General features: G+C 44.6%; 2 protein-coding genes and 1 long non-coding RNA gene across 4 annotated transcripts in view; 2 read left to right on the forward strand and 1 right to left on the reverse strand.

Annotated features, from left to right (window-relative positions):
• The first annotated feature begins 71,183 nt into the window (after nucleotides 1-71,183).
• PLCXD2 (phosphatidylinositol specific phospholipase C X domain containing 2) lies at nucleotides 71,184-182,540 on the forward strand. The gene is made up of 4 exons (XM_075589549.1): nucleotides 71,184-71,562; nucleotides 145,279-145,739; nucleotides 162,883-163,124; nucleotides 181,281-182,540. Exons 1-4 carry the CDS (start codon nucleotides 71,409-71,411, stop codon nucleotides 181,435-181,437), a joined length of 1,014 nt encoding a protein of 337 aa, XP_075445664.1. The 5' UTR covers nucleotides 71,184-71,408; the 3' UTR covers nucleotides 181,438-182,540.
• Nucleotides 182,541-244,832: 62,292 nt separating this feature from the next.
• On the reverse strand, nucleotides 244,833-277,716 carry LOC142489191 (uncharacterized). Of its 2 annotated transcripts, none has more exons than XR_012799815.1 (3): nucleotides 277,068-277,716; nucleotides 276,568-276,714; nucleotides 244,833-258,459 (listed from the first exon to the last, which is right to left on the reverse strand). It is a non-coding gene; the product is annotated as an uncharacterized LOC142489191 (long non-coding RNA). The 2 variants fall into 2 exon arrangements; XR_012799814.1 differs by having other exon boundaries at nucleotides 276,568-276,717.
• A 6,126-nt stretch (nucleotides 277,717-283,842) lies between these two features.
• SFT2D2 (SFT2 domain containing 2) overlaps nucleotides 283,843-288,358 on the forward strand; it is a 167,590-nt gene continuing 163,074 nt past the window's right edge. The window contains exon 1 of the mRNA XM_075589546.1: nucleotides 283,843-284,025. Coding sequence (XP_075445661.1) covers nucleotides 283,861-284,025 — 165 coding nt within the window. The 5' untranslated portion in view covers nucleotides 283,843-283,860. The remainder of the gene's footprint in view (nucleotides 284,026-288,358) is intronic.

Raw genomic sequence — 288,358 nt, forward strand, 5'->3', positions numbered from 1 at the left:
GCTGTTCATAGATCTACTATCAGGAAAGCACTGTTGGACTCAAGCACAGTGAGGATTACAAATTGCTCCCGGTCGCAAGACATTTCAAACAAGAAAAACACAGTCTGTCGACATTAAGGTGTACACTGGCGACACACTTTATTCGAGCTCGGCTAGTCCCACGAATTCGGGTATACCCGGGTGTATTGAGGTTTGTGACTGTTTTCTGCCCGAGTGCATTGAGGTATTTTCAGGCAGGGATTGAAGCATTTTATTCCCGCTGGCTGCAATACTGCACAGTATATATATATATACTGCATTACAATTCATGCATTTATGCCATCTGGTAGACACGCGAAGCATTGCAGCCTATTAAATCCTAATCATTATCATTTAACAGATCAGCCGCCCCTCAGCCAGGCATGAACCCAGCCTGGGAAGGCAAACGCAACGGGGCTTGTCAGAGGTGAGGAGCGGCGCATTCCAGGTATCTGCCAGGTACATACTGGGTATTTGCTCGAATAAAGTGTGTCGGTGCAGTATGCCCATCTTACAAGCTGACACTTCATCTCGAGGAGGTGATCGCAATAAACTTTTGCTGCAATTGGAGGCTAAGATGATCCATGACCTTAAAACCATATCACCGTTTGGTCTTAACGAGGACTTCAGACTTGGATGCTTTATCTAATAATGTCATCATTGCTTTATTTAATAATGTCTGTATTTAATAATGTCATTATTGCTATATGCTATTTCCAGTGTCCCCCCCCCTCCCACTGTTATGATCATGATGCTGGATGATTAGCCCTCCTCCTTTCTGCCTTTTTGCTCATTTCAGTTTCCATGAATTGTGGCATTTTCTTTTGGCACTGTCCTCATTATGGACCTGCACGGTTTTGACCCATATGCATCTCTGACATTTTACTTATCTCTAACCATGTCTTCCTATCCCTGCTCCCCACCACCCTCCTTCCCCTTTTCCCCCTCCCCCCCCACACACACCCCTTTCCCCTTCTCCCTGCTGTCCCTTTGCCCAGCTGGTATGTATGCACTTTAGTGGTGTTTGTGGCATCTTTATTGTATACATGTGATTCTGCCTGCAGCCTCTACTTCCATGCGCTCTGTAGCTGCTGTCACGGAGCGCTTTGGCCCGCCCCCCTCCTTTCACTTCTCATTCCTCCCTCCTTCCTGTTGCCGGTCATTGCGAGGCAACCCAGGACTTGAGCGCCACACATGCGCAGTAGAGCCCGTTCCTGTGGCTGAGGGGTTCTCCCATAGGTTCCCTAGATACCCATGATGCTCCATACTGCAGAGAGCACATGAGATAGACACGAGGTGATGACGTCATCTGTCCCTCACAGGAGGAGGTTGCAGTTACACAGGTGTGTGTAATTTTGTTTTCAATTAAGGTAGTTAGTTATGGGTATATATTGGTGGTTATGGTCTATCTGTGGTAAGCACTCCCTTGATAAAGGTCCTGTTTTTAGGACCGAAACGTTGGTGTTTTGTGCCTGCTTCACTAATACAATTCTTTTTGCTAACAAGTGTGCTGTCTCTTCCTTGCTGTGCCTACATTGGATTCTCTGGTCTGCCTGGTAAGGAGCCTTTGATTATATATATATATATATATATATATATATATATATATATATATATATATATATATATATATATATATATATATAATGTGTGTGTGTATGTATATATATATATATATATATATATATATATATATATATATATATATATATATATGTGTGTGTTTATATATATATATATATATATATATATATATATATATATATATATATATATATATATATATATATGTATATATATATATGTATATATATATATATGTGTATGTATATGTAAAACATACTGGACACCTAACAAGCTCCTATTTAACCCCCAAAATAACCACAACATATATATAAGCATATGAGTGGGTGGGTAAAAAAAGTGACAAAAACCCTCCACAGTAAAGCATAAAGCAACTGTAAATATTACTGTATGTTCATTTGCATGTCTTAGACAGGTCTGCAACCCTGTCTTTCCCCATTATCACCCAGCATACAGCGCTTCCACTGCAGAAAGGGATTCTGGGAAATGACATGCAAATGAGCACACAGTGCCACCTTTTGTCTCAAGCTCGTATTACACAAGCAAATCCTCAAGCCAATGCATGCTGTTTTAAACAGCTTTTAGACAGAGGCTGGGATGAGATGCAAAGCTATTAAACCCTCTCACAGACATGTTCCAACCTTGATGGGTATCATCAGTGTGAGGTTGGTTGTAATGGCTAAGCTGGTTTAGCAGCCCCTGACGAAGCCCAAGTGGAGAAACGCATAGGGCCAGCACTATTGGAGCAGAGAGAGACACGCCGCGTTACAGTTCAGAGAGACATTTGAACGGAGCCACGGCAGTGAACATCTGAATCAACACAGACTAAGCCTCGCGAGAGCCGAGCCGCGTCAGACCACGTGATGCGGAAGCAGCCGTGAGGAGGACTGGTAATCGGCGCTTTCAACCACGAGTGTGAGAGACTCGCAAAACACTCCCTACTGCCCGTATTTAACTCACAGAATGTGAGTTGATTACCTGTTTTTTTATTTTTTTTCATTACGTTTTATTAAAAGGTTTTACACATTTTGTTCTTCCTTGTATTTCCCTTCCTATCCTCTATTGTGAGATCCATCTGTAAGGGAGAGTCTGGTTTAACAAACCTGCCGTGATTGCTGCTGCTGTTGCTGATCCATGAGGACAAGCACCCAGGAAATCCAGAGGCCAAGAAAAGAAACAAGCTGCAGGAGCTGAGTTCGTGAGTCCTTAAGTGGATTAAAGGCTTTTAATTATCTAACCAGTGTAAGCGCATATTTTACCGAATTATAATCTGATTATTTTTCGATATATTGCCCTATGATATTTCTCCTTTTTTCTCTTTCTCTTTCACTGCATATGTGCGCCTAGGTCATTCTTCTAAACAACAAAACAGGTAGCGCTAACCGCAATGTGTGTGGTGTAGTAACTATTACCTTATATATTAATTAAAACTATACATAAGGGGCTGCCTAGGACACAAAGCCTGACCCCCTGGTCAGGAAAACAGTATGGACAGGGAATAGTTCCGTGGGCGCCTATAAAATTTTACCACTATAAAGGATATACGAAAACCAAGCCTGTTGGTTGTGAAGATTGTTGATCCTCACGGTGGGCTTGAAAACAAAGAGAAAGCACAACACATAGCGTAATACTGTTGAAACATTAAACAAACAACATATAAGACAACATATAACAGCTGAATACTTAAATGGTATTTTTAGGACAATAAAATCATTTAATAACAATTAATATTTACTATAATGCACAATTTGCATGGACACATAGATTTAAGCAATTAAAAATCTGAATAGGTGGTTCAACTGCTCCGTAGCACCAATGTTGATGATAGCAATGCCTACTCACCAGATGGAATAGGTTTGCAGGCAGTGGATATTTTAGAGAGTATCCCCTCTCATCTGTGTGCTGCTCTCTGCTTAGCTGGCTTCTCTGTCGGCTCGTGGGTGCAGCTCATCAGCAGGGACTCCTGCAGCTCCAGGAAGCACGTCTGAACAGATGGAACTCAGCTGCAGCTGATTCAGCACGATGTCAGCCACGGACCACCGTGAGCTAGTCTATCTGCTGCTCACTGCTAGCTGGCGTCTCTATCCGCTCGTGGACGCAACTTGTCAGCAGGTACTCCTGCAGGGCGCCAAGCAGGGCGCTTGAATAATGGAAAACCGCAACAGCTGGTTCAACTCGTCGGCGGCTATAAGAGATGGTTAGCTGGCAGCTCACGTTGATTCACCGATGTACGGGGGTACTACACCAATGTGTGCGGGGCTTGAACCTCCACCCTACGCGTTTCAAGAGCGATCTGCTCTCTTCCTCAGGGGTATATGAATAAAAAAGTCCAAAATGTCCTTTAAATACTGACTTCACCATTTGGGTAAATAGTTCCACCTGTAGCTAATTGCACATGTGCTGTGCTTGTAATAAAGTTGCTCTTAGTGTGTTTGCAATCAGACACTGCACAGTGAGAATGTCTTTGAACAAAAAAGCTACTTACTATTTTGTACAGCTGTTATACATAATGACAAAATTAAACATAACACAATATACAATGAACATATACTACTAACAACATATATATTTAAACATGACACAATAAACAATGAACATATACTACTAACAACATATATATATTTATGTATATAAACAAAAAATAAATGAATAAAAAAAAAAAAAAAAAAAAATGCATAATTTTAAGGTAGTGATTGGTTGTGGAAAGTGAGCGACCCAGTCAGGAAAACAACATGCGAATAAAAAACATATACAAACAATTATTGTGCAGTATTGTGATTCAATAATAAAGAAATATACGTGAATCTTAGCTCTGGGGGAGAACCTACTTACAGCAATATGTAGGGTAAATTAGCTTTTCTCTGACATTGTCAGATAGTGATATAGTAGTGAGGTTTTCTTTGGGTAGAACTTTAATCCCCTCTTGATCTTCCCTTCTGAGGGTTACTTCATGGATGGTATAACTCGGTTTCCCATAGAATATATATAAAAGAAGAGCAGAAGAAACGGCCAATAGTATAGCTTGCAAAGAACAGAGTTTTATGATCAATGAAGTTGTAGGACATGTACTCACATTCAGTACACAAATATCAGACACATAAAGGTATCTTTTGCGCTCTGTGCGCCTGCTGTGCTGTCTCCCCGTCCTCCTCTGTTCCTAGTGCTGCTGTCGCCCGATGGCGTCTGACGTCACTTCCGGGTGGTATCTGGTCGCATCAGATGGTGATAGACTGCGAGGCGCCGAGAGGGGGATCACTGGAGAGCACAAACGTCTGGAGTCTTTTGGTCTTCGCTTCCAGTCAGCTGCAGCTTGACTGAATAAGCTCTGGATCAGGCTCTACGCGTTTCGCTGCGTCATACAGCTTCGTCAGGAGCGTCATGCAGGGTTGCGTGGGCTTAGTGTATTTATGTGATTAAAGCCTAATTGGTTAATTGATCCTAATCTCTTTCAAATGGTTCAAAACATAGTTTAACCCACAGGTTTGCCTTTACATAGGCACATTACTCTGTGGTCAAAAAAACCTACACTCATTGCTTAACTAATAGTTAAAATACATTAAAAAAGTTTTTTATTAAGACAATCTTTATTTCTACATACTTTAAAACTATAAAAAATTTAATTAATTAGTTATATAAATTTATTGAGTACTGGAACAAAACAGTAAATCTGATAACTCATTCTGTCCAATTCATTATAATTTGAATAAATTTAAGAAAAACTTATAATACTATCCTTTTATCTAACAATAATTATTAAACACAATACAGTAAGTCATGAAAAACTATCTAGGTTGGGAGAGAGGAGAGATATAAAACAAATATTAGTATGGCAAATAATGTCTGCATTAAATATTGTATCAGGAATATTTAGATTAATATATGCTACAAGATGTTATCTTTTAATTGGAGGTAGACTTAAGGGTAAAGGTCAATGTATTATAGATTGGAGTATATAATAAAAAAATTGTTAAAATAATTAATAAAAATTAAACTAACGGCGGGACTATAATCGATGTTAAAAAAGCAATTAAAAAACCTTTATATAAAAGATTTATATATAAAATAAGGGAATACCTATCAATTTTAATAGTACTATTCTTAATTTTAAGTTTATAAGTTTAAAATTCATTAAAACATTACACTTGATAAAAAAAAATTTTAAAAAATTTACCAAAAAACAAACCTAAGACAAGCAACAATTAAAAGAAATATTGTTGTCAAGAGGTCAAAAGTGGTGTAATTTCAATCATGTAAAAAGGGTAGCACTTCAAAGTCTGAATTCAAGCCATGTGGTATTAATGTATCTAGCTTATGAATCCAGTACATTTCCCTTTTACTTAAATCCACCTCTCGTGAGCGGCCCCTCCAATGTTGTTTCACATTCTCGATAGCCATAAATTTCAGACTATCCGGATTTGACTGATGGTATTTGGCGTAGTGCTTTGAAACGCTGTGAGTTAGAATCCCCCTTCTGATATTACTAAGGTGTTCAAGAATGCGGGTGCGAATGGGCCTTGACGTCTTCCCTACATATTGTAGCCCACACGGGCACTGGAGTATATAAATTACAAAATTAGTGGTACAATTAATATACTGCTTAATTTTAAAAGACTCGTTGTTCCTTTGGCTTTTAAAACTAGTTTTGTCTTTTAATTTATGTTGGCAGGCCTTGCAAGAAGAGCAGCCATAAAAACCTGTCAGATCTTTGAGCCACCCTTGATTCATTTCTCTTGTGTTTCTTAAAGCGCTAGGTGCAATTAAGTTTTTTATATTTTGTGCCTTTTTAAAAATTATTTTTGGATTGTCCGGTAAGATTTCCCTTAAAATATTGTCTGATTTTAAAACATGCCAGTGTTTACGTAAAATCTTTTCTATAGTCTTAGCTTCTTTATTAAAGGTAGTCATAAACGCAGTATCATATGGATTGATCGAAGTGGGAGATATAAGATTTGTTTTTTTGTTAGATATTAGAGTTTCTTTTCTATCTAAATTCTTTGCCTTCGTAAATGCATTATCTAAAGTGTCTTAGCTATAATTTTTCTCCATAAATCTTTTTTCCAAAACTTTGCATTGATCATTGAACACATTATCTTCGGTACAATTTCTGCGGAGCCTCCTATATTGGCTATAGGGGACCCCGTCCATCCACTGATGGTGATGGCAACTCGATCTCAAGATGAAATTGTTGCAGTCAACGTTTTTAAAATGTGTCTTGGTTTTTATTAAAAAATTAAAAAATTGCTTTTTTAACATCGATTATAGTCCCGCCGTTAGTTTAATTTTTATTAATTATTTTAACAATTTTTTTATTATATACTCCAATCTATAATACATTGACCTTTACCCTTAAGTCTACCTCCAATTAAAAGATAACATCTTGTAGCATATATTAATCTAAATATTCCTGATACAATATTTAATGCAGACATTATTTGCCATACTAATATTTGTTTTATATCTCTCCTCTCTCCCAACCTAGATAGTTTTTCATGACTTACTGTATTGTGTTTAATAATTATTGTTAGATAAAAGGATAGTATTATAAGTTTTTCTTAAATTTATTCAAATTATAATGAATTGGACAGAATGAGTTATCAGATTTACTGTTTTGTTCCAGTACTCAATAAATTTATATAACTAATTAATTAATTTTTTTATAGTTTTAAAGTATGTAGAAATAAAGATTGTCTTAATAAAAAACTTTTTTAATGTATTTTAACTATTAGTTAAGCAATGAGTGTAGGTTTTTTTGACCACAGAGTAATGTGCCTATGTAAAGGCAAACCTGTGGGTTAAACTATGTTTTGAACCATTTGAAAGAGATTAGGATCAATTAACCAATTAGGCTTTAATCACATAAATACACTAAGCCCACGCAACCCTGCATGACGCTCCTGACGAAGCTGTATGACGCAGCGAAACGCGTAGAGCCTGATCCAGAGCTTATTCAGTCAAGCTGCAGCTGACTGGAAGCGAAGACCAAAAGACTCCAGACGTTTGTGCTCTCCAGTGATCCCCCTCTCGGCGCCTCGCAGTCTATCACCATCTGATGCGACCAGATACCACCCGGAAGTGACGTCAGACGCCATCGGGCGACGGCAGCACTAGGAACAGAGGAGGACGGGGAGACAGCACAGCAGGCGCACAGAGCGCAAAAGATACCTTTATGTGTCTGATATTTGTGTACTGAATGTGAGTACATGTCCTACAACTTCATTGATCATAAAACTCTGTTCTTTGCAAGCTATACTATTGGCCGTTTCTTCTGCTCTTCTTTTATATATATTCTATGGGAAACCGAGTTATACCATCCATGAAGTAACCCTCAGAAGGGAAGATCAAGAGGGGATTAAAGTTCTACCCAAAGAAAACCTCACTACTATATCACTATCTGACAATGTCAGAGAAAAGCTAATTTACCCTACATATTGCTGTAAGTAGGTTCTCCCCCAGAGCTAAGATTCACGTATATTTCTTTATTATTGAATCACAATACTGCACAATAATTGTTTGTATATGTTTTTTATTCACATGTTGTTTTCCTGACTGGGTCGCTCACTTTCCACAACCAATCACGACTGTACTTGTGGGAAATCCGAGCATATTTCCCTGGAAGGTTTGAGAAGTACCCTGTCGGGTAACATCATTTAATTGCACTGTATTACACTTTACAATTTATTAGAAAGCTGTGGCGCCTAGGCAAGTCATTTAGTATAATTTTAAGGTAGGACAAAAAAAAAAAAAAAAAACATTTTAATTAATTATTTAATATAATATGCGAATTATGATTAGATAAAATGTATTAAACCAGTGATAGTGTGCTTATTTATGTAGGAGGAACCTACTGCTATAAGCGAATTTAAACACTAATGTATATGACATGTCACCTTATGTGGATGTATTTGGTACTAACCCACCAAAAAGGATTTCAAATCGAATTCTACATTTAAGCCCATTGGGGACAGAGTACATAACTCATAAATCCAATAGGACTCTCTTCTCCCCAATAGGCTCAATGTATTACCTCCTCTCCAGTGTGGTACAATGCGCTCTATTCCTACGCACCTCAAACCTTTTGGGTCTTTATTGTGCACCTGAAGAAAATGATTAGACACATTGTGTGTGACTAAACCAGTTTTAATATTGTATATATGTTCATACAAACGTCTTTTTATAGCTCGCGTTGTCATACCCACATACTGCAGACCACACGGACATTCAAGTAAATATATAACAAAGGAACTACTACATGTAATATGTTGTTTAATTTTATACTGTTTATGTGTTTTATTTGATATAAAATTTATTTTTTTGTTACTGTACTGCACCGACACACTTTATTCGAGCAAATACCCAGTATGTACCTGGCAGATACCTGGAATGCGCCGCTCCTCACCTCTGACAAGCCCCGTTGCATTTGCCTTCCCAGCCTGGGTTCATGCCTGGCTGACGGGCGGCTGATCTGTTAAATGATAATGATTAGGATTTAATAGGCTGCAATGCTTCGCGTGTCTACCAGATGGCATAAATTCATGAATTGTAATGCAGTATATATATATATATACTGTGCAGTATTGCAGCCAGCGGGAATAAAATGCTTCAATCCCTGCTTGGAAAATACCTCAATGCACTCGGGCAGAAAACAGTCACAAACCTCAATACACCCGGGTATACCCGAATTCGTGGGACTAGCCGAGCTCGAATAAAGTGTGTCACCAGTGTATTTGCATGCCGTGCATTTGTTACAGAGGAAGTATCCCCCACAGAGTGTTGTGTCTCTTTGAACTGGCTGCAGCGATGGACAGCTGGGTGCCAGTCTCTGTCCTATATTAGGAGCTTTTGTGAATATAATATGTGGATATTCGGGTAGAATTCCCTCTAGTTCTTTATCCTTTTTCAATATTGGCCAGTATTTTCTTAAAGTTTTGCGTATGTTGGGTGCCATTTGGTTATATTGAGTGACAAATGACAAATTGCCTGATGAGTTAATATTTTTATTTTTATTTTTATATTGTAAGAGACTGGTTCTGTCCATCGCTGCAACTTCAGAGATAGTTCTATCCAACTCTAGTGGGGAGTACTTCCTCTCCACAAATTTTTGTTTTAAATCCTCGGCTTGAATTTTAAATGTATCTGGATGTGAGCTGTTTCTTTTCAGTCTAATGAACTGTCCCTTAGGGATGTTTTTGACCCATGTGGGATTGTGGTGACTCTGTGCATGTAAATAATTATTTGATTGAACCGGTTTAAAATATGTGCTGGTGTGTATGTGATTATTAACTATAGTGATTTCTAAATCTAAAAATTCTATTTTATTAGTATTAGTGACAAACGTGAATTTTAAATTATTAGTGTTGTTATTCATATATAACTGAAACTGTGTTAACTGTGCTAAAGTGCCTGACCAGATAAAAATAATATCATCTATGTAGCGCCGCCACAGCACCAAGCTTGCACCATAGGGACAATTGGACCATATATGTTGTTTCTCCCAATATCCCATAAATATATTAGCATAACTAGGAGCAAACTTGGTGCCCATGGCGGTGCCACATACCTGCAAATAATAAGCTTTATTAAAGTGAAAAAAATTGTGACAAAGGATGAATTTAATTCCTAAAATCAAAAAATCTCTAAATTCTTTTGAAACAGATGGGTCATTTTTTAGGGTGTTTAAGACTGATTCACATCCTTGATCATGGTTGATTATGGTGTATAATGAATTGACGTCTGCGGTAACAAAAATATAATGGGGTTGCCACTGAATGTCCAGGAGTGTCTGCAGTATGTGGGTAGTATCCCGGAGGTAAGAAGGTAATTGTATGACATATTTCTGGAGTTGTCTATCTATATATTGAGATAAGTGTGATGTTAATGATTGAATGCCCGAAATGATGGGGCGGCCGGGGGGAAAATTTATATTTTTATGTATTTTAGGGATTATATAAAACAAAGGTAGTCTGGGGTGTTTATTGTAAAGAAAGTCAAATTCTTTTGGAGTAATTAAATTTTGATCTAAACCAAATGTTAAATAATTAAATAATTTTTGCTGGTAATGTGTAGTAGGATTCGTTGGGAGGAGTTGGTAAGTGGATATGTCACTTAGAATTCTCAGTGACTCTTGGATGTAATATGATTTATCCATGATTACCAACCCCCCCCCCCTTATCCGCTGGTTTTATGATTATGTCTTCATTTTCTTCAAGTGCACGTAAAGTTATTTTTTCATCTTTACTAAGATTATCAGTCCTAACTTTGTGGTTTCTACTTAGGGTCTCTAGGTCATCTGTGACCATTTTGGCGAATGTGTCCACAAAGGGACCACTCACAAACCTAGGAAAGAATGTTGAGGGATTTCTGAACGTTGAATTGTTTGTATTTAGTGGTAAGTTAGTGTTGGTGTCCAGTCTAGATATGGCGTCTCTTTGAAAATATTTTTTGAGGCAAAGCTTGCGCACATATCTTTGGACATCAACATACAACTTAAAACTATCTGGCCCTGTAACTGGAGCAAAGGATAAACCTTTTGATAATAGCTTAGTTTCTTTGATGGTAATTGGATGTTGGCTTATATTAAAGATATTTTGATAAGCACTTTGACTTACTGTTTTTGTACCTTGCCTAATTTTTCTCCCTCCTCTCGTTCCTCTAGAGTGTTTTTTCTTTTTCGATTGTCTTTCAGGGAGTTTTCTTTTCCCAATAAGTCTCTTATTACATCTCTTGCTTGTTTGGGCTCCCTCGTTTGTCGCCAGTCTAAAAAAGAGAACGTATTTTTCTCTTCTTCCCGACTGTGACCAGGGAGACGTTGTTCTCTATCTAGGTCTATAAGAGGTTGGTACTTATTCTGATGATGATATTGATCAAAGATATTGTCAGTATCTTTACCCTGTACGTTGACTAGAGGGCTTGGAGGAACAGGAGGGGCCGGGTGTTTGGCTTTTGTACTGCCAGTTACTGGTTTTATAGAAGATGGTGTTGAAGGTCTTCTAGACCTCTTAGGGGCTATAAATTGTACTGGATCAGAGGATATTTCATTAGGTTTTACAATAGTTTTTTTATAATTTGAAGGAATTTTATGTGAATAATCCTTATTATACCTATATTTTTCATTATCATATCTGGGTTTTTTCCAATTTCTATAACATCCCGTGACATAATCATTTTTGTCCCTTTGGAACTTTGTTTGTTTTGAGATTATAGTATCTTTTTGTAATTTATCCATTTTTGTTTTAATTCTAGCTTCTAGCATTGGTAACTCACAATTATCTTTATACTTTTCAAAGTATCCCTTCATATCGTTAATTTCCTTGTCTAATGTTTGAAGACATACTTTGCGTTTTGATATTAACAGACGCATTAATTCAAACGAACAGCTGTCAAGGATGCGATTCCATTCCAAAATAAATGATTCACTTTTGAAGTCTGTTGTAGGTTTTTTAAATAATCTCAGACCTCGTGGAATACGTTTTTGTTCAATATATTTTTCAATGGTTATCGCATCCCACAGCTGCTTGTTTTCATCAATCAGTAGTTTTTCTAATTTATCAGCCATATTTTCCATATCATGTGATACATTATCAACTGCGATGGGAATTTCCTCATCTGCAAAGATGCTATTAATGTCAATATTCCTACTGATTCTCTGAGCAAACAATTGAGACATAATTGTCCTGGAAAGCTGCTAACCTAAAAGGGGGAAATGCACATAAACAACAAAACAGGTAGCGCTAACCGCAATGTGTGTGGTGTAGTAACTATTACCTTATATATTAATTAAAACTATACATAAGGGGCTGCCTAGGACACAAAGCCTGACCCCCTGGTCAGGAAAACAGTATGGACAGGGAATAGTTCCGTGGGCGCCTATAAAATTTTACCACTATAAAGGATATACGAAAACCAAGCCTGTTGGTTGTGAATATTGTTGATCCTCACGGTGGGCTTGAAAACAAAGAGAAAGCACAACACATAGCGTAATACTGTTGAAACATTAAACAAACAACATATAAGACAACATATAACAGCTGAATACTTAAATGGTATTTTTAGGACAATAAAATCATTTAATAACAATTAATATTTACTATAATGCACAATTTGCATGGACACATAGATTTAAGCAATTAAAAATCTGAATAGGTGGTTCAACTGCTCCGTAGCACCAATGTTGATGATAGCAATGCCTACTCACCAGATGGAATAGGTTTGCAGGCAGTGGATATTTTAGAGAGTATCCCCTCTCATCTGTGTGCTGCTCTCTGCTTAGCTGGCTTCTCTGTCGGCTCGTGGGTGCAGCTCATCAGCAGGGACTCCTGCAGCTCCAGGAAGCACGTCTGAGCAGATGGAACTCTCTATCCGCTCGTGGACGCAACTTGTCAGCAGGTACTCCTGCAGGGCGCCAAGCAGGGCGCTTGAATAATGGAAAACCGCAACAGCTGGTTCAACTCGTCGGCGGCTATAAGAGATGGTTAGCTGGCAGCTCACGTTGATTCACCGATGTACGGGGGTACTACACCAATGTGTGCGGGGCTTGAACCTCCACCCTACGCGTTTCAAGAGCGATCTGCTCTCTTCCTCAGGGGTATATGAATAAAAAAGTCCAAAATGTCCTTTAAATACTGACTTCACCATTTGGGTAAATAGTTCCACCTGTAGCTAATTGCACATGTGCTGTGCTTGTAATAAAGTTGCTCTTAGTGTGTTTGCAATCAGACACTGCACAGTGAGAATGTCTTTGAACAAAAAAGCTACTTACTATTTTGTACAGCTGTTATACATAATGACAAAATTAAACATAACACAATATACAATGAACATATACTACTAACAACATATATATTTAAACATGACACAATAAACAATGAACATATACTACTAACAACATATATATATTTATGTATATAAACAAAAAATAAATGAAAAAAAAAAAAAAAAAAAATGCATAATTTTAAGGTAGGACAAAAAAAAAAAAAAAACATTTTAATTAATTATTTAATATAATATGCGAATTATGATTAGATAAAATGTATTAAACCAGTGATAGTGTGCTTATTTATGTAGGAGGAACCTACTGCTATAAGCGAATTTAAACACTAATGTATATGACATGTCACCTTATGTGGATGTATTTGGTACTAACCCACCAAAAAGGATTTCAAATCGAATTCTACATTTAAGCCCATTGGGGACAGAGTACATAACTCATAAATCCAATAGGACTCTCTTCTCCCCAATAGGCTCAATGTATTACCTCCTCTCCAGTGTGGTACAATGCGCTCTATTCCTACGCACCTCAAACCTTTTGGGTCTTTATTGTGCACCTGAAGAAAATGATTAGACACATTGTGTGTGACTAAACCAGTTTTAATATTGTATATATGTTCATACAAACGTCTTTTTATAGCTCGCGTTGTCATACCCACATACTGCAGACCACACGGACATTCAAGTAAATATATAACAAAGGAACTACTACATGTAATATGTTGTTTAATTTTATACTGTTTATGTGTTTTATTTGATATAAAATTTATTTTTTTGTTACTGTATTTGCATGCCGTGCATTTGTTACAGAGGAAGTATCCCCCACAGAGTGTTGTGTCTCTTTGAACTGGCTGCAGCGATGGACAGCTGGGTGCCAGTCTCTGTCCTATATTAGGAGCTTTTGTGAATATAATATGTGGATATTCGGGTAGAATTCCCTCTAGTTCTTTATCCTTTTTCAATATTGGCCAGTATTTTCTTAAAGTTTTGCGTATGTTGGGTGCCATTTGGTTATATTGAGTGACAAATGACAAATTGCCTGATGAGTTAATTTTTTTTATTTTTATTTTTATATTGTAAGAGACTGGTTCTGTCCATCGCTGCAACTTCAGAGATAGTTCTATCCAACTCTAGTGGGGAGTACTTCCTCTCCACAAATTTTTGTTTTAAATCCTCGGCTTGAATTTTAAATGTATCTGGATGTGAGCTGTTTCTTTTCAGTCTAATGAACTGTCCCTTAGGGATGTTTTTGACCCATGTGGGATTGTGGTGACTCTGTGCATGTAAATAATTATTTGATTGAACCGGTTTAAAATATGTGCTGGTGTGTATGTGATTATTAACTATAGTGATTTCTAAATCTAAAAATTCTATTTTATTAGTATTAGTGACAAACGTGAATTTTAAATTATTAGTGTTGTTATTCATATATAACTGAAACTGTGTTAACTGTGCTAAAGTGCCTGACCAGATAAAAATAATATCATCTATGTAGCGCCGCCACAGCACCAAGCTTGCACCATAGGGACAATTGGACCATATATGTTGTTTCTCCCAATATCCCATAAATATATTAGCATAACTAGGAGCAAACTTGGTGCCCATGGCGGTGCCACATACCTGCAAATAATAAGCTTTATTAAAGTGAAAAAAATTGTGACAAAGGATGAATTTAATTCCTAAAATCAAAAAATCTCTAAATTCTTTTGAAACAGATGGGTCATTTTTTAGGGTGTTTAAGACTGATTCACATCCTTGATCATGGTTGATTATGGTGTATAATGAATTGACGTCTGCGGTAACAAAAATATAATGGGGTTGCCACTGAATGTCCTGGAGTGTCTGCAGTATGTGGGTAGTATCCCGGAGGTAAGAAGGTAATTGTATGACATATTTCTGGAGTTGTCTATCTATATATTGAGATAAGTGTGATGTTAATGATTGAATGCCCGAAATGATGGGGCGGCCGGGGGGAAAATTTATATTTTTATGTATTTTAGGGATTATATAAAACAAAGGTAGTCTGGGGTGTTTATTGTAAAGAAAGTCAAATTCTTTTGGAGTAATTAAATTTTGATCTAAACCAAATGTTAAATAATTAAATAATTTTTGCTGGTAATGTGTAGTAGGATTCGTTGGGAGGAGTTGGTAAGTGGATATGTCACTTAGAATTCTCAGTGACTCTTGGATGTAATATGATTTATCCATGATTACCAACCCCCCCCCCCCCTTATCCGCTGGTTTTATGATTATGTCTTCATTTTCTTCAAGTGCACGTAAAGTTATTTTTTCATCTTTACTAAGATTATCAGTCCTAACTTTGTGGTTTCTACTTAGGGTCTCTAGGTCATCTGTGACCATTTTGGCGAATGTGTCCACAAAGGGACCACTCACAAACCTAGGAAAGAATGTTGAGGGATTTCTGAACGTTGAATTGTTTGTATTTAGTGGTAAGTTAGTGTTGGTGTCCAGTCTAGATATGGCGTCTCTTCGAAAATATTTTTTGAGGCAAAGCTTGCGCACATATCTTTGGACATCAACATACAACTTAAAACTATCTGGCCCTGTAACTGGAGCAAAGGATAAACCTTTTGATAATAGCTATTATCAAAAGGTTTATCCTTTGCTCCAGTTACAGGGCCAGATAGTTTTAAGTTGTATGTTGATGTCCAAAGATATGTGCGCAAGCTTTGCCTCAAAAAATATTTTCAAAGAGACGCCATATCTAGACTGGACACCAACACTAACTTACCACTAAATACAAACAATTCAACGTTCAGAAATCCCTCAACATTCTTTCCTAGGTTTGTGAGTGGTCCCTTTGTGGACACATTCGCCAAAATGGTCACAGATGACCTAGAGACCCTAAGTAGAAACCACAAAGTTAGGACTGATAATCTTAGTAAAGATGAAAAAATAACTTTACGTGCACTTGAAGAAAATTAAGACATAATCATAAAACCAGCGGATAAGGGGGGGGGGGGGTTGGTAATCATGGATAAATCATATTACATCCAAGAGTCACTGAGAATTCTAAGTGACATATCCACTTACCAACTCCTCCCAACGAATCCTACTACACATTACCAGCAAAAATTATTTAATTATTTAACATTTGGTTTAGATCAAAATTTAATTACTCCAAAAGAATTTGACTTTCTTTACAATAAACACCCCAGACTACCTTTGTTTTATATAATCCCTAAAATACATAAAAATATAAATTTTCCCCCCGGCCGCCCCATCATTTCGGGCATTCAATCATTAACATCACACTTATCTCAATATATAGATAGACAACTCCAGAAATATGTCATACAATTACCTTCTTACCTCCGGGATACTACCCACATACTGCAGACACTCCAGGACATTCACTGGCAACCCCATTATATTTTTGTTACCGCAGACGTCAATTCATTATACACCATAATCAACCATGATCAAGGATGTGAATCAGTCTTAAACACCCTAAAAAATGACCCATCTGTTTCAAAAGAATTTAGAGATTTTTTGATTTTAGGAATTAAATTCATCCTTTGTCACAATTTTTTTCACTTTAATAAAGCTTATTATTTGCAGGTATGTGGCACCGCCATGGGCACCAAGTTTGCTCCTAGTTATGCTAATATATTTATGGGATATTGGGAGAAACAACATATATGGTCCAATTGTCCCTATGGTGCAAGCTTGGTGCTGTGGCGGCGCTACATAGATGATATTATTTTTATCTGGTCAGGCACTTTAGCACAGTTAACACAGTTTCAGTTATATATGAATAACAACACTAATAATTTAAAATTCACGTTTGTCACTAATACTAATAAAATAGAATTTTTAGATTTAGAAATCACTATAGTTAATAATCACATACACACCAGCACATATTTTAAACCGGTTCAATCAAATAATTATTTACATGCACAGAGTCACCACAATCCCACATGGGTCAAAAACATCCCTAAGGGACAGTTCATTAGACTGAAAAGAAACAGCTCACATCCAGATACATTTAAAATTCAAGCCGAGGATTTAAAACAAAAATTTGTGGAGAGGAAGTACTCCCCACTAGAGTTGGATAGAACTATCTCTGAAGTTGCAGCGATGGACAGAACCAGTCTCTTACAATATAAAAATAAAAATAAAAATATTAACTCATCAGGCAATTTGTCATTTGTCACTCAATATAACCAAATGGCACCCAACATACGCAAAACTTTAAGAAAATACTGGCCAATATTGAAAAAGGATAAAGAACTAGAGGGAATTCTACCCGAATATCCACATATTATATTCACAAAAGCTCCTAATATAGGACAGAGACTGGCACCCAGCTGTCCATCGCTGCAGCCAGTTCAAAGAGACACAACACTCTGTGGGGGATACTTCCTCTGTAACAAATGCACGGCATGCAAATACAGTAACAAAAAAATAAATTTTATATCAAATAAAACACATAAACAGTATAAAATTAAACAACATATTACATGTAGTAGTTCCTTTGTTATATATTTACTTGAATGTCCGTGTGGTCTGCAGTATGTGGGTATGACAACGCGAGCTATAAAAAGACGTTTGTATGAACATATATACAATATTAAAACTGGTTTAGTCACACACAATGTGTCTAATCATTTTCTTCAGGTGCACAATAAAGACCCAAAAGGTTTGAGGTGCGTAGGAATAGAACGCATTGTACCACACTGGAGAGGAGGTAATACATTGAGCCTATTGGGGAGAAGAGAGTCCTATTGGATTTATGAGTTATGTACTCTGTCCCCAATGGGCTTAAATGTAGAATTCGATTTGAAATCCTTTTTGGTGGGTTAGTACCAAATACATCCACATAAGGTGACATGTCATATACATTAGTGTTTAAATTCGCTTATAGCAGTAGGTTCCTCCTACATAAATAAGCACACTATCACTGGTTTAATACATTTTATCTAATCATAATTCGCATATTATATTAAATAATTAATTAAAATGTTTTTTTTTTTTTTTTTGTCCTACCTTAAAATTATGCATTTTTTTTTTTTTTTTTTTTTTATTCATTTATTTTTTGTTTATATACATAAATATATATATGTTGTTAGTAGTATATGTTCATTGTTTATTGTGTCATGTTTAAATATATATGTTGTTAGTAGTATATGTTCATTGTATATTGTGTTATGTTTAATTTTGTCATTATGTATAACAGCTGTACAAAATAGTAAGTAGCTTTTTTGTTCAAAGACATTCTCACTGTGCAGTGTCTGATTGCAAACACACTAAGAGCAACTTTATTACAAGCACAGCACATGTGCAATTAGCTACAGGTGGAACTATTTACCCAAATGGTGAAGTCAGTATTTAAAGGACATTTTGGACTTTTTTATTCATATACCCCTGAGGAAGAGAGCAGATCGCTCTTGAAACGCGTAGGGTGGAGGTTCAAGCCCCGCACACATTGGTGTAGTACCCCCGTACATCGGTGAATCAACGTGAGCTGCCAGCTAACCATCTCTTATAGCCGCCGACGAGTTGAACCAGCTGTTTGCGGTTTTCCATTATTCAAGCGCCCTGCTTGGCGCCCTGCAGGAGTACCTGCTGACAAGTTGCGTCCACGAGCGGATAGAGACGCCAGCTAGCAGTGAGCAGCAGATAGACTAGCTCACGGTGGTCCGTGGCTGACATCGTGCTGAATCAGCTGCAGCTGAGTTCCATCTGCTCAGACGTGCTTCCTGGAGCTGCAGGAGTCCCTGCTGATGAGCTGCACCCACGAGCCGACAGAGAAGCCAGCTAAGCAGAGAGCAGCACACAGATGAGAGGGGATACTCTCTAAAATATCCACTGCCTGCAAACCTATTCCATCTGGTGAGTAGGCATTGCTATCATCAACATTGGTGCTACGGAGCAGTTGAACCACCTATTCAGATTTTTAATTGCTTAAATCTATGTGTCCATGCAAATTGTGCATTATAGTAAATATTAATTGTTATTAAATGATTTTATTGTCCTAAAAATACCATTTAAGTATTCAGCTGTTATATGTTGTCTTATATGTTGTTTGTTTAATGTTTCAACAGTATTACGCTATGTGTTGTGCTTTCTCTTTGTTTTCAAGCCCACCGTGAGGATCAACAATCTTCACAACCAACAGGCTTGGTTTTCGTATATCCTTTATAGTGGTAAAATTTTATAGGCGCCCACGGAACTATTCCCTGTCCATACTGTTTTCCTGACCAGGGGGTCAGGCTTTGTGTCCTAGGCAGCCCCTTATGTATAGTTTTAATTAATATATAAGGTAATAGTTACTACACCACACACATTGCGGTTAGCGCTACCTGTTTTGTTGTTTATGTGCATTTCCCCCTTTTAGGTTAGCAGCTTTCCAGGACAATTATGTCTCAATTGTTTGCTCAGAGAATCAGTAGGAATATTGACATTAATAGCATCTTTGCAGATGAGGAAATTCCCATCGCAGTTGATAATGTATCACATGATATGGAAAATATGGCTGATAAATTAGAAAAACTACTGATTGATGAAAACAAGCAGCTGTGGGATGCGATAACCATTGAAAAATATATTGAACAAAAACGTATTCCACGAGGTCTGAGATTATTTAAAAAACCTACAACAGACTTCAAAAGTGAATCATTTATTTTGGAATGGAATCGCATCCTTGACAGCTGTTCGTTTGAATTAATGCGTCTGTTAATATCAAAACGCAAAGTATGTCTTCAAACATTAGACAAGGAAATTAACGATATGAAGGGATACTTTGAAAAGTATAAAGATAATTGTGAGTTACCAATGCTAGAAGCTAGAATTAAAACAAAAATGGATAAATTACAAAAAGATACTATAATCTCAAAACAAACAAAGTTCCAAAGGGACAAAAATGATTATGTCACGGGATGTTATAGAAATTGGAAAAAACCCAGATATGATAATGAAAAATATAGGTATAATAAGGATTATTCACATAAAATTCCTTCAAATTATAAAAAAACTATTGTAAAACCTAATGAAATATCCTCTGATCCAGTACAATTTATAGCCCCTAAGAGGTCTAGAAGACCTTCAACACCATCTTCTATAAAACCAGTAACTGGCAGTACAAAAGCCAAACACCCGGCCCCTCCTGTTCCTCCAAGCCCTCTAGTCAACATACAGGGTAAAGATACTGACAATATCTTTGATCAATATCATCAGAATAAGTACCAACCTCTTATAGACCTAGATAGAGAACAACGTCTCCCTGGTCACAGTCGGGAAGAAGAGAAAAATACGTTCTCTTTTTTAGACTGGCGACAAACGAGGGAGCCCAAACAAGCAAGAGATGTAATAAGAGACTTATTGGGAAAAGAAAACTCCCTGAAAGACAATCGAAAAAGAAAAAACACTCTAGAGGAACGAGAGGAGGGAGAAAAATTAGGCAAGGTACAAAAACAGTAAGTCAAAGTGCTTATCAAAATATCTTTAATATAAGCCAACATCCAATTACCATCAAAGAAACTAAGCTATTATCAAAAGGTTTATCCTTTGCTCCAGTTACAGGGCCAGATAGTTTTAAGTTGTATGTTGATGTCCAAAGATATGTGCGCAAGCTTTGCCTCAAAAAATATTTTCAAAGAGACGCCATATCTAGACTGGACACCAACACTAACTTACCACTAAATACAAACAATTCAACGTTCAGAAATCCCTCAACATTCTTTCCTAGGTTTGTGAGTGGTCCCTTTGTGGACACATTCGCCAAAATGGTCACAGATGACCTAGAGACCCTAAGTAGAAACCACAAAGTTAGGACTGATAATCTTAGTAAAGATGAAAAAATAACTTTACGTGCACTTGAAGAAAATGAAGACATAATCATAAAACCAGCGGATAAGGGGGGGGGGGGTTGGTAATCATGGATAAATCATATTACATCCAAGAGTCACTGAGAATTCTAAGTGACATATCCACTTACCAACTCCTCCCAACGAATCCTACTACACATTACCAGCAAAAATTATTTAATTATTTAACATTTGGTTTAGATCAAAATTTAATTACTCCAAAAGAATTTGACTTTCTTTACAATAAACACCCCAGACTACCTTTGTTTTATATAATCCCTAAAATACATAAAAATATAAATTTTCCCCCCGGCCGCCCCATCATTTCGGGCATTCAATCATTAACATCACACTTATCTCAATATATAGATAGACAACTCCAGAAATATGTCATACAATTACCTTCTTACCTCCGGGATACTACCCACATACTGCAGACACTCCAGGACATTCACTGGCAACCCCATTATATTTTTGTTACCGCAGACGTCAATTCATTATACACCATAATCAACCATGATCAAGGATGTGAATCAGTCTTAAACACCCTAAAAAATGACCCATCTGTTTCAAAAGAATTTAGAGATTTTTTGATTTTAGGAATTAAATTCATCCTTTGTCACAATTTTTTTCACTTTAATAAAGCTTATTATTTGCAGGTATGTGGCACCGCCATGGGCACCAAGTTTGCTCCTAGTTATGCTAATATATTTTTGGGATATTGGGAGAAACAACATATATGGTCCAATTGTCCCTATGGTGCAAGCTTGGTGCTGTGGCGGCGCTACATAGATGATATTATTTTTATCTGGTCAGGCACTTTAGCACAGTTAACACAGTTTCAGTTATATATGAATAACAACACTAATAATTTAAAATTCACGTTTGTCACTAATACTAATAAAATAGAATTTTTAGATTTAGAAATCACTATAGTTAATACAGTAATCACATACACACCAGCACATATTTTAAACCGGTTCAATCAAATAATTATTTACATGCACAGAGTCACCACAATCCCACATGGGTCAAAAACATCCCTAAGGGACAGTTCATTAGACTGAAAAGAAACAGCTCACATCCAGATACATTTAAAATTCAAGCCGAGGATTTAAAACAAAAATTTGTGGAGAGGAAGTACTCCCCACTAGAGTTGGATAGAACTATCTCTGAAGTTGCAGCGATGGACAGAACCAGTCTCTTACAATATAAAAATAAAAATATTAACTCATCAGGCAATTTGTCATTTGTCACTCAATATAACCAAATGGCACCCAACATACGCAAAACTTTAAGAAAATACTGGCCAATATTGAAAAAGGATAAAGAACTAGAGGGAATTCTACCCGAATATCCACATATTATATTCACAAAAGCTCCTAATATAGGACAGAGACTGGCACCCAGCTGTCCATCGCTGCAGCCAGTTCAAAGAGACACAACACTCTGTGGGGGATACTTCCTCTGTAACAAATGCACGGCATGCAAATACAGTAACAAAAAAATAAATTTTATATCAAATAAAACACATAAACAGTATAAAATTAAACAACATATTACATGTAGTAGTTCCTTTGTTATATATTTACTTGAATGTCCGTGTGGTCTGCAGTATGTGGGTATGACAACGTGAGCTATAAAAAGACGTTTGTATGAACATATATACAATATTAAAACTGGTTTAGTCACACACAATGTGTCTAATCATTTTCTTCAGGTGCACAATAAAGACCCAAAAGGTTTGAGGTGCGTAGGAATAGAGCGCATTGTACCACACTGGAGAGGAGGTAATACATTGAGCCTATTGGGGAGAAGAGAGTCCTATTGGATTTATGAGTTATGTACTCTGTCCCCAATGGGCTTAAATGTAGAATTCGATTTGAAATCCTTTTTGGTGGGTTAGTACCAAATACATCCACATAAGGTGACATGTCATATACATTAGTGTTTAAATTCGCTTATAGCAGTAGGTTCCTCCTACATAAATAAGCACACTATCACTGGTTTAATACATTTTATCTAATCATAATTCGCATATTATATTAAATAATTAATTAAAATGTTTTTTTTTTTTTTTTTTGTCCTACCTTAAAATTATGCATTTTTTTTTTTTTTTTTTTTTCATTTATTTTTTGTTTATATACATAAATATATATATGTTGTTAGTAGTATATGTTCATTGTTTATTGTGTCATGTTTAAATATATATGTTGTTAGTAGTATATGTTCATTGTATATTGTGTTATGTTTAATTTTGTCATTATGTATAACAGCTGTACAAAATAGTAAGTAGCTTTTTTGTTCAAAGACATTCTCACTGTGCAGTGTCTGATTGCAAACACACTAAGAGCAACTTTATTACAAGCACAGCACATGTGCAATTAGCTACAGGTGGAACTATTTACCCAAATGGTGAAGTCAGTATTTAAAGGACATTTTGGACTTTTTTATTCATATACCCCTGAGGAAGAGAGCAGATCGCTCTTGAAACGCGTAGGGTGGAGGTTCAAGCCCCGCACACATTGGTGTAGTACCCCCGTACATCGGTGAATCAACGTGAGCTGCCAGCTAACCATCTCTTATAGCCGCCGACGAGTTGAACCAGCTGTTGCGGTTTTCCATTATTCAAGCGCCCTGCTTGGCGCCCTGCAGGAGTACCTGCTGACAAGTTGCGTCCACGAGCGGATAGAGACGCCAGCTAGCAGTGAGCAGCAGATAGACTAGCTCACGGTGGTCCGTGGCTGACATCGTGCTGAATCAGCTGCAGCTGAGTTCCATCTGCTCAGACGTGCTTCCTGGAGCTGCAGGAGTCCCTGCTGATGAGCTGCACCCACGAGCCGACAGAGAAGCCAGCTAAGCAGAGAGCAGCACACAGATGAGAGGGGATACTCTCTAAAATATCCACTGCCTGCAAACCTATTCCATCTGGTGAGTAGGCATTGCTATCATCAACATTGGTGCTACGGAGCAGTTGAACCACCTATTCAGATTTTTAATTGCTTAAATCTATGTGTCCATGCAAATTGTGCATTATAGTAAATATTAATTGTTATTAAATGATTTTATTGTCCTAAAAATACCATTTAAGTATTCAGCTGTTATATGTTGTCTTATATGTTGTTTGTTTAATGTTTCAACAGTATTACGCTATGTGTTGTGCTTTCTCTTTGTTTTCAAGCCCACCGTGAGGATCAACAATCTTCACAACCAACAGGCTTGGTTTTCGTATATCCTTTATAGTGGTAAAATTTTATAGGCGCCCACGGAACTATTCCCTAGGTCATTCTTCTACATACATTCAAGGCGGCGATTGTGTAGCCGCAGACCTAACTTGGCTGCAGCCTGTAGGGTTAGTGGATTGTATGGGTATGTACCTTTTTTTATATTGACTGAATTGGCTAGTAGGTGGTGTGTATAAATTTTCCACCACGTTAACATATTGTTTAAAATTGCGCTGTTGTTTCTTGTTTATATATATATATATTCATATAATACAATACAAGATTGAACATACAAAGTTGTAGTAAGCGTATGCTTTTCTGTTTTGCACCGAGGATCATCCTGTGGGATCTTCCTGATTTGAGATTACTATTGATATCCACTGCTGTTTAATCACTGGGAAAGAGTGAGTCCCCATTTCTGTTGATACCATGATGTCTCATATTTAAAAACAGATTGCATTATATTTTTTTATTTTTTTCACATATGGTGAAATCTGCGCTCCCCAAATCTGACCATAGGATATACAGTGACAGCACAGTCTTTGTAAACAATAGAAAGGGTTTTGCTTATCTTAGTCCATCTGGTGATGTCCCTGCTTCAGCACAGTCTATCGTCCTTCCTTCTTCTCTTTGGGATTCAACCCCAGAGGAGCTCAGGGAAAGCCCTGTGTTCCTCTGTAACCAGCCATCACTGCTTCAGCACAGCTCTCTCAGCAGTGTCTCTCACGCTTCTTTAGCCAGCCTCCGTTAGCTGGGGAGCTCCTCTGTCTCCCTCCTTCTCTGGGGAAAAACTGTCTCTCCGTGCCTTGTTGCTTCCATACTCTTAAAGCACTTCAGCTGCTGCTTTTCTCTAGGGAGGTTTAAATTAACTCTGTGGTGAAAAAGTCCAATAGCTGCCCCATTCAGCCCCTAGAGGACAGCGATGGCACCACAATATATAAAAAGTATAAGGTGCGCAAAACTGATTTAAAATAGTGTTGCAATGATGTCTCAGTGCTGCCACAATGTAATGGGTGTACACCACCCCAAAGAAAATACAAAGTACAAAACAAACACAAAAGGCGCAAATCAGTGACACAGGGGCATGGATATACAACACCTGAAGGATAAATACGTGAACAAGTCCTATATTCGAATTCCACAATGAGATGTACATATAGCTTAAAAAGATACCAATATGGTGAAGTACGTTTATGAATAAAATTATTGCGCAAGCAACAGATGCTACTTACAGAGCAGCAACGAGTATTAGCTTGGACTGCGCATGGGTGGCGCGCGCATACAGCAAAGCAGAGACTGGCTTCTCTGCATCAGACACCAGTTGCTGCCGGTTCCTCCTCAGCCTATCACAGGACCACCTATTGCCCAGTCCTCCTTCCTACAGGCATCCCATTGGTTCCTGCTAGTATATGTGCTCAGTCAGCCCCTTGGCAAGATGGCTGAGCATAACACTTAATTCGTGCAAAGTGCTTACTGCAATCTCTGCCTCCTCATCTTGTTCCTTGTTCCTAGTACCAGTCTCTCTCCATGTCTGACCTTGGCTAGCATCTGGACTCCTGACTTATCTATTCCTGACCCCGGCATTACCTATGATTATTCGCACCTCTCAAATCTTGACCATGGCAAGTACCTTTGACGATCCACACCTCTCCGACCATGGCAAGTACCTTCGACAATCCCGACTTCTCCAACCCTGACCCGGCTACCCACTACCAATCTACACTCCGAACGCTCTCTCGCGACTGGAGGTCGGTTTATTCACAATCCCCACCTCGGCCCCGCGGTCGCGCACTGTTTGTGGTGAGCACTCCGTTACACTCTGATCCACTCATTATGTGTGGGGATTGAATTATCAATTAATTTGGACTATATAAGGTTTGGGTATAGTCTCATTCCTCTGAAATATATACATATATATTTATACACACATTTTTGTGTCCCGCATTACCCATGAGGGGTTAATATGTGGACATTCAAAAATTAATTGTTTTGGGAATATTTAAGGGCTATCAGCCCTCCTACATTTATTCCCCTGTGGAAGTCGCAACTGTGACTGTAAGGGCTTGCTTTAGTTCTGATGGACATTACATTGCGGTGGCATCACGATCGCGGAAGTAGGAGCTGTGGAACCCTGGCTGTGGTGCAAAGATACTGGAGGAAGACTTATGTGGCTACACCTCTCGGCACCTTTCCAGAAACGGATATGTCACCAGCCGATCAAGAAGGGGTGGTGTTCCTGGCTCCGTTCCCCGTCGTTCTGATGACCCCTGATTGTCCTTCCTCGCTCTTTTACCTGCGGCGTTTGTGAGTTGCTGGATTACAATACAATAAATACAATGAACAGAACCAAGGTTCAGTGGAGTGTGATATAAAATAAATATAAATATAAAAATCACTGAACTCAAGCAGAAGTAACCTGATAAGTCTATATGGTTCACTGTGAAAATGGTTATTCACCATTCCCCCCTACCTAGGCCGGCCGGTCAAACACTGTGTATGCTATAACAAGAAATCCCCTAACACAATAAAAAGCAACAGTGTACTAATATAAGAGTGTTAGCATGTGGGAGAAACATGTATGTATGCATGTATGTATGTAGCATGCATGCTAGTTGAAGCAAAACAGTTGCAATAAATTGCATCCAGAAAAAATGTGGAACAGGAAAATAGGTAATAACAAATATCCAGTAATGAATAAATGTTGACTCAGAACCCTTGGGACGGCTAAATAATATGGCAGATAGCAGTCCCAAATGTCCAAGCAATACATGCAAGCTAAATGGATACTCAGCCGGTTCCTGTGTTGTAGCGATCAGCAGGCAGTCAGTCAGCTGGCCGCAGCAAGCAGGTCCGCCTGATCCTTGAAGTAAAAGGGGTGAAGATCATCGGGAAGCGCAAGATCATGTAAAACAGAAGAAATTTTCTGATGGTGCAGTATTGTGATATTAATAAATAAATATTTATAGTGCTGTGTGATAAGTACTCACAAGTATATGGTGAGTAATGTTCCCATAAAGGTATCTTTCAGGGACAGCCCGTCTGCCCGTGGTGTAGGTGGGTCTGTGTACGTGGATGGATGCTGAGGACCTTAGGTGAATAATAAGGAAACGGACATAGTGCAGACTGTACAAAATTCTATTAAAATTTGTAAGTGAAAGTACAATACACTCACAATGTGTTAAAAGAATACAAGCGTTTTGATCACATATCGGATCTCAGTGCAAGGTAGCTGTATCAGTCCCCCCTCCGCCTCGGCGTGCGTTTCACTGATGCGTCTCACCCAAACCGGAAACCGGAAGTGACGTCATCTGCTCTGGGGGACTCCGATCCTACAGTGATCTTCTCTCATCAGGGTTCACTCTACGCGTTTCTCCGTATTGCGGTTTCATCAGGAGTCTATATATAGGGATATAACTCTTGAGCGCCACGTTGATATATATATTTTTCACTTGATCCTTGAAGTAAGCCAGGTACAGTTAGAGTGCGGGAGCCTTTCCCTTCCGTAGCACACAGCAGACAGCAGGAGGTAGTAACGTTCAGATACCCCGAGTTCAGAGGATGACGCAAACATGTAGGAACTCCTTAAAGGACATACAGACAGAGCCGCCCCAACGTACATTTTGCTTGTACGACGCTTCTTCCGGGGGCTTAAAGAGAGGAGGGCTCATCCAGGTTTTTAAACGTAATCCTCCTTGATATTGCGCCAATAAGCAGTGAGCAGAGAGTGGGAAGACAGCTGATCCAGAGTCTCCTCGTCAGATAAGCACATGCACGTCTCAAACACACACATGGAGCATTATTCCTCTCCACCCTGATCTGCATTTGGAGGGGGTGAACCACAACTCAAATGTGGCCTGATCACAGCCAAGTTCAGTGCAGAGTTGAATTTTCCATCAGGATTAACACAGCGGAAACCCCTGCTTCAGAATGGGACTCCTGTAGATTATGTACTAATTGGACTATCTATATATGATGGAGATTAGCCCCTGCCTCATTACATATCCCTGAAGAAGTGACTTTTGATCACAAAACACGTAGGATTACAGGTCATGTCGCTATACGCAGTGTAAAGTCCTCATATCTGCCCCAGCTCTCTGTTGGAACGCAAGGAACTCTTTTGTCCACCTTAGCCCGGCGAGATTTTGGTCACATCCCTATACCAACGAGAGTGCAGCATCTGGCAGCGTCTGTACAGACAAGCCGGAAAGAAGCACAGACTGCTGTCCAAGATATCCTTTCCAGCAGCTGACGACGAGCGGTGTGTGTCACCTCCTGGGATGATATCCCCTTTTCACAGGCGAATAACCTACCAATTTGGTGTAAGTAGGATTCCAATTTTACACAGATTGAACGTTTACCAAATCAGCTAATTTTTTATATATTTTCTCCGTGTATGTGTGTTTTTAATAAATTGTAATATTTTCACTTTTTTATCCTTGACCTCTTGAGGCCTTATGTTTCCCACATTTTCCTGTTGCATGTATTGACATCATATTGCATATCATAACCGTATCGCACTGTTATTTTTTCTTTCTCCCATTCTCCCTATGTTATGATCATCATCTGATTTCCCCCAAGTTGAGTGGTTTAGACTCTGTTATCTGATTAACATCTCAGGACATTGCATGGTTTGAACCATTTTTCATTTATAACCCTCTTTGTGATACATCAGTGGCGCCTTTAGAGTCTTTTTTTCCACAATTAAATAAAATACAATAAATGTTTATCCTGCCCTTACTGGGATGAAGGCTTTCATCCTCCTCATCCAACTGCTGCAACAGCAACATTTGACTCACTAAGTAATGAAGATAAAAATAAGATGGGCCCACGGACTTGCTAATAATTGTTCATTTATTGTGCCAAGAACTCTAACCTCGTTGCTTGACGAGAAGTCACCGGTGAGTAGATCTTCTCTTCTTTCTTGAACAAGTCCCGGAGATGTTGCCACACCGATGTTATGTTTGACAGACACATGGTACATCCAGTGAAAGAAATAATATAAACAGTGCTCCTTGTGAAGTAATATAAATATGTGCAAATAAATACAACCAATTGTAGCTAAAGTGGTGAAATGTGATAAATACTGTGCAAATAAAGTGACAATACTGACAAACAGCTCTTGATGCAGCGGTGATGGACAGTAGGGGAGCGCAAACACGTGGATTATATGTTAAAAAAGAAATAAATAATATAGTGTGATAACATCACAATTAGATAGATAGAATGATGTGGGCTGGAGGGGTCTTTAGATGTTACCCTCACATTCTTTCCAATCAATAAAAGCCTTTTCAAAGCTGTGGCAGTGGTGTCTTATTTCTCAATGGATTCATCTTCCTCTCAACAGCAGATATCCCTCAGGGTATGCAGGGGTCAGGCGTTGTGCAATGTGGAAAGAAATCAGGTGAATAAAAAAGTGTATAAAAAAAGAACACGTTTATCTAATAACTGGTGGAATAGCACTTACAATATAAACATAAAATACAGGCATGTAATGAAAATGAGTGCAGCTTGTTGGGCTCTCACCCCCTCCTTCGGCTCGAACTCTCTCCCGTCGTGTCACTTCCGTTCCGCGGCGCTCGCATCGAGTGAATACTGGAGGGTTCCCTGAACAGCTGGCAAGGTAGGGAGCTTTGCTACAGGCTTCTCGTGTTGACTCTACGTGTTTCACGTCATCCACTTTGTCAGGAGTCTTGTGATTGGTTCCTGACTTCTCTCCACTTTATATCAAAAGCTCACACCTCATTGGTAGAAAATTGTTAGCTATGTATCTAATTGGACAGCCAACTGCCTATCAGATCTCTCCAAAAATGGGAGAGATGGTGTTTTTTCTCCAAAACCGCCATAAAGGAAGTCCCCACCCCACAGACAAAGACACAGGTCGCTCCCTTTTGGGGTTAGCAGGGTATTACAGGTGGTTTATACCAATTTTTTCAGAAATTACTGCACCCCTAACAGATCTAACAAAAAAGAGTGCCCCGACCCAAGTTAGATGGTCCTATGAGTGCCAAAACACCTTTGATGTGTTAAAGTGCCTGTCAGAGGGCCCCGCTCTTCGGAGCCCAAATTTTAAAGAGCCCTCATAATCCAAATGGATGCCTCCGAGGTAGGACTGGGAGCAGTGCTGTCCCAACAATTTCATGGTGTTGAACACCCCATATTGTTCATCAGCCAGAAGCTGTTCCCAAGGGAAGTGAGGTACTCCGTCATAGGGAAGGAGTGCCTCGCTGTAAAATGAGCAATTGAGGCCTTGAGACATTATGTCGCCGGGATACACTTCACCCTGGTCACTGACCATGCGCCCATGAAATGGTTAAACACCATGAAGGACACAAACTCGAGGTTGACCAGGTGGTATATGGCCCTCCAGCCCTTCTCTTTTGATATACAGCATAGGCCTGGGAAGGACCATGGAAATGCCGTTTATTTTTTGTCAAGAGGAGTGGAGGGTCGGGCTTCAGCCGTGTGGGGGCCCTAGCCACACACAAACAGTAGAGGTATGTGACAGGGTGAAGTCAGCAACTAACAGTTATGCCTGAGAGACATACGTCTGAGTGCTTCATCCAGCACTTAGAGGGTTAACTCAGGAGAAAAAGCTGAACAATCAGGAAGTAAGCAGACACCTGACAACCAGCATGATGAGACATAAGGAAGTCTTTGCCGGTATTCAGGTGGCTCTCTCAGACAAGATCCTAGACAAGCTGCTATGCAGATGGATTCACAAGTACCTCTCTAAATCACAGTAAGAACTGTTCATATTGTTTTTGGACTGTTTGTGATATGTTAACGGTTTGGTTATGGATTAGCCAGCCTGATAGATTGGCTTGCAGTCTTAGTAAGCTCTCCATTCTTCACAAAGAAAAAACCTGCACCTGCGGGAGAGGTGGACTTCTGGATAAATCCCCTCTGTAAGTTCTCCTGAATGTATTCCTTCATAGCCTTGGTCTCTGGAGGTGACAACGGGTAGGAACATCCATGCGGGGGAACTGTGCCAGGCAGAAGGTTGATGGGACAGTCAAATGAGCGGTGGGACAGCCAAATGAGCGGTGGGGTGACAGCTCCTTGGCTTGGGCCTTGTCAAATACATCCTGAAAATCAGCGTAGATGTTTGGCAAATGGATGTTCACCTGTTCCGGCACTGATAGCTATCACGGGAGACCAGGCCAAATACACCTTTATATTTAAGGGATCAGTCACAGGGCAAAACAGGCAGTAAAATAAATTGCGGTTTATTCGGATAAGACCTCGGAAACGCAGAGAAATATAAAAAAACAGAGAATATACACACTTACTGGGGTCTGGGGAATGAGATCTAGCCCTTTCCTAGTTGCAAGGAGCCTGCTTCAGCAAGGGCTTACCTTGATAGGACCCCGGTTCTGGACTCCTGGAACGAAATTCAGCCTGCTGGCTGGGCCTTTCCTCCCTTGTGCTTCTCTGTGTGAATAGCTCTTTCACTCAGAAGCACAGGTGAGAGGCCAAGCAGCAGCGTGTCTTCACATCTCCAACAGGAAAAAGAGAGAGAGCTGCTTTACTGCATGCTCTTATATAGGCTGGCTTGCCTACCTAAGACACTGAGGGGCCTGATAGTCAATTACAGCAGGAATTGAGATTGCGCATTCACTGATAGGAGGGATAAATCCAAACTTGCCAATGGAAAACGTGCTTATGAGTTTTGACATACAGGGCCGTTTTTAGCTAGTCCCAGACCTCCTGCTGTCAAGGCTCCTATACGTCCAGAGGAAACAAAAGCAGATATCCTGTAAACCAAAAGGGTTCCCCTCCCGTTGGCCATGTGCACAAAACTATCTGGTTTTGCATAGGGAATTCAATTACTTGGGCCTTCTTCATTGAAATGCTAATTTACATGTAGCTGCCTTTGTCACCAAATTAGGTTTTCCTCACAGGAAAAACACAAAATGCATTGTAGTTTAAAACACAGAAAAACTAACATTTAGACCCAAGAGCTTGCACTCCACCATTTGCACCTATCATGTGGGGGTTCTAAACCTTCTCTAAGACACCAGCTCTAATACCTGGCTGGCAATACAGGTTAAACTATCCCCCCATTTCCCTCATGTTCCAGAAGTCTCTGCCCTGCAGCTATTTCTCATAAGAGGCCACCCAAACAAGGCAATCCACATATAAGTTTGCACAGGCAGCTGCGGGCCCATGAGGCAAAGGGTATACACAGAGAATGCATTAACTAGCCCACTGGGCTTACATAGGTATTCCCACACACACAGTTCATAGCTTATAACCCTATGGGGGACAGTATAAGGGAAACAAAATTACAGGGCAACACAGTAAGGTACAATATTAGACCCGAGAGCTGACACTCTCAGCCCTTGCCATACGGTTTTAGGGGCAGCCAGCCGGGCTCCACCTTTATAAATGAAGGCCGGCTATGCCCTACCGTCACAATACCCCACATAGTTTATTGGAAGGAACAGAGCAATTCTTGAAGCAATGAGGGCTCAACTGGAAAGGCTGTGACTCTGTCCAATCTATACGGGGGTTATGCAGTTGAAGCCATGGTAGTCCCAGAATGACGTTGACTGACGGCATATGAATGGCATCCTATTGAATCTTCTTGGTGTGAACTTTTCCAATCTGTAGCTGAAAGGGGATGGTTTGAAAAAAGATAAAAGCAGGTTGTAAGAGTCGACCAACCCTATTGGGGAATTCTTACATACCAAGGGAATTTTATTTCTGTCTGCGAACCCCTGGTCAACGAAATTCCCACCTTACCAAAAGTCCCGAAAGACCTTTGTAGTGGCCTTGGAGGTATCACCGACTAGTGTGATGGTGTAAGGAATCGGGGAACACGTCCTTTGCGACGTGTTCCCTCCTTACCTGTCTTATTTCAGACCTCTCCTCTGGCACCAGCACGTGCGCGCACTCCCGCTCTGCTTACAGAGCGCACGCACATGCGCAGCTCTTCTAAAGTGCCACGGAGCTTAAATCCGCCCCCTCAGACACACCGCGCTTCTCTTGCACGTGGTGCACACACGTGATGACGTGCTCCGTTCCCCAGCTGCGTGGCAAGTACTTGTTTTGCCCACTTGTCTCCTGCAGCCAATCCTTGCCTCCGCTCCACCTCCTTTGTTAGTGGTTCCTGTGTGCTACTTAAACCCTGCCGTTCCTCTCATACCTTGCTGAGCATAACTCCTTGTAGCCTTGAGCTCCTACGCCTGTTGTGCCTTGAACCTTGTCCTGTGTTTCCTTGCAGTTAACCCTTTGTGTACCGACCCGGCTTGTCTTTGGAATCTCTCTGGCTATTGACCCTGTCTTACCCTTGACTGCTGATCTCTCCAACCCAGACCATGGCTATACGGACATCTACTATTCTGACCTCTCCAACTCAAGACCACGGCTATACGGACTTGGACTATTCTGAACTCTATACTCCAAGGCCTCGGCAAGAATCGACTAACCCACTCTCTCCAACCCAGACCTGGCTACGTTTGAAAATCTGCCTGCCAGGCACACTTCTGCTGCTGTGGGTACGTGGTTTACTACTTCCCCACCTCAGTACCTGGGTCCTGTCTTGCTCGTGGGCAGCACAAGTGTCACAGATGGGAATTAGGAGCCTGGTTGGCAGATTGGGAGGAGAAGAATGTACAGTTCCCAGTGTGATCCTCCCAGCTCTCACTGGGCTTTGGCTTTTCCCGATTTAAGAGGACAAGCAAGTACCTGGTGTCCGGTGTTACCGCAGTAGGGATAGAGACCGGCATTGCATCTGTATTGCTTTTCGCTGACCGATAATCTGTTACCTCCCAGCTGCATGGATTCTTCCAGATCTGGAGGAGGGAGTTTAATGACTCCTGTGTATTAATTGTGGAGAGGCTATGTAACTTGCTTGTGCCGGACTCTCTGTTCTCCTCTTCAAAAGCCGTTGATCCATCCGGATGCATAGGACAACGAGTTCCTATAGATCCGTGGGGCACTCGTGTGCCGCAAGTACGTCCTTAAGATTTTCGGACACGTCTTGCCAGAAGGCTGCTGTCAATGCCTTATCATTCCAGCCGGCCTCAGCGGCTATGGTCCGAAATACGACCGTGTACCGGGCCACGGGTGGGAGGCTATCTTGGGAAATATTCAAGGGAAGAGGCAGCGGTTACCTTGCGTCTGAGGGTGTTGAATACTCTGCGGAATTCTTTAGTGAAGTGTGCAATGTTACTGGTGAGGTCCGGTCTTAGCTCCCAGGCTAAAGCATCATCAGTTAGCAAGGATACAATGTATGCCACCTTAGAGCACTGGGACAGAAAGCGGGATGGGATCAGTTCAAACTGAATAGAACACTCGTTTAGAAAACCACGACAACCAAGAGGATCACCGCCATAGCAGTTGGAAGTAGGTAGTTGTAGTTCGGAAGCTGCGGTCACGGGAATGGAGCTGTGACAGGCGCCACTGAGGAGACAGAGTGAGAGGGATAGGACAGTCTTTACCACAAAATTTAGCCAATCATATAAATCGGTGGAAACCATCTTGAGACGTCATTGGGGCATTGTGACACATTATACAATTCTAAGAGGACATGTAGAGAAGTACCCTTCTTTTGTCTATAGGTAAGCTGACAATACAAAAAGTAAGTTGGCACCTACAAAACTTAGATCTTTATCCAATGACACTTGCATTTTGAGACCTATGAAAAACTTTAAATGTAATAGAAGGAGGTGCATTGACTTATACCGTGATATATGGGAAGGGAAGGCTACCAATACTGATGCTTCTGTGCTTCAGTATGTAGTAGATCTCAGATACCGGCTAGAAATGCTTATGGGGTTAGCACAGGCTAATCTCAAGGAGGCTCAGACCAAGCAAAAAGCTTGGTATGACCAGAATGCCCAGAGCAGATCATTCATCCCAGGACAGCAAGTACTTGTTCTAAAAACAAATTAATGGCTGCCTGGTCTAGACCATACATGGTTCTCAGAAAGATGAATGAGTGCATTTATGTTGTACAGTTAGATGGAAAGACAGGAAGAAATATGACCTATCACATCAATATGCTTAAAGAGTATTTTGCACCGAGTGTGGCATCAGTGCTGGCTGTTTGCAGCCCACCAATGGGGGACCTGGCGAGCTATGCTCTGCCTGACCTCCTAGGGGAATCTAGGAAGGGGGGCACCATAGCGCAGGTAGAGATACGGTCTCAGCTTAGCACACAGCAGAAGGTAGAGGTGAGGGCTATGCTAGAACAGTATATGGTTCTGATCACAGACAATTCACTGGGGGGAAGGGGAGAGAGGTGGGGTTTACCCCGCTCAGCCAATGGCGTATGAGAATAGAGACTGGAGTGGTGCTATCAGGGATAAAGGCGTATATTGGAGAGCAAGGAAAAGAATCCCAAGGGATGCACTCACTGAAATAGGAACTCAAAATAAATCAATTTTAATGATATCAAACAACAAATTTTCTAATTAAAACCTAACTAAAGGAGCGCATGTTTGTCACAGCAAGGTATGGAGTACTGACTACAAGCCTATTCCTGGATATGAACACTGTATTAGTGATCCAGGCAAAGGGCTAAGTAGTGATAACCTGGTGGTAATGGTGGTATAGATAGGTATCTGCTCAGGTGAGTATGGAAAATCTCATCAGAGGTATTCACACTCAAATCAAATAAATAATGGGGTAGGTACACAGAGCCAAAATTGGTGCTGATGTGCCACTTTTCCCTCAGGAAAGAGGTGGGTCAGTATGGTTGACCCTGAGGATACCTCTGTTCAAATGAAGGATAAGGTATTAGGTGGGTTAGCTGACATTTACAGCCGTAATGATGCTGTTAACTATTGCCTATTTGTTTCAGGCATAAGGTTCTGCTGCATGCAGGTACACATAAGGTTTAAGCAAGTCCCCACTGTATTTCAGTTTCCTTGTGAGAAGTGAGGCCACAGTTAGACAGAGGCAGTTGATAATAAAACCCCTCGTACCCCAGAAACATATAGCTGGCAGATTGGCAGAGTACCTGATACACGGGGTAATTACCACAGGAATCCTTCATCAGACAGTGATAACGATCGTACTGTTTCTAGCTAGTGGGATCCGCATTTGGCCCACATCATTATTAGCTAGGTTGAAATTGGCACTCCACGCCGTGATAGCAAACTGACCGGACTACTACCTAGTCAGTCGCCGCGATGACGTCACACAGGACGTCGCACCCGACACGTGTTTCGTTCCTGCCTATGGAACTTCCCAAAGAAGATACCTATCTATACCACCATTACCACCAGGTTATCACTACTTAGCCCTTTGCCTGGATCACTGGCCACAGGGGTAATTGTACCATCCCAGAGCCCTTGGGCTTGTCCGGTAGTCCTAGTGCTAAGAAGAAATGTCCTCAGGGGAAGTAACGGAGCACAGCAAGCAGACGGAGGGGGCTAGACACCGGTAAGTAAGTAAAAATCCTTTATTCCATGGTAGACATCATGGTTTGGGATAGTAAAAAGCTTTTTACTATCCCAAACCATGATGTCTACCATGGAATAAAGGATTTTTACTTACTTACCGGTGTCTAGCCCCCTCCGTCTGCTTGCTGTGCTCCGTTACTTCCCCTGAGGATATTTCTTCTGCTCTACGACTACGTGATGCATGCTCTGGGAACCACCACTCTCATTCACGATCGTGAGTACCCCATTCCATTTACTACAGTCTGGGTGTTTAATATTTGAGTGTCTCTCTCCAGGGGGACGTGTGTTACTGTGTCACTGGGTGGTCAGATATTTATTACTGACCTATACCTAGTATAAAGGTCCCCCACATGTTTTAGGAGTTTCTATATGGAGATACGAATCATTTATGAGCACAAATAGTGGTTTTGTTCCCTGCTATTTGGATTTACAATTGAGACTTTCATGTATTTTAAGTGATACCCTACAGCTGAGCACGGACTTCTGGAACTCTGTTTCCTACTATCTACTGACTAGTGCCTAAGAAGGACGGGACCACCCGGTTCTGTGTGGACTACCAGCAGTTCAATGTGGGAATGGTGTCATATGCCTATCCCATGCCCCGCATGGGCGAGCTATTAGGTGAGCTCGCTGGGGCAAAGTATCTGACAACCATGGATCTGAGCAAAGGGTATTGGCAGATCCCACTGACCAAGGAGGCTAGGGAGAAGTTAGCATTCATTACTCCAAGTGGCCTCTATGAATTTCTGGTGATGCCATTTGGGATGAAGAAAGTCGCAGCTATCTTCCAACACCTGGTCAATAGGTTACTGGAAGGGATACAGGGTTTTGCATGGGCATACCTGGACAACATTGCAGTATTTAGTGGGATGTGGGACAGTCACCTAGTTCATGTAGCTGTGGTGCTGAGCAGAATTAGGGAAGCAGGGCTCACACTGAAACCCAGCAAGTGTTTAGTAGGTATGGCGGAGGTTTCGTACCTAGGGCACAGGGTGGGCAGAGGGCACCTCAAGCCTGAACCTGCAAAGGCTGAGGCTATAGTGCAGTGGCCAGTCCCCAAGACCAAGAAGCAGGTAATACCTTTTTTTAGGCACCACTGGGTACTATAGGAAATTTGTTCCCCAGTACAGCGCCGTGGCTAAACGCTTGACAGACTAAACAGAAGCAACTCCCTGTTCTGGTAGCCTACTCTCCTGCCTGTGAAACAGTGTTTCAGGCACTCAAGGCACCTATCCTGGCTGCCCAACTATTCCAAGACATTTTTGGTGCAGACCGATGCTTCCGACTACGGTATCGGTGCTCTACTCAGTCAAGAGGGGGAGGAAGGAGGAGAGCATCCTGTGGTGTACCTGAGCAGAAAGTTACTGCCCAGGGAAGTGGCTTATGCCACAATTGAAAAAGAGTGTTTGACCATTGTGTGGGCTTTACGTAAGCTGCAGCCCTATCTGTATGGCCGGACCTCCACAGTGATCACAGATCACAACTCCTTGAGTTGGCTACAAAGGCTGTCTGGGGAAAATGGCAAGCTCCTTCGTTGGAGTCTTGTCCTGCAAGAATTTGACTTTTCCATTCAGCATAAGAAAGGCAGTGAACATGGAAATGCCGATGGACTTTCATGCCAGGACAGTCCCAGTGAACCAGCAACCTCAAGACGTGTCAGGCCAGTTAACCGCCAGGCGAGGCGGTCGTAACAGAGCCTGAATCTTAAGGGGGAGGTGTGACGGTGAAGGGGTACCCAGGCTCTGTTCACCAAAGCACACCTGCAGCAGCACGCAGGCTACGACAACCGGTGAGGTGGGCAATTCCTGTACGTGACATCCCGATTTACGTTACTCCAACAAACACTGTGGCTAGATATGTTAACAATTGCGCAGGACAGCCTAGGCAATTTGCCCTGCTCTTTTTCAAGCACCATGTCTGTTTCAAGCTGTAGTACCAATAAGTAAACTTTGATGGCTCGAGGGGGAAGAAGACGCTGCCAAGGAATTTGAGGAAAAACATGATAGAAGAACTGAAGAAACATATTAAAATAGCCCCTTATAGTTTCAAAGCTGTCAAAGACACCAACAATGCTCTTTTGCGGCATCATAGGGCTCATGGATGGAGTTCTCAGGGCCAGGAGGAGGACTATCTGTATTAAAAAATAAAGATGCTACATAAATGTTTTTAATTTAATAAATAAAGTTTTGAAAAAAATGTTTTTAAATTGAGTACTATTGTAGTCATTGTTTAATTTTTCTGTTCATTTGTGTTTTGCAGGCTTAGCAGTGGGCCGAATCCAACGCTGTTTGTGCAGGAAACCCATTCATCAATATTGCCAGGTAATTTACTGTACTTTCATTCATGCATACACTGTATTTTCTTCTCTAAAAAACAATCTCTCAATTACAATATGTAACATTTGAACACGTACAGTATCAGAGAAATAAGATGTTAGTTGGCATTTTGAAGATTTTATTATAGTCTTATTCGACTATACAGTAGAGGGTAGGGTAGAGATAGAACCCAAATATAGCACTCAAGTTCATGCTCTGTGTGATGAGTGAATGATTTAAAACATAACTTTATTAACTGTACCAAATATATAAAATAATGAGTGTTAAAAACAGACGACCTGAAGGTATTCTGACCTTCAATACTGGAACCGTATAGGTTAAGGGTCTAGGATATCAGTGTGTTCTGTGAGATTCAGATAACACACTAAACAACAGTCCTTGTAAGGATCTGAAGTAGGATACAAATCTTACAGGGTGGCTCTAAGGTAAGTACTACTAGCTGCAAAACACTAATGGCAAAATAAATTGAACCGAATAATAAATATATATGTACTCATGTTGGATCTTTATAATGGCTGGAATACTGTGGTTAAACAAAGCCTGGATGATTCCAGCATGCAGTAAGTCTCAGTGAAATCCTTCTATGGTAAGTATGGTACTGAGTCCGGTTGACCTGAGGTAACCTACTTCTGTGTGCAGTGGTAGGGAGGGTATAACCTCTAATAACCTTTATAGCACTAGTGAAAGGTTATTTGCACAGTAGGCAAACCGACACAGAATAAACTCGTTCTCACGTATAGCTGAGACTGTCTGAACCACGTAATGAATGTACACATGTGTAAAGATAGTAAAACTGGTACACACAGTATAAAAGAGCCAATGAATGTACACATAAGTGAAGATAGTAGAGCTGGTACACACAGTATATAGGAGCCAATAGTGATAGCTGCATACAGTGAGCTCTCAGCTCGATCTTACTGTGATTATGTAGTATATAGTATATTACACTGTGTCATGTTAACCTTTATTGACCTGATTAGGTTTACAATGACAGATACCCAGATGTAGAGAACAGTATAAATTGGGTCATAGACTGACACACAGTTGTGATAGTCCTGCTCAGGGGAATCATGACACACGGATAATTCACAGATAAGTAGGCTGAGTGCAACAAAATGTATGGTGAAGTGAAGTAACCCCTTGAACTGCTGTCGGAGAATCCCTAAGTAACAGCAATATCCAAAGCAACTTCAGAGATTGCAGTAAAACAGGGAAACTAAACTAAGTACTTTTGCCATATAAAGAGCGACAGTTGCCTGTATCAGATTGAATCAACGAGGCTCAAAATGTCCATCGGGACACTGTGAGAGCCTGTATATATCGCACAGGCAGGGGACCGCATCAACTCGCGGTTTGAGACTATGAATGCGGTAGAGATCAGACCCCTTACCATACTTACCATAGAAGGATTTCACTGAGACTTACTGCATGCTGGAATCATCCAGGCTTTGTTTAACCACAGTATACCAGCTATTATAAAGATCCAACACGAGTACATATATATTTATTATTCAGTTCAATTTATTTTGCCATTAGTGTTTTGCAGCTAGTAGTACTTACCTTAGAGCCACCCTGTAAGATTTGTATCCTACTTCAGATCCTTACAAGGACTGTTGTTTAGTGTGTTATCTGAATCTCACAGAACACACTGATATCTTAGACCCTGAACCTATACGGTTCCAATATTGAAGGTCAGAATACCTTCAGGTCGTCTGTTTTTAACACCCATTATTTTATATATTTGGTACGGTTAATAAAGTTATGTTTTAAATCATTTACTCATCACACAGAGCGTGAACCTGAGTGCTATATTTGGGTTCTCTCTCTACCCTACCCTCTGTGCATATACCCAAAGCACCGTTCACTTATCACTTGTCTGAGGCAGTAGCAGGGGCTCCCATATTATTCTATCGACTATACAGTAGTTCTGTATCTAAAAAATGCAAATATTCATAATGTAATCGTATAATTGTTTGGTTCATTTATGTTTTGCAGGTTTAGCATCTGGACAAAGTCAACACAGTGTTCCTGCAAGAAATCCATCCATCCAAGGTAATGTACTGTAATTCATACATCCACTGTATTCCCTTCTCTAAAAAAAACAATCTTTCAATTGCAGTCATTATTGTTTAATTCTTCTGTTCATTTATGTTTACCATCAGGACAAACCCAACAATGTGTTCGTGCAGGAAAGACATCCAGCAACACTTTCAGGCAATGTACAATAATTCATGTATCTTGTATAGTACAGTAGTTTTATTTTCAACCAAATTCCATAGAGACACGCATGCACAGAAATTCAATGACGCATATGAATTTCAACTAGGTTCCATAGCAACACGCATGCGAAGTACACTTCTGTATGCGTGATTATTAATATTGAATATTCTCTCTTTATAGGCCAAGACATCCAAGAGCAAGCCAGGCCGATGAAGAAAGTAAAACATTGTACAGTTTGAAGAAGAGCAAATATCTTTGTATTATTGCATTATTCATATAAACTTTATCAAATAAAAAAATATTTTTTTCTAAATTGCTTTTTAGTCTTCTCAAGTTTTTACATTTCATTCAATACCATTAAATACAATTCAATACCATTACTAGGAGCATGATATTATGTGATATCAGACCGTGTTAAAATTAACATAAATAAGTGACTGGTTACATTACATTGCATTTGGAAGACACAACAGCGCGCTATCACCTACTACTAGTGTTTCTGGATGGTATTGCAAATGACTCTGAAATTCCATTGTCTGCCCTGTGTCACATCGCATGCAAACGCGAGCAAACATTGAATGTGCATGGGGCGGGGGAGGCACCCAAACTGCACCGACACACTTTATTCGAGCAAATGCCCAGTTTGTTCCTGGCAGATACCTGGAATCCGCCGCTGCTCACCTCTTGCATGCTCGTTGCGTTTGCCTTCCCAGCCACGGTTCATGCCTGGCTGACGGGGGCCTGATCTGTTAAATGATAATGAGAAGGATTTACTAGGCTGCAATGTTTCGCTTGTCCACCAGATGGCATAAACTCATGACTTAAGTAATGTGTGGGCTTTGCAGTTGTTTCGTTTAAAAAAAGATACTTTACCCCAGTACAGTATGCTATTGTAACTTGCCCTTGAGACTGAAGGAAGACGTTGCAAAAAATGTATCAATTTAGGCTTTACATACTGTATTAAATAAAGACAAAGACCATTTTCGCTTACACTATTCTCCAGAGACATGAGTGTTCAAATGCAGCCCGTGTTCCAAAAACCTGACAGAAGTTATGCTTATTTGATATGGGCCGCTATTAATGCAACAGAGGATAAGATGGCAACAGTTGTTCAAATTTATCAGTATTTTATCGAAAACTATGACTTTTACAGATTTTCGCCAACTCCTCCTTTGTGGAAGCATGCAATAAGGAAAAAGTTATGTAGTGACCCCTGTTTTCACCGTATTGAGCCCCAATTTGTTGGAGGGTATTGGTGTGTGTCACAGGGTTTTTCCCGTATCTATGATCATGGAGGCGGCAAAAGGCGAAGGGTCGTGTTAAAACCAAATAAGAAGCGACAGTCCCTGCCAAGCAATGCGCCAGAACCAGAACCAGCACCAGCACCAGCTTCTAATGATGGTCCCGCCGTCAGTGACAACCCTGAGACGGATTTCGCAGCCAGTTTTGATGAAGCTTGCATGTACCTAAGCGATTTCCCGCTGACTACAGGTGGGCTAGTCCCTCTGCAAACTATCGACGTGGGTGATGATGAAAGCTGGACTGGCAGTGGCCCGGCGACGGCGCAAGCTGAATGGGAAATTCAGTAATACAGTATGGTGAGTACTGTATTGTTGCCGTATTATTTTGGTGGGGCAGGCTGGGTACTTCTTTAGGGGGCTGACCATTACTGTACATTAAAACTTTTCATTTTGTTTTTCCTCAGAAAAGAAAACGGCTAATGGGGGGATTTCGATGGATAATATTGTGCTGTACAGTATGCTGATGTTTTCCGGCCGAACAGTATACTGTGTAATAAACCCGAATAAATAAAACTATGCATTTATTCTACAGTACATGTTCAGTAAATTACTGCACATACTGGGGGCGAGATGTGTTTGCAGCAGAGAGAGATTTAATAATATTGTACAGTGAGCAGGGGGTTCCCTGAGCCAGAAATTAATGCTCATGGACCCCCCCCCTGCTCCTGATCAATATTATTAAAAATACGGAAAATGCTGCGTCATTAGCATAGCGGATAGCCGCTAAGGCAATGAAGGGGTTAACCCACCGTGCCCGCTTTATTGTGTGTAGTGGGGATGGGTGAGGGGGGTATTTGGCCCTTGGTGTGAGTTTAGGACTTGCGGGAGGGGGGGGAGGGTTGCGGGTGCACTTAACCCCTTCACGACCGTAGCAGTTAATACCGCTACGGTCATGAAGGGGTTAAGCCCTCCCGCTACCCCCCCCCCGCAAGCCCTCCCCAACCATCGTTGGGGCTAATACCCCATTCACCCACCCTCCCGCTACCCACAATAAAAAAATACACACACACAGCAGCCGCCAAAAAATAAATAAATAAATGACAATAAATACATTTGAAATACATTTTTATTGATAGTGTAGATGTGCAGGGGGTCTCCGGAGCTGAATCGCATTGGTTTTAGGTCTGGGGACCCCGTGCCCCCCGAGATACAGGCCCCTTTAGGGGGTGCCGGTATCCCTCTGCTTGGTTTAAAGGGCCCGATCACGTGATCGCGGCCTGTAAACCAAGCAGAGCAGAGGGATACCGGCACCCCCTAAAGGGGCCTGTATCTCGGGGGGCACGGGGTCCCCAGACCTGAAACCTGTGCGCTTCTGCTCTGGAGACCCTCTGCACATGTACAGTATCAATAAAACACATACAATATACAGTATAAATAAACACTCGTTCTTTACCTTAGCGTCTATGCGCTATGGTAAAGAAGCATCATTTGTGTATTTTAATAATATTGTACAGTGAGCAGGGGGTTCCCTGAGCCAGAAATTAATGCTCAGGGACCCCCCCTGCTCCTGCTCAATATTATTAAAAATACAGAAAATGCTGCGTCATTACCATAGCGGATAGCCGCTAAGGCAATGAAGGGGTTAAGGCATAATAAACAATTAATACATTCAATACATATTTTTCACGTCTGTGTTAAAACTCCCTGCCTTCTCTCTAATCTATGTAAAAACCCCTCCCCCTATTCTCGCTTTTAAAACTCCCTGCCTTCTCTCTAATCTATGTAAAACCCCCTCCCCCTATCCCCCTATTGTGTGTGTGCGTTAAGCTTCCCTGCAATCTATGTAAAAAAACCTCCCCCTATTGTGTGTGTGTGTTAAATCTGCCTGGCCTGTGTTTCTGAGTGCTGAGTGCTCTGCGTTAAAGGCCCCGATCACGTGATCGCGGCCTGTAAACCAAGCAGAGCAGAGGGATACCGGCACCCCCTAAAGGGGCCTGTATCTCGGGGGGCACGGGGTCCCCAGACCTGAAACCTGTGCGCTTCAGCTCCGGAGACCCCCTGCACATCTACACTATCAATAAAAATGTATTTCAAATGTATTTATTGTCATTTATTTATTTATTTATTTACATTTATTTATTAATTGTGCTGCTGCTGCAAGTCCTAAACTCACACCAAGGGCCAAACACCCCCCTCACCCCCAATAAAAAAATTCACGCACAGCAGCCCCACAATTAATAAATAAATCTAAATAAATAAATACATGAAGAGAAATAAATATATACTGTATAGTATATACTGTATATATACTGGATATATATATATATACATTATACAGTATATATAATAACAATCCCTATACAGTACATATACAGTATATACTGTGTACAGTGTATATATATATACTGTATATATATATATATATATATATATATATATATATATATATATATATATATATATATATATATATATATACTGTATAGTATACAGTATACAGTATATACACACAGATGATGAACCAATATACAAATACAGTACATGTAGAATGGTTATCAAAATCATACTGTCCTACAAATAACGCATCTCTATACAGTACAGACAATAATAATAATAATCCATTTAATAATCCTAACTGATTTTACAATATAAAACATAACATTCCAATCCACACAGTACATTGCATTTACATTGTATACTGTAAATGATGCATAGCATTAAATCTATGCACCATATACTGTACATTCTGCAAATGAATGTTAACAATATAATTGCAAGCTACTCTACCAGTAAATACAAACACTTCCAAACAAGTCAACTACACTATTTTAACCAATCAAGTAAACCAAAATCAATATATACTGTAAGTACCAACCAGAAAACACAATTTAAAACCAAAGCTAACCCTTACAATACCAAGGATTACATCTATCTAATTGTAAAAAACCTTATACATTATACACAGCATTGTTTAAAGCCCCCTCCCCCCTAATGTTTCTGTTAAGCAGATTACACTGAAGGGAGAGAGATATAAAGGCCTAAAGCCCCTTCCCCCCTAATGTTTCTGTTAAACAGATTACAATGAAGGGAGAGAGATATAAAGGCCTAAAGCCCCTTCCCCCCTAATGTTTCTGTTAAACAGATTACAATGAAGGGAGAGAGATATAAAGGCCTAAAGCCCCTTCCCCCCTAATGTTTCTGTTAAACAGATTACAATGAAGGGAGAGAGATATAAAGGCTTAAAGCCTTACCTGCATTGGTAAACCCTCCCTGCATTGGTAAACCCTCCCTGCATTGATGTCGTGCAGTGTATGTAAATGTGGGGAGGGGGGGGACCCAATGTGCATAATGTACTGTGAGGTCTAACCACCCTCACCCCCTACCCACATACTGTACCGTTACCCCCCCCCCCCCCCCCATCCTGGCCATGGCCCCTCACGCACAGCAGCTCCACAATTAATAAATAAATCTAAATAAATACATGAAGAGAAATAAATATATACTGTACTGTAAGTGCCCGCTTTATTGTGTGTAGCGGGGGTGGATGACGGGGTTTATAAATGTGAGTTTATAAATAAAATAAAGAATATTATTTCTAGGGGCCCTAGAACAGAAGTTCCCACGCCAATTTCGCGCTCATTGCTCTTTTTTTGCTCTTTTTTTACAATGTTGCTGGTCTTGCGGCTTTGCAGTCTGCAAGCAAAAAGCGCGAAGTGTATGAAGTCTGGGTGAGCGCTTTCCACATTTGATGCCTACGGCACCTTCCCATTTCTACACACTTCAATACCTGCACAGTTGGTAGCGCTTTCCATCCCAGCTACCATTCTGGATATTCACCTCTCACAGGCCATTCTTGCCCGAGTCTGTCCTATCAGACAGGGGCATTAACCTGTATCCACACCACCTGGACAATTTCTCTCTGTCAGAGACTTGTGCTATTTATTTTATATATTTTTGTGTAATTATTCATGCAATTTTATGCTCATTTCATATGTGGTTTTCAACATAAAGTGGCTGCTGGGCCTGATCCTAACTCATATAGCGCTTCCCTGTTTGTTTGTTTATTGCAAGCAAAAAGCAGTTTGTAGTACTGAGTGTGAGATAAATTACTGTATTTATCAGTGTTGATCAAAGAGGGTTGATCAGAAGGATTCCCCTTATATACAGCACTCTATTGTCATTCATACAGTACTGTATACTGTAGTAAAGGGTAGACAACACATGGTCTTGCAGTATACTGTATTACTAAAAATCTGTCAGGTTGACCAGAATCACTGCGGATATCGGAAAATAATACAATTTTATTAATTCTACGTAGAATTAATAAAATTGTATTATTTTCCGATATCCGCAGTGATTCTGGTCAACCTGACAGATTTTTAGTAATACAGTATACTGCAAGACCATGTGTTGTCTACCCTTTACTACAGTATACAGTACTGTATGAATGACAATAGAGTGCTGTACTGTATACTTTATAAGGGGAATCCTTCTGATCAACTCTCTTTGATCAACACTGATAAATATCATATTTATACCCCTTTAGCACCTGTCGTTCCATCCTATGCACCCATTTACAATGGTGATTGCGGTCGTATTCACGTACTTTATGTGAGATAAATTAACCAGTTCTTTTATTGCTGAAGTCGCCACAAAAAACTTTTATTTACAAATACAGTACAATACAATGGTGAAACATTTCAAGTTAACAGCAATTCAAAACCTCAACACACAATAATACATATTGTACAGTACTGTATGATTATTTATTTATAATACAGTATACAGCTCTGTACTGTATATGCAGTATACAGTATACTGTACTATATTTGGGCCTTGTCTTTGGGGGTTTATTCATGCAATTATTAGGGTGACCTGCCGTTGGAAATACTGACACAGTACAATCCTACAGCTACACCACCCACCCCCTCCCTTAGAGTTTTTAATCCCTCCCTGGCCAAGCATCAATCGTCTGGCTAATCCAATCCAAGCCATTGTTTTGTTAATCTGGCCCTGGGCTGGCTACGGTAACAAGATTCAGCAGGAGGCCAGCCAGAGTACTGTATCATCCCACCATCCACCTTCCTTAGAGGGAGGCCTGCCTGCTTTGGAAAAATCCCCTCTCGAATTTGAAATGTAAATCTGATGTGCATCCGTTTGCTTACAGTAACTGTTCTGTTCAGAACAGCCACTGCTTCTAAATTACTGAAAATATACAGGATAAATATACAGTAATGTGAAATAATCCGTTCTGTGGGTCTGAGAGGGTTGAAAGTCACCAGGTCCTCATACAGTACAGTACATTCTCGAATACCTTTAGAATAAAAATACAGTATATATAAATATACAGTATAAATATTGCACAGTATACTGTAATGTTAAATAACCCATCCTGTTCTTTTTCCCTTCATACTGTAACAGTATCCTCATTGTGTCTGCGGTACAGTAGTTCATTGAGAGAGGAGAGGTTTTGTGTACATCATTACTGCTGTTTATATACTGTACATTTGACTGCACAAGCAGATTTGACGGAACACAAGGCCCCCCTCCCCCTTGGGAACCCTTTTTCCTGGAACGACAAGAAAACAAAAACTTTGTTCAGTTACTGTACTGTACTGTATGTGCGTACTGTATTATGGTAGAACTACTGTACAGTAGGTGGCTGGTGCAGCTTTCTCTGGAAAGAAAAAAATGGAGCAGTTAGTAGGCAGTTACTGTAGTACTGTCAAACTAGTCTACTGTACTGTATACTGGAACTACTGTATACTCTGACTATTGGGAAAGAAAAAATCTGTGCCATACTTACCTGTATCATACTGTACTTACTGTACAATACTACAGCACTGTACTACTTTCCTGATGCTTGCCCATTGCGTGCGATGACAATGGGCAACACAGTGGCAATATGGTTATATATTTATTGCATCGTTCCACGGTGAGTACATCGTTCCAAAAACTCATTATGGCTTTATACAACTCGTCCTTCTTGGAGGGTTTCGCCACTTTACGGATGTGGTCCTTCAGCTGATGCCAGACCATTTCGATCGGATTGAAGTCTGGCGATCTGTGATTGGAAAGAAAGGACAATTAGTTTAAGAGATACAGTACACAGTAAAAACAGTGGGGAACATAAATGGGACACGGTCTGCTGCACTTACTCCGCTGGCGTCTTCACCCAGTTGATGCCGCGCTCAAGGATATGCGCCGTCGACGCGGTGTGCTTGGGATCATTGTCCTGGTAAAAGCGATGACCATTGGGAAAGTCTTGTGTGATGTATCGCACTATCACGGGCACAATGTTGTCTTGGAAGAAATCTTTATTCATGATTCCTATAGCAAGAAAAGAAAAGTGCTCAATAGTACAGTACAGTGCATACGGTAAGGCAACACTAGTCAAGTACAGTGCATTAGGCGGCATTATATTTGAGAAATTGTACCTTCAAAGACGACAATGCATCCCGGTCCACGCCTAGAGATGGCACCCCACACATGCAGCTTCACAGGGTGTTTTGGCCGCGGCTTCAAAGTTATGCGGCCTTTTTTGTGGAACGCAAATCTTGCAAATCTCTCCAGCGACACAGTAGACTCATCAGTGAAGATGCAATCCTGGAAAGTCTCACCGCTGTCGATCCATGCCTGGGCCTGGAGCACTCTTTTGATTTTGTTTGCGTCCCGTATCATGGGGTACGCTCTGTAATGACAATGAATAAAAAATGTTAGCGTCACAGCGCAGTACAGTTTGCAAAACAACACTTTTACTTTACAGTACCTCCTGTACTGTCCAGTACTAACCCCACACGTCCATATTTCCATCCAATTCTGCGTCTCATCTTCTTTATGCTGCTCTCGGATACAGTCAGATTGTGGTTTTCCTGAAGAGTGTTTTTAACGCTTAATGCGCTCCTCTCATCATTCTCCTCACTTATTCTGTCCACTAGAAGAGTAGTCTCCCTACAATGCAAAGAAATTATATTGTGTTATTAATATGCAGCAATATAAAATGTATACTGTATACTGTACATGTAATGTTGTAATATACAGTAAATATAAATATACAAAAAATGTATACTGCTGTACTATAAATATAAATAGACAAAATATACAGTATACAGTACTGTTGTAATATAAATATACTATATAAATATACTGTTGTTATATCATAATAAATACACATCATATACTGTATATTCCGTTGTAAGATGAATTGCAATATACCAAAAGTGTATACTGCTGCACAAAAAATATAAATTGACCACACATACACTATATACTGTTGTAATATAATAAATATACTATATAAATACGGTATACTGTTGTTATATCATAATAAATACACATCATATACTGTATATTCCGTTGTAAGATGAATTGCAATATACCAAAAGTGTATACTGCTGCACAAAAAATATCAATTGACCACACATACACTATATACTGTTGTAATATAATAAATATACTATATAAATACGGTATACTGTTGTTATATCATAATAAATACACATCATATACTGTATATTCCGTTGTAAGATGAATTGCAATATACCAAAAGTGTATACTGCTGCACAAAAAATATAAATTGACCACACATACACTATATACTGTTGTAATATAATAAATATACTATATAAATATGGTATACTGTTGTTATATCATAATAAATACACATCATATACTGTATATTCCGTTGTAAGATGAATTGCAATATACCAAAAGTGTATACTGCTGCACAAAAAATATAAATTGACCACACATACAGTACACTACAGTATATACTGTTGTAATATAAATATACTATATAAATACGGTATACTGTAGATGTACACTACAGTTTTCTATATTTTTTTTGGTTACGTTTTATAAATACAGTATACTTACGCATTTGTTACCCTTGGTGCCTTTTTGCGGTCTCTGTTTTTTCCTTGTGCATGATAGCACACGGTGCTTGATGGCACAACGAGGCCAGAAGCAGTTAACCAGCGCTGGATATCTGCAATTCGTTTTCCGCTCGTGTACATCTCCTTCATTCTCATGCTGAGATCCTTTGAAATCTTCTTAACAGGCATTGCTGCGAGTACTGTAGAAAGAAATACAAACACAAGAATGTGTATTCGATGTTTAGTCGATGTGTATTCAATGTGCAGTGAATCCACAAAATGGATGGTGTATTTATATGTTAATGACTCACATTACAGACCACCCACTTTCAACACCTGTACCTGGCCGCCATGCATAAAAGGTTGTACACGTTGCATAGCCCACCACTTGCTAATCTTTATCTGAGCCATTGTCCAGATACTGCATTGTGCCTCCCGCTTACATGGAGCAGCCCCGGTTCTATGGATGAAAGAACCATCTCACCTCTGCTGTGCCTGCCACACTGAAAAAGAGAAAGGCAGTTACCGTTTCCAAGCCAAAGGCAAAGCGACAGGCTAAGGCCAACAAAGAAAACCTTCTGCTGACCCCAAAGGCTAAGGCTTTTAAAACACGTCAGCCTTATTATGTGAAGAAGAAATACGGTACTGCGCTCGGTACGCAAGACGAATGACAGCCAACTCACCGAATCCGCAGACCACTTGCTCCCATAAGCTTCGACGACTCTGCTGTAGCTGTCCCGGAAATCTTCAGCCCGGCTTCTCCACCCCCATCTTCTCCGGTTCCATCTGAAGATGCTGCTGCCTCTGAAATCCACGGGTCACTGTCTCCTTTGCTCTAGGACGACTCTGCTTCTCTCCCGGAAATCCAGCGGTCACCTTCTCCATCCCTCTTCGACGACGCTGCAGCTTCTCCTGTACCGGGCATCCCCAGGTCACCTCTTCCACTCTCCATCGATGCCGCTTCTCTCCAGAGAACCCCCATCTCATCCTTCGTTGCACCCATCCCCCCAGATCTCCAGATGCCATGCACAAGCAGCTCGTTAGACCGGATCCTGAATGGGCTAACTGTGGATCTCCCCGGGAATTCTATTGTGCTGGCAAAGCTAGATCTGCTTCTGGAGTCGGTGCTACATATGGAGCAACGGATGCTACAAATGGAGCAACGGCTGGATCAACGGATGCTACATATGGAGCAACGGATGGATCAACGGATGGACAAGATAGAGGCTGACATAGCGGGCATACATTATTTGCTCAGTGTTAATGCCCCTGTTTCCCCGACGCTGGAGCAGGGGGGTGACATGGATGTGATGCATGGTACCTTCGACCCCCTTCCATCACCAAGCACACCCCCTCCACCAGAAGATGCAGTGTACTATGCTATTGAGGAGGACATGACAACCCCGTCAAGACCACGCCAGGAGACAACCCGGCGACCACTACCGGAGGAAAGCTTCCTCCCAGACACCCTACCATTGCCCATCGCCTCAAGTACACCCGCTCCCAAAAGACCTCCTACACCCGCTCGCATACAAACAGAGCCCGACATCTCCCTGTGCGATCTGCCACCGGCGCTGAGGGAGAAGTATAGGGTGAGGAGTGCTGGTATACCACACAAGTATGCCTTAATCATATTTAAACACCATGTTCCCTACACATTGTACTGCGAGTGGGTGTTCAAAGTGAACTATGATGGGAATCGCCAAAAAAAGGCCCTTCCTTCTAATTTAAGGAAAAAGATTGTGGAAGAAATGCAGCGCTATTACCCTGTTACAGATCCTGTAATGAGAGGCGTTAGAGACTGCATTAATGGCGTTTTGCGCCATGCAAGGAATCGGCCATGGATGGAAAATGGGGAGGACTTTCAGTGAGACCATACTGTAATATTGTGCTGTACTTTACAGTACATGTTTTACCCTACAGTACCTGCTGTACTTAAACAAATGATACTGTATGTTGTTGTGTGTTGCACGTTTTTTGTACTGTATTTGTAAATAAAAGTTTTTGGTGGCGACTTCAGCAATAAAAGAACTGGTTAATTTATCTCACACTCAGTACTACAAACTGCTTTTTGCTGCCAGACTGCAAACCCGCAAGACCAGCAACATTGTAACAAAAGAGCAATGAGCGCGCAATTGGCGTGGGAACTTCTGTTCTAAGGCCCCTAGAAATAATATTCTTTATTTTATTTATAAACTCACATTTATAAACCCCATCACCCACCCCCGCTACACACAATAAAAAATAATCACACACAGCATTCCCGCAATAAATAAATAAATAAATAAATACAAATAAATACATTTGAAATACATTTTTATTTATAGTGTAGATGTGCAGGGGGTCTCGGGAGCTGAACCGCACTGGTTTCAGGTCTGGGGACCCCGTGCCCCCCGAGATACAGGCCCCTTTAGGGGGTGCAGGTATCCCTCTGCGTTAAAGCCCCGATCACGTGACCGCGGCCTGTTAAACCAAGCAGAGCAGAGGGATACCGGCACCCCCTAAAGGGGCCTGTATCTCGGGGGGCACGGGGTCCCCAGACCTGAAACCTGTGCGCTTCTGCTCTGGAGACCCCCTGCACATCTACACTGTGAATAAAACACACACATCATTAAAGAATCATTCTTTAGCTTAGCGGCTATGCGCTATGGTAAAGAAGCAGCATTTCTGTATTTTTAATAATATTGTACAGTGAGCAGGGGGTTCCCTGAGACAGAAATCTAATCTCAGGGGACCCCCTGCTCCTGCACAATATTATTAAAAGTTCAGAAATGATGCTTCATTAGCATAGCGTATAGCCGCTAAGGTAATGAAGGGGTTAAGGCATAATAACCAATAAATACATTCAATATACTACCCACTACCCATGGCAACCTCCGCTGCTGTACAGTAAAACAGAGAAAAAAATTAACACTTTCAAAGTAATGTCCCCTAACCCCTTAATGACAATAGCGGTTATTAACCGCTACAGTCATGAAGGGGTTAACCCACCCTCACCCACCACTCGGGACGCCTACTGTACATACCCTCCCACTCTAGCCCCCCACCCCGTGAGGCCTAACCACCCTCAACCCTCACCCACTAACTACCCACAAGGGAGGCCTACCCACATACCGTTGGGGAACCCCCCCCCCCCCCACCCCCAGTCCACGCAATCAAAACAATGCACAGCCCCACAATAAACAGCATTCTATTTATTAAATACATTACCCACCCCCTGTGCCCCCCCCCCCCATAAATACAAGATTTATTCTTTTACATTCAGGGTCCATAACGCAGCCCCACGCTAGTCCCCGGTGGGCTGGCAGGGCACCTGGACAGACCTACAGTTTACCAGCAGCATTCCACAGGTTCTGGAGGCCTGCTGGTGGATCCTGCCAGCACCATGGCGCCCAGGTGGTCTCCTTGGGTCACCGTGAGCCACAATTGGGTCCCCACGGTAGGCCCAAGGATGTCTGGGAGCCCCGGGTCAAACCCACAGGTGTCTGTGGGGCCTCGGGTGGTTCCCATGGGGGTCTGGGGAACTCACGGGTGCTCACTACGGGTCCGCGGTGCCCCCACAGAAGTGGGACCACACATCGTCATGCCCGCAGACTACGGGTCCGCGGTGCCCCCACAGAAGTGAGACCACACATCATCATCCCCGCATGTGTCACCCGTGGAACCACCAGCCTGATACCCTTTAGGATACCCGAGGATTCCCCGCGGGTGGTCTCCAGAGGTCCCACACAAAGCCACGGAAGTAACCCTGAATGTAAAAAAAATAAACCTGGCCTATACATTCAATACATACACCCTCCCCCCCAACACCTACAGTACAATAATGTGCAAAATAACTATTATCCATATATGGATAATAGATTAATTGCCCATTATTAAAAACATTAACTAGCATATTCAAATAAATAAAGTACTACTGACCTCATCAATACGAAGTGTCCGACGCCAGCGCCTTCCTTCTCTTGCCCCCACAAAACATAGCCAAAACCAAGCCAATACATTGCAAGTACATTCAGATATCAATTAACCCCTTAAACACCTTATCGGATAATAACCGCAAAGGTAATTAAGGGGTTAAGCCACACAGGCACGATACCCACCCTTCACCCATGAATTTGTACTGTGGCTTCATCATGCAATTATATATATACAGTATACTGTATATATATATACAGAGAGAGAGAGAGAGAGAGAGAGAGAGAGAGAGAGAGAGAGAGAGAGATACAGTATATATATATATATATATATATATATATATATATATATATATATATATATACTGTATATATACACACACGTTATATACACACCCATGATAAACCAATATACAGTACAAATAAATGTAGAAGGGTTATCAAAAGCACTGTCCTACAACCAAACACTTCTCCATACAGTACATACAGTACACACTAACTTAAAATCAATTTCCTTTAATATTCATAACTGATCTCTCAATCTAAATCATCACTAAACCTCTGAAAAGCCATTTAAACAACTTACATTCCAATATAAATGATGCCTCAATATCTATGCACCATATACATTCTGCAAATTAATCAAACGTAAACAAAAATCAATTAGCAATCATTATTTACATCCCTAAACAATTCACACTCAATCACGAACAATGAAACCATTAACAGATTCACGCCTAGAGCAGAACAATTAAGCCTTTGAAAAAATATAAGTACCGACAAAAATACAACCTTTACAACCAAGGCTATCTATCCCTGACCTTCCTCAAACACACAATACAATACCAAGGAATAATACATCTATCTAATTTTAAAATACTTTAAACTCACAAAATAATTAAAAACACATCTAATCCAGCTTTTAAAACAACATCATTTCTTACCCTGTACTGTACTGTATGTATATATCTCTCTAGACATATATACATACATACATACAGTGGCAAGAAATGACATACCACAACAAAAAAAAAATACACATGTTAAAAAACCTTTTGAAAAAATTAACAAGTTAAATAAAATACATTTCTTTACTGTAGTTCACTTACCATTACTTGCCCCCACCGACTCCCGTTGCGCAGCTTACTCACGAACCAATCCACGATCAGGAACCCATAAAATAATAAACCAGAAAATAATAAACTTTAAACTAAAAATCCAAATCAATCCATGGGTCTTCTACTTGTAATCCATCTTCATCTGTATTCTTCTTTCTTCTATCTCCTTCCGGGCGGGGCAGGGCGTGGTCTTCTTTCCATCATCGACCACGCCCTTGTCTTTTTTCTTCTCCGGAGGTCCTTCCTCCGCGGCGTCTGGCTGCAAAATGAGACGACATAGGCTTTTAAAGGCCTATGACGTCACATTTTGCGTCATGGTTCTCACGGTCCTGATTGGACCGTGAAAACCATGTGTTTTGGCCGATAAAAAAAAAATGATGACGTCACTTAAAGGGTATGAAAGCACAGCCAATCAGAATGGCTTTGCTTCAATTGCCTTTAAGTTGACGTCATGAAAAGGCACATGGCCGTGCACACATGGTACTAGAGCCATCAGAGCGTGGGAACTTTATCCCTACTCTGATTGGCTCTGGTATACCATGTGTCAGGGGCTTGGGGGAGAAAGGATGTGACGTCAATGAAAACCTGTCACGTGGTACGGTAGCCAATCAGAGCGTGGGAACTTTATCCTTATTGAAGTTCCCACGCTCTGATTGGCTCTAGTACCATGTGTGCACGGCCATGTGCCTTTTCATGACGTCATCTTAAAGGCAATTGAAGCAAAGCCATTCTGATTGGCTGTGCTTTCATTCCCTTTAAGTGACGTCATCATTTTTTTTTTATCGGCCAAAACACATGGTTTTCACGGTCCAATCAGGACCGTGAGAACCATGACGCAAAATGTGACGTCATAGGCCTTTAAAAGCCTATGTCGTCTCATTTTGCAGCCAGACGCCGCGGAGGATGGACCTCCGGAGAAGAAAAAAGACAAGGGCGTGGCCGATGATGGAAAGAAGACCACGCCCTGCCCCGCCCGGAAGGAGATAGAAGAAAGAAGAATACAGATGAAGATGGATTACAAGTAGAAGACCCGTGGATTGATTTGGATTTTTAGTTTAATGTTTATTATTTTGAATGGTTTATTATTTTAGGGGTTCCTGATCGTGGATTGGTTCGTGAGTAAGCTGCGCAACGGGAATCGGTGGGGGCAAGTAATGGTAAGTGAACTACAGTAAAGAAATGTATTTTATTTAACTTGTTAATTTTTTCAAAAGGTTTTTTAACATGTGTATTTTTTTTTTTGTGGTATATCATTTCTTGCCACTGTATGTATGTATGTACTGTATGTATGTATATATGTCTAGAGAGATATATACATACAGTACAGTACAGGGTAAGAAATGATGTTGTTTTAAAAGCTGGATTAGATGTGTTTTAAATTATTTTGTGTATGCTGCTACTGTATGCTTTATTGTGAGTTTAAAGTATTTTAAATTAGATAGATGTATTCCTTGGTATTGTATTGTGTGTTTGAGGAAGGTCAGGGATAGATAGCCTTGGTTGTATTTTTGTCGGTACTTATATTTTTTCAAAGGCTTAATTGTTCTGCTCTAGGCGTGAATCTGTTAATGGTTTCATTGTTCGTGATTGAGTGTGAATTGTTTAGGGATGTAAATAATGATTGCTAATTGATTTTTGTTTACGTTTGATTAATTTGCAGAATGTACAGTATATGGTGCATAGATTTTATGCATATTGGAATGTGAGTTTTTTCATTGGTTTGTGATCATATACAGTATATTGTGAGATCAGTTAGGATTTTTAAAGGAAATTGATTTTAATGTAGTGTCTGTATGGAGAAGTGTTTGGTTGTAGGGCAGTATGCTTTTGATAACCCTTCTACATTTATTTGTACTGTATATTGGTTTATCATGGGTGTGTACAGGTATATAAGGTATATAACGTGTGTATATCTATATATATATATATATATATATATATATATATATATATATATATATATATACAGTATACTGTATATATCTCTCTCTCTTTCTCTCTGTCTCTCTGTATGTATATATATACAGTATATATATATAGTTGCATGATGAAGCCACAGTACAAATTCATGGGTGAAGGGTGGGTATCGTGCCTGTGTGGCTTAACCCCTTAATTACCTTTGCGGTTATTATCCGATAAGGTGTTTAAGGGGTTAATTGATATCTGAATGTAATTGCAATGTATTGGCTTTGTATTTGCTATGTACAGTATGTTGTGGACAAGACAAGGATTTTGCTGGCAACGGACACTTCGTATTGATGAGGTCAGTAGTACTTTATTTATTTGTATATGCTAGTTAATGTTTTTAATAATGGGCAATTAATCTATTATCCATATCTGGATAATAGTTATTTTGCACATTATTGTACTGTAGGTGTTGGGGGGGGAGGGTGTATGTATTGAATGTATAGGCCAGGTTTATTTTTTTTACATTCAGGGTTACTTCCGTGGCTTTGTGTGGGACCTCTGGAGACCACCCGCGGGGAATCCTCGGGTATCCTAAAGGGTATCAAGCTGGTGGTTCCACAGGTGACACATGCGGGGATGATAATGTGTGGTCCCACTTCTGTGGGGGCACCGCGGACCCGTAGTCTGCGGGCATGACGATGTGTGGTCCCACTTCTGTGGGGGCACCTCCGACCCGTAGGTGCGGGGATGATGATGTGTGGTCCCACTTCTGTGGGGGCACCGCGGACCCGTAGTGAGCACCCGTGAGTTCCCCAGACCCCCATGGGAACCACCCGAGGCCCCGCAGACACCTGTGGGTTTGACCCGGGGCTCCCAGACATCCTTGGGCCTACCGTGGGGACCCAATTGTGGCTCACGGTGACCCAAGGAGACCACCTGGGCGCCATGGTGCTGGCAGGATCCACCAGCAGGCCTCCAGAACCTGTGGAATGCTGCTGGTAAACTGTAGGTCTGTCCAGGTGCCCTGCCAGCCCACCGGGGACTAGCGTAGGGCTGCGTTATGGACCCTGAATGTAAAAGAATAAATCTTGTATTTATGGGGGGGGGCACAGGGGGTGGGTAATGTATTTAATAAATAGAATGCTGTTTATTGTGGGGCTGTGCATTGTTTTGATTGCATGGACTGGGGGTGGGGGGTGGGGGGGTTCCCCAACGGTATGTGGGTAGGCCTCCCTTGTGGGTAGTTAGTGGGTGAGGGTTGAGGGTGGTTAGGCCTCACGGGGTGGGGGGTTAGAGTGGGAGGGTATGTACAGTAGGCGTCCCGAGTGGTGGGTGAGGGTGGGTTAACCCCTTCATGACTGTAGCGGTTAATAACCGCTATGGTGATTAAGGGGTTAGGGGACATTACTTTGAAAGTGTTAATTTTTTTCTCTGTTTTACTGTACAGCAGCGGAGGTTGCCATGGGTAGTGGGTAATGTATTAAATGTATTTATTGGTTATTATGCCTTAACCCCTTCATTACCTTAGCGGCTATACGCTATGCTAATGAAGCATCATTTCTGAACTTTTAATAATATTGTGCAGGAGCAGGGGGTCCCCTGAGATTAGATTTCTGTCTCAGGGAACCCCCTGCTCACTGTACAATATTATTAAAAATACAGAAATGCTGCTTCTTTACCATAGCGCATAGCCGCTAAGCTAAAGAATGATTCTTTAATGATGTGTGTGTTTTATTCACAGTGTAGATGTGCAGGGGGTCTCCAGAGCAGAAGCGCACAGGTTTCAGGTCTGGGGACCCCGTGCCCCCCGAGATACAGGCCCCTTTAGGGGGTGCCGGTATCCCTCTGCTCTGCTTGGTTTACAGGCCGCGATCACGTGATCGGGGCCTTTAACGCAGAGCACTCAGCACTCAGAAACACAGGCCTGGCAGATTTAACACACACACACAATAGGGGGAGGTTTTTTTTACATAGATTGCAGGGAAGCTTAACGCACACACACAATAGGGGGATAGGGGGAGGGGGTTTTACATAGATTAGAGAGAAGGCAGGGAGTTTTAAAAGCGAGAATAGGGGGAGGGGGTTTTACATAGATTAGAGAGAAGGCAGGGAGTTTTAACACAGACGTGAAAAATATGTATTGAATGTATTAATTGTTTATTATGCCTTAACCCCTTCATTGCCTTTGCGGCTATCCGCTATGGTAATGACGCAGCATTTTCCGTATTTTTAATAATATTGATCAGGAGCAGGGGGAGGTCCATGAGCATTAATTTCTGGCTCAGGGAACCCCCTGCTCACTGTACAATATTATTAAAATACACAAATGATGCTTCTTTACCATAGCGCATAGACGCTAAGGTAAAGAACGAGTGTTTATTTATACTGTATATTGTATGTGTTTTATTGATACTGTACATGTGCAGAGGGTCTCCAGAGCAGAAGCGCACAGGTTTCAGGTCTGGGGACCCCGTGCCCCCCGAGATACAGGCCCCTTTAGGGGGTGCCGGTATCCCTCTGCTCTGCTTGGTTTACAGGCCGCGATCACGTGATCGGGCCCTTTAAACCAAGCAGAGGGATACCGGCACCCCCTAAAGGGGCCTGTATCTCGGGGGGCACGGGGTCCCCAGACCTAAAACCAACGCGATTCAGCTCCGGAGACCCCCTGCACATCTACACTATCAATAAAAATGTATTTCAAATGTATTTATTGTCATTTATTTATTTATTTTTTGGCGGCTGCTGTGTGTGTGTGTATTTTTTTATTGTGGGTAGCGGGAGGGTGGGTGAATGGGGTATTAGCCCCAACGATGGTTGGGGAGGGCTTGCGGGGGGGGGAGTGTAGCGGGAGGGCTTAACCCCTTCATGACCGTAGCGGTATTAACTGCTACGGTCGTGAAGGGGTTAAGTGCACCCGCAACCCACCCCCCTCCCGCAAGTCCTAAACTCACACCAAGGGCCAAATACCCCCCTCACCCATCCCCACTACACACAATAAAGCGGGCACGGTGGGTTAACCCCTTCATTGCCTTAGCGGCTATCCGCTATGCTAATGACGCAGCATTTTCCGTATTTTTAATAATATTGATCAGGAGCAGGGGGGGGTCCATGAGCATTAATTTCTGGCTCAGGGAACCCCCTGCTCACTGTACAATATTATTAAAATACACAAATGATGCTTCTTTACCATAGCGCATAGACGCTAAGGTAAAGAACGAGTGTTTATTTATACTGTATATTGTATGTGTTTTATTGATACTGTACATGTGCAGAGGGTCTCCAGAGCAGAAGCGCACAGGTTTCAGGTCTGGGGACCCCGTGCCCCCCGAGATACAGGCCCATTTAGGGGGTGCCGGTATCCCTCTGCTCTGCTTGGTTTACAGGCCGCGGTCACGTGATCGGGGCCTTTAAACGCAGAGGGATACCGGCACCCCCTAAAGGGGCCTGTATCTCGGGGGGCATGGGGTCCCCAGACCTAAAACCAACGCGATTCAGCTCCGGAGACCCCCTGCACATCTACACTATCAATAAAAATGTATTTCAAATAATTTTTATTGTGCCGATGTTTGCGCAGAGAGAGAGCAGCGGATCTCTCTCTGCTGCAAACACATCACGCCCCCGCCGCCCATACAGTAGTATCATTTATGTATATGCATACAGTATACAGTACTGTATGTGTACAGTACTGTATGTTAGGGCTTATAGGGGTTGTTGTTATACAGTATATATATATATATACAGTATATATACTGCATTACAATTCATTATAGGGGACGGCTTCACAGAGAACAGCTCGCAAGCGCCACCATGTGTATTTTCACGGCATTGCAGTATTTCAGCAAGCCGGAATAAAAAGCTTAAATCCCTGCCGGAAAAGAACGCAATGCACTCTGGCAGAAAACTATCAGAAACCTGAATACACCCGAGTATACCCGAATTCGCGGGACTAGCCGAGCTCGAATAAAGTGTGTCGCCAGTGTAAGTAATACACAGGGATGCAGTGACCAACTGTCATGCTTCATACATATATATGCATATACATATACATCAACTTGGAAGATAAAGATACATTTAATGCATTTGCAACTTGTAGACAGTGTCTCATGCTAAATAATATTTTTGGAAGATTTTGTATTTTGTATACAGTGCCTTACAGTGAAGGATTTACTGTATTTATAGACCAATTATTTTCCAGTAAACTCTTTACAAAGCTAGCAAGTTATAATTGCTATTGCTTATATGCTAGATTTTAAATCTATGGTGTTTACAAAAACAGTATCAAATGATTGAATTCAATTATATTAAAGAAAAAACACAACCAAAAGTGAAAATGACACAAATTAATCAAATGAAATATAAACATACATACACCTCTTGTTTCACAATGTGGTGTTTTTGTACTTTTCCTTAATTGGATCTTGAGACTCTTTTTTTAATTGATTTTTTCCCGTTATATTTATAGCATTGTTAAACTGGTTTGATGGCACTGTTTAATATCTGCAGGACCTCCAAATCTTTTTCTTAGCAATATTTGTGTAGCCAGATCCCCCTCTGCCTTGCGGACCCCCCCCCCCCACCCCTCTGAGTACTCACCGCGGCGGTCGGGAGCAGAGCGGCCGCTCGCGGGGAGGTGCGGGGGCATGTGCGCGCACAGCGCGCCTCTTCATGTAGAGTGTGGGGGTTGCCGGGGACGTGTGGGGCCAGTTGCTGGGGATGCCCGGCGGTGCCTGCCGAGGGGGCCACCATCTTGGATTGCGCACGCATGCGCAGTAGCACGGAGCGACGGGAGGCAAGGAGACAGGTCGCGCATGCGCAGTGATAAGCGCGCAAAACCCCCACCAATGAGGAGCAGGCTCTGAGCAGGGACTACAATTCCCATGAGCCTAGGACACCCCACCTGATGACAGGGAGCCAATAGGGTGTGAGACTCATCTGAAGCAGGGTATTAGGAAGCTGTCACAGAGCCCACAGAGGCAGTCGGCGCCAGGAGAGGCTAAGGGGAAGGAGGTGAGGGTGCAGGGGTCAGTGACCCACTGCACTAGGCCAGCAGCCCCCTAGGCCCCAGTTAGCCCTGAGCCACCCAGTAGTTTGTGTTGCTTCAGGGACAGGCCCCAGGTTAGGGACCCCGCCCCTTACTATTACAGTGCTGGTTAGGGACACAGCGGACGCTGCGCTTCCCATCCAGAGGCTTGGGATCAAGCCTACTCCACAGAGAGAGCGGAACTGTACCAAGGGTGGACCGCCCTGACCGATCCTCTCACCGGAGGAACCGGACGTCGCCCAATCCTTTGCGAAGATCTGATGAACGCCCAGGTGCCGTCGCACTGGGCAGGTATCGTTAAGCACACGCACCACACGAGTACTCGCACATAGTGGCAGTGCTGACCACGGGACAAGGGGGGTTATACTGTGGACAGGGTGTGGGGGTACACGGTGGTGGGAGTGGAGGTTATGTTATATCCTACTGCAGTGCTAACATTGAATGTGATTGGTATAGAGTATAAGTTATGTGCATATGTGTAGTAAAGCCAGTCCTGTTTTACACCCGTGTGCTTATCGTGATTGTTTCCTGTGAGGGCCTCCTCCCACTCCATTGGGATCCCTCCCAGGTGGAGGCATTGCCCCACAAGATTGTTATATGTATGTACCCCAGGCTCCTCGAGCGGAGGCTTAGGCTCCTGAGAGCCATACAGGTAATATACAGCATCAGTAGCTTCTGTATTTACAGGGAATACCCGTTACATTTGGAGGCGCTGCTGAGATCAGCTCTGGGGTGCCCTACTCAGTAGATCATGTAGAATCGTATCAGTCAGCATGCCTGCGCTCACGCCACAACAAGTGGGCGACTGGGCCGAGAGACTAGGAGAACTCCTGCGACACGTAGTCGCCGTAGGAGGGGTACCTGCCGATGTACCCATGTTTACTGTCTGCAGTGCAGTAAGGACATTACCTGGTCTGGCGGGAGCCCGCCTCATCAGTAAGCACTATCACCTGGACAAGCAAGAGAACACTATACTACTGGCCACAGAACAAACTCTACACCCTGATAGAGACCCACAAGTAGTGTATCTACCAGAGACCTTACCGCACGGGTGCCCTCTCATTTACCCTGGAACAGTCTCCAGTTACATCACTTTCCCTACCAGACATGCTGGTTGGGAAGGCAAAGATATGGCCGCCAGTACTCCCATCAGATCGGACGTATCCCTACCCCGAGTGACTTTCCTTTCTGATGCTAGGCAAGGGGTCACCAGCTGGGCCGGTAGCCTGCCAACATCACCGGCCCCTAACAGATTAATGAACAGCTTCACACCAACCCCTAACATTCAGGGAGCGGGGATCACAAGTCCCTCAGACAGTGGCGGCTCCATGCTGGGAGTGACATTCCCGCAGCTTGTGGAAGCTATAACTACGTCAGCACAAGCTCAGAATTACCAGAAGCTGAAGGCGTTTTCAAGAACGGTTCCTGTCCCTGCAGGTAAGGAAGGCATCGAGTCTAGGGAGGAACACACCCTCAAGGTGATCGATGAATGGCCCTGCTCAGAAGCGGTAAGACGGCAGAGAATCCTGGAAAGCCTCAGACCCCCGGCATCCACCATGGTCAGTGCACAGCGCGGCCAAGACTTTGATCTCTCTGCTCATCAGATGGTAGACTTATTAGTCCAGATCTATGGCAAAGATGAAGAGGAAAGTGAGCTGTGGTTCAAATATTATGGTCTCAGACAGAAAGAGAAAGAAGACCTGTCAGATTTCCTTCAACGAATTCAGCTGGTACTTTGGAAATTGCGAACTTGCTGCCTCATTCCAGCCTCAGATATGGACGAATACCGGCGCAAGCAGTTCCTCCGAGGGGCCATTCCCACGCATCACATAGTGATTATGATTAGGTGCTCTCTAATGGAAGGGCCTCCTCCTACATTCATGGACATGTTGGGTCTAGTCAAGGGACATGAAGTCTATACCAAGCTACATATGTCCACCAAGGTCAGAGAACAGCTTTCGAGTGACATTCAGGGAGCCTCCACTCGCCGGGTCAAGAAACCTGTCAAAGAAAAAGAGGAGCCACCCAAGTCGCCCTCAATGAAAGGTCGAACTTCGGGGAAATCTTCCCCCACTTACCCAAGACGACTTGATCATAAGGATATTGTCTGCTATGGCTGTGGACAGAAGGGCCTTTTCTCCAGAGAATGCCCCAAAGGGGTCAACCAAGAAAAAAAAACTCCAAGTAAGGGAAGCTCGGCTAGGTCCATGATCTGCCGGATACAGACCACAGAAGCTAAGATATCTGAGGCCACTCCTGCGCCTCCCGAAGCTCCTACTGACCTAAACCCCGACGATGGAACTCCACCAGGGGATGCTTACAGTCAGGTAGGCCCATCTGCCATCGTTCGTGTGGTATTAGAAGGGATTTATGCCTCTGCTCTACTGGACACCGGATCCCAAGTGACCATAATATATAGACATTTCTATGACCAACACCTCAAACACTGTCCCCTGCAATCGGCGGAACATATGAAGGTGAGGGGGTTAAGTAACAAAGATTACCCCATCGATGGGATTGTGAGAGTTTAACTGGAGATACTCCAACTAAACATCAGCATGAAGCATCCCATGCATGTGGAAGCAATGGTATGTCCAAAGCCTTAAGGACAGTGTCAGTATCCGATCATCTTGGGAACGAATACTGATATAGTGCGAGCTGTAATCAGAGCCTACCTGAAAGAGACCAACGAATTACCAATGGTAATACACTCCTTGAACCTGTACTACGGAAGGAGTGCAACCGAGTATATGCCTTAGAGCGTCACGGGGACCTCTACAATCGTCAACGCGGACTGACGACCATCTCTCCAGGCGGAGTGCCACGTATGGCTGTCTGGTGCTGTTATCCCGATCGAGAGGAGACCGATCATCTTTTCTCTCTGGAGAGTACCCCTGAGGAAGAGGTTCGGAGAGGGTATAGGGTAATACCTGAAGTGAGAGAGTGGACGACTAAAATTCCTCTACGAACCTACGTATATTTTCAGAATATCTCTCCATTCCCGATGGCCCTTGATACAGGACGAAGATTGGGCCACATATATCCGGTCAGCCCTGTGGAAACAGTGCCACAGGTGAACGCCGCTGCAGTGGATGAGCAGTTAGTCGATCTGGATTTCAACTTCGGAGACTCGATGCTGCCAACTGAGTGGAAGGTTCGACTGACGACAAAGTTGAATGAACGAAAGACGGTGTTTTCCACAAGTGAGATGGATGTGGGGTGCAGTCGCAGTGCCCAACACACCATTAGGTTGAGTGACACCACTCCCTTCCATGAACGCTCTCGTCGCATCGCCCCCAGGGATGTGGACGATGTAAGGAACGTCCTGAAAGACATGGAGACCGCTGGGATTTTGACGGAATCTTGGAGTCCTTATGGATCACCCATAATGGTGGTAAGGAAGAAGAACGGATCCATAAGACTGTGTGACGATTATCGAACCCTGAATAATCGTACGGTACCCGACCTAATAATCTTCCTCGCATTGAAGAGATTCTGATTGCTCTAACCGGGAGCCAATGGTTCAGTGTGCTCGACTTACGATCTGGGTACTACCAGGTACCTATGAGTGCAGAGGACCAGGAAAAGACAGCCTTCGTCTGCCCCATGGGTTTCTACCAATTTACGCGTATGCCCCAAGTATATGTGGAGCCCCTGCTACCTTCCAGCGACTGATGGAGAAAACTATCGGGACATGAACCCTCGGGAGTGTCTAGTCTACCTGGACGACATCATTGTCTTCAGGAAGACCCTGGAGGAGCACAAAGAGAGACTGCTTAAGGTGATAGACCGTCTTGGAAAAGAAGGATTGAAGTTGTCCCTCGACAAGTGTCGGTTCTTTCACACCTCGGTGACTTACGTGGGACACATCGTGTCTGCTCAAGGAATTGCCACCGATCCAGCCAAAGTAGAAGCGGTAGTGAACTGGCCTCGTCCTGAGAATGTCATGGAACTGCGATCATTCCTGGGCTTCTGTGGGTATTACCGTCGCTTCTTGGAAGGGTACTCCAGTCGAGCTAAATCCCTGAACAATCTTTTGAAGATATATCCCGAAGATACCGGAAGGAAGACCACGTCGACTCATCAACCGTTTGGCGATAAGTGGACATCCGAGTGTGATCAGGCCTTCCTGAATTTGAAGAAAAGCCTGACCGAAGCACCGGTGCTTGCATATGCCGATCCAGAATAACCGTACGTTCTGCATGTGGATGCCAGCCTCAATGGACTGGGCACCGTTTTACATAAGAAGCACCCAGAGGGCCTTCGGCCCGTAGCCTATGTCAGCCGCAGTCTGACACCCAGTGAACAGAAATACCCTTTACACAAGTTAGAGTTTCTGGCTCTCAAATGGGCGATCACGGAAAAACTCCATGACTATCTTTACGGTGTTACGTTTGAGGTAAGGACGGATAACAATCCCCTCACGTACATCAATACCTCTGCCAAATTGGATGCAGCATGGCACCGATGGCTGGCAACACTGTAATTAAAGATTCTCTCTGAAGTATAAGCCGGGGCCTTTGAACATTGGAGCTGACTCTTTATCCCGACGACAAGGACTAAGTGCTACTCCCGATGATGATGAGTGGGAAGAAATCCCGGGGCCAGGGATGCGAGCAATGTGTAGCATAGCTGCAGTAATCAATGATGAAGTGGCCTTCTCAGAACTACGGGTTGCAGATTCCTTAGGATGCCGGTCGCAGGCTATCCCAGCCGCCTACTGTGATCCAAAAGGAATGAATATAACTCACGACAAGGTAATACATTGGAAAGACCTAGTGGACTATGAAATGAGAGATCCGGTAATCAGCGTCATTCGGCAAGCTGTTCAAAGGAAGAATCCAGGTCTACTGAAACGTGCTCCCAGAGAACTGGTCACGTTGCTAATGCGTGAGGTAGACAAGTTTGAAATTGACAATTGCTTGCTCTATAGGGTAGTACAATATCACGACCACCCTGATAGGCGACAACTGGTTCTACCCCAAAACTTAAGATATACTGTATGGTATTGAAGTCTCTACATGATGAACATGGGCATCTCGGTGTAGAGAAGACCTTTGGGTTGGTCAGAGACCGCTTCTTCTGGCCCAAAATGCGAGAAGCGGTAGAGCAACACTGCCGCCGTTGTTCCCAGTGTATACAATGCAAGACCTTGCCTACAAGAGCAGAGCCCATGGGCCACCTAAAGCGTTCTGGCCCAATGGACCTCGTGTGTATTGACTTTCTGTGCATTGAGCCCGATACCCAAGGAATATGTAACTTGCTGGTCATCACGGACCATTACACCCGGTATGCTCAGGCATTCCCCACGAAAGACCAGAAAGCCATCACAGTGGCAAAAATACTATGGGAGAAGTACTTCGTTCACTACGGTCTTCCAAATCGGCTTCACTCAGATCAAGGTCGAGATTTTGAGAGCACTCTGATCCGGGAACTGCTCAAAATGCTGAATATTGCTAAATCACGGACGACTCCGTACCATCATGAAGGAGACGCCTTGCCAGAACGATTTAATAGGACCCTGTTGGACATGCTCGGAACCCTGAACTGTGTGCAGAAAACTGAATGGAGTCGACACGTAGAGGCTTTGGCACACGCGTACAACTGTACCCGCCATGAGTCAACTGGATTCTCCCCATACTTCCTTTTGTTTGGGCGAGAGGCGAGACTGCCAGTAGATGTACGTCTTCGAGTGTCAATGGATGGGATACACAATGCTACCCATTTCAAATATGTGCAAAGACTTAAGGACAATTTGCAACAAGCTTACCAACAGGCTGAGAAGTCTGCAGCTAAACTGAATGCCGGCAACAAAAGACGATACGACCATAAAGTCAAATATCGGGAGCTACGTCCTGGGGACGCTGTGTTGCTTCGTAATCTGGGAGTCCCAGGAAAACATAAATTGGCGGATCGATGGAGAGATGGTGTATATGAGGTAGAGTCACAGATGCCTGGCCTCTCGGTCTATCGCATCAAAGACACTGAAGGCCGGGTAAAGGTTTGGCATCGTAATCATCTTCTCCCCATTCCACAAGTGGGAGACGAGGAAGCAGAAATACTGGCCACACCGCTGAACGGTGAGTCCAATTTCTCAGAGATTGGTCAAGAGACTGTAAATAACTACACCAACTCTGAAACTCCTGAAGACCCTATGGAAGGACCCTCTCAAAGGGACTATTCCACTGAAGGGGCATCTCCCGGAGGAGCTACGGGCAAAGGGCCCCGTAGGCCAACGCCTACTAAGGTGGCACCAACAGGCCAGCCTTTGGATCCACAGAGCTCGTGCTTTGTGCCAAACAGAGACTGTTCAGAGACATTTCTCCCCTCAAGGGAAGAGGCTGAGCCTCAGGACTGTACTTATTACTCCCCAGAGGGAGTTGCTGAAGAACAACTCCGAAGAAGCCAAAGAGTTAGGTACCCTCCAAATCGTGTAACCTATGATCAAGTTGGGGCACCCCACTATGAGGCTCAGCAGTGGTCTCGTAGCAAAATACAATCTGTAATTGTAATGCTCACAGAATTGTGTAACATCGTTTAAAGCCATTCGATGTGTTAAGTTGTATTCTTATTGATATGCATTTTTTTTATATAACTTCTGTATATACAGTAGTTGCTTAAGTTGTGGCCCAAGCGAGGTCGTTGGGGTTTTTACCAGGGGGAGGATGTACCCAGGTCCCTCGGCCTTGCGGACCCCCCCCCCCCCCGCTCCGGGTACTCACCGCAGCGGTCGGAAGCAGAGCAGCCGCTCGCCGGGAGGTGTGGGGGCGTGTGCGCGCACAGCGCACCTCTTCGTGTAGAGTGTAGGGGTTGCTGGGGATGCGTGTGGCCAGTTGCAGGGGACGCCCGGCGGTGCCATCCGAGGGGGCCGCCATCTTGGATTGCGCATGCATGCGCAGTAGCACGGAGCGACAGGAGGCAAGGAGACAGGTCATGCATGCGCAGTGATAAGCGCACGGAACCCCACCAATGAGGAGCAGGCTCTGAGCAGGGACAACAAGTCCCCTGAGCCTAGGACACCCCACCTGACGCCAGGGAGCCAATAGGTGTGAGGCTCATCTGAAGCAGGGTATTAGGAAGCTGTCACAGAGCCCACAAAGGCAGTCGGCGCCAGGAGAGGCTAAGGGGAAGGAGATGTGGGTGCAGGGGTCAGTGACCCACTGTACTAGGCCGGCAGGCCCCTAGGCCCCAGTTAGCCCTGAGCCACCCAATAGTTTGTGTTGCTTCAGGGACAGGCCCCAGGTTAGGGACCCTGCCCCTTACTATTACAGTGCTAATTAGGGACACAGCGGACGCTGCGCTTCCCATCCAGAGGCTTGGGATCATGCCTACTCCGCAGAGTGAGCGGAACTGTACCAAGGGTGGACCTCCCTGACCGATCATCTCACCGGAGGAATCGGACGTCGCCCGGAAGTCGTCTGATTCTTTGCGAAGATCTGTTGAATGCCCAGGTGCCGTCGCACTGGGCAGGTATCGTTAAGCACGTTCACCACACGAGTGCTCGCACATAGTGGCAGCGCTGACCACGGGACAAGGGGGTTATACTGTGGACACAGTGTGGGGGCACACGGTGGTGGGAGTGGAGGTTACGTTATATCCTACTGCAGTGCTAACATTGAATGTGATTGGTATAGAGAATAAGTTATGTGCCATGTGTAATAAAGCCAGTCCTGTTTTACACCCATGTGCTTATCGTGATTGTTTCCTGTGAGGGCCTCCTCCCACTCCGTTGGGATCCCTCCCAGGTGGAGGCGTTGCGCCACGAGATTGTTATATGTATGTACCCCAGGCTCCCAGAGCGGAGGCGTAGGCTCCTGAGAGCCATACAGGTAATATACAGCATCAGTAGCATCTGTATTCACAGGGAATACCCGTTACATTTGCTTTTGTAAATACATGCATGGTTCATTTATAATGAATTAGGAAGTATAGCTGTGGGTTGCAGTTGTATTATTCTTATAATATAAATGATAACTTTAAAATCATGTCCATAACTTTTGTTGTGTGCAACTGGTTTATGTGTGATACCAAAAAAGTAATGGAGACACATATTTTCCTTATTTCCTTTCCTATTTTTTTTTTTACTCTAAACATGTTTTTGGAAATTAAAACATGGGACTCATTTTATCTAAACTACACATTTTTAAATATTACAAAAAAGTGCACCTTTTAACAAGAAAGTACATTGCAAGTTACCAATTCATAACAGTTTAAAAGATTTATGATGTTACCATTGTGGTTACAATTACATTATAACGATTTCAAAACAAACTTAATCTTAAAACTGTGAATTTATTTGAATTATCATTTCATCACTAAAATTGTATTGCAGGTTTTGACTTGGATTGAAATGTCAGAATTGTCTTTAAATCAGCACCCTCACCTAATATTTTAATACGTAACAATGCCTGTGCTAAATATATGAAACAAGCTTGTTTTGTTGTGTGTCTTTTTCATTAATTAAACATATAAATAAGAAAGAAAAGGCCAGATGATTGCTCTTCTGTATAATAAATAAATCAACAACTGGCTAAATGTTCATTACAGTACAACAGTACCTTTTAGTGGTTCGAACATGCAGCACAATTACATAGATCACATTACAAGGAGTGGCAGAAGAGACAAATAACCTTGCTGACGTAAAATACAACTGACAAGTATGCTTACTCAGCAGCTGAAACATAAGACGCTTACTATATTAGACAGTTTTACTGTAGCATACAGCTGCCACTTGTATCTCTGGGAAAGCGGAAGTTTTACAGCGTTTCAAGCCAGCACTCCAGGAAGTGCTGGGAACAAATTGCACTTTCGGTTTAACTGCAAAAAAAAACAAACAAAAAAAACTAAACTATAGATTGTAAATATACTGCTGGACTGATATAAAGGAACAGACTGAAGCAACCAGACGTGTAGATTGTCAGCATGATTACGTTCAGAATTGTTAAAGACACAGAAGGAATACAGTCAATGCACGAAAATAGGACTAAAGTGATGTCTGGAAAAACCAATGAAGACTGGATGGGCACTCTTCCTCTTTGTCTAAGTACATTACCTCTATCTAATTTGGCAATACCAGGTAATTTCTTTCAAATGTCACATTTTAGACACCTTTAATTCTGTTTACATCTGTGTAATATAAGACTTTTTTTTTTATCATCTATACATAATCTATATATAATAAAAAAAAGGAATCTATAATACAACATAAATTATACCTTGATAAAAGTGCAAGGATGCAAAATGTAACCTTTATACAGTACATGCTTGTATTATGTACAGTTTGACAATTACAGATGAGAATGGAAAAGTGGGGTGAATTTGGTGACTTTTCTATCCCTCCTTAGTTTATATGTCTTAATCCTATGACCTGCTGAATTGTGTGGGCAGAGGCTGAGAAAACACCATCTCATAACATGGTCAATTTTGTAAGGTGCGAGTACGGCTGCATATATAGAGTAGCTTCACACTGGCCTTCGTATGTGCAGTTGTTTATGAATTTACTGTATACATTAAAGCGGTTGAACCAGTTTGAATTTCCTCTCCACTTGTTACCCTAGGCATGTAACTAATTTGCCCTGTGACTCAAGCTTCAAAATTAGATTGCAAGCTGATATAGAGTCATGCCGGCAAAATTCTTTGCCAGCCCTATATGATAATTGTTTTTATTTATGTAATTTAAAATCTATTTAGGAAAAATAAGAAAACAAATGATTGTTTATTATTAGTAATTGTGTGTCGTAGAAAAGACACTGGTAAAGAGAGAGGTCAAATGTACACCTAATTATATATACAGGTTCGCCACCAGCTTGTGGACACAAATATAACACAGGGCCCCAAGTTAATAAGCAGGGGTGGTGGAGGAGGGGGGGGGAGTGACAGAGGAAGACAGCCTGGACAATCCTGGAAGTCACAAAACTACTTCCAATCATACCCATCATTTGGATTTGACATGCGGGCCCCCTTATGTGTTAACCTGTCATTAGTTAACAGAATTACGAGAGAGAAATACATGACACGAAGGGAGAACAGAGACAGAAGGGGAAAATATGGCATTATATAAAGGGTGTAAGAGAGAAAGACACTAGGGGGAAAAGGAGAGAGAAAGACATGAGGGGGAACAAAGAGACATAATGGGGCAAAGTAGACCAAATGTGATTTTCGATGTAGCGTTATGGTTGTAGGCTGAAATTAATGCGGTTCAGCTCCGGAAACCCACTACTTCAATACTGTGTTATTAAAATAAAAGCAGCTTCATTACCTTAGCGGCTAGCTACTAAGGCAATGAAGGAGTTAAACCAGGGTATCTGGTTTATTGGGGGTAGAGGGGGTGGGTGAAGGGGGTAGTTGCTTTAGCGTGTGTGGTTAGGCCTACTTGGAAGGTTACCTTAGCAGTCGTAACCTAAATGTGTAACCCCTCCCACTACCCAACGAAAGGCCTAACCACCCACCCAGGGGCAATGACCCCTTCACCCTCTCTACCCCCAATAAACATTAAAATACAATACAAACACCAATACATCATTGATTGCCATTCTGGTTACCTATGCCCTCAATGGGAGAAAATATACTGTAACCCCAATGAATTAATGGGCACCCTAATACCCACCGATCAGAGAAGAGTGGTGAGCGCATAAAACGAAAATAATAAAAAAATAATAATAAGCAGAATGAATGTGTGACCACAGGTAATGACACACACAAGGGGATGGCAGGGTGCAATAAAAATGCACGATGGTACTGTGGTTTGCCTTGTCTTGGTGATGATCACGTACCATTGTTACACTTATAGTACAACTCTAGCGCTGCACAATCCTAGGTATTGGAGAGTCTTATATTACCCCTGACAACCCTGTGTCATAGAGAATCCTGGTATATGTGCTATCACGTAACATTGGAGCTCATGGTGGTTAGTGTGGTACCGTGGCAGTACCCATTGGGGATGAAGATCCTCTTTGTAGTTACTTCCTGTTTCCTTAGACTGGAGGCTGATGATCCGCTGATACTTTGCTCAAAGAGCCTATCTGGATCTACCCTGGTGTCATGCCTGGTTTGTCTGATATATGATCACGTGCTCAGCTGGTAAATACCCGCAGCACTAACGGGGAATAGAACTCAGGCCCTCGCATCAGCAAGAAACAGATTAGTCTGAGGTAGATAACGAAGGGGTTACATGTATGATGTAACATTTGCCAGGACCCCATTCTTCAAGCTTGTTCTAGGCCAAAAAAAAATCTGTTGCCAGCCCTGTCAAGGGGCACATCACACATTACATTTGCTGTCTGGGTGCAAATCTCCTGAAATATAGTATACAGAGACAAAGAAGCAGGCACTCTGGGATTAGTGTTACAGTTCCCTTTCTTGAGACGGGTTCTAAAGAGAACCGAAATGTTGATTTTTGAATAAAGCACCAATATTTTGCATACTAGTCCCGGAGTGCCTGCTTCTTTATCTATACATAAAATTATATATTTACAGAAAATCAGCACTCACAAAACTTTCATCAAGGAAAACGTGAATTTATTGAATCAATATTCAGGTCCTGTCCAGAACCATTCTCAAGACATAAGTGCAATAATACTAGTGACTGCAATATACTGTATATCCTCCCAATGCCCTGTGGTTTGAAAATGCCAGCGAACATGTGAGCTCCTGGGGTTGCCAGATAACCAAAGGTAAACAGGAAGAGAAAAGTTATGGCCTGTCTCTCATGCCTTTTTCTTAAAGCTTCCAGAAAGTAGTTTTATCAAGATGGGTTGTCATGTATATGCTTATCCATCTGCACATTTGTGTGAAAGGGGTTATCAAACAACTGGCCACCCAATTGTCCCACTCACATCTCCACAGTTCACTATAAATGAGCACTCAGACTCCCAAAACCATCACAATTAATACCAATTAAGCTGTTAGTACCAGGATTAATTTAGATGTTAATCTTAAGGAGTCCTCTGTCCCTCTTTCTACAGGGGAAATATGCAAATTAAAGAAGAATTCAAGTTAGAAAAACATGTATGAATATGAGGTCAATCTCTTCAGTAATTATTACAGTACAATGGACAACAGATATGTTATTGATCTAGGGCAGTGTTTTAGTCGTGGAATCCTTTTTTATTTTGTACAACAAAATGGAACCCCTTAAATATTTTTAGCGTAGCACATGGAAAAAAAAAAAGAAATCCGCCGCAGGCGAAACATTTTCTTGGTTCAAGATCAAATACCTTTAAATTGAAAGTTACATTTTTCCAGGGGGAAGGCAACTACACGTTTTGTCCTCTTTCATGTCCCATAAATGCAGTTGCCCTGTATACGTGCTCGTCAGGGGGAAAAAATTATAGGTTTTGCTCTTATGATAATTATTATAGCATCAGATTCTTTGTTTATTTTTATGGTGTAGGAGGGAAGGGAGCCCGCAGTGGTGTTGGTGTCTCCGTCCCTCCTGGCGGCTGCAATTTTTAAATGTTACATTTTTTCGCAAAACACTTAAATTACCTAACGGAACGCCAGGGTTTTTTTTAAAAGTCCCCCACTGTCCCAATACATTTTTAAAAAACCTCAGGGTTCCGAGGAACCCCATTTGGGAAATGCTGCTCTATAATACATGTGTTACTCCTTTACTATCACACACACACACACACACACACACACACACACACACACACACACACACACACACACACACACACACACACACACACACACACACACACACACACACACACACCACTCCTTCCTTTACTCTCCCATACACTTCCCCTCACTCCTTCCTATACACCTCCCCTGCTCACTCACACCTTTCTATACTGCCATACACTTTCCTTATAAGTAGATATCCCATGCGCCCTCCTCTCCTGTCACTGCTCTCTTGCTCCGGCGCGAGCTGTAACCGCCACCCTCCCCACCCTCCCTCCTCGCGCTCCTTTCTCATGCACCTCGCTCTCCATTTTATTCACTGGCAGCTTTTGCCACGGGTCAGCCAGCTGCGCCAGCGGCATCTTCCCCGAACGAGCAGCATGCAGAGCCGGGGATTCCCGCACGAGCCTCAGTGGAGCAAACAGTCTGTCTCTTCGTGGCTGCTCACCCTCTCCACAGCCGCTGTGGGGGGGAGAGGGGGGTGGAGGAGAGCCATGGTGGAACCCCTGGGACTGCTCTGTGGAACCCTGGGGTTCCACGGAACCCCATTTGGGAAACACTGATCTAGGGAGCTGCGATACAGTTTTAATAAATATTTTAGTTCTTTCAATAAGATCTCAAAGTGTAGTGCAAATTTGCAAACTATGTTAAATTCAATTTTTTTGTCATTATACTAATTATTATGGTATCCTGGACAACAGATGTTATTGATCTATAGAAAAGACATTGGTACAAATATAGGTCAGGTGATGGTATCCATCTAACCTACATAGGTAGTGCAAATTTGAAGTGATAGCCATGGTAAATACTCTTATTTTATTGTCATTATTACAATACAGTAGAATCTCGGTTATACGACCTAAATGGGACCAATACCGAAAATTACGGATAATACGGAAAGTATTATCCGACATTTGTGCCACCCCTCCCCCCTTTCACTTACGAGGCTTACCGGCGCCAGAAGAAAAGGACTGAAGACCACGGGAGTGGAGTGGCAAAGGAGGAAGACAGCTGCCGGTGGGAGAAGAGGACTCCATACCATGTCAGCGGAGGGACATGCACTGATTACTCGTCTTCTCCTGCATTACATTACATGTCCTCCTGACATTGTCCTGGGTCTTCTTCTCCCGCCAGCAACTATCTTCCTCCTGTACCGCTCCACTCCCGTGGTCTTCAGTCCTCGTCTTCTGCCGCCGGTAAGCCTGATAAGTGAGAAGGTGGGTGGGTGGGGCGGTATCGGATAAAATGGAGTGTCGGATAACCGAGACTCTACTGTAATCATTATGGTATCCTGGACAACAGATATATTATTGATCTAGGGAGCTGTGATAATGTTTTTATTAATTTCTTAGTTATTTCAATTAGAGCTGAAAGACTTATTAAATATTTAATATAACAAAAGTGCTTGTTACAGAAAAGATGATAAATTATATAGAGTACTGTTAAAAAATGAACAAACAAAACAGTACAAAAGATTAAGAGCCCTAGTGCTACATCCAACTTGACAAATTATATAGTTCATTACATATAGGTTTATCATCTCATAAGCAAAAGTCATTTAATTAAATTCTTCAGCCAAAATGCCTGGTATGGCAACTAACTCCTCAATTGCATTCAGCATTCCATAGCTTTTAAACTCCAGTACCTTCTCTGAAAGAAAATCTTGTTGGAACCTTGGTAGACCATGATGCTCCCTGGGACAGCTATTCTTGTCTGTACAGTGTTTTAGATTTTTTTCACACAAAATTCAAACTAGTTAAAGTCACAGCTAGCTTGTTGACGTTACATGCATTTCCAACTTCACTTGCTAACGCCCCTGTCTTGTAGACAAGTACTTTGGCAGCTGCATCTAAAACTAACTGCTCTATTGCTTTATTCAGTACCCCATGCTCCTCTTGAAACCGATCTATTCCATTCTTCATAATTTACTTATGAATCATCCCCAAAGGTATTTGTCAGTACATTTTACCTGTGCATCTGACCTGCACACATCCTTAAGGGCTGTAGCATGCAATACACATGGGAAAGGAGGGCCGCAGAAGCGTGAGTGTACTGTATAGTAGGTAAAAACAGGAGTGAGGGTAGAATATTGGCAAAAAGTTGTAAGGGTGAGTGTAGTCAGAAAGGCAAGAAAATAGAGCATTTTCTTCAGAAAGGGAGCAGTAAATGTAAGTGCTGGTCAGAAATAAATGAAAAGGGGGGTATGTGAAGATAGGAGGGGATGGGAGAACATGCATAAAGTAGAGTTGAATGTGCTGAGAAGGAAAGTGGGAAGAGAAAGTGAATGTGGATGAGTGGGGTAATATTTTTTTTTTTTTTTTTAAAGGAGTAAATGTTGAACAGGGCTGACCAGAGAGCTAAGGTAAGAGAGAAAAAGGTCAGAAAACAAGAGAAAGGGGTTCTAGACAGAAAACACAGGAGTGGATGAACCAGTTGCTTTTCCTGGTACTAGCCTATTTTGTGGACTGAAAATCTTATTGGATGTCAAAGCCAGTTAATCAACAACGAATGTCTGGTTGATCACTATTGGGTACCAACCAGAAAAAGCAGTCTACTGTATAAACTAAAAATGAACATAAAGATCCAGTCAGGGTAAAGATCCTGGTTGGATAAGAAACCACAATTGCACTCTATGAGGACAAACAATAGTTGGGACGGAAATATAGTCCCAGGCTTGTAGCCTATTATGCCAAACGACGCAAAACAAAAAAGCTTTATTAAGACATACTAGGGGACAAAAGCAGGGAACGTAGGGTATAAACACAGGTTTATTTAAAATTAGGTATTAGACACGGAGTAGAGGAAAAAAGGCTCCTCCAAAGCCCTCCATGGAAACTCTCATATAATATATATATGGTGTCAAGCATGAAATATATCCACAGAGATACACAGAGATTCCTAGTTTGGAGGTCCTAATAGTAAACTGTATAAATGCTGGTTATCTTCATTCACACTGACAGTATGTCAAATAGCTACCTACAAATAAGTGGGAGTACTGACAAAGTGTAGCAATTTATGTGTGTGGTAACATAACCCAGGCTGCTCAAAATACTGTTAGCATATAAGTTTGCAACAAGCACACAGTAATACAATGTAAATACATGGGTAGTGTGTTCAGTAACACTGCAAGGGGAAAAGCAGGAGAAAAAATGCTGCTGGTGAGCATCGGCTCAGATGTTCAGATGCCCCGGTTTATACTTTAAGGTAAACTGATAGTTGGAGAGGGCTGCTAGTCACCTGTGGCCAGTGTTGTCCAGCTTGGCTGACGTCAAAATGCAAATCAATGGTTTGTTGTCCGTTCTTACTTCAAATGAAACTTCGTATAGGTAGTCGGGGAGTTTGTCATCAATTGCCCACTTGAGGGCGAGGAGTTCCAGCTTGTGGACAGGATAATGTTGCTCGCTGGGGGTCAAGCTACGACTCACATATGCCACGGGGCGAAGACCAGTAGGGTATTTTTGGTGCAACACCGCTTCCAGCCCGTTGAAGCTTGTGTCCACATGTGGAATGTATGGCTGCTCGGGATCGGCGTAAGCCAAGACGGGGGCTTCCGTGAGGCTCTTTTTGAGGCCTACAAACGCCTTTCCACAGGCGGAAATCCACTTGTCGTCGACGGGGAGCCGTGCGGATGTGGACTTCTGGCAAGAGTCTTCTGGATAGATCTTGAGAAGGTTATTGAGGACCTTGGCCTTACTAGAGTATATTTTCATGAAGCAGCGATGGTACCTGCAGAATCCTAAGAAGGAGCGTAGCTCCATTATGTTTTCTGGTCTCGCCAGTTCACCACGGCTTCGATCTTAGCGGGGTCGGTAGCTATTACATCTGCTGACACTATGTGTCCCATGTGGGTCAATGACGTGCAGCAGAACTAGCATTTATCCAGAGACATCTTCAAGCCATCTTTGCCCAGCCGATCCAACACTTTCAGCAGATGTTTCTCGTGCTCCTCCAGATTCTTACTGAAGACGATGATATCGTCCAGGTACACTAGGCACTGCCGGGGGTTCATATCTCCTATGGTCTTCGCCATCAACCGTTGGAATGTTGCTGGAGCACCACTGATGCCTTGAGGCATGCGGGTAAATTGATAAAACCCAAGGGGGCAGACAAAGGCCGTCTTCTCTTGATCTTCCACGCTCATAGGTACCTAGTAGTACTCAGGTCCAGCACGCTAAACCATTGGCTTCCTGACAGCGCATTGAGAATCTCTTCGATTCTTGGCAGCGTGTACTGATCGGGTACGGTACAGTTGTTCAGGGTCCGATGGTCTACACAACCGGACTGACCCACGATCCACCACGATCGGCGACACTTAGGGGCTATAGGATTCCGTTACAATGCTGCCGTTGATTTGGATCAGAACAATCGTCTGCAGAGTATCTGTCCCCGTCCAGATTATTTTCCTACGTAGGTAATGCGTGCACTGAGAAAAGATCACGCTGACACACGTTCAGTATGATAATGTCTGACTTTATTCCTACAGAGCCTGCGTTCATATACAGGGGCTGTAGGGGAGGGGGTTTGTATGCAAAAGAGCTAGACAGCTCAGTGATTCTTTTGTTAGGTCTCGTCCTTGTATGGTCTTGTTGTTATGATTTATGGTCTTGTTATTGTAGATTTTCTTGGACACATCATTGGAGTGGAATTCCTCGGTGCCATCTTCCATACTTGATGGGAGGGGTAGCTGTGGTAGCCATTTTTAGTAAGGAATCATAGCAAGGTACACATTACAGATGAAGAAAAAGGCATTTTATCCAATCCATCACAGTCCCCCCTTGAAATGTCTATTTCTGAGTCTGTCCCTAGATGTATACTAACTCATCTGTCCAGATGTGCCTGGGAACTCTTTTGTGCTGTACGTTAGACGAGTCATGGCTTGTCCATGACCCCCCTTGCCACAGACTTTGCACATAAGGAAGTCAGATGCTGTCCCTATGGGTTTATACTATTGTACTTAACTGGGAGGGACTGTAACGGAGTAAATGGACCCTCTTCCAAGAGTGGAGTATTATTATCTGACTGCAGAAAAAAGGTAGGAGTGCTATTGTCAACAGCTTTGGTCATGAACTTTTTAAAACATGGGAGAACACAGCTGACAATAATCACAAACAAAACAAAAATAATAACTATTGCGATGCCTATTTGGGCAAGAATCTTTTGCTATCCCGTCTTTCCTTGCTAGACAATTTTGTGGTCGGTATCCCCAATCTGTTCCTGTGTTCCATCCTACTGCTCCCCAGTAATCACATTCCTTTCCCCAGTAGGAATCCGTTACGCATATATAAGTAGACCTGAAACCGACATTGCTGTATCGATTATATTGCCAATGTGTTGAGGGGCAGCGGACTATATTACAATAATCAAAGGAGAAGGTAGCTACATGAGTATTGGATGAATTATACCAAAACGTGACTACCCCTTCATGTTGGGTGATAGCAATCTCTTGTGCCCCCCCTAGACCCAACAAGCAAAGGATATATAGCATCATTTTCCTTCTGAGGTGTCCTCGTTGGGAGCTGGAACCTTCTTGCAATGAGAGGCGTGTATCCAGGTGTTCTTGCCAGCTAGCTTGACTGATGTCGCTGTGGTCAACAGAACTTGGAAAGGACCATCATATCTGGGCTCTAGGGAATGTTTCCTTACAAATTTCTTCACAAGCACCCAGTCTCCGGGCACGAGTTTGAGTCCCGGTATCTAGATCTGGATCTGGAATAGAAGAAAACACTCGACCATGCATATTGGTTAGTCCTTGCGCTAGGGCAGTTACATATTTCGTCAAAACATCAGACTGCATCTGTAACTGCTGTGGGTAGTAACGACCAAGTTTGGGGGCAGTACCAAACAGTATCTTAAATGGGGATAGAGCATATTCCCCTCGTGGGGTATATCGAAAACTGAACAAAGCAACGGGTAGACTATCTGGCCAGGGCATATTTGTTTCCTGGGCCATTTTCAACATTCTAGTTTTCAGTGTGCCATTCATTCTTTCTACCTTTCCGCTACTCTGGGGATGGTATGGGGTGTGGAAAGCAAGGGTGGTCCCTAGCGCGGACCAAATTTCTTTAGCTAACGTAGCAGTGAAAGCGGGGCCTTGCAAGGTGTTTCTGCTGTGGTTTTTCCACACATCCTGGGTTACACTTTGCACAAATTGTACATAATTTGCAGAAATTACTAGTCATTGGGGTAATTCCAGGCGCCACATAGTATTTGTCGATCAGTGCATTCATAAAAGTCTTCGACAGATGTGCTGCTCCATGTGCCCATTGTACCACAGCAGGATACAGTGCCCGTGGCAGACAAAGTTTCTTTTTGTACTCATAAATTCCTTCTTGGGGCGATGCACCTCTTTTCTTCCAGCTTTCCTTTTCTTCCTTTGTTGCAGATTCTTGCAACTTCTTCAGATATTCTCGATTTACTGGGAGGTTCTGCATTAACTGAACCATCCTTGTCGTGTCCACTCGATCTTCCACTTCTCGTATCCCGCTGGCAGCTTGTTTTGCCGTAGCATCCGCCAGATGGTTTTCTCTGGCTTCTTCTGTGTTCAGTTTCCCATGGGCTTTACCTTCAGGATGGCCACATGGCTTGGAAGGAGTAGGGCGTCCATCAAAGCTTGTATGGCTGAGCTGTGTTTCACTGGTGTTCCTGCTGCTGTCAGAAATCCCCTGGTTTGCCAAATGACGCCAAAATCATGTGCTACTCCAAAGGCACATCTAGAGTCAGTGTAGATATTCGCCGTTTGTCCTTCTGCCAGTTTACACGCTGCAGTGAGGGCTTGTAGTTCGGCCTCTTGTGCAGATGCTGTTGACGGTAGTGTGCTTGCCAGTAGGACCACAGAGTCTGTGGTGACCGCATAACCCGTATGGTAGGTGCCTTGTTGGTCAGCATATCGAGAACCATCCACAAACAGGATTAGATCTGGGTTCTGTATCGGCGTTTCACTCACCGTGGGCAGATGAGCTGTTTCTAGCTTCATGAGTTCGAAGCAATCATGGGGTAGGTCGACTCCAGCTGTGCTTTATTCTTGTTCGTGTCCCTGCACATCTCCCCCCTCGGGAAGTGGAAGAAGAGTGGAGGGGTTAAGCACTTGGCACCGGAGAAGGGTGACATTGTCTGGAATGAGAAGCGAGCATTGCAACCTGAGGTGTCTGGCAGCGGACAGATGTTTTGGCTGTGTCTGATTGAGAATAGCAGCAATGTCATGTGGTGCCAGGAGAATGAGGTCATGCCCTAGAACGATATCCGAAGTTTTATCCAGCAGTGCTTGAGCAGCAAAGACAGCACGAAGACAGGACGGTCCACCACGAGCCACAGCATCGAGACGGCTGGAGTAATAACCAATAGGTCGACATCGGCCAGCGTGTGGCTGTGTTAACACTCCAGTTGCATGTCCATTTCGTTCTGATACGAAAAGCTTAAAGGGTAAATCATAGTCTGGGAGGCCCAAGGCATGGGCAGAGGATATTACCTGTTTGAGAACAGTGAAATTCTTGGAAGCCTCTGGGGTCATCTGGAAAAGATTTGTTGTTAAAACATCGTACAATGGTTGCATCTTTTACTGCTTGAGGATCTTGAACCATTCTATACTTATCAGGTTCACCCTTCGCGGTGCGTTTCTTTACAGGGAAAAGAGGGGTATTGCAGTTTACGGGGAAGCGGGGCCCCTTATTTGAGCTGTACAACAATGGGCGGTACCCTTAGGTGCCCGTTATCCTCAGGGCCGGTGGATCATAATTTGGACGGGATCCTATCCATGACAGCGGGCGGTATACTGGCAGCTGAGGGTTTGTCTGCTAATGCCAAAAGTATTGGAAGGGAACAAAGGGCAGAGACATCTGACTCCCAGAGCAGGGAGGTTACATCAATGGTGCCGTCCTCGGAGAATATTATGGAGGCCTGTAACCTGGACAAAACATCAGTGCCAAGCAGATTAAGCGGGCAAGTGGAGGAAACTACAAATCGTGCAAATAGTTCAGGGTAGGGACCTATCTGCAGGGGTCGTGTCAATGGGCTAGAGCGCGGTGTGCCATCTACCCCCACACATGAAACATCAATATCAGACAAATAGGAAGGGTCAGGTATGTCTGCAGCTCTAATTACGCTCCTGGCTGCACCTGTGTCTACCAGGAAGGGGGTGAGGTGACATACATTATTGGGGCGCCTTCTACCTGCTTGGGCGTCTGCCCATATAACCTTGGGTAGCGGTCGGGTACTGGGGGGTGTCTGGGGTTAGTATTCCAGGTCATGTTTGCCTCCTGTGCAACGGCCTGTGACTCACTATCTGAGTCAAAACTACCAGGCGTACTATAGTGGACACTGCTGCTGGGTCTGTGTGCTATTGTTGTGTCAGGGTAGACTTGAATCCCTACCACTGGGGCAGTGATTGTTTGGGGTGAAAGGACTGGCATCAGGGGCATCAGGGGCATTAGGGGCGCAGTCGGGGTGTAATAGGAACCGTCTGCCTGCATCACAGGATATAGTTCTGCTGCATGAACAGTCAAGGTTGGTTTGTCATCTGTGGGCGGGGTAGTGGGTTGTATAGGTGGGGGTGCTGCTGGAGCTGGGAGCGAAGGTAACAAAGGAGTGAGTATAGATAAATCAGTCACACCACAATTAAAACAATCTTCCCTCCCTTTTCTATCTCCTGCTCGGTCCATTTTTCTCTGGACAGCCTTGGTAACATTAAACCAGGCTTCTGCTATCTTCAGCAGGTTGTTATCATTCAAAATTCCTCTCTTTTCTTTCAATATCTTTCGACACATTTCTGGTTGTAACCTGCCTTCTGCTGCAGTAATACTACATACTTTAAACAGCCTACTGGCTTTGTTTTTTCACTTGTTATTATATTAACTTCTGTCCTGGCAATGATAAAATAAATGCAGCAGGGACTCTTCTGTCCCTCAACAGAATTATTTTGACTCATACTAACGTAAGGTATGTTTCCCTGTGGGATTCAAAAAACACACAAGACTGCGCTCACTGAACTTCTCCCTCCCACAGAAAAAGACCCCTCTTTCTAGTTGCCATTAGAACAGAAGGAAAAATAATATTTTCTGGTTTTAAAGACCCATTCGTGTGGCCAGTACGAACAAATCTTTCAAAAAAAATGCTACCAGGGCTGTCCCATTCTTTTCCGTTCTGTTCTCTCTCTCAGCCACTAGGTGGCAGGCTAAGACTCCTTTCCCTGTCTTACTTGCCTGTGCTCAAATGTTAAAACTGCACTTTTTTTTTTTTTTTTTTTTTGCTCTATACTGCAATTACTAGCAAAAATGCCCTGCTTTTTTTTTTTTTCCTCTTTTTCTTCTTTCCCTTCACTTATAACACTTTATTTCCCTTCCAAATAATATACACAGTATCTAATTGTATCCCAATTCCTGCATATAAACCTTTCATAAAAATAACCCTCAATACTTACTTTCACAACACAATCATATGCCTTGATTATCTATCAGCAAATTCACTTGCCTATTTCTTTCCTATTCACTTTCTTTCTTTCTTACTGCAAAGCGTACCTTAACGCGGAAAAAACAGGAGTTCGGGCAGTTTAACTTCTAGGGGTTATCGCCCAAGCACCTATGGGCTATCTCTTCTACTCTCAACAATCCCCACCCGTCCTCATGAATTCTCAACACTAATACACAAACACATTTTGGACATAACATACAACTTGATTATGAGAGAGGGAAAGGTTGTTCAGGGATCAATCGACAGGATTCCGCGCAGTTACCAACCGTAACGCGCTAAACACTCCTTCCCTTGCAACGCGCCAAACCGCACAGTCACTACCGGGATTCCCGTGTTTCCTCTCTGAACCGACTATACCTTACTCCCCCTTTACCCCTCCTTCCACCAAGTTTACAACGTACAATGACACGACCTCTAGTCAGCCGACAAAAATCCCACTCCACTCCGGGCTCCCACTTGCGGCACTGACTAACATATATACAACATGTAAACGTATACCGGGTGACAGATAGTCTAGGTAACAGGTTTGAGTTTAAAACGGGCTCTGGGCAAGATATCTACCTGTCTTTAGGTGACCTTCGGAGAGCCGTATGAGACACAGAAATAGACCAACAGCGGAGACAGTGCGTATCGGTAGATAATAAATGTTATCTTACCGTACTCCAGAGGTGATCAGTCTCCTGCCGCATCCGCACTTGGTCCACCCCGGTCCCTCTGCGCACGGCTGTCCGTTGGTTCAAAACCCAGAGCCCCACGTTGGGCGCCAACTGATTTGGATCAGAACAATCGTCTGCAGAGTATCTGTCCCCGTCCAGATTATTTTCCTACGTAGGTAATGCGTGCACTGAGAAAAGATCACGCTGACACACGTTCAGTATGATAATGTCTGACTTTATTCCTACAGAGCCTGCGTTCATATACAGGGGCTGTAGGGGAGGGGGTTTGTATGCAAAAGAGCTAGACAGCTCAGTGATTCTTTTGTTAGGTCTCGTCCTTGTATGGTCTTGTTGTTATGATTTATGGTCTTGTTATTGTAGATTTTCTTGGACACATCATTGGAGTGGAATTCCTCGGTGCCATCTTCCATACTTGATGGGAGGGGTAGCTGTGGTAGCCATTTTGAGTAAGGAATCATAGCAAGGTACACATTACAGATGAAGAAATAGGCATTTTATCCAATTCATCACACCGTCACCATTTCTTGTATGACATCCCTCACATCTCTGGGAGCGATGCGCCTGGAATGCTCCCGGAAGGGCGTGGTATCGTTCAGCCGGATGGTGTGCTGGGCGTTTTAGCTGCACCCCACATCCATTTCATTGGTGGAGAACACTTCCCGGCGTTCCTCCAACTTGGAAGTCAGCCGATTCTTCCACTCAGTGGACAGAGTCGATTCCTCAAAGTCGAATGACAGCCCGGTCGACTGATCTAACATAGCGGCAGTATTCATTTGAGCCATCGACTCGACGTTGATGACTGGGTATATCTAACCCAACTGTTGACCTTGATATATTGGCATGGTGTAAGGGGAGATATTCTGAACGAACACCCTGATCTTCCCAGGAATTTTGGATTTCCACTCCCGTACCTTTTGGCACGAGCTTGTAGCCTCAGTTGGCGTCTTCCTCTGGCATAGTCTCTAGGGAAAAGTACTGATCAGCCTCATCACGGTCCAGTTAGCAACACAGTTAGCAACACACTGCATCCATGTTTTTCATTCCCCCTTTTGGAATCCCGGTCAACCTCGAGTGGTCATTGAAGATATCACCATATTCCTCTTGAGCCGAGATCCTGCAGCACTCTTCCTTTAGTACCGGATGCATCCTTAGGGAAGACAAGGGTAGTTCGCCTCTTGCAAATAAGCTCAAATCACCCCCCCCCCCCGCACCACATCGGCGTTAGTCCCCAATATGATGGGAGAGCTTGGATGTTCTCGAGGCTCGGGGTATATCAGAGCCTCCACATCCATGGTGTGAGACTTTTTGTTATACAACTATGTTATGTCTAACAATACCTTCACTACACCATCGATGGGATAGTTGTCATTACTGAGTCCCCACAACTTCATCTTGTCCGCCGACTGCATGGACAGGTGCTGAAGATGTTGGTTGTAGAAGGGTCGATATATGATCATTACTTGGGACCTGGTATCCAGTAATGCAAAGGAATATATACCATCCATGTGGACGCACATGATTGCTGCCGGTCCCACGCGACATTAAGTGTCCGATTGGGGTGTTTCATCAGTGCTTGGCGCTGGGGTGCCCTCCGATGACATGGAGGGTGTGTGTAGGAGGGGGGGGAGCGGCTGATGTGTCCCCCTTCAGCCCCGATCCCTGTGCTTGTCTCCCTGCCAGCGTGGAAGATGGAGGGGTGTTGCGCTGCCCCCATGGGGGGGAGGGAAGGGGGGAGCGGGTGATGTGTCCCCCTTCTGCCCCGATCCCTGTGCCTGTCTCCCTGCCCGCGCGGGAGATGGAGGGGTGTTGCGCATATGTGTGTGTGTGTGTGTGTGTGTATGTGTGTGTCTGAGTGTGTGTGTGTGTGTGTGTGTGTGTGTGTGTGTGTGTGTGTGTGTGTGTGTGTGTGTGTGTGTGTGTGTGTGCATGTGTATGTATGTGTGTGCATGTGTGTGCGTGTTATGGTGTGTTACCCGGGCACTTGCTCTAACCGTTGCTTTGTATTAGATATACTGGCGACACAGTTTATTACACTGCGGCCAGATCCGCAAGCCGGGAGATTTCCCGGCTTGCTAGTGGCCGCCCCTCGGCGTGCCGCGCGTCATAGACGCGCGGTCACGCGTCTTCGGGAGCGTGCGCCCCCTGCACGCGCGTCCAGGGGCTCCCCGAGGGAGCCCTGGTGTCCCGCGATCGCGGGACAGCGGCAGGGGGTTCCGGGGGACCCGGCGGACCCGGCAGCGGTAGGGAGAGCGCCCCGATCGGAGGGCGCTCTTCCGCTGCTTCGGCGCGCGCCCGTCACTCTCGGGCGCGCGCCAGGCTACTGCTGCGGCACAGAACGGGCAAATGCTCGAATAAACTGTGCCGCAGCAGTATGTATATCCTATTAAAATAAGAAAGGTATGATACAACCTTATTGATGTTCTCTTGAAATGTCCTCGTGTGACTCAAAATACCCCACTAGGGTCTATCCCGGACCCTTGATATATATGGAACACAAGAAGAGATGGGGGAGCACAATGTGAGGGAAATATGCTTTCTTTCGCTGACGGTCAATGAGGTGCTTAAAGAAAGAAAGCAAGCATATTTCCCTCACATTGTGCTCCCCCATCTCTTCTTGTCTGTGTGCGTGTGCGTGAATATATTTATCAAAGTTGCACAATGTTAATAAATAATTTATTCTCACATGTCTTTTTTTTTAATTTTTAAAATATTATATAATACACACACACACACACACACACACACACACACACACACACACACACACACACACACACACACACACACACACACGTTCCCCAGTGACACACAAACACACTGACAGCTACCAAGTGACACACACACACACAGTGATACCCGCCTCCCAAGCGCGCTTGCTGTCTCCTCTGCCAGGACAGCAAAAAGCTCCTGGCAGAGCGAGCGGCAGCAAGCAAGAGCGAGCAGCAGCACCTAAGCGCTTACTATGTCCCAGGCCTTAGACTTCTTGGGGGTGTGGAAGTGTACTTGAACTTCCTGTTCCCGTATATGGCTCATCAACTCCATAAAGCTGGGTGGTTTTGCGGCTCGAGGGGCACCTCACATCAGGAGGGCGACGGGGTGTAACAGCAGAGATCTTTTCAGGAGCTGTTTTAGTCTATACTCATTCAGAGTATATTACACTTTTGTACATGATTTCTGTTTTGGTATTAATTCATCCATTTATATTAACCATTACAATAACTATGTTAGTTATTATTTACTGTACTATAATAAGTTTTTTTTTTTTTTTTGTAAAATATTTTTATTGGAAATTCTGCAGACTTGTACGTACAGTATATTTTTAACATGCATAATGTAGCAGATTCTTATACAGGTATCTCTTTATGTTCTATACAATATTTGATTTGCATTATTTCCTTTTTATTTTTTATAATAAGTTTTTGATATTTAATTGATTTGTTTAATTTTCTATTTAAAAATAGAATAAATATTCATATGGTCATATGTGGCCATGGGTCTGGGCAAATCTGGGAAGATCAGTGGGCAACCCGTGAGTGGAGCGTTCGGGAAATGCAGGGCCATGGGGGTATCTTCCTCCTGTACTTCACAGCCAGCACTAATTAAAACAATAGTCCAGTGATATGAAGTGAATCTGCTCAGGATGTTGTAGACTGCCCGTGGAGGGGTGGTGGCAGGAACCTCCCCCACCGCGACCATGTGGCGACGAGATTCCTAATTTTGAAGAGCCCAATGATGGACCTCTTGAGCTGACAACATAAACATAACGTAAACATTTTCTAATTTAGCTGCTGGATCGGGCACCTCAGGTCTGAATCTCAGCAGCGCCCCCTTTCTTACCTGATGGCTCACAGGAGACCTGATCCTCCGCTGCAGGGAGCCTGGGGTGTACCTAATTCATTCCGGTGATAGCGCCTCCACCTGTGAGGGATCCTGGCAGCGCCGGATAACCCTTTCACATTTCCCAATGTAATAAATACACACGCAGTATATGTATAACAGTTTTACTGAACATACAACTTATAACACTAATGCATATAAATAGGCCTCGCACGGCCTTAACCCCACACGGTGCCCCACTGTCCCAACACCTTGTCCACACCCTGGTGAGGTATCCTCAATGTACAGGGGTGCCCTAGGCACCTAACCACCCTGTTGTCCACAGGAGCAATCCAATCAAGTGTGCAGTAGCGCTACCCACAGGAAGTTTGTGTTATAGTTGGTGCACTTGTTGATAGGGATACCTGCCTTGTGCTCCAGCACCCGGCTACCACCAACTGGTGAAAGGGGCCCGCCTGGTCCCACGCCGTCGTCAGCAGCGATGGTGTCCGCCTCTACATGGGGTGGACTCTGGCTGGAGTGTCCCACTGTGAAGAGGGTCTCTTTGTCTTGCGGTTGTGGTCTGGTCCCAGACCACAGGCTGCAATCACTGCATGGCGTTGCTGTTGTGTCCTTGACACTATACACACTAAAGGGGTAATGTCCATATCTAGAGGGGCCATCCCTGAAGTAACCACAATCATATAGGGACTCAGAGCCTACCTGGGGCCTAAGGGGGGCAAACTAGGCCTAGTCCAGGGAAGCACAGCTCCCTGGACACTACCTTTCTCTCTCAGCTCCCCTTCTGACTGCCATGGTGTGCAGAGCGCTCCAAATGTAACAACTCTAGTGCAGGGGAATGCTGCAGCCCTATTGGCTGTTGTGCCTCACTTGTTTGGGAGCCCAAGTGACTGCTGGGGTATGTAGTCCCCACGGAGCCCTGCATGTAATGGCCGGCGCTTCTGCTTACTACTGCGCATGCGCGCGCCTCCTGTAATGGCCGCCGCAACCTCAGGTGTCACTGCGCATGCTCAAATCATCAGTGTGAATGCGCGGCTTTGGCAAGACGGCGGACCTCCAGCGACCCGGTCGCCCCTCCAACCGCCCGCAACTCCCGGCACTCGCCGGGTACACCCGCACGTCTCTGCAGCCATATTGGGAGGTAAGGGGGTCAATAGTGACCCAGGGGGGGGGGGAACCTGGCCACATATGTTCATGTGGAAGTAGGTGTTGTGGAGGATGCAGGGGGTAGAGTGAGGCTAAACATTAGGAGGTGATAATCAGAAAGAGGGAAGAGCATGCTAGAGGAGTTAGAGACTAAGCAGAAGTGGGGGAAGAGCAGGTAAAAAGGAGTGTCCATTGCAGTGAGTAGGAGAGATAGTCCATTGGGAGAGACAATAGGAGGAGGCTAAAGCGAGAAAATGGGTGACTGAAGTGGCATTGGGATTGTCGATACATATGTTGAAGTTTCCAAGTATGACAGAATGAGTATCAGAAGAAAGTAGTATATCTACTCCTCCCCCTGTCTATTCCCTTGTCTGGGGGTGTGGCCAAGGGAAATATGTTGATTGGAGAGAGCAGCAGGGGAGAACATGTCTGAAGGTAAGAGAGTTGGAAGTGAGGAAGTCATGGATAGCTGCAAGTTTATTACAGACAGATTCTACATTCCAAATGGCATAGGAAAAGGGAGTGGTTTAATCAGCATGAGGCTGTGTTATTGTCAGTCCATGATAAAAAGGAGTCTTTGGGGTAGGGTGTGGGATGTGAAAGAATTGGTATGTGGATAGGGCAAGGATTAAGGGACATGTCACCATGGACTAGGAGCAGGGCTTTTTTTGTGATGGTACTGCCTGTTACTCAGTACCGGCACCTCTGTTTCCCCTGCTGCAGGTTTCTCCACTGCTTGCTGTGGGGGCAGGGCCATCATGGCAAAAAAACAATCCCTTCCCACCCATGCCTGTTTCTCCACCCCAGCATGTCTGAGCAGAGCAGGTCCAAAGTGACTGGTGCACATCCTCAACCCCCTCAGGGAAAGTGTGTGTGTATTCTCTCAGGGAACCTGCCCCCTCCCCCCAGCACCTCCCCCCTCCCCAGCACCTCCCCCCTCTTTTTCTGCCCCCCCCCCTCGGCAAAAAGCTTTCAATAATGTCTAAGTATATATAAAAATAAACTATAGGTAGAAACATATTGTCAAAAAAGGGATAGATTTGTATTACACACAGCTTTTACAGTTAATAACAGTAAACCTCCCCATTAATAATGGAGTTTTTAAAGAAGAAGCTATTGGAAGAATAATAAGCATCCCTTTATTTTGCAAGTTACAGCATCTTATTACTTGGTCACATTTGTAACACAATTTTGTGTCTTATACATACTTAATAGCACTATTTGGTTTAGTTGGAGCGCCAACCTTTTTTTCACATTTGTGCATGTATGTATGTCATTATATTATTTACAACTTGCATGTTTGCAATGTAAGCTTTTATGCTTGGATTAGTTAAAGAGGTTTATAAACTAATCTTTTGATTAGAGGATGTTGATTGCTAGTGAACTGATTCCAAGGACTTGTTTTCTAAGATGTGCTATGTTTTTCATTAAACTGATTATATACAAACTATTTTAACAGACAGAAAATAAATAAGTATAAACATTTTGTTCCTGGAAGATTTTGATACTTAACAAAGTTAATTTAAGCTGTTAGGTGCCTCCGTTTAAAATACCTACTGTATGCAACAATTCAAACACATTCCACTATAATATAATGGGCTAGAGTCATCAAAGTGAGATACCGTATTACTAATTTGTGGTTATATCGCAAAAAAAAAAAAACACACCCAAAAAACAGCTTTATTTTTAAGGTGCAAGTCATCAGCTTATTACTGCTAAAAATATTACATATTTTACAGTGACCACTAAAAATATCAAGACCTGAACCAAAATGTGTAATGCAAATTTACTCATTTTTATGCTAGTCATCAAGTGCCAATATTAGAGGAAGTTTATAAACTTTCAAACAGCCATGCAATTGCTTTTATAAATAACGGTCATTAAATACATAGACAAGATAACCTAAACCAACAGGGAATACATGTAGGTGATAAAACATTATAATTTACATAGCATTTCCTTACGTACCCAAGGGGGGTAGGTAGAATAATGTTAGGATCTATTAGGTCCTTAGAACCCATAAAGACTAGCAATATAAAAAAATAAACATGTCATTATTACAATTAACCTATTTAATATAATGGTAGCCTGAAATTAACTTACTCCATCCATGGTCAAGGTTTTCTTCAGAGTCAGAGCCCCCTGACACTAGAACCAAAAACAGGGGGATGGCCAACTATAAAATAAAATCCACACAAATCAAACCAATGCCCGATGGCAAAAACAAAAATGAAACAGCCATGAAAATTAATATAAAGGCACGATGGCCAACTTGTAATTCAAAAGTATCGAACTATCCTCAAACCTGATTGAAGACTCAGTTACTGAGTTGACCGAAGATTTATCTTTCTGTGTATTTGTAAAAAAAACAAAACTTATTTTCTTATTTTTCTCTTTTATTCTTATTGTTCACCGGATGTGGCCTCTTACTAATTTCCCTCCATTTGTGGAGACATTACTACTGTACGTTTGCCACCCAAGCTTCTCCTGGTTGCCAAATAGGGGTATTGAACATTACTACAGTATAGACTGGGGGTCATGTTTGTTGGGGGAAGAAGTGGGCTAAGTGCACCATTGATTTGTCAAGCATTAAACGTCAGTCAATTGCAAATTTGTCAGATTTTCTCCTAATTTCTCTTAAATGTTGCTCTGATTTCTTTTACTGCATAGACAATTGAAAAAAAGACACTATTTGGCTTATGCAGTTGATATTGTGTGTACAGTCTATATCAGTGATTCCCAACCGGGGCTCCGCGGAACCCTGGGGCTCCGTGGAGCACTCCCAGGGGTTCCGCCCTGGCCGCCCGCACTCACTGCTGCCCCTCTCTCCCCCCTCTGCTCTCCTCCTCCTCCCTCCTAGGAGCGCGCGTGCAGTCCTCGCTGCCTCCTACCTGTGAGCTGAGAGTGGAGGGTGATCTGTAGTGTCGGCTTCTTCTGTACTTTTCATGTGAGCTATGGGAGTTGGGGAAGGGGGGTGATGCTGCTTCTTCTGCTCAACATTGCTTGTGTGAAACACAGTGTGTGTGTGACAGACAGTGTGTGTGTGTGTGTGTGTGTGTGTGTGTGTGTGTGTGTGTGTGTCAGACAGTGTGTGTGTGACTGTGTGTGTGTGAGTCAGACTGTGTGTGTGTGTCAGACTGTGTGTGTGTGTGTGTGTGTCAGTGTGTGTGTGTGTGTGTGTCACAGTGTGTGTGTGTGTGTGTGTGTGTGTGTGTGTCACAGTGTGTGTGTGTGTTTGTGTCAGTGTGTGTGTGTGTGTGTGTGTGTGTGTGTGTGTGTGTGTGTGTGTGTGTGTGTGTGTGTGACAGTGTGTGTGTGGGGGGGAGAGGAGAGAGAAGGAGGGGAGAGGTGGAGGGGGAGAGAGGGAGAGGAGAGAGAAGGAGGGGGAGAGGAGAGAGAAGGAGGGGAGAGGAGAGAGAAGGAGGGGAAGAGGAGAGAGGTAGAGGGAGAAAGGAAGAGGAGAGAGAAGGAGGGGATGGGGAGAGAGGAGAGGATGGGGAGAGGTGGGAGAGGAGAGAGGAGGGGGAGAGGAGAGAGAAGGAGGGAGAGAGGTAGAGGGAGAAAGGAAGAGGGGAGGAGAGGATGGGGAGGAGAGGGGAAGGGGAGAGGAGAGAGGACAGAGGAGGGAATGGGGAGAGGAGAGAGAGAAAAAGGAAGAGAGGAAGAGGAGAGAGAAAGAGGTGGAGAGGAGAGAGAATGAGGGAGAGGAGAGAGAATGAGGGAGAGGAGAGAGAATGAGGGAGAGAGGAGGAGGAGGAGGAGGAGGAGGAGATAGGAGAGAGGAGAGAGGAGAAGAGGGAGGTAGAGGGAGAAAGGAAGAGGAGAGAGAAGGAGGGGAAGAGGAGAGAGGTAGAGGGAGAAAGGAAGAGGAGAGAGAAGGAGGGGAGGGAGAGGGGGAGAGGAGGGAGAGGAGAGAGAAGGAGGGGGAGATGAGAGAGAAAGAGGGAGAGAGTTAGAGGGAGAAAGGAAGAGGAGAGAGAAGAGGGGAGGAGAGGAGAGAGGACAGAGGATGGAATGGAGAGTGGGGAGGGGAGAGGAGAGAGGGAAAAAGGAAGAGAGGAAGAGGAGAGAGAAAGAGGTGGAGAGGAGAGAGAATGAGGGAGAGGAGAGAGAATGAGGGGGAGGAGAGGAGAGGAGGAGGAGAGAAGAGGAGAGAGGAGGAGGAGAGGAGAGAGGAGGAGAAGAGGGAGGTAGAGGGAGAGAGGAAGAGGAGAGAAGGGGAAGAGGAGAGAGGTAGAGGGAGAAAGGAAGAGGGGAAGGGGAGAGGAAAGAGGACAGAGGAGGAATGGAGAGAGGAGAGGAGAGAGGAGAGAGGGGAGAGGAGAGAGGGAAAAAGTAAGAGAGGAAGAGAAGAGAGAGGAGAGAGAAAGAGGGGGAGAGGAGAGAGAAAGAGGGGGAGAGGAGAGAGAATGGAGGAGAGGAGGGGGAGGAGGGGAGAGAGGAGGAGAAGAGGGAGAGGAGAGAAAATGAGGGGGAGAGGAGAGAGAAGGAGGGAGAGAGGTAGAGGGAGAAAGGAAGAGGAGAGAGGAGAGGATGGGGAGGAGAGGGAGAGGAGAGAGGACAGAGGAGGGAATGGAGGGAGGAGAGGAGAGAGGGGGGGGAAGAGGAAGAGAAGAGAGAGGAGAGAGAAAGAGGGGGAGAGGAGAGAGAAGGAGGGAGAGAGGTAGAGGGAGAAAGGAAGAGGAGAGAGGAGAGGGGAGGAGAGGATGGGGGGGAGAGGAGAGAGGACAGAGGAGGGAATGGAGGGAGGAGAGGAGAGAGGGGGGGAAGAGGAAGAGAAGAGAGAGGAGAGAGAAAGAGGGGGAGAGGAGAGAAAATGAGGGAGAGGAGAGAGAATGAGAGGAGGAGAGAGGAGGAGAGGAGAGAGGAGGAGAGAGAAGGGGGATAGGAGAGAGAAGGGGGAGAGGAGAGAGAAGAGGGACAGGAGAGAGAAGAGTGAGAGGAGATAAGGGGGAGGGGAGAGAGGAGGAGAGGAGAGATTAGAGGGAGAGGAGAGAAGGGGGAGGGGGGAGAAGGAGGGACAGGAGAGAGAAGGAGGGAGAAAGGAAGAGGATAGAAAGAGGGAGAGAGGGAGAGGAGAGAGAAGGAGGGAGAAAGGTAGAGAGGAGAGAGGGGGAGAGAGATCGATTGATCAGTGGGGGGTGATGTGAGATGCAGGGGGGGTGATAATGTGAGATGCAGGGGGGGGGTTGATGTTTAAAACAAAATCATTACAAAATATATACACATTGTTTATTCAAAAGTATGAGTTAATTATTATGTATTACCCCCACTACTTTACACGTCTATTTTGTGATTTACCCCTGTCGAACATGTGTCATCCAGATAGGGGTTCCCCGAAATTTTACAAAATACTTAAAGGGTTCCTCCAAGCAAACAAGGTTGGGAATCGCTGTTCTATATACACAGTAGACATTGCAAATAAAAATGTCTAGTTATATTGGCAAAATGATTAACAGTACTGCACACCTACACAGTAAAAAGAAGCAAAATACTTGCGATTGATCACCGGTGCTCCTGGGTCAGGGAAATTCTGTCAAAAATCTTAGACTAAGGCATGAGAGGATCTAAGGCACTACGGATTTCTAGAAAAATTTCTGCATTTTGATAATACTTTTTCGAGAAATCCGTAGTGTCTTGGATCCTTTCGTGCCTTAGTTATATTGGCAAACAAGGAGGGTTGGGAAGGCAGTGGGCTTTGAGGTCGTTGTCATGGCAGGAAAAGATTAGGAACTACTACTTCTAAAAAAAAATCAGCGGTTTACTTGAGCCTATGCAGCCTTTTAAAATAAATAAATCTGAAAGGGTTTTTTTTTATCAACATCATTATCACGATTAGTATTATTATTATTATTGTACTCAAGTCCAATAATGCCTCAGCAGCTGAGGAAGAGAGTTGCAGGAGGGCTATTTTTTTTTTATATACAGTATGGGCATAACCTCTTGCTATGCAAAAGCTCTAGGAGGGTAGTTGGTGTAGATAGAGCACAGCTGCAGACGCCCTGCAATGTGAAGCAGGGAAAACAAAACCAGGCCACTCCGCAGTAGTATTATCAAAAAGTGTATTAAGCCAACAAGCACATACAGGGAACAAAAATAGAACAGATAGAACGCACCTACGCATTTCGTACAATAGTACTTTATGATAAAGTACTATTGTACGAAACGCGTAGGTGCGTTCTATCTGTTCTATTTTTGTTCCCTGTATGTGCTTGTTGGCTTAATACACTTTTTGATAATACTACTGCGGAGTGGCCTGGTTTTGTTTTCCCTGCTTCACATTGCAGGGCGTCTGCAGCTGTGCTCTATCTACACCAACTACCCTCCTGGACTTCCTATCTGATGGACTGCACGCTACTGATTCTGAGAGTGCCCCCCTGGATGCGCAGGTAAAGTGCCAATGTGCCTTATCTAAACCCTGCTATTCAATGGACATAGTTCCTTCCTTTATATACTGTTAGGGTGATTATTGTGTACATCACAGTGGCTGTCCCAACTGACTCCACTTGTCACTTCCCCTACAGTTATTACGCATTATTGCTTTATTGGAGGGCACTCCGTCGTCGCCAGACCACCAAGCCTATGGTCTCAATTACAATTATGTTACAGAAGTTACCGGTCTGATTCTGAGCACCACACATACCATATCTCCTTGAATCTCTATGCAAAAGCTCCAGCAGAACTACTTGTGAGAAAAGGGTCAGGGTCAGAGAAATATTCTTTAGCACTTTATGCAGGGATGGATGCTGAACTAGCTCTAAATTTTGCATTTAAAGAATCAAAGGATGTGGAGTGAGGGGAAGACAGACAAGGGAGAGAGAGAGAGATAGTGAAGGGACAGGGATTTTGGCAAATGGATAGTTATGGAGGAAGGCGGGAGACAGGTGTACTTTCTCAGGACGGGACACTTAACTGCTAATCATGGGAGCACTAGTGCACATCATCACCTCCTCCACTACCATGTGAGGCACTAACTTTTTGTTTAATTTGTCTCACTAGATACTGCTACTATGGTAGCAATACAGAAAATAAGCACAAACCCAAATCACCCAGTGATAATTGATTAAACAATATACACCATTATATCACCAATGGGGAGATGCAGTTGGTATGGGGGTGTTTCTCAACACCCTTAGATGTAGGAACAAGCCAAGCACTGTATCAAAATGGATGTTACATCTGTAGCTGTCAATGACATACTGTATGAGTGTTGGCTTGTTTGGGTCACCCAAAAATGTTTTAAAACAAGAACTAAACTATGTAATGATGACACTGGAAAGTTGTCAGCTAGCACTGGTGATAATGGTAGTAGTACTGGTGGCGGTTACATGCTATGAGTCGGATGGCACAGGTGGCAGCTCAGTTAATCACCTCAATCTCAAGCTCTCACTTCTCATTCAATTTCTTGAATGTGGCAGCAGTAACATGTATTTTTGTCACAGGAAAAAAAATGAAGGGAGGGGGACGCCCTCTCCCACCCTTGTATTAGGGGTGAAATAGTTGACAAGCATATAACAAGCCAAGCACTGTGCCAACATGGATGTTACATGTAGATGTACAGTATGGCTGGCAATGCTGTATGAGTTCTAGCTTGTTTTGGTCCCCACAAAATGGTGAAACAAAATTATTTAAAAAAAAAAAGAAAGAAAATTAAATGATACCATTGACACTCATGATGATGATGATGGTGTCACCGGTGATAATGGACACTGGAAGCCGGTGGTAGTAAAATTCCACGAGTGGGTGGTAGCTCAGTACTGCAAGTCATCTCAGCACACAGCTAGCCAGTAAATTATAATTTAAGATCAATTTTGTTGAAAACAAAAATTCTACATAATGTGTGATTTAATCTGCATTCACCTCAGAAGCTGGTGACATGGACACTGCATAACATTTTCATTAACATACTGTAAAAGTCAGATAGCTTTTCACTCTGCTACTTATGATGGATAGATAGCACTACATTATGTGGATAGTTGAGGCTCAGGACATATTTATTTTATTTCAACTCAGTAATTTAGAGGATCAGAGATGTTGTGTGGTTCATGTATGCTGCCACCATGTTATCTACCATTGCTCCCACCTCCTCTTTTGAGACTGTTTGCAACATAATGCACACCATAGCATAATGTGGCAATATGTCCCACAGAGAACTGCAGATGTAGCAAAGGTTATTGCACTCGTGGGCTCGTGGGCACATTACTATAAGATGTAATGTCATATACTAAATTATCACTGCTTTTTAATCCTATGGGAAATCTGTGATATTCTGTTATGATGACTACCCAGGCTGTGCTGAAAAAATGGTGTAAGGCGTCAGACATTAGCATAGGGGTCCATGTTAAAATGGACAAGAAGCAAAAAGGTGACACTGTGTGCTCATTTGCATGTCATTACCCAGAATCACTGTCTGCAGTGGAAGTATTGTATGCTAATAGATTATGGGGAAAGGCAGGGTTGCAGACATGTCTGAGATCTGTGAATGTGCTCACAAGTAGTATTTTTATTTGCTGTACAGTGTACAGTGCAGGGATCTTGTCACTTTGTACCCACCACATATGTATTTAATGCATTATAATGAGATATTCTGCATTATTAGTGAGTGCAATAGTACATACATCTGCACTAATAACACTAAAATCATCACTCCCTTTTCCCCATGCTATGCCCCGTACCACTTTAGGTAGATGCCTAACTTTGTCTGCTACTTCTATCAGCTGTACCTCTATGGTTGTAATATGCCATGAGCAGGATGAAACTGGTGATAGCTCAGTCAGCTGAGCACACATCCAGGCAGGAATGTTTCTGCTCTTTGAGTGGTAACTGGTGTTTTTGAATGAACAAGTGATGGTTCTGCTTTTTTAGTGGTCATTGGTGTATTTGAGCAGTCATCCCTACAGTATCTCCTTTTTTTATGATAAGTCTGATCATAGCAATCTACTGCCCTGCTCCCTGTGTCTTTAACACTTGCACTCGACACAAGTATATTCCTGCAGTAAATGCATAGTACAATAAATATAAAGCCATACTCAGTTTTTTTAAAGCCAAATTAAAAATGTAATACATTTAAAGGCTCAAACAGAACCTAATAGCGTGCAAAAAACACACAATAGACAAAAGAAAAAAGAAAACAAACCTATCAATAATTAAACCTATTTATAATAATCAAACCCTTTCCTGCGAGCGCTGAGCTGTGAATGAATTGTAGTGTAATTCAAGTGCAGTTGGATTAAGTGTGGAGTTACTGTATAACCAGAAGGCGTTGAAACAAGGTATACAGAAGTACAGTAAAATACTCTATAGTTGCAACAATGAGTTTGATTGAGAATGCCACTCAATGCACATCTTGCCACATGTAATCTATGTGTACTTGGAGCAGCTGCTCCAGGGAGTATATTGCTGTAGGAAGTTTGAGCAAATGGTCTCGTTTGAGTCTCAGATTGTCAATGTTACCTCTTCAGATCAGTAATCTTGAAAGGATTTTATTACTCACTGAGCAGGCCCTGGCTGGGACTAGTGGTGCAGATCGGTGGAGCAGTGAGTGAGGAGCAGGTAGGTAGCTGAGTAACAGTTAGAAGGGGAAGCAGAGTGAAGGTCGTGTAGCCGGGTCAGGGTAGGAGAGGTCAGAATGGTCGTGATACTCGCGGTGGTCTAGGATTGGAGAAGTCAGATGGTCATTGTGCATATCCGGGGTCCAGGGGTAGAAAGGTCAGAATGGTCGTTATGTGTAGCTGAGGTCCAGGATTCAGAGAAGGCAGAGATCCGGGTACAGGCTGAGGTCAAAAGGTATAACGGAGTAAGACAGAATGCACAGAGCAGCAGCAGGATGCTTGAGGCAAGCACTACATACATAAACAAAGTTTATGCTCAGCCAGTTTGCATCAGGGCTGGCTTAGCATATAAGGAACATGTAGTCAATGGGAAAGTCCCTCCAGGCTGAGAGCAATGAATACTTAGAGGTAGACTGTGTACTGATAGGTAGCGGTGGAGTGTATTGCAGGTGCGGAGTAGTTACATAGTTACATAGTAGATGAGGTTGAACAAAGATGTACGTCCATCAAGTTCAACCTACGCTAAATTTAGACAACAGATACTTTTTCCTATATCTATACTGTACTTATTGATCCAGAGGAAGGCAACCAAAAAAAACCTAGTGTTATACTGTATCATCCAATGATATTTCATAAGGGGAAAAATAAATTCCTTCCCTACTCCAAGAATTGGTAATCGGATTAATCCCTGGATCAACATTCGTCCCATCTATACTTATTTTGTATATCCCTGTATATCTTTCCTTTCTAAAAAGATGTACAACCTTTTTTTGAATAAATTTATTGTATCTGCCATCACAGTCTCCATGGGTAATGAATGCTACATTTTAACTGCCCTTACTGTAAAGAACCCTTTCTTTTGTTGCTGGTGAAATCTCCTTTCCTCCAACCTAAAGGGATGCCCCCGAGTCCTTTGTACTGCCCTTGGGATGAATAGTTCATTTGAAAGCTCCATGTACTGTCCCCGAATATATTTGTATATAGTTATCATATCCCCTCTTAGACGCATCTTTTCTAATGTAAATACATCTAATTTAGCTAGCCTCCTCATAAGTTAGATTGTCCATCCCCTTCATTAATTTGGTGGCTCTTCTCTGCATTCTCTAGTTCCATGTCTTTTCTAAGGAGTGATGCCCAAAATTGTACTCCATATTCAAGGTGTGGTCTTACTAATGCTTTGTAAAGGGGCATAATTATGTTTTGTTCCCTTCCATCCATTGCCCGTTTAATGCAAGATAAGATCTTGTTTGCCTTTTTCAGCTACTGCATGACTTTGGGAACTATTGCTAAGCCTGCTGTCTACAAGCACTCCTAAATCCTTCTCCATCAAGGATTCCCCCAATTTATCCCCATTTAATTAGTAAGTCGCCTGTTTATTCTTGCTTCCCAAATGCATAACCTTACATTTATCTGTATTAAACCTCATCTGCCATTTACCTGCCCACATTTTCAGTCTCTCTAAGTCCTTATGGAGAGAAATTACATCCTGCTCTGAGTTTACTACCTTACACAAATAGTATCATCAGCAAAGATGGGGACTTTGGTCTTAATGCCAACCTCAAGGTCATTAATAAGTTAAAAAGCAGGGGTCCCAGTACCAATCCCTGAGGTACTCCAATCACGACTTCAGCCCAACCTGAAAAACTTCCATTTATGACAACCCTCTGTTGTTTATCCTTCAACCAGTTTTCAATCCAGATGCATACTGTACATTATTACTGAGCCCAATATGCTTTATTTTGTACACCAACCTCTTGTGTGGAACCGTATCAAAAGCCTTTGCAAAATCTAAGTAGACCACATCAACTGCATTACCCTGGTCTAAATTCCTACTTACCTCCTCAAAGAAACAAATAAGGTTAGTTTAGCATGATCTATCCTTCATAAATCCATGCTGACTATTACTAATGATTTTGTTTTCCATTAGGTATTCCTGAATATTATCCCATATTAAACTTTCAAGTAGTTTCCCCACTATTTAAGTCAGACTTACAGGTCTGTAATTCCCCAGTTGTGATCTAGCTCCCATTTTAAAATATAGGCACCACATCTGCTTTATGCCAATCTTGTGGTACTGAGCCTGTGGAAATGGAGTCCCTGAATATTAAATGTAATGGTTTGGCTATTACTGAAATTATCTCCTTGAAAACTCTTGGATGTATACCATTGGGGCCAGATGCCTTATTTACTTACATTTTTTTCAAGCCGCTTAGGAACTTGTTTCTCAGTTAACCAATTGTTCATTAATATGGAGGTTGTGGCTTCCTCCTGCAGCCCTATTATTGAAATGTATTCTTCCCTGGTAAACACAGAGACAAATAATTTGTTTAATATCTCTGCTTTTTCCTTATCTCCAATAATCTGACTGCCCATCTCACACTGAAAGGGTCCTATATTTTCTTTTCTTATTTTTTTGTTATTAAGGTACTTAGGGAAGTTAAAGAACTTTTTAGGGTTGATCTTACTTTCTATTGCAATCCTTTTTTCATTATCCATTTTTGCTAATTTGATTGCCCTTTTGCAATTTTTGTTACATTGCTTATAATTCTGATACGATGTCTCCATCCCTTCTGACTTAAAGAATCTAAACGCCTTCCTCTTCTTGTCCATTTCCTCCCCTCCCTGTTTATTTAGCGACATTGGTTTTGACTTATTTCTTTTATACTTATTACCCAAGGGTATATGGAAAATAGCTGAAGCGCTCAAATGCAGGTATATCTCAAAATGATAATAAGCCAGACCACTGTACCAGGGTACTAACAATTGATATAGTACCTATTGTGTCATATAATGGGTACTATCCTCCTGAAGACAGGTGGTGTGTGGTGCAACCCACTCACCATATGTCTCATTGGCAGGTTCCCCTGAAAAATATGCAAATACTCACATCCTGGTAGGGCAGGCAGGCAGGCTGTGCAGCTACTCAATGCAATACAGGGAAAAGGGAGACCAAAAAGCGCACCAGCACAAACGGAGCAGGAAGAACCAGAACAAAAAAATGATTAAAAGGGCACTTTAAAGTGCCCTTTTAATCATTTTTTTGTTCTGGTTCTTCCTGCTCCGTTTGTGCTGGTGCGCTTTTTGGTCTCCCTTTACCCAAGGGTATACACTGATAAGTGTGCTTTTCTAACAATGTTTTAAAGACTGCCCATTTATCTTCTACATTTTCTCCTGCAAAAACACCATCCCAATGTATTGCTTTTAGATTAGACCTCAGTTTATTAAAATCTGCTTTTCTAAAGTTCAAGGTCTTTGTTGAACTGTTTTTTGATAATTTATTTCAAATGAGACCATGTTATGATCACTGTTACCCAAACGTTCCAGGACGTGAATATTTGTTAATACTTCTACATTGTTTAATATGACCAAATCCAGTATTGCCCCTCTCCTGGTTGGTTCCTCAATAATTTGGTTCATATAATTGCCTTTAAGCAACCCAAAAAAACTGATTCCTTTTGTTGTAATGTTAATCTCATTGCCCCAGTCTGTCTGGATAATTAAAATCGCCCATTATGCAAACATGACCTAGTTTTGATGCCTTCTCCATTTGCAAAAGTATTTTAGCTTCCTCAATCTCACTGATATTTGGTGGTTTATTGCATATCACTACAAACATTTTCTTTATACTTTAACCTCCACTGCTAATTTCTATCCAAAAGGTCTCTACATCATTTCCTTTTAAACATCTTCCCTTATAATAGGTTTTAGATCTGGTTTAACATATAAACATACTCCACCTCCTCTTCTATTTGCTCAATCCTTCCGAAAAAGGGAATCACCCTCTAAATGGACTGCCCAGTCATGAAATTCATCCCACCATGTTTCATTAATGCCTATTATATCATACTGCTCCTTTGCAGATATTAATTAAAGCTCCCCCATTTTATCTGTCAGGCGTCTTGCATTAGCAAGCATGCATTTCAAGGTTTTTTTCAGCCTGTACTATTATCTTATCTGCTCCTTCCTTTCTGAGCCAACTTGGTTTAGTCTTTAGAAGTTTTCTAGTATTATCTGTATGTACTCTGGGTATCTCACTGCTTGTCAAACTCGCACTTGCCCCCATTCTACATCCATAACCCTTGTTTCCTCTTCTATTTTATTTAGTTCGTTATCTGTTTCATTCCCCTCCCCCCTCCATCCTAGTTTAAACTCTCCTCCAACCTTTTTAACATTATCTCCCATAACACAGAAGATCCCTCTTCATTGAGGTGCAATCCGTCCCTAGAATGTAGATGGCACCTCTCAGAAAAGGAGTCCCAGTGCTCTATAAACCCAAAACCCTCCTTCCTACACCACTTTCTTAGCCATGCATTAACCTCCCTAATCTCTGACTGTCTCCCTGCGGTAGCGCATGGCACTGGTAGTATTTCAGAAAAATTTACCTTGGTGGTCCCTACCTTAAGCTTTTGGCCTAGATCCCTGAAATAATTTTTTAGGACCCTCCATCTTTCTCTAACTTTGTCATTGGTGCCAACATGTACCAAGACCGCCGGGTCAATCGCAGCACCCCCCACCCCCCAACAATCTTTCTACCTGATCTGCAATGTGCCGAACCCGAGCACCCGGGAGACAACAAACTGTTCGGTGCATTCGGTCACGGCAATAGATTGCCCTATCTACCTTCCTAATAATGGCGTGCCCTACCACCACAATCTTTGTTGGTATCTGAGCATCCTGAGTCCCCTCTGCACCAATAGTCGAAGCAAGGGCCTGCTCAGTGAGCTCTAAACCCCTTTCAAGATAGATTGCCAATATCCCTCAATATTGCAAGTTGCCTCTTCAGATCAGCAATCTCTGACTCTAAAGAGGCCACCCGCTCAAAATTCTCACAGCGGTATGCTCCTTGGAACAGCTACTCCAAGTGCACATACATGTGGCAAGATGTGCATTGAGTTGCATTTTCAATCCTGCTCATTATAGCACTATGAAGTTTATAAGTATTAACAATAAAATGTACTTCAATATACTATACCTTGTTTTACCACTTCCTTGTTCAAACTGCTTCTGGATCTACTGTAACTGCACAATTCAAACAACCACACAGATCAGTATACGCAAGCTCAGAATTCGTTAGAAGCCTCTGTTTAAATAGGGACACCACCAGGTGTGTTAGGTTAGCAATGACCTAACCGCACCCACTCTGCAGGAGAAAGGGAGAAAAAAAAGTTACAGGCTTCAATTACCACGCTCTTTAAAAATAAATGAACCCACTGCACACTCCCCAAATTCAGCCACTCCTGATATAGTATGCACAAGTATAGACAGCACTTCCCTTTCCTTCTTGATCTAACTGCACACTTCAAGCAACCAGCACTTTAAATCAACCACACAGATCAGTATACGCAAGCTCTAAGCTTAAAAAGTGTTTGATGGTATTAACCCCTCGCGTATTCCTGGTAATGCTGCGCTGGTGTGTAGTGTGCACAGGCACGTCCTCCATTGCATCACGGGAGGCGGAGAGGTAGCGGAGCTTAGGTCCGGTCCTGGTAAGGGTAATGCGGTGCTTACGTGCAGCGCACGCACGAGGACCGTCACCTGAGGTGTCCCAGGGGTGGGCTAAGCCCTATGCGTGAGTTGTCCCCCAAGCTGGCAGCACGACTCCAGTGCACACCCTCAGAGTGACGTGTGTCACCCAACACATCACGGGGCTGGGCCGAGGTCCAATCCTCACAGTCTTTTTGCTGTATTTTGTGTAACGTGTGTTTGCCTATTCCTGCGAATAAATTTACAATTTATTTCATTAACTCATTTTGCTCAATGCATGATCCTGGTAAAAAGGTGTAAATGGCTTGGTCTCCCGTGACAGAGGCATCATATCAGATTTAGAAGAAATGCAACAAAAGTTGAAAAGGGTAATCTTATTAGCAAAAATTGAAAATGAAAATAAGATTGCAATAGAAAGTGAGAACAACTCTAAAAAGTTTTTTAAGTAGCTTAATAACAAAAGATTAGAAAAGAGAATATAGGACCTTTTAGTGAGAGATGGGCAGGCAAATGAATGGAGATAAGGAAAAGGCGGAGGTGTTGCATCAATTCTGTGTGTAACGTACTCCCGGTGCAGATAGGACCTCGATGGCCAGAATTGCAGGGGGCAGGCATGGCTATTCGGAGTCACAGGCAAGGGTCCAGGGCAGGCAGCAGGAATCGTAGTCAGGGTCATAGGCAGCCGTCCAGGGCAGGCGGCAGGAATCGTAGTCGGGGTCACAGGCAGGGGTCAGCAGCAGGAGGACAGGAACAGGGCAAGGGGACTGGGCAAGGGAACAGGATAAGACACTTGTAGACATTACCTTTAATATGAAACAGGACTAATACAGGAACAGGTCAGATCAGGGCACATCAGGGAATAAAACACATTAAACAAAGGCAAAGAGGAAAAAGGAAACTATAAAGGCAGGCAGGGACAGAGGACAGGAGAAACCAAGAGGAGACAGACAGATGAAAACCCAGAGTAGACAGAAACAGCAGCACACCTGGTGGACAGACAAAGGAACTGTGGCTGGGAGTGTGATGTCTTGAAAGACACTGACACGTTGCCTTTGTGTTTTCTAAGGAGAATTCAATTGAAAAAATATTGCCAACAGGAGGAAGCCATAACCTCCATATTAACGACCAATTTGTTAACTGAGAAAGAAGGGAAGAGACTGATTAAAAAAAGTAAAGGAAATAAAGCACCTTTCCTGATGGCATACACCTAAGGGTTCTTAAGGAGCTACAGATGCAGCGGCCATTATTCGAACATTTCACGCATTGTATCATTTTGCTTACCGGGTTATGGTGCATGATTTCTCTAAATATTCTTGCGTTAAGACGCAAGATTACTAGTCTTTTGATCGCGTGCAGAAAATAGCATTTTAGCGTTGCCTGCAATACCGTAGAGAAACTGAAGTGGGTGATCGTGAGTTGTTGTCTTAAAAATCTAATTGCAATTAAACCTGTCTTTTATTGCCGTACAGTATACTTCAAGTGTATGTAATTGTAATTTGAAGATTATCGTTATGGGTTCATACAGTATACATGGGAAAGAAGTCCTTCCTGAGGCTCCTTAGCCAAAAATACAATTTGTGCGCTTCTGCCAAATGTAAAATATGTTTTCCGCAAATGTGTTTCTCAAATTGGAATAACTTTAAACGCATACTGTATGCGTGTCATCACATTTATGCACGTGCATATCCTGATGTTCCTAATTAAATTACCGTACAGTGCATTTCTTCACAGAGTCGCTAGATACTGTATCTGCTAGACAGTAGTACAGTACTACTGCTGTTAGTGTATCTAAATAGTAGCAAACACTTTAATTTTCTAGCTTTATACTGAATTTTTACATACTGTATTCTGTACAGTATCAATTACATTTTTATATATTTAAATGCCTTTAGAACTTTAGGTATAGTAAGTACTACTGTAAGTGTCTATATGAAACCAGGTAACCAAGAGGTTAACTATCCAGGCGCTTCCAAGAGTCTATAGAAGACAGCTGCATCCTGATAATAGGTAAATGTAATGCTGACCAGATCCCAAAACAACCGATTAACACAGTCTTAGCAATAAACAAATAGCTCTCCTTAGAGCACCAGTGAAATTGTAATTGTAGACTCACGGTTCTGAAAAGTGATGGGAGGCCAGTAGTAAGAATAAACAGCAGCACCGGCAATCTGAGAACCGGTTGCAAACTTGGCTCTGCTCGCATCAGATGTATCCCTCTATGTCCTGGAATGACAGGAACAGCAGCCGTCCGGCGCGCAGCCAGTGAAGATCTGCAGCATGAAGACACTCCCCCCGTGGGAGGCAGGAACGGCGCGCAGCCCAAAATGAAACTGCAGCAGGCAATGGTGATGAAGCACACGATTTATTCAAACATCAGGGTAAAAGAGTCTGGCGGATCCTCTTACGCGTTTCAGCCCGTGGGGCCTTTTTCAAAGAGTGATCCACCAGTGCACAAGCTGCCCTAATATGAGATGTCTGATCTAAAACACGTGTGACCAAACAATGATCAGCAGGTGCCTCAACAAACACGTCACACAGGGAATACAATAACAAGACATAAAAGGGTTAAAAAAAACACACACAAATTGCAGAAATATGGCATAGGTTAAATGAGTACAAATAGAAATATGCATACTAAACCTACTAACACTCTGCAACTAATATACAAAATAAAAACAATGTGGCATATCCAGACTCAATAAATAAGTAAATCAAAACGAATACAATACTAAATGACATTTGCTGAAATAAATATAGGACAGAGGATGAAACAGATGTAAATAAATATAATAAAGTATATAACCTAATTAGAAATAAATGAAGAAAAAAAAAAAGGCACCTTTGGCTTTGACTTGGAATCAGCTTCCGACTTTCGCTTTATCGTGGTTGGCACAGCAGAAAAATGCAGGTTCCTGCGTCCGTAGAATCGGGGTTGATCCATGCAGATGGAAAATACAGTATCTGTGCAAGAGCTCGTTCAGATAGAGATCAGCATGTGGGAGGCTATTCAATTTGTGTCAACTTTTATGCACTGTATCAATATTTTGATTTTTTTTGGCAGGCATGGACATGAGCTGCAGGTGTTAAAAGTGGGTGTACTGTATACTAAACCTGTCGAGCGAGGTCCATTACATTATAAATACACCATCACTTCTGTTGATTCAATGCACATTGAATATACATTCCTCTGTACTTGATTTATTTTCTAAAGCTGTGATGCCGAGGAGAAGGATTTCAAAGGATCTTAGCATGAGAATACACGATATGCACAAGAAAGGACACAGAATTTTACAGATCCAATGCTGGTTAGTTACATCAGGCCTCGGTTTAGCGAAAAGCACTGTCAGCTATCATGTCCATGGTAAGGCAAAAAGTGTAAAAGGAAGTCACCCAGTCACAACAGAGTAAGTATTTTTGTTTTTATTCTGTAATAACTGTAATACAGTACTTGTGTAAGCTTGTTACATGTCCAAATGCATTTTTTTTGTTTACTTGTTTTCTTTGCAATTAGATTCGAGCTTAAAAATTACTGTACTACTTTTAGACGAAAATATTAAAGGGATTTTTTTTCTCCTGCTGCTTTTATGATACTAAAATGCATATTTTTGTTTACTTATTTTCTTTTAATTTATTTTAGAATACTGTATACAAAAACATGTATTTGTTTTGACTTATTTTTGAGCCTAACAAATTGTTCTCATTTCCTTTAAACTCTAGGACATCAAAGCGTCTGGTGGACGAAATCAGCAAGGCTAATGATGAGCGCTGTGCAGAAACAGTCAAGACTATTCTAGAGAAGAGTCACAATATCACAGCATCTGAGACAAGCATCAGGTTCATGAGATGCCAATTGTGATGGAAATATGGACGTGTAAAGTAAGAGTCTTACTGTAACAATGTACAGTATATTGCAATAGTATGCAGAGTGAAACAACAGGGTTGATACTGTACTGTAATTACTGTGCAGTAGTTAGGACAGTACAGCTAAAGTGTTGTACAGTTCTGTACTTTAGTTAAAAGTGATGTTTGCCTGTACAGTCCCTGTACAATTCTTCCTTATCATTACAGAGCGTATCCTATGATAAGGGAGGCCAACAAAATAAAAAGAGTGGACCGAGCACGGGCATGGATCGAAAGTGGCGAGACTTTTCAGGATGTCATCTTTTCTGACGAAACAGCGGAAGCTCTAGAGAGATTTGCCAAAGGACGGCTATCTCTGAAGCCGCGGCCCAAGCACCCACTGAAGATGTATGTGTGGGGTGCGATCTCTAGGCATGGAACAGGATGCATAATCATCTTTGAGGGTAAAATAATGCACAAAGTCACATGCTGTAGCCTTATGAACTGTACAACTGTACAGGCATACCCCGGTTTAAGGACACTCACTTCAAGTACATTCGCGAGTAAGGACATATCGGCCAATAGGCAAACGGCAGCTCGCTCATGTGCGTGTCAGCACATCCTGAACAGCAACACCGGCTCCCTACCTGTACTAAAGCTGTGCGCAAGTGGGAAGACTATAGAGCCTGTTACAAATGCGTTATTTACATCAGTTATGCACGTATCTGACGATTGCAGTGCAGTACATGCATCGATAAGTGGAAAAGAGGTGGTGCTTCACTTTAAGTACATTTTCGCTTTACATACACGCTCTGGACCCATTGCGTACGTTAAGGCGTGGTATGCCTGTAGTGTATTCTGTACCCTAATGTTAATCTTTTTCATAGTTTTTTTCTTTTCTTGTTCCAGGAATCGGGAATAAAGTATTTTTTCAAGAGCAAATTGTCACCTGTATTGCTCAATACATTAGGCATGATTTCCCATCTGATGGTTACCGGGTTTTCCAGGACAATGACCCTAAACATACTGCCCCTACTACCTATATTCTTATCAGCTGGATCAACTGGGTTAAGACGCCACCGGAGAAAGTGTTCCAGTGTACAGAAACTGTTTCTCATTGTTTTAAACAGTTTTTATCTGATCAACTAATTCACCATTTTTTCCCCTCCCATTCCAGATCACTAGATTTGAACCCGATAGAATTGTTCTGGCATGCAATGAAGGATCATATAAGAAAGGTTGTTAAGCCGTCCAACAAAGAGTAATTAAGAAAAGGATATACTCACCGTACAAAAATGCAACAATTATATTGATTATATTAGCAGCGTTTTGCCCGTACTTTTAGAGCGTAATGAGCAGGCCACCGGCATGTAGTAAGGTACTATACTGTACTGTTAAGGTAAGTACAGGTACAGTAAGTATAGTACAGGTAAGTATTTTTATATATGTTCTTACTCTCCACTTTCTACAGTATATATTATATACAGTGTGTGCATTATTTGTATTAGACATGTATGTATTACCTATTATTTCTAATAATTAATTATAGTTTACAGGTACGGTTAGTTATAGTTTATTCGTTTTGTGTGCCTGCCAATAGTGTTACACAGTCAAGGCCTTCAATTCCCTAATCCTGCAGCCATTTTTTTTCTTTCACAGGCGATGAAGCACTACAGGAAGGGGGGGGAAAGTCCAAGTTTATTGTACTGTGTGCATAATAACAGTCAATAGTTTATCCTAATCCCTCCCTCTCTCAATAACAAAATAAATCCAGGCTCGTTTACGACGAGTTATGTGACTTAGCTAAACCCAATGGCCGGGGGAAGTGTGGAGATCAAGTATTGGACTGTAGAATGCTTTCTCCTCGGCTTTGGGAGGGTAAGGGGGTGGGTACAATAAAGTTAAGCAGTCAATGGCTGAAGCTCTGATGAGCGCGCAGCAGGATTACAGTAGAATGACAATCATTTGAACTCTTTTAAAATTTAATCAAAGTTCAAATTCCCTAGAGAACATGTTTCTGTGTGCCTTTTTTTCTTTTTTCTTTCTGACTTGCAATTAACATTGACAGTGAAGTAATTCTTGAGAAATCACAATGCAGGACATCACCCCTGCTCATGCGTGTGAAAATGGCAAAGACATTTCTCAGCCAAGAATCAAAGGCTCAAAGAGAATGTGTCATTTGTTTTTTTAACACACGTCCCATGGCTAGACAGGGGGAGGTGTTGAGAACATGTCCAATGCTTTTTCCTTAGCTGTGGGAGGGTGAGGGGGTGGGGAAAGATGCAATGAAGGTAAGCCATCTTTGGCTAAAGCTTTGATGAGCGTGCAGCAGGATTACAGTAGAATGAAAATCATTTGAACTGTTTTAAAATGTAATAAAAGTTAAAACTCCCTTGAGAACTGTTTCGGTGTGTGTAATATTTCCATAAACAGTATGAAAATCAGACCAAGTCTACTCAAATTTGAAGGTTTTGAATAATATTCCTCCTCCTTAGAAAAAAAGTGTATGCCACCTCCTAAAGAAAAAAAAGGAAGTGATTTTATGAATGTAAAAATTGATAAAATATTACAAAAATGCATCACATTGTTTTCTTAAAATCACTCATTTATTAAGCCAGTGTCAAGAAATAAAGAAAAGAAGAAAAAAAAGATATGCCTTTTTTTTCTGACTTGCAATTAACATTGGCAGTGAAATCATTCTTGAGAAATCACAATGCAGGACTTATCACCCCTGCACATGCGTGTGAAAATGGCATTTCTAAGCCAAGAATCAAAGGCTCAAAGATAATGTACCTTTTTTTTTTTCTGACTTGAAATTAACATTGGCAGTGAAGTCATTCTTGATAAATCACAATGCAGGACTGTATTTATTTATTAATATTTATTTTTGGGGTTTCTCACCCGAATTAATTACACATGCAAAGTCTTATTACTGTATACTGCAACATCATTGATAAAAGAAAACAGTAACATACATAGTTACATAGTTACATAGTAGATGAGGTTGAAAAAAAGACTTCCGTCCATCAAGTTCAACCTATGCTATATTTAGACAACAGATACTTTGTCCTATATCTATACTTATTGATCCAGAGGAAGGCAAACAAAAAACCCCATTTAGGGGAAAAATTAATTCCTTCCTGACTCCAAGAATTGGCAATCGGATTATTCCCTGGATCAACATCCTTCCCATGTATACTTATTTGGTATATCCCTGTATACCTTTCCCATCTAAAAAGATGTCCAACCTTTTTTTGAACAAATCTATTGTATCTGCCATCACAGTCTCTATGGGTAATGAATTCCACATTTTAACTGCCCTTACTGTAAAGAACCCTTTCCTTTGTTGCTGGTGAAATTTCCTTTCCTCCAACCTTAAGGTATGGCCCCGAGTCCTTTGTACTGCCCGTGGGATGAATAGTTCTTTTGAAAGCTCCTTGTATTGTCCCTGAATATATTTGTATATAGTTATCATATCCCCTCTTAGACGCCTCTTTTCTAATGTAAATAAATCTAATTTAGCTAGACTCTCCTCATAAGTTAGAATGTACATCCCCTTTATTAATTTGGTGGCTCTTCTCTGCACTCTCTCTAGTTCCATAATGTCTTTTCTTAGGATTGGTGCCCAAAATTGTACTCCATATTCAAGGTGTGGTCTTACTAATGCTTTGTAAAGGGGCATAATTATGTTTACTTCCCTTCCATCCATTGCCCGTTTGATGCAAGATAAGATCTTGTTTGCCTTTGCAGCTACTGCATGACATTAGCAGGGTCAGGTAGCAATGATTGTAATCAGGCGGATTCACTAGGCTTTCAGTGACGGTCGGCCAGCTATTGCAATCATATTGGCAAGCCGGGGTGTATTGTGCGTAGAAGCTGGGGTCACTCATGTCGTCAGCATTTTAGTTGACAGTTGACTGCTGAAGCTGGTAGTCAGATGGGGCCAGGGCCAGGTAGCAATCATTGTTGACAGGTGGGGTCAGGTAGCAAGGATTGTAATCAGGCGGGTTCACTAGGTTTTCAGTGACATCAGTGACGATCGGCCCGTTATTGCAATCGTTGGCACATTGCAGAGAAGGGAAATACGAATCTTAAATGGATTAAATCCGACCTTTCTCCTTTTGAAGTTGCAATCAGCAAACATACCGGAAACACCTGGGAGCACAGACCAATAACCCCTGCTATCTCCCTCAGGAGGGGCAGTGCAAAAAAAAAAACCAATCCTCATTAGTTAAAGCAGTGATTCTCAACCTTTTTGTTTGGAGGAACCCTTGAAATTTTTCTGAAAATTTCGGGGATCCCCTATCTGGATGAGACGTATTAGGTTCAACAGGGGTAAATCACAAAATAAACATGTAAAGCAGTAGGGTTAATAAATAATAATTAACTCACACTTCATCGCTAACGAGAAAACAAGTAAAATTTTAATGTTTTATAATACTTTCACAATTGAAAATAATACAACTTTTACTACAATAACATTGATTCCAATTGTCTCCTAATTTAATGTGAAACTTGGGCTTGCTTTTTTTGCACACAGCATCTTTATCCATGGTCGCAGCTTTGATAGGCACACACGAAGTTCTTCTTCCACAGACAAAAGTCTAAACCTCTGTTTGGTTTTTATATTCGTTAAACATGAAAATGCTTGCTCACACAAGTACGATGTTGCAAATTGTAGAAAAATGTTTATAGCTTTCTGGGAGATGGCAGGAAACTCTGTTTTCATTGATATCCAAAAAACATCTAATGACAGTTAATTAAATTTAATTTGTAGTGTGCAATGACACTTCAGTTCAGTCAATTGTTCTTCTTCCTGAAGGCTGAGTATATTTTCTGAGCTGCTTGAATAGTCTGTGAAAGGGTTCCTGACCCAATCATACTCTTCTGATGACAAAGAAGGGAAGTATTTGGCAAGCTTTTCAGCCAGAGATTCCATATGGCCGTAAATCAGGGGCATAATGGTTTCATGGTGGTTGCCTGTTGTATTGCTCTGTAGTCGAGAAAAGTGGGGGAACATTTCAAAATTTCCTTTTGAAAGATGTTTTTTCCAAACACCAATTTTATTTTTAAATGTTTCTAGTTTGTCTGTGCACGTCAAAATATTTTCCTTGGGACCTTGCATGTTGGTGTTCAACCTATTTAGGTGTTCATAAATATCTGCCAGGTATGCTAGTTTCAGCAGCCACGATTCACCTTCAAGATAGTTGGAAAATAAACTTTTATTGTTTTCTCTGAAGTAAATCTGGAGCTGCTCTCGTAGTTCAAATATGCGTGTCCACACTTTCCCCCTTGAAAGCTATCTAACTTCGGTGTGTAGAAGAAGAGTGACGTGGTCTTTTCCCATGTTTTCTCAAATTTTGGCAAACATGCGGGACTGCAGTGGACGCTGCTTAATAAAGTTAGCTATGTTAACAGCTGTATCAAGAATATGTTTGAAATCTTCTCCAATCGTTTTAGAAACAAGAACTTCCCTATGAAGAAAGCAGTGGGTCGTAATAACATCTGGATTTTTTTCTTTTACAAATCCCTTTATTGAGCCAATCATTGAGGTGGCACCATCTTTGCATATTCCAATACAACGATCCCACGATAAACCCAGAGACTCTAAATAAGACGACAATATGTTGCACACATCTTGCCCACAACAAGTTTGCTCAAGTTCCTTGCAACAAAGAAAGTTTTCAATTATTTCTCCATTGTACTCAAATCTTGCAAATAGTACTATTAGATACAGGAATCTTCGCTACTTCACTTACAACTTCTTTGCCTAGCATTGTTTTTGCTATGATTTCACAGGCGGGCATGATTAGATTCTCAACGGTAGTGTGACTTTTCATTTTCCGTGCAACAAGCTCAGCTAATAAGTAACTGGCTCCTTGAGCTTTCTCACTAACACTTACCTTTTTCTCAAAAAGCTTACTCTGTTTTCCTTGTGAGTCCAACAGTCGCTTAAAGTAATCAGCAGATTTTTTTTTTTGCCAAATTACTGTGATTAGGAGAAAAATGTCGATTTAATTTAACCGGGACCATAGCAGTATTTGTTAGCTTTTTCCCGCAAACAATGTACTGCTGCGGCCAAGTTTATTCGAGCATTTGCCCGTTCTTGGCCGCAGCAGTATCCTGGCGCGCGCCGCAGGGTGACGGGCACGCGCCGAAGCAGCGGAAGAGCGCCCTCCGATCGGGGCGCTCTCCCTACCGCTGCCGGGTCTGCCGGGTCCCCCGGAACCCCCAGCCGCCGTCCCGCGATCGCGGGACACCAGGGCTCCCTCGGGGAACCCTGGACGCGCGTGCAGGGGGCGCTGGCACCCGATGATGCGTGACCGCGCATCGGTGATGCGCGGCACGCTGAGGGAGTGCGGCTCACAAGCCGGGACATTTCCCGGCTTGCGGAATGAGCCGCACTCGGATAAACTGTGTCGGCAGTGTACGGAGTGGATACTGTTCATCTCCAGTCCATGTAAAACCCATTGCTAAATAACTTTCACTGTAGATACGATATTTCTTTAAATTTGTCATTTCCCGTCGTTCGGTACTTGAACTTGGCTGATCAATATTCTTACTAACCTCACTTTCAACATTACCGGCACTCTTCTCTTCATCTTCTTCAGATACACGAGCTCTCTTTACATATTTCCACATTGTCTAAAATGTATGAAAGAACTCTGCTAATGATCAGGGATAACTTGACAGAGGGTATGAGTCCAATAGAACTAACGTTCCTGGAAAACCTCTGTTGTCCTCCACCAAATGAATCAAATTGATGGGTAGTTCCCTGTGGTCTCCTGATTACGTAACTTCCGGCTCCTCCTGGCTACGGTGTCCTCGCTGTTTAACAATCACCTTCCTATGCGTTAAAAAACATTACAATGCAAATCTGTTTATTTTAATATTTTCAACAAAAGACAAAGATACCCAATTCTACATCCAATGTGACAAAAGGTCTGGGGGGGGGGGTGGGTGACTGACTGACTGGGTGGGTGGCCCCAATACATTTTAAAAAGACCCCAACCACCCCAATATATATACAAAATATACCAACCACCCAAAAACATAAAAAATTCAGACTTACCTTGGGGGTGGTGGCATTTTGCCACCTGGCAGATACGCAAAGAACTGAACCAAAACAAATCAGAATCCAGGTAATTCAAACAAATCAACAACGCTAAACACAGGTGTGATTAGCCATGTTAACGCTAGTGTTCACTGAGAATAATGAGTGAATCACACGGGGAATACAGAATTTACAAAAACATCTTAGAGAAATGTTTGAATAACGGCTGCTGCATCTGTAAGTTCAGTAAAAGCCAAATCGCTATACAGATGCAGCGCCTTTTTTTTTTATATAACCTGCCGCATCACATCTACTGGTGAAACATGGACCAAAAGTCGAGCGTTCATGACATAGTGCTTGGCAGCGGGGAATGGACTTTTAGAATTAACACAGCGGGAGTCCCTGCTTCTGAATGGGACTCCCGCTGTGTGAATACTACCGACAGTGTCAGATTTTCTATTAGGACCGATAGGCCCGGGCCTAAGGCGGCAGAATTTGGGGACTGCAGAATTTGGAAGCGACATGCTGGCTTTCTGCCCCACGGTTGCACAATTGGCATTTGCCACTTTTGAGCATGCGCGAGTGGTGCTGGCCGCTTCTGCCCATGCGCATGGTGCTGGCTGCTTCTGTGCATGCACGTGGTGCCGGCTGCTTCTGAACATGAGTGGGGCACCGACCACTTCTGCGCATGCGCGATCGTCAAGTGTGGGCCGGCAATGGGATGTCATGTTGCAATGGGAACAGGAGGGCTGCATTAGATAAGTACCTACGGGTGCCATTTTCTAAAATCCGCTACTGCCTACCAGGCTGCATCAGTTTGTAAGAGATACACAGTGAGAGTAGACAGAATGAGTCACTCTCCCTGCACGCCACTAACAGGTGCTCGCATGGCATTTTATTTTATTTACATATTATTTAAGCAGGGGGGTCTCCAGAGCTGAACAGCATGCATTTCAGCCCCTGGGACCCCTGCTTCCCGAGTTACAGGCCCCACTATGGGGTGCCGGTGTCTACTGCTTGTTTAAATGTCCCAGTCATGTGACACAGAAGAATTAAACACGCAGGGAGATACCAGCACCTCATACAGGAGCCTGTATCTTGGGAAGCAAGGGGGTCCCGTGGCTGAAATTACTGTGATTCAGCTCTTGATACCCTCTTCTTCAATACTATGTCAGTAAAATAAAATAAAAGCAGCTTCATGACCTTAACGGCTAGCCGTTAATGTAATGAAGGGGTTAAACCAAAGTACATGGTTTGTTGGGGGTAGAGGGTGAAGGCAGTAGTTTCCCCAGGGAGGGTGTTTAGGACTACCGGGAAGGTTGAGAGAAGGGCTAACCCCTTAATTACATTCGCGGTTACGACCACAATGGTAACAAGTGGGTTAACCCCTCCCACTACCCACCTGAGAGGACTAACCACCCACCCCAGGGTAACAACCCCCTTTAACTATCCTCTCTACCCCCCACAACTCCCCCTCCACAAAGGAATGGTCAAATGCACTAGTAGCCAAATATGGCTGCGAGCACTTTTGCCCATTCAAATACAATACAATACATACAGTAAAATACATAACAAATGAAATTATTAAATTTGTTACTTACCCCTGCCAGGGTAAAGGCACCCGCCTCCTCTTCTGCCCGAACATGTAAGGACCGATGCGCAACTATCGGTGCTCGGCATGTCTCATTTGACAGGTGTGAGGATTCGTCATCCTGATGGCCGGAACTCACCTCCTCAGCCTTCCACATCTGGCACCCAAGTGTTGCGGCTCCACGGCGGTTCCACTAAACGTGCGCGGGTGACGCACGATCAGCCTGCCTCTCCAGATCCGCCTCCAGTCTCCGCCCCAAAGACGGACATGCACGGTGCGTGAGTGGCACGATCGAGTCGCCACCAATTGACGTCAGTAACGCGCGCAAGACCGGTTTCCCCTGGACCCGCCTCCAGGCTTCGTTCCCGTTTGGATGACGGGCATGCGCGATGCACGAGCGGCGCGCGATCGGATCGACACCTCCCGACGTCACGGGACGTAGTTCTGCCCCCAGACCTAATCGGGCTTCACAATAGGGCGCACCTGCGCGACCCAGCAGCCTATCCGCGCGTTCCATCTCGCCCTGTCCCACTTCCCATTGGAGGGAGGCTCCTTAAATACCTGCTCAGCTTAGACACTCATTGCTAAGCATAACCTAGTGTGTGACGCCATGCCATGCTGCATTCTGACCTTGATCCTGCCTTGTGCCTGCCTGCCTTGTTCCTGATCTCCCTTCTGCCTGACCCTGCTTTGTTCACTGGACTCCGCACCTCTCCAACTCTGACCCGGCTATGTACGACCATCCTGATCTCTCCAATCCCGACCATGGCAAAGTAGTCCAACGATCTGCTACTCTCCAATCCAGACCTGGCACGTATAACGACTACTCTACCTTCCGTAATCCAGTTTGCAAGACTAATCTACATCCTAGGTGCACCCGCGTGGCTGTGGGTTGGCGTTTCTCAATTCCCTACCTCAGCACTGCGGTCGCACTTTGCTACGCGTTTCAACAGGAAGAAGATGGTGTGGCAACATCTGCTGGACCTGTTGAAGAAAGAAGAAAAGAAATAAGAAAGAAGTTCTACTCACCATTGACTTCTCTTCGAGCAACGGAGGATCCTATACTTCTGCACATCAAGCTGTAATTCAAGCTGAAGATCATTGCTTCGTCGGTCTAGAGTTGATTGGTGCCACAGTTGGATGAGGAGGATGAAAGCCTTCATCCCGGCAAGGGTAAAATACACATTTATTCGCTAAAGGGTTCTGTGAGGATTGTCCGTCGGTCCCTCCCCGTGATGCACCCGTGACAGGACGGGTGCCGCGTGCCGCATTACCAGGTTGGTGGACACCGCACATCCCGCGCTTAGGCCCGTCCCGTGACGCATACCGTGACAAAGAGGCTGACGCGTGCCGCCCTACCAGACTGGGGGACACCGCACTGATCTCAATCAGGCTCCGCCCCATGACGTCACGTGTAAGGCGCACCACGCGGCGCCGCACTACCATGAGCAGACGAGGGGTTAACTTCATCTCCAATTACCCTTCACCTGCACTTCTCCCTGCCCCTGCCTATCAGTGGACTGAATACGTGTAGGGGGCAGGTTTCATTTATTACTCTGCAGCTGTGTGCTGCCCCACAATTGGCTGCCGCTTCCTTTAATACTCAGCCAGCTCTACTGCAAACTGGCTGAGCATAACCCTTGTTTATGTACTTGTGTTTGCCTCAAACACCTTGTTGCTGTCTTGTCTTGCTATCCTGTTCCTGTTTTGACCTCGGCATGTATCTGGACATCCGCCTCTCTGACACTTGACCTCGGCTTGCTATTGGACGTCTACCTTCTCTACTCCTGGACCCCGGCACCGCACAACGACTATCCGACTTCTCCAATCCCTGACCACAGCGAGTATATACGACCATTCTGATCTCTCCTATCCTGACCCAGCAACATGACCTTACTCTGCACTTCAGACACGGTCTGCCAGTTGGAGGTCGGTGTATTCCAACATCCCCACCTCAGCCTTGAGGTCACGTCCTATTTGTGGTGAGCACTCGTTACAAGTACCCATTGATTGTCAATGTGGCTATCTGTGCCCCCATTGGTGGAAATTAAGGGGTTACTGGCCGGTAGCTAGTATTTTAAATGTTTATGCCACTGAGGAGGGGTATGAGGACGGCTTTCATCCTGACAGGTGTAATTACAACTTTTATTTACTGGCAATTGATTGTTTTTGAATGGGCAAAAGTACTATTAGCCAAATCTGGCTAATAGGGCTTTTGCCCATTACTGTGTGGGGTGGTGGTGATGGTTGGGTGTTGTTGGGGGTAGAAGGGATAGGTAGCAGGGTGCACATTTATTGCCTATAGGGCTATCTGTGCCCCCATTGAGGGCATAGATAACCACAGTGACTATCAATGGATTAAGTGGCTAGTGTTTCTTTTGATTGTATTGTTATTTGTATTTAATTTTTTTTGTAATGTACAGTACTGCACTGTATATTTGAATGGGCAAAGCGCTATTGGCCATATTTGGCTAAAAGAGCTTTTGCCCATTCCTGTGTGGTGGTGGTGGGGGTGTGAGGATTTGATGGGGGTGGAGGGGGTGGGTGAAATGGGTTGTTGCCCCCTTGAGTGGGTGGTTAGGCTTACCAGGGGGTCATGGAGGTGGAATGGGGGCAAGTGAGAGTTTGGGAAGCAAGGAGACACCCATATTAAATACAGATAATATTAGAAAACTTCTAAAGACTAAACCCAATTGGCGTAGAGAGGCAGGAGCAGATAAGATAATAGTACAGATTGAAAAAAACAAATGTATGCTTGCTTAATGCAAGAATAGAGGTAAGGTGTGGTGCTCAACAATCAGATATGGTTCCGTCTGAGAATATATATGTCATAAGTGTCCAGATAATGATGGAATGTCCACAGAATAGTAGCTGAAGAAAACTGAGGGGGATATGTGCCTAGTGTTGTCCACTTAACAACCACACAGATTGACACATTAATAAACATCCAACCAGTATAAATGCATGAGACACTGTCCAGTGTATACAGGAAACCTAACAGGGCACTGCAGCCCTTTACCTGTATACTTCCAGGGACAATCCAGATATCTGCGGCGTGCAATCCATCCAAGTAGAAGATCCATGAAATAGCAAGTGAAGACAGATCCAACTTCCAGCTTTGAAAAGAGGAAAAATATCCAGGCAACTCCAAAATGGCAATAGCAGATCAAAATTTATTGCAAGCTATAAACAATATATGGACTACATGAACGCACCTACGAGTTTCATGCAACAGCACTTTATCAAGGTGTTTATCAAATTGATTTCATTGGCATTACTAAAACATGGTGGGATGAAACTCATGACTGGGCAGTTAACATATAGAAAAGGAGGTGGAGTATGTTTATATGTTTATATGTTAAACCGGATCTAAAAACTGTTATAAGGGAAGATGTTTATGAAGCGAATTATGACAATGTAGAGACCTTGTGGATAGAAATTAGCAGTGGAGGTAAAAGTACAAAGAAAATGTTTGTAGGAATATGCTATAAACCACCAAATATCTGTGCATCTGCATCAAAAAACTACAGTAGCTCATGTTTGCATAATGGGTGACTTTAATTATCCAGACATAGACTGGGTCAATAGGATTAGCATTACAAACAAAGGTAACAGGTTTGGGGGGGGGGTGCTTAAAAATAATTACATGACCCAAATTATTGAGGAACCAACCAGGAGAGGGGAAATACTGGATTTGGTAATATCAAACAATGTAAAAGTATTAGCAAATATTCAAGTCCGGGGACATTTGGATAACCGTGATCAGAACAATCTAATTTAAAATAAATGATCTAAAACCACATTACTTGGGTTCAACAAAGACTTCAAACTGTAGAAAGGCAGATTTTAATAAACTGCGGACTAATCTACAAGGAATTAATTGGGATGATGTTTTTGCAGGGAAAATGTGGAAGATAAATGGGCAGCCTTTAAAACATTATTAGAAAAGCACACTTATCAGTCTATACCCTTGGTTAATAAATATAAAAGAAATAAGTCTAAAACAATGTGGCTAAATAAACAGGTACGGGAGGAAATGGAAAAGAAGAGGCAGGCGTTTAGATTCTTAAAGTTAAAAGTGACTGAGACTTCATATCAGAATTATAAGGAATGTAACAAAAGTTCCAAAAGGGCAATCAAATTAGCACAAACGTTCTTTACCTTAATAACAAAAAAATGAGAAAGAAAATATAGGACCCTTTCATTGTGGGATGGGCAGGCACATTATTGGAAAGAAGGAAAAAGCAGAGGTATTAAACACATTCTTTGCCTCTGTGTTTACAAGGAAAGAATCAGTGGCAATAGTAGTTCCACATGAGGAAGTCACAACCTCTATATTCACAAACAATTGGTTAGTTGAGGAACATTTAAGTAAATAAGGCATCTGGCCCTGATGGCATACATCCAAGGGTTCTTAAGGAGTTAAGTTTAGTAATAGCCAAACGATTATATTTAATATTCAAGCACCATTTCCACAGGCTCAGTACCACATGATTGGCAGAAAGCAGATGTGGTGCCTATATTTAAAAATGGAGCTAGATCACAACCGGGGAGTTACAGACCTGTAAGCTAGACATCAATAGTGGGGAAGCTACTTGAAGATTTAGTATGGGATAATATTCAGGAATACCAAATGGAAAACAAAATTATTAGTAATAGTTAGCATGGATTTATGAAGGATAGGTTATGCCAAACTAAACTTATTCGTTTCTTTGAGGAGGCAAGTAGGAATTTATTTAGACCAGGATAATGCAGTTGATGTGGTCTACTTAGATTTTGCAAAGGCTTTTGATATGGTTCCATACAAGAGGTTAGTTTACAAAATAAAGCATAATGGGCTCGGTAAAAATATTTGCACCTGGGTTGAAAACTGTTTGAAGGATAGAAAACAGAGAGTTGTTATAAATAGAATTTTTCAGGTTGGGCTAAAGTTGTGTAAGCCAGATTGTAGAGGGTCTAGGAGAGAATAGGTGGTGAGAAAATGGAGCAAGTGAGAGAATACAAGACGTTGAAGGAGTTTAGAGGCAAAAGGCTGGAGCGAGACAGGTCAATAGTTAGAAAGACAAGTAGGGTCAAACTTGCTGTTTTTGAATAATGGTATGACTGTTGCATGTTTGAAGGAGGAGGAAAAGGTACCCGAGTAGAGGGAGGACTTAACAATGTGTGTGAGCGTAGGGATTATAGTAGGAGCAAGAGAGAAGATCTGGACAGTGTGAGCCTCAAAGGAGGGAAAAGCTAGAGAGGGAGGAATAGGAAGGGTACGGTAATGGCAGAGAGAGGAGAGCAGGATCCCCACGCCTCCATCCCTGCTATCAGGGCATGGATTGTGGGAGAAAGAAAGGCCACCATAAGAGAGGATAGCTTCCAGAGCAGAGCCAGGTCTCAGTTATAGCAAATAGTAGCAGAGAGTGAGAGAAAAATAAGTAATTCATAGAGAGGAACTTGTTAGTGAGGGATCGAGCATGCCAAAGGGCACAGGAGAAAGGGAGAGAGGAGGGAGGGTGACAGGGGATGGGTATGCGGTTAGAGGGGTTGGCACCAGAAGGAGTAGAAGCTGCATGTGGGAGGTGAGGATGAGTGCATGTAGAAATAAGACAAGGACCAGGATTGGGAGTTATATCCCCAGAAGCAAGGAGGAGAAGCATGGCTAGAAGGAGAATGTGTAATGTCCCGAGTAGAGAATTCTGTCCAGTACGATGCGCGATTAAAAACGGATGATGGTCACAGCACATGCAACGAGAAGAGCATAACAATCATAGCGGGTTACTGTATGATCACAAAAATGGCATGTGAGCTAGAGAAAAGAGTATGCCTCACAAGTAGGAATACACAAGGAAGTGGAGTGAAAAAAGTACATTTAAGAAAATGATTTAAAAACAATCACATGAAAAGTACACTTTGGTGGTCATTCAATCCGCAAGCATGGCAAAAATGGAAATCCTACTTACAGGATACAGGTGGGACATGCACCTTGGAATGAAAAATGTCTGATGGGGAGTAATTGCCTCTCGTTAATGGCTAACACTTCTGGCGTTCTGGATGGTGAACAGCATTCCAGACCAGTTGGTGTGTGCAGGTATACTCCACTGTATCCGAAAGCGTTGCTTTGTCTTTCACCCATCCTGCTGGCATCTCACTGATTGGCTGTCTCCCCATACGTAATCTCGGGAGAACGGGTGATGGGGAAGCCGGTTCGGCTTGCCGATTATCATCTGAGAGTAGTGTCCAAGAGGAAGTTGTGCACTCATGGACAGAATGAAATGCGGTTGCGTAGGACTGTTAATTTGTAACCCTACACATTACAAGAACACTTTAGCTTCACCACGGATATGTGTGTGAGACGTGGACCTAGTCTCTCTGTTATATAGTCCCTTCAATTAATTGATTATGGGGAAAACATCTGAATCAATTAAAACAATAGTGCACTTTGAAAATGATTCTTGTGATTCCTAAACCTCTAGGTGTCATTAGACACTAATATATTTTGATAATTAAATCCTATGAAGAGCAAAACACATCACTTGGTGTAAATTTTTGACATAAACATCCAATGAGTTGTTCCCATGATAAGGGATGTTAACAAGGTTACAAAAGTGCGTGCATGGATTAAGAGTGGAGAAATGTTTGATGATGTTATATTTTCTGATGAAACATCAGTCATCCTGGAAAAAAATTCCACTATGGCATTCAAGGTGAAAAATAGTTTAGCCCTGAAAACTCGGTCAAAGCATCCACTAAAGCTTCATGTGTGGGAGGGCAATCTCAAGACTTGGACCAGGACCCATAGTTGTACTTGAAGGTAAGCACTAATAACTGTAGTACTCTAACTGTATCTGAATATGACCTGATCTCCGGATAAGAGTGTTATATTGTTTTTTTCTCCAGGCATCATGGATAAAGTGTACCTTCAAGATGCCATTATCAGCCACATAGCACCAGTCATTTCATACAGTATTTCTTCCCATTTGGTCACTGGTTCTTTCAAGATAACGGCGCAAAAACACAGTGCATCTAATATTTATTAATACCTATGGAATCCACTGGGTCAGACCACCACCAGAGTAAGTATTGTGTTTAAAGCAGTATTAAATTATTAACTGTGCAGTACTATGCTGTTGTGTGTGCTTGTTTTATTGTATGGTATTCTAGGCAATAGCCGTACTGTCTGACTCTATATTTGCAGATCCCCTGATTTGAAACCCATAGAACAGGCGTGGCATGCACTGAAACATCGGAGAAATGTGTGAAGCCGGTAAACAAAGAAGAGATTGAGAAGGGGATTCTTAATTACTGGGATGATTATCGAACTGTGAAAACTTGCAATAACTACTTAGATCATATAAATAATGTATTGCCATTGGTGATTGAAAGACCAGGCATTGCCACAAGAATGTAACTATAGTATAACAATTTATTGTATTTTAAACTAAACAATGTTCCACTCATCATCTTTTTTTTTTTTTTTACTCTTACAGGTACAAATTTTGGTTGCACCTGACAAGCATCAGCCGCTGATGGGGTGTAAACATCTTCATCAGATTTGATCATTGGTTAATTTAGACTGGTTGATCGTGAGATAATCGTTCTCAGTTTTTACAATGCATGTGTAACACAGTTCCCCCCTCCTCCCCCAATCGCAGATAGGGACCCTGTGGGGAAATCTACATATGTTACCAGGTGTGGTGCAATACCTGATAGGCTCACAGGAGGCCTGAACCTCCGCCACTGGGAGCCTGGGGTGTATCCTGGAACGTACTGCTTACAGCGCCTCCACCTGTGAAGGGATTCTAGTGTGTAGAATAACCCCTTACACAGGATCCACATATAGTAAGTACTTACACCAGAGTATGGATAAAACAGTTTACTATATGCACTAAAACATAACACATTACAATACATCAACATAACAATAGCAACACAGTAGTGTCACCCTTAACCTGGCCTCACTGGGCCGCAACCCAACCACCATCCACCCAAGTGTCTCAAAAGTCCCACAACCCCACCCAAGTGTGGAACAGCGCTGCCCACTAATATGAGGTGTGTAGTTGGTGCACTTGGTGACTTGATGGTACCTGCCCGGGCACGCAGATGCTGTACTTGGCTGATGGATCCGAAAGCGTGATCCACGATGCTTCCGCTCTTGACACGTGGGGTGGCATCCCGCCAGACAATCCCACCAGGAAGATAGTCTCTATCTTGAGTGATGGTCTGTGTCCAGACACAATTGTCAGGGGCTCGCAGCACTGCAGCTGTGTCCTTGAACCTAACAAATAACTAAAGGGGCAGAGCACCTACCTAGGGCCTGTCCCTGTCGCAACCACAATCAATGATATGGTTCAGGGCCTGTCTGGGGCCTAGGAGGGTAACCTGGCCTAGTATGCAGGGGCTACTGCTCCCTCCACACACCCTTCCCTAACCTGCTCCCAGCTGTGACTCCCTCATGTCCTTCACTGTCTGCTTCCTGACTGCACACAACAATGTTTCCAATTTCCTGCTGCGGAGAATCTGTAAGTCTTAGTGGCTGGAATGCAGCATGTGATCTGGGTGAAAGTGCAGTCCCCAGAGGCTGCTGGGAATTGTAGTCCACTCAGGACCTCTTTAACATTGGGGCTGCATGCTCTATGTGTAATGGCCGTCGTGAGCTCTATCTGCGCCTGTGTGAACCTGTAATGGCCGCCGCTCTCTCTGGCACTCATGCGCAAAGCCCCTACTTGGCTGCCTCCCTTCTGCGCATGCATGCGCAACTTAAAATGGCGGCCCCCGCTACCCGGATGCGCCGCGGAGCCTCCCGAGCATCGGAGCGCTCTCTGCTCTGGCCCCCACCTTTGCGGACACCCGCCGGGTCCATCGCTGCTCCAGCGGTAACCGCGACCGCGTTCAAGGCAAGAAGGGGGGGGGGTCTCTGGGAGCCCAAGGTGACCGGGGCTACACATGCAATCAGTGAGTCAGTGTTAAACAGGAATCCTTTGTTGCATACGTCATGCCAGTTTAGCCATGGTGACAGGAGGAGGAGCAGGAATGAATCATACAAGAATGTGAGTTATGCAAGTTGATCATTCCCATAATACCAAATCCCTAATATCAGCACTGAATTGCAAATCTTAAACAACCCCATAAAGTAGTTAAAAAACATTATTTAAGTGAAACACACATATTTAAGTTATTTCCAGAAAGATTATAGTAGAAAAATATTATACATTAATAAAAAATGTATCTACTACTCCAAACATGTGGTCTGGTTATAATAATGTAGTTGAAAAGTAGGAAATATAATATTGAGGCAGGCACTTCTTGACTAAAAAGCCTATAATACTACAGTATTGGGACCTTTTGCACTGATAATTCCTGTGGGTGTCTTTATTTGTTTATACTGTAGGTACAGCTGCGTCTATGAACTTTGAATGCAATACTCTTCTCCCATCATGCTTCTGTCTTTTTCTATAGCAGACATTGAATGCAATGGGCAAGTTGGGTCAGTATTGTAACCAAATCCCAAATCATTAACTTAATAAATGTAAATCGTACACAAACAGCCCATTAAAGTAGTTCACAAAGATTATTTAAGTGAAACACACATAATTAAGTTATTTGTAGGAATATTATAGTAGAACAATATTATACATTAATAAAAATGTATCTGCTACTCCAAACGTGGTCTGGTTATAATATTGTAGTTCGAAGGTAGAAAACTCATGAGACTCTTGAATATAATTTGCATGTAACAGAAGTGATTACAAAAAAAAGTTTAAAATTGTATTCATGTAAATAAGAGCTTAGAGATTAAAAAACAAAGACTTCAATTGACATCTTCTTGCTGTCTTTTGTACAGTTTCCCTCTGTAAAATAATTGTGAGATTGTTATTTATTAATAGTAGAGCAGAAATAGATGCATGAATTACAGCACATAATCAGATGGGGTCAGGTACTCAAGTAGGATCTGATCAATGGAAGTGGATTGGGAAGGTCTATTCAATCGCTTTCTCCTTTGGAAGTTGCCAATGTGGAACATATTTATCGAAGACGGGAGCAGTGTCCAGTACTCGCCCCTCATGCCGCGGCAGGCTATTCTAATAAAGCAATAATTAATACACAAATTGACAATAAATTGAATCACACAGAATTGTTACTCTTTGAAACCTGTCCAAATGTAAACAGACTTACTGTTTTTGGTATCACGTGAACCCATGTGTAAATCCCCAGCATGTGCATATTTACAATTTGTGGGTGCACCGCAACCACTACCGAGTTTCAGAATCATACTGTACAGTAATACTTCAAGCCATTATATATTCTCCCTATGTCTCTAGTACAAGTCCAACAATCTAGGAACCATTGTCTGGAGTGTCGTTGTAGACAGTGCATGCGTGTTCATAGGCAAAGATATTCAGTGTGCCGTATGCTGGACACATACTTAATATCAATCACATAAATAAACCCCACAAATAATTATGCCGGCTGAACACGGCCAGAATGCAGATGATTCGCGGGAACAATGTGATTATCAAAAATGGGAAAAACACATCTCTAATGTAATAGTCTGGAGTTTACTCTCTAAATGAGAAGATGTGTGTGTCTGTGAAAGACAAATTATATATATATATATATATATATATATATATATATATATATATATATATATATATATATATATATATATATATATCATTACTTTTCACTAAGGAAATTGTGCATTCACAATTTTTCCTTCATAATGCTAATGAAATTTTATTTATGTTTTTTATTTAATTTAGATGGGATGCATGGTTAATTTTTATTAGTAGTATTTGTTTAAAAAAAAAGTATGGTAAATTATCTTTCCATAGCAGCATACTCCATAGATGTATTGAAAGTTACAATACTACTGATACATTCCGTTAAAGGGACAGGTTTGAGGTTACCTACTGTAATTCTGTTCTTGTGATCAAAATCCTACATTACTCCGATAAGTACAGTAGTGCTGCTGCTGTCTCTCTTTCTCTCAGCATCATCCCTTTTGCCAGAGGGATGAAAGCACAGTCAATGGGCAGTCATGTAGCCCCTAAAGCCATATCTATTAGTCCACATCTGTGTTGTGAGGTACACCCTCTAGTGTGTGATCAATAGCACTGCCAACTAATAAAACAATCTCTTGATAATATTGTTGAGCAGTCTTGATGAAAAAATATAACCCACTGGGTTTATTCCAGGTAGCAAGTCTTAGTGGCACACTAAAGCAAGAGCAAAATGCTTCAAAATGCTGCCACTTTGCTCTGTATAAGAGCAAGAGCAATTACTAAGCTAAAAGCCTGCATTTTAGTCCATTTTCTATTCACACAATAGTGTGCGCATCAAAATCTTAGTGAACCATGGGTTGGTGTATTGGATTAAATATAATTGTTCCACGTGTTTAATGCCAGTGGGTGCCTTGGCTATGCCAATGCCCACTACTAGCATCAGCTCGGGCTGGAGGAGCTCCCACAGCCTAGAATGAGGCTGGTGATATATGGGATGCCAACATCATCATTGTCAGACGACATCGACTATAGCTTCCCTACATGCTAGCATCCCCTATTGTTAAATACACAAGCTAGAGAATCTGCAAGGCACCACTGGTCAGCCACCTTATGCTGCCATCATGACATGTGGCAAAGGGTCAATTAATTTCTGGGGTAATTTGCTTTTGTTCACGTGGTCATGGGAACAGTAAATTATAAAAACATACAGCAAATATTTTTTATTTCATAATAACTCTAATAAATGATAATCAGATCTCATGCTTAGTTAATAGTGCTCTTCTAGCCTACTAAATGTACTTGATATATTTCTTTTCGAGTAGATAGGTCAAATAGAGTGTTTCTTTTGTATTTGGAATCAAAGTTCCCAAAGGTAGTACATTTCACATTTGCACTGTCCTCGTTGATTTTTCTAAAGTTGATGCCTTGGGGTGAAAATCTCATTTTAGTATATATTTGTAAATAAATAATATAATTTCTATTAAATAAATATTATTTCTAATATAACACCTTTGCCATAATTTTCCATATCATTTCCTATTTGTCCGCATTAGTTTCTTCTTCTTACTTACCCCTCTCTATATTTTTTTTTTTAACGTATATATTTTTTATTTTTTCAGAAAACATAATAACATATAAAGGGGGGAAGGGAGTGCGGGGGAGGGGGGTACAGAAAATAAAAGGGTTATGGGGTGGGGGGGGGGGGGTAGGGCAGTGGGGTAGCATCCATCACTGGCTTCATGCAGGAAGCAAACATTCTATGATACTTGTCACATCCTATGCTAGGTCTAGGTCTACCTAACCTTTAGTAGTTATTACTGGTTTCCTTACTATTTTATGGTTCCTATTGGGTTCTTCCATATGTAGGTCTCCCAGGGGTCCCATATCGTCAGGAAGGAGTTGTGTCTGTCGTGTATTAGGCTTGTAAGTCTCTCCATCGTCATTATGTAGTTTATTTTGTGCAATACCTCATTGATCGGGGGTGGGTCGTTCTTTTTCCAATGTCTTGCTATTAAATTTTTGGCTGCGGAGAGGATCTGCGTTATCAAAAAGTCTATTTTTCTCTCAAGTCCGTCTGTCGGTTTTAGTAAGAGCACTGTTTCTATGTCCCATGTTAGCTCTACCCCTGTTGTTTCTTCTATTAGGCGTCTAACTCTTCCCCAGAATAGGATGATTTTGGGGCAAGTCCACCATATATGTTTAAATGTGCCTATTTGGCCGCAGTTACGCCAGCACATTGGGGAGGTTAGCGGGAAAAAGGAATGGAGGCGGGCTGGTGTGTAATACCATCTGTGTAGGACTTTCAGGTTGGTTTCTCTGATTAGGGAACATCGGGAAGCTTTAGCTGTCCTTTCGTGGATTTCTGCCCAGTCCTCTTCCTCTAGGGAGTTTCCTATGTCGTGTTCCCAGTCTAGAATGTTTTTGCTTGTTTGGTCGTCATATTGTTTTAAAAGTACCTGATAGAGTTGGGCAATCGTTCCTTTATTGTAGTGACCTCTTTGGTATAGGCTCTCAAAGTTGGTGAGTGGCCTATTCCAAGTGTCGTTTAGTTGGATTGAGGAAACATAGTGGGCCAGTTGTATGTATTGGAATATTTGTGTGGTTGGGATGTTATATTCCTCTCTTATTCCCATGAATGATTTAACTTTCCCTCCCTGTTGCATGTCTCCTAACCTAGAGAGCCCTTTCTCATCCCATTGCTTAAAGATATTTGAGTTGTGAGCTGGTGTAAATTCGGGATTGGCTCCAATGGGTGTTAGGGGTGAGGGAATGGAGGAGATTTGCCTGTGTTTGCAGTTTTTATCCCAGATGTCTAGAGAGTGCAGTAAGACTGGGTGGGCTCTATAGGCTGTTTGTCTGTTCCCCTTTTTTACCCATAGAAGAGACGCTAACTCCTTTGTCTCTGCTTCCACTCTCTCTATATCCACCCACGGCTTTTTCCCTGGGGCTGCGGACCAATAGATTAGCGGACTTAGTCTAGCCGCTTCATAGTACTTTGTTAAGTCTGGTTGGCCCAGGCCTCCTCTTGCCTGGGAGAGAGCCATCAGTTTCTTCTTTATCCTAGGTTTTCTGCCGTTCCATATAAATTTGGTTATCTCTTTTTCCAAATCTCTTATTACATAGGCTGGAACCGTAACGGGGAGCACTTGGAATAGGTAAAGTATTCTAGGTAATAGGTTCATTTTCACTGATATTATTTTACCCGTCCATGATATCTGGTATCTTGACCAAGATTCCAGGTCTTTTTTCAGGTTTTTAATAAGATTCGGGTAGTTTGCTCTGTACATATTATCATATGTTCTCGTAATGTATATTCCTAGATATCTCATCTTGTCTGACATCCATTTTATTGGGAATTTTTTCTTTAGTGCGCTTTCTAGTTCTGGAGGTATGTGCAGGCCTATAGCCTCTGATTTTGTGTTGTTCACTTTAAAGTTTGAGAGTGTGCCAAATTCGTCTAGCGTGTCGAATAGGTTTTTTAATGAGGTATCCAGGTTAGTCAGAGAGAGTAAAGTGTCATCCGCAAATAGCGACACTTTATATATGTTGTTTCCTATAGGGACACCCTCTATCCCTTGGTTCTCTCGTATTCTTGAGGCTAATACCTCTATGCACAAAGCGAATAGCATTGGGGAGAGTGGGCACCCTTGCCTGGTACCGTTAGAGACTGCGAATGGTTCTGATGTGTATCCTGAGGTGCGAACTGTGGCTATTGGGTTGGAATATAGCGCCTTAATGCCTTTAATAAAGTTTACATGTAGGCCCATCTCTCTGAATACCCGGAACATAAAGGGCCAGGCCACCCGGTCAAAAGCTTTCTCAGCATCTAACCCTAGAATCAGGGAAGGGCGTTGGTTTTTGTTACTGTTGTGGATAATGTTGATTACTCTCCTGATGTTATCAGAGGCCTGCCGTTCTGGGGTGAATCCCACTTGGTCAGGGTGTACCAAGGAATTTAATACTCTGTTCAACCTGGTTGCTAGAATTTTGGCGAATAGTTTTATGTCTGTATTTATCAGAGAGATGGGCCTATAACTGGAACATAACGTCGGGTCTTTTCCTTCCTTTGGTATAACAATGATAGAGGCCTTTAGGGACTCTTTTGGTGGTGCTTCTCCGTCTAGGATCTTATTGAACCAGCGGATCAGATATGGCTTCAGCGTGTGTTCGAATTTCTTATAATAGAAATTAGTGAACCCGTCTGGGCCCGGGGCTTTGGAGTTCTTGAGGGATTTAATGGCTGCTGAGACCTCCTCTGCTGTTATCGGGGTTCCTAGTTGGGCTGATTCTGACTCGTCTAGTTTGGATAGTTTTGTGTTTTTTATATATTCGTCTAACTTTGCTTCGAACCTCTTGTTGGCTTTATCGGGATTTGTCAAGTTGTATAAGTTACTGTAATACTGGACAAACTCTTTATTGATTTCAACCGGATTGTGTGTTAGGCGGTCTTGTTTGGTTTTTATGCTGTATATATTGAGGTTTGCTGTTTTATTGCGGAGTTTTGCCGCCAATTGCCTGTCTGCCTTATTGCTTTTTTCATAAAAGATCTGGTTTGTCCATCTCATTGCTTTTTCAGTATCTTCAATCAGTATATTTTTAAGTTCCAATCTATCCTTGTCTATCGCTGCTCTAACTTTGTCCGTTGGGGTTTGTTGGTAGGTCTTCTCATTTTCTCTAATACTATTGTTTAGCTTATTTATCTTTTTGTTTTTCTCCTTTTTCCTATGGGAGGCAATACTGATTATCTTGCCTCTGAGCGTAGCTTTATGCGCCGCCCATAGTGTACAGTCGCTGATTTGCCCGTTGTCATTTATTGCGAAGTAGTCCCGTATAGCCTTTCCTATAGCTTTTTTAGTGTCTGGTAGCCTGAGCATTAGGTCGTTCATTCGCCATTGTGTGCCCGTCGGTCTTTGGTGCATGTCTCTTATGATTAGTGTAACCGGGGCGTGGTCTGACCATGTTATATTGTCTATTTCTGCTTTTATTATCCTCTCTGTCAGTTCACTAGATACAAGTATATAATCAATGCGGGTGTATTGTTTATGCGGGGGTGAGTAGAAGGTAAACCCTTTGGTTATGGGGTTCATTAGCCTCCATGCGTCGACCAGCCCACCCAGTCTTATGCTTTGTTTTAGAGCGGTTGAGCTATTCCGTCTCCGGTATTGCTCTTTGCCTTTGAGCTTCGCCTGGTCTTTATTGCAGTCTATAACGGTGTTAAGATCCCCTCCAATTATTAAGTAACCCTTCTTATATTGACTTATCGTCTCGAAGGCCTCATTAATATAGCTTTCTTGGTCTGTGTTGGGGGCATATAGGCTTACAAGTGTTAGTTCTGTCGTGCCTAATTTAACGGATACAATTAGCAGTCGCCCGGTCTTGTCCCTCTTTACTTTTTCTACTGCAAAGGGGATGCTAGTTCTAATCAGGATGGCTACTCCCGCTTTTTTGTCTGTGGCTGGTGAGTGATAAATTTGGTTAAAATTTTTGTCTTTTAACCTAATAGTGTCTGCTCTGTTCAGGTGTGTTTCTTGAATCACATGTATGTCACTTTGTCTGTTTTTGAGGTCTCTGAACAATAGTCTCCTTTTCATGGGAGAGTTCAGTCCTCTGACATTCTGCGTTGTTATTTTTAGTACACTGGCGACACACTTTATTCGAGCTCGGCTAGTCCCACGAATTCGGGTATACCCGGGTGTATTGAGGTTTGTGACTGTTTTCTGCCCGAGTGCATTGAGGTATTTTCAGGCAGGGATTGAAGCATTTTATTCCCGCTGGCTGCAATACTGCACAGTATATATATATATACTGCATTACAATTCATGAATTTATGCCATCTGGTAGACACGCGAAGCATTGCAGCCTATTAAATCCTAATCATTATCATTTAACAGATCAGCCGCCCATCAGCCAGGCATGAACCCAGGCTGGGAAGGCAAACGCAACGGGGCTTGTCAGAGGTGAGGAGCGGCGCATTCCAGGTATCTGCCAGGTACATACTGGGTATTTGCTCGAATAAAGTGTGTCGGTGCAGTACTTTAGCCATATGTTGATTTAAAATTTCGTGCGCCAGTGTTTGCCGGAGGGAGCTTGTTGTTAGGGGGTGCCCCGTGGTGATTTTTCGGATTGCGGGAACTTATCCCAACTATTGTTTTGGTTGTGCCAAGTTGTGTGCATTTAGGTGTACTCCAGTGTGGATGAACTGGGGAGAACATTGGGGGTGAACAAAAATAACCTTGGGGGTTTTTAACGTGGGGTGGGGTGGTGCCCTCTGGTGCTTTGGGCCTTTGACTCTGCGTTTGGGGTGTCGGGGACATGTAGGGTCAAGAAAAAAAGGGGGAAAGTGTGTGTGGGGTGCAATGTGGTACTTGCAGTCTGGAGAGTATGGTTTGTAGTCTGTAAACTGTAGTCAGCTCCTTTTGGAATTCCGACGGCTAGTCGTGTTGTTGATCAACCTTCTTTTCTGCTATGACTGACTGGAACTAAAACACAGATGTGGTGGGGGGAAATACAACAATCAAACTTCTGGGTCAAACATGTTAAACAGTTTTAAACACAGTAAATAGAACAAAACAAAAAAAAAAAAAAGAAGAGCAGAAATTCCTTTCTCTCCCTTTTCCTTCAACTATCTGAGCTAGATCAAATCTATAGAGGCTTAATAATGGCTTAAACCTTGTGCTCTCAGTTATCTAGTTGTACTGTGTTTTTTCCTTTTTCTTTTCTTTTACCCTTCCCTTCTATAAAACCTTTTTCCCTCCCTCCTCCCGCTCCCGTTAGTTCGTGTCTTTGTATTTGGAACAGCATACAGTTTCGGGGCTGGGGGTTACAGTTGAGGTAGGAATGTCTCTCTTGTACTCTCGTGGTTTTGCCGTGTTCTGGTTGTTAAGCCTCAGCTCTTGGGGCTTGATGGGTTATCCTGGGTTAGTTGTCACCCTGGACCACCTTTCACGCCTTGGTCGTGGAAAAGTTTTCCCTGTATCACTTCGTAATTCTTCCGGGATCTCCAGTCCTAGCGCTGCAATGAATTCTGGGCCTTCCTCTGGGGTTCGTAGGGTGGCCTGTTTGCCTTTGTTGGTGGCTTGGAGACGGAAGGGGAAGCCCCATCTATACCTGATGTCTCTGCTTCTCAGATAGCCTGTGATTTTCTTGAGTTCTCGCCTTTTGGCCATGGTTATTGGCGAGAGGTCCGGGAAAATTTGCAGTTCCATGTCCTCAAAGGAGGTTTTATCTAGGTTTCTGACTTTGGTGTAGATTTCCTCTTTGGTAGAGAAGTAATGGAACCTTGTGATTACGTCTCGGGGCCCTCTGTTTTCAAATTCTCTCGGCCTGTAGATTCTATGGGCTCGGTCGAGTTCCAGCTTTGCTTCGGCGATTTCTGGGAGTATGCTCCTAAAAAGTCTATTTAGGTATGGCTTGATTTCCTCGTTAAGGACTGTCTCCGGAATGTTGCGAATTCTAAGATTGTTCCTTCGCGATCTGTTCTCTGCCTCTTCCTGGGCGTCTTGAAGGCGGGAGATCTGTTTCTTCATTTGGGTTATGTCCTCATCTGTCGCCGCTTGTCCTTCGGTAACTGTCTCCATGGCCTCCTCCAGTCCTGTCGTCCGCTCCTCTACCTCTACAATCTTGGTGTGTAGGCTCTTCATTGCGGTTTGTAACTCCTCGTGAAACGCCTGTTTAATTTCTTTAACCCAGGTTTTTAGTTCTTTCCTGATATCTGGGTGCCTATCTGCTTCTGACCCTGAGTCCGAGTCTGTGCGATCTTGGGCTTGTGCGGCTTTCTCTTTGCCAGTTGGTGTGGGCGCCACGTTCCTTCTGGAGAAGAACGTGGAAGATTCTGGCTTCCCTATCTTTTTAGGGGGGGCCATGCCGTCTGTGTTCAACTATGGGGTATAGAGAACAATCAGGTCTGGGTCTTCCTTTTCTATATTGGTTGCTGGTTTATCTTGGATATGGGGAGCTGAGGGAGATTCTTGTCTGTTTTTCTAGGCTCGCAGCTATCTCACATATGCACCCCCACACGTGGGCATTCAGTTAGTCCATGGGACTAGTTGCTTGGTTCTCTGTTTCGCCTCCTTGGGTGGGGGGGGGAAGGGATCTATCCTGGATCCTTTGAAATAGGTACAAAAAAAACAGAAAAAATAGGGGAGCTATTAATATAACCTATATTTCTTTGGTAGAACATTAAGGAATGTATTTGAAAATATTTTTTGCTGATTTGTATTTATATTATTTAATAAAGTTATGTACTGTATGCACACTCTTCATTCTTAAAACAACCACTTAGCAAGTAAAAAAACAATTAAAACAGCTATTAAACCAGCAAAAGATCCTCATTTTTGAGTAAAAGGTTGTCATGAAAGCATGATCCATGGTATTACGCATGATGTGTGATGTTTTATACAAAAACTATTGTGGTACTTGCTGATATGCAGCCCTAAATAAGCATCCATATGTATGTATGTACTGTATATATTTATTTGTATTGCACCATCCATGGCAACTACAATATAGCACATGAAAAAATAATGAAACATAATAATATGGCAATCAATGGGTGCTAATAATGCTAACCGTGTGCAGTACATTGCATTCATTACATTGGGTATACCTGCCATATTGTAAGATCCACTTTTTAGGTCATAGCATTCTGTCCTCTCACTCAGAAGGTTGTACATATTTCCCAGTGTGTCTTCTCAGGGCTGTTAATATTTGGGTAAAGCATCCTGAGAATGTTGGCTGTCCTATTACAGCCATAGCAGACTGAAAAAACACAGAGTGTAAATAATGTAGCAGACTCAGCAGTGTGACTAGACCAGCACACCTTTTTTTGTCTGCCCTAGGCTTAAGGTCAGGTCCTGAGCAATATCTCACAAAAGCTTAGGGGAGGGTTTGTTTTAGGGGAATTCCTCATAGGCTTCCTCAAAGCATATTCTATTCTACTGCTTTTCCTTCTGTTGCTACCCCTCCACACTGTCTTTACATCCTCCTCCCCCACCCCACCCATCTCAGTTTTATTCCTTCTCTTTAGGTAAAGTCATGTCTGGCAAACTCCTTTCATTTTTTCCATTAACAATTCTCTAACATTTACCCAAACCGTCATCATTCTGTCTCATGTGCTCACTCATATCTCTCATATCCTGGCATGTCTTCTCCAAACACTATATGTTTCTCCATGACATGGCAGTTTTAAGGGTTGATATAGGCAGTTCCATTTGGCCTAATTCACAAATGATTTATCTTATTTAGAAGGATTTGACAAGATTAACCATGTTATTTTGCCTGCTTCACATATTGTTTTAAAAAATTCAGGAGGCTTTGCCGGCTTCAGATCTTTTTGACTGTTATATTTCAGTTCAGATGTTACATAGTAGAGGTTGGAAAAAGACACGCAACCATCAAGTTCAACCTATGCTAAATTTAGAGAACAGATACTTTATCCTATAGCTATACTTACTTATTTATCCAGAGGAAGGCAAACAAAGAACCCCAGTGACATCATTGGATGATATATCTCATAAGGGGAAAAATAAATTCCTTCCTGACTCCAAATAATGGCAATCGGATTACTCCCTGAACCAACATTCTTCCCATGTTTACTTATTTGGTATATCCCTGTATACCTTTCCTTTCTAAAAATACATCCAACCTTTTTACATTGAACAAAAATGTGATTTAATCATATTGAATACTTAATAAAATGTGCACTTATTTATGTTTCTGCCAAAGTTGTAATCACCTGTTCCTTCATCAAGTTTTATACACATACAGTATACGAGAGAAAATATAACACAGGAATCAAAAGGGGTTAATACATAAATAAACTACACCACCTACCTCCCCTTTGCTACCATTGTGGCTAGAAAATAACTGCAATGCAATGTTTTACAAACTGCTAAAGCAAACAAAGGGTTAACCAGTGTTAGTGTCCTTTTTTCCTCACAATACTATCTTAAACAAGGGAATTTTCTGCTGCAGTTTAATTAGGATGGCTCAACAAAAGAGGAAAACAGCGCAAAAAATCTGATGGTGTAGTAAATTAATTATATTGTGGTATTCCAGCAGGTAAGTATTGCACGTACATCATAGTGAAATCAAATGAGCATTCTGCTTAGGCCGATTACACTTGCCAAACTCAGGTGGCTGCTGATGACGTTCCCAGAAAAGTAGTTTTTAACTACAAAACATGTAGGAATTAGAGTGCAAGCTCTGCAAAATTTGGACTCCAGGTACACTTTTACTGCCATATAAGCTTGCTGCAATTAGACATTTTTACTGTCTTATCGGTGAGTCACCTACTCAGTGATACAGCCAGTGATGTCATCAGCAGCCACCTGAGTTTGGCAAGTGTAATCAGCCTAAGCCATCAGTGTGGAAGGATCCCTACAATATCGCTCGAGCCACCAGAAGCGTGAACCAGGTACCGGTAACATCAGAAACTGACTTCCCATTGAGAAGACGTCCAGGAACTCCAATCCAGTTGTATCTTGTGGGAATTGTCGCTCGGTGTGTGGACCAGCTGTCTTCGGCACGTTGGTAACATGTCCAAAACATGTCATGCTTATTTGATTTCACTATGATGTACGTGCAATACTTACCTGCTGCTTGAATACCACAATATAATTAATTTACAACACCATTGGATTTTTTTGCGCTGTATTATGCTTTATTTATATAAGAAAAGTAGGACCTAGGTGAGCCATTAAACAACAAAAACCCGACAGGCATTAACCTGCTGTGATTGACTGGACTTTCAGTGAATTGGGTTCTGGCCCTCATGCTACACATGTTACTGTGATTGTAGTACAGTATATCATTGTGAATATATAGTAGCAGTTATTATAAGTATTGATATAACTGGGAAAAATAATCCCAATAATGATTATTAAGAACAGTTTGTAATGTCAAATTTTGCATAATCAATGTGATAAACTAAACAGATCCCAAATTGACTTTCTACATCATTCTCTCTGCGCGGTGCTGTCCATTACACAGCGGCAGCAGGACAAAGAACAACAGCAGCAGCAGCAACAACAGTCACTGGCTGCCATTAGAACACAAAAGTTGTTCATGAGAGAAAGATTGGAGCTGCAGGAGGGACTATTTGAATACTGGATGGTCTGGGATCTTCACACACCCTATTTCTTTTTTCTATCAGGACTGGCTGCCATTGCATCATAATATAGCTCTATAAATATAACAAAAGTGAAGGAAAATAATTACATCAACATGTCTAATAGTAGAAATACCAGTAATAGGGGCTTATGCAGAGAGGAAAGTTATTTAATGTGAAAACGGCAGGAAAATAGCCACAGAATTGGAGTAAGTTATGGGCGTATGCAGAAAGCTGCGTTACCTCTTTTTTCTGATGAGATTCAAAATTGCCAAGTTTTTCTGGCTACATTGAACTCGCTATAATATAGGGCAGAATGGCGAGTTGCAGTGCATCTATGCTACCTGCATACCACCCTATTTTAACATGGTGAATTTACCAATCTCGCCACGTGTTTGGCAATTTTTAAAGTAAAGAAACCTGCTGTGGCGAATTTTATGAATCTCTCCATGTTCTCTGCAGGACAAGCTTCTCTGGTGCGTATTTTCGCCAAAAGATGGCGCTATTTCCCTTCTCTATCCTCTCTGCATAAGCCCCATAGTCTTTTGAATAAATATTTGGAAAGTAGATGTAGAAGCGGGGGAAGAAGATGAGGTGGACGTAGTTTTGGTGGAGGGGTAGTGGTGGTGGTGTGATCAATCTGATAAAGTTAAATCTGTTAAAAGTGCGGCTGTGGGTAGTACTCAAAAATATCATAACAGTCACAGAAAGTATAAGAGTATAAGCAGAAGAACAAGAATGACACTGTCAATGATTCATCATAACAATCTCACTGCATAAGGTCTACTTCCCCTGCCCTCCCCCACGGTCTAGAAAACAATGAACTTCCAATTAAGGAGAGATATAAAAAGGTAACTGAAAGAGAGTTCCAGTCAGCCGGCTATGTCCCTAGCTTGTACTTCTGAAACTAAAATGAATAATGTGTGGAAGCATAATAATGAGAATGTTAATACAACTGTAATTTCTACTGAAAAAGGTAGGACCACCACCACAGACACCAACGCCAGTTTCTGCTGTTACTGCTGCCAGTGCCAACAATAAGTCCACTATTAAATCATTTTCAAAAGGCTTATCCTTCTTGTCACAGTAAAAAAAAGCAATTAGTGCTATAAAAAAAAAGTTCTGACATTGATGTTACTAGATTTTGATTAGCTGTTAAAACAGTCAGATGTTGAAGGAGAGTCACAAATTCAATCACAAGGACTTGATGACTGAGTAGCAGGGGGGTGTACGTGATGATTCACCCATTCAAATATCACTTGCTATGAATGAGGGTTATGGTGATGATGAGCACGTTGCTGCTTCTATTAAATACTGTGATTTAAGTGGCACTGGTAGTGGTGCAGCCCTAGGCAATGATGGTGAATATGATAAATTCAATCAATACTAAATTTAGACGACAGATACTTATCTTATATTTGTACTTACAGTATATTGATCCAGAGGAAGACAAACAAAAAACCCAAGTGAAATATCATCCAATGATATCTCATAAGGGGAAAAATCAATTCCTTCGTGACTCAAAATATTACCAATCAGATTACTCACTGGATCAACCTCCTTCCCATATTTGCTTATTTGGTATATCCCTGTATACCTTTCCTGTATAAAAAGATGCTGAACCTTTTTTTTAACATATCTATTGTATCTGCCATCACAGTCTCCATGGGTAATGAATTCCATATTTTAACTGCCCTTATGGTAAAGAACCCTTTCCTTTGTTGCTGGTAAAATCTCCTTTTCTCCAACCTTAAGAGATGACGCTGGGTCCTTCTTACTGCACATGGGATGAATAGTTATTTTGAAATCTCCTTGCACTGTCCCCAAATATATTTGTACATAATCATCACATCCCCTCTTAGACGCCTCTTTGCTAATGTAAACAAATCTAATTTAGCTAGCCTCTCCTCATAAATCAGATTATCCATCCCCTTTATTACTTTGGTGGCTCTTCTCTGCACTTTCTCTAGTTCCATAAACTATTTTCTAAGGACTGGTAATCTTTAGATTATTAAAGATTACATGTTATTAGTTTAGATAGCCAGGTGTGCACTCAAGTGGACCTCCCTAATTTGGGGCTAGTTTCTTCACTAGCTTGCAAATACTTTATATATGATATATAACAAGTCAAATCAAGTGCTGTAGTCAAGTCACAGTCTTTGCTAAAAAGAATAGCTCCAGTTGTGATTTTTAATAACGGATTAATCCACCGGCAGTTTTTAAAAGTTCCTATAGCGGGTTAATCCATTGTACTTTTTTCTTAAAATACAACAACATATTAGAAATAAACACAATCCGTATTTACGTTAAAAACGTCAGGGATTATTTTAAAGCCGCATAACCGAGCAACATAGGGGGATTTAAATAAATTCGTAAAGATTGCAGTTGAAATAATTCATCTGCAGATTTTATGCTGTAGAACGGATTTTAAAGGAAAATCCCAGGGAATTCCGGAATCGGATTTGTACTGGTTTGTCCATCTTTATTTACCAGATTGTCCCCACATGCTCCCCTCCACAGTAGCATATCCAACACATGCTCCCCACCTCACCTGCTTCTCCATAACATGCTAGCTACTTCACCTGCTTCTTCCCTACATGCCTCCCTTTTCTCTCTCTTATTCTTCCCACCATTTTAACTCTTATTCCCATCTTTCACTCTACCCCTTTCTCTCTCACACTAGCCCCCCTTGTCTCTCACACACATCCTCCTCTCTTACTCTTTCCCCCTCTTTTATTCTCTCTCCTGCCCTCCTTCCCCCCTTTTACTCTCATCCCACCCTCCTCTTTTACTCTTAACCCCAATTATAACTCCTTTAAACCCTCCTACATATTTACTCCATTGCTCCCCTCCATTTTTTACTCCCTTATGCTCTCTTCCCATTTTAACTCCCTTACACTCCCCTCACTTTTTACTCCTTTATACCCTGCTCATTTTCTACTCCTTTAAACACCCACTTCCATTTTTACCCCCTTACACCTCAGTTTTTACTCCCTTATACTCACCCTCAGATTTTACTTCCTTACACCCGTCTCAGTTTTTACTCCCTTACACTCCCCCTCGGTCTTAACACCCTTAAACCCCTGTCAGTTTTTACTCTCTTGCACTCCTCCATTTTTTCTCCTTTATACCCCCCTTCATTTTTACTCCCTTATACCCCCCTCAATTTTTACTCCCTCACACCTTCCTCTGTTTTTACTCCCTCACACCTACCTCCGTTTTTACTCCCTCACACCTTCCTCCGTTTTTACTCCCTCACACCTTCCTCCGTTTTTACTCCCTCACACCTTCCTCCATTTTTACTCCCTCACACCCCCCTCTGTTTTTACTCCCACACACCTTCCTCCGTTTTTACTCCCTCACACCTTCCTCCGCTTTTACTCCCTCACACCTTCATCCGTTTTTACTCCCTCACACCTTCCTCCGTTTTTACTCCCTCACACCTTCCTCCATTTTTAGTCCCTCACACCTTCCTCCATTTTTACTCCCTCACACCCCCCTCTGTTTTTACTCCCTTACACCCCCCTATGTTTTTACTCCCTTACACCCACCTCTGTTTTACTCCCTTACACCCCCTCTGTTTTTACTCCCTTACATCCCCCCCTCTGTTTTTACTCCCTTACAACCCCCTCTGTTTTTACTCCCTTACACCCCCTCTGTTTTTACTCCCTTAAACCCACCTCTGTTTTTACTCCCTTACACCCCCTGTTTTTACTCCCTTACACCCCCTGTGTTTTTACTCCCTTAAACCCCCTCTGTTTTAATGCTCTTACACACATAACCCTCTCTCCATTTTTACTCTCTTACAGCTCTTTCCATTTTTACTCCCTTACACACACCCTCATGTTTTCAAGATCCGCACCCACTCTCCCTAGGTAGGGCCTTTGGAAGGAGGCACAGTAGCTGCAGAACAGCCAGAGCGCTATTCCAGTGTTGGCTGCTAAAATAAGTGCAAAAACAGTGATCTCTACCACCACCCCCAGAGGGCCTAACCACCCTGTTGAGGACAACTACTCCCATCACCCACCTCAACTATGTCAATCTCCGCAACAAACCTTACTCCCCCCTCCCCTCTTAACTAATCGCCATTCGCCAAATGTGTCTAATAGGGCATTTGGCCATGAAAAAAAGACACTTAAAAAAATACATGTATTAAAAAAACAACATTACAAATAATAAAAAAAACATTGTAAACATAATGCCATTGAGTGTCGCTGTGGCTACCTAGGCCCTCTCAATGGGACCTAGATTGCCAATGTGGCTATCAATCTTGACCTTTAAAAAAAATTGGGTTTCTTACCCAATTTGAGAAGAAGGCCATCCTCACCTGCAGGACAGAACCCAGAACAAATCCAATAAAGGGCCAATGCCAAACCATAAAAACCCATACAGATTAATCCAAGGCCTGATGAGTCCCAAAAATAAATATAATAAATAAAAATGCATGGTCCAATGGTCACCATAAAAAAAACACCCAAACCATAAACAAACAATCCTAGTGTTTTTTAATACGGCTTTTTTATCTTTTTAATGGCCAAAAGCCCTATTAGCCACATTTGGCTGATAATACCACATGTTTTCATTATTGGAGGTTAATGTATCTAGTGCTATTAGTTTATCACAAACATTTTGATATGTGGCCCTATGTATTTTTGGATACATAAATATTTATTCATACTCCTTTCAATGACCTTACTTCACTTTTCCTAATTTAATATCTGTTACACCGGTGCTGCCCGCAGACCAGACACTTATACTGTCCCTTATATTGAGGTGGGGACGTATATGTGCACGCACCCGCAGCAGAAGGAGCATGTCCGGAGTGTGGTGTTTGGGGTTGCCTGACCAGGTGGGAATAGCTGTAGCAAAATTTGCCGGTACCGGAAGCAGAGTAGTAGTAGTTGCCGTTAGCCAAGGCCAGGGATAGGTGAGGTCCGGAAGGTAGAGGTCCGAGCAGGGGTCCAAGGGCGAAAGAAGCTGCGTCGTCAGGGAGATCCGGGGTCGAGAGCCAAAGAGAGAAGTCCGCTGTGCCAAGTCATAACCTGAGTAACAAAGACAATAGGGAGAGCCAGAATAGACATCCACAAGAGAGACTATGTCGAGCTATGTGAGAGAGGTAGGACAGGTACTAAATACTGTGGCTGACCAATGGGTAGCGGAGGCAGGCCTGGAGGAGCCCGAGGAGCTGCCCAGGATTGGTCCGTATAATAGACCGCCAGGTGGTAAGGTTTAGGGTTAACTGGTAACAAGCACGAGGGTGGGGGGCGTGGCTTCACTGCAAGAGCAGTGAATAAATTAACTTGTGTCGGCACGCGCTCCGTAACGGGAGGGGATGCGCGCACAGGGGCAATGGCAGGCGCCCGAGCACCAGCCGCACGCGAAGCAGCGACAGCCCGACGGAGAGGACAGGGGGAGCCCCCCCACCACAGAGGTCGGGCGGGAGCGGCGAGGACAGAGCCTCAAAACAGCGGGAGCCAAAAGAGGTGAGGGGAGGTCACGCTGCGACCGTCGTGACCCCCGAGTCCTCACAATATCAATGAGGTTTGGACAAAAATGCTTTTGATATATTTACTGCATTTATAGGGTTAACAAATTATTTAACCTGTGTCTTCAATTCTTTGTAATGCAGGTTAATTTATCTGGAAAAACGTTTTAAAATATCTACTAAGATGTAGTTTTACTGTCCCATTGTGTAAATTGTATCCATTATCTTAATTCCCTGGATATTTTTCTAATTTTTTTGCTTACTTCTTTTGTGATTACCAGAATTGCGCTTTTAAAAGTTTAGTAGAATTGAATGAGTGAATGTGTTTTGTTTAGGGTTTAAATATTGTGTTTGTGAGTTTTGTTTATATTACAATTCTATTGTATTTTGTGCCATTGCTTTTAATTGAGCACTTCTATCATCCTTATTACATTTTAGGATCACATGATTCATTCAGTTTTTGGGTTGATGAAAAGTCTCCTGTTGCACCAGACCAGGCAACAACAATCAAACGTTTAGCAAAAATCTCTCTCGTGAAAAAACTAATAAAAAAGTGGTCTGTTACTCAAAATTTAACATTTACGGAACAGCTTGAATCAGGCATACGTTATTTTGATCTACGTGTATCTTCAAAACCAGAGGAAGTTGGAAGAGACATTTACTTTATACATGGTTTATATGGAATAAAAGTATGGGATGGACTAAAAGAAATAAGTGGATTCTTAACGTATCACAACAAAGAGGTTGTTTTATTGGACTTCAATCACTTTTATGCAATGGAGCATCGGCATCATTTCGATCTTGTGAATATGATGCAAGAAGTATTTGGAAATAAACTTTGTACAACTGAATGTGTAGAAAATATCACACTACAGTATATGTGGGAAAACAAATTTCAGGTAAGCACAATTTTAATTCTTACATTTAAAAATTTTCATTAGGAATGTATTTCTTGAGGTATTTGTAAGGATATTTATCTGTTGATATTTAAATATGGAAATGGGTACAGTACCTATAACATTACTAAAACAAAGATTGTGTAACACATATTTCACTTTTTAGTTAACTGAATAAACATTAGTTTATGTATGGTACGTATAAAAAATTATGCATAAAAGCAGCAGGCTACACTGCTGGCCTTTTTAAACACCTGAACAGAGGTTCCCTGCCCATCATGGATTCCCTAGAGATAGTGTACATGCAGTTTTAGTCACAGGAAAGAATACTTGCCCAGTATACACAATTTAGCCTCCAGGATCAGCTTTGCTCTGGCTGCCAATAGAGAGATGCAATTTCATCGGGAAATGTCATTACTTTTTTTTTTATTGGTGACCCGAAGACATATTTGTACTGTAGGTTTTAGTGTCACACATTAGCACAACAAAATAGCTTGGGAACTTTATTTTAATATACAGTATGGGTTGCTGTTAGAGATGGGCACATTTTTTCTTTGAATTTGAATCCGTCACACTTTTTTCCTATTACTGAAAATCCAAGTATAAATCCAAATCCGACAAACGGAATCCAACATTAGACCTATGGGGAATATGACGTCAAATTCATTATAAACACATTCTGTGGACCGGATTTACGTTGAATCTGACATCACATTTTTTTTAAAGTCGAATAACCCACCACCATTGGCGGATTTGAAAGAATCTGCATGGGTTAAAATTGCTGAAATTTTAACTTGGATTTTCAACGTACATACGGATCTGACTTTGGGGCCTATTCTATTAGCTTCAATAAAATCACTGCCTTTTCGAACATTTTGGCATGATCCCACTGTTCAGTTTGACATTTGTGTTATCACGGTATTTAGAAAGAATCAGAAAGCATTACTGCAAGTTGCAAACCGTGAGGTAAGAAAATGCCAATACTGCTCGAGATAGCAGTAACCTTATCTCAGCCTTTTTCTAAGTTCTACCCCTGCGATCTTCTTGCAGTCTGTAAGAGCTGTGTCTCCCTGAACAGCTCTAAGACTTGTTCCCCAGTGGCCACGGCTGTGTGTGCGATGGCGTGCACGCCGCAAACAAGTTACAGCCTTCTATGGGGCAGGCCCCAGTCGGCATGTGTGCGTGCGTGCATGCACAAGCCGCGATGTGCGACCGCCTTGGTCAAAAGACAAGATTTTTTGTCTTTTGACGCGGTTGCCAAGCATTGGTCACGTCACGGCAGCAGTTAAGCCAATGATGGTGAACCAGCCGTGGGATGTCATGGCCGCGCCCCCGGCATGTTCCCCTCCCCTCCCCCCCCCCCCCATCACGATCTCCTGCTCTTCTCCTGCTCTTCTCCTGCAGCTCAACCATAGACCGCAGATCGCGGCTTTCACCGGTGCACGCAACTCCAGGCTGCCAGGTACGCATGCAGCAGTGAATACTGTAGCCGTAGCCTTACAGACTATCACACTGTTTTAATTTACATTTTAATAACAGGAGGGTGTCTCTGGAGCATAACCAGATTAATTTCATATCCGGGGACCCCCTGCTTCCCGAGTTACAGGCCCTTGTATAGCATAGCCACCAACCCTGGAGCAACAACCCCCTACTACCCACCTCATCTACTCCCAAAAAAACCCCACCCCCAACACATACAGTACAATAATGGGCAAAAATTACTATTATCCAAATTATCCACGCTGCCAGGGTGAAGGCCGCCCTCATCCTCATCACCATCCTCATTTTCCTCCTAGTCTTCCTCCCCATCCTCCGTGGGCAGGCAGCAACATTACAATAAAAAAAAAAAACTACTGGCCACTAACCCCTTTATCACCTTAGTGGTTAGTAACCGCTATAGTAATTAAGGGGTTAATCCCCCTCTCCGACTACCCACTCGGGAGGCCTAACCACCCTCCCTTGGAAACTGCCCCCTCCCCCTCCAACCATTGATCTGCACAGTGGTAAAACATGCCCATAATATGGCCATGGTTTGCCACTATGGCAATGAATGGGCAAGCTACAAATAAAAAAACAAGCACTGACTAAAATACATTACATTTAAATATAAACAAACATTTCACAATAAAGCCATTGATTGTGACTGTGGTAAGCCATGCCCAGAACATGGGCAGGGCTTTCCACACTGACAATGATGGGCATCCTAAAAAACAAAACAAACACAAGATACAATACATTACAATGAAATAAAAACAAGCATTTGCTAAAAAATGCATTGCTTGTCACTGTGATTATCTATACCCAGAAAGGGGAATAGATAAGCACATTGGCAGTCTATGGGAAACCTAAAAACACACACATTTAAATAAAATACAATCCATGTGTTTCTTACCTTTGATGTCTTCACCCTCGAGCACCAACTCTTGACCCATGACGCAATGTTCCTCAAACAGCTGATAGGAAGAAGTCCATGATCATATGTTGATTGAAGAGACATCTCTGGTAAGTTCTTCCTTCTTTCTTTTCTTCTGTACTGTAATCCAAATGGGGCGGATGTTGTCCTGTCATCTTCTTGGCCTCAAATGAGACAGGACAAGCCTTATATAAGGCCTGTGACATCACATTTGAGTGTCAAATGGTACACCAGCAATCAAATTGGCTGGTGTACAATGTGACAGGTTCCCTTTTTTTCAGGATGTGACGTCATCAAAAATGGAAGGAAAGCCAGCCAATCAGGTAGTATATGCTTCCCTCCCTTTAAGATGATGTCACTTCAGCCCAAAAACAAAATGTCTGCTATCACATGGTCACCAACCAATCGGATTGGTGTATATACCATGTGATGCCTTTCCTTGTGACATCAAAAAGGGAGGTAAGATAGCAAATCAGGTAGCATGCCTCCCTCCCTTTTTGAGGACATCACAGCACTCCAAAAAAGGAAAGGCATCACATGACTTTGTTATTGAAGTTTATAGAATAGGCCCCTTTGTCTTTCATTTAATCCCTCTTTTGTCTCACTCAATCTCCTGTCTCACTTAAAAGAATCCTCCTCTCTTACTCAATTCCACCTTCCTTTTACACTCAATTCCCCCCTCCTCACTCTCCCTGTCTTCCCTCACCAAATTCCCCCTCCTCTCACTCAATCCCCCCTCCACTCACCCCTTGCCATGCTCTCACTCAATTCTCCCTCCTCTCACTCATTTCCCCTCCTCTCTCATTCAACTATTCCTCCTCTCTCACTCAATCCCCCTCTTCTCTCACTTAATATCCCTTTTAAGAATGTGATATTCTGGAAGCCCTCCAGTCTCACTGTGGTGGGTTGATGGTGCCCTGTTCGCAGATGCAGAAGTTAGGCTCAGCTTCAGGGCTGTCCCAATTTCTATTCCTGAACAGGTACACAGGGGGCAGTGAGGTTTGGGGTGAGAGCAACCCATAGTTGAGGAGATCTGGGGCCCTAATGCACACAGAGTCCCCTACCGGGGCTATGACACTTGTCCCACCTCTCCCCCCGTGGGCAGCCCTGATGAAAAAGATTATCCCAGTAACTCCACATTTCACTTTTCCATTTAGTCCAAGACCAACCGTAAAAAAAACTGTGGAGCCCTGATCAGCATCGACTTGTATAGGACCTCAGCATTCATCTGAAATCATGGAGGATGAAGTGCTGACAAATCAGCAGGGACCTTGCACCCACTTATCCAATCAGGAGCCATGGGCTCGAACGGACCGACCAATCAGAGACGTTGGTGGTGACATTGTCTAAGGACAATTATAAGGAGCTGGGTTTGGTGAGCATGGAAATTGGAACTGACCAATGGGAATCAAGCTGACAGGGCTAGAACCCAGGCCTCAGTTTCCAATAAGAAAAAAGTGCGCAACCCAAAAGACACTTAATCGTAATAAAGACAATGTCTAAATCATACACCATATAATCAGGCCTTGGTAATAAACTTATATAAATGCAAGGCTCAAACCCACTGTGGAAGTGACAAAGAACTTATATTCAAATCCATACAAAACCGTTGGATATGGCGTCTGCTGCTAAATCAAAAAGTGGCTCAAACACTCCCACGAACTAAGAGATAAAGACACAAAAAAAGCGCAAGACGCAAATGGTGAAGTACATCAAGTAATTAATTTTAGTATTAAAAGGGTAGGTAATCTGCGTACATCAATGTTGTAAAATTAGCGCATTTACGTGTTAATAACACGAAATTACCACACGGCAAGCATCAGATGGAATGGTCTGGTGGATACAGCTCTGGTCAATCTGCTCCTGCAGTCTGGAACTACTGCCTGCGTTTCGCACGGTCTCTCACAGTCGCAGCAACACGTGATTGGCATCCGCAGCATCCAGCAAGATCGCTCGATCACCAGGTCATCTGTCCCATATCAGGCACTATACACATATAGTGAGAGTCTCCTGCAGCCGGTATCGTGAAAGTGCACAGATGTAGTCCTACTGCGGTCTCAGCAGCTGGCACTCAGCGGTGGAATCCCGTCGGCAGACGCGCACTATGACGACGTCACACGCGCAGCATAAGGCTTCACACCGGCCATGTAAGATCAATGCGGGCAGGAATCATACATAAAAAGGCTCGAAAGTACATATAATAATGGCGAGGGGTATAAAAGGTACCATAAACGTATCAAAAAGTAATCCTACGCGTTTCGAAGCTGAACAAAGCCTTTGTTCAGCTTCGAAATGCGTAGGATTACTTTTTGATACGTTTGTGGTACCTTTTATACCCCTCGCCATTATTATATGTACTTTCGAGCATTTTTATGTATGATTCCTGCCCGCATTGATCTTACATGGCCGGTGTGAAGCCTTATGCTGCGCGTGTGACGTCGTCATAGTGCGCGTCTACCGACGGGATTCCACCGCTGAGTGCCAGCTGCTGAGACCGCAGTAGGACTACATCTGTGCACTTTCACGATACCGGCTGCAGGAGACTCTCACTATATGTGTATAGTGCCTGATATGGGACAGATGACCTGGTGATCGAGCGATCTTGCTGGATGCTGCGGATGCCAATCACGTATTGCTGCGACTGTGAGAGACCGTGGGAAACGCAGGCAGTAGTTCCAGACTGCAGGAGCAGATTGACCAGAGCTGTATCCACCAGACCATTCCATCTGATGCTTGCCGTGTGGTAATTTCGTGTTATTAACACGTAAATGCGCTAATTTTACAACATTGATGTACGCAGATTACCTACCCTTTTAATACTAAAATTAATTACTTGATGTACTTCACCATTTGCGTCTTGCGCTTTTTTTGTGTCTTTATCTCTCAGTTTCCAATTACAGCTCCCTACCTTCTGCAGGCGTAGATGTCTAGCTCTCAGGGAAAAAACACTATGCACCTTCCAAGCAAGAGAGACCCCCTTCTCCACCTCATCATCATCCAGAGACACTGCCCTTGTCCACACAAAAAGCTCAGTCCCTGACCCATTGAATGTAGGCAATAAAAAAATGTATGCAGCCCACTGAAAGAGTCAAGCACAAAGTAATGAAGGGGTTAACCCCTCCCACGGGCCTAACCAAATATAACCTTCACCCGCCCTCTTTACCAGCAAACACCTCAATGGGGTCATAGATAGCTATACTGGCAATCAATGGGCACCCTAAAAGAAAAGACATTTACATAAAAAACACATTACAATACAATTAAACTAAACAGTAGCCAAAAAATGCATTGATTGTCACTGTGGTTATCTATGCCCTGAACAAGGGAATAGATAACCACAGTGACAATCAATGGGCACCTTAAAAAAAATCACAATTAAATAGAATACAATAAATGCGTATCTTACCCTTGCCGGGATGAATGCTTTCATCCTTTTCATCCAACTGCTGCACCAACAACTCTTGACCCAAGAAGCAATGGTTGCCCATTGACGGCAAATGTGTTTATCTGTGCCCCTCCTTCATGGGTATAAATAAGCACAGTGACAATGCATTTTTTTTCAAATGTTTTTTATTTTTTATTTAAATGTCATGTATTTTATTTGGTGCAAGGTTTTTTTTTTTTAGGTTGCCCATTGACTGCCCTAGTGGTACACCATGTATTTTATTCAGTGCTCGTTTTTTTTTGTAGCTTGTCCATTCTTTGCCATTGTGGCAAACCATGCCCATTTAATGGGCATGGTTTACCACTGTGCCAATAAATGGGTAGAGGGGGTGGGGGTAGTTGCCCCAGGGAGAGTGGTTAGGCCTCCCTGGTGGGTAGCAGGAGGGGTTTAACTCCTTAATTACCATAGTGGTTAATAATCGCTAAAGTGGTTAGTGGCCAGTAGTTATTTTTTTTATTTTACTGTTGGAAGAAGAAGAAGACGAGGGGGACAAGGATGGCCTTCATCGGGTAGGGGTAAGTACAACTTTCATTTACTATATATGTTTGCTGAGGAATGTTATGGTTATGTTTTATTTTTTAATGTGGGGTAGAGAGGGTGGGTGAAGAGAGTAGTTGCCCTGGGGTGGGTGGTTAGGCCTCTCGGGTGGGTAGGGGTTAACTCTTTCATTATAACTGTTACCACCACTAAGGTAATGAAGGGGTTAACTCCTCCTGCAACCACCCCGGTAGACCTAATCACGCACCACGGAGCAGCTACCCCCTTCACCCACCCCTTCCACCGCCAATAAATCAGGAACTCTGGCTTAACCCCTTCATTGCCTTAGCAGCTAGCCACTAAGGTAATGAAGCTATTTTAATGTTATGTTGATAACACTGTATTGTAGCAAAGGGTCTCTGGATCTGAATCGCATTAATTTTAGCCACTGGCACCCCCTGCTTCCCGAGTTAGAGGCCCCATTATGGGATGCCGGTATCCCCCTGCATTGTTTACATCTCCCAGTCATGTGGGCCATGATGTGAGAGAATTTAAACATGGCGGGGATACCAGCACCCTGTAATGGGGTCTGTAACTCGGGAAGCAGGGGGTCCCCGGACCTGAAATTAATTCGATCCTGCTACAATTCTGTGTTATCAAAACAAAAATAAAGCAGCGCGATCGCCTGTTACAGGCATGCAGAGTCCCAATCAAATGCAGGGACCACTGCTGTATTAATCCAATGGGCCATTGCAGCCTGCTATGGACTGTCCTGCGGAGTGTCCCTGATTTATAGAAAGTGCTCCTTCCCATGCCCGCAGACGCTGGAAAGGATCCATCTATATGTTCAGAACGTCTTCAGCTGTAGCAAGGATTTCACCAACATAATTTATTTCAACGTCCGAAGCCACTGGGAAGTCAGAGTAAGTGTCACCAGAACCATCCAAGAGGGACGTCACACACTCATCCCCATTCTTCAATTCCTTACAGTTTGCTATCACACATGGCTTTATTAGCTTCTCTTCCATCAATTCAATATTTTTAAATCTTTGTTGTTGTAGCTGAAACACTGCAGATAAAAAGTTCTTGGATCACCGTCTGAAAAATCACTATTTTCATCTTCATCAATTTCGTCTTCAGATAAATAAAGCTTCCTGTGGTATTTCCCTTCCATATCACGCTCTTTGGACTCTTGCCCTTCAATGTGACTCATGCACGATTTCTTCTTCTGTACATACATTCTCCTGCAAGATATATTCGTGCCAGGGTTTACCTTAGATTGGCAAACAAAAGAGCATGGAGAGGGCAGGGATCGTGCATTTATTTGATCGAAAATGCCTTTAAAACATTGATCTATCTCTGGTTATTAGTTAGTTATCGATGCAACATGTATGATGGATCTCAAACTCCAGAGCAAAGATAGATAGCTTGATTCATCATTTTTTATTCGGGTGCGTTCGCAAAACACTGGTCTCTGCAAAACATGGATGACAACTTCAAGGAAAGTGCCTCCCAGTCAATATTTGGATTATGTTCTGTCGACCAGGACATCCTAGGATAACAAGGAAATGTGACGCATCATTGACATCAAACTGTAGGATTTCCAAATCTCCATTACTATATGTAATTTTCAATGGATAAGTATGCCCCTTCAGAGGACCTGAAGTAAGGATTGACCCATCAACTGCTCGGACCATTTCTACCTACTTCTTGTGATGCCTTGGTATCCCCAACCTTTTAGTGAAGGATAAGTAAAAAAAAATCCCATTCACTCTAGAATCGAAGAGAACGGAAGCATCAATGAGGTCGTGGTCTTTATACTGTATAACAGCTGGAAGGTTCAAGTGCGCCACGGCCGCCCGTAGTGTGTTAGCAGAGCACAGTGGAGTTTTTGTTTTTTTAATGTCCTGGTGTAAGTTCTTTGGTTCCTTGGGACATTCCTGCACAAAATTCTCTAGCTGCCCACAATAGAAACACCCCCCTACCCCCTCCACCTCCCAACTTACTATCTCCCCACCGAAAAACTCATATTAAAGTGTCTGGATGGAGTTAACACCACCTTTATGTAAGACAGGCATAATGCAAGTCATGTTAAGCTAACGTAAGGCAGTGCTAACTTAACATGGCATTAAGCCTATTCAAATAAGATAACAAATGTAGGTTATTTTTGCATATAATTACAGTAGCTTAGTGGATATCCTTTAAACTCAGGGAAAATAACGTCCATTACCTATTTAGGTAACTTCACATTTTTTGCCCTGATGTTAGACAATTTCCATCATCTGTGTCTGTGAGTAAAGGCACTGACTTTGAAGTAGTGGACACCAGTTCAAAGCCTAGTGTCAGCTTCCTATGTGTTTGGGCAAGTAATAATTATATATACATTTTAAGTCTGTCAGGACTGTGACTGTAAAGTTCTGTGTACAGCTCTGCATATTGTGTGCTATAATTTCATTATAAAGCGCTTTGAGTTCCATTAGGAGAAAAGCACTATATGAAATTATTTAAACCCTAAAAATTATATTGGGAAATGTTTATGGTATTGTTTCCCTAAGAAACTAAACAGTGTCTAAAAAAATATTGTTATTAATAGACTGTTGCAGGGTACACGCAACCACACGTGGGTTTCTTGCAAAGGCTTATTTATTGAAACCAAGGGAAGAGCTGCTCAAAGCTCCAAACGGAGAGTCAGGCAATATAAATAATAAAGTCAATGTAACTTAGGACAACTGTGGTTGAAAGTGAGGGAAAATTCAAACATAGGATTCATCATGAACTGCTGGGAGAAGTAACCAGGAACAGGGTATATAGTGTAGGAGTTCCAATGGAAAAACGCTACCTGGGATAGGCATATAACGGAAGAAAAATGTGTTACCTCCGTTGATCCCGTTATGTAGCACTCCGTTATCACTGCGTCTGTTCGTGGTGTCGGGCGTGGATATCGTAATGTCCAAATCAACCGCCAGCTTCTTCTCTCCAACCCCGTGGAGCTCCCGAGTGCCGGTGGTGTGTGTGACCACTTCCGGTCCGTCCGGGAACGCTCTACTCGCTCTGCAGGTTCCACATGTACCTCCTATGTGGAAAGGAATCCCATGTAGCGTGCCCTCACAGCCACAGTGCGTCTCTCCAATCGACAAGCAGTGTACAAAGAAAAAGGATTGGCATGAAACTGCGACTTCCAAAAAATAAGCACCATCAGCTCACCAGAAAGTTGAAAGAGTAAAAAAGTTTATTAAACTACATAAGAAACAAAAAACAACAAACAAAATACAACAGAAAAACCTCCTACGCGTTTCAGGCTCTAAGAGCCCTTTCTCAAGGAGTATGGTTGGGACTGTGTGTTACGCACTCTAATATAGCCCCTCCTGTGTACTTGGAAAGCAGCTGAAGGTAATTGCAGTACGTTGTGATCACACCCGTTGCTATGACAGTAAAGGACACACAATCTAAAACATAATCTGAATCATTGATGTTAAATAAAAAAATACATGTTATGACTAAATATAATATATCAACATTGTAAATTAATCTTGATAAAGATATATTATGATCCAAATCTGTGATGTACAAAGAAAAAACTGCTTGAGACAAATTTGCATGAAGCAAAATACATATTATCTGTAAAAAAACAGTTACTTCTCCTGTCTAATGCAACGAATATAATACATCAAGGACATCCTAAAAAAAGAGAGAAAACCCCAAAATATAATATATTATTAGCTAAGGCAGATTAGCAACATATAACATATGAATAATAGTTGGCCTAATATAATGATGAAATCTCAAAAACCACTGTCTCGATATAGGAACAAGAAAGGGGAATTCAGTCGAATTAATTTACCAAGTCTTGTATATTTATATCCAGACATTAGTAAAGTGTACTCTATGTACAATAGATCAAAGATTTAAAAGAAACAAAGCTAGAACATAATATAGAGGCAACCAGACATTATATTTGGTACTCAAAGAAAGTATTTCAGATCCCACACGCAACCATACGTGGGTTTCTTGCAAAGGCTTATTTATTGAGCCTTAAAAAATACAGCACACAAAAACAAAAACAGCTTCTTTTCAGCATACAAAACAGAAATTAAGTCCTGAGCAGGGCTTGCCCTTTCCCAACAAGGGCTGTTTAGATTCCAGCGTAACAGTACACAAACAGTTCATCAAAATGTATTCTGAAGACAGACCTTATAGCAGTAATCCTACTTCAGCATTTCAGTACTCTCTCTTGTTCAGCCAGCCTGCATGTGTGTACAGCCTGGGGGTTTTAAAACTTCTTTATGAGGCAGCTTGGATCAGACTAATTAACTCAGCTGAAAGTTAACCTTGTCACTGCTGCACTGCAGACCTACACATAAGTCTGTCAGGCATAGGGCTGGTGACGTTTATTCACCCTGTCACATAGACATTTACACATTTTAGCTCTTACGCATGAATGATCCTTACTTATACACATGCACGAAAAGGTTTTATTTTAAATATGTTAACAATACAAACTGTAGATCCATATCCATGCAGCTGGTTAGCATCTGATTCTGGGAGCACCATCTGGTAAAGATTTTTCACCTACTGGATTAATTTGTCAGGGCCTACTGAATCACAGGTGACATGAATGGCCCAAAGTTATTTTTTTTTACTTCTGGCATAATTTTTTGGACTCATATTTAAATAAGATGCAAAAGAGCCAATTAGCCCCAAATTCATATTAATTCCTGATTCACTAAGCAGCATCATGGTTAACGCTAGGAAGTATGGCTATGTTATTTAAGTCAGTGTTTTTGAAAAATTATGAATTGAAGAATATGTTGAAAAATTACGTATCCTAGGAGAAATGGAGGAGCACACACAAATACACCTATATGTTGTAGTACTCCTTTACTTTTCACTCACATTTGAATGTGCTTTCTGTTAAAGCACTATTAAAGCACAAAATATATTTCATATTAGATCCCTCTGAGTTTGTTGTGCTCTAGGTGTGCCTTCCCTGCAGGTTACCCCACCAACTCCAAAAATTCTGATGCAGAGAAGCCAGGCTTCACCATCGCTTCTCAGTTCCCATTAAGAATGCTGCCCTGCAATCCTGGAAGTGGCGTATTAGTGATGTCACCCTTGAAGGCTGGCATTGTTAGTGGGATTCGAGGAGTGCATATGAAACCTGGGATCCTCTACACCAGCATCTTGGCAATTGCTGGGGAACCCTGCAGTGAGGGACCGACTCAGAAGGATCATATGCATTATATTTTGTGTTTTAATAGAAATCACATTAACATGTTAGTGAAAAATACTTTTTATGTACTTAAACATTGCTAATAAAAGGGTATACATTACAATATAGATGTAAATGCGTGTGCTCCTCCATTTCTTCTAGGATCTACCCATCTTGAGGAGGAAACTGTCACCACCTACACACCAAATCATTGTCTTATGAAGTGTATGACTTTTCTATATGTAGCCCCTTTTCCCCATAACTTAAAGAACTACTGGTACTGCCGTTACCTGTTTGGCTACCAGAAGGCCTGAGCCTCTGCCACTGGGAGCCTGGGGTTATATCTTGTTTGCCTCTGTGCAGCGCCTCCACCTGCGAGGAATCCCAGCGTAGAGGTATAAGGCCCTGACAGGAACCAATGTCAATAGTAATCACACACACACACACGTATATAATAACGGGTTTTACTGAGCATAGAATATGCAACCTTCACCCCACAGTATATAACACACACAACCCCAACACACACAGTGAATGTCCCCAGAGTACATGGGGTACTTAGCACCAATATCCCTGGTGTCCTTTCCCCCAATGTGAGGGCCCACCCAAAAGTGTAAGGAATAGCGCTATCCCGTGAACCATTGGTGCACTTAGCTGTGGTACCTGCCCGGGCGCTCCAGCACCCGGGTACTGCCGAATAACAAACAGGGATCCGCTGATCCAGCTACGTCATCCACGAAGGCTTCCATCTCTACGTGGGGTGAACTTCCGTTGGAGGGTCTCACCTTAAAGAGTATATAGTGAGTGGTCTTGTTCAAGACCACAGGCCGCGAGTCACCGCGCGGCATCCTGTCGCTGATGCCTCTCACTCTCAGGCTAATGGGGAAATGTCCCTATCTGGGGGACTTTCCCTGTAGCAGCCACAAGCTTAATGTGGTTGGGACCTATCAGGGCCTAGTCCCCTTCCCCTTCTGTGTCCTGGCACCAACTGCCACCTCGCGCTCCTTCGTGCCAAACTGCCTCTCTCCTCACCATGAATCTGGCTGCCCTATTGGATAACACTGCCCACGTGATTGGGCCGCCTCAGAGCACTCTGGGTTGTGTAGTTCCCCTGGGGAGCAATTTCTAAGATGGCTGCCGCTACTATGATGGGACTGCGCATGCGCATCTTTCCCAAATGACCGCCGCTGCCTAAGCACACTCTGCGTATGTGCGAGGTGTCTACTGCGAATGCACGGCAAACAACAAGTTAGCACCCTGTCTAGGCATCCGCCGCGGAGCTCCGGAGCAACTGAGCTCTCTCTGCCCCTGCAGCCGCAGCCTCCTCCTTCTTCGCTCCCGCTTCAGAGGTCAGGGAGGGAAAGGGAGACCTGGCTACATATAAATACAAATCCAGAATTTAGTGTATTTGTTATGATCAGTGGGGACCAAACTGTGCTTTTATTGTTTGTTTCTGTTTTTCAGTCTCTTACTATACACTTCAAAAGTGTGTCTTAAGAAAAGGGTGCGCAAATAGGTTGGCGCAACATTTTCTGTGGGGGTGGAGGGGGCGCAGCACTTAAAAAAGGCTCCGTGCTCTTCCCCACAACATTTAAATTAAATGCCTGTGGGGTGTGCGAGGCGTCTGTATAGTCTCTTACCTGCTTTCTGGCAGCATTTGGTGACGTGTCGCCATGGCAACGCGACATCACATGACGTCATGGTGTCTGAGAAAAGGGGAGGGGGCGCCAGCTGGGGGGAAATCAGGCAGGGGGCGCAGATAGAAAAATTTGTGCACCCCTGTCTTAAGGTATATAGAACTTTTAGCCAGAGAGATACTGTCTGTCTGGCTCACTAATTCCTCTTATCCCTAAATATTATCACTGCTCAGAATTGAGGTAAAATCCTTGCTTCATCAACCCTGTTATACATATATTCAAAATAGCTCTCAATGTTAATCTTTACAGTGACTGAAAGATGTACGTGGTACGTCATGGGCCCCAGCACGCCATAGACCCTTATGACGTACTAGGTAAATCAGACACTTTTTGTATGGGGTGGTTTGACTGACCACTCCAACAGACCAGCGAGCCTGATCGAAACAGAAAAGGACTCCTTCCAACCACTTTAGTTTTTGACATCTGGGGCCTGGTCTCTTCGAGAGATCACTCCTGGACTGTTCACATGACACAGAAGTGCCGGGGGTCTAGTAGCACAGACAGAACTCTACAGGTTAATTTAACAGTAAATCTAGGGAAATGTGCCCCCTTCAATGTGTTTATAAGTGTAACGGGTTTTCCCCCCCCCCCAATCGCAGATTACACTGTGGGTGCGGAGAAACATATAGTGTTACCAGGTGTGTGATGCGTTACCTGTTGGCTCACAGGAGGGCTGAGCTTCCGCCACGGGGAACCTGGGGCAATATATACTAGGGGTAACCACTTACTCGATACAGCGCCTCCACCTGCGATGGCTCCCACCATAGGGGGAGTGGTTCCTCACAGGACACATACAAATAACCAATACTCACACACAGTGATATATATAATAACTAATACCATTTACTGGGAACAGCATATAACACAATACCATGCAACATATCATGACAGGTGTCCCTTTCTCGAGGGGACACTTACTACAACGTCGCGCAGGACGCTTCCCCAACACCAGGTGATCCCACCCAGTGTCCAAAGAACCCCACCCAATGTCCCGCACTCTTGCAGAGAGAGGAAATGGGTGACTGCGCAGTCACTATTAAACTAAGGGCCCATTGGTGCACTTATGACCGTATAGTACCTGCCGAGCACTCCGGTGCTCGGATCAGCAACACTTCACAAAGGATCAGTCGTAGGATGACTCCGTCTGATCCCCAACCAGACTCCTTGCACGAGGACCGCCAGGGGCGATCCCACCCTGGAAATAGTCTCTGTGGACCCCAACTTGGGTCCGAACCTCTTATCAGGAACCGCAGCGTCCGCTGTGTCCCTATATAAGTATGTAACAACTCACTGCATTATAGGCCGTCCCTACAGCACAGCAACCTTAGGTGGCTTAGGGGAAACTCATAGGGCCTGCCGGGCTGCCTATCCTATGCAGGTAGGTCCCTGCACCCACCCTACTCGTAACGCGGGCCCTGGGCTATGGTCCCCGGATTGGTTACCGCTATGAACCCCCCAGTTGCCTCACACTACTTGCCTCCCCAAGTTCCTACAGCCACGCACTGAAGACTAACACTAAGCCCACTTGTCCCTTTCTACCCTTCCTGTTCCCCAGCTCTAACTAAAGTAAATGACAGGGTCCCTAACCTGAGGGCTGTCCCTGGCAACACTCACTAACCTGGTGGGGAATCAGAGCTAACTTGGGCCTCAGGGCTGCTGGCCTAGTGCAGGGAGTCACTGACTCCTGCACCCTACCTCCTTCCCGGGGCTGCTCCTGACTCTGACTCCCTAGCATGGTCCAAGCCCGCGAATTGTATCTCTTTACCTTCTGAGACTTCCTAAGCCCTATTGGCTCCCTGGTATCACGTGGGGCACACAGAGGATCATGGGACTCGTAGTCCCTGCCTAGAGCCTTCCCTAATAGGCTAGGGCTTCGCGGGCTTTTCTGGCTCCCTTCTGCGCATGCGCGATCTCCCTGATACTCCCGTAACTCTCTCACTACCTCTGAGGTATTTCCTGCGCTTGCGCAACCACTGCGCATGCGCGAGCTACGGGGCAATGGCGGCGCCCTCGCAGCCCGGCTCCGGGAGCACCGGGAACCCGGTGACGTGCTCGCGGCCTTAGCAACCGGCCGCACGCGTCCCCGGCAACCCCCGAGCCGGAGCTTGACCGCCCTAACCCCTGCGATCGGCTCACTGGGTCGCCCTGGGACTCGGCGGTACCCGCGATCGCGCTCCAGGTGAGGGGGGTGCTGACACCTAAGGGGGACCTGGCTACATAAGAATACATTTTCATATCTGTTTTCCATGCCATGTTACTTTAATTTAAATTCTTACAAATGCATTCTTGATATCATATCAGATAATAATAATTCTAACTACCTGTTTTGCATATTTTCTCTAACTATTGTAATATCCATATGAATTTTGTTACATTTAAACAACTTAATTCTCTATTTTTTTTCTGTCCTCCTCCTTACTGTTTTAAATTGCGACCTATTTTTTTACTTAATTTTAAAATGTATACTTCATTCTCTCTTTATTTATAACTTGGAGATATTTTAACGCTTGTAGCATGCCTTTGGTACTTTATTACTTGATGGTACCACATGTCTCAAATAGTTCTCTGAAAGTGCATGCTTCCAGAGCAGATCTGAAAGCATGCACTGAAAAACTCAGTTTTCAATTAAGGTCCTTTAAACAAAAAAACCTTCTTTTAAGTAAAATAAGTAAGTAAAATAATGCATGCAATGCTAGTGCAAGTGAATATATAGCTGCAGCAGCTGTTATTTAAACACTTCACGATTTGTGTACATCAGAATACCAATGTCATGACGCTGGATATCTTCCAACCTTACCCCCTTAAGACACGAGTGCGGCAAGTGCAGAAAATGGCATTTTAGAGTTCTGTTTTTTAAACATTTTAAATTGACACGGTAGCACAGTACTGTACACATTGCAATTCATTAATTTCATTGCACCCCTTGAAACAGAATCCATGAAATTCAAACAAAGCAATCGCGATCAGCGCGGGTGCCTGGGGCGATTGCTATACTGCACGCAGCATGAATGCGGCCAGAGTACAAGAAATCGGCGCCATGATTTGTTTGAATAACGACCGCTGCAGCTGTATGTAGGGCTAATGCTCTGCTACATAATTCTTGTCCTGAAAATAGTATATTAACAAATTTGTAAACATATCCAAGTATATTTGAGATTTGTTTGCTGGTTGACATGTACTTGACACGTATCTTACATCCTATAATATGTATTGGAGCTTGTTTGACTATCAAGTGAATTACAATTAAGGTTGAGACTAGATAATAACTCAAAAAATCACAATACATATTCAGAAGCAGAGCAGCTGTAACAATACTGAAATCACTTTTAAATGTGAAAGGGGTATCTTAAGATGCTTCTCAAATATTTTTTTTATTTTTTTTTTTTTATTTCCTTGTCTTGTACAAACTTTTCATAATGTACCGAAAAAGTGAACAAAATAAACAAATACTGCCACAATATGGAAGGTGGAACTGTAATTGTGAAAAATCATGCTGTACCAGAAAATACCACCAATAAACAATTTTCAAAAGAAAGAAAATATGAACCACCCCCCGCACAAATAAAGCATTTTTTGGATGAGGAGTTTCATAATGTTTTCCTTTCCTGACCTGGGATCATACAACGAATTCCCAAAGTGTTTTTTTATATAGGGCTACATGTCTCATAATTTTTCCTTTCTTTATGAAATAATGGTGGTGTTTTTTGCGGTGCTAAAAATACAAGCATCAGTTTAAAAAAATGCATTGAAATTTACATAGATGTTATTATTTTATAATTGTTCAATTGTAAAATCAATTAAGTATTTAAAAAAAAAAAATGTATTTTTAAATACTGGAATTATATAGACCATATTTCTAATTGTATTAAATGTATAAATAATTTTCTTCTTTTTCATGCATGCAGGTTCTAATATTCTATCATTATGACATTTGCCATGAATATTCATTTCTGTGGCCAGGAAATAAAATGCCGGCACCATGGGCAAATACAACAAATGTACACAAACTGATACAATTTTTAGAGACAACTCTTGGAGAGCGATCAAAACGGGGTACCTTCCACGTATCACAAGCCATTCTTACACCAAGAGTAAAAACTATTGTACGTGGACTGAAATCTGGATTAAAAAATACACTTGTTCACAAGTAAGTTTCTAATGTATAAATTTATTTTTATTGCTTGTCTTAAAATTACATAACAGTGAAACACAATATTTTATTCTGATGATCTCAAATAGTGACAGTACTTAAAACTTTGGTTATCGGGACACCCAGTGTCTCAGACCTTCCAAAAAGCTGAATTATTTTTTAGGCACTGTGTATTCCTACAGTATATAAAATGATGAAGGTCTATGAGGCGTGGGTGGGGTTAACTAAGCTGTGGTCCGGACCAGATCAAAAGATGCGATGTGGTCTGGAAGAAGCTGCATCACATAAGAATCCATAAGCAGGCTTACGGAAATCTAGCCGTATATTTTGGAAATTCAATTGCATAGCTGGAAGTCTTGTAGCTGCATTGCCTCCCTAAGAAACCGTTAGGAATGCATCTTCCATATCTGCCAGTTTGTTAACACCATTGAAACATTGTAAACTTAAACTCTATTTATGCTTACTATTTTATACTATATATGAGTCTGTAATGATTTATATATTTTATTATGTGTTAATGTTAATGAGGGGACAATAAAGCCTGCACAAAATGTTAAACAAGCTGGGCCCCCCCCCCCCCCAAAAAAAGCTGTGTGTACTGTGCACGCGCATAGTAAGTGAAACTTCTTTGTCTTTTGTCACTGTTTTGTCACAGAAATTGTATTTGTAAGAATTATATTTTTAATGAAAAATAAAAAATACAATTTCAGTGCCAAAACACAAAGAAGTTTGACTAAGAACATGTGTTTTAGCTATTTGCACTTCTATATTTATCATTAACAATTGAATGATCACGTGAAGAAGTCACAAGAGCATTCACAGAAGTACATTTGGGGTGCACATCACAGTAAACATTTTTAAATTTTCTAACAATGCTATAGTGAAAAACCAAAGTGAAAGTGAAAAAAGTGAAAATCATATATACAATTAAAACACGTTGCGCTGATGTTGTAACCCTTAGCAAGTTAATGAAATAATATCATATGTTGACTAAAAAACTGGGCCTCTAGGCGTTAATCGCTGGTTTGTCCTCCTGCCTATTGTGGTAAAAGTAAGGTCTCAGGTATAGTGCAATTAATTGCCAGATGAAAAACAGTTGGAGGAGCGTCATCAACCATATAATATGTGCAGCACTATGTATGGCTATAGCTCTAGCCCACAAGCAGCGTCCACAGTGTGATAATGAATAGACCAGTGGGAGTTCCCTCACTAATAAGCTATCATATGAACGCTACTTGCTTGCAAGTAGCAGAGCTCCAACATCGCTCTCAACCAGTGCTGGGTGTCCCTATGACTAGTGGCAGTGATGAAGGGTAACAATAAAGTATGGAACCATATAGTAACAATCTATAATAGAATTGCACAATGATATGGGGGATTCCCTATAACTGAACTGTCATATAAACGTTGCTTGCTGGCAAACAACACAGCTCCAACATCGCTGTCAAGATTTACTAGGGGTCCCTGCACTGGTGTCAGATCATGGTAAGTGCTAATGTATCACTGTATAGTGTGATACTTAGCTGTGTGGAATCTCAACGTCTGCTGCTGCTGCTACAGGAAGGTAAAGCCGTCAGTGCTGCCGGAGCGCTCCTCCTAGCTGCTGCTTGCTCGGGGTCAGCTGCCAACGTGAAGTGACGTCACCACGTCACGGTGCCCACGCCCTACGCGTTTCTCTCCAGGCGGAGCTTCGTCAGGGGCAGGTGGATGCCGGGACTCAGGGCTTGCCTCATTAAATAACCCTAGAGCAGGTGTATTGAATGAAATGTTAATGTTAACCTCTTACTGTCACCGACGGCAGATACAAGAGTTCATAATACGCGGCGCATGTCCCTGATACCCAGCCATGGTAACACTATTACTGCTAGAACTAAAATGAAAATTAAATTAATAACGGAATCACAATCATGATGAATAAAATACTTATATACAACTACAACGCAAACTTAATATATCAGTAGAATACTGAGACTGAAGGCATGCTGGTCAGCAACCTTGGTCACTGATAAGGAGAGTTCAGGGTGAATCATATGTATATGCCAAAGTATTGACAATTGTAAATATGCATATGGCCAACCAGTGATTGATAAAATGTATTTATGGGTATTCATAACTTATTGAGGTACTAAACCAGAATTAGTATGTTCTCATTGCACTCTATTAGTGTAGATAGGGGGAAATGGGGGAAACGAGGTTTAAATGAAAGGGGTGAATGTAAATCCCTCATTCAGACCCAATGGATATAAAGTTCTAAGACGATATATCCATTCAGCCTCCCTTTGCAGGAGTCTACGATCAATATCGCCTCCTCTGATAGTATTGATTATTCGGTCAATCCCTATAAACTGGAGGCAGCTAGTATCCCCATTGTGCATCGAATTAACGTGGCGAGCTACTGGTGTGTCAGCCTTATGTAGAACAGAATTAACGTGTTCCAACACGCGTCTGCGCAGTTCGCGTATGGTTTTCCCTACATATCTATGTCCGCATATGCATGTTATCAAATAAACATGTATACATGTATACAATGATAAAACCAGACAATTTGAAATAAGACACTTCATAACTTGTAAAAGCTTCAATGTCGTTTATTTGATAACATGCATATGCGGACATAGATATGTAGGGAAAACCATACGCGAACTGCGCAGACGCGTGTTGGAACACGTTAATTCTGTTCTACATAAGGCTGACACACCAGTAGCTCGCCACGTTAATTCGATGCACAATGGGGATACTAGCTGCCTCCAGTTTATAGGGATTGACCGAATAATCAATACTATCAGAGGAGGCGATATTGATCGTAGACTCCTGCAAAGGGAGGCTGAATGGATATATCGTCTTAGAACTTTATATCCATTGGGTCTGAATGAGGGATTTACATTCACCCCTTTCATTTAAACCTCGTTTCCCCCATTTCCCCCTATCTGCACTAATAGAGTGCAATGAGAACATACTAATTCTGGTTTAGTACCTCAATAAGTTATGAATACCCATAAATACATTTTATCAATCACTGGTTGGCCATATGCATATTTACAATTGTCAATACTTTGGCATATACATATGATTCACCCTGAACTCTCCTTATCAGTGACCAAGGTTGCTGACCAGCATGCCTTCAGTCTCAGTATTCTACTGATATATTAAGTTTGCGTTGTAGTTGTATATAAGTATTTTATTCATCATGATTGTGATTCCGTTATTAATTTAATTTTCATTTTAGTTCTAGCAGTAATAGTGTTACCATGGCTGGGTATCAGGGACATGCGCCGCGTATTATGAACTCTTGTATCTGCCGTCGGTGACAGTAAGAGGTTAACATTAACATTTCATTCAATACACCTGCTCTAGGGTTATTTAATGAGGCAAGCCCTGAGTCCCGGCATCCACCTGCCCCTGACGAAGCTCCGCCTGGAGAGAAACGCGTAGGGCGTGGGCACCGTGACGTGGTGACGTCACTTCACGTTGGCAGCTGACCCCGAGCAAGCAGCAGCTAGGAGGAGCGCTCCGGCAGCACTGACGGCTTTACCTTCCTGTAGCAGCAGCAGCAGACGTTGAGATTCCACACAGCTAAGTATCACACTATACAGTGATACATTAGCACTTACCATGATCTGACACCAGTGCAGGGACCCCTAGTAAATCTTGACAGCGATGTTGGAGCTGTGTTGTTTGCCAGCAAGCAACGTTTATATGACAGTTCAGTTATAGGGAATCCCCCATATCATTGTGCAATTCTATTATAGATTGTTACTATATGGTTCCATACTTTATTGTTACCCTTCATCACTGCCACTAGTCATAGGGACACCCAGCACTGGTTGAGAGCGATGTTGGAGCTCTGCTACTTGCAAGCAAGTAGCGTTCATATGATAGCTTATTAGTGAGGGAACTCCCACTGGTCTATTCATTATCACACTGTGGACGCTGCTTGTGGGCTAGAGCTATAGCCATACATAGTGCTGCACATATTATATGGTTGATGACGCTCCTCCAACTGTTTTTCATCTGGCAATTAATTGCACTATACCTGAGACCTTACTTTTACCACAATAGGCAGGAGGACAAACCAGCGATTAACGCCTAGAGGCCCAGTTTTTTAGTCAACATATGATATTATTTCATTAACTTGCTAAGGGTTACAACATCAGCGCAACGTGTTTTAATTGTATATATGATTTTCACTTTTTTCACTTTCACTTTGGTTTTTCACTATAGCATTGTTAGAAAATTTAAAAATGTTTACTGTGATGTGCACCCCAAATGTACTTCTGTGAATGCTCTTGTGACTTCTTCACGTGATCATTCAATTGTTAATGATATTAACTTCTGTACATAGGTAGCACTCACTTAGTGTTATTTAACACTTGGTCATTAAATATTATTTATAATTGTTAGTGAGCAGTGTGCAATACTCTGTGTTGTTGTCTATATTTATAGTAACTGGGAATTCTGTGTGTGTGTGTGTGTGCATGTGTGTGTCAGTCAGTGTGTGTGTGTGTGTGTGTGTGTGTGTGTGTGTGTGTGTGTGTGTGTGTGTGTGTGTGTGTGTGTGTGTGTGTGTGTGTGCGCATGTGTGTATCAGTCAGTCAATGTGTGTCAGTCAGTATGTGTGTATGTCAGTCCATGTGTGTCAGTCAGTCCATGTGTGTGTGTGTGTGTGTGTCAGTCAGTGTGTGTCAGTCAGTGTGTGTGTGTGTCAGTCAGTGTGTCTTTCTCTGCTGGGGATTGTCTGAGCTGTCCCTGAGCCAGCCCCTCTCTCTCCTCCCCTCCGGCGGTGGTATGGAGACACGGGGGGAGAAATGTCTGAGCTGTCACTTTCTGAGTCCCCCGGCTTGGAGCCAGCCCCCGTCTCTCCTCCCCCCGGGGGTGGTACAGGGAGGGGGTGTTCAGCATCCTCAGGCCAGACCCACCGCTGTCCGAGTCCCCTGACCCGGAGTCAACCAATGATACGGCCGTCTCTGCGCATGTGCAGGGGGAGGGTGATGCCTCTGTGCATGCGCTGGATGTGCCGGGTGTCTCGGCGTATGTAGTGGATGCGGCGGGTGACTCTGCGCATGTGCTGCCTTGCAGCAACGGCCGATTGTGCGCATGCTCGCACAGATAGCTTCCTGGCTGGTATCGATGGACGCATTAGCGCATGAGGGACCCAGCGATCACATATGCGCATCCATCCAACTCCCATATCTGTGCGTATCAGCGGGCATGTGGGGGGAGCGGCGCCTCTGCCGCGCATGCGTGATGGCGCCGCTGCCAGCCGCTTTTGCGCATGTGTGGCGTTCGCCAGCTGCGCCATCACAACTGCGCATGCGCGGCATCTCAGCGGGCATGGGGGGGGGGAACGGCGGACGTTAGGAGAGGCGCCGCCGCATATATCAGCGGCCGTGAGGGGGGAGCGGCGGCCATTAGGAGCAGCCGGCAGCTATCGCCGCTGACGCCACATGTGACAGCGGGCGTGTGGGGGGAGCGGCGGCCATTACGTGACGTCATTTCCGTTTCACATTTTCATCTCCATGTCTTCAGTTTTGTCCCATCAAATCTGACTAGGTGCCACTAAAGAAGTTTCACTTAAAAAAAAAACCTTTTGAAAAATCATGTTTTATTGATCAGCTTTTAGGTAAGCATTCACATGGTGCAATGAGGTGCCAATGTTGCCATCTCGAGAAACTTTCCTCAGAGTAATCGGAACAAAGAGTGAGGGGGACCTACCTTAAATACCACCACCAAGTGCTTGGGAGAACATCACAGGAAACGGTGCAGAAAGCAAGATGCTGGCGACATCTATCATGGTAGGGGTAGCCTGGCAAGTATATTAAAAGTTATGCACGCTCGTTGCCCCTACCTGATGACTGCCTATGTTGTAGGCCCATGTGGCCATCTTATTGTAGCCAAAATGGCTGACAACCTGAATATTATGTTCCCTTTATAACAGCTTATTTACCCACGTTTATTCTGCAGTATGTGATTTGTAAGACTCCCTTGTGTGGTGGGCTGGTAATCTACTCAGTACTGCAAGCACACAATTGAGACTTGGGCCATAATATAATTTGGGTTATGTGAAGTGCTTGGGAACATTGGGGAAGTGGGGAAGGGCATGGATTCAGGTTATGGGAGCGTGTATTTCTATAGTGGAGCCATTGTTCATGCCCAACTCTAAGGGGTCTATCTCTGCAGGAGATTCAGGTTTCAGGCTGAAACTGGGAATGAGGCCTGGGTCCTAGCCCCTCCAGCTCAATTCCCATTGGTCAGTTTGAATTTCCCACTCTCCTTATACCAGCCTCTGTGTAAATCAACGATAAGTCTTTTCTCTCTGATTAACCACTGAAGACAATTTCTTTGCTGATTTGTCAGCACCCGGTCTTTCATGGTTTTAGATAGACCGAGAAAGTAAGTGAAATGATTCGAAAGGAAGAGCTGTAAACTCGAAATTAAATACTTGGTCTTAGTTTTTGAATGCCAGTCTGAGCAATCTTTGACAGATGGGTACAGACAGATAGCGATCTTTTAGGTGTATGGGAGTAATAAAACCCTCTATTTCCAGGATAATTACTGCCGACTTGATTGACTCCATCTTGAAGGGAATCTTCTTTATATAAGTGTTTACAAACCTTTTATCTAGGATTGGATGTCAGTCCGCTGAAGCTTTCGGGACAAGAAAGAGATTTAAATAAGTCTATGTGAAGTGTTCTTTTTCTAATACTGGAGTTATTATACCTGCTTCCAAAAATCTTGATATTACTTGAAAAAAAGTCCTCTCTGAATCTTGCCCCTTGGCGTCTTTGACAAACCTCTGTAATAGGGACATTGTAAATTACAGTATATTGTATACCCTGTATTTACTAGTTGTTGTATCCACCAGTCTGTTGTAGTCTTGTACCACCTGTGGCAGAAGTTATTTTATCTTCCTCCTACATAAATGGTACCTGATTTCTGGAAAAGGCATTTGCAGAGACTCTTCCTCTATTAGATTTCCCTGTTCTAGTTCGAAAGGCCTGATACATACCACTTTCATTTCTAGAACCTCTCATAATTTCTTTTATCTGTCCCCTGAAACCTCCAGATGCATAACTAGTTCACATAGCCCTAAATTGTCGCCTGTCTTATGGAAGGAATTTACTTCTTCCTCTTGAAATACTATCAATTACTTGCTCCAATACCACTTGGAGTAGGGAGATGGACCATAACTTACTTTTAGACAAAGAGTCTGCTACCCAAGATCTTAACCACACAGCTCTTCTTGATGTAACTGAGAAAGCCAGTGATCTTGCTATTATGCAAATAATATCAAGAGGCATCACACAGGAAATGTAAGAATAGGAAAGATCTTCAGAATCTTCTGTCTCAATACTCCTGAGGCTAATTTACTGTATCTTCCTTATTTGGTAGTAAAGCTCTCAAAGCAATGGATATGCAGACTGAAGAAATAGCCGGTCTTTAAGTTGCTCCTGATGTTAGCAACCAGACAAGAAAACGTTATGGTGAGCATTACAGGAGACCAACAATTTACACGGGGATCGCAAGCACCAAACAGAACAAAGGAGTTACTGATGGGGCAGCCGTTATTCGAACGGATCTCGAATTGGAAGTCGATATAATCCCCTAATTCTCCCCGGTTTTGGCGCGTTATTTTTGTATTGTATTGTATGTCTTTATTTATATAGCGCCATAAATGTACATAGCGCTCCACAGTAGTAATACATATCATATAAATAACACATAATATAAATAACAGGTCATGGGAATAAGTGCTTCAGACAAAAAAGTAACATTAAGGAAAGGAGTCCCTGCTTTCAACATTTTTGTTGAAATGACCGCGACGCATTAGATACCCAAAGCAGGGACCCCTGTTGTGTGAATGCTACTGGCGTCTGCCTTTGTGTAATAGACTCGCAGTAAGAGAGTCTGAATCAGTCACTCTAACTGCGCGCCTCTTACAGGCGATCGCGGGCGTTTTATTAAAATTCTAAAATTACAGTTTTGTAGCAGGGGGTCTCCCGAGCTGAACAAAGTTTATTTCAGCCTTGGAGACCCCCTAAATTCCGAGTTACAGGCTCCGTTATGGGGTGCCAACAAAAAGCCACTATTAAAAAGCTTTGATAAAGCGCTATTTAGCGCGAAATGCATTAGAGGACCCTTTTTATGTAGCTTTTGCTACCATGCATCTCTATTAAAGCATTTTTAATTTTCACTACTCAGCCTCCAGCCCTACTTTTTTCAGCAGTGCTCTACCTTCTCTCCACGCATATTTGATCTACACAACGGACGGATGCACGCGTATATGGAGCATAAGGGGTCTATCATGTGAGTCATTTATCTGTATTTCTTACATTGTGACTGTGACTATGGGGTATTTGCATGGCTCCAGCCTTTGGTTCAGGACACCATCCCTCTCTATAGTGAATGCACTGGGAGTCCTTCTATATAGGGGCTGTTTTGTGATTTCATTTTGAGGGTGGTTATATGCTTTCTGTCCATATCAGGCTTTATTTGGTGAGCTATATACCCTGTCACATATATACATTTTTTCATTGATTTGACTAAACCCTTGACTCCTGGGCTATATTGCCTTCATTGCACTATTCTGGGAATTAGAAGCACCATACAGTGATTCATTTCTCATCCTTTGCTGCATTTCTTTGACAAGGCTGTGATGGGGGCTACTGTGGAAGAAAAGTTTTGGATGAACCTACGGTAATAGTTTGCAAAGCCCAAAAAGCGTTGTATGGCTTTTAGAGTGGTAGGACGGGGCCAGTCTAGGACTGCCTTGAGTTTGGTTGGGTCCATGGAGAAGTCGGAATCAGAGATGATGTGTCCGAGGAGTGCCGTGGAGATTCGATGGAATTGGCACTTTTCCAACTTAGCAAAAAGATGGTTCTCACGAAGGCGTAATAGAACCTGTTTTACGTGAGTAACGTGTTCTTGGGGGAACTTGGAAAAAATCAAAATGTCATCCAGATAGACAATGAGGATTTGTTGTGAAGGTCCCCGAATATCTCATTGACAATGTCTTGAAAGACAGCTGGGGCGTTACAAAGGCCGAAGGGCATGAAGAGATACTCAGAATGGCTATCGCGGGTATTGAATGCAGTCTTCCATTCATCACCCTGACAAAGTCTCACCAGATTGTAGGCACCGCGCAAGTCCAACTTGGAGAAGATAGTAGACCCCTGTAGGCAAAGAGTTCCGAGATCAAGGGTAGAGGGTAACGATTCTTGAGCGTAATTTTATTGAGGCCCCTAGTCAATACACGGCCGAAGGGACCCTTCTTGACAAAAAAAGAATTCGGCTCCGGCCGGAGAAGAGGATTTCCGAATAAACCCCCTCTGTAGGTTTTCTCGGATATAATCGTTCATGGCCTTAGTCTCCGGGAGTGAAAGTGGATAAGTTCTTCCCCTGGAAAGTACTGAACTGGCCAGGAGATCAATAGGGCAGTTGAAGGGACGATGTGGGGGAAGAACTTCGGACCGAGCTTTGTCGAAGACATCGCAAAATTCTTCGTATACCTCTGGTAGAGAATTAGCGTCTTTCTCCAACGTGAGTAACCCACCGACCTTATGAACCGGCACCACACCACTCCCCGCACAATGATTGCTCCACTGGATTGGTTCTTTGTTGGTCCAATCGATGCATGGATTATGGCGTTGGAGCCACGGGAGGCCCAGTATCACTTCAGAGGGTGTATGGATCACATCAAGATGAATCTCCTCCTTGTGGTTCCCCTCTGCCTGTAGATGGAAGGGGGTAGTCTGCAGGGAGATGAAAGCTGGTTGAAGTGGCCGTCCGTCAATGGCCTCCAGGCCTACCAGTACCTTCTTGCAGACAAGCAGGATGAGGCTCCTTTCAGCAAAAAACTGGTCGATAAAATTGCCCCCCCATCTGGAATCTACGACTGCCAGTGCGGTGACTCGGAAACTCACCCCTGTAAGCAAAACCGTAATCAAAATCCTGGTAGGTAGGAACTGTTTGTGATAGGGGAAATGGAAAGTGTTACCAATGAGACTCCCCTGGATCTCATTGGGAGTTGGCATTTCCTGGTTTGTGAGGGCACTGGAGCACTTGATGGCCGGAGTTGCCGCAGTATAGGCAGAGGCCGGCGCAGCGACAACGTTGTTTCTCAGATGAGGACAGATTGTTGCCCCCTAGTTGCATGGGTTCCGGAGAGTCGGAGTGGGGAGGTTCCGGTAAGGCGAAGTGAAGAGAAGGTGATCTAGGAGACAATTGGTGATGCCAGGATCGCTCGGCCCTCCTCTCTTGCAGGCATTGATCTATCCGAATGCATACGGCAATCAATTCCTCCAGATATGTGGGACGCTCCTGTGCCGCGAGTTCGTCCTTTAGCGGTTCTGCGAGGCCCATCCAGAAGGCGGAAGACAATGCCTCGTTGTTCCAGCCTGTCTCCGAGGCAATGGTCTGGAACTCCAGAGTGTACCTGGCGACCGGTCGGTTCCCCTGGGAGATATGGAAAAGGGAGGAAGCTGCGGTCATCTTACGTCCCAGAGTATTGAAGATCTTGCGGAACTCCCTGGTGAAGAGTCCGATGTCCTGTGTAAGGTCCGACCTCTGCTCCCAGATAGGGGAGGCCCAAGCCAGGGCGTTGTCCGTAAGGAGAAAGATAATGTAGGCGATCTTGGGGAAACAAAACGAGAAGGCATGATCTCAAACTGTATGAAGCACTGATTAAGGAAACCTCTACACCCGTGGGGATCTCCTGCGTAACGGTTAAGAGTTGGAAGACGGGGTTCAGTAGAAGTCGTGGTGGGAGCCAGGGTAGCGGGGGCAGCGGGTGTTGTCAATGGAGTAGATACAGGAGACGGTCTGTGCCTGGACAGGGAGGGAATGGAGGCTCTGCTGTTGCAGGTCCATCCGACGGTCATTTTGCTCCAGGTATCTCTCTAGTCTAGAGAACATATTGGCGTGAGAGGACATCTGAGCATATGTAGGTAAAGAAGTCCAATGAGGAAGCAGATGCTTGGGGGTGTGTGTCCAGGGAGGACTGCAGTAAGGCAGAGAGCAGGTGCAGGGAGCCCCTCAGAGTAGGAGGGCGGATCATAGAGAGCGTGCATCCGTGCGCGGGCCCAGGGTCAGCACTATGTAGGGATTGGTGCGGGTGCACGAGTGTTGCAGAGGATACCCGGTGCGGCAGCAGGTGGGAGCGGAGGACGCAGAGGAGCGCGCCGATGGCGGTGTGGCTCCCTGAGCCTCACAGACACCAACAAAAGCTATTAACTACCGAGAGTCTTGAATAACCCTGGAGCTCTGATCACCGGCAGCTTACATACTTTCCCGGCCTCCATCTGAAACCATGGAAAACTGGGTTCCAACCAATCAGCGAAGAGATCATCAAAGGCTAAGGGCTTGAACCAATCAGGGCCTAGGCAGTGACAGTGCTCTAGGACAACCCACAGGAGAGGGCTTAAGGAGAGTGAAACTGACAAATAGGAATTGAGCCAACAGGTTTAGCACCTTGGCTTCGATTGCCAGTTTCACCATGATACCTCCTGCAGAGATGGGAGCCTCACTGTCGAGAATCAACAATGCATCTGCTCTTGAAGTACGTGTTCCAGCATCATGAATCCAACCTTCCAACACTTCCCCAGTGTTCCCAAGCACTTCATCTACAGTAGCCCAGAAAAAAAGGCTGGCACAGGGATTTATTGTATGTTGGCTGGGATGAGGGAATTACTGTACCAGCCCCCCATACAATGAAGCCTGACAAAATACACAAGGGAAATAAACTGTCTTACACGAGGAAATCTAAACACATACTGGGCAGCCATTTTGGCTACCTAAAATGGCCAGGTTAACCTACTGCACCGACACACTTTATTCGAGAAAATACCCAGTATGTACCTGGCAGATACCTGGAATGCGCCGCTCCTCACCTCTGACAAGCCCCGTTGCGTTTGCCTTCCCAGCCTGGGTTCATGCCTGGCTGACGGGCAGCTGATCTGTTAAATGATAATGATTAGGATTAAATAGGCTGCAATGCTTCGCGTGTCTACCAGATGGCATAAATTCATGAATTGTAATGCAGTATATATATATATACTGTGCAGTATTGCAGCCAGCGGGAATAAAATGCTTCAATCCCTGCTTGGAAAATACCTCAATGCACTCGGGCAGAAAACAGTCACAAACCTCAATACACCCGGGTATACCCGAATTCGTGGGACTAGCCGAGCTCGAATAAAGTGTGTCGCCAGTGTATACCATAGGTCTCTATCTTGACGGGTAGGGACAACCAGCGGGCTTGACCCTGTCTGCATGCTAGGCTGCCCCAACCATCACAGTGAGTAAAAAGGTTTTTTTTGTTTTGTTTTTTTTTAAATACCACCATACAGCAAGTAACAATACAACTTGTGAGCACATTCACCTGTCTCAGACAGGTCTGCAATGCTGCCATTCCCCATTATATTTTACCACAGAATGATTCCACTGCAGCCTGAGATTCTAGGTTATGACATACAAATGAGCACTCACAGTTTGACACTTTTGCTTCTTTTCCATTTTAACATGGAGCCATACAGTAGCGGCTGCCATTAACCTCCTGCGGCCGTTTCCCCGCGATTTTTTAAATCGCGGGCAGATGCGGCATGTTTTCGGCCGTTTTGGGCACAGCGGGCGCTTTCAATGTTTAGCGCCATTAGCGCTGTCTGGTGAATGCGGCTGAAGCGCGGCAAAGTCCGTGACAAACGGAAAACATCCCCGAATTTTTCCGGGGATGTAGGAGGATAAAAGGGGCCGCAACAGTATAAGCTTATGTCTGCAGTATTACACAGCTTCTTCAGCACAGTCTTAGTGCATAACCAGCAAATCCACTCACAGGAGAGCCTGTTTTAACCTTTTGGGTCTCATCATTGTGGGCTGATTACTGGCTTTGCCATGTGAAGCCGATAGTGGCTAAAACCAGACACAAAATAAATTATGGCGAGTAAGTGACAAAAACCCTCCACTGTACAGCTAATAAAATTAACAATTGTAAGCATATTCATATGTCTCAGACAGTTCTGCAAACCTGCCTTTTGCCATTAACTCCTAGAACACATGATTTCATTACAGTCAGGGATTCTGGGCAATGACATGCAAATGAGCACTCAGCTTATGCTTGCGTATTACACATCTTTTCGCTATTCTCTCCTCATCGCATGTCATACGGTACGACTTCAGTATATAACAAAGACAGGTTGACATCTCCTGAACTCGGAAGTATTTATTAAAACATGGAAGAAAAAAGAAAATGTCGGCGCCAAATGTGACAGTAATAAAGTCCAAACCATACAAGTGAAAGTCCAAATGTAGTCCTTAGGTGATCAATGGATGTGCAGACGGACTGTGAATTCTCTCCAAGGTATGGTGCAGTATGTGGAAATAAAGAAAAATAGATTATAGTGCAGTATGTCAGTCAATACAGACATAAAAACATATAACACTAACAACACAATACAGACATGACAGACCTGACAAACTAACAACAACACAAGCCAGACTAAAAAATAATAAAAAAGCTATTTATTGACAACTATTGTAGGGTTCTGGAGTATGCCTAGCAGACATCAATCCGGGGGGGGGGGGGTAAAATCGTTGCCCTACTCACACGATACAGGAAAATATCAGGCAGTTAGGCTGGAGACACAGACAGTTTTCTCAAGATGGCGACCGGAGCCTTCTCACTGGCGTCCCCACATGAAGAAGATGCTGTGTGGAGCTGCACGGGTCACAGGAGCTGAAGCACCTCCAAACGGATGTGACGACACGCTCTGTCTTCCTCCCGATGCTGTTGTCCTCTCCCGTATCTCGTCCCCCACACCTCAGACCGGATAGTTGGCTATTACTTCCAAGAACCAAAACTTCAACTCTAAAATCAATTCTTCCCGACGCGTTTCATGTGCATGCGCGCACTTCAAGGGATTTATTAAAACATACTTTAATGTACAGTAACAATCTTGTATGTAGATTAGTGCAAAAAGATATTGCCTTCCAGGGATACAATGTGAACAAATGCAATCAAAGCAATAAAAAAAACTACAAAATGCTTCTATTTATAGTAATGTTTAGTGTCAGGCCATTTAATGATTAGTAGCTACAGTTAGCTGGCAAGGATTTTGTTTGTGTCATTGCTAATAAATTATGTGGCTCTTTTAATCAAAATCAGTTGTTTGTTTATATTTGTGACTTGGATGGGAAGACTTAAGTGTGTGGCAGAGTTTTGCAGTCATGATCTCTGACCCAGTAGAGCTTCCTTTTCTTACCTTGAAACAAGTCCCTCCTAAACTACAGCACACAAAAAGAACACTTGCCTAGACAAGTGAGAGAACCCCTTTTGAACAAGCACTCATACGGTGATAGGTACAGATAAATTATAAGAATGAACCTTTATTAGTGTATATGGGTAAAGTAAGTGAAGTACATAAACACTCAACACAATTAAAAACGCATTAAACGAATTGCCCCTAGGTCTATTTATAAATTAATAGAGATAGTACTTGAAGGAGAATGGTTAGGAATGTCTGGTACCATATAGAAGAAAGAATTATTAATAAAATGCAAAACTAATATGGTGCCTCAGTGTGGTCTATCTATAATGTTTGAAAGAGTCTGGTGTGTGTCATTCGAGTGTAGTAACAGTCAAACTGCTTTCATGCCACATCTGAATAACCTGTGGTTCTGTGACTATATACAGAGTGATATCTGTATGTCGCTAAGGTATTGCGGGTCTAACCCACATAAAAGGTTTCAATCAGTGTGACCTACAGTAGCTGCGCTCTGCTGGTCACAGAAACCAACAGGGGGTTAATTATGTATATCCTTCAAGGCAACACAGGGTGTAGTAAAATATCTAAAAGGGAGGCTACTATGTAGCTGTGGGGAAGAGAAGAGGCTGAACAGTGGGAGCCGCAAATATATGCACTGTTTCTATCCCACTGTTAGTAGTATATTTCTGGGTTCTTATAGCCTCAAATGAGCACAATTTGATTAGCCCACCAGATAAATAGTGAGGTGAGTTAATGCTCGTGCCCCCTATGAAGGTAGCAAGTAATCTTGAAGACAGGCTAGCTGATATATCTCTGCCAGTGAAAATGTTTAACTCAATGTTCTACAGCTGCCTTTGATAAAGTTACTCTATATCTGCAGATCTAGGTATATGAATGTGGTTGTTGTTTGGGCTTAATAGTTGCCCAGCTAGTTCAGTCGATGTAATGACTGTGGGTAGGTAGAGTATATTTTTACAAGTGTTTATGCCCTTCAACATCCACCAAGTCTCTGGGGCAAGTGAGCCCCGTCTGTTTGATATAGACAACTTAATGTGGTATCAGTGGTGTCTTGCAGCCACTCAGTGATACGCCCCAGTGTTACAGGGGTATCAGAGTTGCTGCACTTTCGGAGCTTTTATTCCCGCTCCTGAGTGGCGGCATCTGTTCAGTCCCCACCCGGCATGGTGTATTCATGAACACCGCCTAGTATATGAATGCCGGGTGGAACTCAGAGTGCAGACAGCGGCTATCTTCCGCGCTGTCTGACAGATGTCGCCGCACCAGTACGCGTGCTGACGTCACAGGGGAGCGCCCACCGACGTACGTTTCGCGTCACGCTGACGCTTTTTCAAGGTGCCCTCCTAAACTACAGTAAGTGCAACCTTACTATAATGAAACACATGTGAACATGTGTTGGATAATATAGTCAGCTCGTACAATGAGATTAGATTGTCTCTTATTTTGTTCAGGGAGTCATTCTGCTCCCCTATGCCCCTATGAAATAGTTATTAAATTCTATCTATTAGATATTTATATTGTATATGTCGGGATACCAACTTATTTAAGGATAAGTATTGTTGATGATATAAGAGAAACTACACGATGGCTGTTTCCTGTTGCTCTTTAGACTGAAAAATGCTGATTAGCCTGTTTTCTATAAAACTGTTGTAATGCATGTATGATTTAATATGTAAAAATATCTTATTTAATAAGATTTGCATTTAAAAATCAACATGAGTGTTATTTTGATTTTGGAGTGCTGGGGACTGTAGACGGACGTTCACAGAGGTACACAATTGGAGGCTTTTATAAGGTGAAATTATAATAAGGCTTTATTGTGCCTTTTCCTTTTCATCAGGAAAGCATCCAAACACAGGGAGGGGGGGGACAAAGCTTCTATTCACTTGGGAGTATTTCTAGTGAAATCCTATGCAATTAATTCACATCTCCCTTAGTAAAGCATGTCTCGCAGCCCCAAAACATATAGCATGAAATAAGCAGATATAATCAGTCTCTTAATAATGAAAGTCTTATCTGTTAGCTGCTGTAGAGTAAGATTCTCTGCTCTCCTGGAACCGCACCCGTGCGTGCACAGAAAATCAGCATCCAGGTTTAGAAGTCTTATTTGGTGTCTTGCAATCAGCTATGCTGGGCAGAGCTCAAGACCGGTCAGCTCCAGAGATGTGTGTTCTCTTGGTCCATCTCTCTTGGGAGACTCAAGAACACTGCTCTGTCTCTCCAAATGTCAGCTCTCATTCAGAGCTAAGGAGTCACTTCCTGTCCCAAAGGCAGGCTTTTTCTACCACCTCTAATCAGGCAGGTGGTGTTAGTTAATTTGCTACCAGCAGTTAACCACCACACTGCTGGATTAGAGGCACATTTGTGAACAGGGATAAGTCCCCTGTTACAGGGACCATGCAACATTTTCTATTATTTGCGTGTAGGACTTTGTTTGGGGGTCCTTCAGCTCCCCTGTGCACATATAAAATAGTTATTCAATCCTATCTATTAGTTTTAGTGCTGTCTGAACACTATTACTATATATCTTGTCTTATAAGAGACAATACAGGGAATTATATTACACATAAGTGTATCAAACAAAATCAGACAATAGGAAAGTAAATCCCTGCCCCAGAGAGTTTACAATTTAAGTGGTATGTTGGGAGACATATAGAGACAGCAGATGAGAGAGTAAGTACAGTGCTTGGCCACAATGGTTGGTAGGAGCCACTATGGGGGACAAACAATAGTCATAAGTGTAGACAATGGGTGCGCAAACTGGGGGGTGAGAGATTTTCTGGGAGGGGGGGGGGAGGGAGAGAAATGGTGCTTACAGAGGCCCGTGCTTTTCCTCAAAGCATTTAAATTAAATGCTAGGGAGCACAGGCAAGGCCTCTGTAAGTTCCCTCACCTTGTCTCCGGCGGCTTCTGGAGACGCGTCACCATGGCAACATGGAGTCAAATGACGCTGCGGGGTCACATGAAGTCATGACATCAGAAATGCCAGAGACAAGGTAAGGGGCGGGGCAAATGGGGGGGAGCAGGCAAGGGGGCGCAGAGGAAAAAGTTTGCGAAACCCTGGTCAGGCTATTGAAATGCTTAATTTAAGAGGTAAGTTATAAGGTTTGATTTAAAGGCGGTGAGAGATAGTGCTTAGCACATACCAAGTGTGAGACAGTTCCGAGAGAGAGACACAATATATATATATATATATATATATATATATATATATATATATATTATACAAACTAAATATGAAATACCAAATAAATAAGTTCTTCTATAAAATGCTATTGAAAATTGTAGGTGCATTGATGAAGCTATTTAATAGGTATGTAAAGCCTATACACGTTGAATGATCCCACGTTATGCACAATTGCACAGACTACCACACTTTTGTTATCTAGACAGTACTTAATGCAGCAATCCCACATAAATTAATGTTATCAATTACAGAGCAAATTTAGCAGCAATATCTCAGCCCTAGAAAACAAAATTGAGCCAGTCATAGCAGTTGATCAACAACAATGGGAATTCCACATATTGTGACATTCATTTTATTAATTAACTTATTGGTAATGGCACTTCTTTTTATTTTTCTTGAGAATGCATGAATTGGATAGGAATAATTTTATAATTAAGGGGCTCCAGGGGACCTACGCTTCAAGTATCTAAAATACGTAGATTGCTGCTTCAAGTGAAAAGATCTAAATAATCTGTTACTGTATATGCTTGGAAGTGAATTATGGACTAGTCTTGCTACCTGTCCCAAAATAAAATAAACAAATAAATATAGGTTCAATCCTGTGATAAAACAAAATTTTAGTTAATTCCAGTTATGTACTTTGATGATGATTTATTATTTATTTTGAATTATAACATCATTTTTTTTTTCTAGGAACCTTCCAAGGATTTTGAATTGGGTGAAAATACAGAAACCGGGGGCCATGGGTGTAAACATCATTACCTCAGATTTTGTGGAACTGGTGGACTTTGCAGAAACTGTTATTGGATTAAACTATCTGCTTTTAAAAGACAACATAGATACCAGTTAATATAATCAATTTTGATTTTAGGTTTAACTCTTTTGGTCACCTGTTCCTAAAAATACAGATTTTTTTATATCATTTTCTGTAGCGGATTTATGAAACTCTGTCATTTGGATATATTAAAATCACTGGAATTATGATACAACAGTGACCATACAAAAATAAAATAATGGGTTCTTTAGTTTACTAGCTTTGGAAACAGTTATGGGATATGCAATAGGTACTGTATATTTAAGGAAAGTTATACGGGAATATGCAGTCTTCATTTATTGTTTTTAATTGGAATGAACACTGAGCTCTAGTAACAAATTGTCAAAAATGTATAAAATAAAACGGAATGTTTACTTTTTTACTAAATAACCATTAAAAATTATATTTATTTAAATAATTTCCATTCTTAAACTAAATTGTCCTATAACTAGCATTTCACAATAGCACTACAATACTAGAACAATTAACCCTGCTCACTAAGTTAAGTAATATAAATGAACTACTTCAGTCCTCTTCAATGATATAAGGTGTTCATTCTTTCTATGCAGCTCTCTCTTCACCCCTGCTCTCACCCTCCGCCTTATTTCTCTCCCCCTTGCCTCTCTCCCTCCTCCCCCTTCCTCCCCCCTCTGTCTCTTCCCATGTCTCGTTCTCCCACCCCTAAGAAACACACAATACGCTGTGCGGTGTGGGGTTTAATGGTGGGAGATCAATCAGTGTGGACCCTGCTCCTTTATGTTGTCTTGGGCCCCAAAAATTCTATTGGCGGCCCTGTTTCTATGTATGCCATGAACATAAAAAGGTAAACTTTTTCACTGAATACAGTACCACAATAAATAGATTAAACAGGTTAGTCTTTGTGCATACTACACTATTGTTATGGTACTGTGTACATATAGTACCAATAGGAAAAGCACATTTAGCCCTCTTTTCTGGTTGCATGTACACAGTACATGCTAATTTGTCATGCAGAAATTACAGTTTATATGTGATATCCATATGTATATTATTTAAATATACAAATCTGTTCAACTATTACTATGAATATCTTTAAACATTATTATGCGCACTTTAATAATTTATTGTGAACATCATCACTATTTGTTGTACAATTAAAAAAAGGATTATTAGAACTTCAAAAAAAAACTTTTGTAACTACAGTACTACTTAAAAAAAAAAAAAAAAAAAAAAGGAACAATTCATAAACGTACTCAGTGCTGATAAAAGTGTATTACTGATAACTAAATTTCCTATAAAAAACTAGAGTCATGCCACTTCCAAGACAGGCACAGGTGTTGGTGCCCTATATGTTTACAATTCACAGTCCTTGTAGCCGTGGGGGAAAATAAGCATATTTACATGGCTCCGGGGAAGGTGACATATTAAAGAATCCCCAGCATGTTAGCGAACCAAATGCTTGAGGCTGCTTTCCTCGCAGGGGGATATTGCTGCAGTTTGTTTCCCATGTCCATTTGTTGCTGCAGGAAAGTATGTTGGGCTACATCTGTATGCAGACAATTTTCTTTGAAAATACATCATTTCATTCAACGTCTATAAAAATAGAAACACGTACAATGCGTGTTCTGAGAGATTATAAAAATGTGATATGACAAGATGGCTACATTTTGGCTAATGTAGATGTCTATAACTGTATTGAAACATTTCACATACAAAAATGGAGTGTGGAAGCTGCTAAATAATTCAAAGATAATATTATAAATCACAAAGTTACATTTCTTTTTCCTTTTTTTTTTTTTTTTAAGAAAGTATGAAAGTCATATGCAGTTCATACTTGACAAAATGATTTTCAGCGGTTTTGCAGGAAGTGAAGGAACTTTTTTTTTTGCCGTGCCTATGAGCATGGAAAGAAAATACACTCTTTAATATCTGAAACATATACCTGAAATACAATATGTATACATGTTATTTTGATCATATGGCATGGAAAGGAATCCCTAAAAAGGTGGCTGAATTAAAATTACTTTTTTGGACTTGAATAATGAAGCTACTCATTCAATGCATAAACAAACTTCAAATTAATCTGCTGCAATGTGTATGGATATATATATATATATCACAATGCAAAAGGAGGATTACTACTGCACACCATACTGTATATTACAAAATCTTTCATATTTACCGGTGCACTTGTGTTGAAAGAAGTCCTGCTGGAAATCCAAATGATACACGGATATAAGAATAACACAAGGCACTGCAGATGTTTCCAAAGGCTATTTAATGAGCCAAAAACTTAGCGACGTTTCGACCAAAGCCACTCAACACTTGAAAAGACTGCTTAGGTCGAAACGTCATTAAGTTTTTGGCTCATTAAATAGCATTTAGAAACATCTGCAGTGCCTTGTGTTATTTTTATATCAGTGGATATATATATATGTAACGGGTATTCCACCCCTCCCAATCGCATATACAGTGGGGGTGCGGAGAACATACGTGTTACCAGGTGTGTGTGGTGCGTTACCTGTTGGTTCACAGGAGGGCTGAGCTTCCGCCACGGGGAACCTGGGGCAATTACAATACTATGGACAACCACTTACAATAGGTGCAGCGCCTCCACCTGCGATGGCTCCCACCAGAGGGGGAGTGAATCCTCGCAGGACAAACACAATGATCACATACACAATGGGGTATAATAACTAAGGACTTTACTAACATGTAATACGACACATCACATTCATAACATAACCTGTGTCCCTCTCAGGAGGAGACACTAACCGTGACGTCTCGCAGGACGATTCCCCAACACTAGGTGATCCCACCCAGTGTCCAACGAACCCCACCCAATGTCCCGCACTCTTGCAGAGAATCAATGGGTGACTGCGCAGTCACTATTATGCTAAGGGCCCGGTGGTGCACTTAGAACTGTAGATACCTGCCGAGCACTCCAGTGCTCGGATCAGCAACGCTTCACAAAGGGTCAGACGCGTGATGAATCCGTCTGATCCTATCCTGGCGATATTCTCTGTGGACCCCCAACGTGGGTCCGAACTCCGTCACTGGAACCGCAGCATCCGCTGAGTCCCTCTCTAACGATACAGCAACGTGACACACCCTGCACTACAGGCCGTCCCTATAGCACAGCATCCTTAAGTGGCTTAAGGGTCAATCTCCTAGGGCATTCGGGGTTGCCTATCCTATATAGGTAGGTCTGGTACCCACCCTACTCATAATACGGGCCCTGGGCCATGGATCCCCGGACTGGTTACCGCTATGAACCCCCCCCAGTTGCCTCGTACTACGCGCAACGCCGGCCTGGGCAATGGCTCCCCGGATTGGTTACCGCTATGAACCCCCCCCTCGCCTCGCCACTCGCAACACGGACCCTGGGCTATGGCTCCCCGGACTGGTTACCGCTATGAACCCCCCAGCTGTCTCATGCCACTAACTTACAACAGGACCCTGGGCTATGGCTCCCCGGATTGGTTACCGCTATGAAACCCCCCAGTTGTCCCTATCTTCCCTTCTGTTCCCCAGTTGCCAACTAAAGTAAGTGACAGGTTCCCTATCCTGAGGGCTGTCCCTGGCAACACTCACACTACTGGGGGACTCAGGGCTATCTTGGGCCAAGGGGGTGCTGGCCTAGTACAGGGAGTCCCTCGCTCCTGTACCCTACCTCCTTCCCTTGTCTGCTCCTTGCTCTCACAGACCACGTAGCTGCAAGCCCGCCAAATGTATCCACTTCTCCTCCTGGCAGTCCTACAGCCCTATTGGCTCCTATGAGGCACCTGGTGCCTCCCTCGCTAAGCACTATGGGAATTGTAGTCCCTGGGCACCTGCAATAACATTGGGGCCGCGTGCGTGCCTTCCCTGTACTTACACTAACCCCTAATGGCCGCCGCAATCTCTCCCTACCTCTCGCGCGACTCTCCTGGCTGGCTCCTACACTCGCGCGATCACTGCGCATGCGCGAGTGGTGGAGTAATGGCAGCGCTCTCTTCGACGGCCGCCGGGACCTTAGAGACGCGACCGCGGCCTTAGCAACGGCCCGATCGCGTCCCCGGCAACCGACCCGCTCGCGGAGACAGCGCACCGCTCCCTGCAACGGCCCCCACCCTTGGGATGGCCATCGGGTCTGCCGCTGGCCTCCGGCAGCACCCGGCATCTCTCCTGGCCACGGAGGCTCCCTAGGAGGACGAAGGGGGAAACAGGTGACCTGGCTACATATATTATATATATATATATATATATATATATATATATATATATATATATATATATATATATATATATATATATAGCAACTGTAAATATTACTGTATGCTCATTTGCATGTCTTAGACAGGTCTGCAACCCTGTCTTTCCCCATTATCGGCCAGCATACAGCGCTTCCACTGCAGCAAGGGATTCTGGGAAATGACATGCAAATGAGCACTCAGTGCCACCTTTTGTCTCAAGCTCGTATTACATATATATATATCAAACAGGAAATTAGCACTTGCTAAGAAACACCCAATTGAAATAAATAAAGTGAACAATGTAAACTTAATTCAGAGTGTACAGGTGAGAATCCAAATGTACACTCAAAATGTGCACTCAATGTGAATGGTGACTTAGACAAAAAAGTGAGTGTGACAAATTATAAAAATACAGTAGATAATTGCATATAAAAATTAATATAATAAAAGTTTATGTAATCAATATGTGATTAAATAAAATATATTGATGTAAAGTGCTGTGACAGAATCACAGCTTCTGAAAGGATGAACACATCCATAAAGATCTCTTTAGAAAGAAGAGGTGCGTGCCATATAGCATAAATCTGTGTTGACATGTATTATCATATAAAGGTTTAAAAAATTAGCACACTCACAAGTGTAGCAAGATCATGCGCATTTGAGAGATCACATTTCTCATGAAAGTGTTACTCGACTGTGGCAAACTTTCATAGTCCCATATAGAGGGCTGGCACCCCACTTGACAATCCGGGGTCCACGGCTCAAATAGCAGGTACATGCCATTCCAAGCCGTCTGGGAGAAGGTAACACAAAGTTTGTATTGTATCCAAACAGATGGTAAGTATACCACTATTAATTGCGCTTGTCTCTATACACGGCCGCTCGTAGAGACGAGATGACGTAACACGCCAACATCCATGTCCCAACGCGTTTCATCACATGCAAAATGACTTCATCAGGGAAATGAGGAGTATAATGCCCATAAGGTTTATATAGCATATAATAAGTCAAGAACAGCTGGAGAATGTATTTAGTATTGGGAATATTAAATAAACAATGGAGAGTCCTTCGTAGCGATCCACATTTGGTTGGAGTACTGCCTACTAGGTCACCAGTGGTTTATAAAAAAAAGCTACTAATCTTAAAAAAAAACTTAGCACCAAGCAAGCGTAAAAACCTCAAGACCGCCTAGTTTACCAACTATATCTGGTAACTTATCGTGTATGAGGACTTGGTTCATTATGTGTCATCAAATTAATGTAGGCAGTAATTTTACCTCGCATTCTGAAAGGCACCAACTATGTGGCCAAAGGACATATAAACCCAGTCAGAACAGCTAGTCTGCCTGCAGCCCATATCCAAGTGGCCCATTATAAGTGGCATGTCTACTGAACAACTGAAGTTTAAAAGGAAGTGAGGAAGAAGTGGACACCCCATCTGGCCCTGATTCCTGCATTTGAACTACGCTGGAAAGGAGGATATCATCAATACCAGACTGCATCATTACTGCTGTGATGCTGCCTTTACCATTTATATTTGCTGTGACTTCACTTCTTCTCAAATTATGCACTTCTTTTTACCAGCCTCAGTATGTCTCTAACTCTATTCATATATCTCCATCTCTCCTTCCTTCACCACTTCTCTTTTCACATGAACTCCTTTCTTACCTGCGTCCTCTGACACCACACAGCTATACATCCTGCACTAAAACACACCCCTACAAATCATCCTCACACATCCTCTTTCTGTCCATGCTTCTCCTCCTTGCTTCTGGGGATATCTCTCCCAATCCTGGTCTCTGTCTTATTCCTACATGTGCTCGTCCTCGCCTGCCAATTGCAACCTCTACTCCTTCTGGTGTCAACCCCTCCAACCTCATACCCATCCCCTGCCACCCTCTCTCCTGTGCTCTTTGGAATGCTCGCTCCCTTTCTAACAAGTTCCTCTCTGTGCATGACTTCTTTCTCTCTCACTCCCTGCTTCTCTTTGCTATAACTGAGACCTGGCTCACTCAGTCTGACTCTGCTCTGGAAGCTGCCCTCTCCTATGGTGGCCTTTCCTTCTCCCACACTCCGCGCACTGATGGCAGGGGTGGAGGCGTGGGGCTCCTGCTCTCCTCTCTCTGTCGTTACCGAACCCTTCCTATTCCTCCCTCTCTTGCTTTTCCCTCCTTTGAGGCTCACACTGTCCAGATTTTCTCTCCTCTCCCTGTTCATGTGGCGGTCATCTATTGCCCACCTACCTCTACTCATCCCCCTTCTGCCTTTCTCTCTCACTTTGAATCCTGGCTCTCTTTCTTGCTCTCCTCAGACTCCCTGTTCTTCTCCTTGGGGACTTCAATTGCCACATTGATGACCCCTCTCTCCCTTGGGCTTCCCGCTTTCTTTCTCTAACCTCTTCTTTTGGCCTTCAACAGTGGACTGCAGCCAGCACCCACAAGGATGGCCACTACTTAGACCTGGTTTTCACTAAGAACTTCTCTCCGATTTCTCCATTTCCCCTTTTCCTCTCTCTGACCATCATCTCATCTCATTCTCTCTATCTCGCTTCTCCCCTTCTCCACCTCCATCTACCCCCCGGTTCTGCAGAAACCTGCGCTCTATTCACTTACCTGACTTTGAGTCCACTTTACGCTGCTCCCTCTCCTCTTTCAGCTCTGCTACAGACTCCGACAACTTGGTCAGGAACTACAACTCTGTCTTGTCCTCCTCTCTTGATCTACATGCCCCACTTTCTCTCTGCCGCACTCGCCCTTCTAACCCTAGACCCTGGCTAAATTCCCACACGCGCATGCTGCGTTCCTCCACTCGTTCCTCTGAACGCCTCTGGAGGAAGTCTCACACTCTCGCAGATTTCCTTCACTACAAATTTATGCTATCCTGTTTCAACTCTGCCCTCTCGCAAGCTAAACAAGCCTACTTTTCTGCACTAATCAACATGCACAAGTCTAACCCACGCCGACTGTTCTCTGTCTTTGATACTCTACTCAAACCACCCTCAGCTGCCTCTCCTTCCTCCATCTCCGCTCAGGACTTTGCTGACTATTTTAAGGAAAAGGTGGAATCCATACGTCAGAACATCCCCTCTGTTTCTTCTTCCCATCTTACACCTCTTCCTAACTCTCCTCCTGCCTTCCTTGACTCTTTTCCCACTGTCTCAGAGGAGGATGTGTCGCTGTTTATCGCCTCTTCTCCCTCTAGCACTTGCCCTCTTGACCCCATTCCCTCCCATCTCCTAAAACCTCTTGCTCCTACTATAATCCCTACGCTCACACACATTTTTAATTCCTCCCTCTGCTCGGGAACCTTTCCATCCTCCTTCAGACATGCAACAGTCATACCATTACTGAAAAACAGCAAGCTTGACCCTACCTGTCTTTCTAACTATCGACCTGTCTCCCTCCTGCCTTTTGCCTCTAAACTCCTTGAACGTCTTGTATTCTCTCGCTTGCTCCATTTTCTCAACACCTATTCTCTCCTAGACCCTCTACAATCTGGCTTCCGCACTGCTCACTCCACGGAAACAACCCTCACTAAAATAACTGATGACCTCCATGCTGCCAAAGACAGAGGTCATTACACTCTGCTCATATTACTCGACCTCTCTGCAGCATTTGATACTGTGGATCACTCTCTTCTCCTTCACATTCTCCATACTCTTGGTATTCGGAACAAAGCTCTATCCTGGATCTCATCCTACCTCTCCCATCGTACTTTCAGTGTCTCTTCTGCTAACACCTCCTTCTCTATTGACCTCTCTGTGGGGCTACCCCAGGGCTCTGTCCTGGGACCTCTTTTCTCTGTACATACTCTCTCTAGGTGACCTAATAACATCTTTTGGGTTTAAATATCACCTCTATGCTGACGACACACAAATATACTTTTCAACACCCGACCTTACACCTGCTATACAGACCAAAGTTTCTGAATGTCTCTCTGCTATATCATCCTGGATGGCCCTCCGCCGCCTTAAACTCAACATGGCTAAAACAGAGCTCCTCATACTTCCTCCCAAACCTGGCCCTACTACCTCCTTCCACATTACTGCAGGAACTACGATCATTCACCCAGTAGCCCAAGCACGCTGCCTAGGGGTCACACTCGACTCCTCTCTCACATTCGCCCCTCACATTCAAAACATTTCTAAAACTTGTCGCTTTTTCCTTCGCAATATAACAAAGATACGCCCTTTCCTCTGTTGCTCGACTGCTAAAACACTGACTCAGGCCCTCATTCTCTCCCGTCTTGATTACTGTAACCTCCTGCTGTCCGGCCTTCCTGCCTCTCACCTGTCTCCCCTACAATCTATCCTAAATGCTGCTGCCAGAATCACTCTACTCTTTCCTAGATCTGTCTCAGCATCTCCCCTCCTGAAATCCCTCTCCTGGCTTCCGATCAAATCCCGCATCTCACACTCCATTCTTCTCCTCACTTTTAAAGCTTTACACTCTTCTGCCCCTCCTTACATCTCAGCCCTAATTTCTCGCTATGCACCATCCCGACTCCTGCGTTCTGCTCAAGGATGTCTTCTTTCTACCCCCTTTTTATCTAAAGCCCTCTCCCGCCTTAAACCTTTTTCACTGACTGCCCCACACCTCTGGAATGCCCTTCCCCTCAGTACCCAACTAGCACCCTCTCTATCCACCTTTAAGACCCACCTTAAGACACACTTGCTTAAAGAAGCATACGAATAGCACTGTGAACATTCTGAACACATGATACATAAAGCTTGGCCCCCTGCAGACGCACTTACCAGAACTCCCTCCTACTGTCTCTGTACGATCTCCCTACCTACCAATTAGATTGTAAGCTCCTCGAGGCAGGGACTCCTCTTTCTTAATGTTATGTTTATGTCTAAAGCACTTATTCCCATGACCTGTTATTTATATTATCTGTTATTTATTCGATTACCACATGTATTACTACTGTGAAGCACTATGTACATTAATGGCGCTATATAAATAAAGACATACAATACAATACAATACAATACAATACAATATTGCTTGTCAAACTACATATGTTGTGTATGTGCGGTGTTGTCCCTGTGGGATAAAATAGATTGGAAGGAGAATATGTCCTCTAAATGTGAGATTTATAGAACATAGGAAACATTTTAGTAGAGGTCTCCTTTCCCACAGTGAGTCCAGACTTTTTAATCTGTATCATGACAAGAACCCAAGACTTCTGGCTGTTATGGCTCTTCAGCATATCCCACCCTCAATTTGGGGTGTGTGGGGGGTAGAGATCCAGGACCCTGTGTAAGAGCTAATCATATTGGATTCATACTTTGGGCACTCTTGCCCCTGCTGGCTTTTATGAATGTATTGATCCCAGTACTCTTGGGTAGAAGTAATTGTCCCTCTATCGTCTGTTTAAGCCATATTTTGCTATTCTTTATTCATTGATCAATCTCCAGGCCTTTATCTGTATATTTTTCCCCCTGCAAAGAGGCTCTAACATCCAGCCCTTGGTTATTATATATTTTTTTATATAGATTTTTTTATTCAATTTATTTCCATGTTCTTCATTATATATATATATATATATATATATATACTGTACATATATTAAAAAAAAGAAAAAGACTGCGCCTAAATACAAGGATATAACAGAAATATTAAGTTGAAAATGATGTTTTAATAAATCAATGTAAATACTGTACCACTAACTTAGCTAATAAGGTAATAATGAACAAAAATCATGTGTCCATACAATGATCAATAATGTAAATACAATGCTGGCTTAATGCAAATATAATTGAACAAAAATAATATATAATTAAAAAAATATAAAGATTAAAAATACAAAAATAGAAAAAATAAAAATCATGAGTGAAAAAAATATATATGTGAAAAATATATATGTGTATATTATTGTCCAAATGTATGTATGTATACTATGTGAGTGAATCTATTAAAAAAAAATAAGACCTGTGTTGATCTCAAATAAAACAAAGATGCTGGCAGCTTTCTTCTTGGGTGCAACAACTCCCTTGACGAACCTAAGAAAAAAAAGAGAAGAAAAAAGCGCCCAATCTTCGTGTGATAACGTATAAAAAATGTAATAAAACATGTGTGAAGACAATTCAAAACTCACAAGAGTACGATATAAAACAGCATTGTATAAGTTTATACTCATATACAGGGGTAGCCTCAAGGTGCCGCAGCGTCTCCGCTCTTCCGTTGGGAATAGATGTCGTCACTTCTCATCAGTGGTGTAACCGGTTTCAAATTCCTCCGTCAACCACAGTCCTGTGGCTCAGGTTCCCTCTAAAGAAAGAGTCCCAGTGTACTGGAGCAAAGTTTGGCCTGCTCAAACCTTTTGGCTGCTAATAAAAGTCAAATGAGCACTAAATCATGTGCAATAATACTATCCCTACGCGTTTCCTCAGACTTTCTCTGACTTCTTCAGGGTAAATGAATAGGTTGGACCGGAACAGGGTTTAAATATATTTTGGGGGTTTAATAGGAGCTTGTTAGGTGTCCAGTATGTTTTTAAATATATCCCCTGACCAATCAAATGGAGACAGCATGTAATTACTGTGATGATAGTGAGGGTTTGGCCCGGGATTAACGGGGTTACTCCCCAAGGGCCCCCCTCTAACCTCGCCAGGGAGACAAGGGGTTAACTGGGCTGAGGTCCAGAAATGTGATTTAACCCTTGTTATAACATGAAAATGCTTATTCCCCTGTGTAAAATGTATTGTTGCTGGGTCAGTGTCTGCATAACCCACCCACTGGGACTTAAAGGGTTAATCTTATATGCAGTGCTGAATAAACAGTTACCTGAAAACTGGTAATTTGGTAACGGAGTAAGCCCGGACCCTGAGCCTTGGGGGTACAGCTTCCGGGTCACCCCCCAAGTACACACATCTTACAAATATAACTTTGTCATAAGAGGAACATATATTTTTGATAAAGTGACTTTTTGCAGTCTTACAATGTACAGGCCAAATGCTAACTACCTCTGCCTGCCTTTGTAATGCATATCCAAAAAGGAGGTGTGAATTGGCCAGTTGGATGCTAAATAGGACATCCTGCTAATGGAAGTGGTTGTTATTCACACCTTCCAGCAAAAGGTATCCTGCTTCAAAGGGTTTATTGATGGGGGTAGGGGTGGTGTAACCCCAAGCAGGATATCAAAATGAGTAACCTTATTAAATATAAGAATATTATGAGATGTCATTGGCTGAAAAGGATAAGAATTACATATTTGTATTCCTGGGACTTAGCATATCTTTGGGAGTCTAAACACTGTATATGTAACTGCTGCTAAATGCCAGATATTAATATCTCAATTAATTTTCATATTACACTGTAATGTTTGGTCTCTCTGCGAGCGTCAGGGGGGACGGAATGTATTAATATGTCTCCTCTGCTTGTATGTATTCCTGAACTCAAGTTATGAGGTGATTTGCAGTAAATATGAAATTTTGGTTGAGTTCTGAGGAACCCCTGTTGTGATGAGCAGGAAAGGCTAGAATTTACAAGCCTGGTCATCAAAGACCAAATTGCTAATTGTTTATGCTTGGCCTAGGGACCAAGGGAAGTGGATGTTTTTGTAAATGTGGTAATTCATACTACAATGGAAGCCAAAAGAGCTTCAAAGACTTTTTGCTAGCCGTCGCGGCACCTAGGGTTAAAGAGATGAGTTTGACATAGTATATAAATCAAAGCCACCCTTTACCCATGTTGTTCATGTTGTTCATGCAAAGTGCTTCATTGTTCTTCATGCAAATGATCTTCATGCATGCATGTATCCTGCCTGTTTTGCTGTGATGTCAGCTGAAATATGGGAGAAGTGGCCAGTCTGTAATCCTGATGGCTTTCTTGCCATAATCTTTAAGTAAGTGTCTATATTTTGCCTGTTATTTGTACATATCTGTTGTGTTCACCTTTATCAAGGAATAAAATCACTTTATTATATCTTAAGTCTCGTCCCAGTTCAAACCCAGGTATATATATATTTATATATAGTTTTGGTGTAAATTACAACTTGTCACAAGCTACCGTGACAAGCTTGTAATTAACTGGTGGCAGCTGGCGGGACTGAACTGGACCTGGATTACAGTATTCTGCGGGGTACTGTGATCCAGTGGGAACTTGATGGTAATTGCAAGTTCCTGGGACTAAAGATATTGAACACACAGTGTACAACATATAACACAAGATATGGCACCTCCTCAATGTTCCCCTACTTGTGAGAAGCATTGCCTCCAGAACCAAAGTGCCGGCCATCCGTCTGACTGGAGCCGGGCACTGAGACCGGAGGAGTGCATCAAGTCGGCGCGGAGACCAGCAGCCAGCAGCCAGCAAGGCTGAGAGAGAGACAGCAATCGGTGAGCATGAAACCCGGCAGGCTGAGCAAAGATCCACAGCTGCAGCTGCTGTAACCATCAGACATGTGGAGGGAGCGGGTGGTCTTGCACCAGGAGAGGTATTGGCCGTTGCGGCGGCCAGTCCATTTTACCCAGAATTGCTGGCCCTGATGTTTACGCAGGGAGAGATGTCCCCAGCAGAGCGGCTCGAGCAGCTGAAGCTGGCGATGATCCGACCCACTTATCCCCTCCCAGAGCCCGGTGCTCAAGCCTCTCCGCTCTGGACTCCGTTGCCCCTTGCTGGGGTTAGTCCACCGGCGGCGGAGAAGCTCTGGAATGCGCCCGGCGCTCCAGCAACTCCGCTCTGGACTCCGTTGCCCCTTGCTGGGGTTAGTCCACCGGTGGCGGAGAAGCACCGGCAGTTGCTGCGGCACTGCCAACAAATGGGCCACAATAATGCCCAGTGCCCTGACCGTGCGCGGTCAGGCGAAGAAGCCCCTCAGGGCCAACGCTCACGAGCTGCGGAAAAGATGACCCAGTTAGCGGCATCCTCTGATGGCTCCCGCCCAGCCGGGGCAACAACCCTCCTCGGGACGTCTCCTGGAGAACCTGGACGGGCTGCATCAGCAACAGCGGCGGAGAGCAGCGGCCATCCACCGGATCCCGGCGGAGAAGCAGCGGCGGCGGCGGAGAAGAAGCCGCCACTCCGGCATCCTGCCGGCGGCAGTTTTATTTGGGGGGAGGGACAGGGTTTGCGGGAGGGGGTTATGTTATCAAGTTTGCATGGAGCTGTGTTCCTCCACAAAGACCTGGGACCCTTGTCCTGCACCGTTTTACCTGTACCCAACCCGGGCGCTGTTGCGGCAGCGGACCGGTGCTGCTCAGCCCAGATGGGGCCGGCGGCGGCCGCTCCAGTCCCCCTGCAATTGGGACCAACGAAGGCGGCGGTCTCTGCGGGGACCAGCAAGGTAAGCCAGACCAAGTCGCAGACTGACTCTGACTTATGTTTCCCTATGACTGTACCCTGTTGTTTCACCATAGGGGTGACCGGGGGGTGGCAGGAGATAGGGGGACCAGGGAAGGGGAAGAAAGGGCAGCTTGTAGGGCAGCTGGACTTCCCCATTACCCTGGCGGAGCAGCAAGGGGACTCTCAGTTAAGAGCCCCACTGTTGCAGCCTTGCTCTGGGCTGGAGGTATCAGGGGTTGTGGCAAAGTTAGACCACCCCCAGATTACCTGCCAGCCAGGAGCTAAGGTGGGTGCATCTGCACCAGCAACCCTGAGCTCATCCCTGGTAATGGGGAGACAGTGTCAGGGAGATGGCCTCACTCAGGTGTCCCTAGGATCCAGGTTAGGATTAGCTAGGGAGAAGCGGAGTGAGGGGAGGCTGCAGGTAGGTAGCCAACATCAGTTACCAGGGGAGGGGAAGGAAGGGCAGCTTGTAGGGCAGCTAGACTTCCCCATTACCCTGGCGGAGCATCAAGGGGACTCTCAGTTAAGAACCTAGGACCCAGGTTAGGGTTAGCTAGGGAGAAGCGGAGTGAGGGGAGGCTGCAGGTAGGTAGCCAGCAGCAGATCTCAGTGAGAGAAGGAGGGCTAGTGGTAGCCAGGGAGGGAAAGCAGCAGGTATTGCAGCTAGAGTTTCCCGTTACCCTGGCAGAGCCCCAGGGGGTTTCTCAGATCAGCAACCCCGTTGCAGCCTAGCTATGGTCTGGGGGTATCCGGGGCAGTGGCAGGCTTGTGCCACCCCAGGGATACCTGCCAGCCAAGCGCTAAGGCGGTTGCATCTGGACAGGTGCCCCTGAGCTCATCCCTGGTAAGGGGGAGACAAGGTCAGGGAGGTAGGTGCACTCAGGTAGTTCCAGGGTCTGGGTTAGAATTGCCCAGGGAGGAGAGGAGTGCAGGTGGGCTGCAGGGAGGTAAGCAGCAGGAGTCATCAGCAGGGGCTGAGGTGCTGGGCCTAGGGGAGGCTAGGCAGGGGAAGATAGGAAGTCAGTGGTGTGTCAGGCAGCTGGCAGAAGCTAGGGATGGGCTAGGTAGGCAGAAAGTCCCTTGCTCTGACGGGCCAGGAGTGACCCCCCTGACAGATTCCCCAGGGTTCCCAAAGGAGGGGCTGTGGGTAGATAGGCAGCCAGGGAGGAGAGTCAGGAGTATAGCGGAGAAGCTACAGGGTGGCACAGAGCCAGGGCAGGTAGGATCCCTACAGAATGGTGACATAACCCTTTCAAAGACTTGGTTGACAGGGAAGCGACGGTCTGTGCTTGATAGCTGGTCTCCTGTTGATGCAGAGATATGCCAGTTTCTGGGCAAGGTGCAGCATAGTCTGCACAGGAGCCCCTTTCACCATGGACTTGGTTCTCAAGGCACTGGGTGGGGGGCAGAGGGAGTCAAAGGAGAATGCCCGGCGTTGCAGGATCTGGACTTTACAATCCATGGTGTACTGGTCAATGCCGGAGGACAATTTTGCCAGGCCAATCCCTCAGGACGTATTGAGGGCGTCAAGGGCGCCAGTGGTACCCCAGTGCCTGGGGGAGGCGACTGGGGCACCAGGGCCCCATTGAGCTGGGGAGGTGTGACGATAGTGAGGGTTTGGCCCGGGATTAACGGGGTTACTCCCCAAGGGCCCCCCTCTAACCTCGCCAGGGAGACAAGGGGTTAACTGGGCTGAGGTCCAGAAATGTGATTTAACCCTTGTTATAACATGAAAATGCTTATTCCCCTGTGTAAAATGTATTGTTGCTGGGTCAGTGTCTGCATAACCCACCCACTGGGACTTAAGGGGTTAATCTTATATGCAGTGCTGAATAAACAGTTACCTGAAAACTGGTAATTTGGTAACGGAGTAAGCCCGGACCCTGAGCCTTGGGGGTACAGCCTCCGGGTCACCCCCCAAGTACACACATCTTACAAATATAACTTTGTCATAAGAGGAACATATATTTTTGATAAAGTGACTTTTTGCACTCTTACAATGTACAGGCCAAATGCTAACTACCTCTGCCTGCCTTTGTAATGCATATCCAAAAAGGAGGTGTGAATTGGCCAGTTGGATGCTAAATAGGACATCCTGCTAGAATTTAGCCTGGCCTCACAGGGGTATTGCTATGCAAGACCCAGGAATGGAAGTGGTTGTTATTCACACCTTCCAGCAAAAGGTATCCTGCTTCAAAGGGTTTATTGATGGGGGTAGGGGTGGTGTAACCCCAAGCAGGATATCAAAATGAGTAACCTTATTAAATATAAGAATATTATGAGATGTCATTGGCTGAAAAGGATAAGAATTACATATTTGTATTCGTGGGACTTAGCATATCTTTGGGAGTCTAAACACTGTATATGTAACTGCTGCTAAATGCCAGATATTAATATCTCTATTAATTTTCATATTACACTGTAATGTTTGGTCTCTCTTCGAGCGTCAGGGGGGACGGAATGTGTTAATATGTCTCCTCTGCTTGTATGTATTCCTGAACTCAAGTTATGAGGTGATTTGCAGTAAATATGAAATTTTGGTTGAGTTCTGAGGAACCCCTGTTGTGATGAGCAGGAAAGGCTAGAATTTACAAGCCTGGTCATCAAAGACCAAATTGCTAATTGTTTATGCTTGGCCTAGGGACCAAGGGAAGTGGATGTTTTTGTAAATGTGGTAATTCACACTTCAATGGAAGCCAAAAGAGCTTCAAAGACTTTTTGCTAGCCGTCGCGGCACCTAGGGTTAAAGAGATGAGTTTGACATAGTATATAAGTCAAAGCCACCCTTTACCCATGTTGTTCATGTTGTTCATGCAAAGTGCTTCATTTTTCTTCATGCAAATGATCTTCATGCATGCATGTATCCTGCCTGTTTTGCTGTGATGTCAGCTGAAATATGAGAGAAGTGGCCAGTCTGTAATCCTGATGGCTTTCTTGCCATAATCTTTAAGTAAGTGTCTATATTTTGCCTGTTATTTGTACATATCTGTTGTGTTCACCTTTATCAAGGAATAAATTATATTTATCATATCTAAGTCTCGTCCCAGTTCAAACCCAGGTACTGTATATATATATTTATATATAGTTTTGATGTAAATTACAACCTGTCACAAGCTACCGTGACAATTACATAATGTTATACTGCACCGACACACTTTATTCGAGCAAATACCCGGTATGTACCTGGCAGATACCTGGAATGCGCCGCTCCTAACCTCTGACAAGCCCCGTTGCGTTTGCCTTCCCAGCCTGGGTTCATGCCTGGCTGATGGGCGGCTGATCTGTTAAATGATAATGATTAGGATTTAATAGGCTGCAATGCTTCGCGTGTCTACCAGATGGCATAAATTCATGAATTGTAATGCAGTTTATATATATATACTGTGCAGTATTGCAGCCAGCGGGAATAAAATGCTTCAATCCCTGCTTGGAAAATAACTCAATGTACTCGGGCAGAAAACAGTCACAAACCTCAATACACCCGGGTATACCCGAATTCGTGGGACTAGCCAAGCTCGAATAAAGTGTGTCGCCAGTGTACACTTGATCTTAAAAGAAATACAACGAGTGAGATTGCTAATTGATTCATTAGAAACACAGTGAGCTAGATGAGTATAAAAAAAAAACAATGTTAAAGCAACCATTATCATGGTACTTGAATGTTAAACATATATTTACATATACGAAAAAGAGTGACCTAGGCGCAAAAAAACCAACGAGAGAAAGAAAAATAGAGAAAAAAAACCATCATAGGGTAGTACGTCAGATTATCAGAATAACAAATTGGTGAGATATGCACTTACAGCAATTTAGATTAGTATCAGCTTTTTATCCACTCTGGGATCAAGAACTAAGCTTGGTGATCCTTTAAATCTCTGCTGGGAACTCTCCCAGCTTTTCCAGTTTTTCAAAGTGACTGCTTTCACAGTACTTCACAGCAGTCGAGGTGCACCTGTGTACAGGGATTACGTCTTGCAGACGGATCTCATACAGAGATTAGGTAGGGAAAAGGAAAAACAATATAGTGTAAAACCTTTTATTTTAAAATTAGTAAAGAAACTAAATAAGTATCCAACTCACACTTTGTGAGTCATAAAAAAGCATTTGAGAGTTTCACTCATGAGTCTCTCACACTCAATGGTGGCTCGACGCCGGCTCCCAGTACAGCTAACTCACGCAGTCACTTCCGCGTCACGTGACCTCTGCTCTCGCGAGATCTCCTCTCCGTTGCTGAAAATTCACTGCTACGGCTCCGAGGTGGAAAATCAGCTTGTCAGCTCGTCTCTCTCTGCTCATGGAATGCTCGCCCTACTCGTTTCTCCAATGTGGCTTCGTCAGGGGCTGCTAGCATTGAATGTGAGAGACTCATGAGTGAAACTCTCAAATGCTTTTTTATGATTCATATCTCACCAATTTGTTATTCTGATAATCTGATGCACTACCCTATGATGGTTCTTTTTCTCTTTTTTTTCTTTCTCTCCCTGGTTTTTGTCCGCCTAGGTCACTCTTTTTCGTACATTTTATATCGGCAATTGTGGAGCCGTGGACTTATGTGGCAGCAGATCTAACAGGGTCAGTCAGTATTTAAAGGGTTAATACCTCTCGTTTATAAATTGAATTGTCTAGTTACAGTTTTTCACCAAATACTGTATTTGAAATTTTGTTGGGAGTTGCGCTGTATGTTTCTTGTATTATATATTTACATATATTCATAAAAAGCATACCTTTGTATTTTGTTACATTTGATTTAAGATTATTATTGTTAATCTTTTGAGGATGGCTTAGATACAATTTATTATTATAAATAGTTCATTTGAGGAAAGAAATATACTGTACATGTATATATAAGAATAGATCCGTTAGACCTGGAATCCATGTGTTGGACATTGTAAATAATATTCGTTAGAAAAATAAAAACAAAAATAAATATTAGATTGTCCAAAAATATTTATTGTTAATATTACATAATTGGTTCTTGTACATATATAATTCATTGTTTGTATCACATGGTTCCACGTAAAAATGATCCCAACCTATATCCATAAGTATAATTTTTAATGAAAGTAGGTGTTGTACTTGTATATGATATAAAGAATACATTTGGATCACATGAAATCCTAATAGATACATACAGATTATTAGGATTTCATGTGATCCAAATATATTCTTTATATCATATACAACCACCTACATTCATTAAAAATTATACTTATGGATATAGGTTGGGATCATTTTTACGTGGAACCATGTGATACAAACAATTATATATATCTGAATTTAGCATAGGTTGAACTTGATGGACGTACGTCTTTTTTCAACCTCATCTACTATGTAACATATATATATATATATATATATACAGCTTAACCCCGTTATAGCGCGGTCCTCGGGGGCCACCCGATCCGACCGCGCTACAAACGGGGTCGCGCTAATTAAATTAAATAAATTAAACAAATTTTAAAATAGCCGCCGCGTCCGGGGTTCCGTGTCTACAGAGGGGGGAGAGCTGGGATCGCATCATCGCACTGTGCTGCACTGTGCTGCACTGTGCTACTCCTCCCTCCTCCCCAGCAGTCAGAGAGCTGCAGGCAGTGCTTGGAGAGTGCGAGGCTCAGGGCTGCAGCCACATCTCCATGGCAATTTTACTCACATGTGTACTGATCACCCGCACAGCAGCTTCTCCTGCTCTCACTCGCAAACTTTTCAGGGACGCCGGGGGAGCCTGCCCTGTCTAGGAAGAGAGGTGTGTGTTCGTGTGTCTGTCTGTGTGTGTGTGTCTGTGTGTCTGTGTTCCTGATAGTTTCTCCTGCTCTACACCACAGACATTCTATCCTTCTGTGAGCAAGAGTGATTTAGGAGATAGCAGCTGACACCAGAGATGGGGGGGGGGAGAGTGTGTGTGCTGTGCAGTGTCCTGTGAGTGTGCGCAGTGTCCTGTGAGTGTGTGCAGTGTCCTGTGATTGTGTGCAGTGTCCTGTGAGTATGTAGTGTGCAGTGAGTGTGTGCAGTGTCCTGTGATTGTGTGCAGTGTGCACTCAGTGTGTGCAGTGTGCTGTGAGTGTGTGCAGTGAATGCAGTGTGCAAAAAATATGTAAAAAAAAAAATTTGGAATTATGTTGAAAAAAAAATTAAAATTCGGGGTCCATGCTCAAACCGCGTTATAAGCGGATCGCGCTATAACGGGGATGAGCTGTGTGTGTATATATATATATATATATATATATATATATATATATATATATATATATATATATATATATATATATATACACACAGTATATACACACACACACACACAAAAAAAACAATTATGTAATATTAACAATAAATATTTTTGGACAAATATTTATTTTTGTTTTTATTTTTCTAACGAATATTATTTACAATGTCCAACACATGGATTCCAGGTCTAAAGGATCTATTCTTATATATACACATAGGTTAACACAGATACCCAGCAAGCTCAAACTCCCACACCCACCACAAAGTGAATATATATTTATGTCAACCAGAGAGCTACTGAGCGTGGCAATTGTATATAACAAGAGACAGGGGGTGCCCAATGCTGCATCCAATTGACAAAACATATAAAGTAAAATACTTCAATAATAATAATTGGTTATTTAGTTAACCCTTTGGCCAAAGGCGTCATAAGCCTGCATACCAACGTCAAGGTATAACCAAAATAATGCAGGTCCTACACTACACTGTGAACACTTCCTTTTACCTCTGTGAGAGGGTCTATTTTGATCTGGTTTGAAACTGATTGGCCGGTGAAGCCAACCAATTCAGTTGAACAGCAATTGTACTTGTTACCAAGTAGAACAAAGATAAATCAGTGAAACAAAAATTAAATGAACCCAACAAGTGCACTGATGAAGTGCACTTAAAACAGAAGGGTTAAATCTGAAGAACCCTGATTGGTGGATACCGAGCAAAGCACCCCACCTAACGCCCACTGGGAGGCAAACTCTGAAACCGTCCCAGTAGACTCGGCGTACGAGTACTCTGCCCGAATACGGGCGTGCACCAGCGCCCGGAACATGACCACGATGTTTGTCGGGACCCCCCCCTCCAAACACTGCTTCCTGGTTTTACAAATGGCTACCTTAGTCAATGCCAGGAGCAGGTTGACCAGGAGATCCCTAGGCTTATTGTCCCGGGACACTGGGCACCCAAAAATAAAAAGATGAGGTGAGAAGTGCAACCAGAACAGCAGGAGTAAGCTCCTCAAGAAGGAAAAGAGGGGCTGCAGTCTGGCACAACTCGAATAAATGTGATATACGGACTCCCGCTCGCCACAGAAGGGACAGGTGGCGGGGGAGTCCGTGAAGTGTGCCAAATACTCTCTCCTGTGCTCAGTGCTCCGTGGAGGACTCTCCAACTCAAATACCCGGCGGGACGGGGAACCAAATATGAATAGAGTTCCCTCCACCTGGGTCTCTCATCCTCGTTCGCTGGGAATACCCGCCTCCAGATGGTGTCTGGGCGGGTGACAAGGGCGAGGTAGTGCACTATATGGAGCACCAGAGAATACAGGACTTTCCTCGGCATGCCGCGGAAACATGCCGGGGACATTTCCCCCAACTTGCTGAGGTTGGGGGAGAGAAGAACCCGAGGGGGTTGCCGTGACCTTGGTTCTACGCAAAGATCCGGAGAGCCGAAGTTGATAGGAAGACAAGGCTTTCCGGTCTGCAATACCCCCTCAATGAAGGTGCGGGAGTCGGGGTGTATGGCATCTTTAATCTCCTGGATCAAACGACGAGGGACGCGGGCAGAACGCAGATCCATACGGGGCGCGAGCACCTCTGCCCCTACCCAATCCCGCCGCTCATAGTCCAGGAGATCCCCGACTCTGGTCACCTGCGCCAGGATTAGCCGGCGGCAAATAGAGGGTGAATCCAACATCCGAGCCCCCACTGCCGGATTATACAGCAGGGGCTCGGCGAGGAAATCAATCCCCACCGCCTGTTTCTTCCTGGTCGCGGAGACCAGTTTCCAGGCCTTCAGTAAGTCCCGGTAGTATGCCGGCAGCTCCGAGAGGTTTCTACCTAAACCCTTGGGCCGGATGAAAAAGAGTTGCCGGTCATACCTCATATTGCGCAGCTGGCGAAAGAAAAAGGTTGCCAGCTGGCACCACTGCGGAGACGGATCTGCGAATAGGTATCTCTGCAGGTATTGGAGGCGGAAAGTGTGTAACTGGGAGCGGACACACACCACTCCCTGTCCACCCTCCTCCAAAGGGAGACACGCAACTCCCACAGAGACCCAATGCTTCCCCATCCAGAGAAAATCCATCAACTTCCTCTGGATCTTGTTGATAAATTCGGGGGTCGGACCCATGGCTATCAGCCGGTGCCAAAGCTGACTGGCCACCAGCTGATTGATTACCAGGGTTCTTCCCCTAGGGGAAAGCATCCTCGACAGATACACCCAAGACCCCAGACGAGCAATGACTCGTTCCTCAAGATCACTGAAGTTTTCTGGGGCTGGGTCTTCCGCAGCAGACAGGTAGACTCCCAGATATTTGAGAGTATCGCTCCCCCACGAGATATTACGAAACGCGGGGGGCAAAGAGTCCACCTGTAAGGGACCCACCAAGATGCCGGAGCACTTGGACCAGTTGATCCTAGCAGAAGAGGCCGCGGTGTAGACCTCTTGGCACTCCTATGCCCGCTCTAGATCATCTAGGTCCTGGGCCACGAGGAGCACATCATCGGCATAAGCCGACAGGACTACCCGCATGTCGGGCTCCCGCAGCACCAGCCCGGTAAGCCTCTTCCTCAGTAGGCAGAGGAAGGGCTCAATGGCCAGCGTGTACAGTTGCCCAGACAGGGGGCACCCTTGACGCACTCCCCGACCAAACACAAAAGGTGCCGTCAGGGACCAGTTAATCTTCACCAGACACTCTGCAGAAGCGTACAGCATCTGGAGAAAGCCCACAAATTGTGGGCCGAAGCCAAACGCCCGCAGGGTCTGTATAAGGTAACGGTGATCCACTCTGTCAAACGCCTTCTCCTGATCTAGGGACAGGAAGGCGAGTGATAGACCAGTCCTCTGAGCGTAGTGCATCAGGTCCCGGACCAGAAAAATGTTGTCATGAATGCTCCGGCCCGGGACAGTATAGGACTGGTCGGGGTGAATCACCTCTGCCAGCACGGACTTGAGCCTCAGCGAAAATGCTTTGGCTACGATCATATAGTCCGTGCTGAGCAGTGAGATCGGTCGCCAATTAGAGATCTGACGGAGATCCCCCTTCTTCGGCAGTAAAGACAGTATTGCCCGCCCACACAAAAGTGGCATCTCACCGATCTCCAGGGCTTCGGCTAGGACCTCGGTGAAATCAGGTCCCAGCATCTCCCAGAAAAACCGGAAGAACTCCACAGTCAGCCCGTCTAGCCCCGGCGCTTTTCCGCGGGACATGAGACTGAGGGCTTCAGAGAGCTCGGCCAGAGTCATAGGTAACTCAAGCCGCTCCCTTCCATCCTCACCGACCGTGGGAAGCCCCTCCCATAAGACCCTGCATTTATCTGGCTGGATGGACTCCGGAGAGAAAAGATCTACATAGAATCTCCGGGTTCTGTCCCGGATGCTCTCCGGGTCAGTCAGAGGGGTACCGTCCTCTGCCAAGAGGCATGTGATATGTCTACGGTTTCCCCTCTTTTTCTCCAGCATGTAGAAGAGGCGCGACCCGCGATCCATCTCTCGAAGGAAGTTGATGCGGGATCGCACATACGCCCCCCGAGTTCTCCGATCTTCCAAGTCCCGGAGAGCGCACTTCCTCTCCACGTACATACTCTGCAGGTATTGGTCTCCCGCCACAGACAGCCGCTTCTCGAGATCGAGCACCTCCTCCCTGAGGGCCTCGATCTCAGCATCGCGCCGCCCGCTGGCACCTCTGGTGTACTCCTGACATACGAGGCGCAGATGAACCTTGCCCACGTCCCACCACTGCTCTAACGTGGCAAAGTCTGACCTGCAACCTCTCCAGGCCATCCAAAAGTCTCGGACAGACGTCGCAAACCCCTTGTCCTCCAACAACGTATTGTTGAAATGCCAATAAGCGGCCGAAGGTGCTGTAGGTAGCAGCGTCACCGTCACGGACGCACAATTGTGGTCCGAAAACGGCGCCAGCCTAATGGCACTGGACTGGGCTCGCGACAGGCTGTGGCTGGAAATATACAGCCTGTCGATCCGGGACCAGGACATCCGTTCACCCCTAACCACCCTAACATGGGTGAACTCAGTGGATGCCTCAGGATGTTGTTCTCGCCAGACGTCTACCAAGGAGTAGCGGGTGATGACCTCCCGCAAGGCCGACGCAGAACACGGGTGTGGCTCCTGACCATTCCGGTCCTTCCGAGCCTCAAGGGTACAGTTAAAATCACCCCCGAGCACCACGTATTCGTCCGCGTCGACTGTCTCCAGGTATTCAGACATTCTGACGAAGAACTGCCTTCTCAGGGGTCCGGTGGCAGGAGCATACACGTTCAGGAAATTAAACGTGTGGTCCTCGTGTTGGACCCTGATATGCAACAGGCGACCTGGAACAACAGCTTTGGCAAGCAGCAGCTCTGGTTGAAAAGACTCAGAGAACAGGGTCACCACCCCACTAGATGTTGAAGTGAGATGGCTGAAGAAGACACTGCCTCGCCACTCCAAATGCCAGCTGGCTTCAGCCTCTGGAGTGGTATGGGTTTCCTGCAGGAAACTCACAGAATACTTCCCCTTCTGCAAAAAGGAGAGTACCTGGAACCTGCGAAACCCATCCTTACAGCCGTTAACATTTAGCGTACCGATGCTTAACGCCATTGGTAATCAGGAGTTTTTTGGTTCCCCACAGGTGCTCAAGGTACTATACCCCGAGAAGCCTTTACGTGGTCTCGCACCACTTTTTCAAACTTCAGGACACGAATATGGATAGCCCCGGAGATTTTGGCCTTTTGATTGGCCCTGATGTAAGCTCCAAGAGAATGGAGAATGACCGAGGCATCTTTCCACTTCTCAAGGGCCAACTTCACCTTCAAGTTTTTATGCTTGTGGAGGGTATCCTCTAGGAAAGCATCTAGCTCCTGGGCAGGGATAACAGGGGTCAAAGAGTCCACCGACTCCACGGTGCCAGAAAACTCCTCACTGAGCCCCAACTCCCTAAGCTCCTCTTGACTGAAAGGCTCAAGACCCTCACCCTCCCCTGCGGGGGTCTCTCTCAGTCCTAGAGTGGGTTCCCCCTTCGGTGTTTCCACGAGGGGGTCCACTAAAACCTCCACTTCCAACCCCGGGGTAGGATGTTCAGGGGTATCTGGTGGCGGCATGGCAGAGGCAGCGGTTTCTGGAGTGACCTTTTGAACAAAAAAGGTACCCATTACCCTCCTGGTCTCCTCTATCGCCGTGTAAGTAAACGGAATGTTAGGGGCATCCGCCTCAATCACGGGAGGGCACTCTTCTGTAGGCACCCCAAGGAGAGAGTCTAGCCTGGCAGTCATCTTTGACAAAGACCAAAACTCCCCACTAAGAGGGCTCACGTCAGATAGCCTCCAGTTGAAATCCGAAGTGCTCACTAAAGCATCCCTACCTACACCTGCCTCCCCCTCTCCATCCTCAACCATGGGGTCAGCCCTAGCCCATCCCCTACTTCTGGTGACGCAAAACCTGACTCCACCTCATGTGCGACACTCGAAGGCGGTACAGCAGGAGGGGGATCTTGGCAGGCTCCAAAGATAGGTGCATTCGGCAAGGCAAATTCACCGAAGCACAATTCTCCTGGGGATGCTCTCCAACGGGGAGGGGCGTTGAGAGGCACCCCAACGTCTATATCTATGGGCAAGGCCTCATGCTGCTGAGCATTTTGGCCTTCCACCCCAGAGACGCCGGGTACCTTCAGTTGTATTCCCTCCAGAAATTCGAGGGGGGGGGGGGGGCTGTACGTGTGTAGGATCCGGTTTACACTGGCTAATCGTAACCAGTGGGCCGGACAGGACCACCTTTTGCGGAACTTATGTTACGCTCCGCTTCAGAGACTTCAGAAGGTAAACGTAATATGGTTCACCCTCCTCTACCTCCTCAATCACCCTCTTATTTGTTTTAAATTTCCTCTTTCTGGGAATTGATTCCCCAGGAGAGAGTGCCGCTACCTCCATAAAAGGAGCTTCCTCCTGCTCCCCCACACTCTGTACGGTGCTAAAATTGGGGGTAAGGTGTCCTTGGGGGGGGACAGCGACAACAGAGGGTGACTGTTGTGGGGTGACTTTTCCTTTCTCCCTCTTTGTAGGGGGGAGAGGTTCAGATGTCACTGTTTGAGATGGGCCAGTGACATCTTCTGTGGACCCAGGAGAGGGCTGGGCACTCACGGGCTCCGCCGCGGTGGGCGCAGTGGCACAGGGTATTTCCCCTTGGGGGGAGACAGTGATAACAGAGGGTGGTTGCTCCAGGGCGACCCCCTCTCCTTCTCTCCGCTCTCCAGGGAGAGGTGCAGAAGTCACTGTTCCAGATGGGACAGCGACATCTCCTGTGGTCCCTGGAGGGACCTGGGCCCCCGAGGGCTCCGTTGCGGTGGGCGCAGCGGCACAGGGTATTTCCCCTCGGGGGGAGACAGTGATAACAGAGGGTGGTCGCTCCAGGGCGACCCCCTCTCCTTCTCTCCGCTCTCCAGGGAGAGGTGCAGAAGTCACTGTTCCAGATGGGACAGCAACATCTCCTGTGGTCCCTGGAGGGACCTGGGCCCCTGAGGGCCCTGCTGTGGTGGGCACAGCGGTACGGGGTGTCTTGGCAGAGGGAGGGGCAGGTGTAGGAGTTGGGATAGGTCCTCTGTTCCCTTTGGGGCAACTCCTACGAGTGTGCCCCAGCTCCTTGCACAGATAACATCTGATTCCTTCCGTGCCATAGAACACTGTGTACATTATGCCCTCGTAGGGCACCCTAAAAGAACCCTCCACAGATTCTGTGTTCCCCGGCAGCAGCACTTGTACCTGCCGCCTAAATGAGAGCACGTGCCTCAGCGCTCTATCCCTGCAGCCCAGTGGAATTTTTATTATGGGAGACTTAATGTCTCCCAGGACTTGCAGGTGCAGCCGCATGAGGCTATCTGGGATGAAGGGGGGCACATTGGAGAGAATAATTCTAGTGCCTAACCCCTCCATGGGTTCTACAGGGATGTAGGTCCCCCCTACACTGATGCCTTTCTGCACCAGGGTGTGCTTGGCAGCCAGCGTACGGAGGAAGAAAACGCCTCTCCCGTACATCTTGCTGGTCGCCACCACAGCAGAGGGACCCACAACATCTGCCACAGCCCTAACATAAATCTCCATGCTAAGGCCAGGTGACATTGGGCACCTCACCCCAAGCTTCCTGCTCAGACAGGGCGTGGCCCCAGCATTGTTATTACTGGGGTCAACGCCTGCAGCTGCCACCTGCGCCCAAATTGGAACTGGGACTGCAGGGGTTAAACTGACAACAGGAGCTGGGGGAGGTGTAGCCAGGGCACTGGAAGTACCAGGCCTAGGGCTGTGGTTATTGCTCCTAGGGGCCCCAGTTTCTGGAGTCCGATGTCCAGGTGTGGCCCCTGTTGCTGCACTAGTCCTATTCCCCCCAGGCATGATGAAATAAGCCTCTAAGTAAGGGGATGAAATAGTGCTTAGGGAGAGAGATGCAGAGAGGTAACTGTCTTTTTAAGAACCAATTAACTATCTCTCTGCACAGGGAGGGAAAAGAAAACAGCTTTTAAAACCTGCTGTAATCTTCTCCCCTTAATTATTTAACTCTCTCTCTCTTACAAGAAACCACACACAAAAAAGAAGGGTTTAAAGTAAGACACAGAGCTCTCAATTGCAAATGAAAAAGAAAGAAATCAGGCTTTAAATTAAAGTGAAAACTGGAAGTAAAAAACAACCAGAGGTGGGGGAGGGGAGAGGGGTTGAGACTGCAATTCCTGCCAGCCAAATTGCAGCTTTGCTGGGTTGAAATACAGCAGCCTCTGGGTGAAAACAAAAACGGGTTTTAAACCTGAAAAAAACACCCAAACCCTCTACAAAAACCACTGTATACTCACAGTATACTCCCCCACAGATCCACACCAAAGTATTCCAAAAAATAAAGAATAAAAGAAAAAAAAGAAAGAATACAACCTGATTCTTCAGCAATTGCCTGGGAGCTCTGAGTGGAAGAGAAGCAGGCTCCAGCACAGCTACACACAGGAAAACAGGGCCTATGCAGAACCCTTCCTTTACCTCTGTGAGAGGGCCTATTTTGATCTGGTTTGAAACTGATTGGCCGGCGAAGCCGGCCAATTCAGTTGAACAGCAATTCTACTTGTTACCAAGTAGAACAAAGATAAACCAGTCAAACAAAAATTAAATGAGCCCAACAAGTGCACTGATGAAGTGCACTTAAAACAGAAGGGTTAAATCTGAAGAACCCTGATTGGTGGATACCGAGCAAAGCACCCCGCCTAACGCCCACTGGGAGGCAAACTCTGAAACCGTCCCAGTAGACTCGGCGTACGAGTACTCTGCCCGAATACGGGAGTGCACCAGCGCCCGGAACATGACCACGATGTTTGTCGGGACCCCCCCCTCCAAACACTGCTTCCTGGTTTTACAAATGGCTACCTTAGCCAATGCCAGGAGCAGGTTAACCAGGAGATCCCTAGGCTTATTGTCCTGTGACACTGGGCACCCAAAAATAAAAAGATGAGGTGAGAAGTGCAACCAGAACAGCAGGAGTAAGCTCCTCAAGAAGGAAAAGAGGGGCTGCAGTCTGGCACAACTCGAATAAATGTGATATATGGACTCCCACTCGCCACAGAAGGGACAGGTGGCGGGGGAGTCCGTGAAGTGTGCCAAATACTCTCCTGTGCTCAGTGCTCCGTGGAGGACTTTCCAACTCAAATCCCCGGCGGGACGGGGAACCAAAGATGAATAGAGTTCCCTCCACCGGGGTCTCTCATCCTCGTTCGTTAGGAATACCTGCCTCCAGATGGTGTCTGGGCGGGTGACAAGGGCGAGGTAGTGCACTATATGGAGCACCAGAGAATACAGGACTTTCCTCGGCATGCCGCGGAAACATGCCGGGGACATTTCCCCCAACTTGCTGAGGTTGGGGGAGAGAAGAACCCGAGGGGGTTGCCGTGACCTTGGTTCTACGCAAAGATCCGGAGAGCCGAAGTTGATAGGATGACAAGGCTTTCCGGTCTGCAATACCCCCTCAATGAAGGTGTGGGAGTCGGGGTGTATGGCATCTTTAATCTCCTGGATCAAACGACGAGGGACGCGGGCAGAACGCAGATCCATACGGGGCGCGAGCACCTCTGCCCCTACCCAATCCCGCCGCTCATAGTCCAGGAGATCCCCGACTCTGGTCACCTGCGCCAGGATTAGCCGGCGGCAAATAGAGGGTGAATCCAACATCCGAGCCCCCACTGCCGGATTATACAGCAGAGGCTCGGCGAGGAAATCAATCCCCACCGCCTGTTTCTTCCTGGTCGCGGAGACCAGTTTCCAGGCCTTCAGTAAGTCCCGGTAGTATGCCGGCAGCTCCGAGAGGTTTCTACCTAAACCCTCGGGCCTGATGAAAAAGAGTTGCCGGTCATACCTCATATTGCGCAGCTGGTGAAAGAAAAAAGGTTGCCAGCTGGCACCACTGCGGAGACGGATCTGCGAATAGGTATCTCTGCAGGTATTGGAGGCAGAAAGTGTGTAACTGGGAGCGGACACACACCACTCCCTGTCCACCCTCCTCCAAAGGGAGACACGCAACTCCCACAGAGACCCAATGCTTCCCCATCCAGAGAAAATCCATCAACTTCCTCTGGATCTTGTTGATAAATTCGGGGGTCGGACCCATGGCTATCAGCCGGTGCCAAAGCTGACTGGCCACCAGTTGATTGATTACCAGGGTTCTTCCCCTAAGGGAAAGCATCCTCGACAGATACACCCAAGACACCAGACGAGCAATGACTCGTTCCTCAAGATCACTGAAGTTTTCTGGGGCTGGGTCTTCCGCAGCAGACAGGTAGACTCCCAGATATTTGAGAGTATCGCTCCCCCACGAGATATTACGAAACGCGGGGGGCAAAGAGTCCACCTGTAAGGGACCCACCAAGATGCCGGAGCACTTGGACCAGTTGATCCGAGCAGAAGAGGCCGCGGTGTAGACCTCTTGGCACTCCTGTGCCCACTCTAGATCATCTAGGTCCTGGGCCACGAGGAGCACATCATCGGCATAAGCCGACAGGACTACCCGCATGTCGGGCTCCCGTAGCACCAGCCCGGTAAGCCTCTTCCTCAGTAGGCAGAGGAAGGGCTCAGTGGCCAGCGTGTACAGTTGCCCAGACAGGGGGCACCCTTGACGCACTCCCCGACCAAACACAAAAGGTGCCGTCAGGGACCAGTTAATCTTCACCAGACACTCTGCAGAAGCGTACAGCATCTGGAGAAAGCCCACAAATTGTGGGCCGAAGCCAAACGCCCGCAGGGTCTGTATAAGGTAACGGTGATCCACTCTGTCAAACGCCTTCTCCTGATCTAGGGACAGGAAGGCGAGTGATAGACCAGTCCTCTGCGTGTAGTGCATCAGGTCCCGGACCAGAAAAATGTTGTCATGAATGCTCCGGCCCGGGACAGTATAGGACTGGTCGGGGTGAATCACCTCTGCCAGCACGGACTTGAGCCTCAGCGAAAATGCTTTGGCTACGATCTTATAGTCCGTGCTGAGCAGTGAGACCGGTCGCCAATTAGAGATCTGACGGAGATCCCCCTTCTTCGGCAGTAAAGACAGTATTGCCCGCCCACACGAAAGTGGCATCTCACCGATCTCCAGGGCTTCGGCTAGGACCTCGGTGAAATCAGGTCCCAGCATCTCCCAGAAAAACCGGAAGAACTCCACAGTCAGCCCGTCTAGCCCCGGCGCTTTTCCGTGGGACATGAGACTGAGGGCTTCAGAGAGCTCGGCCAGAGTCATAGGTAACTCAAGCCGCTCCCTTCCATCCTCACCGACCGTGGGAAGCCCCTCCCATAAGACCCTGCATTTATCTGGCTGGATGGACTCCGGAGAGAAAAGATCTACATAGAATCTCCGGGTTCTGTCCCGGATGCTCTCCGGGTCAGTCAGAGGGGTACCGTCCTCTGCCAACAGGCATGTGATATGTCTACGGTTTCCCCTCTTTTTCTCCAGCGTGTAGAAGAGGCGCGACCCGCGATCCATCTCTCGAAGGAAGTTGATGCGGGATCGCACATACGCCCCCCGAGTTCTCCGATCTTCCAAGTCCCGGAGAGCGCACTTCCTCTCCACGTACATACTCTGCAGGTATTGGTCTCCCGCCACAGACAGCCGCTTCTCGAGATCGAGCACCTCCTCCCTGAGGGCCTCGATCTCAGCATCGCGCCGCCCGCTGGCACCTCTGGTGTACTCCTGACATACGATGCGCAGATGAACCTTGCCCACGTCCCACCACTGCTCTAACGTGGCAAAGTCTGACCTGCAACTTCTCCAGGCCATCCAAAAGTCTCGGACTGACGTCGCAAACCCCTTGTCCTCCAACAACGTATTGTTGAAATGCCAATAAGCGGCCGAAGATGCTGTAGGTACTGCACCGACACACTTTATTCGAGCAAATACCCAGTATGTACCTGGCAGATACCTGGAATGCGCCGCTCCTCACCTCTGACAAGCCCCGTTGCTTTTGCCTTCCCAGCCTGGGTTCATGCCTGGCTGACGGGCGGCTGATCTGTTAAATGATAATGATTAGGATTTAATAGGCTGCAATGCTTCGCGTGTCTACCAGATGGCATAAATTCATGAATTGTAATGCAGTATATATATATATATATATATATACTGTGCAGTATTGCAGCCAGCGGGAATAAAATGCTTCAATCCCTGCCTGGAAAATACCTCAATGCACTCGGGCAGAAAACAGTCACAAACCTCAATACACCCGGGTATACCCGAATTCGTGGGACTAGCCGAGCTCGAATAAAGTGTGTCGCCAGTGTAGCAGCGTCACCGTCACGGACGCACAATTGTCGTCCGAAAACGGCGCCAGCCTAATGGCACTGGACTGGGCTCACGACAGGCTGTGGCTGGAAATATACAGTCTGTCGATCCGGGACCAGGACATCCGTTCACCCCTAACCACCCTAACATGGGTGAACTCAGTGGATGCCTCAGGATGTTGTTCTCGCCAGACGTCTACCAAGGAGTAGCGGGTGATGACCTCCCGCAAGGCCGACGCAGAACACGGGTGTGGCTCCTGACCATTCCGGTCCTTCCGAGCCTCGAGGGTACAGTTAAAATCACCCCCGAGCACCACGTATTCGTCCGCGTCGACTGTCTCCAGGTATTCAGACATTCTGACGAAGAACTGCCTTCTCAGGGGTCCGGTGGCAGGAGCATACACGTTCAGGAAATTAAACGTGTAGTCCTCGTGTCGGACCCTGATATGCAACAGGCGACCTGGAACAACAGCTTTGGCAAGCAGCAGCTCTGGTTGAAAAGACTCAGAGAACAGGGTCACCACCCTACTAGATGTTGAAGTGAGATGGCTGAAGAAGACACTGCCTCGCCACTCCAAATGCCAGCTGGTTTCAGCCTCTGGAGTGGTATGGGTTTCCTGCAGGAAACTCACAGAATACTTCCCCTTCTGCAAAAAGGAGAGTACCTGGAACCTGCGAAACCCATCCTTACAGCCGTTAACATTTAGCGTACCGATGCTTAACGCCATTGGTAATCAGGAGTTTTTTGGTTCTCCACAGGTGCTCAGGGTACTATACCCTGAGAAGCCTTTACGTGGTCTCGCATCACTTTTTCAAACTTCAAGGCACACGAATATGGATAGCCCCGGAGATTTTGGCCTTTTGGTTGGCCCTGATGTAAGCTCCGAGAGAATGGATAATGACCGAGGCATCTTTCCACTTCTCAAGGGCCAACTTCACCTTCAAGTTTTTATGCTTGTGGAGGGTATCCTCTAGGAAAGCATCTAGCTCCTGGGCAGGGATAACAGGGGTCAAAGAGTCCACCGACTCCACGGTGCCAGAAAACTCCTCACTGAGCCCCAACTCCCTAAGCTTCTCTTGACTGAAAGGCTCAAGACCCTCACCCTCCCCTGCGGGGGTCTCTCTCAGTCCTAGAGTGGGTTCCCCCTTCGGTGTTTCCACGAGGGGGTCCACTAAATCCTCCACTTCCAACCCCGGGGTAGGATGTTCAGGGGTATCTGGTGGCGGCATGGCAGAGGCAGCGGTTTCTGGAGTGACCTTTTGAACAAAAAAGGTACCCATTACCCTCCTGGTCTCCTCTATCGCCGTGTAAGTAAACGGAATGTTAGGGGCATCCGCCTCAATCACGGGAGGGCACTCTTCTGTAGGCACCCCAAGGAGAGAGTCTAGCCTGTCAGTCATCTTTGACAAAGACCAAAACTCCCCACTAAGAGGGCTCACGTCAGATAGCCTCCAGTTGAAATCCGAAGTGCTCACTAAAGCATCCCTACCTACACCTGCCTCCCCTTCTCCATCCTCAACCATGGGGGTCATCCCTAGCCCATCCCCTACTTCTGGTGACGCAAAACCTGACGCCGCCTCAGGTGCGACACTCGAAGGCGGTACAGCCGGAGGGGGATCTTGGCTGGCTCCAAAGATAGGTGCATTCGGCAAGGCAAATTCACCGAAGCACAATTCTCCTGGGGATGCTCTCCAACCGGGAGGGGCATTGAGAGGCACCCCAACGTCTATATCTATGGGCAAGGCCTCATGCTGCTGAGCATTTTGGCCTTCCACCCCAGAGACGCCGGGTACCTTCAGTTGTACTCCCTCCAGAAATTCGAGGGGGGGGGGGCTGTACGTGTGTAGGATCCGGTTTACACTGGCTAATCGTAACCAGTGGGCCGGACAGGACCACCTTTTGCGGAACTGATGTTACGTTCCGCTTCAGAGACTTCAGATGGTAAATGTAATATGGTTCACCCTCCTCTACCTCCTCAATCACCCTCTTATTTGTTTTAAATTTCCTCTTTCTGGGGATTGATTCCCCAGGAGAGAGTGCCGCTACCTCCATAACAGGAGCTTCCTCCTGCTCCCCCACACTCTGTACGGTGCTTAAATTGGGGGTAAGGTGTTCTTGGGGGGGACAGTGACAACAGAGGGTGACTGTTGTGGGGTGACTTTTCCTTTCTCCCTCTTTGTAGGGGGGAGAGGTTCAGATGTCACTGTTTGAGATGGGCCAGTGACATCTTCTGTGGTCCCAGGGGGAGCCTGGGCCCTCAAGGGCTTTCCTTTCTCTCTCTTTCCTTGGGGGAGAGGTGTAGATGTCACCGCCCGAGATGGGGCAGCGACATCTGCTGTGGTCCAAGGGGGGACCTGGGCCCTTGAGGTCTTTTCCTTCTCCCTCTGTTCTTTGGGGAGAGGTTCAGATGTCACTGCTTGAGATGGGCCAGTGACATCTTCTATGGTCCCAGGGGGGGGCTGGGCCCTCAAGGGCTCCGCCGCGGTGGGCGCAGCGGCACAGGGTATTTCCTCCCGGGGGGAGACAGTGATAACAGAGGGTGGTCGCTCCAGGGCGACCCCCTCTCCTTCTCTCCGCTCTCCAGGGAGAGGTGCAGAAGTCACTGTTCCAGATGGGACAGCGACATCTCCTGTGGTCCCTGGAGGGACCTGGGCCCCCGAGGGCTCCGCTGTACGGGGTGTCTTGGCAGAGGGAGGGGCGGGTGTAGGAGTTGGGATAGGTCCTCTGTTCCCTTTGGGGCAACTCCTACGAGTGTGCCCCAGCTCCTTGCACAGATAACATCTGATTCCCTCAGTGCCATAGAACACTGTGTACATTATGCCCTCGTAGGGCACCCTAAAAGAACCCTCCACAGATTCTGTGTTCCCCGGCAGCAGCACTTGTACCTGCCGCCTAAATGAGAGCACGTGCCTCAGCGCTCTATCCCTGCAGCCCAGTGGAATTTTTGTTATGGGAGACTTAATGTCTCCCAGGACTTGCAGGTGCAGCTGCATGAGGCTATCTGGGATGAAGGGGGGCACATTGGAGAGAATAATTCTAGTGCCTAACCCCTCCATGGGTTCTATAGGGATGTAGATTCCCCCTACACTGATGCCTTTCTGCACCAGGGTGTGCTTGGCAGCCAGCGTACGGAGGAAGAAAACGCCTCTCCCGTACATCTTGCTGGCCGCCACCACAGCAGAGGGACCCACAACGTCTGCCACAGCCCTAACATAAATCTCCATGCTAAGGCCAGGTGACATTGGGCACCTCACCCCAAGCTTCCTGCTCAGACAGGGCGTGGCCCCAGCATTGTTATTACTGGGGTCAACGCCTGCAACTGCCACCTGTGCCCAAATTGGAACTGGGACTACAGGGGTTAAACTAACAACAGGAGCTGGGGGAGGTGTAGCCAGGGCACTGGAAGTACCAGGCCTAGGGCTGTGGTTATTGCTCCTAGGGGCCCCAGTTTTTGGAGTCCGATGTCCAGGTGTGGCCCCTGTTGCTGCACTAGTCCTATTCCCCCCAGGCATGATGAAATAAGCCTCTAAGTAAGGGGATGAAATAGTGCTTAGGGAGAGAGATGCAGAGAGGTAACTGTCTCTTTTAGAACCAATTAACTATCTCTCTGCACAGGGAGGGAATGAAAACAGCTTTTAAAACCTGCTGTAATCTTCTCCCCTTAATTATTTAACTCTCTCTCTCTTACAAGAAACCACACACAAAAAAGAAGGTTTTAAAGTAAGACACAGAGCTCTCAATTGCAAATGAAAAAGAAAGAAATCAGGCTTTAAATTAAAGTGAAAACTGGAAGTAAAAAACAACCAGAGGTGGGGGAGGGGAGAGGGGTTGAGACTGCAATTCCTGCCAGCCAAATTGCAGCTTTGCTGGGTTGAAATACAGCAGCCTCTGGGTGAAAACAAAAACGGTTTTTAAATCTGAAAAAAACCACCCAAACCCTCTACAAAAACCACTGTATACTCACAGTATACTCCCCCACAGATCCACACCAAAGTATACCAAAAAATAAAGAATAAAAGAAAAAAAGAAAGAATACAACCTGATTCTTCAGCAATTGCCTGGGAGCTCTGAGTGGAAGAGAAGCAGGCTCCAGCACAGCTACACACAGGAAAACAGGGCCTATGCAGAACCCTTCCTTTTACCTCTGTGAGAGGGGAAACCATAATGGGTCTTGTTCCTGCAGCAAGTGAAATGACCTTCCAAGTTAAAAGGGTGAAGGAGGAGGAGTGAGCTCTGGGGGGAGGTGCCACAGCCTCCAAAGAGACATAGGTTAACACAGATACCCAGCAAGCTCAAACTCCCACACCCACCACAAAGTGAATATATATTTATGTCAACCAGAGAGCTACTGAGCGTGGCAATTGTATATAACAAGAGACAGGGGGTGCCCAATGCTGCATCCAATTGACAAAACATATAAAGTAAAATACTTCAATAATAACTAAATAACCAATTATTATTATTGAAGTATTTTACTTTATATGTTTTGTCAATTGGATGCAGCATTGGGCACCCCCTGTCTCTTGTTATATACAATTGCCACGCTCAGTAGCTCTCTGGTTGACATAAATATATATTCACTTTGTGGTGGGTGTGGGAGTTTGAGCTTGCTGGGTATCTGTGTTAACCTATGTCTCTTTGGAGGCTGTGGCACCTCCCCCCAGAGCTCACTCCGCCTCCTTCACCCTTTTAACTTGGAAGGTCATTTCACTTGCTACAGGAACAAGACCCATTATGGTTTCCCCTCTCACAGAGGTAAAAGGAAGTGTTCACAGTGTAGTGTAGGACCTGCATTATTTTGGTTATACCTTGACGTTGGTATGCAGGCTTATGACGCCTTTGGCCAAAGGGTTAACTAAATAACCAATTATTATTATTGAAGTATTTAACTTTATATGTTTTGTCAATTGGATGCAGCATTGGGCACCCCCTGTCTCTTGTTATATATACACATGTATATTGCTTTCCTCAAATGAACTATTTATAATAATAAATTGTATCTATGCCATCCTCAAAAGATTAACAATAATAATCTTAAATAGCCTTAAATCAAATCTAACAAAATACAAAGGTATGTTTTTTATGAATATATGTAAATATATGTTTAACATTCAAGTACCATGATAATGGTTGCTTTAACATTGTTTTTTTTTATACTCATCTAGCTCACTGTGTTTCTAATCAATCAATTAGCAATCTCACTCGTATTTCTTTTAAGGTCAAGTGTATAACATTATGTAATTACAGGCTGTCTCCATTTGATTGGTCAGGGGATATATTTAAACCCTGTTCCTGTCCAACCTATTCATTTACACCTGAAAAGTCAGTGAAAGTCTGAGGAAACACGTAGGGATGATATTATTGCATATGATTTAGTGCTCATTTGACTTTTATTAGCAGCCAAAAGGTTTGAGCAGGCCAAACTTTGCTCCGGTACACTGGAACTCTTTCTTTAGAGGGAACCTGCGCCACCGCACTGTGGTTGACGGAGGGATTTGAAACCTGTTACACCACTGATGAGGCGTGACGACATCTATTCCCAGCGGAAGAGCGGAGACGCGGCGGCACCTCAAGGCTACCCCTGTATATGAGTATAAACTTATACAATGCTGTTTTATATCGTACTCTTGTGAGTTTTGAATTGTCTTCACACATGTTTTATTACATTTTTTATACGTTATCACACGAAGATCGGGCGCTTTTTTCATATACACACACACACACACACACACACACAAATCACCCAAAAATCTACTCGCCGAACTAAAAAAAAATCTACTCGCCACTTATCCCCGCCCCGCTTTTTAAAAAAGAAATTGAATAAATTTCTAGTAAGAATAACATTCTTTTTTGACATACCAGTTTATTTATTGTATTACATTTATACTTTACTACAATTAGTCCTTGTTACATAATTACATGTATGTGTATAAGTGTCGGATCTAGAAAAAAAAGCCAAATGTGAATGACTAGTTTCCTGCACCCCTTAACCAGTGCCTGGATGCCCCCGCTTCACAATATCTAAATCAGCAATCCCGCCTGGGATCTTACCTGATCCGCAGTCCCTCAATGTCCAGCTACCCTCATTCCCGCAATGTTATACATTGGAGGTGGTGTGTTTCCTACCTGTCTTCTGGGTTAGGGGGGATTCCGATGTCTCCCGTGTGAAGCTCGAGAGTTAGATCTGGAAGAAAGCAGTATAGGTTATTTCGGTGTAGGTATAGGGCAGTTAAGATATACAGGGTAAATAAGATATCCAGATCCAGAGTGTGAGAGAGTGTGGGTGCGACAGAGAGGAGAGCGAGTGTGGGTGCGACAGAGAGGAGAGTGAGTGTGGGTGCGACAGAGAGGAGAGTGTGGGTGCAACAGAGAGGAGAGAGAGTGTGGGTGCGACAGAGAGGAGAGAGAGTGGGTGCGACAGAGAGGAGAGTGTGGGTGCGACAGAGAGGAGAGAAAGTGTGAGTGACAGAGGGTGACAGGGAGAGAGAGGCAGAGAGAGACAGCCAGACAGGGAGTAAGAGGCAGAGAGAGGCAGCCAGACAGGGAGAGGGTGACAGGGAGTGGGTGGATTCACTCATACACACACACACACTCAAGGGATGTCGCAGCACGAGTCAGGTACTGGGTTTGATCTCCCCGGGGGCCCCGTTGTAATTACCTGCCCGGGGCTCTCCTCTCTCCCTTGTCCTCCTCGGCAGCAGCACTTCCACCTAGGTCACAATAATGTGACGTGAGTGACCCCCCCACCCCCACGAGTGCCGAGCTCCCACGCTCCGGCTGCCAGAGAGGCTGGGAGGAGGGACAGCGCTGGTCAGAGAGGCGGGGGAGGAGGGAAAGCGCAGGTCAGAGAGGCTGGGAGGAGGGAAAGTGCAGGTCAGAGAGGCTGGGAGGAAGGAAAGCTAAGGTCAGAGGCGGGGGAGGAGGGAAGGCACTCCTCAGGGAGCCGGAGGCGGGGTAATCTCCCGCAGCAACATGAACCCGCCTCCGGCTTTTTTTTTTTTTCCTTCAGCGCGAGCGGGGGAAATTAAACAGCAGCACGTGCGCTGCTTGGGCCAATCGCCAAGTGCCAATTTCGAGTCGCCCCCGTCGACCGGGCTTGTCGAACACTGATATATAACAAAAAGAAAGAAGCGTCAGCTCTGTGATGTAATAGAGAAAATAAATGATATACCCCTGAGGAAGAGAGCAGATCGCTCTTGAAACGCGTAGGGTGGAGGTTCAAGCCCCGCACACATTGGTGTAGTACCCCCCGTACATCGGTGAATCAACGTGAGCTGCCAGCTAACCATCTCTTATAGCCGCCGACGAGTTGAACCAGCTGTTGCGGTTTCCCATTATTCAAGCGCCCTGCTTGGCGCCCTGCAGGAGTACCTGCTGACAAGTTGCATCCACGAGCGGATAGAGACGCCAGCTAGCAGTGAGCAGCAGATAGACGAGCTCACGGTGGTCCGTGGCTGACATCGTGCTGAATCAGCTGCAGCTGAGTTCCATCTGCTCAGACGTGCTTCCTGGAGCTGCAGGAGTCCCTGCTGATGAGCTGCACCCACGAGCCGACAGAGACGCCAGCTAAGCAGAGAGCAGCACACAGATGAGAGGGGATACTCTCTGAAATATCCACTGCCTGCAAACCTATTCCATCTGCCCACCATGAGGATCAACAATCTTCACAACCAACAGGCTTGGTTTTCGTATATCCTTTATAGTGGTAACATTTTATAGGCGCCCACGGAACTATTCCCTGTCCATACTGTTTTCCTGACCAGGGGGTCAGGCTTTGTGTCCTAGGCAGCCCCTTATGTATAGTTTTAATTAATATATAAGGTAATAGTTACTACACCACACACATTGCGGTTAGCGCTACCTGTTTTGTTGTTTAAGAGAAAATAAATGAGCTTTATTGAGAGGTAGAGTGGTCAATTGGACCTATGCTCTCAGGTGAGACTAAAAAGCATACAATTAAAACATATGGTTGCAAAATGTAGCAGTAAACAAGCAGTGTGAGGTATAGGATCAGAGGCCGGAGAGTGGGGCATCAATGGTTAATGAAGCAAACAGTGAGGGTAAGTCATCTATGCCAGATACAGTCCATGAGCAGCCGTGTGGCACAAGCAATCAGAGTTCAAATATTACCAATAGAAAATGTCCCTTCTCAGATATTGAATATGGTGTACTGACCGCAGACCTTGTTGGACACGCAACTGGTTCCTTACACGAGTTGACTGGTTCTGCTGCGGGATAGTAATGCCTCCTGGCACGCTGAAGATAAAATCCCTTCTGTGTTAGTGTTAGCTTTTGCGTATCAGACCTCAGTCAGAGCTAGAGGTCTAGAGTGGATACGCTGTGTTGAAAACGCTGCTGCTTCCTAGTATCAAGCCCATGATCAATGCTCCGCCTCCTCACACTGCGTCACTACGCTCCAACATGTTTCGTCACACATAGCTTATTATAGCCACGAAATCAGCTGCAAGCAATCACAGCTTCAGCAACCTCATCCTTGAGAAAGTCACTACGTGTGACGAAACATGTTGGAGCGTCGTGACACAGCGCACCAGATTCAAAGGCAGAAATGTGTATTAGAGCGCAGCAGTGTGCAAACTGGGGGGCGCAGACTGCGCAAGGTTATTTAGGGGGGTGCAGGCTGCGTGCGGGGATACCTGGGGGTGGGCAGAGCTGTGTACGGGCGGCCAAGAAACAGCTCTGTGCTGCCGCTTCTCTGTGGCTTGCTGCGGGGGCGGGGCTTCTCTCTGCACACAGACAAGCCCTCCTTCTCTTCCTGTCTGTTACCCACCCCAGTTTTCAGCAGCCCATGGGGGGACAAAAGCAGGAGCATGCCTAGTACTCCCCCGACCCCCAGGTGAAAGTGTGTCTGTGTTGTGATTGAGTATGTGTGGGGTGTGGGTGTTGTCTGTGTTGGTTGTGATTGAGTGTGTGTTGTGTTGGTTGTGTTTTATGATTGTGTGTGTTGTGTGTGTTGGTAGTGATTGTGTGGTTGTTGTGTGTGGTGTGTGTGTTGTGATTGAGTGTGTGTGTTGTGTTGGTGTGTGTGCTGTGTGTGTGGGTGTTGTGATGTGTGTGTGTTGTGTTGTGATTGTGTGTGTTGTTATTGTGTGTGCTGTGTAAGTGTTGTGATTGTGTGGGTGTTGTGATTGAATGCAGCAGTGCACAAACTGTGGGGGGCAAGATTATTTAGGGGGGCATGTGCGGTGAAACCTGGGTGCGTGGGCCAGCAGACGGTGTGCGCGGGAGGGCGAAAAAGATGTGCGCGGGCTGGCAGTTGAAGATGTGCGAGGGCGGACGAACAGGATAGTGCAGGTGGCGACCACGTGATGGTGTGTGCGCTGTCAAACGCCCCTCCTTCCGGTGTCTGCCCTGCAATAGCACTGGGTTCCTGCTCTCCTCCGCTGGCAACCTGCTTCGCTGTGATCTTCTGCAAGTGAAAGGGTAGGCTGCCACTATATCAATCATACTATGAATGTACAGAAATAATTTAAAAAAAAAGTGAAAACACTTCCCCGCTCATGCTTGCAAAATTATGCAGGACACCCTGTGCTCATGCTTGGAGAGTTGGTGATGTCACCGCTCTCAGCGGCAGCGTGGACGCAGCCTAATTTTGCAAGCGCGAGCTGTTGAAATATGTAAGTATTTAGACATATTTGTATTTACATTGTATACCGTTTAATAAAGGTTTTTTTTGTCATGTGATTTTGATTACATTTCTCGGGCCCCTCCTGCCTGATGTAATGGATGAAAAGGGGGGCTCGGCATAACAAGTTTGCTCACCCCTGTATTAGAGGACACACAAACATCCATAACTTACGATCATAGTGTCTTTGGAACTCACAGCCGAGAGTTCCTATTGGTCGACAGCTCGCAGCACCCGTATGTATTTTAGTTGTAACATCTAGGTTAAAACATATTTGAATTGTCTGTCTGCAAACCATCCCCTGCTATGTGTACTGTATTTTAGTTGTAGTCTTTAGTTTACTCTTAATTAAATTCAGCTCTGACACTTAGGCATGACAACACCCTGTTGAAAAAAACATTTGTGTTTATACGCCTCACATGTGCTAATTAAGGTCGATGGGCTGAATTAAATTCTGTCAGGTGACTTATTAGGCCTTTATAAGGACAGACAGAGCAGCCCTAGCTGTGTTTGCAGTCCATGTTCAAAGTGGCCCGTTCTAATTGGCAAGCAGTGTGGAGTTTAACAGGGAGTTCAACAGAAGTGAAACAAGTAGACTGCAGAACTGGCCCTCAATCCTGGATTTGAACTACGTTGGAAATGTGGACATTTTCTATCCCAGATCACACATCTAAGCACTAAACTATTGCTGCCATGCCAGTGCAACTATTTATATTTGCTGACCTCGCTTCTTTTCGAAATACGCTTCTCTTTGCTATAACTGAGACCTGGCTCACTCAGTCTGACTCTGCTCTGGAAGCTGCCCTCACCTATGGTGGCCTTTCTTTCTTCCACACTCCATGCCCTGATGGCAGGGGTGGAGGCCTGGGGCTACTCCTCTCCTCTTTCTGCCATTACCGTACCCTTCCTATTCCTCCCTCTCTTGCTTTTCCCTCCTTTGAGGCTCATACTGTCCAGATCTTCTCTCCTCTTCCTGTCCATGTGGCGGTAATCTATCGCCCACCTACCTCTACTCATCCCCCTTCTGCCTCTCTCTCTCACTTTGAATCCGGGCTCTTTCTTGCTCTCCTCAGATTCCCCTGTTCTTCTCCTTGGGGACTTCAACTGCCATATTGATGACCCCTCTCTCCTTTGGGCTTCCCGCTTTCTCTCTCTAACCTCTTCTTTTGGCCTTCAACATTGGACTGCCGCCAGCACCCACAAGGTTGGCCACTACCTAGACCTGGTTTTCACAAAAAAACTTCTCTCTACGATTTCTCCATTTCCCCCTTTCCTCTCTCTACGATTTCTCCATTTCCCCCTTTCCTCTCTCTGACCATCACTTCATCTCATTTTCTCTCTCTCGTTTCTCCCCTTCTCCATCTACCCCTTGCATATACAAAAGCCTGAGCTCTATTAACCTACCAGCCTTTGACTCCACTTTACGCTCCTCCCTCTCCTCTCTCAGCTCTGCTCCAGACCCTGACAACCTGTTCAGGAACTACAACTCTGCCTTATCCTCCTCTATTGATCTACATGCCCCGCTTTCTCTCTGCTGTTTTCGGCCTTCTAACCCCAGACCCTGGCTAAATTCCCCACACGCGCATACTGCGTTCCTACACTCGTTCCTCTGAACGCCTCTGGAGGAAATATCACACCCTTGCAGACTTCCTTCACTACAATGTATACTATCCGGTTTCAATTCTGCCCTCTCAGGCTAAACAAACCTACTTTTCTTCACTAATCAACACGAACAAGTCTAACCCATGATGATACTTCTCTGTCTTTGACTCCCTACTCAGACCACCCTCAGCTACCTCTTCCTCCATTTCACCTCAGGACTTTGCTGACTATTTCAAGGAAAAGGTGGAATCCATTGGTCAGAACATCCCCTGTGTTTCCTCCTCCCATCCTACACTGCTTCCTAACTCTCCTCCTGCCTTCCTCGACTCTTTTTCCGCTGTCACAGAGGACGTGTCACTTCTGATCTCCTCTTCACCCTCTACCACTTGCCCTCTTGACCCCATTCCCTCCCATCTCCTAAAACATCTTGTTCCTACTATAACCCCTTCGCTCACACATATATTTAAAACCTCCCTCTACTCTGGTACCTTTCCCTCCTCCTTCAAGCATGCAACTGTTATACCATTACAAAAAAACAGCAAGCTTGACTCTACCTGTCTTTCTAACTATCGACCTATCTACCTCCTGCGTTTTGCCTCTAAACTCCTTGAACGTCTTGAATTCTCTTGCTTGCTCCACTTTCTCAACACCCATTCTCTCCTAGACCCTCTACAATCTGGCTTCCGCACTGCTCACTCCACGGAAACAGCCCTCACTAAAATAACTAATGACCTCCATGCTGCCAAAGACAGAGGTCATTACACTCTGCTCATATTACTCGACCTCTCTGCAGCATTTGACACCGTGGACCACCCTCTTCTCCTCCACATTCTCCATACTCTTGGTATTTGTAACAAAGCTCTATTCTGGATCTCCTCTTACCTCTCCCATTGTACTTTCAGTGTCTTCTGCTAACACTTCCTCCTCCTACATAAATATCTCTGTGGGGGTGCTGCAGGGTTTTGTCCTGGGACCTCTTCTCTTTTCTCTCTACACACTTTCTCTATTTATTTATTTATAAAATATTTTACCAGGAACTAATACATTGAGAGTTACCTCTCGTTTCAAGTATGTCCTGGGCACAGAGAGGTCACTCTAGGTGACCTAATAACATCCCTTCGGTTTAAATATCATCTCTATGCTGACAACACACAAATGTACTTTTTAATCCCTGACCTAACACCTGCTGTACAGACCAAAGTTTCTGAATGTCTCTCTGCGATATCATACTGGATGGCCCTCCACCGACTTAAAAACATGACAAAAAACAGAGCTCCTCATACTTCCTCCCAAACCTGGCCTTACTGCATCCTTCCACATTATTGTTGGAAGTACAATCATTCACCCAGTAGCCCAAGCACGCTGCCTATGGGTCACACGCGACTCCTCTCTCACTTTCTCCTCTCACATTCAAAACGTCTCTAAAACCTGTCGCTCTATCCTCCGCAATATTACAAAGATATGCCCTTTCCTCTGTTGCTCGACTGCTAAAACTCTGACTCAGGCCCCCATTCTCTCCCGTCTCGATTACTGTAACCTCCTGCTGTCCAGCCTTCCTGCCTCATCTGTCTCCCCTACAATCTATCCTAAACACTGCTGCCAGAATCACTCTACTTTTTCCTAAATCTGTCTCAGCGTCTCCCCTGCTGAAATCACTCTCCTGGCTTCCTTTCAAATCCCGCATCTCGCACTCAATTCTCCTCCTCACTTTTAAAGCTTTACACTCTTCTGCCCCTCCTTTCATCTTAGCCCTAATTTCTCGCTATGCACCATCCTGACCCTTGCGTTCTGCTCAAGGATGTCTTCTCTCTACCCACTTTGTATCTAAAGCCCTCTCCCGCCTAGCACCTTTCTCACTGACTGCCCCACACCTCTGGAATGCCCTTCCCCTCAATACCCAACTAGCACCCTCTCTATCCACCTTTAAGACCAACCTTAAGACACACTTGCTTAAAGAAGCATACGAGTAGCACCGTAGATACTACTAGACACATGATACATAAAGCTTGGCCCCCTGCAGAAGCACTTACCAAAATGCCCTCCTACTGTCCCTGTACGTTCGTCCAACATACCAATTAAATTATAAGCTCCTCGGAGCAGGGACTCCTCTTCCTAAAATGTTATGTTTATGTCTGAAGCACTTATTCCCATGACCCGTTATTTGTATTTGTTATTAATATGATTGTCACGTGTATTACTATTATGAAGCACTATGTATATTAATGGCGTTATATAAATAAAGGTATGTGGGTATGTAGCACACCAAAAGAGTGCAAATAAATGCAAGAAATGCGATACTTGCGCACAATGCCGGAGCTCATGGTTCAAGGATGGCCTATCTACAGCAATCCAAGTATACAGCAACAGGAAAGTTGATCCAGGGCTCCACGGGTTTTTAGCAAAATAATTTATTCATAATACACAATGTTTCGGCCTCACTTAGGCCTTTGTCAGGTGACTGGTAATCATGTTGTGTATTATGAATAAATTCTTTTGCTAAAAACCCGTGGAGCCCTGGATCATCTTTCCTTTTGCTATATAAATAAAGACATACAATACAGATGCAAAAGCTCAACAGCTGATCAGCCTCTGAGAGCGTCCTGCGTGCAGCCGCCTGCACAAACGCCAAAACGGGGTTAACCTCACTTTTGCCTCCAAGTGCTAGACCACTTCCAGCTACTTAGGGTCAAGGGGTTCCACCGTCAATGTGCTTGATACCGTAATAGTAGTGACGACCTCAACCGGTTTCGCACGAGAAGTGCTTCATCAAGGACTCACAGCTGTGAGTTCCAGAGACACTGTGATTGTCAGTCGACATAGCTCTCATTCAGTGTTGTGAAGAGTCTGCTTTTAATTATTTACATGTGAGTAAGTTATGTATGTTAATGTGTCCTCTAATACACATTTCTGCTTTTGAATCTGGTGCGCTATGTCTTTTCTCTATTTGTTGAAGATCCTGTGAAGGATAATTTAGAGGGAGAGCAGAGCTCCCTCTGTGACAACAGCAGCAAGGATTCGGCTTTTTAACCCCTTCATTACCTGGAACAGTTTGCGCGATTGGGACATATACAGTCATGTGAAAAAGAAAGTACACCCTCTTTGAATTCCATGGTTTTACATATCAGGACATAATAACAATCATCTGTTCCTTAGCAGGTCTTAAAATTAGGTAAATACAACCTCAGATGAACAACAGCACATGACATATTACACAGTGTCATGATTTATTTAACAAAAATAAAGCCAAAATGGAGAAGCCATGTGTGAAAAACTAAGTGTAGCGGTCATGTAAAATGGCTACAGTCATCTCTCCTGCTGACAGTAAGGCCTGGTAAGTTGTGGGCATGCCAGCAGTAATTATGGAGGTTTGCCCTCACACCCTGGTGGGGTGCCCTGTGTATGGATGGGAGTAGTCACATGCTCTGACTCCATGGTTAGTGATGTCAGAGGTGTGTCAGCTTCCAGAGAGTGCATAAGGCACAGCACTGAGTCTAAAGTTAGATCTGTGTCCAGTTCTGGCAGGAGTTCAAGTTCAAGTACTAGCCTGAGTTGATAAGAGTTCTAGTTATGTTATAGTAACTGAAGAGGAGACTGTGTCCAGGGACCTGGCACAGGGCAGTGATCCCTGCGGGGATAGGGAATCCCTAATTAAGGAGAGATACACCTTTTAAAGGGAGGCACTGACTGGACATGAGTGGCTAAGAATATACTGCGAGGGGCAGCTAGCCCACATCAACCAATAAAGATGTTCTCATTCACAAACCCTGTCGTGTACATGTGTGGAGTGAATGTACAGAGAGGAGCACCACGGAGGAGTTCCTCAACAGGATCATCCCCTTGCAGACGCAGGGACCCTGATGAGGTGGAGGCGCTGCACTGGAACTAGGTGAGACTCAGCACACTACCTCAGCTGCCTGTCTGGACGGGTCCTCCCCACACACCATCATGCGGGAGGCTCAGGAGTCCTGTTGCCAACAGGTGCACCACCAGACACTACCACACTGTAATGGGGGCCGGTTAGACCACAGGGGCCAATGTGAGATTGGGTGGGTCAGGCCGGTTCAGAAACACCGTTACATTTGGAGGCGAGCTGCTGAGATCAGATCTGTCATCAGGACAGTCTCTAGCTAGGCACACTGGGAAACAGGGAGAGAGTCTGCTGCCACTCTGTGCTGCGTAGGGACGGACCTAGGGGTGGTCAGGGGGCTGACGGGATATTGTCAGTTCGCAGGGACGACCTAGGGGCCTGAAAGGAGTGACGGGTCTGGAGCCGGGCTATAGCTGACCGAGTCACCATGAGGCAGTGCTAGTTGGTAGGACGCCAGAAGGGATAGTCTGTAACTTGGTCAGGAATCCTGGAGAGGGTCTGCGCTAGGCTGACCAAGAGAGGTAGACGCCCCAAGTACTGCATGGCAGAGCCAGAGTACTCTAGCCCATTCCAGACACTTACCATAGGGAGCACAGACTGGGAGGAAGGAGTCACAGCAGACACTGAGAGAGTGAGCCTAGCCTGAGGTAGTGCAACATGAGTCCAGCCTAGATCAGGTACACATGTGGTGGTGCATCTGAGCAATCTTTATTGTACTGATGTGGAGGCTGCCCCGCAGAGCGGAGTCCCATGTACGATAACTGTTACGAGAGAATGGAGGATCCGCATGGTGCGGAGAACACAAAATGGCGACCAGAGGCTGATGGGGAAGGCACCCGTGGCGTGCGCCCCACTGAAGAGCAAACAGTCGCCGAATTATCGTTAACCAGTCTGCTCTGGAGCGGAGCGAAGGCTGTGGCTGCCCCGTTTTTATCCTGTCTGGGACACCGAGGGGCCACCCTTGAAGAGTGTGAGGAAATTGTAATAATTGGGGGAGAACCCCGCGAGGAGAGCAAACAAACTGACTTTTTGGGCTTAAAAGCAAACCAAAATGGCGGTTCCCGCTTGCTAGGGAAACCGCATGGGACAGTCACAGAGGAAATGGCTGATGCAGAAATTGCAAAGAGCTGGCCGGGAATGGCGCGAACAGCAGAGCCCCGCCCTGATGGGGGGCATGGCGCGAAAGCTATGGCTGCGCCTTCATGGACAGTGACTCACTCGGCCCCTGTGCTGAGTCAACCGCTTAGTCTATGGGACCCTCCCCTGATTTCCACCAGGGGGAGTGACTTTCAACTATGGCCTGTGGGAATGCACCCACTGGGCCCCGGGACTGATATCCAGACGGCGCCACTACCAAAAGTAGTTCCGGCCGCGGAAATGATTTGCAAGAAAGAGGGATATTTTGCATGCAAAGCTGCTGCAAGGAGAAGGCGGGAACTAGCCGCGGGAAAAGAATCCAGCTCTGAGGAGGAAACTGGCTCGAAAACGCAGACCGCGCCCACCAGGACTGAGAGAGGCGCTGCCTTAATTAAGGGGCATGATATTCCCTTGTGGGACCCGCCCATAATTGCAACCCCTGGGGGCGGGTTCCAGCTATGTCAGCGGAAGGAGGAGCCGAAGCAGGAAGTGGCTGGCCCAGAAGCTTCTACCGGTCAGTTGCGAGGAACCACTGACCTGGAGAGACCCACACTGAAAGTGGTCCCCACAAAGAGAATAGCCTGCCCCTCCGCTGTGGGAACTATGGTCTCCACCCAGCCCTACTCAGTACCCGGCGGGCTACTAGTAGTAAGGGTGGCTAACACCGAGACGGTGGTCGGGCTCTGCCTACAATGCGGGCTGCCCGGAGGCACGGTCAACACGGCGGCACGTTGCCCACATTGCGGGACATTGTACTTATGGCCTATGCCAACTTTTATTCCGATACAATCGGCTGACCCCCCGGGGGACCAGGCTAGGCGAGCCGCCGAGTCCCCTGGCGCACTGTGGATAGGACGTGCGAGTCCCGGAGAAAGGGGACTGGAGCCGGTCAAGTCGGCTGGGTCGGCCGCAACCGAGACAGTCGGGTCACCTCCTGACCGCACTGAGAAGGGAGAATACTAGGACGAGGATCTCCGTGAACTAGCGGAGGTGACATCGAGGCCCAGGATAGAACCGGGGAGGACGACACCCCGTGGTACCAGCAGCTGTCAGAAAGACAGGACGTCCCCCGCAGATCGGCGAGCCGAGAGACGGAGTCCCTCTGCCTCAGGCCGTGGCGGCGACGGACGAGAGACGCCGGCACCCCTGCGGACGGGTAAGAGGAGTCCCTTCACTTACCTTGCCCCAGCAGACGGTGTAGGAGCGGAGAGGCCATGCCAGGCCGCAGGCGCACATGGAGAGACGGCATCACTTCCAGTGAAGACGACAGCGGAGCTTCCGGATGTCGTCATCGAAGAAGAGATCCCGAATGGGGGTCCAACCCGTGATGACGGTGTTTCCGGTTCCGGGGAGGACATCACTTCCGGTGGCGACAGCGGAACCCCTAGAAAGAATGCAGCGACGCTTCGGTGATCGGGGGAAGGTCCCCGATCACCTACAAGGCCCAGGAGTTGGATGGGCGACCCAAGGACTGAGGAGGGTGAGATATCCTCATTGGACCAGTCTACAGACAGCCAGGAACAGGTCGTAACCCCGTGGGGTCCAATTTCTTGCCCATACGCCCAATCCCACACCCTAGCTAAAACCCCTGCCCCAATCACACGGTCCCCGGGTTCCCCGCCTAGTTTGGAATCTGTGGACATATGTAAGGAATCCGCTCCGCAGTTTACTGGTTGCCTTACCTTGCAGACCAGTGCAGTCCTGGAGCACCTCTCCTGATGTTTGCTGCAGCCTGGATTCACTCACCAAAGCTATACACACTCCCTCTGGTATCTACTGCAGCTGTGCAGCCTATCACTGCAACCTAGACTTGCATTCATTCATTGGAGCAGTACCTTCACACCCCCCTCCGGGGATTGGCCCGCTGGCCTTTAAGTATTGTCTTCCCATAATGCTCCCTGCCGAGCATAGTCCTAACTGGATGTCTACTGTTTTGCCACAAGCCCTCGCTTGTTCTCCTATGCTGATACCAGGTTCCGCCCTGCGTCCTTCAGCTTCCTTCAAGCCGCTTGTTCTCCTATGCTGATACCAGGTTCCGCCCTGCGTCCTTCAGCTCCCTTCAAGCCGCTTGTTCTCCTATGCTGATACGGAGGTTCCGCCCTGCGTCCTTCAGCTTCCTTCAAGCTCCCGCTTGTTCTCCTGCGCTGAAGCAAAGGTATCCCCTATGTCTTCAGCTTCCTGCTTTCCTGCACTGAGGCAAAGGTATCCCCCGCGCCCTTCAGTCTCCTGATTCCTGCACTGTAGCGGAGGTTTCCCTGTGGATCTTCAGCTTCCTGGTTCCTGGGGCCTACTCTTTCCCTAATCTAGAGAGGCCGTGTCCTGGTTCCTGCGCTGTTACAGAGGATTCCCCAGCCGCTCAGGACTCTTGCGCTGTAGCACTGGTGCACCCGTGCAGCAAAGCGGTGTGCTATTCTGGTCTGCCTACCATCTCCTGTGACCAGTACCATGGGCCATGGTCGTCGCTCGCGCAGAGGCCAACCCCGCGCTCCTAAGCTGAAGCGGGGCTCTCCTGACTACCTGTTGCCGAACTCTTGCCTGAACAATGGTTATCCTGATATCTCCTGTCCTGACCCTGGCTTGTACAACGACGACGCTGTCTTCTCCTTTCCTGATCCTGCTACGTTTGACAACAAACTGCGCAATCCGGATCAGCCTGCGCGGTCTCAGGTCGGTGCTTTTACAACCCCACCTCAGCCTCGCGGTCCGACCCTGGTTTGTGGCGAGCAGAACCCTGACAGTATGCTCGGCCGCACAAACTCGGACCGCCCTGTGGTGAGGGTTGGTAAGTTTCTGTCTGAAAGCCTGTCCCAGCCTGTAAACCAGTCCCAGTGTGAATACCAGTTTCTATGTGAGATAATACCCCTGATTGAAGATCTGATTGTGTTTGTAGGTTTAACCCCTTTGCAAAACAAATGCCGTAATGATCTCATGATGAAGGTTTACCGCCTCCGGGACTTAAAACAATCGCTGGCCGCTTGTATTTGCTTTCCTGGTTACCCTTTAACTTGGGAAAATGTGTACCCTTTAGAATTGGACGACGCCCAAAAGGAACTCTCTTCCCTGGCCTTGTCTTTAGACATTTATATAGCAAAAGAGGACCCTCTCCTCATGTTGGCTGATGCCCAAAAAACACTCCATATCCTTTCCATGACATTGGACATTTGCATAAAGGAACAGGATCCTCCCCTCGCCAGCTTCGCTGCCGCTTGGCTGTATCCCTGGTCTACCACGGATCCTTGCCCTGAGTGTATGGCCGGGTTCCCTGACACCAATGATATGTTTTCGTTAACCCCTGCCGATCAGTCCTGTGAGGTCCCCCTGGAGAATACATATGTTGCTCTACCCAGCACTAATGTTCTTGTATCAGAGAATAAGTTCATTAGTTCTCCTATTGCTAGCTCAGAAGTCCTTTCTCTAGGTCTTGAGGGTTTTCCAGCTTTAACCCCTGCCGAGCAGTCCTGTGAGGTTCCCCTGGAGAATACATATGTTTCACTAGCCAACACTAAGGTTCTACTATCAGAGAATAAGTTCCTTTGTTCCCCTATTTCTAACTCCGAATCTGTCACTCCAGCTCTTCAGGGTTTTCCAGCTTTAAACTCTGCTAGGCAGTCCTGTGCGCTTTCCCCGTCAGAGAAAGAATCCCTAAGTTCTGTTCCCAGGGTTATTTCTGTATTAACCTCTGTGGGGCAGCTCTCTGAGTTTCCTTTGGTAAATCCCTGTTCTCTGTCAGCCATGGTCACGCCCCTAGCTTCAGAGGAGAGATTCCTGGTCTCTCCTAATACAGAGAGAAGATTACCTATGTTTTACTCTCAGGCATTGTCTGCATTAACCCCTGTAAATTCTTGCTGCCTCCAAGTTAATGCCTTCGTTTTAGCCTCAGAGAATGAGTCCACAAGTCAGACAGCAGAGGTTGCATTGAGGGATTCCCATAACCGTAAGGAGTCCCTAGATATTCTTTGCTATAAATCCCCTGCTTCAGCTCAAGTTTCCGCAGTTTCGTCTCCGGAGACTTCGGCTAAAGTTCTGGTTCCTGATAAATGTATTCAGGAGTCAGGTTTTTCCCTAAGCTTGCTCGCAGAGTTCCTTCTCCCGGGTGTTTCGCTGAACCAGCCTGTCGCCCACATAGCGGTGATCCCTGCTTCAGCGCATAGTTCCCACATTATGGAGTCTGCAGTAATTTCTGGTTTCCCAGACATTCCTTACCAAATACCTACTTCAGAGACCAGTACAGTTATGATTCACCCCTGTGTACTGTCTGAGTTCTCCTCCTCTTTAAGCTTAGGGTTAAAAGCATACAGTAGTCTGTATGTCCCTCCTGGGGTTCATATTATGTTCCCAGGAATGTTTGCTGACGCACGGTTTTCTCCCAAAAGTGACGCTTTTTCATATAGATTAGTAAAAAGCTTGCACACTGTTTCCCTTTTCGCTGAATTGTGTCTTACTAGTTTTGAGACTCTGAGAGGTAATGATTCCCCTTCTGATTCTGAAGCTCTTCCTACAAGGAGTATCCTGATTGGGGGTCCCCCTGATTTCTCTGTTCAGGCTAATTCTCCAGGGATCAGCATATCTGTGGTCACTTCCTTAGTACTATCTGAGGTCACCATGCATATATTACAAGTCCTGGGGTTTAAATCTGAGCTATTTAGCTGTCCTGCCTTTGCTGAAACCCAGTCCCTCAGTACTGTGTCTAAATATGCCCCAGCAAACATGGGGTTACTCTGGGAAGAAATGAAAACTCCTGTCTTAAAGGGTATTTTTTCTCACATGTCCAGCAAATCTAGAACCTCAGTAATTGTTTCTAAGTCACTTATCAATACATCTGATTTTTTCTCTAATCAAACCCAGACACCCTCACTATCGGTTAGGAGTCCTGTGATCAGAGATTTTGCACTAGAAAACACACCAATTCATGTTTTTGTCAGGTTAGCTACCCCTGTGGTTAGGGCCATTGCAGTTTCGGAAAATACTCCTTGTACTCCTAAGGTGCCTGTCATTAAGAGTTTTCATAGTTCATACTTGCTGCTTGTTGATTCTCAGGGCCCTGTCACTGAGGTACAGACTTCAGCTTCTGATGTTAGCTTCCCTCCCACCACTACCCTGGCTCTGCCTTTTTCTCAAGCTACTGATTTGAAGATCCCAAGGACTATTCCTGATTCACTGACAATATTATCTCCCAATGAAGATTTCCCAGTATTGGAGAGCTCTACTGTTGTTTGCTTCTCTGCTCCTGCTAAACCATGGTTTTGTCCCTCGGAATTTTCGGTTGCCCCTGTTATTTCCTCTCAGTTGGAAATACTCTGTACGTATCCCAAGATTTCGGTCCCTATGCCTGGTTTACTGCTTGCCTTGTCACCTTCCATACCAATACCGGGAGATGCTTCCAACCAACCTATACCCTTACTAACCATTACCTGGGAGCCTTCTAGAGGAAAAATTCCTATCAAATTCCAACATGCAGTGATCAGCCAAGACTTTTTCTGTTACAAAGTTCCTCCTGGTGTATTCGATCAACTATCAGGGCCGCTGATCCTAGAGTCCGGTTCATTTATTAAAGACTGGTCTTCCTTTAGGGGTTCTCCTGCCGTTTCTGCTCTGGAACCCTCTGGTTCTTCACAGCCCTGGATTTCCAAGTCATTTTGCGAGGCGAGCCATGTACCAGAGATGTTTCTTCCATCAATCTCATATCCTAGAACTGTACTCACCAAAGAACCACTCGTTTACGGATGCCCTTTCCACCTAAAGAATTTTAGGAACAACTCAATGTCCCCAAGACCCATGGATGGTCCTGTCTGGCCGCAGTTCTCACCGGGGGGTGGGGGTACACTAAGGACTAACCACGAGTCTCTGGACCACGACTCTAACCCCAATCCTAGACGGTTCAGCAACAATTCCCGGTCCCCCAACTCTAGGTGTGCTCATGTTCGCCCGGAGGTCTCGCGTGAAGGGGGGGGTACTGTAAGGAATCCGCTCCGCAGTTTACTGGTTGCCTTACCTTGCAGACCATTGTGTGCAAGGCAAGGCAAGGCAACACCCACCTTAGAAAAACCATTTGCTTTAACTACCCTCACATGTGCTAATTAAGTTTGTTATGCCAACCAGGTGACTTTGTAAAAGTATATAAGTAAACTCCTAACAGCCATTGCTGCTAGCAGCCATGCTTTTAAGCAGATATGCTTTTAAGTATATATGTTTCAAGTATTTATGAAGTTTAAAAAGGAAGTTCAAAAAGAAGTGGAAAAGTGGACAACACCTACTGCTTCTGATTCCTGCTTTTGATCTACGTTGGAAAGGAGGATCTCATCTATCTAAGACTGCACATCTCAACACTTAACTATTGCTGTGATGCCGCCTTTATTTTTTATATTTGCTGCAACCGCACTTATTTTCAAATTATGCACATCCTTCCACCAGTCTCCTTATGTCTCTAACTCTATTCATATATCTCCATCTCTCCTTTCTTCCCCACTTCTCAGTTCACATGAACTCCTTTCTTACCTGCGTCCTCTGTCACCACACAACTATACCTCCTGCACTAAAACACACCCCTACAAATCATCCTCACACATCCTCTTTCTATCCATGCTTCTCCTCCTTGCTTCTGGGGATATCTCTCCCAATCCTGGTCCCTGCCTTATTTCTACATGCTCTCGTCCTCGCCTCCCACATACAACTTCTACTCCTTCTGGTGTTAACCCCTCCAACCTCATACCCATCCCCTGCCACCCTCCCTCCTCTCTCCCTTTCTCCTGTGCCCTTTGGAATGCTCGCTCCCTCTCTAACAAGTTCCTCTCTGTGCATGACTTCTTTCTCTCTCACTCCCTGCTTCTCTTTGCTATAACTGAGACCTGGCTCACTCAGTCTGACTCTGCTCTGGAAGCTGCCCTCTCCTATGGTGGCCTTTCCTTCTCCCACACTCCACGCCCTGGTGGCAGGGGTGGAGGTGTGGGGCTCCTGCTCTCATCTCTCTGCCGTTACCGAACTATTCCTATTCCCCCCTCTCTTGCCTTTCCCTCCTTTGAGGTTCACACTGTCCAGATCTTCTCTCCTCTCCCTGTTCATGTGGCGGTCATGTATCGCCCACCTACCTCTACTCATCCCCCTTCTGCCTTTCTCTCTCACTTTGAATCCTGGCTCTCTTTCTTCCTCTCCTCAGACTCCCCTGTTCTTCTCCTTGGGGACTTCAATTGCCACATTGATGACCCCTCTCTCCCTTGGGCTTCCCGCTTTCTTTCTCTAACCTCTTCTTTTGGCCTTCAACAGTGGACTGCAGCCAGCACCCACAAGGATGGCCACTACTTAGACCTGGTTTTCACTAAAAATTTCTCTCTCTCTGATTTCTCCATTTCCCCTTTTCCTCTCTCTGACCATCACCTCATCTCATTCTCTCTATCTCGCTTCTCAACTTCTCCACCTCCATCTACACCCCGGTTCTGCAGAAACCTGCGCTCTATTCACTTACCTGACTTTGAGTCCACGTTACACTCCTCCCTCTCCTCTCTCAGATCTGCTACAGACCCTGACAAACTGGTCAGGAACTACAACTCTGCCTTGTCCTCCTCTCTTGATCTACATGCCCCGCTTTCTCTCTGCCGCACTCGCCCTTTTAACCCTAGACCCTGGCTAAATTCCCACACGCGCATGCTGCGTTCCTCCACTCGTTCCTCTGAACGCCTCTGGAGGAAATCTCATACTCTCGCAGACTTCCTTCACTACAAATTTATGCTATCCTGTTTCAACTCTGCCTTCTCGCAAGCTAAACAAGCCTACTTTTCTTCACTAATCAACATGCACAAGTCTAACCCACGCCGACTGTTCTCTGTCTTTGATACTCTACTCAAACCACCCTCCGCTGCCTCTCCTTCCTCCATCTCCGCTCAGGACTTTGCTGACTATTTTAAGGAAAAGGTGGAATCCATACGTCAGAACATCCCCTCTGTTTCTTCCTCCCATCCTACACCTCTTCCTAACTCTCCTCCTGCCTTCCTTGACTCTTTTTCCACTGTCTCAGAGGAGGATGTGTCACTGTTGATCGCCTCTTCTCCCTCTACCACTTGCCCTCTTGACCCCATTCCCTCCCATCTCCTAAAACCTCTTGCTCCTACTATAATCCCTACGCTCACGCACATTTTTAACTCCTCCCTCTGCTCTGGAACCTTTCCATCCTCCTTCAAACATGCAACAGTCATACCATTACTCAAAAACAGCAAGCTTGACCCTACCTGTCTTTCTAACTATCGGCCTGTCTCCCTCCTGCCTTTTGCCTCTAAACTCCTTGAACGTCTTGTATTCGCTCGCTTGCTCCATTTTCTCAACACCTATTCTCTCCTAGACCCTCTACAATCTGGCTTCCGTACTGCTCACTCCACGGAAACAGCCCTCACTAAAATAACTGACGACCTCCATGCTGCCAAAGACAGAGGTCATTACACTCTGCTCATATTACTCGACCTCTCTGCAGCATTTGACACCGTGGACCACCCTCTTCTCCTTCACATTCTCCATACTCTTGGCATTCGGAACAAAGCTCTATCCTGGATCTCATCCTACCTCTCCCATCGTACTTTCAGTGTCTCTTCTGCTAATACCTCCTCCTCCTCTATTGATCTCTCTGTGGGGGTACCCCAGGGCTCTGTCCTGGGACCTCTTCTCTTTTCTCTGTATACACTCTCTCTAGGTGACCTAATAACATCTTTTGGGTTTAATTATCACCTCTATGCTGACGACACACAAATATATTTCTCAACACCCGACCTTACACCTACTGTACAAACCAAAGTTTCTGAATGTCTCTCTGCTATATCATCCTGGATGGCCCTCCGCCGCCTTAAACTCAACATGGCTAAAACAGAGCTCCTCATACTTCCTCCCAAACCTGGCCCTACTACCTCCTTCCACATTACTGTTGGAACTACGATCATTCACCCAGTAGCCCAAGCACGCTGCCTTGGGGTCACACTCGACTCCTCTCTCACATTTGCCCCTCACATTCAAAACATTTCTAAAACCTGTCGCTTTTTCCTCCGCAATATAACAAAGATACGCCCTTTCCTCTGTTGCTCGACTGCTAAAACTCTGACTCAGGCCCTCATTCTCTCCCGTCTTGATTACTGTAACCTCCTGCTGTCCGGCCTTCCTGCCTCTCACCTGTCTCCCCTACAATCTATCCTTAACGCTGCTGCCAGAATCACTCTACTCTTTCCTAGATCTGTCTCAGCATCTCCCCTCATGAAATCGCTCTCCTGGCTTCCGATCAAATCCCGCATCTCACACTCCATTCTTCTCCTCACTTTTAAAGCTTTACACTCTTCTGCCCCTCCTTACATCTCAGCCCTAATTTCTCGTTATGCACCATCCAGACTCTTGCGTTCTTCTCAAGGATGTCTTCTTTCTACCCCCTTTGTATCTAAAGCCCTCTCCCGCCTTAAACCTTTTTCATTGACTGCCCCTCACCTCTGGAATGCCCTTCCCCTCAGTACCCGACTAGCACCCTCTCTATCCACCTTTAAGACCCACCTTAAGACACACTTGCTTAAAGAAGCATATGAATAGGACTGTGGCTATTCTGAACACATGGCACATAAAGCTTGGCCCCCTGCAGATGCACTTACCAGAACTCCCTCCTACTGTCTCTGTACGTTCTCCCTACCTACCAATTAGACTGTAAGCTCCTCGGAGCAGGGACTCCTCTTCCTTAATGTCTAAAGCACTTATTCCCATGATCTGTTATTTATATTATCTGTTATTTATTGGATTACCACATGTATTACTGCTGTGAAGCGCTATGTACATTAATGGCGCTATATAAATAAAGACATACAATACAATACAATACAATACCAGTGCAGTCCTGGAGCACCTCTCCTGATGTTTGCGGCAGCCTGGATTCACTCACCAAAGCTATACACACTCCCTCTGGTATCTACTGCAGCTGTGCAGCCTATCACTGCAACCTAGACTTGCATTCATTCATTGGAGCAGTACCTTCACACCCCCCTCCGGGGATTGGCCCGCTGGCCTTTAAGTATTGTCTTCCCATAATGCTCCCTGCCGAGCATAGTCCTAACTGGATGTCTACTGTTTTGCCACAAGCCCTCGCTTGTTCTCCTATGCTGATACCAGGTTCCGCCCTGCGTCCTTCAGCTTCCTTCAAGCCGCTTGTTCTCCTATGCTGATACCAGGTTCCGCCCTGCGTCCTTCAGCTCCCTTCAAGCCGCTTGTTCTCCTATGCTGATACGGAGGTTCCGCCCTGCGTCCTTCAGCTTCCTTCAAGCTCCCGCTTGTTCTCCTGCGCTGAAGCAAAGGTATCCCCTATGTCTTCAGCTTCCTGCTTTCCTGCACTGAGGCAAAGGTATCCCCCGCGCCCTTCAGTCTCCTGATTCCTGCACTGTAGCGGAGGTTTCCCTGTGGATCTTCAGCTTCCTGGTTCCTGGGGCCTACTCTTTCCCTAATCTAGAGAGGCCGTGTCCTGGTTCCTGCGCTGTTACAGAGGATTCCCCAGCCGCTCAGGACTCTTGCGCTGTAGCACTGGTGCACCCGTGCAGCAAAGCGGTGTGCTATTCTGGTCTGCCTACCATCTCCTGTGACCAGTACCATGGGCCATGGTCGTCGCTCGCGCAGAGGCCAACCCCGCGCTCCTAAGCTGAAGCGGGGCTCTCCTGACTACCTGTTGCCGAACTCTTGCCTGAACAATGGTTATCCTGATATCTCCTGTCCTGACCCTGGCTTGTACAACGACGACGCTGTCTTCTCCTTTCCTGATCCTGCTACGTTTGACAACAAACTGCGCAATCCGGATCAGCCTGCGCGGTCTCAGGTCGGTGCTTTTACAACCCCACCTCAGCCTCGTGGTCCGACCCTGGTTTGTGACGAGCAGAACCCTGACAACATATCATCAGGGGGAGAAGGGAGACGGACTGGGGAAAGACAGCGCAGTGGCGCTACGGAGGGCGATTCTCGGGGAGGGGGAGAGTTGAGAGTGGCTGCGGTAGGCCGATGGTTGCCCCCTGCAGTTCCTGCGACGGTGAAAAAGGCCCCGGGATCTTCTAGGTGGTCTGTACCGCGATCTGAACGGTCGTCGGGAGTATTTTCCCTTGAAGATGATAGGGAGTCAGGGGGGTTGCATAGATTTAGAGAGAACCGTTGGTGGGCCCCACTATTCGAAGGGTACTCCGCCTGGATGGACCGCACTCGGTTCCTCATCCGGCGAGAAGATGTAGTGGATTACTGGTGGGCTGTGGGAGAATTCACACCTGAACAAAGGGATAGAGAGTTGCAGGAGCGGTGGCTGCAGATTGAGAATAGGGAGATAGAACCCATGGGTCCTAGCATCCTATCAGACCCCGTAGACCCTGATGAGCCCCTATCATGGGTGTTACCTGGGAGGGCAGGTAAGGCTGACCTGACCAGGATAAGTAGAGCCGAGAGAACCATAATGGCTCGGTATAAATCATCCCACGGGTTGGAGTACCCGTATGTCTCTGAGCCTCTCATGGATGAGATAGAGGACAACCGGGATAGGTGGCTTAGGGAGGCCATTGAAATGCACTTAGTAGGAAGAGGGAGTTCCGTGATAGGGAAGAAGGCCGAGGAGCGCATAGAGCACTTAGTGCGTGTATGGGGCATTGGCAGAAACATTTATAAACACAGGGTGACATATAGGCCCGAGAGGGGACTGCCTAGGCACTATCACGTCACGGTCATAGACATGGGCGGTAGAGAGGTTAAGAAACCGGACCCGAGTCACTATTTTTAGGGGGTACATATACATTACGCGGGTTCGTGGCTTCTGGTCGGGGCGGGCTTGGCGGAATGTACTGTAGTCATTTTTTTGTTATACACCATGGAAATTGTACGTGAAGTTAATCTAATTATGTGTTGTATTTCAGTGCTTCCTGGAAAAGGGTATACAAATTTAGGTCCCAGCGAGGATGATGGGATTCACCAGGGGGAGAATGTAGCGGTCATGTAAAATGGCTACAGTCATCTCTCCTACTGACAGTAAGGCCTGGTAAGTTGTGGGCATGCCAGCAGTAATTATGGAGGTTTGCCCTCACACCCTGGTGGGGTGCCCTGTGTATGGATGGGAGTAGTCACATGCTCTGACTCCATGGTTAGTGATGTCAAAGGTGTGTCAGCTTCCAGAGTGTACATAAGGCACAGCACTGAGTCTAAAGTTAGATCTGCGTCCAGTTCTGGCAGGAGTTCAAGTTCAAGTACTAGCCTGAGTTGATAAGAGTTCTAGTTATGTTATAGTAACTGAAGAGGAGACTGTGTCCAGGGACCTGGCACAGGGCAGTGATCCCTGCGGGGATAGGGAATCCCTAATTAAGGAGAGATACACCTTTTAAAGGGAGGCACTGACTGGACATGAGTGGCTAAGAATATACTGCGAGGGGCAGCTAGCCCACATCAACCAATAAAGATGTTCTCATTCACAAACCCTCTCGTGTACATGTGTGGAGTGAATGTACAGAGAGGAGCACCACGGAGGAGTTCCTCAACAGGATCATCCCCTTGCGGACGCAGGGACCCTGATGAGGTGGAGGCGCTGCACTGGAACTAGGTGAGACTCAGCACACTACCTCAGCTGCCTGTCTGGACGGGTCCTCCCCACACACCATCATGCGGGAGGCTCAGGAGTCCTGTTGCCAACAGGTGCACCACCAGACACTACCACACTGTAATGGGGGCCGGTTAGACCACACGGGCCAATGTGAGAATGGGTGGGTCAGGCCGGTTCAGAAACACCGTTACATAAGTATACCTTATGATTCAATAGCTTGTAAGACCACCTTTAGAAGCAATAACTTGAAATAATCATTTTCTGTATGACTTTATCAGTCTCTCACATCGTTGTGGAGGAATTTTGGCCCACTCTTCTTTACAATGTTGCTTCAGTTCATTGAGGTTTGCGGGCATTTGTTTATGCACAGCTCTCTTAAGGTCCCGCCACAGCATTTCAATCGTGTTGAGGTCTGGACATTGACTGGGCCATTGCAACACCTTGATTCTTTCTTTTTCAGTCATTCTGTTGTAGATTTGCTGGTGTGCTTGGGATCATTGTCCTGTTGCATGACCCAATTTCGGCCGAACTTTAGCTGTCGGACAGATGGCCTCACATTTGACACTAGAATACTTTGGTATACAGAGGAGTTCATGGTTGAATCAATGACTGCAAGGTTCCCAGGTCCTGTGGCTGCAAAAACGAGCCCAAATCATCACCCCTCCACCACCGTGCTTGACAGTTGGTATGAGGTTTTTGTGCTGATATGCTGTGTATGGTTTTCGCCAAACATGGTGCTGTGCATTATGGCCAAACATCTCCACTTTGTCTCGTCTGTCCAAAGGACATTGCTCCAGAAGTCGTGTGGTTTGTTCAGATGCAACTTTGCAAACCTAAGCCGTGCTGCCATGTTCTTTTTAGAGAGAAAAGGCTTTCTCCTGGCAACCCTTCCAAACAAACCATACTTGTGCAGTCTTTTACTAATTTTACTGTCATAAACTTTAACATTTAACATGCTAACTGAGGCGTGTATAGTCTGAGATGTAACTCTTGGGTATTTTGCAATTTCTCTGAGCATTGCACGTTCTGACCTTGTGGTGAATTTGCTGGGATGTCCACTCCTGGGAAGATTGGCAATTGTCTTGAATGTTTTCCACTTTTGAATAATCTTTCTCACTGTAGAATGATGGACTTTAAATTGTTTGGAAATAGTCTTATAACCCTTCTCAGATTGATGGGCAGCAACAATTGCTTCTGTAAGATCATTGCTGATGTCTTTCCTCCTTGGCATTGTGTTAACACACACCTGAATGCTCCAGACCAGCAAACTGCTAAAACGTCGGCTTTTATAGAGGTGGTCACACTTGCTGATGATCAATTAATCAAGGGCATTTGATTAGCAGCACCTGTCTGCTACTTAGCATCTTAATTCCTATGGAAGCAGTAAGGGTGTACTTTGTTTTTCACACATAGTTTCTCAATTTTGGCTTTATTTTTGTTAAATAAATCATGACACAGTGTAATATGTCATGTGTTGTTGTACATTTGAGGTTGTATTTACCTCATTTTTAGACCTGCTAAGGAACAGATAATTGTTATTATGTCCTGATATGTAAAACCATGGAATTCAAAGAGGGTGTACTTTCTTTTTCACATGACTGTACATACATACATACATATATTAAAAATAAATAGACAATACCGTTCTGTGGCTAGATAAATGCTTTTATTTGTGAGAGCTTTCGAGTCAAAGACACTGTTTTTAAGTAAACCCTTTGCTTGCTTTATTCATTGTAATACCGCCGGAAGAAGAGATCAGTGTATCTCGAAAGCTCACACAAATAAAAGCATTTAGTTAGCCACAGAACGGTATCATCTATTCATTTTTGATTATTAAAGCTCGGCTAACATGGTACTGATACCTCTATCTTCATTGTTTTTTTTTTTTTTAATTTCTGTCTTTTTAAACATAATTTTATTATGGCCTGTTTATTCAAAATTAGGTATTTTCTTATTGCATATATTCTCCATTTATTGTCTTTTTAATTTATGTACATGCATATTTCTTTGGCACTGCTTTTACCATTGTACTACATCCACTAGTGGGTGAATCTCATCACTAATTACATTCTCCAGCTGTTCTGGACTTATTTTACACTATATAAACCAGATGGGCACTAGACTCCTCATTCCCCAGACAAAGTCACTTTGCGTGTGACGAAACGTGTTGGGACCCGGATGTTGGCATGTTACGTCATCACGCCTCTACAAGCAGCTGGGTATCAAGACACTAGGGCCATTACTCATGGTACACTTACCATTTGCTTGAATACAATACAAACTTTTGTGTTACCTTCTCCAGGACGGCTTGGGACAGTGTGTGCCTGTTATTTCAGCCGCGGACCCCGGATTGTCGAGCGGGGAGCCAGCCCTCCATATGGGACTATGGAAGTTTGCCACAGATGAGTAACACTTTCATGAGAAATGTTCTCTCTCAAATACGCATGATCTTGCTACTTTTCTGAGTGTGCTAATTTTGTAACCTTTTATATGATAATACATGTCAACACAGATTTATGCTATATGATACATGCCTCTTTTTTATACACACACACACACACACAATAGCAAAAAATATTTCAAAATTGTCTTGGATTAAAAAAAATTAAAAACAACATTTACAAAGTTCTTGAGACAGATTTGCACATATCCATCAGATATGTCCCCAGTGTATCGCTTATAAATTTAGTTGCATGAACTTCCCCAAAATGAAAGTATTAACCAGACTAAGCTAACGGTGAGTAAATTATGATGAAAAATGTCCACTGTACAAGGTACAACCAGCTTTAATTATACTAGTGTACTATGTCTTCAACAGATACCCTAAACCTCCTAAATCTCCTTGCCATATACAGTATCATACAATAAGCAGCAGAGGGTGATATCTGTTGAACCTCAATAAATAGGATAGGTAGGTGCACTAGGGGAAAAGGTAAAGAACTAAAGAGAGATCAGAACCTGAGGGGCTTATTCCCTAAACTTCGATAACGGTATGAAATTTGTGTAAAAACGGTATTCACTAAACGAAATCGCATTTTCTATACCATTTGTTAAAAAATTGACATACAGCACAAGTTTGTAGTTTTTTTTTTTTTATAACTTGTATTTTTATTGAGGTAAGGTACAGGAACAAAGTATAACATGACACTCATAAGCAATTAGAATAAAATTCAGCTAACATGAAAAAGTGATATATTGCACTAGGGGTGACGACAAGAAAACAAAAGACAAGACTGACTCAGACATCACCAAAATTCTCGGTAGGTAAATCGTTTGCGTATTTGAGTATCATACATAACAATTTACCGGGTGATGGGGGGGTGACACAGGAGGGAGAAGGATGGTAGGGGTGGGACTACTGAAAGGGGGAGGGGGGTGGGATGATAGGAATGCGGATGGAGTTTCTGAAGACTGTTTATTGGAGCCCATCTTCACATCATTGTTATTGAGGAACCTTTTTGTCTAGATGAACGTGGCACCTGAGGCCTTTGTGTGGAAGTGGAATAAAGTCTTTACCCACCGAAGGAGAATGCACCTCGAACTATCAATGCCATATTGTGTCACGCTCCACCCCGGGGATGTCTGTTTGGGCTAGCCACGGTATCCAGATTTTTAGATAGTTGATGTCAGTGTCATTAACCAGACTCGTTAACTTTTCCATCTGGCAGACAAACCAAATTCTGTTTCGAATCTTGGGAATGGATGGGGTTTCATTAAGTTTCCATACTGCTGCGACCTCGCACTGGGTCGCTAGGGCAATATGCCCAATTCGTTTATTGCTTGCTCTTGATAGCCCTTCTAGTGGTCTGTTCAACAAGAACAGCCATGGGTCTAGTTTGTAGTTTACAAGCGAAATTACCTGAATGTACAATATCCATCCATAGCCTGAAATAGGGTTATTGTTTGGTGGTGTGGAGGAGGAGGACTTCCTAACCTAAAAGACATTTCCATATATCCTTAAGACTAATCAGTTTAAAGACCCTTGTGATGATGAAGGGGTACCAGTGTCAGACCCAACAGGATTAGAACGCACAACACTGCATTCAAGGCAGCAGCCTATAAGGGCTCCAGTCCATTGTTTTGCTGGAACTTGCCCTTATGTCGCTGTTGTGGCCTGGCCAATTTCTTCCTGGACTTGGCAACTTGCTGCATCTACTCCCGGGCTTAAATAGCAGTTAGTGACTCCCAGCCCCAGCATCATATACTATGCCTTGCCTGTCCCTGACCCATCCCTGTTCCTATGGATTCCCTGGTGCCGACCCTAGCCTGTGACGCTGACCACCGATCCTATGCCGCCTGTCTTGGCCCCAGCCTGTATCCTGACTTTGCACCTTTGCCGTCTGCCTTGATCTCTTCCTGGATCACGACTATAACTACTCTAACAGGACTCTGTCCCCTGGTTCTGGTCGGTAATCATATACCCCTACCGCAGCCCTGCGGATCCGCTTTCTATCGGAGACGAGCACCGTTATACAGCCCTAGCCTTGAACTAAACCAGATGCTGGAAAGCTCCATAGTCACGTGTCTCAAGTGGGCTAATTTTTATGTACAACGAACATTGAACTGGAAACCAGAAAGTGGAAATCATCTGCTTTTAAAACAATACGGCTTTCCCCATTTTCTTTATTTTTATATGTAACGCATGTGACGATGTATAATTCCGCATTTTTATCTAAGCTGGGAATCGTTTGGTGCTCCTGTTATAAATTTGTAAAAATCCTGATAGTGCGCCTAACATAATGGCCTCTTTTCAGTTTAAATCAATCCTTCAGTCAGTGTAACTCAGCAGCTACAATGTATCCTTATATTTTTAAGGTAACATCTATTGTTACACTTTAAAGCTCAAAATGCTGGGAAAATTGGCAATATATTATCACAAACAGGAAAGTGTTGCAAAGACATTGTACAGCCTGAGGAGTGGGCTAAAACTTGCTATAGAAATCAAAGGATATTACATATATACACCTTACATACATAAAAGCACTCCTGGAGATAAATAGAATGAGAATAGTAACTTAGCTGTAGAATAAGTGCTCATTGGATGATCCGTGTTCACCTCTCTGGATCAAAACAATACAAAAATAGAAAATGTCCAAGGCACTCCATAATTAGACAAATATAAAGATCTTTATATAACACATCATGATACAAAACAATGAAATCTGAGCGACGTTTCGAGCCAAACACTAGCCCTTTCTCAAGCTCCTAAATCAGTGCACTGATCACTGCAGTTTAAAGAGGGAGATGGGAGACCCGTTTTGGCACCAAAATAGGCGCACTTATGGGTCAGATTAATTCAAATGTATTTACTGTACATATTTACCAAGTGAGTATATACAAGGTCACCTACGAGGTATAAAGTTTAAATTAGAGCCTTCTCAGAGGTTCTTTTCACTCGCGAGCTGCATATGTATATACTATTGTTCTCCATTGGTCTTTCTCCATTCTTTATATGATCTTGATATGTGTAAATAGGTACTCTTATATTGAGATCATATTTGTCTCCTGCATAGTGTATAGCAATGCATTTTACTGTGAGAGCACTAGGTGGTGCTGTGATGCTATGTTTGTGTACTGTATTGGATACTCTCAGGTTTCTATACTTCTGCATGCATGGGTGTCTGCAATGGCCACCATCGATTCAGGGGATATTTCCATCGCTAGTGAGTGAAAAGAAGCTTGGAGAAGGCTCGAATTTAAGCTTTTTTCATGAATATACCTGGTAGGTGACCTAGTATATACTCACTTGGTAAATATATAAATACATTTTTATTATATTATATACATACATGTTTCAGGGACAATGCAACGGCACGTGGGTTATCTGAATAGGCTTGTTTATTCACCCACAAAAACATGGAACACAAAAAGAACTTCATTCAGCATAGGTATAAAGTAACAACAACAACAAAAAGCTGCTTAGAACAATCCAGCTAAATAGTCCATAAGAGGGCTTTGCTCTTTTCCCAGAAAGGGTGTGTAGCCAAGTCCTCTTGTACTACTGATTCCCTGGTCTCTCCAACACTAAGTCCCAGTAACGAGTGGGCAGTGTTGGGAGTAGATTATGTAGGGCCTGCTATATTTTTCGGTGTCTATTATTAATAACACAACACCAAAATGAAATATATCGCTCACTAGTATATGTAATTAGTTAGTTATATGTGTATCTGATTTCTCCTAAAGTATCAAGATAGATACCGGGTGCTACCTATGTGCTGAAATGAAATGTATTTTCAAAAATAGAGAGAGGTTTAGGTTGGAAACCTATCTCTAGCAAGACGCACATTAGTGGTGCACACTTAGGCTATTAAAACTTAACATTTATTCATGCCATAATTAATATAATGTTACACATGCAGAATAAATTTGTTATCAAAATATATTGTGTGTATTGTATCCTTTAAAAACTCAGAATATCAGGAGGGTGCGATGGATACGTTCTGTGTTATAAATACATACCCATTTAGGGTTAAATTGATCATGTGTGTAGCCAGGTCCCCTGTGCCCCACGACGCCCCCCCCCCCTCGTTACCTCCGCTGCCGGGGGTCACACGACAGACCTGCCGGCACTTCTGGAGGGTGGGGGCTATGCAGGGAGCGCTTTGGCGTTCCGGCGGCACCCGTGCAGGACGCCGCCATCTTGCCAGAGTTCGCGCATGCGCAGTGAGTGCTCGGGCGGCCGGACCAGTTGCGCATGCACGAGGGCAGCGCGCGAACAGTAGCCTACCAGGAGAGGGCTCTAAGCAGGGACTACGAGTCCCATGAGCCTTAGGGGATCCCACGTGACGCCAGGGAGCCAATAGGGCTGTAGAATCTCCCTGCAGAGGAGATTTAGATACATTTCACGGGCTCAGCAGACGGCAGTTGGAGCAGGGAGCTGGGTGAGTGGGGGTGCAGGGGAGCAGTAGCTCCTTGCACTAGGTCAGTTAACCCCCTAGGCCCCAGATAATTGTTACCCTTGCCCCAGTTTGTGATTGCTTCAGGGATAGGCCCTAGGTGAGAGGTTCTGCCCCTTTAGCTGTTTGGGTTGAGTAAGGAATCACTCAGTGGCGCGCAGCCTGATTCCTGGGTCTGGGCTCAGACCCCTCTATATATAAAAACTATCTTCCCAGAGACATATACACACATATATCCGGCTGCAGACGGATCCCCGCCAAGGTACAGACGGTGCGGAGCTGCGGTGATATTATCCACGCCGGAATTCACCCCATGCGTAGGAGGACATCACGTCGGATCAGGCGGATCCAAACCCAGTTGTATAGCGGTACCCGTGGCTGGAGCCCGGGCAGGTATCTATAAAGAGTGCACCAACACGTCAAGGGATAGCGCTATCTCCAACACACATTGGGTGGGTTTGGACATAAGGGACATCAGGGAATTGGTGCCCAGCACCCAGGTACTTTGGAGGAGGGACTACCTAAGTTGATGTGTGCACCTGGTGCGCGGCTATGTATATGGTTATATGCATTATACTGTGTGGTACAGGATACCAAATTTATTAGTAGTTATAGTAAACGGTTGCAACATATATTGTGTGCATGTATTACTATTACTGTGTTCCTGTAAGAGGACCATTCCACTCCGGTGGGAACCTTTACAGGTGGAGGCGCTGTGTTCGAATCATCAGGTAACCCCAGGCTCCCAGTGGCGGAGGTTCAGGCCTTCTGTGAGCCTAACAGGTAACGCACCACACCCGGTAACGCAAGTGTATTATTACATATAGTCCCCATCTGCGATTGTGGGGGGGGCAAAAGGTGTTACATTTGAAGGTGCTGCTGAGAGCAGGCCTGGGGTGCCCTATTCCATATCAAATTGTCCGATTTAAATGCCATCATGTCCGTGCCGTCAAAGCAAGAAGTAAATGACTGGGCCTTAGCGCGCCACATGTCCCCAAGACACGTGGTTGCAGTGGCGGGAATATCAAGTGACACGGACTTATTCGCAGTGCGCACACAAGTGAGAAATTGTCCGGGACTGACCACCACCCGGGTGGTAGACTATAAACTTGATGCTGATGGCCGGGGGACCACTTACCTCCTGGCCACCAAACGTGACATATGTTCAGAGACTGTTCCCCATGTATTAAACCTACCCGAGCCCTACACAGAGGACTGTCTCATGATATATCCTGACACACAGGCTTCCGAAGAACCGTCCACCAGTACTGGACCAAACACGACCCACCAAGTGACCAGTACTCCTCACAGGATAGGCCCCCCTAAGGTCTCCTTCACCCCGAGCGGTTTAGGAGGAGTCAGCCACTGGGCCGGGAACCCACCCACCTTGCCTACTCCTGATAGAAGGGCAGACAGTCCCCCACCTATGCCTAGCATCGGAATTGGAGCTAGTAGTCAGCCCCTTAGTGGAGGTCTTTCCTTTAATATGACAGCCTCCCAACTAGTAGAAGCTTTAACCATCTCGTCTCAAACACAGAACTACCGGAAGCTAAAAGCCTTTTCTGGTATTCTACCGACGCCTTCAGGAGAAGAAGGGATCGAGACATGGCGGGAACATACTCTCCAAGTAATAGCGGAGTGGTCGTGCTCCGAAGCCAGCAAAAGACAGAGATTGGTTGAGTGTCTGAGAGCCCCAGCCTCCCAACTGGTACGGACGCATCGTGAAGTGGAAGGAGAAGTGGAAATGCTCACTCAGTCCTATACGGGAGAAGACAACGAGGATGAGCTGATGGCCCAGTTCAAGGCCCTTCGCCAAAAAGAAGAAGAGGATTTGTCTGCCTTCGTCCACAAACTACAGCTGTCGCTGGGGAACCTCCTGTCCAAAAACATCATTTCAGTCGCCGAAGTGGACCGGTACGACTCAAACAGCTACTAAAGGAGTCGTTGCCTAGCCACCCCATAGCTATAGTGATGCGGGCCGCCCCGATCACTGCTGTACCACCTAGCTACATGGAATTGTTGCGTCATATCAGAAGACATGAGGTGCAGCTACATTTTCATGACTCCAAAAAGACCAAGGAACCCATCAAGAGTGACGCCCCCGTCCCCTCAAACCCAAAGGGTAAGAAATCTTCCAAACGGGAGGAGGTGACACAAAAATCGCCTGTCGGGAAGGGCCGTACCTCCGACAAACCATCTTCCACATACAGGGGTCGTCCTGAATGCAGCAAAGTTGTTTCCTATAACTTAGGTAAGAAGGGCCACTTCTCCAGTGACTGTCCGGAGAGGGAGGATCCCCCAGAGGAAAAACCTCTCAATAGAGGAAATTCAGCCCGGTCAATGGTCTGCCGCGTACAAATGGCAGAGTCTGACCCAGAAACCCCTATTGGACCCGAAGAGGCTCCTCGTGACTCCAGCCCCAGTAATGACGCCTTACCAGGGGATGCTTACAGTCAAGTAGGCCCCTCGGCCATCGTGTCTGTTGTACTGGAAGGGATCTATGCCTCTGCCCTACTGGACACCGGATCCCAAGTGACCATTATATACCGCAAGTTCTATGACCAGCACCTCAGACACTGTCCCCTGCGGTCGGCCGAACATATGAAGGTAAGGGGGTTAAGTAACGAAGACTACCCCATCAATGGGATTGTAAGGGTTTAACTGGAAATGTGCATGTAGCAGCAATGGTATGCCCGGAGCCCCAAGACCAGTGCAAGTATCCGATCATCTTGGGAACAAATACTGATATAGTACAAGCTGTAATCAGAGCATACCTGAAAGAGACCAACGAGTTGCCGCTGGCCAATTCGCTCCTAGATCCCGTCCTACGAGAGGAGTGCAACCGGGTATATGCCTTAGAGCGTCACGGGGATCTCTACAATCGTCAACGTGGACTGATGACCATTTTACCAGGGGGAGTGCAACGAATGGCCGTCTGGTGCTGTTATCCCGAGCGAGATGAGAATGATCAGCTTATATCTCTGGAGAGTACCCCTGAGGAAGAGGTTCAGAGAGGGTATAGGGTACTACCCGAAGTGAGAGAGTGGACGACTAAAATCCCTCTACGAACCTACGTATATGTGCAGAACATCTCCCCATTCCCGATGGAACTTGATGCAGGACAAAGTTTGGGTTGCATATATCCGGTTAGCCCTGTGGAAACAATGCCACAGGTGAATGCTGCTGCAGTGGGGGAGCGGTTAGTCGATCTGGACTTCAACTTCGGCGAGTCGACGTTGCCAACTGAGTGGAAAGATCGGCTGACAACCAAGTTGAATAAACGACGAACTGTGTTCTTCACGAGTGAGATGGATGTGGGGTGCAGTCGCAGCGCTACACGCCATTAGACTGAGTGACGCCACTCCTTTCCGTGAACGCTCTCGTTGCATCGCCCCTAGAGATGTGGACGATGTAAGGAACGTCTTGCAAGAAATGGAGACCGCTGGGATTTTGACGGAGTCTCGGAGTCCTTACGCCTCTCCCATAGTGGTAGTAAGGAAGAAGAACGGATCCGTACGACTGTGTGTCACGACTTTGTCGACTATCGAACCCTGAATAATCGTACGATACCAGACCAATACAACCTTCCTCGCATTGAAGAGATTCTGAATGCTCTGAACGGTAGCCAATGGTTCAGTGTTCTTGATTTACGATCTGGGTACTATCAGGTACCCATGAATGCGGAGGACCAGGAAAAAACAGCCTTCGCCTGCCCCCTGGGTTTCTACCAATTTACACGTATGCCCCAAGGTATATGTGGGGCCCTTGCTACCTTCCAACGACTGATGGAGAAGACTATAGGAGACATGAACCCTCGGGAGTGTCTAGTCTACCTGGACGACATCATTGTCTTCGGAAGGACCCTGGAAGAGCACGAAGAGAGGCTGCTTAAAGTGATAGACCGTCTTGGGTCAAGTGTTGGTTCTGTCACACCTCAGTAACTTACGAGGGACACATCGTGTCTGCTCAAGGAATCGCCACCGACCCAGCTAAAGTAGAAGCGGTCGTGAACTGGCCTCGTCCCGAGAATGTCACGGAGCTGCGATCCTTCCTGGGTTTCTGCGGGTATTACCGTCGCTTCATAGAAGGGTATTCTAGTAGAGCTAAGCCCCTGAACAATCTGTTGAAGATATATCCCGAAGATACAGGAAGGAAGGCCACGTCGGCCCGTTAACCGTTTGGCGATAAATGGACGTCCGAGTGTGAGCAGGCCTTCCTGAAGTTGAAGAAAAGCCTGACCAAAGCGCCGGTGCTTGCATATGCTGATCCAGAACAACCATACGTTCTGCATGTGGATGCCAGTCTCAATGGACTGGGCGCTGTCTTGCACCAGAAGCCTACATTAGCCGCAGTCTGACCCCCAGTGAACAGAAATACCCTGTCCACAAGCTGGAGTTCCTGGCTCTCAAATGGGTGATCACGGAAAAGCTCCACGATTACCTTTACGGTGTTACGTTTGAGGTAAGGACGGATAACAATCCCCTCACGTACATCAATACCTCGGCCAAATTGGATGCAGCAGGGCACCGATGGCTGGCAGCTCTCAACAATTACCAATTCTCCCTGAAGTATAAGCCGGGACCTTTGAATGTCGGGGCTGACGCTCTATCCCGACGACCAGGGCTAAGTGCTACTCCAGATGATGAGGAGTGGGAAGAACTGCCAGGACCAGGGGTGCGAGCTATGTGTAGCACTGCCGCCATCATCAACGATCAAGTGGCCTTCTCAGAATTACGGGTTGCGGACAACTTGGGATGCCAGTCGCAGGCTATCCCAGCCACCTACTGCGACCCCAAAGGGATGAACATAACTCACGACAAAGTGTTACGGTGGAAAGATCTAGTAGACTACCAAATCCGAGATCCTGTAATTAGTATTATTAGTCAAGTCGTTGAAAATAGGAACCCCGCCCTCCTGAAGCGTGTTCCCAAAGACTTGGTCGCCTCGCTCATGCGGGAAGCGGATACATTTGAAATCGATAACTGCTTACTCTATCGGGTCGTGTAATACCACAACCACCCAGATAGATGACAACTAGTCCTCCCTAAGAACTTGCAATACATGGTGTAAAAGCCCCTACATGATGAACATGGACATCTCGGTGTAGAGAAGACCTTTGGGTTGGTCCGAGACCGCTTTTTCTGGCCCAAGATGCGAGAGGCCGTAGAACACCATTGTCGCCGTTGTTCTCGGTGTATACAACGCAAGACCCTGCCTACCAGAGCAGCACCCATGGGCCATCTGAAGAGTTCTGGCCCAATGGACTTTGTGTGTATGGACTTTCTGTGCATTGAGCCTGATAGCCGAGGAATATGCAATATGCTGGTCATCACGGACCACTACACCTGGTATGCCCAGGCCTTCCCCACGAAAGACCAGAAAGCCATCACAGTGGCAAAAATATTATGGGAGAAGTACTTCGTTCACTACGGTATTCCAAACTGCCTTCACTCAGACCAAGGTTGGGATTTTGAGAGCACTCTGATCCGAGAATTGCTCAAAATGCTAAACATTGCTAAATCACGAAGGAGACGCGCTGCCAGAATGGTTTAATCGGACCTTGCTGGACATGCTCGGAACTCTAAAGGGGGCGCAAAAGACTGAATGGAGTCGACACGTAGAGGCCCTGGTTCACGCATACAATTGTACTCGACACGAGTCAACTGGATTCTCCCCATACTTCCTCGGACGAGAGGCGAGACTGCCAGTAGATGCACGCCTTTGAGTCTCGATGGATGGGATACACAATGCTACCAATTTCAAATACGTGCAAAGACTTAAAGACAGCTTGCAACAGGCTTATGAACAGGCTGAGAAGTCTACAGCTAAGCTGAATGCTGACAATAAAAGGCGATACGATCATAAGGTCAAAAATCGGGAGCTTCGTCCTGGAGGCGCTGTGTTGCTTCGAAATCTGGGAGTCCCAGGAAAACATAAATTGGCCGACCGATGGAGAGACGGTGTATATGAAGTGGAATCTCAGATGCCTGGCCTCCCGGTCTATCGCATCAAAGACACTAAAGGCCGGGTAAAGGTATGGCACCGTAATAATCTTCTTCCCATTCCACAAGTGGGAGATGAGGAAGCAGAAATATTGGCCACACCACTGAATGGTGAGCCCGATTCCTCAGAAACTAGTCAAGAGACTGTACATGATCATACCAACCTTGAAACTCCGGAAGATCCTATGGAAGGACCCTCTCAAAGGGATCCTCCAATTGGAGGCATCTCCCGAAGGAGCTACGGGTAAAGGGCCCCATAGGTCAATGCCTACTAAGGTGGCTCCAGTGGGCCAGCCTTTGGATCCACAAAGTCCGTGCTTTGTGCCGAACAGAGACTGTTCAGAGACATTTCTCCCCTCAAGGGAAGAGGCTGAGCCTCAGGACTGTACTTATTACTCTCCCGAGGGAGTTGCTGAGGAACAGCTCTGCAGGAGCCAAAGAGTCAGTTACCCTCCAAATCGGGTAACCTACGATTCAGTTGGGTCACCCCACTATGAGGCTCAGCAGTGGTCTCGGGCCAAGATACAGGCCGTTATTGTGATGTTCACTCAATTGTGTAATCTCATGTAGAGCATTGCAAGGTGATAAATTATATATTTGAACTGCATTTTTACTATATAATTTCTGTACATGTTTGAGGTGTGTCCCAAGCGAGGCCATTGTGGTTTTTACCAGGGGGAGGATGTAGCTAGGTCCCCTGTGCCCCTGTGCCCCACGACCCCCCCCCTCATTACCTCCGCTGCCGGGGGTCACTCGATAGACCCACCGGCACTTCTGGAGGGTGGGGGCTATGCAGGGAGCGCTTCGGCGTTCCGGCGGCTCCAGTGCAGGGCGCCGCCATCTTGCCAGTGTTCGCGCATGCGCAGTGAGTGCTCGGGCGGCCGGACCAGTTGCGCATGCGCGAGGGCAGCGCGCGAACAGTAGCCTACCAGGAGAGGGCTCTAAGCAGGGACTACGAGTCCCATGAGCCTTAGGGGACCCCACGTGACGCCAGGGAGCCAATAGGGCTGTAGAATCTCCCTGCAGAGGAGATTTAGATACATTTCGCGGGCTCAGCAGACGGCAGTTGGAGCAGGGAGCTGGGTGAGTGAGGGTGCAGGGGAGCAGTAGCTCCTTGCACTAGGCCAGTTAACCCACTAGGCCCCAGATAATTGTTACCCTTGCCCCAGTTTGTGGTTGCACAGCCTGATTCCTGGGTCTGGGCTCAGACCCCTCTATATATAAAGACTATCTTCCCAGAGACATACATACATACATATATATATATATATATATATATATATATATATATATATATATATATATTTGTAAGAGAAGGAACGGACCCCGCATCCACAAGATTAATTAATGTAACTAAATACCGACTTCTGAATCAATATGCAATGATATGTCGGTGGTGCTATATGGGCCAAAAATTGTAGTAGGAGAAGTTAAAGCCCCAAACAAAAGCACTCTAGTATACTAATTCGAAGTACAAATTCACAAAATCTTTATTAAATAACTATCACAGAACAAAAAATAAAAGAAAGCAGAGAATGATTAAAACAAGGCATGGATCCCCTATACGTAAAGAACTTGACATAAATCCTCCAACAATTAGTTCCAAATAGGAAAAAACCATGTCAAATCTGACAGAAAATACACTCTAATGTACCTGACAAGGTGAACAACAGTAATACAGACAAGAAGCCGAGATTGAGGTGGCTATAGCCAAAAGGTCAAATCACATATTATCAAAACATGCTCATCCCCCCATAGTCTCTGGGAATGTCTCAAGTGACACAGTGTAGCAGTATATGATAGGACCAAACGATATACAGCCTAAAGAAGCACACCTCAAAAGCCTATATGCTAGTTGTCATACATCACCAACTGTCAGGCACACAGCAAAATCATGGAGGAGGCAAGGAGCAAAAGCTCAGAACATGATTACGTGTCCCTAGAGGGGGACAAACCAGGGGGTCCTGCCTACTGCACCTACGCGTTTCGGCCAAGAGCCTTCAAATGGGAGTGGTGGGGTAGGCAGGGTGACATGCACGCTTAAAAAGGATATGTGACAGAGCCCATGAGCATAATCACCTTGTGAAAATCTGCCAATTACATGATATACAAATAGCAAACAGGAGTGTGCATAATAAGTATACTTGCTGCGTAGATCTGTAAACGTCACAGTTGAGGAACCAATAATATAGTTGTATCCTAAGGACGCCCTCCCCCACAGAAGAGGGCAGTACTGGCGAATCTCCCTCATTCTGGTGTATGCGCATGTGCATGACGTCACCGGGAGTTACCCGATACATAGCTGTGTCGCCCATTGCTGTAGCAGATCAAAACAGTGAGTGTCACGGTCGAGATGGCACCTCCCCCTGTAGAGGAGGGAACTAAGGGCAGATCGCGCCTCTCGAATGTAACTGCGCATGCCTGTGACGTCATCGGGTGCCGTCCTGTGTATCACCGTGGCGCCTCGCATCGGCTAACGTCCAGGCAGACAGGCGATTCACAAGGAGCGTGCCCAGACACCAAGGGACCCCATATAACAAGACGCTTTCCTCGCGCTGAGCCACGCTACGCGCATGCGCAGCAGCCGTACATCGGTCCTGCTCTTAAAGTAAAAGATGACATACACAAAATTGTATAGCAACCAATGTGCATATATAATTTGAAAGTGCTAATAGCACAGGTGATGGCCTCTCCCTGTACAGAGAGTCTTAGGATCACCAAGTGCAAGATAAACACCGTTATTGACCCAGTGGAAAAAGAGATAATACAGCCAAGCACACAGAAACATGATAAAGCTTAGAGATGTGTACGAATTGACATCAATGAGAATAGATACAGAGGATATACATACATAGTTCCCCTCATATCAAAAGAAATCTCATCCACCATAACACTACTGGTCTCATAAGCACATACATTCATCTTTAAACACAGCAATTGATTAAAGCATGTAATGATATTATTACAATGAGGAAGTGGCATAACTAATGTCACAGACATGTGAGAAAGTATAATAATAGATCTGTACACTGGCGACACACTTTATTCGAGCTCGGCTAGTCCCACGAATTCGGGTATACCCGGGTGTATTGAGGTTTGTGACTGTTTTCTGACCGAGTGCATTGAGGTATTTTCCAGGCAGGGATTGAAGCATTTTATTCCCGCTGGCTGCAATACTGCACAGTATATATATATATACTGCATTAGAATTCATGAATTTATGCCATCTGGTAGACACGCGAAGCATTGCAGCCTATTAAATCCTAATCATTATCATTTAACAGATCAGCCGCCTGTCAGCCAGGCATGAACCCAGGCTGGGAAGGCAAACGCAACGGGGCTTGTTAGAGGTGAGGAGCGGCGCATTCCAGGTATCTGCCAGGTACATACTGGGTATTTGCTCGAATAAAGTGTGTCGGTGCAGTATGTTAATCTTAACTCAGATGCAAAAATAGCTAATTCCTATGTAGTCATTCAAAGTAATCCTAACTGTTAGTAGTATTCATAATGTATGTCCTTGTTGTTCCGAGGTAGAATTAGAAATGGTGTTGTCATTAAATTATTTGCATCGACACAGAGATATATGATGGTCAGTCTCTCCAGAGTAACACCGCACATATATAGTAAATCAGTCCGGTGATGTGAAGACCCAGAATAGAGTGTAAATGTCTTCCAATCTTCTAGCGGAATGATGATGTGCAAACCCAGGACCATCGGCACAGAGGTATATAAAGGTGAGTCTCTCCAGAATAACACCGCACAAAAGTACAGGATCAGTCCGGTGAAGTGAAGACCCAGGATAGAGTGTAGATGTGTTCCAGTCTTCTAACGAGATGGTGGTGTTCAAACCCAGGACCCTGTGGATGGACAGGGAAAGGGGAAGGGGGAGAGATGGAGGTGTATGAGATTCTCACTGTAATAAAAGGAATGTCTATGTGTCCCGAACTGACCACCAAAAAATATCTGAGACATCTAGGTGTGTAACAAGATATGGATAAGGGAGGACCTACAGAAACATAGAAAAGCCCAGGTAGTCATTGAGACCCCGTGGGATCATTGAGTCCATCTGGACAATCCACCTGGACTCTCTACGCAAAAGTGCCCTCTCTAGATCACCACCCCTCATCCCCAAGCTAACTCTCTCTATCGCAAACGCCTGCAGGAGATTAAAATCAGATCCATGCACCAGAAGAAAATGCCGGGCCACCGAAGTAATTTTCTTAAAATTTTGAAGGTCTCTCGAGGCATTTTTGATATTTCTCACATGTTCGAGGACTCTGAACCTGAATTCTCGTGTGGTCATCCCTATGTAGGGAAGACCACAGGGACAGGTAATACAATAAATTACACCTTTGGATTTGCACCCGAGGTTGTCTTTGATGTTAAAGGTGTTTTTGTTTAAAAAAATCGGTGAACGCATCTGTCTGGTACATGTATCTGCAAGCAGAACAATTCCTGCATTTAAAAAAACCCTTCCTCCTAGACGTTGAGAGGAAAGTTTCATTAATAGTAGGCACAAAGTGACTAGTCACTAACTTATCCCTAAGATTAGGGGACTTGCGACTGGTCATGATGATCTTGTCACCCAATACTCTTTTAAGATCAGGGTCTGTCATGAGGATATTCCAGTGGCTTTGAAGTGTTTTACGTAATAAAGGCCACTGTTTATTATGTGTTCCTATGAATCTGATTTTTTTGGTCTGATGTAGTTTTGGTTTTGGGACATAAAAGAGTCTCTCTAGGGGTATCTAGTGCTTTTTTGGTATCACTGGTTCCTGGGTCTGGGCTCAGACCCCTCTATATATAAAGACTATCTTCCCAGAGACATACATACATATATATATATATATATAGCAACTGTAAATATTCCTGTATATTCATTTGCATGTCTTAGACAGGTCTGCAACCCTGTCTTTCACCATTATCACCCAGCAAACAGCACTTCCACTGCAGCAAGGGATTCTGGGAAATGACATGCAAATGAGCACACAGTGCCACTTTTTATCTCATGCTCACATTACATGAGCAACCCTTAGCAAGCAAGCCAACCTCACACTGATGATACCCATCAAGGTTGAAACATGTCTGTGAGTGGGTTAACTGACTTTGCATCTCCCAAGTCCTTGCTTAAAAGCTGTGTTTAAAGCAGCATGCATTGGCTAAGGGTTGCTCATGTAATGTGAGCATGAGATAAAAATTGGCACTGTGTGCTCATTTGCATGTCATTTCCCAGAATCCCTTGCTGCAGTGGAAGTGCTTATTGCTGGGTGATAAGGGTGAAAGACAGGGTTGCAGACCTGTCTAAGACATGCAAATGAATATACAGGAATATTTACAGTTGCTTTATGCTTTACTGTGGAGGGTTTAGTCACTTTTTTACCCACCATAACCTTAATAGTGGTGGTATATATATATATATATATTACACACTATCTTCACGGAGGCCACGGCAAGCAGTGACTGCGGCCTGCCGGATGCAGATGGATCCCCGCCAAGGTACAGACGGTGCGGAGCTGCGGTGATATTATCCACGCCAGAATTCACCCCACGCGTAGGAGGAAATCACGTCGGATCAGGCGGATCCAAACCCAGTTGTATAGCGGTACCCGTGGCTGGAGCCCGGGCAGGTATCTATAAAGAGTGCACCAACACGTCAAGGGATAGCGCTATCTCCAACACACATTGGGTGGGTTTGGACATAAGGGACATCAGGGAATTGGTGCCCAGCACCCAGGTACTTTGGAGGAGGGACTACCTAAGTTGATGTGTGCACCCGGTGCGCGGCTATGTATATGGTTATATGCATTATACTGTGTGGTACAGGATACCAAATTTATTAGTAGTTATAGTAAACGGTTGCAACATATATTGTGTGCGTGTATTACTATTACTGTGTTCCTGTAAGAGGACCATTCCACTCCGGTGGGAACCTTTACAGGTGGAGGCGCTGTGTTCGAATCATCAGGTAACCCCAGGCTCCCAGTGGCGGAGGTTCAGGCCTTCTGTGAGCCTAACAGGTAACGCACCACACCCGGTAACGCAAGTGTATTATTACATATGGTCCCCATCTGCGATTGGGGGGGGGGGGGGGCAAAAGGTGTTACATGTGATATTTTATAGATAACAATCCCATGACGATGGGAAAAAATGTATTAAGCTGCAAACTGATGTGGGTGGGTTGATAGTGGGTGGGTTGATATAGGGTAACTCACAAAAGAGTTGGAACTATTTCTAATGCAGCAATAGTGTCACGGCTGTGCTCGCCACAAACCTGGGTCGGACCACGTGGCTGAGGTGGGGTTGTAAAAGCACCGACCTTAGACCGCGCAGGCGGATCCGGATTGCGCAGTTCGTAGTCGTACGTAGCAGGATCAGGATAGGAGAAGACAGCATCGTCGGTGGACACGCCAGGGTCAGGACTGGAGACATCAGGGTAAACGTTGTTCAAGCAGGAGTTCGGCAACAGGTAGTCAGGAGAGACCCGCTTCAGCTTAGGAGCGCGGGAGTGGCTTCTGCGCGTGCGGCGACCATGGCCCATGGTACAGGTCTCAGGAGGTGGTAGACAGACCAGAGTAGCACACCGCCTAGCTGCACTGGTAAACCAGTGCTTCAGCGCAAGAGTCCTGAGCGGGCTGGGAAATCCTCCGTTTCAACGCAGGAACCAGGACACGGCCTCTCTAGATTAGGGAAAGAGTAGGCCCCAGGAACCAGGAAGCTGAAGATACACAGGGAAACCTCCGCTTCAGTGCAGGAAACCAGGAGGCTGAAGACGCAGGAGAAACCTCCGCTTCAGCACAGGCGACAGGAACAGACCGCTGCGTGAATATAGCAGCCGGTCACAGGAAACAAGGAGCTGAAGTAACAAGGAGAGTACTCCGCTTCAGCACAGGAACAGACCGCTGCGTGACACTAGCAGCCGGTCTCAGGAACCAAGGCGACATACAAGACAAGGCTTATGGCAGAACACAGAGACATCTAGGAAGGACTATGCTCGGCAGGGAGCATTGTGGGAAAGCAGTACTTAAAGGTCAGAGAACCAATGGCAGAAGGGGCGTGTGGCAGTATTGCTTTGGTGAGTGAATCCAGGCTGCAGTAAATATCCGGGAAAGTGTTCCAGGACTGCACATGTCTGCAAGTTAAGGCAAACAGTAAACCGAGGAGCGGATTCCTTACAAATAGAATGATTGTTGTTAATCAATGGCATAGCATGTCAAATTGTTTACAAGGATTAGGTGATATGCAGTTGGTAAGTAGAGGATAAGTCAGCAACACAGCATACCATAAATTGCACTGATATGTGAACACACCCACATTATCACTTCACTAAATTAAAGTTTACTGTTAAATTAATTTCCCAACCACTCGGAATAAGAGAATATGTGAGGGCACTGTGTATTTCATCCACCAGCATTGGTAATTCTCTTATTTCGATTGGTTGGGAAATTAATTTAACAGTAAACTTTATGTCAGGAATCCGCTCCGCGGTTTACTGGTTGCCTTACCTTGCAGACCGGTGCAGTTCTGGAACAGCTCTCCTGATGTTTGCTGCAGCCTGGATTCACTCACCAAAGCTATACACACTCCCTCTGGTATCTACTGCAGCTGTGCAGCCTATCATGCTACCTAGACTTGCATTCACTCATTGGAGCAGTACCTTCACACCTTTCCCATAATGCTCCTTGCCGAGCATAGCCCTTACCGGATGTCACCAACTGTTCTGCCACAAGCTCTTGCTTGTTCTCCTGTGCTGAGGCGGAGGTTTCCCTTGCGTCCTTCAGCTTCCTGTTCTCCTGTGCTGAAGCAGAGGTTTCGTCCCTGCGTCCTTCAGCCTCCTGGATTCCTGCACTGAAGCGGAGGTTTCGCTCCTGCGCCCTTCAGTCTCCTGGATTCCTGCACTGAAGCGGAGGTTTCCCTGTTTATCTACAGCTTCCTGGTTCCTGGGGCCTACTCTTTCCCTAATATAGAGAGGCTGTGTCCTGGTTCCTGCGCTGCTACAGAGGATTCCCTATCCCGCTCAGGACTCTTGCGCTGTAGCACTGGTTTAACCGTGCAGCTAGGCGGTGTGTAAACTGGTCTGTCTTCCACCTCCTGAGACCAGTACCATGGGCCATGGTCGCCGCACGCGCAGAGGCCACCCCCGCACTCATAAGCCGAAGCGGGGTTTTCCTGACTCCCTGTTGCCGAACTCCTGCTTGGACAATGTTTATCCTGACGTCTCCAGTCCTGACCCTGGCTTGTACAACGACGATGCTGTCTTCTCCAATCCTGACCCTGCTACGTACGACTATGAACTGCGCAATCCGGATCAGCCTGCGAGGTTTAAGGTCGGTGCTTTTACAACCCTACCTCAGCCACGCGGTCCGACCCGAGTTTGTGGCGAGCACAACCGTGACAGTATGCTCGGCCCCACAAACTCGGACCGTCCTGTGGTGAGGGTTGGTAAGTTTCTGTCTGAACTCCTGTCCCGGCCCGCAGACCAGTCCCAGTACCTATGCGAAATACTACCCCAGATGGAAGATCCGGTTATGTTTGAAGGTTTAACCCCTTTGCAAAAAAAATGCCGTAAGGATCTCTTTATGAAGGCTTATTGCCTCAAGGACTTAAAATTAAAACAGCTTCTGGCCGCTAGTATTCACTTCCCTGATTCCCCTTTATCCTGGGATAATGTGAATCCTGTGAAACTGGCCAACGCCTGTAATACACTCCATGCCCTGGCCTTATCATTGGACATTTACGTAGTACCAGAGGATCCTCTCCTCATGTTTGCTCACGTACAAAAGATACTCTGCATACTTTCCATAACATTGGACATTTGCATAAGAGAACAGGATTCCCTCCTCGCCAGCTGCGCTGACACTTGGCGGCCCCGCTCTGCTGCCAGTCCTGTCGCTAAACCTGGGGACATACCTTCCTCTCCAGGAAATGACAAAACTGTCCCACTAGCATTGCTCCCCAACGTAGTTACTACCACGGTCCCTAGCCCTGATTGTTTGCCCGGGTGCCCTGATTCCAATGATATGTCTACTGTAACCCCAGCCAAACAGGCCTGTGCGCTTTCCCCGTCAGAGAAAGAATCCCTAAGTTCTGTTCCCAGGGTCATTTCTGTATTAACCCCTGTGGGGCAGTTCTCTGAGTTTCCTTTTGTAATTCCCTGTTCTCTGCCAGCTATGGTCACGCCCCTAGCTCCAGAGGAGAAATCCCTTGTCTTCCCCAATTCAGAGAGAAGTCTCTCTATGTGCTACTCTCAGGTATGGTCTGAATTAACCCCTGTAGATTCGTGCTGCCTCAAAGTTAATGCCTTCGTTTTAGCCTCAGAGAGTGAGTCCACAAGTCAGACAGCAGAGGTTGCATTGAAGGATTCCCCTAACCTTACGGATTCCTTAAAAATTCTTTGCTATAAATCCCCTGCTTCAGCTCAGGTTTCCGCAGTTTCGCCTCCGGAGACTTCAGCTAAAGTTCTGGTTCCTGTAAAATGTATTCAGGAGTCAGGGTTTTCCCTAAACTTGGTCACAGAGTTCCTCCTCCCGGGTATTTCACTGAACCAGTCTGTCGCCCAGAGAGCGGTGATCCCTGCTTCAGCGCATAGTTCCCACATTGTGGAATCTGCAGTCATTTCTGGTTTCCCAGACATTCCTTATCAAATACCTACTTCAGAGACCAGTACAGTTAGGTTTAACCCCCGTGTACTGTCTGGGTTCTCCTCTTCTCTAAGTTTAGGATTAAAAGCATACAGTAGTCTGTATGTCTCTCCTGGGGTTCATGTTGTGTTCCCAGGAGAGTTTGCTGACACACGGCTTTCTCTCAAAAGTGACGCTTTTGCATATATACGAGTAAGAAGCCTGCACACGTTTTCCCCTCTCGCTGAATTGTGTCTTACTGGCCCTGAGACTCTGAGAGGTAATGATTCTCCTGCAGATTCTGAATCTCTTCCTACAATGGTTATCCTGGCTGGGGGTCCCCCTGATTTCTTTGTCCAGGCTAATCCTTCAGGGTTCAGCATATCGGTAGTCACTCCCTTAGTACTGTCTGAGGTCACCATGCATATATTACAAGTCTTGGGGTTTAAATCTGAGCTATTTAGCTGTCCTGCCTTTGCTGAGACCCAGTCCCTCAGTACTGTGTCTAAAAATGCCCCAGCAAACATGGGCTTACTCTGGGAAGAAATTAAAGCCCCTGTCTTAAAGGGTATTTTTTCTCACATGTCCAGCAAATCTAGAACCTCAGTAATTGTTTCTAAGTCACTTATCAATACATCTGATTTTTTCTCTAATCAAACCCAGACATCCTCACTATCTGTTAGGAGTCCTGGGATCAGAGATTTTGCACTAGAAAACACACCCATTCCTGTTTTTTTCAGGTTAGGTACCCCTGTGGTTAGGGCCATTGCAGTTTCGGAAAAGACTCCTTGTACTCCTAAGGTGCCTGTCATTAAGAGTTTTCATAGTTCATACTTGCTGCTTGTTGATTCTCAGTTCTCTGTCACTGAGGTACAGATTTCAGCTTCTGATGTTAGCTTCCCTCCCGCCACTACCCTGGCTCTGCCTTTTTCTCAAGCTCCTGATATGAAAAATCCAAGGTCTATTCCTGATTCACTGACAATACTATCTTCCAATGAAGATTTCCCAGTATTGGAGAGCTCTACTGTTGTTGCTTCTCTGCTCCTGCAAAACCATGGTTTTGTCCCTCGGATTTTTCGGTTACCCCTGTTATTTCCTCTCAGTTGGAAATACTCTGTATGTATCCCAAGATTTCGGTCCCTATGCCTGGTTTACTGCTTGCCTTGTCACCTTCCATACCAATACCGGGAGAAGCTTCCAACCAGCCTATACCCTTACTAATCATTACCTGGGAGCCTTCTAGAGGAGAAATTCCTCGCAAATTCCAACATGCAGTGGTCAGCCAAGACTTTTTCTGTTACAAAGTCCCTCCCGGTGTATTCGATTAACTATCAGGGCCGCTGATCCTACTGTAGATTCCGATTCCTTTATTAAAGACTGGACTTTCAGTGGGGGTTCTTCTGCCGTTTCTGCTCTGGAACCCTCTGGTTCTTCACAGCCCTGGATTTCCAAGACATTTTGCGAGGCGAGCTATGTACCAAGGAGGTTTCTTCCATCTATCACATATCCTAGAACAGTACTCACCAAAGAACTGCTCGTTTTCGGATGTCCTTTCTACCTAAGGAATTTTAGGAACAACTCAATGTCCCCAAGACCCATGGATGGTCCTGTCTGGCCGCAGTTCTCACCGGGGGGTGGGGGTACACTAAGGGCTAACCACGAGTCTCTGGACCACGACTCTAACCCCAATCCTAGACGGTTCAGCAACAATTCCCGGTCCTCCAACTCTATGAGTGTTCATGTTCGCCCGGAGGTCTCACGTGAAGGGGGGGATACTGTCAGGAATCTGCTCCGCGGTTTACTGGTTGCCTTACCTTGCAGACCGGTGCAGTTCTGGAACAGCTCTCCTGATGTTTGCTGCAGCCTGGATTCACTCACCAAAGCTATACACACTCCCTCTGGTATCTACTGCAGCTGTGCAGCCTATCATGCTACCTAGACTTGCATTCACTCATTGGAGCAGTACCTTCACACCCCCGCTGGGGATTGGCCCGCTGGCCTTTAAGTACTGCTTTCCCATAATGCTCCTTGCCGAGCATAGCCCTTACCGGATGTCACCAACTGTTCTGCCACAAGCTCTTGCTTGTTCTCCTGTGCTGAGGCGGAGGTTTCCCTTGCATCCTTCAGCTTCCTGTTCTCCTGTGCTGAAGCAGAGGTTTCGTCCCTGCGTCCTTCAGCCTCCTGGATTCCTGCACTGAAGCGGAGGTTTCGCTCCTGCGCCCTTCAGTCTCCTGGATTCCTGCACTGAAGCGGAGGTTTCCCTGTTTATCTACAGCTTCCTGGTTCCTGGGGCCTACTCTTTCCCTAATATAGAGAGGCCGTGTCCTGGTTCCTGCGCTGCTACAGAGGATTCCTTATCCCGCTCAGGACTCTTGCGCTGTAGCACTGGTTTAACCGTGCAGCTAGGCGGTGTGTAAACTGGTCTGTCTTTCACCTCCTGAGACCAGTACCATGGGCCATGGTCGCCGCACGCGCAGAGGCCACCCCCGCGCTCATAAGCCGAAGCGGGGTTTTCCTGACTCCCTGTTGCCGAACTCCTGCTTGGACAATGTTTATCCTGACGTCTCCTGTCCTGACCCTGGCTTGTACAACGACGATGCTGTCTTCTCCAATCCTGACCCTGCTACGTACAACTATGAACTGCGCAATCCGGATCAGCCTGCGAGGTTTAAGGTCGGTGCTTTTACAACCCTACCTCAGCCACGCGGTCCGACCCGAGTTTGTGGCGAGCACAACCGTGACACTTTAATAGTGAAGTGATAATGTGGGGTTGTTCACATATTAGTGCAATCTATGGTGAGTACTTAACAACAACAGTCATTCTATTGCTGCATTAGAAATAGTTCCAACTCTTTTGTGAGTTACCCTATATCAGCCCACCCACATCAGTTTGCAGCTTAATACATTTTTTCCCATCGTCGTGAGATTGTTATATATAAAATATCACATGACCAATTTAACCCTAGATGGGTATGTATTTATAACACAGAGCGTATCCATCGCACCCCCCTGTTATACTGAGTTTTTAAAGGATACAATACACACAATATATTTTGATGACAAATTTATTCTGCATGTGTAACATTATATTAATTATGGAATAAATAAATGTTAAGTTTTAATAGCCTAGGTGTGCACCACTAATGTGCTTCTTGCTAGAGATAGGTTTCCAACATAAACCTCTCTCTATTTTTGAAAATAGCCTGCTTTTGTAATGGGGGCCTATGAGTATAGGTAGGCCGGCTTACAAGCCACTCCAAGGTAGGAGGGAGTTTCCTCTAGAGTAAGTGTATGCTGGGGGGAGTTCTGGGCTGTCTTCTATGCTATGTGGATGAAGCAGTGAGTCTCTCCCCAAAAGGAGTACGCTGAGGCCTTGCCCCACTAGGGGGTAAGGTTAACCAAGTAGGGGTTATTCAAGGCCTCATGTCTGGGTATTGCATTCAGGGTCTGTATCCTGTGTCTCAATAAATCCCAGTTAAATCCACATCTGGTGTGCTACTTGAAATGATCACCCAAAGAAGAAGTGGTCCTTTGTTCCATCCTGGCCGCACCAGGATCCTCTGGGGCTGGAGGCGCTGCCACTGATGAGGAACCACTCGTAAGCCTGTCCTGATGTACTCCCCATACCATGTGGAGATCTCCGGCCTCCTGTTTACCAGCCACGTATGCACCAGCACCAGATTACACCGGTTGCGACACTATCTCACATAGGATGGGGGATAGGGTGCTACAGATGGAGGTGCTGCTGAGATAGGCATCAGGACAGGCTTTTGCAGCAAGACCCAGAGACATGGTTCTGTTTCAACTATGGACCTACATGTGTAAAGACTGTGTTTTAGGACTCTAGAGAATGCAGGGGACTGTGGTCTGTGCCATGCAGCCTTGCAGTACCCTCTGTTCTGTATAGCTGGCAGGTATCTTAGGAGGGGCAAGTCTGTCCCTCTGCTTGAAGATCAGCACTATACTATGGCAGTCCCCTTAGCGAGGGGCTGCCGTGCGTTAAGCTATTCTAAGAAGAGGTTGGGGACAGCTCTCCGATGAATCACCAGGAGGTTGTTGCCCAAGAAGAAGAGTGGGGGTAGTTCCCAGATGCATCTCCAGGGAGACTACGGTCCACTTATGCTACAAGAAGAAGGTGGGGGCAGTTCCCTGACGCGACATCGGGGAGACTGTTGCCCATCCAACTACACTCTGAAGACTTTGGGGGTAGTTCCCTTATGCATCCCTGGGGAAATTATTGCCCACCCAACTATACCAATCTGTATGAGCGGGCAGGTATCTGAGGAGGGGTGCCCGTCCACGGGTGCCAGAACCTCTGCTGGAGGAGCTGCAGCCACGCACAATGCGGCCCCTTAAAAGGGAGCTGCATAAGGTACTTTCAGCATGTAAAATGGCGGTTCCTGCCGAAAACGGGAGACCGCATGACAACTTGTGAAAGGTGAAAGTGGCAAGACTTTATATGCAAATCTATGGATTTGACCGCACCCTTCTGGCACAGTTATCCATGATTGGCGCGAACGCCAAGTCCCACCCAGATGGAGCTATGGGCATATCCATCTGCCACCAATCCGCGGATGTGGAGACCTAGCCACAGACACACATAGTAGTACTACTGCACAGTCACATGCCTACTCACTCCCTCTACTACGGACTTCGACGATGGAAGACAAGGGCGTTCACTTCATTCTCCATGGAGAGTTGCTACTACCCAACGATGGGGAGAACTCACTCCGTGGGGCCTGCACTGGGATTCGCTTTCGAATGTAGCACACCGTACCTCCGTTTCCAGGGCCCTGGAGCAGAGACGTCTACCATCCTACAGAACAAGCGGAGATTCCCCGATATCTCCAGGTTCCTCCAGCGACTAGTGGAAATGGCAGGACAGCCCTCCGAAGCCCCAGGTCAGAGTGGAGAGTAGCGTATCGTTGGGGTACTTTGCCAAGGTCAGGGTTGTAGAAATCAGGATGGTCGTAAGTAAGCCGGGTCAGAGTTGGAGAGATGCGGAGTCCAGTTAACGAAGCAGGGTCAGGCAGCAAGGAGATCAGGAACAAGGCAGGCAAGGCACAAGGCAGGAAACAGCAGGGTTATGCTCAGCAATGAGTGTCTGGTTAGATATATAAGGAACCTCCCTCCAAATGGGAAGAGGGGCGGGAAAAGATGGAACATGCGGATAGGCTACTGGGTCGCGCAGGTGCGCCCTTTTGTGCAGCCCGATTAGGTCTGGGGGTGGAGCTACGTCCCGTGCGCATCACCGACGTTAGGAGGTGGAGATCCGATCGCGCACCATGCATGCCCGTCTTCCGAACGGGAACGGAGCCTGGAGGCCTGTCCTGTCTTACGCTCGTCACTGACGTCAAGGGACGATCGCGCGCCACTTGCGCACCGCGCATGTCCGTCTTCAGAGCAGGGGCAGGGCTGGAAAGACAGGCTGACCGCGCGCGTAGTGGAACTGCAACTCTTGAGTGCCATATGTAGAAGGCTGAGATGAGTTCCGGCCATCAGGATGGTGAATCCTCGCAGAGAGAGAGATGCCAGCTAAAAGTAGCATAAGTGTTACGCCGGAGTAGCCCGCAGACCAGACCTGTCCCTAGAACTGAGGTGGCAGGTATGAATCCACACACCGACAGAGCGAGGGACGTGTCCGGGTTGTGGTATTAGATGGTGCCAGGCCAGATGGGGTGTATTGCGTGAATACTTGCCGGTACCGTTTTCCCAGAAGAATGGTCGTTGCCATTGCAGAGATCAGGGGTAGGAGACGTATGGAGGGATCGAGATGAGTGCCATGGTCGAAGGGAGCCAGAAGGTACGTAAACAGGAACAATCCGAAGTCGAAAGCCAAAGGGGGTAGTCTGCCAAGCCGCGTCAAAACCGAGAGAATCAAAGAACAAGCACTGTGAAACACCAATACAAAAACTATAACAAGCGAGGAAGCACAGAACAGAGAGGGTATATAAAGCTGGAACAGCCAACCAGGAGAAGGGGCATGCCTGGAGGAGCCCAGGGAGCTTCAGTGCATTGGATGCTGTTCTTAGAGCTCAGGTGACACTCAGCAAGAGCCAGATTGTAACCGTGCAGTGTTTGGGGGCGGAGCCTGAGTGGGGATAAGTTCAAGTTTTGTGTGCGCACTGTAAGTCTGACATGTGCATGAGAGGAAGCAACGTGGGGTGCGCACGTGCGCGTGGGGCGGCGATTCCGCACTGACGGCTGTGGCGCAGAGCGTGGAGGAAGAACCTCGTGGAGCGTTCCACCATGCCGAGGGGTAAGTGATGAAGCTGAAGGGGGCTTGCGTGGTTGTAGTGGAAGGGTCTGAGCAGTGTAAGGAGAGAGCCGTGAGCTCTGCCTGAGGCGCTGTGTGCTCACATTCCTAACAGTACCCTGTGGCTTGTGGCAAGAATGGCTTGTCCGGAAATTTCCTCCTAAAAGTCTTCAGGAGGCTGGGCGCATGGATGTCTTTGAGCGGAACCCAAGGCCTCTCCTCGGGTCCAAAACCCTTCCAGTGGACCAAAAACTGAAGCTGCCCCCTGGAGATGCGGGAGTCCAGAAAGGCTTGTACCTCGTATTCCTCGTTATTGAGTACCGTGACTGCATCTGGCTTCCTGGTCTGTTTAGAAAAAAAACGATTGGCAATGTGGGGTTTCAATAGCGAGGCATGAAAAACGTCTGGGATCCTCATGGAGGGTGGTAGTTTAAGGTGAAACGCCACTGGGTTAATCTGCTCCGCGACGGGAAAGGGTCCCAAAAACCTAGGAGCCAGTTTAGGGGAAGGGACTCTCAAGCGGATGTTTCTTGACGAGAGCCATACTAAATCCCCTGGCTTGTAGTTGGGTGCCGGCCGACGATGGCGATTGGCCTGAAGTCTAGCAGTATCGGCGGCCTTGTGGAGAGACTTTTGTGCCTTGGACCAAAATGTCTTGGAGAGTGAAAATCCATTCGTCTACCGCCGGTACCCCAGAAGCAACATTGGAAATAGGTAGGCAGGGAGGGTGAAACCCATAATTGACAAAAAATGGAGATTTTCGGGTGGATTCACTTCGGGCCGAATTGACCGCGTACTCTGCCCACGGGAGGAGTTGGGACCAATCGTCCTGGGAATCGGAGATGAAACATCTGAGGTATTTCTCCAGCGACTGGTTAGTTCTCTCTGTCTGTCCATTGGACTGGGGGTGGTATGTAGAGGAGAAGGAAGAGACAATTCCCAGTCTTTTAGTGAAGGTCCTCCAGAACTTGGAGACGAACTGGGATCCTCTGTCAGAGACAATGGAAGACGGAATGCCATGGATCCTAAAGATATGCTCGGAGAAAATGTCTAGGGCGGGAGAGGAGGGCAGTCCCTTGAGGGGGATGAAGTGGGCCATCTTCGAAAACCTGTCTACGACAACTAAAATGGTGTTGAAGCCCCTAGACCTAGGGAGGTCGACTATGAAATCCATGGAGATATGGGACCATGGACGAGCAGGCACTGGCAATGGGAGAAGTCCCTGAGGTCTCTGTGGAAGTGTCTTGTTCTGGGCGCATACAGGACAAGCGCGAGTGTATTCCGCAATGTCTTTAGACATACTGGGCCACCAAAAGTTCCGACGAATTAAGTCTAACGTCCTCCTGAAGCCCGGGTGACCTGCGGGTTTAGAAGAGTGTCCCCAATCTAGGACCTCTGGAATGAATCTGGGTGAGACGAAGAGCCTGTTAGAGGGGATCGCCATGTTTGAAGGGATCTGTTGCTGGTCCCTTTTGATCTTGTCTAGCGATTTGAAGGTGGAAGTAGCCAAAATTCTTTCGGGAGGTAGGATAGGTTCCAAAGTTGCCTCAGGCCTGTCTTCCGAGGAGTATTGTCTGGACAACGCATCTGCCTTCACGTTCTTTGTTCCCGGGATATAGGATAGGTGATAGTTGAAGCGAGAGAAGAAGAGTGCCCAGCGAGCTTGTTGAGGACCGAGGCGACGTGCTCCTTCGATATAAAGTAAATTTTTGTGGTCCGTTAAGATAGAAAATGGCTCCCTTGACCCTTCCAACAGATGTCTCCACTCTTGAAGTGCCATTTTAACGGCCAATAACTCTCTGTTGCCAACGTCGTAATTCCTCTCGGCGGAGAATTTCTTGGAGAAATACGCACAAGGGTGAAGTTTATCCTGGGGCGAATGTCTCTTTAAGGGCCTGGAAGGCGGAGATAGCTTCGATGGACCAGGCAGAAGGGTCAGCCCCTTTCCTAGTCAACGCCGTGATGGGGGCCACTAGAGTGGAGAAATTTCGAATGAACTTCCGATAGTAGTTCGCAAATCCTAAAAAGCACTGGATTGCCTTGAGAGTTTCTGGTCTGGGCCATTCCGTAACTGCCTGGAGTTTACCTGGATCCATCAAAAAGCCTTCGTCCGAAATAATGTAGCCCAGAAATTGGGTAGAGCGTTGATGGAAGGTACACTTATCTAGTTTGGCGTACAGGTGATGTTTGAGTAGATGTGAGAGGACGTACGAGGTGTGACGAATGTGAACCTGGAGATTTTTGGGGAAGATCAAAATGTCATCTAAATAGATAATAACAAAGATGTTGAGCACCTCCCGAAATACGTCATTAATAAAGTCCTGAAAGACAGCCGGGGCGTTACATAAACCAAAAGGCATGACGAGGTACTCAATGCCCACAGCGGGTGTTGAAGCCCGTCTCCACTCGTCGCCCTGCCTGATGCGGACCAAGTTGTAAGCCCCACGGAGATCCAATTTGGAAAATATCTTAGCCCCACGCAGTTTATCGAAGAGTTCCGTGATCAAGGGGAGAGGATAGTGGTTCTTGATGGTGATACCGTTCAAGCCCCGGTAATCAATAAATGGCCTCAGAGTACCATCCTTTTTCTTCACGAAGAAGAACCCTGCTCCCGCCGGGGAACTGGAGGGCCGTATGAATCCTCTCTCAAGATTCTCCTTCATGTAGTCTTCCATGGCTTGAGACTCAGGTATCGACAATGGGTAAGTCTTGGACTTGGGCAAGGTGTATCCTGGGACCAAATCGATGGGGCAATCGTAGGACCCATGAGGAGGCAATTGTTCTGAGCGGACCTTGTTAAAGACCTCACGGAAAGGGTGGTACACAGGGGGAAGAATGGAGTCCTGAGTCATTGTGTTAGCCAAGAGTTTGGGAGACTTCCCTGACCTCGGTTTCCAGGTGATGGGGGTAGGTGAGACCCAGTCAATTGGAGGGTTGTTCTTCTGCAACCAAGGTAGGCCGAGGGTTACCGGCGTACCTGGGGCCTGGATGGCGTCAAGGACCAGGGTCTCGCTGTGGGAGTAGGTAGATAGGAGGAGAGGTATGGTCTGTAGCGAGATAAAGGCTGGAGACAGCAAACGACCGTCAATCCCAACCAAACAATAGGTTGGGCCTTCTTCACCAAAGGTATCCGGTTCGGTTTGGCGAAATCGAGGTCTACAAAGTTTCCTCCAGCACCGGAGTCTATAAAGGCAGCAGTAGATGTGCGAAACTCAGCGCCTGCGAGAGAAATTGGAATCGTAAGTTTCTTAGGCAGTGCCTCCTTGGGGAGGGGACGAGAAGAGATAACACCCAGTGAGAGCCCCTCCATACTCACTGAGTACTCCCATTTCCCGGACGCAAAGGGCATGCACGGACCAGATGTTCAGGGGATCCACAGTAGAAACAGAGTCCGCCGGGGTAGCGGTGTTGTCGTAGTGGATTCCGGATCTGTTGCACCCCTAATTGCATTGGCTCGGGAGGCTCCAGTGTCAGCTGCTGCGAAGGAGGCGGTCAAGGAACCAGAGGAGAGTTGGGGAAGGGTGCTTGGAAGGTTAGTGGCCGGGCATGCTGACGCTCCGAGCGTCGTACCTGGATGCATTGATCAATGCGTACGGCCAAGTCGATGAGCACCTCCAATTGGTCTGGCCTGGGTTGCCGAGCAAGCTCGTCCTTGATGGACTCCGAGAGACCTTGCCAGAAGACGGAGACGAGCGGCTCTTGTCCCCAGTTCGTCTCGGCGGTGAGCGTGCGAAATTCCACCGCACACTGTGTCACCGATCTTCGCCCCGGAGTTATCTGGAGGAGGGAAACAGGCGCCATCTCCCAGCATGCAGGGGAATCAAAGACTTGTCGGAACTCACCCTTAAAGGCTAGGTAGTCTTGTGTCAGGTCCGGGCGCAACTCCCAGACTGGCGAGGCCCATGCCAGCGCGCTGCCCGTCAGTAGTTTGTACACGTAGGCTACCTTCTTCCGGCCGGTGTCGTACTGAAGGGGTGCCATTTCAAATTGAACCTCGCACTGGTTAAGGAAACCTCTGCACTCCTGCGGGTTGCCAGTGGATGGCTTGGGAGGCGGTATCTTCACGTCCTGACTGCTGGGTCTGACTGGTTCTGCAGCCTGTGGAGGAGAAAGAGGAACAGGTGCTTCCGGTACCAGAGCCGAAAGTTTGGCCATTTGGCGTGTTAAGGCCACAATCAATCTGATCGCCCATGGCCTGGTTTTGCTGTACCAGCGTAGAGATTGCTTGCCTCAGTTCGGCCTGGTCTGCGTCTTGTGGGCTCGTCATAATGTTACGCCGGAGTAGCCCGCAGAGCAGACCTGTCCCTAGAACTGAGGTGGCAGGTATGAATACGCATACAGACAGAGCGAGGGATGTGTCCGGGTTGTGGTATTAGATGGTGCCAGGCCAGATGGGGTGTATTGCGTGAATACTTGCCGGTACCGTTTTTCCAGAAGAATGGTCGTTGCCGGTGCCGAGATCAGGGGTACGAGACGTATGGAGGGATCGAGTTGAGTGCCGTAGTTGAAGGGAGCCAGAAGGTAAACAGGAACAATCCGAAGTCGAGAGCCAAAGGGGGTAGTCTGCCAAGCCGCGTCAAAACCGAGAGAATCAAAGAACAAGCACTGTGAAACACCCATACAAAAACTATGACGAGCGAGGAAGCACAGAACAGAGAGGGTATATAAAGCTGGAACAGCCAACCAGGAGAGGGGGTGTGCCTGGAGGAGCCCAGGTAGCTTCAGTTCATTGGATGCTGTTCTTAGAGCTCAGGAGACACTCAGCAAGAGCCAGATTGTAACCGTGCGGTGTTTGGGTGCGGAGCCTGAGTGGGGATAAGTTCAAGGGCTTTTGTGTGTGCACTGTAAGTCCGATGTGTGCATGAGAGGAAGCAACGTGGGGTGCGCACGTGCACGCGGGGCGGCGATTCCGCGCCGACGGCTGTGGCGCAGAGCGTGGAGGAAGAACCTTGTGGAGCGTCCCACCATGCCGAGGGGTATGTGATGAAGCTGAAGGGGGCTTGCGTGGTTGTAGTGGAAGGATCTGAGCAGTGTAAGGAGAGAGCCGTGAGCTCCGCCTGAGGCGCTGTGTGCTCACATTCCTAACAATAAGGTCATGTGACATACTGCTGGAATAACATCTGAGGCGAATTAATGCATACAGAATATTCCTAGGGATTTTTTTTTTTTTTAGGATTGTGAACAGAATGAGGATTAATAAGCGCAGGACAAAGAACAGCAGAATTCACAGCAGCAGCATTTATTGCCATGGATCATAACGAGCTCAAATACTGTTTACTCTGAAAGTATACACATTGCTGTATGTAGTAGGAATTACAGATATACTGACTCCCTGATTGAAACCTTTTACAATAAGTAACCTCTGTTGGCCTTTGGCATGGGGCAAGACGCAGCCTGGTGGCATATCCTTAGAAATAACGCCCTGACTGTAACAGTCTGGTTCTGAGCAGGCATCTGCTGACAGACTCCATATCATGTTTCCATGGTTATGAAAGCATAGGGCAGACACTGGCACAAGCATGTGTACAGTGCTGCTTCATTTTTGTACTTACTGTACAAGTGAGCAGGTCTGTGTGGACACACTGGATCATTTCCTTATATTAGTTGGGGTACTTCACTCTTTCCGCACACCACATGGCAGTCACGCCTGAGGATGGTGTTGGATACGGGATACCCTGTTTTATCAGAATTGCTACCCACTTTTTCTTACTGGTGAAAGACGAGTAGAATACAGTAGGGGAAGTCCTGCTAAAAGTATTTGGGGGGTTCTTGGGAATCAAAATGTGTCTCTAGTAGGAAGACAATATCCGCTTTCAAGTTTCTAAATTCTATTAGAGCCGGTCTACGTCTAATATTACGGCCTTTAACATTCAGGGATACTAACTTCAATGGCGTTTGATTAAGCATTTCCAATATTGTATGTCTCATGTGAAAGTTGTGAACAAAAAAACTTTAATGGTTGTAGGAAACAAAAGTGGGTAAAAAAAAAAAAAAAAAAAAAAAAAGGGACTTCCCCCCTCCAATGGTTTGGGGAAAAGCAAAAACAACAAAAATTAAACTACAAGATAAGATGAGTGAAACGAGGCACTCACCCCGAGTTTGCGGCCAGACCACACGTGGCCTGTCCTTGCGGCATATGGCCCTACTGGGGTCGACCGGACGTCGGGCATGCAGAGCTTCCACCGATCCTGCATACTCCAACTCTAACTGCTCTACCTCCTCCAACCGCGCCTTCACCACTACTTAATTAGAATGTTAAAGAAAAAGACATTTCTAAGAAAAACACATCAATTCCTAACATCCGTGAGACAAATAAACATATATATATATATATATATATATATATATATAAAAAAAAAAAAAATAATTCTGTGTTAATATGTACTTATAGGGATAGACTTCCCGGCTAGAAATATAAAAATGTAAGTAAAAAACCCCGGATTCACATTTTATCTTTAAATGTTCAGCATTAAAATTTACGAGTAGTAAGTTGCTCTTGGTTTCTTGTTGAAGCTAAATGTCTATTGTGTCTGTAACCAAGCAAGAAAAAAACAGCTACAGTATGCCAAGTCTTTGGGCCAACGCTCCTCACCGATCGCCGGGGTTCTCACTCCGTGTTTTTGCCGGTTTCGTCCGATCAGTTTTAGCAAACCGGCCTCCGAGATACAGGCAGCTGACTCCAAACCGTGTATTGAGCAGTACCTGTAATAAATTGGATAAAATAACGGGAGACTGGGAAGAAAGTGTAAAGAAAATGGAAGAGAAAACAAATGTAGCTGCGCATCCGGGATTCTTTCTCTGGGTTGCCGTTGGTTGTCAAGCCGCCAGACAGGAAGATGGCCACAATCTCGCCAATAAATCATCAAAACCACCATCAAACTTGTATCTCTTATCTCTGGGCAACCGCGCCCTCAGACGATCGATCGCCATCCGCGTTCTCTTCTGAGTCTTTGTTGCTGACCCGAACCGTCGCTGGGAGTCAGATCCAGTGCCGATAAAAAAGACGCTGATTCCTCAGGATTGCAGAGGGAGACCTGTCTGCCTCTGTGGTTTACCACCAGATGAAACGGGAAGCCCCAACGGCAACAAATACCCTTCTCCTGAAGCACCACCGTCACCGGACGCAGCCCTCCTCCTCTCAATTGTCATTCTGGACAGATATTGAAAAATCTGGATGGATAACAGCGTTTATCCAAGAGGGATCAAAAAAGTATCCCCATAGCACCCGGCACTCAATGCTGGATAATTTATTCTGGACGACAATATTCCAATAGGGAAAATTACCTATGTTTAACAAATGTATAGGGAATTAATAACCCTTGTACCAAGAAGTCCCAAGAAAATAATAAAGTTTTATTAGTCTAAATACTTATTAAAAACACATATATACATCATACAAAACTGTTAAAAAAAACCCATTCAGAGGTGACTGTTAAAGTAAGCAGCACTTCAGTGAACTATCTATCATAGATAGGAGATCAAATGATTCTCATATATGCTTAGCAGTGAATCATGCCATTGGGTATATGATAGAGAGTTAGTTCGTAGTGACACCTTATATCAGTTGATTTAGGCTTGTGAATATAACATTTAGGGCATAAATGCATCCAAATCTTGTCCCTCTACGTGTGCTGAGTCTGCTCAATGAGCATATGGTATATACTTGGTGTTAAAGGTCTAGCAGTGCTACGAACTATTAATGCAGCATGTAGGGCTTGAAAACATTCAGAGAGCGCATGTGGGTGTCCAAATGCTTAGAACAACCCCACAAATGCTCCGTGACCACGGCGGGTCACACACTGAGTCTGTATCGGGACTCGATGCGGTATACAAGCCTGTCTTCTCTCTACGTGCGGCTGATCACTGGGAACTCGCCACCTCTGATGACGTCAGCGAGTGACGTCTATTCCTGACGACTGTTTCGCGTAAGGTTCCGCTTCTTCAGGGGAGGAGTCTCATCCTGGGCTTAATGGTAAGTATTTAACTATTTCTTCAATTGATATTCCCGCCTCTCTTTGCATCAGGGGGCAGGGTTATACCCGTGATCCTCCAACATGGCTGTTTGATATCATAACATCGTCATTAAATTCCCTTAATAAAGAAGTGAATAAACTGTTACAGGTACTGACTGCGTTGTCTCATTGTGTGCATATTCTTTTTATCTTTTTATCAGTGCATCCGTGGTTATATGCGTATACAGCGTAGTGTCTCAGTTGCTGTAGGCATATTATAGTGGTGGCAAAAATGGCTAGCTGCCTGTAGTGTGATAGCGGCTATTTTGTGGGATATTATTCCTAGATGTAATTTGGATACCCCTAGAGGAGTTGGTAAGTAGGGATGAGATGACCTTATTGGGATCAATACCGATCTTATGATCAAATTGGGATAAGGTTTATATGGCAGCGGAAAGAGATGACATTAAATCAGGGATCTTAGCATTAACTGTGTAGTGGTTTCTACATAGTAGTTGGTCCTGGGTAATACATGGATAGTGATTCCTAAGGATAAGGTAAGTATATGGTGTAGGAGTGAAATAACCCTATGTTGAGCTGCCCAAAAACGGTCAATGCAGATCTAGAGTTAACTAATATTTTATACCTGGATCCCCATGTCTTGAGGTTATGTGATCTTTAGATGTTACCTACATTATTTTGGGATATGTTATATCATGGTGTAATATTCCAGGACAGGGCTATGGATCTTTATTGTGTAGACTATATCTGTGGTGCAAAAACAATAATAAACAATAAATGGGGGATCATAGTGATTCCCTACATAAATTATTAATAATAATTAGTATAAGTAGGTGTGTGATGTAGGAGTGGTACAGCTATTGGATCTGCCCATATATGGTCAATACAGATCCTAAATTAATACTGTATACCTGGATCCCCGTGTGCCCCCATTAGAAACAATGTTCTCCAGTGATATAGTGAGTAACCTTTAATGCCTAATTACAATATCTAAATCTATAGTGCAATACTAAATGTTGAGTGAAGAAATGAAGTGCATACACATAAAGGGATCTTATTGATCTCCTTGCTAAGTGAGTGAATAGTGGATATGAAGGTATTTATACATAATTCCATCTGTCTATATGTGTTCGTTGCCAATCCTAGAAATTATCTGAGATCCCATGTATTACCCAGGACCAACTACTATGTAGAAACCACTACACAGTTAATGCTAAGATCCCTGATTTAGGGGTATCCAAATTACATCTAGGAATAATATCCCACAAAATAGCCGCTATCACACTACAGGCAGCTAGCCATTTTTGCCACCACTATAATATGCCTACAGCAACTGAGAAACTACGCTGTGTACGCATATAACCACGGATGCACTGATAAAAAGATAAAAAGAATATGCACACAATGAGTCAACGCAGTCAGTACCTGTAACAGTTTATTCACTTCTTTATTAAGGGAATTTAATGACGACGTTATGATATCAAACATGTAGGAGGATCACGGGTATAACCCTGCCCCCTGACGCAAAGAGGGGCGGGAATATCAATTGAAGAAATAGTTAAATACTTACCATTAAGCCCAGGATGAGACTCCTCCTCCCCTGAAGAAGCGTAGCCTTACGCGAAACGGTCATCGGGAATAGACGTCACTCGCTGACGTCATCAGAGGTGGCGAGTTCCCAGTGATCAGCCGCACGTAGAGAGAAGACTGGCTTGTATACCGCATCGAGTCCTGATATAGACTCAGTGTGTGACCCACCGTGGTCACGGAGCATTTGTGGGGTTGTACTAAGCATTTGGACACCCACATGCGCTCTCTGAATGTTTTCAAGCCCTACATGCTGCATTAATAGTTCGTAGCACTGCTAGACCTTTAACACCAAGTATATACCATATGCTCATTGAGCAGACTCAGCACACGTATAGGGTCAGCGTGTAGAGGGACAATATTTGGATGCATTTATGCCCTAAATGTTATATTCACAAGCCTAAATCAACTGATATAAGGTGTCACTACGAACTAACTCTCTATCATATACCCAATGGCATGATTCACTGCTAAGCATATATGAGAATCATTTGATCTCCTATCTATGATAGATAGTTCACTGAAGTGCTGCTTACTTTAACAGTCACCTCTGAATGGGTTTTTTTTAACAGTTTTGTATGATGTATATATGTGTTTTTAATAAGTATTTAGACTAATAAAACTTTATTATTTTCTTGGGACTTCTTGGTACAAGGGTTATTAATTCCCTATACATTTGTTAAACATAGGTAATTTTCCCTATTGGAATATTGTCGTCCAGAATAAATTATCCAGCATTGAGTGCCAGGTGCTATGGGGATACTTTTTTGATCCCTCTTGGATAAACACTGTTATACATTGATATCTTTATCCCTTTCGAGCACCTGCTTACTTTAATCAGAATTTAGATTGTATTATTGGACGAGCTGTCTCATCCCCTTTATAGTTGTGAAAATCTGGATGGAGCTGTTTTCAAATTCAATTGAGCCGCTATTTCTGCAGCCTTTTATAATCCTTTTTTTGGTTGTACATTGGTGGAGTCTTATGACTACGTCTCTACTTCTTTTGGAGTCATCGAATCTCGGTCCTAGGGCTCTGTGAGCTTTATCCATCAGGAGGTCACTGTCTTTTAACTGGGGATAAATTGATATAAACAGTCTCTTACGATATGGCTGGAGGGCTTCTGCGGAGACCGACTCAGGGACATGGCGGATTCGTAAATTCTGCCTTCGCTCCCTGTTCTGTAGATCGTCTATACCATCCTTCATAGATCTTATCTATTCGTTGAGACGCAAGACCTCGTCGTCAGTATTTACCGGATTTTGTAAAGAGATGTGCATTTTATTTTCAAGCTCCGTAGTTCTTTTCGCCAATAAAAAAAACTTCTGCTTTCAATTCTTTTACCCCTCTATCCAGCGTTGACTGAAAGCCTGATTGCATGTCTGAAAGCGTTAACTGAAAGCATGCTTACATTTCTTTTAACATGTACTGAAGGTCCTGTTTGGTGATTACTGTGCCTCCTTCTGCCATACTCCGATCCCTGTCACAGGCAGCTCTCCCCACTGACTCTTCCCCTGCTGCAGCTCTTTCTGCTGAGTTTCTTAGGGTGGCCTTTCTATCAGAAAAGTCCCCTTCAGCCTGTCTCTCATCTTCTATTGATGAGGCTGTGCGCTCGCCTTGGCGGCACCGTCTTTGGGTTTTCTTCTCTCTGCTACCTCCGGCTGTTCGTGGCTGTAGCGGGAGATTCCCCTGGCCGGCGCAGAGTCTTACGGAGCCGGTCGTGATCACGTTCGGGGGTTTATTATGATTTCTGTTGGCAGAGTGTACTGAGCTCCCCTAGCTCGCGTGCATCCGCAGTGGCGTCGCATACACGCCCCACCTTTGTACCTTTAACGTTATGAGTCAGGCAATGTCATAGAGGGCATAATATCTTTCCCAATTTGCTTGCCATGGACCCATTTTCCTACTTTATTTTTAGCATTAGCTTCCCTCAAAAAACTTTGACAAATCAGGAGTGCAACAAGAAAAATGCGCAAACCCCCAAAAACTTATATATAAAAGATACTGTGATAGTGAATATAAATACAAATTGTATCACCATGCAGGAGAGATGCAGCTTATCTTAGGAGATATTTCTCAACATCTCATAGGTAGGCGTCACAGAACATCAAAGCACAAGAACTCCCTGGTGGTAGTGAAATAAATCAGGCGTTTTCAGATTAAGCAGCAAAAGATAAAAACAGCAATTTGACCACTCTCTGGGTCTGAAGTGAACGACGTCCCGATTGGGGTGGTTCCTAAATCTACAAGTGCTGCTGTCCCCCACATTTTCTGCACCCTAGAAGCCGGCATTGGAGGTTTCCGCTCAATACTCAGCTGACGTGCGCGTCATAGACCGGGGAACCTGGAAGCGCGAGCCACGAGCAGAGACCGCATCCCCTATATCCTGGAAGCTGGCATTGGAGGTCTGTGCTGACAACACAGCTGACGTGCGCGTCATTCAACGGGGATCCCGGAAGCGTGACACTGCCAGGGAGACTAAAGCCGGCTGCGTGTGCGATCGGGATGCCGTTCACTTCAGACCCAGAGTGGTCAAATGCTGTTTTTATCTTTGGAGCATGCGAGTTGAATGAGCTCATAATATACTAAGCTGTTCTGTACTGTCTACCTCTTCTTATATTGTATGATCTGGGAAGTTCCAGTGATATCAGTTCACCCAGACGTATACCAGATTTAATCTGAAAATGTCCAATTTATTTCACTACCACCAGGGATTTATTGTGCTTTGAAGTTCTGTGACACATCAGGAGGAGGCAACTTTTACAGTACTTTCTAGATTTTAAAGTCCAATTCTTGTGCGCCACAATGCCATGTGATTGTGGATGTTAAGAACCATGACATCTTTATTCAATCCCTAAAATTTCAAATGTAACTGCTGTCACCTGACGTGTGAAATGAGTACCCCTGACTCAAGAATACATGTGAAACCCCATATGGAAAAAACATGTTCCCATAAAGCCTTTGACCTTGTAATTGCTTCTACCCATTTTGAAAACACATCTACTGTACCACGATCAAAGCATATTTTAATCCATTTTTCCCTAAAGGTAGGGGACAAATGTAATCAATTTGCAAAGTGGACCATTGACCATCTGCGGATGCGCTGTATAGGTGTTTTTTGTCCTTTGGACATAGGATTAATTTGTGCACAAATGAGACAAGATTATACTACCTTCTGTACTGTATAGTATCTTCCATTTTATCCCAAAAGAATTTTCCTTGAAACACTTCTAAAAGTCTCTGTTGTGTTGTCCTATGTGACCCAAACTTTTATGATTGTAACGCGTAATAAATTGTAAACTAGTAATTGTGTCTTCCATTAGAAAAAGATGGCAAAAATGAAGATTTTATCAAGTAGTCCACTTCAGGAAACTAATAGATATTTAACTGTACTACATAAAATTATCCCTGGTCAACCTATCTTATGAAGAGTCAGATAAAATTAGCCTACTGTACCGTCGCTCTACCTATCAGAGCATTGGGGAGACACCATTATATTCCACACTTTTAAATCGTGTAATGTAGTATATTGAAGTTACTTATTTTTGTAGGATCCAATGAACTGTCGCAAAATAACTACTTTAGTTGTATTTTTGCTATTAATTAGGACCAAACCTGACAAGTCCAACAAGTCACTAAGCAGCCAGGGCGACCCTTTGCTGGCTGCACCACAAAGCGACACTATAATGTCATACTAGTGTTCTACTACTTTACCTGCGTCACAAAGAGGAGCCACGTGACCAGTACGGATCCTCTCCGCTTTATTATTATTTTTTTTTTTTTTTTTTTAAACTCCTAACTTTATTGAAGAGCGAACAAAAATAAATGTTAGCTTCCGTGTCCTGTGCAACAAGGTGCCGTGAGAGTCGAAATTATACTCATAGCAATCTGTTGCGGGACCACCAACTGAGCTTCATATACACAGCAATGGACAAGCTGAAAAAAGTTCTGAGTGGCCAGGATAACGAGGACAGATCCGGCTTCGATGAGGTACAATAAAGCGTTTTGCAGAGTGTTTAATCTGAGTCTCTTGAGTGTGGTGTGGGCGAACACGGAAGCAGTGCTGGTGGTGGGTGGTGGTGGTTGATACTTGGAAACAGTGCGAGCATCCCTAAATGAAAATTTAATCCAAGCAACCGAGGTGGTTGGTGGTAAACCGAGCTGAGTACATTGCGATTTGATTTATTTTTCATCTATTTGGTGCGTTTTGTCAACTAAGTTGTAAAATAGATGGAAAATCTTAAACCAATGGCAATGTGTGCCGTAGCATCAATCGAGTAATTAGATATTACACCTAAATCTCTACCTACTCTCTGCTACACATACTCACCACTACTAACCCTAACTACCCCAACATTCCCAAATCTCTGAAACACTGCGGGCTGGAAATAAAATCAATCCTAATTGTAAAAAAAGACTGCAGGTACTTTAGCTATTCAGACACCGTATCTGTTTATATACTGTACTAAGCAGCCATTACTTTCCCAATAAATAAATTGACAGATACTTTGTTACTTATCTAGGTAGTGTATCAATGTGTATATACACTAAGCAGCCCACGCCCTCTTCCAAAAGTACAGCACAGACCTAGTATTTCAGCTATTGCTTTTTAAAATGGTATAGTTCTCTATGTACAACCTTTCTAGCATATTTACATTAGGTTATTTTTGGATCTTTATGCATTATTTTTTAATAGGCATTATAGAGTTAAGGTTGTGTTTTTAATCTGGGGAGTAAAATGAAATTCACACTATAAAAAAGGTATGTAGTTAGCTTCTGGAGTGCACCTTATTTTTGTTGGATTGCTTTCTCAATTTTTTGCAAGTACTATTTTTGCATAAACTTAATCCCTAGCTAGCACCCAATTAAGGACTAATTGCATTTTAATATTATAAAGTTTACTCAGAGCGAGGTATTCCTCTTTTTAACAGTCAACAGTCTCTACCATACAATTTTGAGGCACTAAAAGAGGAACAGACAAGATCACGACATCCTTTGAAATCCCAAACATAGCAGGTGTGAAGTTTTAAAATATTGACAGTACCAGTATTTTAAAGTGGTGAAGTTCGGGAGCGCATCATATAGAAAGTAAGAATAGAAATGAATACATAGTGTAACACATGCGTATAGTCCAAGGTGATATGATGATAACAAGTGGACAATGCCTCTACTCACATGGCCATGTGAGTATGGAGTGCCTTGAAAGGTATCTTTGATATCCCGCAAATCACTTCTATCCTCCCTGGATCTAGAAATCCAGTAGTAGATGGAGGGTGGATGTGTAGTTCTCCCCATTTGTGTAGCAATGTTGTCCCACAGAGATATTGCACAGAGAGATATGTGAATGTAAAAACCGTTTATAAAGCACAAATTAAAAAGCAAACATGCACTCACATATTGTGCTCCGACAGATGTGTCAGCTCGATGCTACTCGGATAACTGCAGTGCAGGGGAGACGCCACTTCTGCGGCCGGCAGGTAGGCTGTAAAAACAGCTGATCCTGAGCGTATGCACCGTCTACGGTGGCTTTCAGGAGTCCAAAAGGTTCACTGTCAACAACGTGTTTCGCATCCAATGCTTCCTCAGGTCCTGTGATACCCACACTGCTAATTGTGGTGTTTAAATACCCCTCGGTTAATTGATAAAGTGAATGATTGAATACTATCTTGTTGAACAGCTTCCTCATTAATGGCAAGTTAGCCAATGTATATAGCACCAAAAAGTCAGTTCTATCAAGGCGCCAGCACAGAGAAACACACTCAGACTACACAGAGTCTGACCCATAGACCTAACGAATTATATGTCTACTGGAAGATCTAATATTAAACATGTATATCCAGAAATGATGAATTGCATTATCTATTCTATATATATATATATATATAAAAGTCAAAAATTGTTTTTTTTGGGTTTGTGGCATAATAACACGCGCTCTCATTGGCCGCCGGCCACACCTCTCACTCTCGTGCTCTCCCATTGGCTGACTGTGGGACGGGGTGACATCACGGGTAGGGACTCACAGGGCGGGTTCGGTTCGCGGAGACAAGCGGCGGAAACCGGAGCGGGAGTTGCAACACGGAACCGGCTACCGACACAGCCCGGTAGACCAGCTGAGTATCAACTTAATTCTTCTGTTTTGTACATTTATATGAACTCTTCCCCAGCATGGAGAAGCAGCTTCAAAGCATATTGAATATGGACCTAAGAATCGTAGAATGACAGCTAAAAAGAAAACGTGTCAAAGTTTATCCAGCCTGCAAATCAGTAGTAATATTATTACAATAACACTTTAAATGAAAAAACCCTATTAAAATGTTTAAATATAATATTTTAAATGTATTAAATTACAACAAACTTGTGGCCCTTCTCCTAAATCTTTTCCGATCAAGGCCCATTGGTAAACTATTTGAAGAGCCCTGCTGTACATCATGAGGATTGCTATACCAAAGGCCTTTACAATAAATATAGGGTATATCATGCTATATTTTGCTAGTTTCCTAAGGGGTTTTCTGAGGAGCTATCACATGACTTGAATTAGAGTTCTATTGAATAACAGTAATATATTCCCCCCGGTTTTTCCCCCCAGCATTCCGTAACAAAAGGAGAGATACTCATGTTCTCGGGGGAACCTTAATGCATTAGATTTATTATAATGTATTCTTTAAAGTTATGTTAAACAGTACAGGCATACCCCGCTTTAAGGACACTCACTTTAAGTACACTCGCGAGTAAGTACATGTCGCCCAATAGGCAAACGGCAGCTCACGCATGCGCCTGTCAGCACGTCCTGAACAGCAATACCGGCTCCCTACCTGTACCGAAGCTGTGCGCAAGCGGGGAGACTATAGAACATGTTACAAATGTGTTATTTACATCAGTTATGCACTTATATGACGATTGCAGTACAGTACATGCATCGATAAGTGGAAAAAAGGTACTGCTTCACTTTAAGTACATTTTCGCTTTGCATACATGCTCCGGTCCCATTGCGTATGTTAATGCGGGGTATGCCTGTACACCAGTTTTATAATCCCCTTTTTTCTGTTTTCAGGTAGCTACGATTAAAATATAAAAAAGTTAGAAACCCCTGTATTACAAGAGTCACGTCTTTATTCAGTGAATCGCCTCTAGTATACAGGCATACCCCGCATTAACGTACGCAATGGGACCGGAGCATGTATGTAAAGCGAAAATGTACTTAAAGTGAAGCACTACCTTTTTTCCACTTATCAATGCATGTACTGTACTGCAATCGTCATATACGTGCATATATGATGTAAATAACGCATTTGTAACAGGCTCTATAGTCTCCCCGCTTGCGCACAGCTTTGGTACAGGTAGGGTGGTGGTATTGCTATTCATGACGTGTTGACAGGCGCATGCGTGAGCTGCTGTTTGCCTATTGGGCGATATGTCCATACTCGCGAGTGTACTTAAAGTGAGTGTCCTTAAACCGGGGTATGCCTGTAAGTGTCTAAATAATGTATATATCTCTAAAAATGTATACAGCATATCTATATGTGCCCACCACAATTACATTTTTAAATCTATATATATATATATATATATAATTACACCTACTCACTTGCACTGCACTTTAAGGCTATGGCCCCGGTGTCTGCGCTACATGCTACATGCGCGCCTGCCAGGCTGGCGGCGCGTGCAGCTCTGTTCCCCGGTCTGAGCAGAGCTGCAGGGGGAAAGACGGGGGGTGGGGGTGACGGGTGGGGCATGACATCACCCGGCAGGTTCACCCTCATTGGCTGAACCGTCGGGGGGCGTGGTTAGCGCTCCGTCGCAAGTCAGAACAATCTGTCCGCGCAGCGCGACCACCAATAGGCGTCGTAGCCACTATTGATATATACATATGATCAACAGGAACCCTGACAACACTACACCTGATCATTCAGTACCATGAATATCTGGCATGTATCTGGGAATAGGGCTTTTTAAATTAACTATGTTTCCTATGTCAAATACTGCACCATCTATCATGGTACATTTAACTCCCCAAGACAACAATACATTAAGTTAACTCCATTCACTTCTACCGTATATGACTGCAAACCTCACCATAGTATTCATTTTGTTACTTGCATATCCCTGTGTATTTGCAGTGTTTTATAGTTCTTGCTTCCATTAAAAATTTGATTGAAACATTAAACATTGCCAGGGAACATACTTAGTCCTACCTGAATTCATCTGTCCTCACAGTGTTCTTGCTACCGGGATATGATCTTGCCCATTGGAATCAGGTACCTAAGGGGTTACCTATGAACAACTGCATAATAGATGCAGCTATTAAAAGCACTATAGCTCCAAT

Source organism: Ascaphus truei, chromosome 3 (genome assembly GCF_040206685.1).
Source record: "Ascaphus truei isolate aAscTru1 chromosome 3, aAscTru1.hap1, whole genome shotgun sequence".
Lineage (NCBI taxonomy): Eukaryota > Metazoa > Chordata > Amphibia > Anura > Ascaphidae > Ascaphus > Ascaphus truei.

Excerpts from the sequence above, each read along its gene's own strand:
- PLCXD2 (XM_075589549.1), top strand. The coding sequence starts at position 71,409 with ATGATTACGTTCAGAATTGTTAAAGACACAGAAGGAATACAGTCAATG. Across the intron at positions 71,563-145,278 it reads ATCTAATTTGGCAATACCAG|GATCACATGATTCATTCAGT; the intron begins GTAATTTCTTTC and ends ATTACATTTTAG. Across the intron at positions 145,740-162,882 it reads TGTGGGAAAACAAATTTCAG|GTTCTAATATTCTATCATTA; the intron begins GTAAGCACAATT and ends TCATGCATGCAG.